This window comes from Phacochoerus africanus, chromosome 11, assembly GCF_016906955.1.
Source record: "Phacochoerus africanus isolate WHEZ1 chromosome 11, ROS_Pafr_v1, whole genome shotgun sequence".
Taxonomy (NCBI): domain Eukaryota; kingdom Metazoa; phylum Chordata; class Mammalia; order Artiodactyla; family Suidae; genus Phacochoerus; species Phacochoerus africanus.
In genome coordinates this window covers 99043146-99331503 of record NC_062554.1, presented here as the reverse complement: position 1 = coordinate 99331503, position 288358 = coordinate 99043146, and the positions used below count along the sequence as shown (strand labels likewise).

The following is a 288358-nucleotide window of genomic DNA, read 5'->3' as shown; positions in this document are numbered from 1 at the left end:
AAATGATATTCTATATGTAGTAAAACCTTCCTTGAGAACTTCAAATTAAAAGAGTAAGACATTTTAAACATAATCTTTATTAAATGCCTTCAGAACATCTGTTCATTCATTTATACATTATTAACACCCAGCACAACTACTGGAATAGTGCTAAGGATATAAAGATGATAAGGTGCTCAGTCCTTGGATGGTAATTATTCAGCATGAATCTTGCCTTGAAGGAGCTCATATATTTCAGCGAGGTATGAGAGAGTTGATGCCGTATGGAAGGAAAAATATGATATATTTGAAAGGCAAGGTACAATCAGAAAATGACATACTCTTCAGAATGATAATGAGAAGAGGCTGTACAAAATAGAACAAAAAAAGTAGCTGAGTCTTAAATGAAGACAATAGATATTTACTAATTAGATATGGTGGGTAGAGATGTAGGTAAGAATTGGCATTCAGGATAGAGGAGTTGACACACATAGAACTATACCTGACATAAACTAACATTTAATAAATTATGAGAGAATAAAAACTAAATGACATAATACGTCTAATGATACACTGAGGTTTCTTTGCTGTAGAGTAATAACTATAAGAATTAACTATCATAAAATAGAATCACTAAACATTTTATCTACTTTGAATCTAATATCTTCAAATATCAGTAAAATATAAATGGTATATGCATATAAAATAATGCATTTTATTTTATTTATTTGTTTTTTGTCTTTTTGCTATTTCTTGGGCCGCTCCCGCGGCATATGGAGGTTCCCAGGCTAGGGGTCGAATCGGAGCTGTAGCCGCCAGCCTATGCCAGAGCCACAACAACGCAGGATACGAGCCGCATCTGCAACCTACACCACAGCTCAGGGCAACGCTGGATCGTCAACCCACTGAGCAAGGGCAGGGACCGAACCCTCAACCTCATGGTTCCTAGTCGGATTCGTTAACCACTGCGCCACGATGGGAACTCCTATCTTGTTCTTTTTCAAGGCCGAGTAATAGTCCATTGTGTATATGTACCATCACGTATTCTTAATCCATTCATATGGTGGTGGACATTAGGTTGTTTCCATGTCTTGGCTATTGTGAATAGATAAACATAGGGGTGCATGTATCTTTTTCAGTGAAAGTTTTGTCAAAATAAATGTCCAAGAGTGGGATTGGTAGATCATATTGTAGTTCTACATTTAGTTTCATGAGGTCTCTCCATCTGTTTTCTGTAGTGGTTGTACCAATTTACATTCCTGCCAACAGTGAAGGAGGATTCCCTTTTCTCCAGCATTTGTTATCATTTGTTATTTGTTGACTTGTTAATGATGCCCATTCTGACAGGTGTGAAGGGGTAACTCACTATAGTTTTGATTTGCATTTCCCTAACAATTAGTAATGTTGAACATTTTTTCATGTGTCTGTTGGCCATCTGTATGTCTTCTTGGGAGAAATGTTTATTCAGATCTTGGGCCCATTTTTCATTTGGATTCTTTTTTGCTATTGAGTTATATGAGTTGTTTGTATGTTTTGGAGATTAAGCCCTCATTGATTACATCATTTGCAACTATTTTCTCCCATTCTATAGGTTATTTTTTAATTTTTAATTATTATTAATTTTTAGTTTCCTTTGCTGTGCAAAAACTTGTACATTTGATTAGGTGCCATTTGTTTATTTTTGTTTTTATTTCTATTGCCTTGGGAGACTGACCTAAGGAAACACTCGTAAGGTTGATGTCAGAGAATGTTTAGTCCATGTTCTCTTCTAGGATGTTGATGGTGTCTTGTTTAATATTAAAGTCTTTAAGCCATTTTGAGGGTTTTTTTTGTGTGTGCATGTTATGAGGGGGTGTTCTAATTTCACTGATGTACATGCAGCTGTCCAGGTTTTCCACCATGACTTGCTTAAGAGACTCTCTTTTTGTATTTTATATTCTTGCCTCCTTTTCAAAGATTGATTGACTATAGGTGTCTTGGTTTATTTCTGGGTTCTCTACTGTGTTCCATTGGTCTGTATGTCTGTTTTGGTACCAGTACCACACTGTCTTGATGAATGCAGCTTTGTAATTTGTCTGAAGTCTAAGAAAGTTATGCCTCCTGCTTATTTTTTTCCCTTGGGATTGCTTTGGTAATTCTGGGTCTTATGTTTCCATATAAATTTTTGGATTATTTGTTCTAGTTCTGTGATAAATGCCATCGGCACTTTGATAGGGACTGCATTAAATCAGTAGATTGCTTTGGGTAGTATGGCCGTGTTTATAATATTAATTTTTCCAACCCAGAAGCATGGAATATCTTTCCATTCCTTTATATCTTCTTTAATTTCCTTGATTAATGTTTTATAGTTCTCATCATATAAGTCCTTTACCTCCTTGTTCAAGTTTATTCCCAGATACTTGATTTTTTGGGGTGCAATTTTCAAAGGTACTGTATTTTTGTATTCATTTTCTAATATTTCATTGTTAGTGTACAGAAATGCAACTGCTTTCTGAATGTTAATCTTATATCCTGCTACTTTGATGAATTTGTTGATCAGTTCGAGTAATTTTTGGGTTGAGTCATTAGGGTTTTCTGTATATAATATCATGCCATCTGCGTGATTTTAAAAGTATTGTATTTTTTTTTCAGTTTTCTTAGGGCCACACACATGGCATATGGAATTTCTGAGGCTAGGGATCTAATCAGAGATGTAGCTACCGGCCTACACCACAGCCATACCAATGCCAGATCTGAGCTGCATCTGTGACCTATACCACAGCTCACAACAATGCTGGATCCTTAACCCATGAACAAGACCAGGGATCAAACCTGCGTCCTCATGGGTACTACTTGGGTTTGTTACCTATGAGTCACGATGGGAACTCCAAATGTTTTGTGTTTCTTTTCTAATATTTCATTGTTAGTATACATAAATGCAACTGATTTCTGCATGTTAATCTTGTATCCTGCTACTTTGCTGAATTCATTGATTAGTTTGAGTAGTTTTTGTGTGGAATCCTTAGCGTTTTCTATATGTAGTATCATGTCATCTTCAGAGAGTAGCAGTTTTACCTCTTCTCTTCCAGTTTGGAGATCTCTTTTTAAATTCTTTGGTTTGTCTGATTGCTGTGGCTAGGACTTCCCATACTATGTTGACTGAAAGTGGTAAGAGCGGGCACCCTTGTCTCATTCCAGATTTTAGTTGGAAAGCTTTCAGTTTTTCTCTGAGTGTTATATTGGCTGTGTTTGTCATAAATGGCTTTGATTATTTTAAGCTATGTTCCCTGTATACCCACTTTGGTAAGAGCTTTTATCATGAATTGATGTTGGACTTTGTCAAATGCTTTCTCTGCATCTATTGAGATTATCATATGGTTTTGACTTTTATTTTGTTAATGTGTATGATGTTGATCGATCTTTATATGCGGAACCATCCTTGTGAATTTGCAATGAATCCAATTTGGTTGTGGTGTGTGATCTTTTTTATATGTTGTTGGAGTCAGTTGGCTAAAATTTTGTGGGAAATTTTTGCAGTCTATATTCATCAAAGATATTGGCCTATAATTTTATTTATTTGTAGTATCTTTGTCTGGTTTGGGTATTAGGGTTATTTATAGTGGCTTCTGAGAATGTCTTTGGGAGTCTTCCTTCTTCATAGGAAAAGTTCAAGAAGGATAGGTATAAGTTCTTTGTATGTATGGTAGAATTCACCTATTAAGCCGTCTAGTCCTGGACTTCTGTTTGTAGGGAGTGTTTTCACTACATAATCAGTTTCACTTCAAGTGATGAGTCAGTTCAATCGATGTATTTCTTCTTGATTCAGTTTTGTGGGCTGTATGACTCTAGAAAATTGTCCATTTCTTCTACATTGTCAAATTGGTTGGCATATAATTCTTTATATTCTTCTTCTTTTTTTTTGTATTTCTGCAGTATCTGTTGAGATTTCTCCTTTTTCATTTCTTCTTTTATTACTTGGGTTCTTTCTTCTTCTTGCTGAGTTTAGCCAAAGGTTTGTCAATTTTGTTTACCCTTTCAAAGAACCAGCTCATAGTTTTATTGATTGCTTGTATTATTTTTTTAAATCTCTATTTTATTGATTTCCTCTCTGATCTTTGATTTCCTTCCTTCTGTTGACGTTAGCTTTTGTTTGTTCTTCTTTTTCTGATTCTTTTTTGATAGTGGGTTAAATTGTCAATTTGAGATTTTTCTTCTTTTTGAAGAAGGCCTATATTGCTATTAAATTCCTCTAAGGACTGCATTTGCAGTATCCCATAGATTTTGAATGACTGTGTTTTAATTATCATTTGTCTTGAGATGTTTTTAAATTTTCCTTTTGATTTCCTCTTTGACCCACTTTTTTTTTTTAGTAGCATGTTGTTTATTCTCCATGTAGTCAGTTTTTTTTCTCATTTCTTTTCTTATGATTGATATCCAGTTGCATTCCATTGTGGTCAGAGAAGATGCTTAAAATAATTTCTACATTTTTCAATTTGTTGAGGTTAATTTGATGCCCCCGTATGTGGTCAATCCTTGAGAATGTTTCAAGTACACTTGAAAAGAAAATATATTTTTATTTTTTTTTAATGTAATGTCCTGAAAATACCAATTAAATCTAACTTTTCTGTTATGGTCATTTAGGGATCTCTGTTGCCTTATGATTTTCTTTTTAGAGGATCCATCCAATGATGTGAGTGGGTTGGTAAATTCTCCTATTATTACCATATTCCCATCAATTTCTCCTTTTATGTTTGTTAGCATTTGCTGATGTATTTGGGTGCTCATATATTGAGACATATACATTGATGTGTAATATACTTTTCTTGAATTAATCTTTTTATCATTAAATGGTGTCCTTCTTTGTCTTTCTTTATGGCCTTTGTTTTAAAGCCTCTTTCGTCTGATAGGATATCAGGAGTTTCAATACTCCTGTCTTTTACATTCACATGAAATACCTTTTTCCATCCCGTTACTTTCAGTTTATATGCATCCTTTAGCCCTAATGTGAGTCTCTTGTAGGCATCATATTGTAGGCTCTTTTTTTTTTTTTTAATCCATTCTGCCACTCTGTGTCTTTTAATTGGAGCATTCAGCCCATTGACATTTAAGTTAATTATTGATAAATATGTGTTGCCATTTTAAATCATGTTTTTCAATTGATTCTATGTTTGTTTTTCCTTTTTTTGTTGGAAAATTTCACCTTACTCTATTCTTGTGTCCTCTTCTTTTTAGTTTTTGTGAATGTTTTGTTCTGATTTGTGGTTGCCCTGTTTTTCAAGTACATTAATCCCTTCCTATATCTGTTTGTCTAGCGTGATAGTCACATAGGCTCAAACACATTAAAAAAAAGTCAAGATTTTCTTACCCTCCTTCCCACATTTCATGATTTTGATGTCCTTTTATAACATCTTCATGTTATCCTTTTACTATTCCTTGTGTTTATTGTTGATTTTACAATAGTTTTTTTACTCTTTATATCTAAATACTGGCTTAAGTTATTACTTTCCAGTTGTGAGTTCCTTCATCCTATATCTTCGCACTTCTTTCCTATTTAGAGGAGAGCTTTCAGTGTTTCTTTTAGAATGGGTTTAGTATTGCTGTATTCTTTATTTTTTGTTTATTGGAGAAATTATTTTATCTTTTATTTTAAATGATACTTTTACTGTGTAGAGTATTCTAGGCTATAAATTTTTCTCTTCTATAACCTTTATATATCTTGCCACTGCCTTCTGGCCTGTAGTGTTTCTGTAGAGAAGTCAGCTGATAGCTTTATGGGAGTTCCCTTATAATTAACTCTTTGTTTTACTCTTGCTGCCTTTAGAATCCTGTCTTTGACTTTTTCCGTTTTTTTTATAATATGTCTTGGTGTGGGCCTGTTTGGGTTAAACTTGTTTGGGGCCTTCTATCCCAATATCTCTATCCCAAATCTGTTTCCTTTAGATTTAGAAAGTTTGCAGCTTTTATTTCTTCAAATGTATTTTCAATCCCCTTTTTCTCCTCCTTCTGGAATCCCTATTATGCATTGATTGGCCTGCTTTGTGTTATCTCATAGATCTCTTATATTGCTTTCATGGTTTTTCATTTGGTTTTCTGTCTGCTGTCCTGATTGGGTGACATCCATAATTCTATCGTCCATGTCACTAATTTGTTCCTCTGAGTTATTCGTTCTGCCCTTCAGTGCCTTTAACTCAGCTGGCATCTTTGACAATGAATTGTTTAATTTTTCTTGGCTCCTCCTTTATTTTCTAGTTCCTTTCTAAAGTAATCTTCTTTACTATTCATATCTGCTCTTCATTCCTATATATTTGCTCTTAATTCCTTCAGTGTTTTCACTGTTTCCTTTTTGAACTCGGTGTCTATTTGATTGCACAGATCTGTTTCACTGTTTACTCCTTAAGTGGAATTCTGTTCTTTTAACTGGGAATGGTTCCCAAGCTTCTTTATTTTGCTTATAGTTTTCTTATTCTATGAGTTTAGAGAAAACTATTATGGTAGTCTCAGAGGGTTATTTATATGCAAGAGTGCCTATATATATATTGGCACGAAAGCTTCTTTTGGTTTAGATGCTTGCTGTCTCTTTGCAAAGTGTATGAAGGCTGTTATCCTCATGCTACTGTATGGCCTGCGTGTGCTGCCAGGGAGATGGGGGTAATGGGCAGGACTAGTAGCCAGTTGTTGGGTCCCTTAAAATGGAAAGAACCCATGGGGAGGTGATACCAGCTGCTCCTGTTTTCAGGGCCCTGGGAATTGACAGTGATCCTGAAACAGGTGTAGGTGGCACCCAGGGTATTTGGTATTGGCAGCAGAAGAGCAAGTGCATTCTTAGAGGAGTGAGAAGGACAATAGGTGGTGCTTGGTGGCAGTGCCCTACTCTGCAGTGACCCCTGAGATGACTGGGGCCACAGATGGTCCCTGTTCATGGACTCCTATCAGTGGGCCCTGATAGGAGTCTGAGATACCTGAAATGGTTTACCCCTGCCACCTGTAGCCCATGAAAGAGGTGCCCTACTACCAGTAGCCCACAAAAGAGGCTTCCCTGCTGCCCTAGCTCACACAGGTGTTGCCCATCCATAGCCTGCATAAGAAGTGCCTGGACACTGAGAGCCCACCCATAAACAGGAAAAGATATTCCTTTGGTAGCCCACTCTCTCCTCTTTCCCTCCCCAGGAATGGTGCATTGCTTCTCCTGCAGGCCCAGGCCTCCCCCCATGCTCACTCAGCTGTGGTGGTTTGCTTTTCAGCCCCTCAGACTGTCTCTGCACAGCCAACCCTAGTCCTCTCCCAATAACTGACCTCCAGGGCTTGAGTCTGAATGCTCAACCCCTGCACAAGCGTTCCAGCCTATGGTGTCTGGGGCAGTGGTTCCAATGGTTTATGCATCTCTCTCTCTCTCTGCTTTGCCCTCCTCAGTCTGGCTTCTGTGTTTTTCTCCAAGGATTTGAGGTCCCTCCATCTCAGCTGATCTACCCTCAGTTAGGTGGCTGCCCAGAGTGTAGGTTCCTTTCCTCTTTCACAGCTCCCTCTCAAGAGTGCTGATCCCATCTGGATTACCTTTTATTTCCTCTTCTCTCTCTCTCTTTTCCTTTTGTTCTACCTAATTATGTGGAGGGTTTCTTGCTCTTTTAGGAGATTTAAGGTCTTCTGCTCATGTTCAGTAAATCTTCTGTGCAAATCATTCTACATGAAGATTTTTTAATGTGTTTGTGGGATAATGTGAGCACTACATATTACACCTCCTCCATCTTGATTCTGTCCTCCAAAGAATTACTTTTAATAGTAAAAATACTAGAGCTAGACTACGTACTTAATAGTAGAATTACAAAATCAATTAAGGTACATCTAAAGTTACAAATACTATGCAATACATTTAAACCCTTTAACTGGAGACATTGAATGGAGAAAGTTTTGTAATACATCAAAATTAAAAATGTCAGCTTTTAACTAATATATATAGTATGTAGAATAGGCATTTATAGTTTTTGAAAAATAAATTTTTGTTAAAAAGTCTATAATAATCTGTTCTAATTTTTAAAAACATTATTGAAGGGCTGATTTTAATAGTTTTGGGGAAATTATTCAGGTTACATGTGAAGTACAACAATGATGCAATTCTGAAAATTTTTAAAAATACATGTATAAATATGTAAATATTGGAGTTCCTGTTGTGACACAGTGGAAACAAATCCAACTCGTATCCAGGTTTGATCCCTGGCCTTGCTCAGTGGGTCAGGGATCTGGCATTGCCATGAGCTGTGGTATAGGTCACAGACAAGGCTTGGATCCTGCCTTGCTGTAGCCATGGGATAGGCCAGCAGCTATAGCTCTGAAGATGTGATTCAACCCTTAGCCTGGGAACTTGCATATGCTGAGGGTGAGACCCTAAAAAGGCAAAAATAAAAGTAAATATCATGTATTGAAAACACTAAATCACAAAAGAAAGCATCTGAAATGCATTTTATAGAGCTAGTATTTAGCATACGTCTTGGCTTAGAGCATGCATCTTGGCTTCCACTATCCAATACTACCTTCCTGTCAAGTCACTAAAATACTAGTGGTTGCAGTTTCTTGATATGCAGTTATGATTGTTTTTAACTTTTTCTTCTTTATACATCAGCTGCAATTTCTGTAATTAACATGAACTAACTAATACTATTATAAGACACTATTTTTTGATAAAATATGACAAGAAGTTGGTACTGAATTTATCAACCAAAATAATGGAAATTTTTTGTCCTTGTTACATCAGTTATTCTTGGAACAAATGTATAGGTAAAAACCCTATCAAGTACCAGAGAAAGTTATCAGATGAGAAATCTCATTCATTCAGTCTGATAGTTCAAAAAAAAGTAATCCTTGAACTTCTCCTAGTTGTCTAGTGAATCATAGAGTTTCTACTTCCAGTATACATTTTGTAAAGAAGATAGCCTATAGCTCTTGATAACACTTTTAAAACTGGCATCATTTTGGATTTCCTATCGTGGCTCAGCGGGTTAAGAACACAACTAGTATCCATGAGGATGCAGGTTTGATATCCGGCCCTGCTCACAGATGTGGTTTGGATTTGGTGTGGCTGTGGTGTAGACCATTGATTATGGCCCCTCTTTGTTCCCTAGCCTGGGAACTTCCATGTAGCCTTGCTGTGGCCCTTAAAAAAAAAAAAGACAAACGAGAAAGAATGGCTTCACTTTCTAATAAAGCGAGTTTAATACCCCAAGCAGTGACACTTGAATTTGACTGCAAAGTTAAGCAAAGTATATGTTAATCAAGCAATGATCGAGAATGATAAAATTAGGCCATATGATGAGATGTTAGATACACGTCAGAGATATAATCTAATTTGTCTTCAAACAATCTTTTTGCAGATAAATAAAACTCTGAGGCTTATGTGAAACTTTTCCAGCTAATCAGTAGCAAAATTAAGACCAGATCCCATTCATATTTAACAACTTTCATGTCTGTATTCTTTCAACTCTGAAACATTGCTTCCAATCATTCGGTGGTTTTCATATTTGCTTTAAAATATTTTATTAATAATTTATTTTCAGTCTTCTAATGAAGACATTACAAATCTAAATGCAGATGACTTCATTAAATTAAAAAGGAATCCTACTGAGACCTGCTCTGCTTTGGATCATTTTGATCCAGTATGTTTTAACAGTCTCCGCTGTTTTCCGACATGCTGAGTGAATTTACAAATTTCCTCTGGGATATAAACATAAGTGATTTTACAAGCTCATATGATAGAATATTTTAAACTATACTTACAGTTCTTTAGATTTAATATACATTAACAAGAGACATTGAGTGGAGAATATTTTTATGCAAAATTAAAAAAATAAACTCGGTAACTGTTTTATAGACTAGATATTTGTGAGTTTTGAAAAAAATCATATTTTTTGTAATTATTTGAGAATTTTATGATTTTATAATGTCCTAATTTTCTGTGAAATTTTGTTATATTCAATTCACAATCAACACATAATCAATATAAAAGTATTAATGAGATATTTTACACATTTAAAGTTTATATTGAATTAGTTTGACATGCAATATTTTATAAATTTAAGGTTCAGCTATTGTTTAATACATTTATATAATATATGACATAGCTATATTTATCAAATTATGTAATTACAGTACAATTTTATCTATAATGTTATGTTGTGCATTAGATCTCTATGGCTTATTTACTCCCTGTTACAAGTTTGTGCCCTTAAACCTATCAGTCTTACTCCACTTCCTCTCTGCTGGTAATCACTTTTTACCCTGTATTTTACAGGTTAGCTTTTTTAGATTCCACATATAACTGACATCATATAGTACTCATCTTTGTCTGACTTACCTCATTTTGTATAATGTGCTCAAAGTCCATCTACATTGCCATGAATAGCAGGATATCCTTATTTCACATAGCTGAATACTATCGCTTTGTATATGTGTACCACGTCTTTCTTAACCTGTTCTTCCACTTATGAGTATTTTGATCGTTTACTTATCTTGGCTAGTGTGAATAATGTAGAAGTAAACATAGGAGCACATGTATCTTCTCAAAATTCTGTTTACTTTCCCTTTGGGTACATATCTAGAAGTAGAATTCATAGATTATATAGTAGCTATATTTTTAAATTTTTGAGGAACATCCATCTAGTTTTCCACAGCAGTTAGACCAACTTAAATTCCTACCCACAATATAAAAGTGTTCTCATTTCATCGCATCTTTGCCTGCGACTGTTTTCTCTTGTTTTCCTGATGATAGCTAACCTAGCAGATGTGAGGTGGTATCTCCTTGTGGTTTTTATTTGCTTTTACCTGATGGTTATTGATGTTCAGCATCTTTTCATATGCTTCTTGGCCATTTTGATGTTCTTATTGGAAAAATGTCTAGTTACTCTGCCCAGTATTTAATCGGACTGTTTTCTTGTTATTAAATTGACAGAATTCTTTCTGTATTTTTTTTTTCCCACTGTACAGCAAGGAGGTCAGGTTATCCTCACATGTATACATTACAATTACATTTTTCCCCCAGCCTTTCTTTTGTTGCAACATGAGTATCTAGACAAAGTTCTCAATGCTATTCAGCAGGATCTCCTTGTAAATCTATTCTAAGTTGTGTCTGATAAGCCCAAGCTCCCGATCCCTCCCTGTATTTTGGATATTAACTCATTTCCAATATATTGTTTGAAAACATTTTCTCTCCCATTCCATAGGTTGTATTTTCATTTTGTTGGTTTCTGCTATGCAGGAGCTTTTGTTGTTGAATATTATTTTCGTTGCTTGTGCTTTTGGTGTCATGTTTAAAAAATCATCGTGAAGACAACATCAAGGAACTCCATCATTTGCTTCTGGGAATTTTATGGTATCAGGTCTTATGTTTAAGTCTTTGACCAATTTCAAGTTAATTTTTGTGAATGATATGAGAGGGGATCCAGAAGGGTTTATCTGTTATCCCAGCACCATTTGTTGAAGAAACTATCTTTTCTCCACTGGGTGTTCTTATCTCCCTTGTCAAATACTAGTTGACTGTATATGCTGAGGTTTAGTTCTGTGATCTATAGTTAGTTTCGTTGGTCAATGTATCTGTTTTTGTGCCAGTACAATACTGTTATTATTACTATGGCTTTTTATCATAATTTGACATCCAGAAGTGTTATAGCTCTGTTCCCCCACACCCTCAAGATTTCTTTGGATATTTGGGGTCTTTTGTGGTTCCTCACTAACTTCAGGATTGTTTGTTCTATTTCTGTGAAGAAAGCCTTTGATATTTTGATGGGGATTTTGTTGAATCTGTAGATGGCTTTGGGTAGTATAGTCATTTTAACAAAAGTAATTTCTCAATCCATGAATACAGGATTGTCTTTCTATTTGTGTTGTGTTTGATTTCTCTCAGAAAAGTCTTGTAGTTTTCATTGTACAAATCTTTTATTTCCTTGGTTAAATTTATTCCTAAGTATTTTTTGTTTGTTTGTTTTTGATGGTATTGTGAATGGGATAAATTTCATTAAGTTCTTTTTCAGATATTTCTATCCTTAGTGTTAATGAATGTAACTGATTTCCGTATGTGGTATTGCCATTCTCACTTGTCCGAGGGTATTTTTAAAATTTTCTTTTAGTTTCTCTGTTGATCCAGTGGCTGTTCAATTGTATTTTGTTTAATTTCCACATATTTGTGAATTTCTAGTTTTCTTTCTGTAATTGATTTCTACTTTCACATCATTGTGGTCAGAAAATATGCTTGATAAGATTTCAGTCATTTTAAATTTGAGACTTGTTTTGTGGCCTAATATATGATCTATCCTGGAGAATGTTCCATGTGTATTTGAGAATAATGTGTATTCTGCTTCTTTTGAATGGAATGTTCTATTTACACCTAAGTCCACCTGTTGTAAAGTATGGTTCAATTCCAATATTTCCTTGTTGATTATCTTTCCGGATGATCTATTTATTACTGATGGTATGGTATTGAAATTTTGTACTATTTTTTGTTTGTTTATGTCTTCCTTAAGATCTGTCAGTATTTGCTTAATATATTTTAGTGCTTGGGTATTGGGATCATGACTCCTTTATCATTATATAATAACCTTCATTGTCTCTTGTCACCCTTTTTGGCTTAAAATCTATTTTGTCTGAGCTGTGAATGGCTATATCTGCCTTATTTTAGTTTCTATTTGGTTAGAATATCATCACTGACCTTTCATTTTGCACCTATGCATGTCATTGGAGATGAAATCAATGTTCTGTAGACAGCATAATTAACTCTTCTTTTTTTCACCCATCCAGCCACTTTCTAATTTTGATTGAGTTCAACCCATATACATTTAGGATGACTATTGTTGTGTGAGGATTTACTATTGCCATTTTCTCTTTAGTCATCTGGTTATTTGGTCTCTCCATTGTTTCTTTTCTTTTTTTTTTTCCTCCTTCTCTTTCTACCTTTGTAAGTTGGTAATTTTTTCCCAAAATGATTTTCTCAGCCTTTCCTCCCTTTTTACATTTCATGTCTCTATTCTTAATTTTTGCTTTGTGGTTACTATAGGGTTTACATCAGGCAATCCATAGGTGAAATAATCCTTTTACTGTTGATAGGAATTTATCTTGACTCACCTATAAAAGTCTTATCCTCTTACTCACACCTTTATATTTTTGATGTCACCAATTATCTTTTATATTGTAATTTCACTGTTGAATTGTATTAGCTATAGTTATTTTCAGTGTTCACTTCCTTTAATCTTCATGCTATAATTAAAGTTTTAATATATTACTCTGATAAAAGTTACAGTTTTCTAATCTATTTACCAGTTTCATTAGAGTTTTGTGTACTCTGGTATTTTTATTTCAGCTCAAAAATCTCCTTTCAACATTTCTTGTGAAGCAAGTCAAGTGGTGAATTCTTTCAGCTTTTGTTCATCTATAAAAGTCTTTATTTCTTCTTTGTATCTGAAAGATAAATTTTCTGGATTAAGTCTTATTGGCTGGCAGGTGTTTCTTTCTTTCTTTGTTTTTCTTGGGCTGCACCTGAGGCATATGGAAGTTCCTGGGCTAGGGGTCAAATCAGAGCTAGAGTTGCAGCTGCCAGCCTATTCCAGATCTGAGTTGCATCTGTGGCCTACACCACAGCTCACAGCAACACCAGATCCTTAACCTATGGAGAAGGGCCAAGGATTGAAGTCATGTCCTCATGGAAATTTGTCAGTGTCATTATTGCTTAGCCACAATGGGAACTCCCATTGGCTGGCAGTTGTTATCTTTCAATATTTTGAATATGTCATTCCACTCTCTCCTGGCCTATAGTTTCTGCTGAAAAATCTATTAGCCTACCCTTTGTAAGATACAGTTTTTTTTTTTCCCCTGACTTCTTTTACAATTCTTTATGATGGACTTTTGACACTTTTAATATAATGTGTCTTGGAGAAGGACTTTTTCTGTTGAGACAATAAAGTGCTCTATTAGCTTTGTGGACTTGTGTATCTAGTTCTTTCCCCAGGTATGGGAAGTTCTCAGCTATTATTTAAATATACTCAAGTCCCCTCTTCTTGTATTTTAGATATTAAACTTATGTTGGCTTTCCTAATGGAGTCTAATGGCTTTTGTAGGGATTCTTCATTTTTTAAAAAAATCTTAGCTATTACTAACAGAATCGTACCCATATTCCCATCCTCAAACTCACTTATTCTCTCTTGCATCTGATCTGCTTCATCTCTAATGCTTTTGAATGTATTCTTCATCTCATTTATTCAGTTTTTCAACTCCAGAATTTCTATCTGGTTGGGTTTTAGAATTTAAATCTCTATAGTAAAGTATTCCTTTAGTTTCTTAATTTTGTTCCTGGAATTGTTGTATTGCCTTACCAGGTTTTCTTGTAACTAAATAAATTTCTTCATAACAGCTATTTTGAATTCTTTATCAGGTAGAGGGCAATATTTTGTGTTTTTGGATTCAGTTGCTGGAAAACCGTCATTTTCTATTTGTGATATTCTATTACAATGATTTTTTTCAAAGTATTTTGTGGAAAGTGTCTCTGTTGCCGCATTTGAATATCTTTCTTATTTAGGTAAGGTTTTGATTCTAGCAATTCAATATATTGGTCATTAGGAATCTTCCTTTTTCCCCCCAGAAGGTGGCACTATAGTGCAAGTTTTTGGTTTCTCTCACCTGAGCTGACTGCCTGCTAAGATTAGAAGTATGTGTGGAGGGGGGGAAAGGTGGCGGCTGAGGGAGGGAGGTTTGTCCTTAGAATTTGGAGTTTTGGCACCAGGAAAATCCTTGGTGGTGGTGGTGGGGGGGTGTCCCAAGATTTTTGGGCATTCTTTTTTTTTAATCCAAAATCCTGGAGACAAGTAACTGGAAATATTTCCCTTCAGGTCATTATCTGCCTTCTTCCTTTTCCTTTTCCTCTCCTAGTCACTGTGGTTCTCAGAGAGGGCAACAAGTCTTTCCAGCTGTAGCACTCAATGCCTAGCAAACTCCTATTCATCTCCTTCACCCTCACCTCTGTGGGAGGCTGTGCTGGACTACAGTTGGACCTACCACCACCTCTGCTGGCAGCACTCCCCTTACTTTGCAGACCGAGGTCCAGTCCACCATTGCTGTGTGCACAGATAATTGGATCTCTCATGTGACCTTGTGTATGCTGTGCAGAGGTGCGTTTTTTGTAGGTTATGGACTTCCAATTAGTTGTAAATCAAGGAAGTGAGAAAAAAAGGAACAACTTAGACCACCATGGTGCTGACATTACTCTGTCCCAATTCTTAAAACCATCCTCAACATTGTTTACTAAATATTGTGATAAATGTCTTGGAACAATTTCTTAGAATATTTCTCAATGCAGAAAAATTTATCATGCCAAAGATAATTCCATAAAAGTAACTTTGGAAAGAAGGTCAATAGTAAGCAATACAGGAATCTATCAGAATCCTTAATGGTCTGACTTATTCCAAGGATATATTTTTGAGCATCTATAAGAATACCACAAATTCCTTGGGTAATACTCCATAAATAATATTTTGTCCAACTGAGCAAATATATAATATTTAAAAATATGAAAGTTACATATTTTATATTTTTTCTCTGTGGCTAGTTCTTAGGGGGCTGCTACTTCTCTGGTTGCCAGTTAACAGTAGTCATATGTTGCAACGAACAAATTGACTTCTTATCAAAATTAAATCTCTAACAAGGATACATTTCTGAATAAAAATTATTCCATCACCACTAAATTGTGAGTCAAGTAGAGAAAAGAGATGGAGATAAAAAAAATCGTAGAATATTGATTCACAAGTCCTATTAGAGCTGAGTTTGATGTGATTATTCAAGGAAGACATGGTGAGGCCCAGAAGAGTAATATGTGAAAAATACTTAAGAAGCTGGCAGTCATATGGGCAGCTGGACCACCAGAAGGAAATAGTCTCTTGGTAGTCATGAGTGAAAAGTATTTCAAGAATGGACTGCCCTAAAACATAAAATGTACAAGAGGATTAAACAGAAGTTTAGTCATTATTTAGGCAATTAGAATATTTACTATTGGAATTCCTCTCATGGCTCAGTGGAAATGAATCTATGAGGACACATGTTTGATCCCTGGCCTCACTCAGTGGGTTAAGAATCTGGCATTGCCGTGAGGATTTGACCCCTAGCCTGGGAACCTCCATATGCTGGGTGTGCAGCCCTAAAAAGACAAAAAAATTTACTATCGATCTTTTTTTTTGGCAGACAAAGAAAAATTGCTGTGCAATTAGCACAATATGGAGCAGTTCATAGTCTTCAAAGAAGTTTGAAAGAAAGAAAATTGTTTGGGGACATGGGGTAGGTTTAGAACACAGGAGAAGAAAGTATTCGTTGTCTTAAAAGGAGAGTTGTATGTAATTACAAAAGGCAGAGAAGATACTTAAAGTAAGTCCTGGGAATGTGTAAGAGGATGAATCAAGATCACAAATTAAAGAGCTAACCTTGGAAAATAGAAAGCACCTTTACCATTAAAATTTGAAGGTGGGGAGAAAAGGATAACTGAATATGAAAGATAGTGTAGAAAAAGATTTTTTGAAAAATTAACCATTAGATTAAGATAATTAGAGTGGAGTTCCCGTCGTGGCGCAGTGGTTAACGAATCCGACTAGGAACCATGAGGTTGCGGGTTCGGTCCCTGCCCTTGCTCAGTGGGTTAACAATCCGACGTTGCCGTGAGCTGTGGTGTAGGTTGCAGACGCGGCTCGTATCCTGCATTGCTGTGGCTCTGGCGTAGGCTGGTGGCTACAGCTCCGATTCGACCCCTAGCCTGGGAACCTCCATATGCCACAGGAGCAGCCCAAGAAATAGCAAAAAGACAAAAAAAAAAGATAATTAGAGTAAGAAAAATAACAGGTTTGCAGCTAGTACTCAAAATGGTGAATAACTGCTTTAATAAAAAAGGATTTGGGGTGAATTAGGGTAAAAAAAAATAGAATTCTGTTCAGATTATGGGCTGATTCAAAAGAGAAATATATGTTTGTAATGACACCTCGCTGCATCTGATTCTACATGGCAGCCTAGGATTTGGAGTGGTATGATGATAGCATAAGACATTCTATGATAACGTGAAAAAACGAAAAGTAAATTTATGAATTTTTCCTCAAAAAAAGAGAGATAAAATTAACATATTTAGGGTAATTTTTTTTGTCTGCTCACCGCTACCAACCTGATAATCCTGCCTCTGAGGATATCTAACCATTTATGCAGATATCAGTGTTCAGTTAGGAGGGATGTAGGCCTGAGTGTTCATCTGACATGTGATGTGCTTGAACATGACCTCAGGGAGATGAGGGACAGATCCTAGACCAAAGCCCTGCATGAAAGGTCATATCTAGTATAGAAACATATAAGAGGAACTATGATTTATGGTACAGAAAAGTTTTAAAGAAAATACACAAAGTTGGCATTTGCCATTTTGGCACAGCAGAAATGAATCAGACTAGTAACCATGAAGTTATGGGTTCAATCCTTGGCCTCACTCAGTGGGTTGGGGATCTTGTGTTGCCAGGAACTGTGGTATAGGTTGCATACACTGCTCGGATTGTGCATTGCTGGGGCTGTGGTGTAGGCTGGCAGCTATAGCTCCTGTTCACCCCCCTGGCCTGGGAATTCCATATGCTGCAGGTGTGGCCCTTAAAAGCAAAATAAATAAATAAATAAACAAATAAATAAACACACAAAATTGAAGAAAGGACTCTAAAAACACAGGAGACATGGGATGAGAACTTGGTTCCTTATGTTATAAAATGTCTAAATTACATGCCTAGATATGGGTCATTATTTCTTCAGCAATTATGGACACTTTCCTATTGAAGAACCATGGCTTTCTTCAGTTAAGAAATTTTTCTTATCTCTGGTCATTTCTTTTCTTTCCTATTTTCCATTCTCTCTTTTTTTTCTTTTAAAATTTCAATTCATTTGGTGCTTGATTTGTGGGCCTGGTCCTCTGTTGTTGCTTGTATTTTCTCATTTTTTTTTTTCTTTCTGACTTTTTGTTCTGTGTTCTGAAAGTTCCCTTCCCTATTTTTCCTGTCTTAAAATTTTTCTACAAATATATATTTGAGTTAATAAATCTCACTATTATTCTATTTGTCATAGATTTTTATTTGTATTTTATGAATAGAATATCTTCACACATATGAGGATATTGATTACAATATTTAATTTTTTCATTTATTTTTAAATAAACTATGCCCTCCAAGATAATTATTTCTGTTTTTCCTGTTAGACTACTCTTAGCTATCAAAGCCTTTTTTCTTTTTTTCATTAAAATATAGTTGGATTTACAATCTTTTGCCAATTTCTGCTGTACAGCAAAATGACCCAGTTGTATACATTCCTTTTCAAGTACTGTTTTCCATCATGGTTATCCCAAGAGATTGGATATAATTCCCTGTTCTGTACAGTAGTATCTTTTTTCTCATCCATTCCAAGTGTGATATTTTGCATCTACTAATCTCAAACTCCCAGTCCACCCCACTCCCTCTTCCCTTCCCTTTGGCAACCACAAGTCTGTCATATATCCCTTGGTTGTTTGTCATATCTAACAATGAAATGTGTGACTGGGAGCATGGGGAATAGTTGGGGATTACTAACATATTCACTTTGGAGGGAATGGTACAGAGCCAGCAGTAATGATGGTGTATCAGAAATGCCAGAAAGAGGTAGTTTAAACCATGTAGTGATAATGTCCACATAACTCACCCTGTTTGTTCCCAGACATTTTTTTTTTTTTTAAAGAGGGACTCCTGGTGATTTTTATTGAGACCTACACTTGTGACTGTAGGTACTGTATTGAGGTGCTACCAGAGGAAAGGGGTTTCCTTACAAACTTCATTTAGTTCAAAGTTGTAGTGACTTGAACCTCACTCAAGCCTTTGTTCAACTTAGGCTCTTTGAGTTCCAAGTTTCTCTGGAGCTTCACTTTACAGGCTATCTCCAATTGCAGCTCCCACTTAGAAAGTTGTAAGTTCAGGTTTCCTTCTCTGCTTCATCAGCTAACACTTTTCCTCTGCCTTCTGTCTTCTGTACCTCTGTTGTAAATTTTCATCTGCTGAAACCCCCTTTCCTGTTATTCTTATTGCTATGGTTGTATACCACTTTGCTTTTCTATCATATTGTGAATTACCTGAAAGTTGTAGATGTAAACACCACATGTGCTTCATCTCAAGTTATGCACTTGGTCTAATCTCCAGATAGACCAGATAGATCCTATGAGGTATTATGCTGAGAGAGTTGGGTAGGTGAGGGAGCTGAAATAAGAAAAAAGCCAGATCAATGTTATATAAGCCGTAAACCAAATTTTGTCTGTCCTAGAAGAACAAACAAAAAATAACGATGACAAAGCCAAACAGGTAGTAAATGGGATGAAACCAATTATAAAATTGATTTTTAATTAATAATGTAATAGGACTCTTGAACAAATACATATAAGCAAGGCAAACTAAGAAATAATCTTGACTATAGAATCTTACAGATGATCTATTTCCCCTGGAAAACAGTTACTTTGGGTTTCACAGTTTGGTTTCTGTGATTATTATACATTTCACTTGGCTTCCTTGCTGTACCAACAATCCTTTGAACACACTTAGAAGCTACATATATTTTCCTTGATAATTCTATCAGATCAGACAGAACAAGCACAGTAATCAGAAATAAGGTTGTTCCACATTTTAAGGGATCTGCTTCTTAGGATCTATAAGAAATTCTTGGATCAGGGTAATGTTCTTGTGTTGCCTCAGGGAAAAAAATCTCATCATTACTGGTTTAAGTGGAGAATAGATGGTACATTCAGGAATTCTGAGTGCCAACAGCTAATGGGTTGGTCCTCTGCCTAGTAAACCAACAGGTTCTTGGATATAGGAGCTACAAAATAATAAAATTTGTTTAGAAAGTAATGGTTAACTAAGCTTCAGACTCATTGAAATGTCAAAATTAACACATACTGGAGATATTTCTCTAATTGTTCATATTAAATAAAATGATGTACTTTGTAAAATGAATATTTTGGATGATAGATAAAACGTTGATGTAAAATTCAAACAACTATGTAGGTTTAAAATCAGCTACAGCTCAGATTCGACCCCTAGCCTGGGAATCTCCATATACCACAGGTGTAGCCCTTAGGAGACAAAAGACAAAAAATAAAAAAATATATATAAAATAAATAAAATAATAATAATCATAATAAAAATGCTTATAATGAAAAAAATAGTGAATGTTAAAATAACAGGTATAAATTTCAAATTCATAATACACAAAAGTTTGTAATGATAAATAGCTCTGCCTGGGTCCCCACTATGCAATACCATTTTCCTGAAACATTTAATGAGACAATACAAGAGTATGTTAAATTTATTTTATCTTAAAATACATAAGTATATATTCTTAATAAGGTATAATTCACATACCACAGAATTCACCCATTTAAGGTGTACAATTTAGTGGGTTTATTCTATTCTCAAGTCTATCATAAGATGAAATCATCACCATTATCTAATTCCAGAACATTTTCATCATAACCCCCCCAAAAAAATCCTATGCTTACTAAGCAGTTACCCCCTCCTCCCACCAGCCCCTAACAACCACTAACCTACATTCCATTTCTGTGGTTTCATGTATTCTAGACATTTCATATAAATGGAATCATGTAGTATATAGCCTTTTGAGTTGGGCTTCTTTGACTTGGCATGTTTTCCAGGTTTATCCATGTTGTAACACCTCATTCCTTTTTAGAGCTAAATAACATTACATTGTACGAATATACCACACTTTAACTGTTCAGAAGTTGATGGATTTTGGTCATTTCCAACTTTTGGCTATTATGAATAATGCTGCTCTGGACATTCATGTTCAAGTTTTTGTGTAAGCATGTATTTTTAATTTTCTTGGGTATGTATCTAGAAGTAGAATTACTGGGACATACAGAAACCTATATTTAACTTTTTGAGGAATCACCATACTGTTTTTCACAATGACTGTGCCATATTAATTCCTACCAGCAGTTTACAAGTGTTCATATTTCTCCACATCTTTGCTAAGGCTTGTTATTTCCTGCTTTGATTTTAGCCATATTGGTCGATGTAAAGTGGAATCTTACTGTGATTTTTATTTGTGTTTCTATAATGACAGTGATGATCATTTTTTCCATGTGCTTATTGGCTATTTTTACATCTTCTTGGAAGAAATAGCTATTCCTAGGCTCGTTTAAAAAATTGAATTGTTGGGAGTTCCCATTGTGGCTCAATGGGTTACAAACCCCACTGTATCTCATTGCTCTGAGCTGTGGTGTAGGTCACAGACATGGCTTGGATCCTGTATTGCTGTGACTGTAGTGTAGGCCAGCAACTGTAGCTCTGATTTCACCCCTAGTCTGGGAATTTCCATTTGCTAGAGGTGCAGCCCTAAGAAGCAAAAAAAAAAAAAAAAAGTGTTATTGTTGAGTTGTAAGAATTTTACATATACTGGATGATAGACCCATGTCACATGTATGATGCACAAATATTTTCTTTCATTTTGTAGGTTGTCTTTTCACTTTTTCGACATTTTGATGCACAAAAGTTTGCTTTCTTTCTTTTTTCTTTTTTTTTTTTTTCTGCCTCACCCACAGCATGTGGAAGTTCCCGGGCCAGGGATTGAACCTGTGCCACAGCTGCAGCAACACAAGCTTCTTAACTTGCTGCACCACAAGAGAACTTCCAAAAGTTTTCAGTTTTGATATAATACATTTTATTTTTTATTTGGTTGCTTGTTCTGTTGGTGCCATTTTAAGAAAATGTGGACTAATCCAAGTTCACGAAGATTTATACCTATGTTTTCTTCTAAGAGTTTAGAAGGTGTAAGAAAAACTCTTATATTTAAGCATTTGATATTTTTGAGTTAAATTTCTACATGTGAAGTGAGAGAGATACCATTTTATTTGTTTGGTTGTGGCTATTTCTTTGTCCTAGGATCTTTTGTTGAAATGATTATTTCTCCCCATTTAATTTTCTTGACCTTATTGTCAAAAATTGAGTCTCAAGAAATTAGGAATGAGTTAATACATTATTATGGATTCTAATGTGAACCTTCAGAAATTTTGCACCACTTTTATATCCTATATATTTGGTTATTTTTCCCTTCTAGAAACTTCTAGAAGATAAATGAATATTAAATATTTTAAAATTTTACTATCAGTGCTTTTGTGTAGGAAACTTTATATTCTGTATGCTAGACATATTCTGACAATCAAGCATGTGATGGTTTTATCTACAAATCTTTGACATGCCTTCTGGAGAAAGGTGGACATATGTCCCATCTACTTGAATTGGGGTTAAGTTTTGTCACTTGTTTATAATCAGTAGATGGATTAGAAATGATGTTGTGTGAACTTCCAAGGCTATATAATAAAAGGTGATGCATGTTCCATACTGTATACTGATGCACTCAGACCAGTGAGTGGCTTGAATCAACATATAAAACATTTCATTACCTGGTAACCTCCATTCTTTGTGGGAGACCACACCACATGGAAAGGCCATATGTTGTTAATATGGACTTAGCTGAAGTCACAGGTATAAGCCAGTCCCAACTGCCAGTCATGTACATGAAAATGCCTCCCAGTGATCCCAGCACCCCACCATTCAGTTACCCCCAAGCTGAGGAGTGTTCCCCAGGTGTAGGCCAAGGAAGAGAGACAAGCAATTCTCACTGTCTCTTGTCCAAATTCATAATCCCTGAAGCCATGAGCATGAAAACATTATTATTTATAGAATCTAAATTTTAGGTTATTTTATTGGCAATAGTAGATAGAACACAAGCCATTTGATTCTGGAGAATAATAATTTTTTCCCTCTGTTCCCTCTTTCTGAAATTGTTTTTGCATGAATATTGGCCTACCTAGAATTATACTCTAATTTTCTTACCTTTTTTTCTCCTATGATATATTCCTTTGTCTTATATTTGGGTGGGTGGTGATTTTCCTTTCATCTGAGTTGATCTGTGTTTATGTGTGTGTGTGTGTTACCTTACATTTAAAAATTTTGTTGAATTTTGGAGTTATTTTCTTGGCTCAGCAGAAACATACCTGAAATGGTACATGAGGATGCAGGTTCAATCCCTGACCTCAGTGGATTAAGGATGTGGTGCTGCTATGGCTGCGGCAAAGCTTGGCAGCTGGCTCTGGTTCAACCCTTAGCCTGGAAACTTCTATATGCTACACCTGTGGCACTAAAAAAAAAGAAGAAAGAAAAATTTTGTTGTATTTTAAAAATAACTGCTATCCTATTAGTAATTTGCAGTAGATTTCCTTCCCGAAATTTGTTGCCTTGTTACTACATTCTGGGAGGTTTTTTTGCATTCATATAAGAGTCTTGTTCCTACTAATGTTTTGAAATTTTTTTAAATTAAAGTATAGTTGATTTACAGTGTTGTGTCAATTTCTGCTGTACAGGCAAAGTGACCCAGTCATTCATATATATATATGTGTGTGTGTGTGTATATATATATGTATTCTTTTTCTCATATTATCTTCCATCATGTTCTATCCCAAGAGATTGGGTATAGCTCCATGTACTATATAGCAGGACCTCATTACTAATCCATTTTAAATGTAGCAGTTTGCTTCTACTAACCCCAAACTCCCAGTCCATCCCACTCCCTCCCTCCATCCTTGCAACTTTAAGTCTCTTCTCTATATGAGTCTCTTCTCTGTGAGTATGTTTCTGTTTTGTAGATGGGTTCATTTGTGCCATATTTTAGATTCCACACATAAATGATATCATATGGTTTTTATCTTTCTGACTTATTTCACTTAGTATGAGAATCTCTAGTTGCATCCATGTTACTGCAAATGGCATTATTTCATTCTTTTTATGGCTGAGTAGTATTCCATCACATATATGTGTTCCTACTAATATTAATGTTGAAATTTTCATATTATCTCTAAATTCTTAAGATCCTTTTCTTCTGTTTGCTTAGTTTTGTCTTTTTTTTTTCCTGTGTTGGAACCATCCTTCAAATTCCTGGTGACCCTGGGCTATCGCTTTATATTGTAGTGAATTTGAAGCTATATTCACATGATTAGTGTTTTTGGATTTCTGGACTCCATGTTAGATAATGTTTTTATTTGGGTGCCACCCAATCCAAATATTCATATGTCACATTTTCTTGTGTCATTCCATCTTCCTAGAGAGGAATCTGTGATCTCCTGCCCGTAGAAGAGGTCCAGGTAGCATCCGTTTTGCTGGAGCCCCTACTAAAAATGGTGTAGGAATGGGGCCCCTAAGAGTTTTACCATTCGATTTTTCCCCTAATTTTTAGACTCTTATCTCCTGATACTCTATTTCTTCTACCCTAGTCAAGAAACTCTCTGATTCAATTACTCTGAACAATGGGACCTTAGGTTCTTTTGGAGTCATTGGAAGAATTTAGTCATTTTGAAACTATGTTCCTCCATCAGTGGGACACACGTCCAGCCAAACTCAAGTTGGGAGTGAACCCATGATTCTTCACTTGGGAAGGGAATGGATCCCCATTCTCTTAATTAAAACCCCTCACCTGCTGTCAGGACTTAGCAAAGATCAGGTTCTTTTGTCTCCTAGTAGGAGGAACTCAGCATGAAGCAAAGTGTCAAGCAGAATTGATTAGAATGCTTGTGAGAGAGACAAGCAGGCAGGCAAGGGAGCACAGCCCTGAGAACAGAGGGCTACATTATTATAATCAAAAAATGGGGAGGGGAGAAAACTATTTTCTTCTGCATTTTTGGGTAGACATCAAGGTTTACATCATTAGTTCCTCGTTTGACCCTATATGGTCTAACTGAGACTGCTCTGGTGCTATGTAAATCATATATATTAGCAAAAGGGTAGTAACATATACAATATACAGTAATTCATCTCAGATTTTGGTATAATGTCCCCTTTAACCTAGGTTCTTTGCTATTTCATCTACATTCCTGACTTGGTTACGTGCAGAAATGCAGTTCTTCAAGAACCATTAACTTCCTGACTTCATATAACAAGATTCAGAGATTCAGACCCCATGTCTATTGTCTCATGCTTTAATTACCAGGCTTGAGTGTGCCTGACACTTGGATGCACCTACTCTTCCTGTAAGATAGAGTCAATTGTCGCTAGGTTACTGGATTCTTTTCTTGAATGGTTGTTAGCTTACAGCAGTCACCCAAACTCCCTTAAAATTCTCCTTCTGTCTTGAATCCCCTCTTGGGATTTCTAAATTAACTATTTAATTATCTTACTCTATCCTTATCAACTTGAGGCCTGGATCTGAAGACTAACTACAGTTAATGTGGACTTTGAATAAATCTCCTAGTATCTATTACATATCTCACATTACTTTTTACAATATTGTATACTCCTAAGCTCTGTGGGAAAATGATACTTCTTTTTTTCACCAGGACTTTTCTCTACATTTACCCAGGTTTTAGCTTTCTCTGTTCTAAAAAGTCAGTTTCCTACTCATGTGCATGCTTTCAATCTTCCAAAATATGTTGAAATTTCTCAACTCTATTGTTTGCTATTCTTTCCTTTTTGTGACTGTGGTGTTTTTTAATCATATTTTACTAGCACTTAGGAAGAAATAGTTTTAGCCCAGTTTAAAATTTTACAATTTAAAAAATAAATAAATTAGTTCCAAGAACACTAGGCTTATATTATATGATGGAGAAGTAATAGTGATTTTTTACAATAATATGAATATGATATATTTAATAAAATGGAATCTTTTTGACATGAAGAACTCTTCTGTAACATATGTGGGTGCATTTATTTTCTTTGAACCATATCCTTTGCACAAGTAGAGAAATAGGGATGTTATATATCACATTTAATATTTAAATTCACTCCTCTATTTCAGAATAGATGGAAGTAGGTTTTAATTTTTTTCTTAGATATTTCAGAATCTTAAGTGTTGGTAAAGAAGGAATTGGGCAAGTCTTTCAGTCAAAATGCTTTGAGCCTGACTAGTAAATTAATTATATTTTCTGTCTACAATACACTTGGGGAATTTATTTAGATCTACTCTCAGATGACTCCCCAAGAGGACGCAAGTCAATTATGGTTCAAGCTCTTTCTGTCTCATTAGCTATTTGAATAATAATATATTTGAATGATGGCCCAGGAGACTAGAATTAGAAACTACTTGTGTCAGTCCCAAATGAGCTGCTTAGTAAGTAATCCTAAGTGTCCATTATTAGTTCAAGCTGTGCCATAGAATTGACTCTGGGATGTTCTACTCATTTCCAGAAAAAGTGGTGGAGTATATAGCTTTATATATATTTTTTATTATAAAAAGATTCAATTGGTCTAGACACTGTAGCCTCTAGCTTGGCAGATTACTTTTCAAAACCACTTCTAAATCTAGATCTAAATAGTATGTGAGTTTTGAGTATTTTCCACTTATTTAAAAAAGGTAAGTGTTACATACTAAAATAGTTTTTTTTTTTTAAATGGGCTCTTTCATTGTAACCAAAAATAACACCCAGTAAAATATGCAAAATTATGTTGTTATACTCTCATGGTCAGGAAACTTTTGATGTATGGAGCAGAAATGAGAACAAATCTACAAAATTCCACAAATAGAGAAAAAGAATATATACATATACATATGTATATATATATTCTTAAAACATTTTTAAAATGGTCGTTTTACTTATGAAATTTTACTTAATTGGCCAGTAGTGTCAGATAAAGACAACACTTTTCAAAAAAATCTATAGGACAAAAATTATCTATTACAATATCCCTGTATTTAACAGTCTCTAAAATACTATTCTTATGATATGTATGCTTGTAAGAATCTTGTAGTACTTGTAACGGTAGTTACAAATCCTTAAATTTGACGATGAAGAATAATACTAACATTACCTCACATTTATTTTGCCCTTATTATGTTACAGGAAACATAATTAAATTATATTATTTAAACCTTACAGTATAAAGTAGACTCTGTTATTTTTCCAATTACACAGAAAATGAAATTGACCATAGGCAATAATAAATGATAAAGATTTCACCGGACAGAGTTAATGCTTCATTAAACCACAGTACGCAATGCTACAATTCATTATATGTATGTACACACACAATATGCCATATATACCTGCCATATAGAGAACCCTTCTCTGTAAGACAAAGTACCCCTGAAAAATGGTGTTGGTGTCATGCAAATTTTCTCTGTTCTCTTTTCTAGACAGTTGTTAGGACATCTTCTCATCAACACATTTCTTACTTCAGACAGAGAAAATAGTATTCAGCAAGATAAGAGCTTCTTCATTTAAAATCACTTTTCAGTCATGCATTCTTGAGATTATACTCAAGATTAGTTTGGAAAGGGCTAAACTTTTCTTTAATACTGAATCTTTCTAACTTATTCTCTGAGCATAACTTTAATTTCATTTTTGAAAATGTCTTATTCTTATCTCTGCCTATAGAGTAAAACAAAAACAGGAGAGAGTCGTGTGTCTCTTCCTCCTTGAGGAAATACAGAATGAATCAAATATGTTTCCCCTTTTCTTAGATGGTTTCTGCACTGGTTCAGGCTAACTGAAAGTTTCTGAAAATTTTTGGAAGCCACTAAATAGGTGCACCAATGACACCTGGAAATACTTTTCAGGATAACCTCTTGTCTATCCATCTTCCCTAGAACATCAAAATGAAGGGAGAGTCAGTACCATCTGGCCCCTCTGTATCTAGACATCAGTTTCTTACCCAAAACAGGCTGTTAACTTACTGACCAAGTCTAATGTCTATGTATATCGCAGAACAGTCATTACATGTACAAACAAATATAAACACAAGCTGATAAAGAGCTAGATTATGATCTAATAAAAAACATTTACATTAAGGGAATTACTTTTCCCTCTGAAAAAAACCTGTTATTGTTATAATGTGGATAACATTCCTTGAGAGGATAAGCTATCCATTTAGAGATTTAGAGCGGTAGCAATATGGATAGCTGAGTCAGAAGACTTCTTGAATCCCTGACTTGTGGTGTGGACTTTATTCATATGCCTAACACATGGCCATAATCACGGTGACTGTCAGAAGACAATTTATTTAAAAAATGGAAAGAATTTCATTTCTCTAATAGTCAGTGATGTTGAGCATTTTTTCATGTGCTTGTTGGCCATCTGTATATCTTCCTTTGAGAAATGTCTATTCAGGTCTTTTGCCCACTTTTCAACTGGGTTGTTGGCTCTTTTGCTGTTGAGTTGTGTAAGTTGTTTGTATATTTTAGAGATTAAGCCCTTCTCAGTTGCATCATTTGAAACTATTTTCTCCCATTCTGTAAGTTGTCTTTTTGTTTTCTTTTTGGTTTCTTTTGCTGTGCAAAAGCTTATCAGTTTGATTAGGTCCATTGGTTTATTTTTGCTTTTATTTCTGTTGCCTTGGGAGACTGACCTGAGAAAACATTTGTACTGTTGATGTCAGATAATGTTTTCCCTATGTTCTCTTCTAGGAATTTGATGATGTCTTGCCTTAGGTTTAAGTCTTTCAACCATTTTGAGTTTATGTTTGTGTGTGGTATGAGGGTGTGTTCCAATTTCATTGATTTACATGTGGCTGTCCAGTATTCCCAGCAATTCTTGCTGAAAAGACTGTCTTTTTCCCATTTTATATTCTTGCCTCCTTTGTCAAAGATTAATTGACCATAGGTGTCTGGGTTTATTTCTGGGTTATTTATTTTGTTCCATTGGTCCTTTATGTCTGTTTTGGTACCAGTACCACACTGTCCTTATGACTGTGGCTTTGTAATATTGCTTGAGGTCTGGGAGAGTTATGCCTCCTGCTTGGTTTTTGTTGCTCAGGATTGCTTCATCAATTCTGGGTCTTTTATCATTCCATATAAATTTTTGGATTGTTTGTTCTAGTTCTGTGAAAAATATCATTGGTTATTTGTTAGGGATTTCATTGAATCTATAGATTGCTTTGGGTAGGATGGCCATTTTTACAATATTAATTTTTCCAACACAGAAGCATGGAATATCTTTCAATTTCCTTGAATCCTCTTTAATTTTCTTGATTAATATTTTATAGTTCTCAGCATATAAATATTTCACCTCCTTAGTCAGGTTTATTTTCAGGTATTTAACAATTTTTGGTGTAATTTTAAAAGGTATTATATTTTTGCATTCCTTTTCTAATATTTCATTGTTAGTATACAGAAATGTGACCAATTTCTCAATGTTAATCTTATATCCTGCTACTTTGCTGAATTCATTGATAAGTGCGTATAGTTTTTGTGTGGAGTCCTTAGGGTTTTCTATATATGGTATCATGTTATCTGCATATAGTGACAATTTAACCTCTTCTCTTCCAATTATTTTTTGTATAATGATTTTTTTTCCATTATAGGTCTTTTGGATGCCTTTTATTTCTTTTGTTTGTCTGATTACTATGGCTAGGACTTCCAATACTATGTTGAATAAAAGTGGTGAGAGTGGGCATCCTTGTCTTATTCCGTATTTTAGTGGGAAGGCTTTCAACTTTTCTTTATTGAGTATTATATTTGCTGTGGCTTTGTCATAAATGGCTTTTATTATGCTAAGGTATGATCCCTCTATACCCACTTTGGTAAGAGTTTTTATGGTACCACCTCACATCAGTCAGAATGGCCATCATTAACAATTTAACAAAGTACAAATGCTGGATAGGGTATGGAGAAAAGTTAACCCTCTTACACTGTTGGTGGGAATGCAAATTGGTACAACCACTATGGAAAACAGTACAGAGGTACCTTAGAAATCTATACATAGAACTACCATATGACCCAGAAATCCTACTCTTGGGCATATATCCAGACAAAACTTTCCCTGAAAAACACACGTGCACCCGCATGATCATTGCAGCACTATTCACAATAGCCAAGATAGGGAAACAACCTAAGTGTCCATCAACAGGTGAATGGATTAAGAAGATGTGGCATATATACACAATGAAATACTCCTCAGCCATAAAAAATAAAAAAAAATAATGCCATTTTCAGCAACATGGATGGAACTAGACTCTCTTACTAAGTGAAGTGAGTCAGAGAAGGACAAATGCCATATGATATCACTTACATCTGGAATCTAATATATGGCACAAATGAACTTTTCCACAGAAAAGAAATTCATGGACTTGGAGAAGATATTTGTGGTTGCCAAAGGGGAGGAAGAAGGGGAGGGTATGGAATGAACATTGAATCTGGGGTTAATAGATGCAAACTATCACCTTTAGAATGGATAAGCAATGAGAACCTACTCTAAAGCACTGGGAACTATATCTAGTTACTTATGATGGAGCATGATGGAGGATAATGTGACAAAAAGAATGTATATATGTAAGTGTGACTGGGTCACTTCGCTTTACAGTAGAAAATTAACAGAATATTGTAAGCCAGCTATAAAGGAAAAAGTAAAAATTGTTAATAAAAACTTAGAAGAAAAAATAAATATGGAAAATTGAGTTAAACATGTGGAAAGCAGCTTATTAAGGGATTAAATCTGAGAAATAGGTGCATATAATATAAGAGTACTTAAGGAAGTAATATGTGATTTAAAAATGAAAGAATTGGATATCATAGAATTAAAATTTATTTGTGAAAAATAGGGGTAAATACAATGTAAACCATGTTGAGTGATAAAAATATTTATAATATATACAAACATGAATACCACATTTCATAAAATGTTATGAACATAAAAATAGGTAGGATTACAGAATGAGAGTAAAAATTAAGACCTAAAAGTATTGAATGTAGATTGTAATACAAAATGATGGCAGTAAACATGTCCAAAAAAAACTGAAAGAAAAAAGTTAATGATGATTAGACACCTAGATAATAAAATCTAACAATTGTCCAAAAAATGTAAAATTTCATAAATCTAGACAAAAACTAAAACCATATCATGAGGCCAAAGTGTGGAGCCTTGCCAGTGTTCTGTAATAGATTGATAAACAAAATGATGTGAGCTTAGTGCAGCAGTCAAAAAGTTGTTAATAGCAGAAATTTGTAATTGTATGAAAGAAGGAAACCTATTTAAATACACTTATCAGTCTATATTTGAGAAATTAGCACTTTGGACTGCATAGAAAAGACTTCATGAAGTGTTTTCTCCTAGGTGGAAGGATATTTCCATTTTAGTATGAGCTGAAGTGCAAGTGTATGATTACCCATGAAAAGACATGCTCTCAGGATGGACATAGTTCTTTGTGAATCTGTTTTGGAATCTAAGAATAATCTTCAAGAAACAGAATAATGACTTCTGTGAATCAGACAGCTGAGCAGTTTTATTAAGATATGGTCTTTTAGGTTTTGATAATAGTGTGATGCCCTTTTCTGGATAAATAGACCTGTTCTGATACTTTTGAATTCCATATTTAGCCTTCCTTTTGTTTGGAGCTGAGTAGGAAAATGATATAGCAGATTGCTCTGAGATGGTAAGATAATGAGGCTGTGTGAGATAGTAATGCCTATGTTAGCTTGTCCATACAAAAGAGAGTTGAAAGCAGAAAAGAGATAGCAAGGGGAACAGTAAGTTGAGTCACAGGGGAAGCAGCTCTGAGCTACTGTGCAGGGCACAAAATGAGAAGATGTCTGAAAGATGAGATGCATAGATCTATGAATTGATAATTGGGAGATTTTAATATTATCCTATATAAACAGAAAGCCTGTAGATGAAAATGCTTATTTGACAACTTACCTGTCACCTCAGGAACCAACACCCTACACAGACATCAGTGAGGACAGAGTTTGGCTTTGACTTTGTCCTTGTTTTCCCTTGGCTCCGGGCCAGCTGGGAGTACTCTCTCCCTGCTCTTGGCTGCTCCTCTTACTCTCCAAAACCTCTGTACCAGGAACCAACACAAGACCACCTTCTCTGCTCCCTTTTAAACACTCTGTGATAGTACCTTTTTATTTTCTTTCAGATTAACAAGGCTATAGTGAATCTTATGTCAGCTGGATCTGAATGGAAAGCAATTAGATTATACTAATTGATAACCCAAGTATGAATAGCTGATAACCCACACCTACTTCCAAACCCTTTGAGAAAATTGTGTATTTTAAAATAAAACACTTTAACCTTAAGAAATGTTCAGTTCAGTCACTACGAGAAAGTGAAAAGGAAGAAAATAGCAGGGATTCAAAGATACTTTGCGGAGGAAGGCATATTCAACAATTTCTATAAGATGTGCATTATAAGTGGTTATGATGTACTTTATATCCAAATCCCATTCTTTCTTTTTTTCTTTCTTTTTTTTTTTTTTTTTTTGCTTTTTAGGGCTGTACTTACAGCATATGGGAACTTCCAGGCTAGGGCTTGAATCAGAGCTGCAGTTGCCAGCCTTTGCCACAGCCACAGCAATTGTGGGATCCGAGCCACATCTGCAACCTACACCACAGCTCTCAGCAATGCCAAATCCCCGACCCACTGGGTGGGGCCAGGGATGAACCCACATAACCCACATCCTCATGGACACTAGTCAGATTCATTTCCATTCATTTCTGCTGACCTACAATGGGAACTCTCTCAAATCCCATTCTTGAAACAGTGGTATTTGTCGGTTAGTGCCTGATCAGGTTTCGTATGATTGAATCACTTTTGCATACATTAATTAATGTAGTGTTTTAGGCACAAGATTCATCTTGGTTATTTCCTTGATGAAACCTCTGGTGTTTATTGCTGACACAATATAAGCATAATCCTTGTCATGCTCTAGTTTCTTTCCAGGTCATGATAATTGAATTTCTGTTCATTAGAGTAATGAGTTTTTGGTTTTGGTAGAAAACATTTTATTTTGTTGAAAGAACAGCTGTAAACAGAGACAAAATGACCTCTGTCATAAAACAACAACAAAAATCAACAGAACAATCAGTATAGTCAGAAAGAGATATGCTGATATATTTCCTGTTGACTAAAGCTTAGAATGTCAGGTATTTAACACACATAGTTATCCCTAATCTTGAACATCTCCCATTAAATTACGAAGAAACGATAATGTAGGCAGCAGCACTGTGATATGGAGCCTCAGTTGTTTTCTGCTGGTATTTCTTGTTCTCCAAGTTTCTCTTTCTTTGCAGTATGTAAAGACACAGTCTAGAGTGTCAAGCCCAAGGAAAGGGATACGAAATTGGCAAGTTGCCATTCTCTGAGTTTGAAGCGGATTTGGGGGAAAAAATCCCTATAGAGAGAAATTGAGACTGAGCAAACTGTCATGGCAGTAGTCTGAAGAGAATCTTAGCATCAGAGAGTTCTAGATTCAGAGGGAATAGTATATATTTTTGATATTGTCCTTTCTTATTTCTGTGAGTGCATCAGATAAAACAAAGATTAACCACTAGCTCATACAGAAATGGGCGTGAATTCTAATTTCAGTCCTTATTCAAATGGGAATTTGGATGAATAATTTTTAACTCTCTATGCCTTGATTTACCAAAGTATAAAAATAGGTCTAAATATGTTTACTATGTTTATTTTACACTGTTCTTGGAAGAATCAAATAGGATAATAGATATGAAACTTCTTTGTGCTATTTACTTATTTATTTAAGCCCAAGTGTGTCATTCCATAATAGAATTTCTCTCAAGAAACAAATACTCATAGTAATAATATTTAAACTTACAAATGGTCATACTTGATAACATAGTTTTCTATATCATTAGGAACAGCCAGCTCAAACACAAATGATAAATAAGAGAATATTATTTTATCAATAATTCAATAAATATGATTTATTGAGTCCATTTAGTAGATTAATATATGTACATTCAATTAATGAAATAGCATGTTTGTACTAATAAAGAATATTTTTCAAATACAGTTTATAAAAATAGTTTTCAGGGAGTTCACATGTGACTCAGCAGAAACAAACCCAACTAGTATCCATGAGGATGCTGTTCAATCCCTGGTTCCACTCAGTGGGTTAAAGATCCGGTATTGCTGTGAACTGTGGTGTAGGTTGTAGATGTGGCTCAGATCTGGCATTGCTGTGGCTGTGGTGTAGGACAGTGGCTTCAGCTCCAATTAGACCCCTAGCCTGGGAACCTCCATATGCTTCAGGTATAGCCCTAAAACGAAAAAAAAAATAGTTTGCAGAAAAATGTATGTTGTTGTTATGGACTGAATGTTTTTGTACCGACCCCACACCCTAAAGTGGTATTATTTGAAGACGGGGCCTTTGAGAAGTAATCAGGGTAGATGAGGTCATGAAGGTGGGGTCCCCATTATGGGGTTAATGCCCTTAGAAGAAGAAATATCCAAGAGCATGCCTGTCTTTCTCCTCGTGGACACCTGAAGAAGTGGTGGTTATAAGGAGCCCACAGGGAGATGGCGGCTACCTACAAGCCAAGAGAAGAGCCCTCAGAATTAAACCTAATTTACAAGCATCTTAATCTGAAACGTCCCATCCTCCAGACATGTGAGGATAAATTGCTATTGTTTAAGCCACCTAGTTCATGGAATTTTGTTATGGCAGGCCGAGCTAAAATACTTACATAATCCTATTTTGTTAAAAATCCTAATACATGTATACTATGGGAAGAAAATAACAGGAGAAGCACCAAACACTTAACAGTAGTTAGCACTGGAATTAAAAATTCAGGCCTTCTTGGGGAGTTCCCGTCGTGGCGCAGTGGTTAACGAATCCAACTAGGAACCATGAGGTTGTGGGTTCGGTCCCTGCCCTTGCTCAGTGGGTTAGTGATCCGGCGTTGCTGTGGTGTAGGTTGCAGACGCGGCTCGGATCCCGCGTTGCTGTGGCTCTGCCATAGGCCAGTGGCTACAGCTCCGATTCGACCCCTAGCCTGGGAACCTCCATATGCCGCGGGAGCAGCCCAAAGAAATAGCAAAAAGACAAAGAAAAAAAAAAATTCAGGCCTTCTTAGTTTTTACTACAAAAATTTTTATACTACATGATTATTGTCAAATGTGTGTATTTTGTCCTTCTGATTTGAAAAAAAAGACTTTTTTTTAAGTTAAAAAGTAAATCAGAATTAAAATTTTAGAAAGAACAATTGGGTTTAGGGCCAGAAGGACTGATATTATTCCTGATCATGTTACGTATTAACCACATATCTTAGACAAGCTCTCTGCTGACTCAAGCTTTCTAAACCTCAATCCCTTCCTTTGTAAGTTATGTATGGCAATATTTGGCCTACACAGGATCTGGAAATTTTGAAGGGGGAAAATGAGATGAAGCACAAGAAAACTTCAGAAACCATAAAACACTTTTCATATGTACAGTATATGATAAGTAACCTTGTCATTAAATATGTTTAAAAAACGTATTTTTGAACAAGAGAGAAAGGGAAAAATATTTAGATGTTATAACTTTAAGAATTAGCAATACACAAATAGGCTTTGAAGACAAAGTTATTTGATCATATGAAAAGCAGTGAAAACTGAAACTGTTAACATCACCAACCATATCTGGGAACAAAGAGCACCTTCCTATTATTTTGAGATGTCACATATTTCCAGTGATACAGTTCTTATCTTTTATAAAGCAGTATTATTCTGTCTGCTAAGTTTGTCTTACTTTCTACTTTTTAATTTATTTTCATTTGTCTTTCAATGTATATTTCAGAAAATAGTTAAACATTCTTAGTTCTGATCAGATTAATCAAGATCTGTAACTCCTTGTCACATTCACTAGTTCAATAGGACCTATTGAGAGAAAGCAGTTCTCTTGATTTTCCTATGGAAAATAATATGTGCTATTAAAAAAGCCAAGAAACCCCAAACCTGCCCTCTACATCTTGAATGATCCAGAATTAACTCTAGCAGTGGTTCTAGTAAGATATTAAAAAGAAGCTAAATTTGATGTTGAGCAGCTTCACTGTGTGTTTGACAGATAATTCACTCTGAGAAAAGAAGTCCCATTTTCTTGTCATTTAACTTCATTTTTTTTTTTTTCAGGAGTAGAAAGGTTGGTGAAACAAAGGTCATATATAGCATTAAATTTTTAAAAATCTCACATTGCTTTCTTAGAGGACAAATGTTCTATGGGAAAATTGGCATCTATAGCTAAAAATAAATCTGCCCTTGGTCCTTGGTATCATCTTTTCATCAACAAATAGATACATCACCTTGTTGGAAGACATGTGGATCCTCTGTATATAGTCATAGACATTTAAAACTTGATATTTCCCATTTGGAAATTAGAAGGATGGAAAATTAGCAATAAAGCAACTTGAGGTTGTAGGCTTTGAGTTGTCATCACAGATTTTTTAAAAGTATGCACTGTTTCCACATCAAGTAGAAATGAATCTAGTATTGTACTAGTTTCTTTAGTCTGTGCTTTTTTTTTTTTTGTCTTTGTTTTGAGTGTCCCACCTGATGCCACAGCCCCAGCAAGGCGAGCCACATCTGAGACCTACAACACAGCTCACGACAATGCCAGATCCTTAACCCACTGAGCAAGACCAGGGATTGAACCTGCAATCTCATGGTTAACTAGTTGGGTTCACTAACCACTGAACCATGACAGGAACTCCCAGTCTGTGCTTTAAAAAAAAAAAAAAAAAAAAAAAACTACAGAATTCTCTCTGTAGTTTCAAAGACTGCCCAACTAACTAGATTGGAAATAGATGCTTTTATAAAACAGAGGAAGATGTGAAAATGGGGTAAATTCAGAAACACTTTCAAAATGAAAATGCTTCATTTTAAGGAAAAATAATTTGCTGAAACATTATTTAGAAACCTAGTGATTTATTTGTCTGTGTATTTAGTTTAAATACAATAGCTTTATTGGGGAGTAACTTACATACCAATTTATCCCTGTAAAGAATACTATATAATATTTTTAGTATATTCACAAGATTGTGCAACCAGTACCACAACCTGATTTTAGCATATTTTCTTCTCTGCTAAAAGAAGCTATGGACTCTTTAGCAATCAAACAGTTCTCTCATTCTCCAACTCCAATCAATTGTCAATCTACATTCTGTCTCTAAAGATTTGCCAAGTCAAAATATGTCATCCCATCGTACCTCAGCTGGTTAAGAAACCAACCAGTATCTATGAGAAGGCAGGTTGGATCCATGGCATTGCTCAGTGGGTTAAGGATCTGGCATTGGTGTGAACTGAGGTGTAGGTTGCAGATAGGGCTCGGATTTGGCACTGCTGTGGCTGTGGTGTAGGCTGGCAGCCACTGCTCCAATTCGACCCCTAGCCTGGGAACTATGCTGCAGGTGTGGCCCTAAAAGGAAAAAAAAAATATGTCATATATAAGAATCATATAATGACTGACTACTTTGTGTGACTTCTTTCACTTATCAGAATATTTTCAGTGTTTGTCTATATTAGTCCATGTATCAATACTTTAGTTCTTTTTATTGTGAAGTATATACTCCATTGTATGCGTATGCCATATTTTATTTATCTACTCATAAGTTGATGAATATTTGGGTTGTTTACATTTTTTGGCTGTTATGAATAATACTGCTGTGAACATTTATGTTGCAGTTTTTGTGTGACTGCATGTTTTCTCTTGGGTATACAAATAGTGTAATTGCTGAGTTACATGGTATGTCAAGAAATATTGCTGGGAATAGTGGATTTGAGACTCATTCACAGAAGGACAGTGAGTGCTAAGACATGAAAATAAAGATAAAATTATTTACATTACAGCACAAAAACAAAAGAGACAAAAAGCTGATTCAAGAGTATGTCCATATTTAAGCAGTCAATGGGAGGTGGAATTGAAGAAGGGAATGAAACCAAGCTGTGTTCTCAAAGTGAAAATGAAACCATGTCAAGGCCACAAATAGTTCATGCAACACAAGAATAGCAACATGGGTATTTAGATACTAAATATGGCAAAAAGGAGATCAAATACTGGTGACCTTGCAGTAAGAGTTTGTGTAGATTTAAAACAGTAGCATGGTATAATAAAGGTTTAAGGATTAAGAGACAGGGAGGTGGTCAGTGTAGAGTAATATTTAGCAATTTTGATTTTGAAAAGGAAGACCATGATAAAGCTATAATTCAAAGTAGGAAAGCATATTTGTAATCAGAAAAGAAAAGTCAGTTCAAAGACAATAAACTAAAAGAGAGGGAATCATTAATTGAGAGAAGCAGCAAATGAGGTGACACGGCATAAGACAACACAAATGTAGGGAGGATCCTTTGACAGAAGGAAACACCTTTCTAATAGATACGTGCTGAGGGAGGGAGGGCAAATTGCTTTTGGAGAAAATCTTATTTTAGCTGCAAAAAACAAGTAGCTCATTAAATGATTACCACTATTTTGGCATTTATTAAGCATGTATTTTTTATTTCCCCAGAAACGTTGTTAGGTGCTTTATACAAGGAATTTAATTCTCACAGCAATTTTAGGAGATAACATTATTAATAATCACAATTTATAGATGATAATATTAAGGATTAACATGTAGGATTGGGTCACAGAACAATGAAGGTATGATTTAAACCCAGGCTTGTATAACTTTGCTTTTGACAAATATATCAGCCTTTCTTTTATGTTGACCTTAATCTTTCCCATAAATTAGAAGAGGCTCTTCTTTGCTGACATTTGGAGTGTGATGTATGTTTGACTAGATAATGTGGCTTGTTTTAAATCTAGAGTGGATCTGAAATATGAAAGCTGAAGGTAAGTATTTCTGACTTCCAAATGTCTATCCTTATGCGAGCTGAGAAAATAATAAGTAGGGTTCTTGAGAGAATGCCCTGCTCTTGAATACATAGATTTGCCCTTATCTAGTAGGGAGCAGTTCCGACCAACCCACAGCCATTCTCTGTGCCTGCAAACAAAACACGACAAAGACCATTGAAAAGTCCACTGCATAACGGAGGGGAAAACCTGAATCTATAATAGCAGGTTTTGCCATCACAAAGCACTTTGGGAAATACATAGATTGCAGTTTTCCTCCTTATTATATATTCATTAGTTAAAATAGCTAGGTTGTCAATTCTGTTATCAAGTCCTAAGGAAGCTATAACAGGAATAGGCTATAACTCAATCACAATATCAAATAAATTTTAATTTAATATTGAACATAAACATAATTATTAAAACTCAGAATAAGAAGAGGAATTTTATAAAATCAATGCCTGGAAATTGAGGCATTGAAGATTTTCCAGGACCTAAAACTGGGTGGTATGAATAAGAAAATAATATCAGTCATTGGCTATATGAAAGGGAACATGCTGCTTTAAAAGATGGAATTTATTTTTGTATTTAGTAGGCCACTTAACTAGTGAGGTTTTTGTTAGGAATATAACATATCTTGTGTTTGATATTTTATTATTTGGAATCAAATCACTATTTAATCATATGCTTCATTTAAAAAATTACTTTTTGAGTTTGATGGTATAAATTATTAAATATACAGAAGAAAGATCAAAGTTGTTCTATTCCTAGAAATTTTAGGAAGAGAAGACAAATTCAAAGATTTTTTGGTTAAAGAAATATAAATAGTATGTTTCAAGGCAATCTTGTATATTTATCTTAATAAAAATAAAAATTTTAAATATATTAAACTCTAGCTTTAGAATGGTCTGAGCTACCTATAGAAAAGAAACAAAAATTTCTGAGCAAACTAACAAGAGCTTTGTGTTTATTATATCATTGAATTAGTAGATACATTACAGCTTTAAAAAAAAAAAGAGGCTTTAAGAGATTCTTTACTTTACTCAGTGTCACATAGCTGGTGAAACTAGGATTCAAACATGGGCCTAGGACATTCCCATTGTGGCTCAGTGGGTTACAAAAGATTACCATGGGTTACCATGAGGAAGTGGGTTCAATCCCTGGCCTTGTTCAGTGGGTTAAGGATCCAGCATTGCCGTGAGCTCTAGTGTGGGTTATAGACGTGGCTTGGATCTGGTTTTGCTGTGCTGTGGCATAGGCCAGCAGCTGCAGCTCCAATTGGACTCTTAGCCTGGGAACTTCCATATGCTGCAGGTGTGGCCCTTAAAAGCAAAAGAAAAAAAAAAAAGAAAAAACAACAATAAAAACAAAAAACCAAACATGAGCCTAATTCAAGATCTCATGATCTTTCCAAAAACCATACCACCTCATCGCCATGATCCTAATAAAAGTATTCAAATCCACCATATAGAATGATCTCTCATGAGTTAAGAATCCTAAACAGAATTGAGACCAAGATGGCTCAGAAGAAGCAGTAACTAGATTACCTTCCCCAAATTTCCTTTCCTGCTCTTATATCAGTATATTTCAAAAGACATTTCCTAAATCATAAAGTGAAAATTGGGTGGGAGGAAGAGCTCTAGAAAGAGACAGTATTTATCATGCAGACAAATGATGAAAGAGCTCTGTCCTGAAGGAACAAACTCTTCCTTTAATTCTCAATGTCTCTCATCCTTGTAACATACCACTTCCCCCTCCTCCCCCCTCCTCCTCCTTCCTTTGGGACAGCCTGCATCAAAATACAAGGTTCTGCCATGGAGGGTAATAACCAATTTGTGAAGTGCATTTTTAATAATGGCTGCACTTTGTAATGAAGTCTTTGCATTTTTTACAACTTAATTCAATACAAAAAAAAATGAAGCTTAATTGTATACAATCAACTGCACACGTTTAAAATACACAATCTGTTTAGTTTGGACATTTTTGTATACCTGTAACACTGTCACATTAATGAGGGCGACAAACACTTCCCTACCTTCAAAATATTTCCTTACATCCCCTTGTGATATTGTGATTTACAGTAAGAGATGAATATTTGGACTTTGTCTCTATTTCTTGTACAGAGCTCCTAAAGTCCTTGGAATTTACTAAGTAATAAGAGCAATAAAGGATAACTAGCCATTTTGATCACCTGAATTTGTCAATGAGTGATTTTTTGGAAAGTCTCTAGATAAGTACAGGATGGGGGCTGGTTATCAGGGGATAGACCATGTAATTAGGGAGTTGAAATTTTCCTACCTTCAAGGTGAGGAGAAGGGCTGGAAGTTGAAACAATCATCAGTAATCAATGATTCTATCAATCGTTCTTAAATAATAAAGCCTTCATTAAAACCCAAAGGGTGAGATTGAGACAAGTTCTGGGCTAGTGAACATACGGAGGTGTGGGAACGTGATGCGTCGGGAGAAGCATGAAAGCTCCACACCCCTTCCCACATCCTTTGCCCTAGCTGTTTCTTCCATAGGACTGTTGAGTTGTATCCTTTTTAATATAAGCTGATAATCTAATATGTCAATGGCTTTTCTAAGCTTCCCTTGTAAGTTCTTCCTGTGCCATTTTAGCAAGTGATTGAACTAGAGAAAGAGGATCAGAAACCTTTGATTTATACTGGGTCAGTCAAAAGCACAACCCACAACCTGGAGGTTCAATTGGTATCTGAAGTGGGGAAAGTCTTGTGGAATTGAGCCCTTAACTTGTGGGGTCTGATGCTGTCTGTAGATAAATAGCATCAGAATTGAATTAAGTTATAGGATGCTCAGCTGGTGTCCAGAGAATCAGAGAATTGTTTGGTGTTGCAAAAACTTCATATCTGCTGTCAGAAATAAAGTATTGTGAATAGTAATAGAATAATGATAAAAAATAGGAGTTGTTTACACCCTTGCAATTCATCTGTTATTCCACTCCTGTCCGGATGGAATATATTATTATAATGTATATATAAACTTCAATGATACTGATACATAGTTATTTGGCTAAGATGGAAAGGATTGACCTTTTCAAGTATTGGCAAGGATGTAAACAATTGGAATTCTTGACCCTGGAATGGAGATGTAAAATGGTAAAACCACTTTGGAAAGGCAGCTTGACCATTTCCTTAAAAAGTTAAGCTATATGATCATGGCTTTCTTCTTCTAGGTCTTTAGTTCAGCAAAATGAAATCTTTTGTCCACACCAAGTCTTATACATGGATACTCTTAAAAGCTTTATTTGTAATAGCCCCAAACTTGAAAAACAATTCAAATGTGAGTGGATAAACAAATTATGGTATATCTACACAAGGGAATATTATTCAGCAATAAAAACTATGACCATAATGACCTATTGATACATGCAACAGCAGGGTGTTTACATGGATATACATTTTTAAAGTTACTGTCTGCCTTTGAGGGAATATCTGTGAAGGAGAGAGAAAGAGATAAGGGATATTTGGCCTTAATCATTGGAAGCTTCTTTTTCCCCACTCCTAAATATCTATATGAGATAGCTTTCCTGGAGTGTATCAGGCAAGGTGCAGTGTGCAAGGTGATGAGAGGAAGAGAATTAAAAACACTAGCAATTTTTTTTCCTGTCTCCCATGTTCCCTTCGTCCGAGGAATTTCAAACAGGATAGTAGTAGTAAACTTTCTTGACATGCTTTTAGTTCAACTACATAGCCTCAGATTTCTCAGGCAGAACTAACTTCAGCTATTAACCACGTGAAAATATCTATCATTTTAAAGTCTAGCCCCCCAAAAAGAAAAACCCATAGGTTTATGAGGAGTAACAGACAGAGAAGAAAAACCTTTGGAACATTTAGATCTACTTGAGCTTGCAAGGCTCAAGAACCAGCAAAATCCTGAGAGCAAGAGTGCATTTTACTTGGGTACTACTACTTCAGATTGTTCCACTTTCAAGAAGCACATCATGAATTAAAACAAAATATGAGCTATTTGAGGGATTAGAAAAATCATTCTAATCCTTTGAAGACTCTTACTTCCTCATAGCCTAATATATTTTATAGTTTATCAAACTGTCATAAAGCTCTTCTAATTTGACAACCTCTTACTATATATTCAGCCATAAGCTCTCTTTTTGTTATTCATACTGAATCAAATTGTTGCTTTCTATGTTACTATGAAAAATACTTCACTGTGGATTTTGGTATGCTCTGTTTGCTTAGAGGTTGCCAATTGATTTATGAATATTGGGCATTTATTCTCCTTAAGAGAAATCCCTCACTCTTCTCCTAGGCTTTCTTTTTTTTCCCTTTTTTTAAAGTTTTATTAAAGTATGGTTTATTGACAATGCTGTGATAATTTCTGGTGTACAGAAAAATGATTCAGTTATACATGTACACACACCCAGTATCTTTCAGATTCTTTTCCCATATAGACTATTACAGAACACTGAGTAGTGTTCTCTGTGCTATAGAGCAGTTCCCTGTATATGGCTTATAAATATGATATATATGTGTCTAGTTATTCTATACACTACAGTGTGCATTTGCCAGTCCCAAACCCCCAATTCATCCCTATCCCCACCACCTGTCCACTTTGGTAACTCTAAGTTTGTTTTCAAGGTGTGTGAGTATGTTTCTGTTCTGCAATAAGTTCACTCATCCTTTTTTAGATTCCGCTTATAAATGATATCATATGAAGTCTGTCTTTCACTGTCAGACTTACCTCACCTAGTATGATAATCTCCAGGTCCATCCAGGTTGCTACAAATTGCATTATTTCATTTCTTTTAATGACTGAGTAATATTCCATGTATATATGTACCATATCTTCTTTATCCATTTCTATATCAATGGACATTTAGGATGTTTCCATGTCTTGGCTATTACAAATAGTGCCGCAATGATTATTGGGGTGCATGTATCTTTTAGAATCATCATTTTCTCTGGATAAATGCCTAGGAATGGGATTGCTAGATCATACTTTACTCCTTTACTTTTTTCTATTTAATTTCTTCTTGCTTTGTTCCAATAAACAAATCATATGCTTCTTAAGCTGATAATATGGTACACTTTTAGTAAATCCCACATCTCTATACATGTCCCAGGCCAGGGTCATTTTCCTCCAAACTGATTTGTCACATTTGCATGCATCCTATATGTCCAGTTTCTACATTTTTCTTTTCTCCAGTTTTGTAATTTCTCTCTTTATCTCTCTTGATAAAGAATACCCAATCATATTAATTAAAAGCAATATTCTACTAGAATGAGCTATGTAATGTATAATAGGAAAAAAACCTCCTAGATAATAACAGGGTTAGAATCTTCATCCAAACTTAGAGAAGGCAGATAATTTGGAAAGGCTCAGTCAGCTTGCACCTGTCACAAACTGAAATGCATATTAATAACTGGGAAAATTTTAATAAAAGTAGAGAGAAAATAGCTCCATAAACTTTACAATTGATAGGAGTATTATTACATTCTTTATTCTTTTTAATATGATAAACATTTTAATCTTATTGAAACTATTTACTTCTATTCAAACATATTCCCACAAGATTGTAAATGAGCATTCAAAACATAATTATTAAGTTTTTAAATAACTATAATTGAATCAAGTTAAATGTGCTGCAAATGAAAGAGTTTAAATATATGTCACATACAATTTGTCTTAAGCTGAGTTTTCTAGAGAACAGACTCTCAAGAAGAGAATTCCTTAGAGATGATGTATTTGTGAAATGATCCTAGGGAGCAGGGATGTGGTATAGGGGAGGTGAGAACTGACATCAGAGTAGCCCAATGCAAGCTTGCACTCTTGAGTTGATGGTCATTATACCTAGTGTTCTATCCCTTGGGATTTCTGAGGAGCTGTCTATACAGAGAGGACAAAAGCAGAAAGCATTGTCTGTAAGCTTCTGGTCTCCTTTGAGGATAATTGGCCCATGGGTGTATTAACGACCCTCAATTCCTTGTTTCACTTGTCTGAATGCTCTCTAGATTCCTAAGGGTATGCCAATGCCTCCATACTAGAGAGGCCCTGGTCAGGGAAAGTAGGCTGCATGGCCAAGATAGGACATTGTACAGATTCACTGGGGTAATACTGTTGAAACACTGACTGAAGGAGGAGAGGAGGCCAAGAGGATGTGAGGAAGGATGATACATAGCCATTAATGTAAATGTCAATATCAGTGTTAGCAGATAATAGAGTTAAATAGCTGTTTGCCTAAAAAGTAAATGTTAGGAGGTAAAATTGCTAGGTTAGTGATTATAAGCTAATTTGTAGGAATGTCACAAAATAAATTAGCCAAATCCCAACAAATGCAAGGCCACCAGACTCACTCTCTGCCATTTTCCTGCTCTTCCTCAAAATGTGAGTCAAATGTCAAGATGGTTCAAAAAACACTTTTTCCCTAACATGTTATTTGCTATACAAGTATTAATACAATGACAGTAGTGAGATTTCAGCTGGTGCAGAAATTGAACCACCTCACGAGATCTCCTAAATGGTCATACAGAACTTTTAGCCTTTGTATTAGCACATTTTATAAGACGCAAGTTTGCATTAGGAATTATTTTTAAGTTGTTGAGATAACAGGTGATAATAATTATTGACATTATACCTTGTGGCTTTACATTTCACATCTTTGAATATTACATTTTTTTTTTACTCTCCTCTTTGTATTAGCTCTTTTTTACCGTAAATAACAACAAACTTAGTGACTTGAAATGCTACACATTTATTATCTTACAATTTCTCTGAGTCAGGAGTCTGTGTATTGGTGAGACAGTTTTTCTATTCAGTGTCTCATCAGGCTGAAACCAAGGTATCAGACACCTATGGGAAATTAATCTTTGACAAAGTAGGCAAGAATATAAAATGGTAAAAAGACAGTCTTTTCAGCAAGAATTGCTGGGAAACCTGGACAGCTGCATGCAAATCAGTGAAACTAGAACACACCCTCACACCATGTACAAAAATAATCTCAAAATGGCTGAAAGACTGAAATATAAGGCAAGACACCATCAAACTCCTGGAGGAGAACATAGGCAAAACATTCTCTGACATCAACCTTATAAATGTTTTCTCAGGTCAGTCTCCCAAGGCAGCAGAAATAAAAGCAAAAATAAACCAGTGGGACCTAATCAAACTGACAAGGAAAACAAAAAGAAAACAAAAAGACAACTTACAGAATGGGAGAAAATTGTTTCAAATGATGCAACTGAGAAGGGCTTAATCTCTCAAATATACAACTTATACAACTCAACAGCAAAAAAGCCAACAACCCAGTTGAAAAACGGGCAAAAGCCCTGAATAGACATGAAAAAATGCTCAACATCCCTGATTATTAGAGAAATACAAATCAAAACTATCATGAGATACCAGCTCACACCAGTCACGATGGCCATCCTTAATAAGTCCACAAATAACAAGTGCTGGAGGGGTTGTGGAGAAAAGGGAACACTTCTACACTATTGGTGGGAATGTAAGCCAGTATAACCACTATGGAGAACAGTATGGAGATATCTTAGAAAACTATACATAGAACTACCATATGACCCGGAAATCCTACTCTTGGGTATATATCCGGACAAAACTTTGCTTAAAAAAATCACATGCACCTGCATGTTCATTGCAGCTTTATCCACAATAGCCAAGACATGGAAACAACCCAAATGTCTATCAACAGATGATTGGATTAGGAAGATTGGTATATATAAATAATGGAATATGACTCAGCCATAAAAAAAGAATGAAATAATGCCATTTGCAGCAACATGGATGGAACTAGAGACTCTCATACTGAGTAAAATTAGTCAAAAAGAGAAGGACAAATACCATATGGTATCACTCATATCTGTTATCTAATATATAGCACAAATGAACCTTTCCACAGAAAAGAAAATCATGGACTTGGAGAATAGACTTGTGGTTGCCAAGGGGCAGGGAGGGGGAGTGGGATGGATTGGGAGCTTGAGGTTAATAGAGGCAAACTCTTGCCTTTGGCATGGATTAGCAATGAGATCCTGCTGTGTAGCACTAGGAACAATGTCTAGTCACTTATGATGGAGACTGATAATGTGAGAAAAAAGGATGTATACATATATAAAATCGTTATATTAAAAAAAAGTATCAGCCTGGTTTCCAGTCTCATCTGGCTTGAAATGTTCTTTTCCAAGCTCAGATCATTTTTGGCAGAATTTAGTCTCTAGCGGCTATGTGACTGAGGTCCCTGATTTTTTGCTGGCTGTCAGCTCCTAGATACCACAGATCCTCTACCCAACTATAAGTCCTCTCACAACCTCTTAATAACATCACATTGGGGGGTGAATTTCAACATGTGAATTTTAGGGGGCACAAGCATTCAGTCTATAACATTGGTGAAGATAACGATTCTGTAATTCAGTGAGTTTATGTAAGTCATAAGTAATGTATATAAAGCACATAATTCAGTGCCTGGGGAACATTAAACCTACAATAAATGCTCTCACTGCTACTATTGTGATTGCAGCCTTCTAAGAAATATGAAGTGACAGTATATAATCCTGCTGTATAGCATTGGGAACTATATCTAGTCACTTATGATGAAGCATGATAATGTGAGAAAAAGAATGTATATATGTGTGTGTGACTGCATCACTTTTCTGTACAGTAAAAAATTGACAGAACACTGTAAACCAGCTATAAAGGAAAAAATAAAAATCATTTTAAAAAAGTGACAGTATATAAGTCTGACCTTATCAATCAAAAGAAAATATCCAAGTTGTATCAGAAACTACCAAGACGTTCATCTACTTCAGCTAATTCACAAAGAAAAGGTAAACATTTTCACTTACATTTATACAAAAGCACAATGGACATGACCCAGAGGTTTCCTACATAAAAACCACATTGAAAACCTCTGAAATGGCACAAGGTGATAAGTGGAAGCCAGAAGAGATTCGGTATACATGCAGCATAATGAGAAATAGCAGGAATGGATATGGATAATAAGCTGGAGTCAAAGGGATGCTATTAGAGAAAAAACAAATGCATTTGCTGTCTGGGGTGTGACGGAGGACAGTGGCAGAGGCGGGGATGGTAGGTCAGAGGATGGACATCTTGAGCAAGTAAATCATCCAGGCAGGAGTCAGAGTGTTCAAGGAAACATGGTGGATAAGCTAGCTAATATTGCTACTACTCTTATAGTTCAAGTTAATTTTTTAAATAATTATCTGGACAAGTATGTGTACAATCAATACGGTTTTCAATAAGTGAAAGGAGTAGTTCTTTGGTAATTTTTATTCAAAATTTTAAACATTTCAAAGTCATATGAAAAATATTAAAATGTTCATGTAATTGAAGTTGAAATGTTTATTTGCATTTTATATTGCATTATATGAATTACATTCATGTAATTGAAGTTGAAAAATATAAAGCATTCATGTAATTGAAGTTGAAATGTTAATTTGCTTTTTAAAAATTTTTTTATTTTGCTTTTGCTCACAGTATCTGGAAGTTCCTGGCCAGGGACTGAACCCATGCCACAGCAGTGAGAGTGCAAGGTCCTTAACCTGCTGTGCCACCAGGGAACTCCCATTGGCTTATTTTTAAAATAATTGTCTTCCACTTTATTTAATCTATTTTAAAAAGAGTAGTTGATTTTCTTCCACTTTATTTTAGACATTAATCTACTGACCTAGATATTATATGTATTCAATACATTATTTTATGTTCCAAAGTTAGCTCAGTGTAGTAGGCAGAAATCTAAGGTGGCTCCCAAATTCTCACCCTCTGGTATACAAATCTTCTAAAATCTCCTCCCTTTGAGTGTGGGCACAATTGTGAATATGATGGGATATCACTTCTGTATTTAGATTTTGAGTTGATAAAAAGGGGATATTATACTAGATGAGCCTATCCTCATCAGGTGATCTCTCTAAAACATGATTAAATGTCAGAGAGATGCACTTCTGTTGCTCTCATGAGACAACAGATCTGTTGGCACCTTGATCTTGGATGTTCCGGCCTCTAGACTGAGAAACAAACATCTGTTGCTTATAAGCCACCCAACTTCTGGGGTTTTTTGTTTGTTTGTTTTTAAATATAGTAGCCTGAATGGACTAACACAAGAAGGATGGAGAATCTGAAGCTCAGAATTGAACTTACATACACATAGCAGTAGCAGAGCTGAATCCTGTATTTGAACTTTAACTCTGACACTCCTAAGTGCTAGGCTGAGTTGACTATGTCCACATGATATCATTTCCTTCAAAGGATCCAGTCTGGAAGAACCAGGAGGGAATGGGTAACAGGATTTCTCTGACTTAATATTGTCTATGGTTTTCTCTCAGTGTTCATGGAATATGGGTGACTCTCCTGTAGAAAATTTTGGTTTCTTCACTAAAAGTACAATCTCATGAAAGTTTTTTCTCATTTTCTCTATATGCCATATTATACTAATCAATAGTGTATTAAAATCCCTTACTTTATGGTGCTGCCTCAATTTTGTTTCTTCTGGGAATCATTGCTTCCATCTTAGAAACTTTCTAACTTACTAAAAATAAATGAGAGCGCAAATAGACATTCTTCTTGCTCCTACTCACTTTGTTAGATCACCTGCTTCTCATTGAGGTTTGAGTCCTCAAAGATATATTACTCGCACAAAGGAAAATACATGTATAGACATGTTAAATTAATTGTGATTTTCCATCATCCTTGTTAAATTGCCTCTTAGATTGTTCTCCTCTGCCATTCTTCTATTTGAAGCATATATATGTATATATGCTTGTTTTTCCTTTTAATTTCCAAACTCAAGGAAGTGAATAGAAATGATATTCCACTCCCATATGCAGAATATTTTTGCCTAATATTAAAAATTGAATTTAGTGGAAGATATTATAAATATTATTTTTCACCTCTCTGTGAATAAATAAATTCTCCTTAAGTTAAAAAGATTATCAACTAAATTCTAAGAAAAGTTATTTAAAAACCAACCTTTTAATATTTCAGTAGATAATGATAGGAATCTTGTATATTACTTGAACTAATCTACCTTCAGTTTCTGTTTTTTTTTTTTTTAAATCCTTGGATTAAAGTAGCACATTAAGTATCTATTTTAAACTAATGTGATGATAATGATTATAAATTTTAAAGGTTGTATTCATAATTCAACCTAATCTAAATTGCTCTTTAAATGTTAATTTTCTCAACAACAATTTATATGATTCTTGTTCATTTTTATGTGTGATTACTAAGTGGAAACTTGTGTTAAAAAAACAGAATTCAACTGAATAAATTCTAAAGATCCTATTGACTTTATTCTTTGATTGATGAATCAGGCAGCATTCAGTCTAGCAGGGGCTCTGAGGAGTGTACAAAATAAAAAACTTTTACAGACAGAAAGGAGTAGGAACAAATAAGTTATACTAGGCAAAAAAAAAGATTTCTTAATGTAAGATTACTTTACTTGAAGGGATAGCTGGGGTCTATCAGGCAGATAGCTCACTAGTGTTCGCCAGGTGATTACTGATTGACTGATTTAAGATTCCATTTCTGGAAAAACCAAAACATTAAACTATGTTGAGTCTCAGTTTGGTGAAGCAGGGCCTAACCTAAGTGACTGCATTTTGAGCCTATTGCATTCTTTTTAACATTGAATGAAAGACGTTATGCTCAGATAGGTCACATTCAAATACAGCTAATAATTGAGACCTACAATGATCAAGAAATGTAAACAGGAGTTCCCGTCGTGGTGCAGTGGTTAACGAATCCGACTAGGAACCGTGAGGTTGCGGGTTCGGTCCCTGCCCTTGCTCAGTGGGTTAACGATCTGGCGTTGCCCTGAGCTGTGGTGTAGGTTGCAGACGCCGCTCGGATCCCGCGTTGCTGTGGCTCTGGCGTACGCCAGTGGCTACAGCTCTGATTTGACCCCTAGCCTGGGAACCTCCATATGCCGCGGGAGCGGCCCAAAGAAATAGCAAAGAAAGAGACAAAAAAAAATAAATAAATAAAAAAAATAAAAATAAATGTAAACAGTAATTTGGATTCAATGTCTTAACTTTCATGGACACCATGACATAAGGATTACCTTTCCCTTTTGGTCACACAAACTAAGTTAAATAACTAGGATCGATCTCATGAAATTAAGTCACATGCTTATTTGTGTAGCAGGAAAAGAATTCAGAATACTAGAGAGCATTTCAATTTGGGGCAGGATGGGATAGAACTCTGAGGTCTTGACAGAGTTTGTGTAGAACAAGATTACTAGCCTCAGTGATAGAGAAGTGCATGGTGTATTAAATAGAAAATAAATGTGGGAGAAAATCAAAAGGGTGAGTTAGAAAGTAAAGATGATGTTTTGGTTGCAAATTATTATATTTGAAATGAGTACTACCTTTTCTTTTTATAGTCAGACTTTAAAAAAAAAAAAAAAAAGATTGCCTGTACTTATTGTCACCATTATCCTTATCCTTTTTATTCCCTAACCAATGACTGACTGCCAGGCGTATCATGGCCAAAATGTCATTGGCTTTTTTTTTTTTTTTTTGCTTTTTGGGGCCACACGCGTGACATATGGAAGTTCTCAAGCTAGCGGTCCACTCAGAGTTACAGCTGCCAGCCTACACCACAGACATAGCAATGCAGATTCAGAGCCTTGGCTGCAACCTACACCCACAGCTCAAAGTAACACCAGATCCTTAACCTGCTAAGTGAGGCCAGGGACCAAACCCACATCCTCGTGGATCCTAGTCAGTTTCATTAACCACTAAGTCACAAAGGGAACTCCCTAGTGGATATACATGTACAACTATTGACTGCTCTTCTCTATTTTTGAAACTTTCTCCCACGTTGCCTTGTTCCTACCCTTCTTCTGGTCTGAATCCTACTTTCATTTTCCTTTCCTTTTCAGTGTCCTTTGCAATCTCTTCCTCATCGATACATAACTGTTATGGTTCTTCAAGTCTGCATCCCAAATTCTTTTTTCTTTCTATATCCTTCATCTCATTTGCACACATAATTTCTATTACTATCTTTTTCTTGATGGTTCACAAATTTACGCTCCTGTCCAGACTTCTCTAACCCCTGGATCGGAATTTCTAATTACTTAGCTCTGCAGTGATATTTCCAAGGCATCTCAAATTCACCATGTTTAAAACCATTGTCATGCAGGACATGACATGACATATCCTCAAATTTTATCTTCTTCTGCCATCCGTTCCTCAGCAAGTCACCACCATCCCTGAAATTTGTTCCCCTGACTGCCTTCTAGCCCCTTGCATATCTGATAGTAATGATTATCACCAAGAATACATTATAAATCTGTCTGCCCTTTTATTACCTACCTGTATTTTCCTGGTTTATGTTGTTATCTCCTTTGGAACATTTTAAATAGCTGCCTACTCATATATATGAATCTAGTCTTTCATCCTCCAGTCATTTTTCCACACTTCAGTAAAGGTGAACTTTTCAAATTGCAGATCTTATCATGCCACTCCATTTCTGCACACTTGTTTTTAAAATAAAGGAACAAAAATCCTTCGGGGGTCCTAAAGACCCATTGTGGTCTGATATCTTCAACCTTAGCTCGCTCTCTCCTCCCTCATTCCTCTTAAAACTCAGCCACCACAGTCTTTTACGTGTAGCATGCTTTGTCCTACTTCAGGGCTTTTGCACATGTACTTACTGTGGCCTAGAAGAGTCCACTTCATCTCATTCCTGCCTTTTCATCCTCAGTTCAAGTTTATTTACTGGGAAAAAACGTCTTGCTTCCTCTGACTAGATCGCTATTTGCATGCTATGTGTTGACTGGGTCTTATTCAGTGCTTTTATAACATATACTGCATTTTATACTTACTATGTTATTAATTGGTATAATGACTTCCTTATTCCTAAACTAGAAGTTCCGTGAAGGCTGGACTTATACTTGTTTTTGCTCTCTATTGTAGTTCCCCAATTTAACATGTTGCTTATTCAATAGATGGATAATATACATTTACTAAGTAAATTAATAAATAAGTGAATGATTTAATAAATGCAAGATTGAAGATACTACCTTTGTTATATAATTCTTCTGGAGCTATATAGCTTATTTCTCTTACTATAATAATCTATTTTGAAAGTGGGCACTAATCTTGTCCACTCATACTTCCCTCAAGTCTAAGTTGGAATATAGTAAGTGCTTCATTAACATTCATATGTGTTATATGGTAGTTCTATTTTTAGTTTTTTAAGGAACCTCCATACTGCTTTCCATAGAGGTTGCACCAATTTACATTCTCACCAACAGCGTTTTGGGGTTGGGGGGGCGATGCTCCCTTTTTTTCCACATTCTCTCCAGCATTTATGGTTTGTAGATTTTTTGATGCTGCCCATTCCAACTAGTGTGAGATGATACCTCATTGTAGTTTTGATTTGCATTTCTCTAATAATTAGTGATGTTGAGCATCTTTTCATATGCTTTTTGGCCATCTGTCTTCTTTGGAGAAATGTCTATTTAGATCTTCTGACCATTTTGTAATTGGTTTGTGTGAATCTTTGTATTTAAACAATCACTCTGGCGTTAAGGGAAGTGTGAGAAACATCAATTTAATACAGCTAATATATATTTTTTTGTCTTTTTTTGCTATTTCTTTGGGCCGCTCCCTCGGCATATGGAGGTTCCCAGGCTAGGGGTCGAGTTGGAGCTGTAGCCACTGGCCTACGCCAGAGCCACAGCAACGCGGGATCCGAGCCGCGTCTGCAACGTACACCACAGCTCACAGCAACGCCGGATCGTTAACCCACTGAGCAAGGGCAGGGACCGAACCCGCAACCTCATGGTTCCTAGTCGGATTCGTTAACCACTGCGCCATGACGGGAACTCCTAATACAGCTAATATATTTTTAATAGGCATAGTGATAGGGAAAAAACAATAACATCATTCACACATTTCATAAGGAAAAATATATTTGTCCTTCCATTCTTCCTATTTTCCTTTCTTTCTTCTATCAATGTGTTAATAGTGATGTAGTCCAAACTCTGAGCCAAGTGTGTTTATGACAGATTTGTAAATTTTGCCTTTTTTTCTTGATTCATGAGTAAACTTTGGATTTCACCTGACCAACCTTTTGCTAAGTGTAGAAACATCTTTGTCCTTCTCTGTGATAAAGAAATTGTTACTTGTGTCTTGAGGTCAGAGATACACCTAGCCAAATTATATGCTGAATGTTTGGTGGTACCTACTACTGTGTAGTTTATCCTAATCTACAATAATGTCTCATACATTTTACTGTGTGTTTTTTTTGGAAATCTTAGCCTAAGTGGTAAATAATATTTTTCTAGGTTCAAATACATGGGTTAAATCATCTGGAAAATTGCTAGGCTGAGAAAGCAACATTAAGATTATTTCAACAATGTTTTAGTGTAAAATTAATGTCAAGGAAGAATTGTATTCAGATGAATGACCTTGTATTGATTTTATGCAAAGGAAAAAATGGATTCCTAGGCAAAGAGAGAGAGGATTTTATCTTTGATTCAGCATTTTGCAATTATAATAAATCAGATTAATGACATTCTAATGGTTCCAGTTTTGGAACAATTAAGATTTATGCTAGGGTAGGATTTGTGTTACAACATTACAATTTCATAGCTTAAAGATGGCTGCTCAATTTGCTTTGCAGAGTCAGAATGAAAGTCAAGTCCCTGGACAAGTCTAAGGGCCTCTCCTTACCCAGGGCTATTCGTTGTGGGTTTTTTAAAGAAAATTGCTACACCAAACAGGATACAAACTCCATTCAGAGAAAAAGCCATGCTGCCTCCTAGCACAAAACTACTACATACAAGATGGCCTGATTAGACCCAGGACATTGTTCCTTCTCCTGCAACCTTCACTTTGGTCAGCCATCGAGATTGTTTTTTATTGTGTTGAAGTCTCTTTCCCATGTGTATGGTCTAAATGAATATTATAAGCAGTGCCATTATTTTATTGAAATTTAGTTTGTGGCCACATCATCTTACACTGAACAGAATTGAAAACCAGGAAGTAAGTGGAAAAAGGCGTTTGTCCTAGAAATCTATCACAAAGTCCATGCAATAATGCTATTGCTGTTAATTTATTACCTAATATTTCCTAAAACACTGTCTATAAAAATGAGTGCCAAAAAGAAATTCTTACACTGTGTCTTCTTCTCAAAAATAAATAACTTTAGAGAAATATGTAATTTTGTTTAACCTTTGTTGGCCAAAAGAAATTGTACAATATAATTGTTGAGAGTTTCCATTTTATTCAGTACTCTCACTGAGGACTAGAGCCAGGGGAACAGCCTCTCAGATAGCTCTGAAGAACTGCTCTGAAGAGATAGGAGTAGAGCCAATATGTGATTAAATTTTGTAGCTAGGACATGCATGTGTCAAGCATACATCCTGGTAAAAGATTACTGCTAATTGCAAAGAATGTATAACTTAAGTTGATGATTTTAGTGTTTTTCTATGATGTGTTGTAAGGAGTCATTGAAATAGCTCTTGAGATATGCATCTTAACTGTCTATGTCCCATTTATCCAAAGCACAGAGTGCCTCCTGTTTTCTTCCTTCTAAATTCTTCTTAGGATGCACTGCTGGTGGGTGACTGTAGTGGTTGCAACCTAATGCCTGTCTAGCTGGATGATAATGACAAGTTTTATTCTTGTGGTTCACACGTTGTATGTCAACCATGAGTTTGACAAAACTCATCCCTCAGCACTTATTTTATTGAGGTTGTCCAGTGCAGGAAATTCTGTTCTACTAATTTGAAAGGATTCTTGATGACAGGGACCTCATATTGAACCTTAAAGATTCTACAGTAACTTCTAAAGTGCCTATTCACAGTGGTTCTTTGTTGAAAAACTCAGTGAATAAATGAATTGGTTAGTGTAGGGATGGGCATATAGATGGAAGAATGAAAAATTAAATAATAAAAGTAATTCTTAGGCCTAACACAATGAATATAATTATTTAAAATAGTTAAATTTAAGATGAATAAGTTTTGCTAACATGAACTGCTACCAGTAAAATAAACCAATATTTGCAGTAGATAATAGAAAAATCCTTTAACATCATCCTTTTAATCAGTGTATCAAACTTTTAAAAGATACAGTCTGTTAACATTTTGCTCTTTTACATCCATCTTCCTCAAGTCCCTTCCTCCCCAACCAGTCTCTCTCTTATGCCATGAATCCTCTTTATGTTTCTATATACAACTTCATAACTGCATGTTAACTTTTCTTCCCCCCTCTACTAATAACCAAGAATCTCTAACATATATCAGACACTCTTCTAAGCACTCCACGCATATTATCTCATTTATTCCTGGGCTCTGACCTGTAGTTGTTGTTATTTTCCTCATTGTGTGGGTGTGGATACTGAGGAGTTAAGGACTTTACTCCAGGCTGTGCAGCTAACGAGTGACAGAGCTGTTAGCAGCCTAGATGACTAAGAATCCTTATGTGGCATTGTTCTTCTCTATTTATATTCTCTCCACCCTAAAGAGGAAATTTCTCTTTATAGCCAAGAACTTTTTCTTCTTGAGACTCATATCTCTTCACATATATGAGCCCCTATGACAGTGAATAAAATGAAATGTATTATTGTATTACATTACAGTAATGTCTGTCCATCATAATTGTCATGGGATATTAAGGAAAGGGTAAAATATATTGAATATATTCTATCTCACAAGGCAGAATTTTTTGTAAGATGGTTGAATTATTCATTGTGGTTGAAGATACCAGGGTTTGAAAGCAGCAAATCCCCTACTAATGTGAAACGATCCTGTTTAGTAAGAAGTCTCCTGTATACACAGATGATCAAAAATAAATGCCCTTTGAGTTCTAAGTGGCGTAGTTTTATCGTATTCTGCTTATGCAATTTAGGTATATAAACAAAACTTTGTTTCTTTAAAAATTCACGCTGAGCAATATTATTCTTGCTTCTTGTTATTCCTTGTTGGAATAATAATAAGATATGCCACTACATGGGTTATTTGATGAAGTGATTTAAGACTGCAGCATGTTTGTAATACAGCACTAACATCCTTAGTCAGCTGATGTCTGGAGATTAATGTCACAATTAGTATGTGGGTGTTTGATTTGCCAGCCTCCTGGGTTTGGAACACTTGTAAAATGCTATGGGCTCAGCTGGGCATTTTGTTGTCATAGCTCACAAATGTAATATAAACAGACATCTACTGGGCCTCTGCTCAGATGGGCTTTGAAGATAGGTCTCTCACAGAGTAAGATTTAAGTTAGAAAAGAAAAAACACTTTCAAAATGAAAACAACATTTTTGGAAGATAAAATATCACAACACATTTTGTGCATCATTATATGAGCACCAGAAAGTCAAGCTGTGTGTATTCATCATTCATATTGTGAGAGTTTAATATATTGCAAGCTGGCTGTAATTTGGTCTGGTCATTATGCGTGAGGGAAAATTTGCCTCTTCAAATCTCTTTAAAAAGTGAAACTTATGCTAGTTACATATTTAGAGTTGAAACACAACTGAGAGCACAGACTGAGTTATGGACAGTAGAAATTCATTGAATCTTTAATATTAAATTTATGGACTAAGTAACTGACAGATTTTTTTTTAGTCTAAAAAACACCTTAAAAACTATATTTAGCAAAGGTGTCTTAGGTTACCATGAAGCATAAGAGGATGAGGGCAACTGTATTCAGCAGCTTGAGTAATTAGTTTACAACAAGATTTTTTTAGATTTGATAGTTTTCTAAATTTAAGGAAGAACTCTAGAAGAAATCTAAACATTTTATAATTATGTTCCTGTTGTATACACACACAAGATTACATGATTAATGGAAATTGCCGGACATATAAATCTCTTTCAAAGATTACAGTTGCTAAACTTCATCAAGAATAAGTCTTTGTTGACTTCCCACTAAAATCTATCCCCAGTAACTAAATCTATTATACATATCGGTGAAGAAAATATTTTTATATACAGATATTTTAGAATGTGAGAAATTTAAGACAAAACAATATATTCAGATTTTGGAAAGCATGAAAAAGAGTTCTACTATTATTTACTTATAGATCACTTAGACCATATAGACATTAAAGGGTCATTAATCTATTACTAATTCTGCAAGTCACATTGCAAGTTTTGAAATGTAAATGTTTTCTGAAGCCCTGTAATAGAACTTTGATGAAGCATGTTTTGTAATCTTCTGGAATGTCCCAGAAAGGGGTTGTTTCTAGTACAGATGGAACTAGCTTTAAAAATTACTGATACTCTGATGAAAATATCATTTGTACTTATAAAATTTTTGTGTTCAGAGGAAGTTCAGAGTCTGTCCTGTTGAGGGGATAAATGTTTTTTAAAAGCCCTCGAGAGACTTAACAACAACAAAAGAGTATCAAAAAATTAGAAGTAAATTTAAACCTTCTAGTTATAAAAAATCATAAAAATTTATGAAACAAAATGTTTAGATATTCTAAAGTTTAATTCTTTTGTTGTATTTTGCTGTTTTAAGGAAGTTGTTTTAGAGTAATAAAAGAAGATGGTCTAGATAGGTATTTTTGGTGATATTAACATTTACATGTTAATCAGAGGAATTTGAGCAGAAGCAAGAGAGACAGGAGAAAAATTAGGGAAATTTGGCATTCTGGAAGCTAGAACAAAAGCAGCTTTCCAGAACTTGGTTAACAATCTTTGGTTTGTTGTTTTATATGATGTAGTTCTACCTTTATAGTTTGATAAAAGAAATGCTCACATGTTAAGGTTTATGCTTTTTTATATAATGGACTCATTGTTATAGGCCTTTGTGATGTGCTGCTGTTAATTACCTAAAACCTCAAAAAAAGAAAATCCATATGGCTTATATGCCTGCTCTGGATCAATAATCTCATTTCAAACATTCTAGGACAACTTGATGTGTCTCTGTTTGTGGAGGCATCTGGCTGACAGCAAAGACAAGTATGGTATTGCTTTCTTTCAAATGCGTTTAGGGAATTACTAGCTATTACTTCAAATGGGGGGGGTGATTTATTCTATAGAAGATTATATATGCATATTGATACTAATAGGATGTGGTAAATGCTTTGGGGAAATATGTTGCTGACATATTTATGTAATCTTATTAGGAATATTAAGTTAGAATGGAAAATTTAACAGTTGGAAATTTTGCCAAATGCATTTAAGAGTTTTTAGTGTGAACTGAGTAAAAAGAATTGATGTCCTTTTACTTATGATACATCATTTTCTTTAGACATCTTTATTATTTCTTCCTATCTCCCTTGGAATATTAAGATAAAGTTGGGAATTTTAAAAAACACACACAGAGTAATAGCATACACACAACTATATTTATCCTAAAGCAGACTTTCTGTGGTTTTTTGTGTTTTTTTTGTTTTTGGTCTTCAAGGAGCATAAATAAATTTACTTGACTTCCTTATCACAATAAGGCTTATAAAGAGAGACAAAGGGTGGTCAATGAGCACATAAGATAGACAGGTAGCCAAGACCTGGCCGGTGAGGAGATAATTTCTGAAAAAAGTAAAAACTTAAAAGTTGAGTTAACTAGTCAGTGAAGGAGGAAGTAAGTTCTAAGAAGGAATACATTTGGATTTAGATTGAAGAATGGTAAAAAAAAAAAAAAAAAAGGGCTGAAAAGGTTGGTAGTTGCCAGATAAGGGAAAATATTTTCATGTTATAGAAGTTGGACTTTATGATACTGGAGAACCATGGAGGCATTTGGAATTGTGTGATATAATTGTTTTGCATTTCCAAGTGAAGTCAAAAAAGAGAAAGACAGTTGCCATGTAATATCACTTACATGTGGAATCTGTATTTGACAAATGAACCTATATACAAAAAAAAAATAATCATAGACATAGAGAACAGACTTATGGTTGCTGGGGGGTGACTTATATGACTGGGTCACTATGCTATACAGCAGAAATTGGCACAACAGTGTACATGAACTATACTTGAATTAAAAAAAATAAAAAAAGAAAATAGAAGTGGTAAGAATGTATGCTAGGTGGGCAGTTAAAGGAGCTATTCCAGGAAATCTATGCATAAGAAAGACTTGAACTGGAAATGGTAAAATGATGGACAAAAGAAAATAATTAAAAAGTATTTAGGATGTAGAACAATAGAACTTGAGTGAAAATGGTAAAATGGACTAGAAATGATAAAATGATGGACAAAAGAAAATAATTAAACATTTAGGATGTAGAACAATAGAACTTGTTGAATAATTCTAGATGGTAACAGGCAAAAGCGAAAAGAAGTGTCAAACCTAAGGGCTTGAAGTAAACAACTGAGAGATCACAGGAAGAGGGATAGATTTATTGAGATTAAATTCAATTAAACTCAACATGAGTTCAGTTTTTTAAATGTTGAGTTTTATTTGTATATGTCCCCAAAGGCAGTTAAAGTATACATATCTAGGGATCAGGAGACTAACCTTCCCAGAAGAAAAAAAAAGACATAAAAATATTTATTATGCTAATAAGAGAAGATGATCTAGATAAGTATTTTTGGTGATATTAACATTTACAGGTTAATCAGAGGAATCTGAGAAGAAGCAAGAGAGATAGGAGAAAAATCAGGGAAGTTTGGCATTCTGGAAGCTAGAAGAAAAGCAGCAGCCAGGAGAACTTGGTTAACAATCTTTGGTTTATTGGTTAATTCACAAATATTCTTTAAGTTCCTACTTTGCATCAAACACAACTATGGAAAACCTACATATGGGGTCCACCTTCAGGGAACTAACAGTAAAGTAGAGAATCAAATGCAAATCAATCAATCACACATAAATCATTGTAAATGTCAGTAAGTCATTAAGGGTAAAATTATTATAAAGAGCCATAAAAGATGAAATTCTATCTGTGAGATCTGGGAGTCCCTATCTCAAGATGTGTACACTGAGGTAAAATTTGAGGAATAGGAAGGAGCCAATAAAATGTAGAGTGGGAGAGGGCAGTTCTGACAGTGAAATAGAACAGCAAAGGACTTTGTTGAGGCACCAAGGCCAATGTTCCAGAGCACTAGGACTTACCCTGAAACTATATTTTAGCATAAGAATGATCTTGGCTTTTAGGAATTTTTCTTTAAAAAGTTAAACTAATGTATTAATTTTAGGCAACCAACTATGCCAGGAGGGTGGACCTTGCTAGACAGGGATATTGGAGTTTAGAAGATGTCTGTTTCAGATGGAGAGTTCATTAGTGGGAATATGACCTTTTCGTTTGTTAATTCATTAAATTCCATTATATTTGTGGTATCCTATGGGGAAGAATGTGTCATTTTTTTTTATTACAGTATAGTTGATTTATAGTGTTGTGCCAATTTCTGTTGTACAGCAAAGTGACCAGCTCACAAACACAAACATGCGCATGTACACACACACACACACACACACACACACACACGTATTTTCCTTTTCTTATATTATCTTCCATTGTGGTTTATCCCAAGAGATATAATTACCTGTGCTATAGTGATCTTGCTGTCTAACCATACTAAATATAATAGTATGCATATAATATCCCCAAACTCCCATTTCATCCCACTCCCTCCCCTTCTCCCTTGGCAACCACAAGTCTCTTCTCTATGTCCCTGAATTTGTTTCTGTTTTGTAGAAAGATTCATTTGTGCCATATTTAAACTCCAAATAGAAGTGATATCATATGGTATTTGTCTTTCTCTGACTTACTTCCCTTAGTATGAGAATCTCTAGTATACAAATTGCTGTGAATGCCATTATTTTGTAAGTTTTTATAGCTGAGTCTTTTTTAAAAATCATCTTTATCATTATTCTGATTGGAGGGTAATTTATATAATCATCCATTTTAAGTAATACAAGTCAATTTTTGTTCATTTACAAGCTGTCACATTAGTCTTTCATAATTATGTTTTTATTATTTTTTATTTTATTATATATTTTTTTGTATTGTATTTTTAGGGTCACACCTGCAGCATATGGAAGTTCCCAGGCTAAGGGGTCAAATTGGAACTGTAGCTGTCGGCTTACACTATAGCCACAGCAACACAGAATCTGAGCTGTGTCTGCAACCCACATCACAGGTCAGGGCAACACTGGCCCCTTAACCCACTGAGCAAGGCCAGGGATCGAACCTGCATCCTCATGGATACTGGTCAATTTCATTACCACTGAGCCATAGCAGGAACTCCCAAGATTGTTTCTTGTGCTGGTAAATTATCTCACCTAACTTACACTACATATAAATGTATACTTGTACATCAGTAGTAGTTTTAAATGTAATTAAATATTCAGGCTTTAACTGGATAAGATCATAGTAGCATAGATCATCTTTTTCTTTGACATTTTGCATGGGGTGCTTTTTGTGCTAAAGTTTTATATGCTAACTATAAGTCCAATCATCTAGTATTTTCTCCACTGTAAGGCTTTTAATATGTTAAGACAAATAGTTCCACTGGTTTTGACATTATAGTGGCATTTCATATTTAACCTTTTTTTTTTCATGAACAAAAACTCACAGCAATACATTGAGAAAATTGATTTTCTATTGTGTCTGTGTGCTAGGTTTGTTTTAATCTGACCAATTTAGGAAATATGAATGTCTTTCAGATAAAATACTCACTGTGCTTGTGTGCCTTATATATTATCTTTATCTGAAAGTATAATAATTAGAGGGCCATTACTGTCCTTGTGAAGTAAATTAGTCTTTTTATTTCATTTTTTGTTTCTTAACTTATATGACAAATGTGGATTAAAATAACAATTGCACCATTACTAATGAAAAATGTGTTAGCAGTGGCAGTGCTGGTAATAGCAAATTGTCACAGAGCACTCATTTTCATCTTGATTTGGTGAAGTGGTGATTATAAAAAAAGTTGTAATCCACAGAATAATGGAATGGCAGAGTGGAATTTTACTTTGATTTACTGAAAAGATACACATTAATAAACAGCCATAATTTAAAAGCCATAACTATTTACATAATTATTAGGTAGCAAATTACTCTACTTTTCACTCTAAGCTTATCAATATTTTAGATGCAATATGGATTAATGGTAAAAAACACTTTACACAATAAGTGGTTACTTAGATTTAAACAACAGTTTTGAAAATAGTAAAAAATAAAAGCACACAAAGAGACCAAATATCTGTAGAACAGACAAATTAGGAGCTGTTTCAGTAGCTGTCACACACAAGTTTGATTAAAATAGTGCATATTATGATTATCAGAAAATTATCATGTACTCCTGAGCTGGAAGCACAAAATGAAATATGATTCTTAACAGGATTTTATTATCTGTTGCATTGTTATTGATAATCTAAATTTCTTATGTTGGAACATTTGAGTAATGATGTAAGTGTGCCCCCAAGTGGAAGTAGACTAGTTTGTGAAAATGTAGAAAAGGCCTAAATGGAAAGAGGGCCTTAGCTACTTAACATTCTCCAGTGAATCCTAACTGCATCCAAGGCAGAGGGTTCTCGCTCCTATTTTTAAAGTTATTCTAATTTAGAGGATTCAAAATTCCTACTATAGTTTTTACAAGTATTTTATTCTTAATAGATGCTACATGTTAACCAACACTTCTACCTCTGATTCTGAAGTGGTGTAACACTGTAAAACACATAAAGCAACATAAAACATTTTTTCCCTCATATACTTTTTGTAATATATATTTGATTAAGTCAAATAATATATATTTGATTGAGTCAAGCCTGAATGATTATCTGCCAGTATTTTTAAATACATTTTGAATTTAAATGGGATATTGGATAAAATAAGAAAATGTGTATTTAGGACAGACCCGTGGCCTGAAAAAGTAGTTTGCTCATTTGTGTGACGTAACATGAAAAACTGTTATTTGTTTATAAATTTTGTTAATCAGTAGGATATTGTATATTTATAATACATGTTGAAGTTTCCATAGAATTTGAAACCTCTTTTCCACAGAGTTCTTTGCTAAGTTGCCACCTTTTATATTTGGACGCAAAGTTATGACCCAATTAATACTCTTCATTTAACTCTCAAGTCACTAGTCCAAAGGTGCAAACACTTATCTATTGATCAGTTTACGCTTCTGGAAAAACTCTACAAGGACTATTTGCTAGGGACCCCGTTAGATGTGAGCCGCACCAGATTTCTGAAGTAGTGCAGTGTGTCTACAATTAGACAAATCCTAGCAATGAATGTGTTGAGGGTATTAAAAATCTAAGGCATGAAGGATTATGGAACATTCTGAGTCGGGAAGAGAAGTCTCAAATAATAGGACATAACAGTATCATCACATTTGAACTTTGAATGACAAAGGCTGCTTCCTTGAGATACCATAGAAGCAAAACCATTAACTCGAGTTAAAAGGTTGAATTTTCAACTGAAACAGGTGTTTTGATCCTAACCAACTTTAATGTTGCTGGTCTAGGAGTGAGTTTTTTCTATCTGAAGGATAGCTTCCCTTATTTCCCATTTTGTGACTTCCTTTAATTAGTCCAAAATGCTGTGTATCCGTTCCAAACTTTTTAATTAAAAACATGTAAGAACTTTAGAAATTGACTCAATTTTAAGGAGCATAGTAAAGAAATAATGGAAACATTTATTTTCTATTTTCTCTACTAAATATTTCTTCATTAAAATTCATTCTTTAGCAGCTCTGAGTGAAGAAAAGTTTTAAAAATCTCAATTATATGATTGGAAGGAATTTAAGTTTTTTCTAATAATCCAAATGGACCTTTATGTTTGGTTTTGTCATTGAACATGTTTTGTAAAGTTCTCAGAGAATAAGATTTCATAAATAAATGTTGATGCCTGTCAAGCTTTTGCAAAAATGGAAGTGATTTACGAATTTTTAAAAGATGAACCATTTCTGACTCTACTCTTTCTACCTATGTTATCTAAAAGAGAAACCTAAAGATAAGTCACAGTCAAAATCTAAACTATAATAGTAATAATATTTCAAAAAACGCTATTCTTTAGGACATTCTTTTCACACTGATAGAGAAAACAGATTAAGGTAGAGTAGGAAAACAAAAAGACAAAGCAATGGGTGAAATGAGAGCATTTGTAATCTTTATTTAAAATCTCAAAGCACTGAATATCTCCTAGCAAAATGTTGCATTGCTATCATATAGATAATGGTTTTTAGCCAAAAAAATTTATTGAATGCCTGAACCAAATGTTTTCTCATTTATTTTTTGTCCTTGTTATCTTAGGCTTCGTAATAATTTCTATTTTGCAAAGGAATTTCAAATTAATTTTCCTTATTATAACATTTTTTGACCACATCTGTTGATAACTCCTTTGTATTTTTGAAAATAAAGCCAGAAACACTCTAGTCAGGGATACTTAGTGAATAGTGATCATTCTTGTTTTTAGAATGGAAATGTGTTACGGAACAATGAAGTAGAGACAGGGCTGCCTAAATCCACCTGAGCTACAGATTGGCAAATTGTTCAATTTACGTTCCATTCAGCTCATCCAATTATACTAATTTAATTGGCTTTTTCAGAGTTGTTATAAATTGTATCTACTGACATATCATCCTGACCAATATATTGCTTTCTACAGGCATGGAGAGTAAACAATGTCAGACATGTTTTAAAAGTATAGGTTGTATATGGTGACACTTTACAAAACAAAAAAGTAATCCTTCCTGTTCAGAAATAATATTTTGTGTATAATACATCAAATTAACTTTTAAAATATCAGCTTTGACTGCTAGCACAAAGTGTAACATTTAAAAGGGACTATCCACTAATATCAAGAAGCTCAATGTTTCTCTTTTTAAAAATCTCTTTACATACTCCTACTTCCTACTGCTTATTCACAAAACCAAAACACACTATTGCTAAGACATTTAATTGTTTTTTACAATTGTTTTAGATTTATTGTCCCCAAACATCAGTTATAACAATGTTGCTGCTCTGGAGTGGAATGTGGGAAATGAGAATTCCATTGAGGACTATTGTTCAGCCTAAGCAGCCTTACACTGTTCTTGACCACACCCGGTACCATGTTTTCAATCAGATTGATGCAAGAAATGTTCAATTGAAATCCCCAATTCTAAAGGCAAATTGAGCATTGATTTTTTTTCCTAAGGAAAAGTAGCAATAAAATTGCATGTATTTCTTTTGCATATATACTTTCCATCAACTGGTACACATATAGTGTGTATTTCATGTGCAGCTGGCTGAATAAGAGTAATTGATTAATAAAATACCATATATATTCAGCTATGAGTAGTTTCTACAGTACAGGCACAGTTATAATAGCAAAAATGAATAGCTCCCAAAATATGGCCAATGGAAATTAGATGGAATACCTTGCCTTTTTTTCAATTGTGCTATACTTAAAAATAGGCCACAAGGCAGAATTTACTTGAAGCACATTCAGTGTCATTGATCTGTACTGTTACAGCATAACAAAATGTATCTGTTTTTATACCTGAAAGCATCAAACACACCCCCATCCTCAATGTCTCAAAGAAATTGAAACTTATCCACATAGAGGTGACAATACATTAAAAGTTTTGCATGAAAAAAAATTGACTGATAAAACTAGTTATATTTCTAGATAAGTTATTACCTATTAAAACTAAATACATCACACAGAACCTTTAATATCTTGAAAAGTATGCAAGAGTAGAATTAGAAAGGATTGATTAGAAAAGCCCACAGTCTTTTAGATTCTCTTTGATTATTATATCTGTAACTGCATCAAACACGAACTTGACATTCTGAGTATCTGTAGCACAGGTCATGTGGGAATAAATTTCCTTATCTTCTTTTTTTAAATTCAGGTCTAGAAACTGGTTCTTGATGTAGTTTCCTGCATCTTCAAATGTATTTGGACCTTGTTAAAAAAATTAAAGAAGTAAATATTAATTGCATTTAAAAAACATAAAATTATGAATATCAGTGAGATTTAGGATTTTACTTTGTGTGCTATTTAATGTACTCAGTATTGAAACAATCAAAAGAGCAATACCCTTTCCATCAGGTATTTACACATCTACTTTGTGCTGAGAACTATGCTTATCCCACTGAGGACTTCAGGTGGCTAAAGTGGAAGCTCTGCACCAAAAAAGCCCCAGAAATACTACCCTGTGTACACAGCAAAGTAGGTGGGTCATAAAGCTTACACATGTATCAAAGACTATGCAGAAAAATGTCTGTGTGGGTGTGAGCATGTGTGTTAATGAGAACTAAAAGAAGAATAGAAATTACAGATGAGTGGACTACCCAATGACATGGTATTTGAGATGAACTTGAGGGATAGCTAGAAGAGAAGAATACTGTAAATGGAAGCCAAAAAGTGTGAGGAACAGACTGTATGATTTCAGCTGTATGGCGTTCTGGGAAGGGCAAAACTACAGGATCAAATGGTAGTTCAATTTTTAGTTTTCTAAGGAAGCGTCATACTATTGTACCAATTTACATTCCCACCAACAGTGTAGGAGAGTTTCCTTTTCTCCACACTGAGAGGGTTTCCTTTTTATTGTAAGATTTTTTTTTTCCCATTTAGATCATACATGTGACTCAAAAAGTATGCTAAGCCTTAACTTCATAAATATTACACATCAAGATCCAGATGGAAAAATGTATCTCTACACAAGCCTTTACTGCTATGGAATTGAAGGAAAAGAATCTTACCAGTGTATTCCGGAAAGCAGATACTAAGATGCACTTTGGTTACTTTTTCTTGAAAGAGATCTTTTTTATTGAGAAACAGGACAATGGAGGTGGTTGCAAAGTACTTGTGATTGCAGATACTATTGAACAGGTGAAGGCTTTCATGCATTCTGTTCTGTTAGGTACAAAAGATGAAAATGTGTAGGATTTTTAATTGCAAGATACTGATGTTGGTCATTATGAACAAAGACCTAGAAGTAACATCTGTCTTTGGAAGACCACTAATGAGTTGGGAAATGGGGTAGTAACATTGGGAAACACAAGTGCTTACTTTTTACCTTGACTTTGTTTTCCTTTTAAACTTACCACTTCTTCATCTTCCACCAGGACCATGTCATAAGCACTGAGTGCGGCACAAAATATAATGCATGTAACGCCTTCAAAGCAGTGAATCCATTTCTTTCTCTCAGATCTCTGCCCACCTACATCGAACATTCTTTAAAAATGTAAAAATAACAGAATAATGAATCTTGCAAATATCTTCAAACATTAAGATGAACATATGTTGTTATAAATAAATGCTCTCATGTTCAAAAAATAGTCTTATAATTTTTCATGGTTATAAAGTAAGACTTTTTGGCCAATTTGCAGCTCAAGGACTACAGAAAAAGAGAACATTTATTTATTTTTTGGTATTCATGCAGATTAGAGTAAAATAATCTACATAGTGACTTTGAGCAACTGTCAAATTTGCAGCAGTTTAGAATTTCAGTAAGATATCTTTTGGTCTTAGGGATTTTGATATATATAGTCTTAAAGTAACATAGCCCACAAGAAGATTGGAAGCTACTAGAGTTTTGATGCTATGATTTTTGCCTGTTCTCTTAGCTTTCCCACATTTATTTATTCATTCATTGATTTATTCAAACAATTACCATTTGTGTTCTATATACTAGACACTGTGCTTCACCTACTGACACAAATATGAAAAGGCATGGTCACTATCTTAAAAGAACTTGCTGTCTTGTAGAGAGAAAAATATGTCATTATAATGTAATATTCTAATATATAAAGTAAAATGTGAGATAAGAGGAAGATTAAAGTCAACCTGAGGAATTATGAAACTTAGAGGAGATGTTTGAAAATTTGGCCCTCCCTCTGTTTTTGTATTTTGGTGAGAAGCATCAATGTGTACAGAGCAACTCAATAAAGAAACTAGGAATTATTTTTAGTACCTTCCTTTCCATTATATTCCATATAGTACACATGGAAAATGCAGTTTCTAATTCGTTCACTTCTTTGAAACTCTTCTCTTGTACAAGCCACCACCATTTCTCAACAGGGCCGCTACTAAAGTGTTTCATCTGGTCTCCCTGGTTTTTGTTTTGTTTTGTTTGCTTTTTAGGGCTGCACCCTTGGCTTATAGAAGTTCCTAGGCTAGGGGTTGAATCCAAGTTGTAGCTGCCAGTATATGATACAGACGTATCAATGCCAGATCTGAGCTGCATCTGAGACCTTCACCACAGCTCATGGCAATGCCAGATCCTTAACCCACTAAGTGAGGCCAGGGATGGCACCTGCATTCTCATGGATACTAGTCATGTTTCTTTCCACTGCACCACCATAGGGAAATTCTGTGGTCTCCGCTTTTAATAAGAAGATCTAAAATTCAACTCTGCTAGCTAGCACTCTAGATTTCACATTAAGGTAAATCTTTTGATACCATTTTCCTGCTTATAACCTTTCAAAGCCTTCTTTTCCCCTTAGCATCAGTCACAAACTTGTTGTGATGATCCCCTGAGGCTTTAGCTATTTTGGTTCATTCTTAGCTTTCCAAACTTAGTTCATACCATGCTACTTTTTAATGCAATCCATTCACAAGACTATTGATTTAGTTCTTTTAATACAAACCTAACTTTTTCCTATCTAAGGACTTTGGCTTAGTCCATCTCCTTTCCATGTGACACAATTCCTTTTTTTCTTACACAAGACTGCTTCTTTCTCAATTTTCACATCTCCTTAATGTAAACATCTCCTAGCCTCCTTGAGCATCTATGAAAACTGTTAACACTCTTGAATCACCCATTTACTTTCTATTGCATCAATTTATTTCCTTTAGAGTAATTGTCACTATCAATAATTAAGTGGCTCATTTTTCCACATGTTCGATAGCCATCATCTCCCTAATAGAACAGTGGCCTACTGAGGGCAGGGACCTTATCTATGTTAGTGATATCTATATTCTCCATCCCAGGCACTCTGCCTGACATGTAATAGATATGCAACAAATATTTGCTAAACAATTGAACAGATTCCAAGTTAATGGAATGGAGGGAGGATTCTTACATAAAGTGTACATACAAGTAACATGGCACGTTTGGAGTAAATAGTTATATTTTGGGGACTATGAAGATTAAGGTAAAACATTGAGATATATGGCCTAATTACGCATTTATTCAGCAAATATTTATTGAGCACTTATTATATTCCAGGTACCATAGATTCAGACTTGAGAATCTTTTAATGTGGTGATAGTGGTGTGGCTCTAATCGTTCTGTATATGTGCGAATAAATTTAGGTTATCAGTATAAGTGTGTTATAATTTGAAATGAAGTGATCAGAAGCTGCAGAAGATGATAGTTGTGTAAGAAGAATGTTCCAGGGAGAGGCAACAAGAGGAACAGCAAGAGCAAAGTATTTGAGGAGGCAAGAAGAAGCCTGAGGTGTTAGGCCAGAAATAGATTTACTGTGTCTTTTCTATTGCTTGAGAACATAAGATTTTCTGTTGTAGTCATTGGGGGTATATGGGAGATTTAGAAGTAGGGAATTAACATTTGCTTGTTTGTTTATATTATGTTAGTCACTTTGATCTGAGTCCAGAAGATAGATTTGATGATGAGGAAGAGCTAGAGGCAAAAAAAGTTATGGGGCTTTCATAATAGTTTAACCCCAAGATATTAAGTACTAGAAAGCATCCAAGCCGTACAAAGATTTCAAAGGTAATAACTATATTGGTATATTTAAATTTCAAATAGCTGACTTACTGAAGATAATCTAAAGTTCAATATATTACACTTCTTCAGTATTTTACATTTTATGTATTAACCAAGTTGGGAACATATATATAGAACTAAAATTCCCTATATATATGCACCAATGCAAAATCATTCCATTTAATAGTAGATGGAAAGAGAACTTGTTCATAAGGTTTAGGAGTTCAATAGTTACGTGGTTTGGAAATTTAAATTGAGTGGGTTTTTCATTTGTTTTTGTTGTTTGAAGGCTGCACCCACCGCATGTGGAGGGTCCCAGGCTAGGGGTCTAATCAGAGCTGTTGCCACTGGCCTACACCAGAGCCACAGTAATAGTAGATCTGAGTCACGTCTGTGACTTAGACCACAGCTCACAGCAATGCCGGGTCCTTAACACACTGAGCAAGGCCAGGGATCAAACCCGCAACCTCATGGTTCCTAGTTGGATTCATTTCCCCTGTGACACGAACTCCTAAATTAGTGTTAATAAAGACTATTATAAGTGCTGCTAATTACCAAACCCTCTGAAGTTTCAGTCTTAAAATATAAATGGAGGAAGAAGACAGATTTTGACTTTAGGTTGTGACATGTAAAAATGAACCAACAAATTTAATTTTTAAAATTCAGTAAATATTCTAATGAAGCGAAGATAATAAATACGTATTCAGACTTTTAAATTTTTGGTCAATAATTATTTAAATTCTGCTGTAAACTTATAAAATAGATACAATTATTATTCTCATTTTTCAGATGAGCCCTTAAAGCAATTTGCCCCAGGCTTATTAACTCAACTAATATTTGTTGAGGCTGCATGTACCAAATGCCATGGTAGACTCGTTGAATGAAAATTGTTATGCTTTGTTGTGGAGCTCATTAAGTACAAGTCTGCTTACTTAGACTAGAGGTCTCCAACGAGTACATACTGTCAACTGTTAGCTATCAAATGCTCCAAGCAGATTGGAATTATTTTTGTTGTGGAGTCTTCTTTCCCAGGTTAGACAGGAGCTCTATGTGTTGCAAAATTTTAAAACTCTCCCCTTCCCAAGGGTTTTGTTCCATTCTTTTAATGGACCATCTAGCCATCTTCTGACATTGATTATTCAGCTTCTTTGCAGCCTACTGATATTAACACCTCTGTATGAGAGGTAGCTTTCTCCTCTTAAGTCAAATACCTACAATTAGTAAGGCATATAACTTATGTAATATGACTTTGAACCCATTGTTTCTCGCAACAAATCTTGCAGCCCCCAGTAAAATGTTTTAATAGGCTTAGCTTTTGCCCAAGGAAGAGAGGACAATGATTACTCAGTCTTAAGGTTTTATTCATGTTGATAAAGTGGCTTCTGAAAGTCTTACTCAAATCGCATGCTAGTAATCCTCCCATTTGATGACTCACTGGATAAATACTATTTTTTTCCTATGCAGATTGACATTAGCAACATAGGTCCAGAAAGCATTGAACTAAGCTGTTTACTATTACTGAGCTGAAATACTCACTAGCAAATCAGACCCATGGCTGGAGTTTTGCTTTTATGTTGATTCTACTGAATGTTACATTAGCTTTAAGAACAGTTATATTTTGTTTTGCTCCTATTGTAATATTTATTTTTTACACATCCCTTTTCACATAAGCTCTACTTCTAAATTTTTTAAAGTGATGGTTTACTTTAGAGTTGTAGGGCTCTACAACCTATTGAAACAATTTTGATATTCCCAAAGTGGAACACTGAAGAAATATAAATATACATTCCATCATAGCTATTCTGAGAAAAAATAGAAATCAGAGGAAAACCTGTATACTTGGAGTCTGAGTACCTGGATAGGTCACATCTACAGGGACAATTAAGAGCATGGCTATATGACACAGTTTAATACTCTTAATTCTATAAATAGTTAAGGTAACCAGAGCTTTAATGATATTAAATGGAAACTGCAGTTCTCATTTTGGAAAGGCTTTTTGTTTTATGTATGTATTTATGTATGTATTTAATAGACATGTTTCCTTAAGTCTGATATTTAAGGAATTTTAAATATTAAGGTAAAAAATGTTTAAGTGTCTGAAATGAATGATGTAATTAGATATTCATAGGGCAGCTTTTAAGCAACAACTGAATATCAATTATTTGTTAAACTGCCTGTGGTATTAATACAGGGCAAGCCATCAGAATTTTATGGCTTTATGTTAAACAGTTGAGTAAACAATTGAGTTTTATAGTTCATTTTAAACAGTTGGGAGAGCTATTGAGTTTTATTGATTTATATTTAACAGTTGGCTAAATAGTCGAATACACGAGATTATTCACATGTTATATCAGAATAGATCATTATGAAATAATAAGCCCTTTGTTATACTTGCAAAGTCGTCGCTCAGTCTAGGATAGCTGAAAATTAATATTGCTACTACCACTTTTTTGTGTGATGTCTTTGTTCATCCTATAGACATGTTACTCCTTTGGAAAAATAAAAATTTCTGGCATCATTATATATTTGGCCACAGAAAAATAAGATAATCTGAGTAGAAATTTATTTTAAATTATTCTCTTGAATGAGATTTGTTCGGAATATTTGACTATGCCAAAATTAGTATAATGTTTTTAAATTTTACTTTTTAACTGACATATAGTTGATATACAAAATTACCTTATTCAGGTGTACATCATAGTGATTTGACATTTAATATACATTATAAATTGATCACCACAATAAGTATAGCTATAAAGTCTTAAGATGGGTACATATGTCAGGGTCAACAGTTGGATCCATGTTACCTCTACACAACCATAACAAAATGGCCCAGCCAAGTCTTTCCCTGGTGTTCAGTTCTGAAAGTAGATTAGGGCAAATACTTGCACATACAAAGAATATGCACAGAGGCCATTCTAAATTCCTTAATTGCTTGTGATTAAAAAAAGAAGAAGAATCAGAAGGATTTATGACCAAAAGGGAGCCTGTGTCTCTAATTGTTAATACCATTATATATTTTCTACTAATTGTGTTGTTGTAACTTAAACTGCCCACTAGATAATTCTATGATTATTGAATAATATTATTCTTAAAGTCATTAAAGTAATTCTATCATGAGAATAAATTAGATATCATCTTATAGTTTTGGTAACTTTAACCATGAACATACCTGAAACAAATATATAGTGACACTTGGATTATTGCTCTACGGCATCTAATAGAGAATAACAAAGCTAAGTTGAAATATAGCTGCTGGACAACCAGACTCACTACTAAGTTGATTCATACCTTCACAGGAATGAATACAATACGAATTATTCAACTTCAAATTCAAAACAATTATAATTTATTTCACATCATATATCCACTAAACACTGTTGAAAACAGTTATGTTACACTTATAAAATCTGAAGCTCTACATTGTAATAGCCACTAATGTCTTTTCTCTAGCTTTCATATGGTTTTATGTCCTTTCAGTTATGTTTTTTAATCACAGAGCAGTTAGGGAGAAATGACTTCTCTATCACTGATATATCCTGATACAAGTTCTTTGTCCAAGGAATGATTTTATAACAATAAAAGAGCTCACATTTGCATTACATTTTCCATGTGAAAGTGCTTTAATACCTGTAAAGATAGTTAAGTTTACCAGTTTGACAGTTGGAGTTTTGGTTTGATAAGAACTCTAAGGTAATTTCCATTAAATTAGGTAATACATGAAGATGATACTATACATTGACAGAGAGAATTTTTTCATTTTGGTGTTCCTGTTTAAAATTCTACAGTTCTTTAATTTAATATGTAAATTAAGCCTTTAGTTTTAAATACTCTTAGGATGATTTATACTATGTGAATACAAATCAATGGTAATGTAAGTACCTGAGCACTTACTGCAATCAAGGTGGAAGTTAAAATATTTTTATACTCCCTATTTTGAAATACCATGAAATTTTACATTGTGAAAGTCTGTGCTATTTTGGATAATCCTATTTAGCACCTCAAAAAAGTGATTTAACTATGAGAATTTATTAAGGGATTAATCACTTGCTGTGATTAAACTTAAAAATGTATTTAAATGATTTAAAATAGTTCCTTAAAAGTATATACATCTGAGTATTTAATTTTTTACAGTAAAATCTAAGTATTTTCAAATTTTCATTGTTTAAACATTTGTTTTTGGAGTAATTCCCTACATTCTCTTTCTCATAGACAAGGCCTTTGATACTATATACTCTTGAGCCAGAGAGAAAGAAAAACCTATTAAGAAAACAAAGGAGCTCAAAACCTGTTTCAGTGGAAACAGGTAGAAGGAAAGAGGTAGTAGTTGCAAAATATTAGGTCAAAATAGGTCTTAACTCAGCTTCACAATCCAATTTGCAAACATCTGACATTTTAGCACTGATACTATAATAGAGAATTAGCAAGACCTTCCTCATTTCTTCATGAAGGTAGGCAATACACAAAAGTAGAATAGATCTATATATACAACTTAAAAAGTAGAAAGTACATATTACTTAAAATGCTATATATAATGACAAACATAACCAGAGAATCACAAAACGACAGGAAAATGATGCACCAATGGGAGTCTAGCATTCTCATGCAAATGAGATATTCTACCAAAAATTAATTTAAAAAAATTTATGAATATTGATATTACTTAGCTCTTAGTGAACTAGATGTTTCAGGAAATGAGCATGATTTTCTGAGGTATTGTGTGTTCACTGGTAATTGTCACGTGCCCTTGTTTGAGAAGCACAATCTTAAGAAGTATTTCAGAGCCTTGACAACTGACATATATCTTCCCAACAGGCTGTCATTTTTATCTCTGCTTCCGTCTTCTCTCTGAAGGGAATCATGCATAACCAACAACACTGGAAGTAGCATTCACTCTACAGAAAAAGGATGGTTTTCATACCAATGTACCTTATATCCCATCAGTGATAAGCAGTAAGAAATAGGATTTTTGAAGTTAGAAAGACATGCTTTCCAACCACAGTTCTAGCACTACTGTGTATGATCTTGGAGGAATATTTAATCTTGTTTTCAGCCTGCATTTATTGACTATTTTCCTTCAAAAGGACAGCAATGCCCATCCACCATGTTACAGTAAGGGTGTAAAGATAGTATCATACATGTATGGCATAGTACATTTCTTCAGCCCACTAGAACTGACTGTGTGCCTACTGTGGGCTAGCCACTGTGATAATCACAGGAGATAGAGTTGTTAGCAGACATGGCCCCTGACCTTCTGGATCTCAGAGCATATGAGACAGAAACAGAAACAAAAAGAATGGAATGATTAAAAAAAAAAGACAATTTCATATATTGGTAAGTTTAAATACAGGAAAAATCTTGTAATATTATCAATCTTGTAACATTACACTGGCATGGCCAGGAAGAGCTGTTTAATGTGTATTTCTTCCCAACTCTACATTCAGTGACATCATATTGGTAGGTTGAGATGGGCTATTTTTGGGATGTTTACACCCAGGAAATTCTCAAAGGCTGAAAATCAGACTGCTCCCCAACTACTGTCCCTGAAAACCTGTTGTTATGTTTACCTGAACTCTGCAGGGATGTTCAGGGGTGGTTAATAGATAGGATGGTCAAGACTCTGTGAGAAGACAACATTTGATTTGTAAACTTCATGATAAGAAGTGCCCAATCCTTGCAGAGTCCAAGGTCTGAGATTTTAGGCAAAGAGAACAGCAAGTACTAAGTCTCTAAGGCTTAAAATGTTCAAGGAAAAGATATTTTTAAAAATAATTCATGGTAGTGACTATTTCCGACAAGATACTAAATGGGTTGATGTTGTATAAAATGACCAGGGTTGGGAGCTTCTGGGTGTTCAATATATGCTATTAAGTTTCAAAATTGGCTTATGATCCAGATAGTCTGGGATCCAGAAAATTCCATTAGCCTTGTAAAATAAGCTAACAAGTTATAACTCTGCTAGGACTTGAGTTCAACTAATCTTTGCAACAACTTCCTTAGCAAGTGAAGAAAAGTTTGCTTTATTCCTCAACAACTGTTGGTAATTAATGGAGAACCTAGGATTGGAGCCTTGGTAGGATGAGCCGAAAGACCTACACTCAGCTTCTAGTCTGTGTTTCGCTGAGAAATTTGCAGAGGAGAAAGGAAAGTATGCCAAAAGTGCTTCAACAGGCTTAGGAGGGCCAAAAGGGAGGAGAAATTGGACTTAGACTCTCAAAGGAAAACCCTGAAAACTGGACCAAAGATCAAGAGTCTGGAGAAAGTAGTTGCCAGAGGGGAACTGTAGCACACTAATGACAAGCCAGAAGACAAGCTTTGCTTACATTTGCCAAGAGGAATGTTGATACCAATCTTTGTACTCCCTCTATCCTGGCTTGATCTTGGGTAATTTTTCAGAAAATTAACTATTTTTGTGGGCCTGAATTTTATATATTTTGAAGGCCTCTTTTCCATATTAACTTGCACATATCCTGGCCATCTAGGTAATAACTATCCTAATTATATATTGTATACCAACCATTTTAATACTTCGTGAAACTTAAAGATTGATCCCACTGAAACAATTTTTCCTCAGAAATGGATACAAGTACTTTGAAGCAAACTGTAAAATATTTTGTTCAAGTTCTGTGAAAAATGTCCTTGGTAATTTGATAGGAATTGCACTGACTCTGTAGATTGCTTTAGGTAGTATAGTCATTTTGATAATACTAACTCTTCCAATCCATGAGCATGGTATATCTTTCTATCTATCTGTGTCATCTTTGATTTCTTTCATCAGTGGCTTGTAGTTTTCAGAGTATAGGTCTTTTGTTTCTTTAGGTAGGTTTACTCCTAGGTATTTTATTCTTTTGGATGCGATTGTAAACGGGATTGCTTCCCTAATTTCCTTTTCTGCTTTTTCATTATTAGTATATAGAAACGCTGTTGATTTCTGTGTATTGATTTTGTATCCTGCGACTTTGCCAAGTAATTCATGCTATTTTTGTCCATATTTTCTATGTTTTAAAAGTATTCCTATTATTGTATACATCAATGACTTACATTTTATTGACTTTTAAAAATTACTAAAATGTACATCTAAAACATTGTTTCAATGTTTAATATTCCATCTCATCCACAATCCATAGGGAGAGGTTCTTAAGGGACATTTTCTAACACTTTGGTATGGATTTCTATTCCTTGCTATAGTAAATGAGTAATTTAGTAATAAAATTTCTTGAAAAGTCTTGATAATATAACAATGAAAATAATGGGCTCATCTTTATACCAAACTGTACTTATAAAATAAGCATTGTTATTCCAGTAAATAGCACCATATTCAAATAGTTCTTGTATTAATTATTTACATTTTTCAAATTAAGGAAACAATAAGAATATTTCAAGCAAATGGGAGTAGGAAGATAAAGGAAATGGGATCCCTGGCACCTGTTGCTTAATGTTATTTAAATAAAGACTTTTTTTTCAAAGTAAGTTATCAGTTTCAAGTAAGAGGAAAATACAGTGTAGCTCCCACCTGCTTAAAGACAGAGATATTTTCCTTGGAGGGAAGGATGAGGTTCAGGATGAGGGTTGGCATGTAGAGCTATAGGAGGGCCATCAAAGACAGTGGTAATGAAAGTGAGTAAGGACTCACCGCATTTGACCACGGGTTAGAGCTCTTCTCCATGAAGAAATATTGAGCCTGATACATATTTCTGTTGATATTCTGTTAAAAAAGACATTTGATCATACCTGAAATGCAAGTCTTTAAATGAGAACTGAGTTTCAATGATTCCAGTTGTTTTTACTCGAGAATGTAGAACATCTTGCTCATTTGGGACATATCCAGGAGCTGCTATTCTGTCCAAATCATTTAGGTAGCTAATAAAACAACAACAACAACAAAAATAGCTAGTACATATATTTTTAACTTTGCATTTTAAGATACCAGAATTGAATACAAATGACTATTTTGTATAGAGTTCATTAAAATGATTAAACTCCAGACTGGTGATCTTCAAACTCTGCTCCTCTGAATTCCAAGAACTTGGTGGCTGGGATATTGCAGAGCACTGAGTGTGACACACAGCTGACCTGTGGAGTTTGTTTAAAGGTGGCTGGGTGAATACTGCCTTAGCTTGTACTTTATCAAGCTGATGTGATGGATTCATTGGTGTCTATGTAGACATTTGAGAGGAGAACTCTCCTTGTAGGACTGAGATCATCCCCCAAAATGCTATGTTGTAATCATGGTCAGTCAAAGAGTCTCAAAATGCTGTACTTTGTATTTAGACACTTTGAGTTATAAGAGAGTGATTGATTTCAGTATAATGTGAACGTTAGTATATTGTTTCTCCTGGATGTTCTAACTTAGGAATCAGAACCATTTTAATTAAATGGTTATCTCAGTTGTTGATTCATGCTGAATCTTTGAATTTCATGTTGAACCTTTGTTGATTCATGCTGGAACAAATTTGTGAAATTGCTGACTCACTCCTTGGGACAGAGACCTGAACTTCAACACTGTAGCCTCTCCTACCTCCTCTTCTCTTCCATCAGTACATCACTCTATCCTTCATTTTTACACAGAGGCCACATTTAAAAACCTCCTGTTACCAGGTGAAATACTGTCCTCTTTCTGCCTAGGTGTGGTAAGAGGCAGGAGTGAGACTGATTAAGCTGTGTGCTCTATAAGAGTCTATTAGATTAGAGGAAATAAACTGCTCTTAGCTTTATCTGACAAACCAGATCATATCTTTTGACTAAAACAGTGTTTTATTGCTTTTTTTAAAAACACTTGAAAACAACTTGTTCTATACTTTTGATATGAAGGCTCTAGGAGCTTAGTTATATGCCTATTTCTATAAAAAAAATTTAAATAAAGATAGCAATAACCTGGTAATGTTTTTGTGACAAAATTGGACATTATACTGAACCAAGTTTAAACATATGACCTAAATAGAAAGATCATAATGAGCATGCGGCAATCTAGTCAGAATTTGACAGGGAGAATCTACCTGAATATTAGATATTATTCAAAAGTTGAAATTGTCAGGGACTAAGTTGAAGAGCTGTCTGTCTGGGCACCTTGAACAATGCCTTAAAAACCAATGCTATTTTATTTTTTAAATAAATTGAACAACAATTAGATACTTTATTCTTAGAGGATCTTTCTGCTTTTAAGGTGAAATGAACTAAGAGTTGTCAAATGCCCCAAAGAGGTTTTGGCCAAGGACAAAGAGACAATCACACTTTAGAAACATGTATATGTAGAACGTGAAAATTTATCACCATGTTTTATTCTAATAAAGTTTAATTTAAAAAAGATGAATCATGATAATTATATCAGAAGAAAGTATTGGAAGATTTTTCTAGTTTATCCATTTTCTCTTTTGAAGCAAAGTCCTTGATGAATTTCCTTTTAACTCAGGCTGTATATCTGGTAGTATACTATTGGTCAACTGGTTCATGCAGGAGTAAAAATAAAAACATACTTGCTGTGATGGAGATTAAAATCATTTAAATGACAGCTAAATGAATGCTTTGGTAAAGACACATTTTAATGTAACTTTATTTGCATGTATAAATGACTTCAAGCAAAGCAGAAGCATTACCAGAGTGACAAATTTGCATTTAAAATGCTCATTTTAATAAACAAATATAGAATTTGGGTGCTAAAACTTTTAAACCAAACCAGAGGCCCTAAATATCTATAGCTCAAGTCACTGAAAAAATATCTTCTTCTTTGACTAGTCATGTAAAAATAGTATTTTTCCTGGTAAAGTCTATGTTAAATCTTAAAGCACATGGAATTTAAATTGCACACTTGACAGTGCCACTCAACAAACCATGACATGACGTATTAAAATCTTTTCGACTGCCATGATGATGCTTTTCTTTCAGTTTGCTGGTACTGATTGGCAGGAAGGTGTTATGTTGCCAACAAAAACCTTGCCTGATTAGGACTCACCTCTTCGTTGGCCTCAACTTAAAATATATCTAGGTTTGAGAGAATAACAAATATCTCACTTTCACACACAGCAAAAAATGGATAGATGGAACGAAGAGAAGAAAGAAGTAAAGAAAAGAGAGTAGGGAGGTGGTGAGAAAGAGAGAGGCTGGAAAAGAAAGACCACTGCCCTATATAATGCATATGAAATAAACTCGATGTGGTATCAATCTGATATTTAGATTTAAAATGTAAATGTAATGCTTGCTAAAAAAAATAGTTAAATGGCCACTGCAATACTATTTTTGGAAGAAAGCAGTGGCCATTTAACTATTTTTTTTTTAGCAAGTTTTAATCTTCTCTGTAAGGATCCCTAAGGGCAAAAAAGTTAACATTTACATCTTTTGATTTTATATGAAAACTTTCTTAGACATGGAGGAAATCAACTTTCCTGTTGTTATTCTACTACACTTGACAAATCTATCTGGGTACTTAAAAACAATTACATTACTGGCAACATTCAAAAAATGGATGCAAATAGATACTCTATAGATGTGTTTAACTTGAAAAACAGACAAATGTTTTTAATATGAATCTATAATGTGACAGATATTCCCAGTGTAAAATATATGTATCGAAACAAAGGTAAAAGCTAAAACTAAAGATAAAAAATTCCAGGAACCACAACAAAATGCCATCGTATTTGCCCATTTGGGGTACACAACATGTAAAAGTTTTTGCTATCAAAAAGCAAGAATTTGGTAAACATAATTATAATTGTAAATATATTTCTTACATTATTTTGAGGGAAAATTGTGTTTATTCAATAATGAGTATTTAAAAATAAATGCATTAATTACAGATCTTAATCTATCCTTCTTTTCCTCCCTCCCCAGAATTTTGCTAAGTAACATTTTATGAGAGTATTTCACAATTCAGTTTCTGATGAATTGTGACTGCTTTTATCAATGATTCATATAGAAAGCAATGTTTTCTATAGTACAGAGTAGTATTAAAATGGGACTAAGCACTAGGACACTTAGAAAAAGAGTTATTCAAGTTTATAATATCAAAGGATGATATCCATTCTTTCCTTCATCTGAGAGAAAAGAACAGGACTTTCCTCTAAAGACAATATGTCCATTGGATTTTGGAATTTAAAATGAACTTGACTGCATAATCATAGAAAACTTGTTAAATTTTTCTAGAATTTATGTGATTTTTCTCTCCATAATTCTTCTACTCATCATGATTAAAATTTGAAGTTTTATTGTTCTGTCCTCAAATAATCTTTCATTTGTTTAATTTTACTTTTTTTTTTAAGTACTGCTGGTATGTTCTATTGGGAGTCCACCAGAAGAACTGTATTTAAACTCTTTTACACATTCATATGCATGGACATAAATATAAATAGGTAATTAAATTATATTTACATATATGTGAACACATGCTTGCCGGCATGTAACCATGGGCTAAGTTAAGAATCACTTACTAAAATGGAAATTTAAAAGTCATTTTGATAGGGAAATTATAAATATTGTTACAACTTCCCAATTCTCTTGTGGCTAAAATTGCTAACTGGTTGAGATTAGCTGTGAAAATTAAATAATACTTTTTGAGGCTCAAAAAGAATCCCACAATATACGAATGTTTTTCAAATCAATACAGTACTTCCTTCTAAAATTATGTATCATGTGCATCAAACCAATTGAGTTAAACCATGTGTCATTAATAAGATTATTTTAGAAGATGATTTCAGTAACTTGGATAGATTTTGCTAAGTAACATTTTATGAGAGTATTTCACAATTCAGTTTCTGATGAATTGTGACTGCTTTTATCAATGATTCATATAGAAAGCAATGTTTTCTATAGTACAGAGTAGTATTAAAATGGGACTAAGCACTAGGACACTTAGAAAAAGAGTTATTCAAGTTTATAATATCAAAGGATGATATCCATTCTTTCCTTCATCTGAGAGAAAAGAACAGGACTTTCCTCTAAAGACAATATGTCCATTGGATTTTGGAATTTAAAATGAACTTGACTGCATAATCATAGAAAACTTGTTAAATTTTTCTAGAATTTATGTGATTTTTCTCTCCATAATTCTTCTACTCATCATGATTAAAATTTGAAGTTTTATTGTTCTGTCCTCAAATAATCTTTCATTTGTTTAATTTTACTTTTTTTTTAAGTACTGCTGGTATGTTCTATTGGGAGTCCACCAGAAGAACTGTATTTAAACTCTTTTACACATTCATATGCATGGACATAAATATAAATAGGTAATTAAATTATATTTACATATATGTGAACACATGCTTGCCGGCATGTAACCATGGGCTAAGTTAAGAATCACTTACTAAAATGGAAATTTAAAAGTCATTTTGATAGGGAAATTATAAATATTGTTACAACTTCCCAATTCTCTTGTGGCTAAAATTGCTAACTGGTTGAGATTAGCTGTGAAAATTAAATAATACTTTTTGAGGCTCAAAAAGAATCCCACAATATACGAATGTTTTTCAAATCAATACAGTACTTCCTTCTAAAATTATGTATCATGTGCATCAAACCAATTGAGTTAAACCATGTGTCATTAATAAGATTATTTTAGAAGATGATTTCAGTAACTTGGATAGAAATGAAGTGAATAGCCCAAAACCTCAGTGTGCCTGCCACCAGTTGTCTTCATGCTGAGCGTGGTGCATAATAATTCACTCTTTCTAATGGGGAGAAAATATTTACAGCATATATATCTTAGACAAATATTTTCAAAATTAGTTATTTAAAGTGCTCCTCTAGTTATGTTTTTTTACATCTTGTTTATATCATCTTTATCTTTCTAATTTCTCTTCAATTACTTTTTATTTTAGGATAATAAAATTTAAAGCCATAGACTTTTGTCATTGTGATTACAAATGGAGATCATAGAGAGTTATAGGTCTTAAATGTAAACGTTTCAACTATTGTTCTGTCAAATGTATTCACTTACTAAGCTGCTGAGTCGTTGAGTTGATATTCAGATGCCCTTTCAAAGCAGGCCTGAATTCCTGGATCTCTCCACAGTCGTTTTATTACCTCAGCCAATTCAGGTGTCAATCTGCCATCTTCCAGGGTATTTGCCATCACATGAAGTTGGCGTTGGTCTTCCTGTAACATTGTTTATGTGAGAAGGATAAAAATGTGTTGTTATTTGGAATAGCACATTATCTGTATTAAAAAACAAAATAGAAGATTTCAGTTTGATGACATCTTATTTCAGTAATAATTTCATTGAACATCTATCAGTATATCTTTAGGTTTATGGAACCTAAGTTACTTATAATGACAGACTGATGTCCAGAAAAGTTCTAAGTTGCAGAGACTGTGAAATAGTATATGGAAAAGTTAGGACTTTTTTTTTTTTTTGGTAGATATTACTAACTTCGGAACATAATATCAAAAAGGACAACAGTGTTGGAGTTCCCATCATGGCTCATTGGTTAACGAATCTGACTAGGAACCATGACGTTGAGGGTTAGACCCCTGGCCTTGCTCAGTGGGTTAAGGAACTGGCGTAGCCTTGAGCTGTGGTGTAGGTCGCAGAGGCAGCTTGGATCCAATGTGGCTGTGGCTGTGGCTGGTGGCGTGGCCTGCGGCTACAGCTCTGATTAGACTCCTAGCCTGGGAACCTCCACATGCCTCGGGAGTGGCCCTAGAAAAGACAAAAAAGGATAGCAATGTTTTGTTGCAAGTCCTTTGAGCTTGCAGAAGAACAAAATGCTGTTGTCAAAGAGTAATGAATCTGATCTAATCATGCACATTGTCTTCCTTTTCTTGACAATGGCCAGATAATTTACAGGCAATAAAAATACTAAATAAGAATTAGAGTAAAATGGGAATTAAAACCCAATACTCTTAAAATTATAGTTTAAAAATATTTTTTAAAAACAATTCCTATGGTAGCTCAGTGTGCTGTGAACCCTATTAGTATCCATGAGGGTGCGGGTTCGACTTCTCTCAGTCAGTTAAGGATCCAGAATTGCTGTGAGCTGTGGTATAGGTCACAGGCTCAACTCAGATCAGACATTATTGATTGAAGCCCTAGCCTGGGAACTTCCATATGCCACTGTGTGGCCCTAAAAAGGAAAAAAAAAATAGACAGTATTATTTACCAACACATACCTCTTTGTAATCATAAAAATTAGCAACGGCAAATATTTTGATCTATACAGTTTTTGAACATCTGTAGGTGTTGTCATTGGCATGCCTTAAGGGCAAATCAATAGGGCAGAGGTGAGACTTCATTAAGAAATAAGAGAAAAGACAAAAGAAATGAAGGAAGGAAAAAAGGAAAGGAAAAGCAAACCTCCTGTTTACTTTAATAATCAAAATTGGTTTTATGATAATTTTTTTGATTAAGAATTTGGGTTTCAGAATAATTAAATAACTAACCATTATACTAGACAAGGCAAGTGAAGACAACTGGGCTCAAATGCTGGTTGTCAGACTCCAGAACTCATACTCTTTATTGCTCAGACTCTTCTTAGTACATATTACTATAACAACTCACATGGCACTTAGGATGTAGAGTATCTCACACAATCCTTAAAACAACAGTCACCTAGACACTCTATTTCCTCTATTTTACAAATTAGGAATCTAAAGGTTGAAGGTAAATTTGCCAAATCAATAAAGACAACAGCATCAGAAGAAAGGTCAAACCCAACTATATTTTTCTTCAAAGTTAAGTGTGACCAGTGACATATGTCCAATAGGAACATGATGCTTTTCTGATTCATTATTATTTTAAATAGATGAGATTGTGTCAGATCTTTTTTTTTTTTTTTTAGGCCAACAAGCACATGAAAAAATGCTCAACATCACTCATTATTAGATAAATGCAAATCAAAACTACCATGAGATACCACCTCACACCAGTAAGAATGGCCATCATTAGTAAGTTCACAAATAACAAATGCTGGAGGGGGTGTGGAGAAAAGGGAACCCTCCTGCACTGTTGGTGGGAATGTAAACTTATAGAACCACTATGGAGAATAGTATGGAGGTACCTTAGAAAATTATACATAGAACTACCATATGATCCATCAATCCAACTCTTGGGTATATATCCAGACAAAACTTTCCTTAAAAAGACACATGCACTTGCATGTTCATTGCAGCACTATTCACAATAGCCAACACGTGGAAACAACCCAAATGTCCATTGACAGATGATTGGATTAGGAAGATGTAATATACATACACAATGGAATACTACTTGGCAATAACAAAGAACAAAATAATGCCATTTGCAGCATCATGGATGGAACTAGAGACTCTCATCCTGAGTGAAGTAAGTCAGAAAGAGAAAGACAAATACCATATGATATCACTTACATCTGGAATCTAATATAAGGCACAAATGACCCTTTCCACAGAAAAGAAAATCATGGACTTGGAGAATAGACTTGTGGTTACCAAGGGAGATAGGGAGGGAGTGGAATGGATGGGGTGCTTGGGATAAATAGATGCAGATTATTGCCTTTGGAATGCATTGGCAGTGAGATCCTGCTGTGTAGCATCGGGAACTATGTCTGGTCACATATGATGGAGCATGATAATTTGAGAAAAAGAAGGGGTACATGTATGTGTAATTGGGTTGCCATGCTGTACAGTAGAAAATTGACAGAACACTGTAAACCAGCTATAACAGAAAAAAAAGTCATTATATAAAAAAAAATAGATGAGAGGCTTATTTCACCATTTCACTAAAAATATGCTCTTTGCATGAAAACTAATGGTACCCCTCTCATTGTTAAAGAGATGTTCTGGTACAACTGAGAACCTTATATTATCTTTCTTCACAATCAGATTATATTGGCAAACCAAACTGATCAGATGAACATTAGGCCTCAATTTGAACTGGCCCAAGTCAAAGGCTTTGACCTCATTTTGTTGCATCAGCACAGGGTAAACTTTAAAATACTTCTCCTTAATTAGATTTCGATGTGAGAGAAAATTGGTGAAATATGATCCAGCCACTTTGGCTGGCATCATCCTACATATTTCTTTCTACATTAGAGTGTTGTTTAGGGCAAATGATGAAAGGAAACAATTTTGTCCCTAAAGGTAAAAATTTGTAAACCAAGCTATTACATACTCTTTTTAATCTTTTAAATATTTACCATTTTAAAGTTATACTTTATGTGTAGAGATATCATGAATATTGTCTAACCTTGAATTAAATGTTACAAATATTTAAATGTCATACAGATCTTTTTGATCATCACTTACTAGTATCTCCCCCAAGTTTGGTTTTTGTCTTTCGAGATCTTTTATTTTTTAGTGCATTGCATACATAGGAAGAGTTGATGATGTTGAATTTCAAACCAGGCTGCACATTGTAAACATGCCAAGCTCTTTAAAAATATATTAATACCAGGACTCCACCCCCACCAACCTACTAAAATGAATCTGAATCTCTGGGTAGTAGGGTCTACAAAAGTATTTTTTAAAATCTCATAAGTGACTCAAATGTGCAGCCTGAGTTGAGAATCCCTGGCAACATACTGTTATTTTTCAAACCATAAATGACATTTTATTGCACATAGGGAATTCAATTCTTGAAGTTCTTCTAAGGTTATCAAAGGGCTAATGTTAATTTAAAGAGTCAAAATTTATGTATTTAAGGGAATTGGGCCCACCAATCAAATAAGAAGTTTTGAAATATATCATACCAAAATTAACAGCTATTATGGAAAGTCATCTTCTGCATAACAACCAAATTGATTGAACAGTTACATTCTATTGTTAAAGTATGCTTATATTTAAAAAAATAGTCCAGTAATTTCCCATCAAACTAAAAATAAAACCCTAATTCCCTGCTGTGGCTCACAAGGCTCTATGTTGTTACCCACGTCTTTATAATTTTATTTTCTGCTTCTATCCACCCCACCTCCAACTTTTGTTTCTCTTTCCTCAAGATACACTGAACTCCTCAACGTTCCTTGAATTCAACAGGCCCCCATTTCAGAGCATTTGAGAATAGTTGATCTATCCATGTCTTTTCCTCAGCTCATTTCCTACTTCATTCAAGTCTCTTCCCAAACGCTTCCTCCTCAAGGATGCCTTCCCTAACACCCTTGCTTTCATTCTTTGATCACTCTCTAACTCTTTAATCTCCTTGACTTTTCATCATAGCACTTGCTACTCCCTATATATTGCATAGTTCTTTTTTCTGTTAGACTGTAAGCATATGAAGGCATAGATTTTATTTTGTTCATTTGTATATCTGTAAAACCAAGAACAGAACCTAACACATAGTACATGTCCCTGAAATACTGTTGAATGAATGAATCAATAAAATGAACATGGCTAATTATCTCAGACCTCATGTTCTAGAGAAACTTGAAAGTATGTCCAATGTTTTTCTAAAAATTTCAAATAATTCCAAGGAGGGTTTGAATGGCATCCTAAAGAAATCATATTTTCCTATGATATTTTTGGAAAAGCTTGGGAATTATATTGGTTCTAGAATGGCTCACTCTTAAGATTGGATAGTTCTAGAATTATGCTACATAGAAAGCAAAAATAAATATTTCCTCAAGTTACTCAGACTTTCTTCATGAATATTAGGGACCTCAGATGATCCTAGAACTTAGGACTCACTCTGAATCCTAGAATCATATTTCCAAAGGGAAAAAACATATCAAAGGAGTGAAAGGCTAACGTAGCCTAGCAATTTGCAGAAATGGCAGGTTTCAAGTGCCAAGTTTTATTAACGATGGGCTTTTCAGAGCCTTTGATTTCAAGTTTTGTTTAAGTTGTTACAGCACATATGTATCCCAAACATACTTGATTATAGAACTTTCATCATAGAACATCTTGAGGGAATCAGTGTTCTTTAATTCAAAACGTAGGTTTCACTTTACAGGGTGCTATGTCAAAGATGGTCACAATAACACTCTAAGTGTCTGATTAAAGTGTTTTAATTTTTAGCATTCTTTTGTGTTGGTCTAGTGTTTCAAACAGTCTAAAATAGTATATAGTAATATTCAGAGAGAATAAGTGGCTTTATTATTTCTCCCTCTCGTTGGTTCAACTTTACCCTCTTTAAAAGTTACGTACTCATGAAATTAGTTTATCAAATATTAAACCAAAACAAATAGGAACAACACCCTATTAGCTGCATTCCCCTTTAACTCAGATTCTCTCTCTCATTCTCCTCAATTATAGTTCTTTAAACCCTGTTCTCGTTTCTCCCCATTTCTGAACGCACTTTGCTGTACTCCGCAATCACAACTCTTCTGAAACATCTCCCATGATCTCTACATTGTCAAATCCATTAGATTATTCTACTTTCTTGACCTCTTAAGACTTTTCAACTTAGAACACCTCCCTTTGGGGCACTTCTCTTAAATTCTGTGATTCCATATTCTCCTGTTTTTTTTTTTCTTTCTTTCTTTCTTCTTACTATTTCATCCTTTCCTCCAAAGTTTCCCATTCTTCTCCAATAACTGGAAAATGGTGGAGCTTTCAACATTGTTACCTAGGTCTCCATTCTGCTTAATGCCCTTCTCTTCTCACTCGAGGCAATTGATCTCTTCCCTTAGTGTAAATTACATTCCATAGTGTAAGGGCAGGGCAGTAATACTGAAATTTAAATTCCTAACCAAAATATCACCTTTGAACTTTAAATGCACATTTTCAACTTTTGAGACATGTGGATACTTCACAGAATTATGAAACTATGTACTCACCATTTCCAAAAGGAAACTTGCTTCCCCATCATCACTAGAGATCATCTTCCTTTTTTCAGTAATTGTCTCTACACATGAGGAAGATTTAGATTCATAGCCATCTGTGCTGCCTTTTTAAAATAGCTGATGCTTTGTAATTACTTGTTCAACATCAGTATTTCTTATCTAGAGGGCAAATACTATTTCCATCTCATGTCCTGCTGATTCCTTACTATATTCCAAGTCCATTCAATTGTTTGCCATAAAATAATAGTTTAATAAAAAATAAATTTTTCAAATGATGTTGGATTGCAGACGTCAATACATGAATGTTAATGAGCTTACATTCAATGTGATTATTGGAAAATAATAATACCTACTATTAACTGGGAGATTATATTCTTCAGTACATTGTGTTTATGTGAGTTTCTTACAGTTTTGTTTCCTCTTGTAATAGTCACTGTAATTTAATGAAGGAAGCACTGATGCTTTGCGGGTGAAAAAAATGAAACAGGTTAAGTAACTTGTCTAAACTTACAGAACCTGTAATCAAAGACACTCATGTATATTTTCTATTAGCACTCTTTTTTTGAATGGTCGTCTATGTGATGGTATACACAATGGTTTTATAAAAATATATAAATAAGAAAGTCAGAGGCTAAATTGAAAGCCACAGGACACTAGAACTCTAAGCCACACATAAGTAAAATGCATAGTAAGTAATATGTTGAACAAACAGTTTATGCAAGGTTAACAGTGTATTAATCGTAAAATCAAATACCAGAGAATGTCATTGAAATTGCCATAACAAACATTAATTGAAATCAAAATATGAGCTATGTAGTGCCTGACAACTGTCAAATTTGATATTTAAGAACATAGGTGCTCCTAAGAAGTTATGTCAATCGCATAGTGGTGCTTAAGTTACTTTGCTTACACCATTTAACACACAGTTTGAATAAATGACATTTATTTTTATTTTTTAGCATAATGTCAGCAGTGTATGGAGTCCATTTTCACTCCACCTGCATCGATATGACTCTTATCCAAAAATTTCAGATCTTCAGTGATGACTGACATTACTTATCTGCAAATATTGGGGTGCATGAAGCACAAAATATATTTAAATAAGTAGCAGTAGGCAAGGTTGTGATGCAAATTTATGGAATATTACACATGCAAATTCAGACATAGCTAAATCAGGTGCAAAGGAATGCAGAAGGAACACCTGCAGGAACTATTATTGCTTAGAAGAAAGAAAATAAAATGATATTCTTAAGTGTGAAAAATAGTTTTACAAAACTCCTTATATGGGGAAAAGCACTGTAAGGGAAGACAAAAGTGGATTTTGCCCTAAATTCTAGCTATTTAATACAAGCCAAATTGCTGCTCATCTATAGCTCTTATTTATTTATTTATTTTTTACATCTCTCTTAGGTTTATATTAGATTGCATTTTCAGGGCCAATTTAAAATCCTAGGTTCATAGGAAAAGCCAGGGTCAGAACAATAATTGAACTACACTTAAATGAAAATATGAACTCTAAGTAATGTAATGGTAAAGGCCAAAAGGCTATTAGAGTTCAGTTCCTGTAAGTACTGTTTTTACATGTGAGAAGGAAAGCGTAACCTAGAGAAGTAGTTGACTTACCAGAGCCAAGTTGTGGGAAAAGCTAAAAATGGAAGGAGAGGGCAGAACTTCTGACTCTGCTTTACAACCTGCCCCAAGGACATACTTAGGATTTCCATACTCTTCACTGGAAAGTGGCAGAACCAAAAAGGACCTAGCGGTACGTGAAAGAAGTATTTTTTTTTTTTTTTATCCAAGGGTTACTTAAATAGTCTAACTCTAAATTGCTGGAGGGTAGGGAGAAGAGAGTATAAATCCCACTTTCTTCTCTGTACTAATTTACCATTCCTCTCTAATTTTATTGTTAATAAAAAAGTTATATAAGAATTATACTGGGAATAGTTCAACTGACATTGTCTAGAGGAAACCAGCTGTTCCTAGAGGAGACAAAAGGAAATGGATGAGTTCTTCATATGGATTGTACACAATTACTACTTTTGGGGGTGTGATTAACTGTTCCTTGCATAACACCATAGGTTTCATTTGCCAGATAAAATAGTTTTATATGTTTGAACATAAAGTGCTTTTAAAAAGGTGGATTTTAATTATTTTAACATAAAATAATTACATTACCAAATATAAAAGAGAAGAAAAATAAAACTATTTAGATGATAACTTATAAACAAATTATGACTATTCGAGGATTTATTATACAAACATTTTGTTTGGTGACAATTTTGAATTGTTTTTTTTTTTAAATTAACTTCATAAAATAATCCTTTCCTTGTGCTGCATAGTCTTTGTAATTATCATTAAGCATTAAGGATAATTATTATGTTATTAAAGTCCCCACTAAATGGCTCATAATTAAACTAAGAAAATGTAGTTTGATTTTAGGAACTAAACTCTTTTTCATTTAACAGTTACAGGAAAGTGCTTTTTCTCTAATACAGTGACACTAGGATTGAGTCCTAGAAAAACAGTTAATTTTGAATAAGATTATAGCACAGCATTAAAAATAGAAGTTTCATTTAAAGGAGAATAGAAAATCTTATATTTAACAGAATTAAAGTTTTCAAAAAAATATATCATATTCTTAAATTTTTTGTGTAGAATAATACTATGTATTTATTAAGTCCCACAGCTTCATGGTTCAAACTGTAGGAACTACAGCCATCATGTGATTATTTGCATACTTACTGCACTTCTGGGATTTGCATAATCAATCCCAAGGGTAGCCATGGCTTTCACAATAGCTAAGATGGATTGCAACGTATTACTGTAAATTACTGCTTTGAACTCCATGCATTCTTGCTCACTGTAACCGTTCTTATGGATGATCCTATAATTGAAACGTGAAAATGTTTTGTGAGTTGAACAGCTAATTTTTTTTAAGACTAAAACACATCAATACTAATTTGCTTAAATAAAATTACAGTACATATTTGTTTAAAAGGGCAGACTTTTGTCCATATGCTAAATCTGAACAATTTTATGGCTTTGGATTTTTTTTCATTGAGATTTAATAAAATACTTTCTTTTGGAGCTCTTCAAGCTAAATACAAAGGATTTAGGATTTACTCTAGATATACCACAATTTTAAATGGAGAGATCGTGAGTTTTTACTAAGCAAGATTATTTGTCTCAAGAGCTTCAAGAGAATAATAATTCTCTTGAATTATTCCTAGGACAAAGATATATACAGAGCTCCGAAATTTTTGTAGTGTTTATAACATTATGTCTTGAGGAAGTGAAGTAATTTAGTAAAACATTCACATCTTTTCCTATCACTTAAGACACAGAGGAAAATAGGAGTGCCTGCTTTCTATTTATAACAGTAAAAAAGGCATCCCTTTTAATGGAGGTAGTTACACAGTGTTAAATTCCTTGTCACTTTTCCATCTGTGTACGTGCCACTGAGTTCTCAAAGATGAAATGCCTAGAGATTTAACTTGGCTGAACTCTTCTTTCCCTTCCACTCATTCAATCAGAACTCAGAGTTTACTAAAAGTTTCAGAATACACACCCATTGAAAACTAAAGTCTTTGTGTATGCTAATCGATTTATTGCATTTTACTGTATACTATGTTCTTATTCCTTTTTCATATTTCCTTCGTGTTTTTAAAAGAACTGTGTGTTCGTTAGGCATCCTTTGGATGACATTTCTAAGTATTTGTGATGTATCCATGCACATAGAGGCTTTAGCATAGGGGGAAAAAAACAGAAATGCCTCCAAAGATAGTAAAACCTTCAAATACAAGGAATGTCGGTGACAGGAATAAAGGCAGTACCTATAACTATTATTTATTGTCTTTAACATTTGATTGCCAATATGGCTGTATTTCTACTTTAAAATGGCCATGTTTGTCTTGCTGTATTAAATACTTAAATAACTTAAGTGAATAAAATATGCAACTAAAAGCATTAAAATGTCTTTATAGATCAGGAATAAGTTCATTAAATAAATCCAAGTTTGCTGTCAAAAATTGAAATTACAATGTTATTTTAATTATTAAATGTAAATGGCAATTATAAATAAATAGGGGGCATTTAGTCTTTCTTCCTGGCACAAGTTCTGATCTCTACCCTTTTATCATAGGATGAGGAAATATCTATTACCAAGCTAAATGACAAAAGCAGAGTTAATGAAATCAAATTGTTGTAGGACTTGAAGCAACATTGCTTTTCTAGGTGCTGCAATGTCTGTGAGACAGAACTCTACCTGCAAGTCAATTTCTAGATCTGTTCAAATTAATAAGCATTTACTCTAATGTATTTCTTGTGCTGAAGAGAATGAATGAATTATAAAAAGTCTCTCCTCCCTAAAAACAGAGACTAGAGCTCCAATGTCCCATGTGGTAGACACAACACACATTAATTAAAATTAAATAAGGTGAAAAATTTAGTTTCTCAATCACAGTAGCCACATATGGCTGGGAACTACTATATTGGAGAGCACAGATACAACTTTCGTGTCATCACAGAAAGCTCTCTTAAAGAGTACCAGACTACAGGAAGGTACAGTTTAGAGTCTGATTTTAGAGCCTGTGATCTTAGCCACTAAGATATATTGCCATCCATAGTATGCCAGTCCACAGACCTGTTCAAGCTCAGCATTTCTGAAGCAGAAAGTAGGAAGGGGGAAACGATGAGACATTAGGATGGAGAGATGGGCAAGAGATGGACTCCAAAATACTTGTTTACTGTGTCTAGGCTTTTGATCTTCATGGTCTAGATAAAGAGTTCAATTTATGAAAGAGATACAGTCATCTTTTTAGAAATCATTTGGTTGGCAATGTGAATAGTGCAATGGAAGAAAGAAGTGAGGGAAGCAGAAAGTACACAGCAAGAGATTATATTAATCCAGGTCAGAAATGCTGAGATTTTGAACTAAGGCAGTGACAATAGGGTTAAGTGACATGTTTGGAAATATAACTTGTGTAAGATGTGTAACACCTTGGTAAGAGAGTGAGAGGTCAGTATAACAATACCTAGATGTATTTCTTTCTCTAAAGTGTTGCTAAAGCTAGGGCTGCTGCAATTCACTTTAGGGGACAAGAGGCCAGATGTGGAGATGTTTAATGTTGTTTATTCTGATTTATACCTATCCGTAGAATATAGACATGTATGTATCTGCTTCCCTAATTATGAAAAAGTGCCTTGAGTTTTAAAGAAACATTTTGGGACAGTCCGTTTGAAGATGGTGGGGAGAAACACTGGACTTCAGCAAATTTCATGTGATCAAAGTGTAAAGGAAGCAGAGGAAAAGCCCAGATTAGAGACAGCAATATTTAAAATGTAGTCAAAGAATCAAGGAGAACAGCATACAGAGTCAGGAGGAGAACTGGGAACTAGAGATTTATCCTAGAAGCCTAAATAAAGTGTTAGGAGGGAAAAGCTCTATAGAGTCAAAAGGAATTAAAGACGGAATACTTCATAAAATGACAATTAGGAGATCATAACTAATGTTAGTAAGGCCACTTTCTATGACATCCCCAAGGCAAGAGTGCTGGAATGGGTAAAGGGCAGATGGAAAATGGAAGTGTTCAAGAGGCTAGTGCTGACTACTCTTGACAGGGACTCCACTGAGAAAAGGTAGGAGAGATGAGGAAGAATAGAGACTGATACTTTTTTAATAATAAAGAGTTATTACTTGCTCATTGTAGAAACTGTGAAAAGCTCAGAAAGATTCAAAATGAATGTGCAGGGTAACTTTACATCCTACTACTGACAGCAGTTTTTTCGATATTGATATATGTTCTTCCATTTAAAAAATTATCTATTTTATCATAGTTGAGATAAAGATTTTTATCATAGTTGAGATAAAGATTTTTATGTAATTTTGCATCTTGGTGTTTCAGTTAACATAAGTATTATCTTTTATTAAAATTTCTCATATATATTTAACTTGTAGTGAATGTAAATATTGCAATTGAAGGGTCAATAGTACTATAATTTCACAATCTATTTGCTTGTATATCTCATATTTTATTATTTTATAAAGACTGATATAACTTTATAAATCCCAGTTTTCACATATTTTTATAATTTTTATATTAATTTTATTAAGATTACCAGAAATATATTTAGGTCAATAATTATTTTCCCAGCTTACTGTGTATATTGCAAAATTATTTCTATATACTTATTAGAACATATAATTTTAAAAGTAGCAAAAAATATTCATTTCTCAAAACTTCACCACTATCATGTAATATTATTTTAAAATTATTGTTTGCCAATTTACTAAGATGCAAAGTATCTCATTATTTAATTTTTATTTTATGTTAAACTAAAATATATATACATATATATATATATATATATATATACACACACACATTTATATGTAGTAGATATTTGAATTCTGCCTTTTGTGAAATGTCCGTGGTCTCTTCCCATTTCTATATATTATACTGGGCCACTTATGTTTTTTTGTTTAAGGCTGCACCTGCAGCATATGGAGGTCCCCGGGTCAGGAGTCTAACCCAAGCTGTAGCTGGTGACCTACACCACAGCCACAGCAATGCCAGATCCAAACCGCATCTATGACCTATACCACAGCCCACAGCAATGCGGGATCCTTAACCCACTCGGAGGCCAGGGATCGAACCCACAACTTCATGGTTCCTAGTCAGATTCGTTTCTGCTGCACCATGATAGGAATTCCACTTACTGTTTTTCTTAAAAACCTATATATTCAGTATTTATATTTATTACAGATTTTTCTAGTTTTCTGTTTTTTAAATTTTAATTTTTATATAGCCAAATAGTTCTTCATTTCTTTCCTTTAAAAACTACATATAACCTCTTAGAGAATGGAGAGAGGTAAAAAGGGTAAGAGGGGTTCAAGCATGATTATAATCTGAAGGAAAAGAACAGGAGGACACAGTAGCAATTTCATAAGGGAAGATGAGATGACTTGGGGGCAAGAATGAAGCTGAGAACCCAAAAGTAATGTGGTCAGGCATCATAATAAAGAAGTCCTATTCTTCAAAGACAGGAAAAAAGGTCAGACATTTGTGGCAGGTACAGGTGAAAGGAGATTTCAAAAATGGGGCTTAAATATTGGTTGTTACAGACCTTACATGACATTCCTACCTGGGAAGAAGAAGAAAACATTGTTTAGATTACAATTAGACAATGTGATCATTAGCTGGGACCATTGCCTCATAGGATATATTCCACAGAACAAGATCCTCAAACATAATGTAAAATAAGCTCAAAATTGATTATCCTCTTCTCCCACAGGAAAAATTATCTTTTAAAATTCTCTAGCAGTGACAGAGCCTTGAGGTTTCATACTCATTTCCACTTATCAAGGCCATTTTACTCATTTAGACATTTTTTTGTGTGTTCATAGTGTCCTTATTAAGAATTTCAGGTCTTCTTATTAAAAAGAGAAAAACATATGGAGTTCCCGTCGTGGCACAGTGGTTAACGAATCCGACTAGGAACCATGAGGTTGTGGGTTCGATCCCTGCCCTTGCTCAGTGGGTTAACGATCCGGCGTTGCCGTGAGCTGTGGTGTAGGTTGCAGACGCGGCTCGGATCCCGCGTTGCTGTGGCTCTGGTGTAGCCCGGTGGCTACAGCTCCGATTGGACCCCTACCCTGGGAACCTCCATATGCCGCGGGAGCAGCCCAAGAAATAGCAAAAAGCCAAAAAAAAAAAAAAGAGAGAGAGAGAAAAAAATATATAGAAAGTAAATGAAAAATGAAATTGAAATCCATGGCAGTAATAATTTGAAATAAGCATTTCATTCCTAGTTATGTGTGATACCAATTAGATTAAAAGCATTGCTTCCTCCTAAATTCAAATGGATCATTGACATATTTTGAAATGATTATGGCTTCTGCTTACAATATTATGACCCTAGATCATTCCCTATTAATAGATTTAAGACATAATTGCTTTAGTACTCATCTTCTTGAGAGGCAAAATTAAAAAGAAAAATGGAAATTATACATTACTCATCTGTTACGCTTTCTGCTAAATGATGGGAGAAATATATGCACAAGAATTGTGACAGGTCTGCCACTACATGTGTTTGAGATGCTAACATATTTTCCAAAAGTATTTAAGAATGGTCAAATACATGGATGGATATTAGATATTAAACCTTTAAAATAGTGAGTACCTACTTCATTTGTTTCACAATGGTACTTTTTCCAGATTCTCCTGCTCCTGCAACAGAAAGATGGGAGCATTATCAACTGATGCACCAACTTCACACAGATATTAAAACATGTGACTATCAATTTATTGTGAGCAAATCTTTGATAGACATCTTTCCTATGTAAGGAAAGAAAGTAATCTTGTCAAGTCTTGAAAGATATTATTAGCTATCTATTTTCCAAGATAGTAGCAGCCCCTCTATTTTGATATTAGATTCAAATAAAAGTCTGGCTCCAAGGTAGTGTATCTTCTAAAGCAAGAAGTGTATATAATCAGGAAAAAAAATGGTATTATTGCTTTTTAACATAATTTGGAAAGCTTCTCTCTCCTGAGTTTGCACTCCTCCCCCAAATCCAAATTTATAGCCGCTGGATAATTCTCCTTTTCCAAGAATGTTTCCCCATATATCCTACCTGATTAAATAGCAAGGAAAAAAAGAGAGAGACAATAACCCTTGTTTCTAGAATGTTCAAAGCCTAGTCTGGTTGAAGGAAGGGCTCTTGTCTTCATCATTATATTTACCTAGTTACACAGTTTTTATCTTTTGTTTAAACATGAGAAAGTTGCAAAATATTAAGCAAACCTAAAGAGCCTATGGGTAATAATGGTATGGGAGTGTCTGAAAATGGATTATACATTCCTGAGGAGGGACAGGGGTCAGTGGTTATACCATAGGGAAGTAGTTGCATTTATCCGGGATACTTATTTAGTCAATGATATACAATACACAACTTTTTATTATGATTTGTAAATGCAGAGGGATAAAAATCTCACATGATTTAAAAAATCTAAAACATGAACCTTTAATGAAAAAAATCAGTAATGGTTTTAGGCTATGCCTCAAGGCCCTTTAAACATATTTCTTGAGTCTACTTTACCCTTAAGGAGTATTTATTTGGGAAATGAAAACCAAGAAGTACTGAAATAAAGTGTGATGACCTAGATTTGAGAGTTTGGCTCTGTGCTCATATTTATGTGTGTGTGAGATATCTTCAGTAAATCCTTTAACCTCTTAGTTTCCTCATCTATAAACCGAAAATACTTACCTTTAGATTATTAGAAGATTATGAGATAATATACTTGAAATTATTTGCAGACATAATGCAAAATAAAACATGAAGTGATGTTATCTGAGATTCTAAGGACATAAGAAATTTTGCAGTTTTATAAAGCTAACAGTCTAAAGATACCCTGCATGAATTAAAAAAAATGATGTAGGAGAAAAAAAAAAAGTCCATGTGGAAAAAGAACATTGATTTCTAAATGACAACAAACCAAAATTAATTTGAAGTGATTTGTAAGGATAAATGCAATGGGACTTAGAGAAATTTACTTAAGGATGTTCAAAATGATTAACAGAATAAAAATGACTGCCATAAGAAAAGACACTAAATATAAATATGACTTGAGAGTAAAACTGATGAGAAAATTTGATTAAACTACTATAATATGTAGCATATGGATAGAGTATGACATTTTTAAATTTTTTACTTATCTATGAGTACTATACATGTGAGGGATGGGGTAAGGGAGGAGAAAATTCAGGTAACTTCTTGAAGTTTCACAGTTTTGATTTTATAGACAGGAGAAAAGCAGAGTCACCAGGAGTTGGTAAATTCTCATAATCCAAATTTGTTCACAAAATTTTTAGATAGAATCGACAATAAATCTCTAAAATATTGAGGAAAACATTATTTTATAACTGATATGAAATCATTTATTTTAATATATATCCTCAGATTATAATTAACATTAATCAATAAAAACATATTAAAATATGATACTGTCCAAGGGCCCGATAAAAAATTCCTGTGACTAAATTTTTAGTCTTCTCATACTAGTTGCTGTATCCTTAAGCAAAGCAAAGACCTTGATATGTTATTATGAAGTTGGGTCACAGGACATCTTCAAAGTCTCAGTGTGCCTGTTAATTTTGGACAAATTTCAAAGCAGCACAATTAAAGCAATTTAAAAAAAAAAAAACTACAGGAAGAACACAAATTCAGAAAAACTGTTTAATAGACGTAAACATATCTCTTACAGCATGGCGATCAATTGCCTTATTTTACCAAAACTAGTATGATTTTATGTAAGTAGAAGTAGTATGACTTCAGGTAACCCTGAATCTCAGAATAATATGAAAATCCATATGGAATCAGAGGACCTTGCTATCCTATTAAATTTTTAACCCCACTGTCACCCACTAGCCACCTTGCCCTACTTCACTTTTTTCCTAGCACTTATCTCATTTTATAAAGTTACAAATTATTCACATGCTGATTTTAGTTTTTTCCTGTCTGTCTTCCAACACTGCAAGGTGAATTCCACAAGGGCAGGGGAATTTGTTTTGTTCAACGCTATAGCTAAAACACCCAGAAATGTGCTTCATAGTAGGTAGAATCCTAATGAAACAAATGCGTTCTTATTTTCTTTTCTTTTTAGGGTCACACCTGCCACATATGGAAGTCCCTGTGCCAGGGCTTGAATGGGAGCTGCAACTGCCAGCCTATACGATGTCACAGCCACACCAGATCTGAGCCATGTCTGAGACCTATGCTGCAGCTTGTGGCAATGCTGGATTCTTAACCCACTGAGCGAGGCCAGGAATAGAACGTGCATCCTCATGGAGACTATGCCAGGTTCTTAACCCACTGAAGCACAACAGGAACTCTGAAACAAATGTTTTCTTTAAACTTATATTTCAAATATAAAGTTTTGTCCTCTGTGCCATATATCAGTTTCTTCACATTGAAAAATTTTTGCCTGACTCACTGTTTTATTAAAGCTGTATTGAACAGATATAACAGCATCTCAATTTAATTCTACTTAACAGTAAATTTGCTTTTTCTTGGACGTATTTAAATGCATCTAGTTATTGCAATTAGCTGAAAGAGATATCCACCTTACAAGTTACCGAGGAAATCAGAGTGGTGAAGTTAGGGGAAATAAAATTTTATTGCCAGTGATTAATAGGCTCCTCCTCTTGGGTAAACCTCCAGTATACTTCACTTTGTGGTTTTATGCCAATGCAGTCCACATTACACCATGTGAAATTTGACAACAAAGTTGATGAATGCAAAATCAACCTCAGTATTAGCTAATCTTTTTTCATAGATTTTTTAATGTAATCAAACACAAACTCACAGATTGGACATCACCATTTCATATGATTTAATAGAGGCTGCTATGTCCAAGAATGAAACATTTGAGATTAAGATGAAAATTACATTAAAATATTGCCTCACTTGTTTTCAGAAGACAACTGCCTATATTATCTTGCATGCCTGAGAATTACTTGTTTGTGAGAGTGACAAAAGCTCTACAATGAAGTGAAAATAATTTAGGTAATTTTCATTTAAATCATGTATTTACCTTGAGAATAATGAAAAAAAAGTGTGTAAAGAATTTTCTAAGAATTGTGCGGGCATATGTATCATGGACAAATACAGTATCAATTAAGAATCACTACTGGACATATACAAAACTTTGTTTCAGTTTTTCCAACCTTAAACAATGTTCTAAGTGAAATTTATTCAATAAAAAATGGTATTGGAGTTCCCATAATGGATCAGCGGAAACGAATCTGCCTAGGAACCATGAGGTTGCGGGTTTGGCCTTGCTCGGTAGGTTAAGTATCCGGTGTTACTGTGAGCTGTGATGTAGGTTGCAGACACGTCTCAGTTCTGGTGTGGCCGTGGCTGTGGCTGTGACCAGCAGCTACAGCCCTGATTGGACACCTAACCTGGAAACCTCCGTATGCCATAGATAAGGCCCTAAAGAGACAAAAAAAAAAAAAAAAGGTACATAGGCAACATAATCTGTAAATATATTTTTGCATTTCTACCTTGTTAAACACTTTCATTGAAGTATAATAGATATTCATTAAGCTGCATGTATTTATAGTATACATTTTGATGTTTGCTGCATGTGTATATCTGTGAAAGCCATCGACATAATCAAAATGGTGAACCTGCCCATCATCCCCAAAGTTTCCTCAAGCCTCTCTGAACTTCCTTCTCATTGCCTCAGTCCTGTGCAAACCATTGGTCTGCTTTCTATCACTATTCATTCATTTGCATTGCCTATTATTTCATATAAATGGAGTAATACAGTATGTTCTTTTGAAAATCTGGGTTCTTTCACTCAACATAATTAGTTCACCTGTGTTGCAGCAAGTACCAGTAGTTAATTCCTTATTGATGCTAACTAGAATTCTGTTTTATGGATACACCACAAATTTCTTTTTCATCCATTTACCACTTTATCCATTTTCATCCATTTCATCCATTTAGTGGATATTTGCAGGGCACATACAAAATTTTAAATAAGCACAACCAAATTTCATTATATTCACTCTCTATTAGTGACAACTCGAAAGTTTATTATAAATTTGAAAAAAAAGGTGACTTTTAGATTATGTAAGAGTTACTATAAATGCAAAATGGTCTTTTAAACATCAAAAATTTGGCAAATTGGTAATCATACTAGTGCCACTAAGACCTGGCAAGTTTCCAGAATTGTTTCTGACACTGGAGACACGTATTTACATAAAGATTCTTTTCTGTGGAAAGTTTCAGTTGTGGCTGCCAAGGGGGAGGGGGAGGGAGTGGGATGGATTGGGAGTTTGGGATTAACAGATGCAAACTATTGCTTTTGGAATGGATAAGCAATGAGAGATCCTGCTGTGTAGCACTGGGAATTAGGTCTAGTCACTTATGATAGAGAATGATAATGTGAGGAAAAAAAATGTATACATGTATGAGTAACTGGGTCACCATGTTATACAGTTGAAAAAAGATTATATTGGGGAAATAACAATAAAAAAATTCTTAATAACTTCATTCATGATGTATCTCGGGTAAGCAGAATTTTTGATTGGTTTTGAAAAATAGCATGTATTTTTTTTTTATGAAACTTTAACATTTTCTTTTGGAAGATTTTAAAAAGTACTTGGATCATTTCTTTCTCTACATAGCAGCTTTAGGCTTCTCTTATGGTTAACTACAGCATTAACAGGAAAAGCCCTGAAAAAAGTCAATCTGCCTCAAATCTGATTATTTGGAAACTCATTGCAAAGTTATTTCAGGAATGAATTTCAGGAATGAATTACTGAGTCCAAAAGACCAAAATGCTTCTAGGTCTTAGTTCACAATAATCATTGTGTTCTTATAAGATTAGATCATGTTACAGAGCCAAATATAGATGTGAAAATAGCATATTTTCATCAGCCAAGGGCATCCTGAAATAATGTCTTCCTTTCTAACAGTGGTTACAACTAATATTATTATCTGGGTCAAAGGGTACTAAGGTTAATTTTAACTAGATGTGTGTTTATTTCTTTGGACTAAATAATGTTTCAAATAATTAAATATTGAAATTTACATTTAATTCATACTTTAAAGCTCATAAATTTTAATTCTTAGGAAGAATAAATGAAAGATTTTATTCTACTTTCTTATTTGCAATTACCAAAGACAGTTTTAAAGCTACATGATATCTATACCTGTAACTGAAATTCAAATGAACACACTCAAGGCTTGATTGCTCATTTTGTACAACTTGTTAAAAGAGGCGAAATGAAAAATTTTAACTTATAATCTTGTATAAGAATTCCTGTAGGTGGTCTCAAAACCACTTTGTTGGGCCTCAGAAAGAAACCGCAACCAGCTATGCACGTATCTTCATTCCATGCATATGAAAAATGAGCCTAGTAGGGATTACGACACTTAGCCAAAGTCCCAGATCTACCTTTAAACAAAAAAATGTCTCCTTACTCCCCTATTAACACTGTAATGTTGCTTTCTTTTTAAGTATGCACTGATAATGTCAATGTTAAAATGATTTTACAACATAAATCATTTGAAATGGACTTAAATTAATATAAAGCAGTGAATTTTCACAGACATATAGGTGTACAATTTCTGTTTGTCATCTGTTGATAGATTGCACAAAAGATTTTTAGGATAGTGCTTTCTGAACCAACTTAATTTTATTCCACTCACTATTCCTCTTTCTCTTTGAGCAACAAAAAAAATTATCTGTCACTTTCACATTTCAACCCTTCAAATAGTGTAGACAGAGGGCAGGAAAATTAATATCATGTTTTGGGACTAAATAAATATGAATTTGTACTCATTTCTGACTTTAGGTGTCTTGATCAAAGTCAATCTCTCTGAGAGTCAGTTTCCTCTTATGAAATTGACTTATTAACATCTACCTGATACAACTCTTACTAAAGTTTAAATGTTGCCTTATCTGCCTCTGCCCAAACCGCTGATAAAAGCATTGAAGAGGAGAAGATCAAGAGTGGAAAACTGTTAAGCCCATACATCATCATAAATCATTGTTCATGATCTGCAGTCAATGATACTAAATGTTCCCCGTTAAGTATGATAATTAATCAAGGTTTCTGTACACACTGTTTGTCTGGTTAAGGGAATTTCCTTCTATTTCTCATTTGGTAAAAGTTTTAATCAGGAATGAATAAAATTTTACTCTGGGTGTGTATCTCTGGATCATGACATGATCACAATTTTTTTGCCCACTGTACAGCATGGGGACCCAGTTACACATGCATGTATACATAAATTTTTCTCCCATTGTCATGCTCCATTGTAAGTATCTAGACATAGTTCTCAGTGTAACACAGCAAGATCTCATTGCTAATCCATGCCAAAGGCAATAGTTTGCATCTATTAACCCCAAGCTCCCAATCCATCCCACTCCGTCCCCCTCCCTCCCCCTGGGCAATCACAAGTCTGTTCTCCAAGTCCATGATTTTCTTTTCTGTGGAAAGGTTCATTTGTCATATATATTAGATAACAGATATGAGTGATACCATATGGTATTTGTCTTTCTCTTTTTGACTAATTTCACTCAGTATGAGAGTCTCTAGTTCCATCTATGTTGCTGCAAATGGCATTATTTCATTTTTTTTTATGGCTGAGTCATATTCCATTATTTATATATACCAATCTTCCTAATCCAATCATCTGTTGATAGACATTTGGGTTGTTTCCATGTCTTGGCTATTGTGAATAGGGTTGCAATGAAGATGTGGGTGAATGTGTACTTTTTAAGGGAAGTTTGTCCAGATATATGCCCAAGAGTGGGATTTCTGGGTGATATGGTAGTTCTATGTATAGTTTTTTAAGGTACCTCCATACTGTTCTCCACAGTGGCTATACCAGCTTACATTCCCACCAACAGTGCAGGAGGGTTCCCTTTTCTCCACACCGCCTCCAGCATTTATTTGTGGACTTATTAATGATGGCCATTTCTGACTGATATGAGGTGGTATCTCATAGTAGTTTTGATTTGCATTTCTCTAATCATCAGGAATGTTGAGCATTTTTTCATGTGCTTGTTGGCCATCTGCACGTCTTCCTTGGAAAAATGTCTATTCATGGCTTTTGCCCATTTGTTCATTGTGTTGTTGGCTTTTTTGCTGTTGAGTTTTATAAGTTGTTTCTATATTTGAGAGATTAAGCCCTTGTCAGCTGCATCATTTGAAACTATTTTCTCCCATTCTGTAAGTTGTCTTTTTGTTTTCTTTTTGGTTTCCTTTGCTGTGCAAAAGCTTGACAGTTTGATTAGGTCCCATTTGTTTATTTTTGCTCTTATTTCTGTTGCTTTGGGAAACTGACTTGAGAAAATATTCATAAGGTTTATGTCAGAGAATGTTTTGCCTATATACTCTTCCAGGAATTTGATGGTGTCTTGTCTTATATGTAGGTCTTTCAGCCATTTCGAGATTATTTTTGTGCATGATCGGAGGGTGTGTTCTAGTTTCATTGCTTTGCATGCAGCTGTCCAGGTTTCCCAGCAATACTTACTCAATAGACTGTCTTTTTCCCATTTGTGTTCTTGCCTCCTTTGTCAAAGAAATTGACCATAGGCATCAGGGTTTATTTCTGAGTGCTCTAGTCTGTTCCATTGGTCTGTCTGTCCGTTTTGGTACCAGTACCACTCTGTCTTGATGACTTTGGCTTTGTAATATTGCTTGAAGTCTGGAAGAGTTATGCCTCCTGCTTGGTTTTTGTTTCTCAGAATTGTTTTGGCAATTATGGGTCTTTTGTTGTTCCATATAAATTTTTGGATTGTTTGCTCTAGTACTGTGAAGAATATCATGGGTAATTTGACAGGGATTACATTGAATCTGTAGGTTGCTTTGGGTAGTATGACCATTTTTACAATATGAATTTTTCCAACCCAGGAGCATGGAATATCTTTCCATTTTTTTACATCTTCTTTAATTTCCTTGATTAATGTTTTATAGTTCTCAGCATATAAGTCCTTTACCTCCTTGGTCAGGTGTATTCCCAGGTATTTGATTATTTGTCATGCAATTTGAAACGGTATTGTATTTCTATATTCCTGTTCTAACATTTAATTGTTAGTATACAGAAATGTGACTGATTTATGAATGTTAATTTTAAATCCTGATAAGTTGCTGAATTTGTGGATCAGTTCAAGTAGTTTTTGTGTTGAGTCCTTAGAGTTTTCTATATATAGTATCATGGCATCTGCATTCAGTGACAATGTTATCTCTCCGCTTCCTATTTGGATGCCTTTTATTTCTTTTATTTGTCTGAATGCTGTTGCTAGGACTTCCTATACTATGTTGAATAGTAGTGGTGAGAGTGGGCATCCCTGACTTCTTCCAGATTTTAGTGGGAAGGCTTTCAGTTTTTCTCTTTTGAGTATTATATTTGCTGTGGATTTGTCATTAGAGGCTTTCATTATGTTAAGAAATATTCCCTCTATACCCACTTTGGTGAGAGTTTTTATCATGAATGAATGTTGGACTTTGTCAAATGCTTTCTGTACATCTATTGAGATGATCATGTGGTTTCTGACTTTACTTTTGTTAATGTGGTGTATTTTGTTGATTGTTTGCCTATGTCGTACCATCCGTGTGCACCTCGGATGAATCCCACCTGGTCAAGATGTATGATCTTTTTGATAAGTTGTTGGATTTGGTTGGCTAAAATTTTGTTGAGAATTTTTGTGTCTATATTCATCAAATATATTGACCTACAGTTTTCTTTTTTGGTGATATCTTTGTCTGGTTTTGGAATGAGGGTGATGGTGGCATCCTAGAATGTCTTTTGAGTGTTCTTTCTTCAACATTTTGAAAAGGTTTAAGGAGGATGGACACCAGTTCCTCTTTATATGTTTGGTAGAATTTGCCTGGGAAGCCATCTGTTCCTGGACTTTTATTTGTAGGGAGTGTTTTTATGACATATTCAATTTCATTTCTAGTGATCAGTCTGATCAGTTCGTCTATTTCTTCTTTTTCTTTTTTTTGAATTTATCACATCTGTAGTTATATATTGGCATATTTCTTCTTAATTCAATTTTGGCAGGCTGTAATTCTCTAGAAAGTTGTCCATTTCTTCTAGATTGTCAAATTTGTTGGCATATCATGGTTCATAGTATTCTCTTATGGTTTTTTGTATTCCTGCAGTATCTGTTGTGATTTCTCCTTTTTCATTTCTGATTTTGTTTATTTGGGTTCTTTGTCTCCTCTTCTTGGTGAGTCTAGCCAGAGATTTGTCAATTTTTTTTTACCTTTTCAAAGAGCCAGCTCTTGGTTTTATTGATATTTTCTATTGTTTTTTGAATCTCTATTTTATTGATTTCCTCTTTGATCTTTAGGATTTCCTTCCTTCTGCTGACTTTAGGTCTTTTTTGTTCTTCTTTTTCTAAATCATTTAGGTTCTGGGTTAAGTTGTCAATTTGAGATCTTTCTTCTTTTTTGAGAAAGGCCTGTATTGCTATGAACTTCCCTCGAAGCACTGCTTTTGTGGTGTCCCATGGATTTTGAGTGGATGTGTCTTCATTATCATTTGTCTCGATGTATAAGGTATTTTTTAATTTCCTTCTTGATTTCCTCATTGACCCATTGGTTTTTTAGTAGCATGTTGTTTAGTGTCCATGTAGTCAGTTTTTTCTCATTTCTTTTCCCATGGTTAATTTCTAATTTCATGGCATTGTGGTCAGAGAAGATACATGAAATAATTTCTATACTCTTAAATTTGTTGAGGTTAGCTTTGTGCCCCATCATGTGACCAATTCTTGAGAATGTTCTGTGCGCACTTGAGAAGAATGTGTATTCTGATTTTTTTGGATGTAATGTTCTGAAAATGTCAATTAAGTCTAACTTTTCTATTGTTTCCTTTAGGATCTCTGTTGCTTTATTGGTTTTCGATCTAGAGGATCTGTCCATTGATGTGAGTGGGGTGTTAAAGTCTCCTACTCTGATTGTATTCCCATCAATTTCTCCTTTTATGTCTGTTAGTATTTTTTTTGGGTATCCTGGTGCTCCTATGTTAGGAGCATATATGTTGATGATTGTAATATCTTCTTCCTGAATGGATCCTTTAACCATTAAATAGTGTCCTTCATTGTCTTTCTTTATGGCTTTCGTTTTAAAGTCTATTTTGTCTGATATGAGTATCGCAACTCCTGCTTTCCTGTCTTTTCCGTTGGCATGAAGTATCTTTTCCCATCCTCTCACTTTCAATCTATATGTGTCCTTTCCTCTAAGGTGAGTTTCTTGTAAGCAGCAGATTGAAGGTTTTTGCTTTTTTATCCAATCAGCCACTATGTGTATTTTGATTGGAGGATTCAGTCCATTGACATTTAAGGTGATAACCGATAGGTGTTTATTTATTGCCATTTTAAACCTTGTTTTCCAGTTGATTCTATGATTCTCCCTTCTTTCTTTCTTTTTTTTGGTTGGATGGTCTCCATTTATTTTCTCAAGCAGAGAACTTTTCAGTTTTTGTGAATGTAATGTTCGGTTTTGATTTGTGCTTGCCCTGTTTTTTAAGTACAATGTTTTAATAGTAGTTCAACCAAGTGTTCTTGAGCTAGCTCTTCTTCCCACTTTTGGCTTTTTTTTTTTTTTTTTTACATTTTATTCGCTGCTAGAATCAGTTTAGTAATATTTTCTTTTGATTTTTGGATCTGTGTTTATGAAGGAGATTGGCCTGTCATTGTCTTTGTCAAATACAAAATTGATATAATAAATTGTCTTAGATTTTAGAAAAATGTCAATGTCATAAAAACAAATTAACAACAACAATATGACAAGGGAAAGGTTCTAAATTAAGAGTTTGAAAAGGAGAATAACCAAAGGAAATATACAAACCTTAAATGGATCTTGGTCCAAGAAATATAAAAGGTAAGAAAAACATATTAGAACAGATAAATCTGAACATGAAACATATATTAGACAACATTTTGGATTGATATAAATTTTCTTCAGCATGAAAACATTATTGTGGTTTTGTGGAAGAATGACCTTAGTCTTAGAAGATTAATTCTGAAGTATTTATAGGTGAAGTGCCTGATTGCCTTCAAGAGGTTCTGCCAAAACATAAATATATATGTATATATACATATATGTAAACATATGTATGTAAATTTATATAATATATATATATTTAAAGCAAATGAAAAAGAATTTATAATTGGTAAAAATGAAGGATATAAAGTATAGTTTTCTTATGGCCTACTTCCTCAAAATTATGCAGGTTTTAAGATTATTAAAAGTTTGGGAAAAATAAGTACACACTGAGATTTTTTTCTGGCAGAATAAAATATACAAATATATTGGCAAATTTATCCATATTATTTTACAAATGAATTATATCAAATAGCTTATGAGTAGATTATTTTAAAATCACATAAGCTTTTAAAGGAAGTTCTCAATGTTTTAATAAACATGACAACAAAATGCTAAATATTCTATATTTATCTAAGGACTAGAGCCAATGTAAATATTTTAGCATACATAAGATATAATATTGTGTTCTTTCAACACATCATGTCAGTAGTCATATGGTGGCAGATATAGTTCTATAACTTTAGTATGTCCAAGCATCTATTTCTGTGATATAGTAGTGATGAATCTGTAAAATACCTAAATAGCTGAACAGTTTCACAACTGTTTCATTTGTGAGTAAGAATGTTGTGGCCATGTACTCTTTTCTTACCTATGAAATTTTATTTAAATACTTCTGGTTTTATGCATGTTTTAAAAATATGTGACAATATTATTTATGTTAAGCCGTCTTGAATTTTGAAGTATTTTAACAAATATGTTATCTTTCTTATTAATGTACCTCTTAGGCTAAAAGTGGAAAAAAAAACCTGAAATAAATAATTATGTGATTTTTCTCATACAGGCCTATTTTACATGAAAACATAGAAGATAGAAAGATAGATATGGATAGATTGGTAGAATTTGTCTAATTTGTCTAAGTATTAATTGTGGGAGCAGTTATGCGCATACATTTTGTATAAATGCTTCAGAAAAGGACCTTGTTTAATTATATGACTAGCCTTTACAAATGTTATACCTGGGAAAGGGAAAACAGAAGGTTGAATATTTCAAATTGATAGCTATCACTAGAATTATCCCACTTAATTTTTAATTGATGTGTCCACTTGGTTGTTTTACAAACATCACAAATTTTAATATCCCAAATTATTACTCCTTCCATTTCTTGTCCAACCTAAACTTTGTCCTGTATTTCCTGTCTCGATGAATAAAATAATCACTGTTCCCAATTCTTCCCTTAATCATTCTTTTCACTTAGCATTCACCAGCAGGCCAGTGGTCACCAAGTACTGTTGATTTTGTCCCCAGATGTCCCCCAAATCTCACTTCCAAACCTGTAATTTCTGCCTTTATTTGCAACCTCATAATATTTGCAAAGTGGTGAAATGTTTTAAGTAGTCTTACTACCTTAATTGTCCTCATAAAATCTTTTTCTCATAGCATAGCCTGGATGGTCTTGCACACACCCCCACACACCCCTCCCCCAAAAATCCAAGTATTAGTATTCTCATTAATAAAATTTCCAGTACTAAAAGTATATTTCTGCTTTTGTCATCATGAACAACTTAGGGAAATACTTTAGATTCTTATTCTGTCCTTCTTTCGTGCATTAAGCATGAGCTTTCCTGTGCTAAGCCACAGAAATTCAATGAAGAACAAAAGCAGATGTGTTCTCTATTTTCATAGAACTTAAAATGCAAATACTCATTTAAAACTGAGAAAGATAAAAATAAAAGGCTTTGTTTTACTGTAAACTAATTTGTGATATTACAAGTTGAATTAAGTTCCCATTTTCTTCTCTATATAATGAAAATATATTTCATAGGATTTCTTTGTAGATTGAAAACAATAACAGTAGCAGTAGAACAAAGAAAAAATGTAAGACTCATTCTATCAGAGATAGAGCTAAAACTAAACTTTGTAACAAGACTGTCATCTGGGCAATGAATAGAGAATGATTACAAAGAAAGGAGCTAAAGAAGATTGAAATAGTGAGTTGACATGAGGCACTTAATTAGAAAAATAAAGTTTGGGGATGAATTTACAGTGAGATAAACTTAGAAAATAATTTTGTGGTCTTCCAGCACACAACCAGGTTATTGATAAATAATAGAAATTTCAAATATGGATAAAGAAATCAGGAAAAAGAAAAGATGTCCGAGTCATTTTTCTAGAAGTGATAAAGTCCTGATAGGTTTTTGAGAGAGCACAGATTGAAAAACATAAATTCTCAAGGACAAATTTTGGTAAGTGAAACCACTTACGAATGGAGAGAAAAGAAGTAAGCTTCAACAAAATGAGGAGTAAAGGGATATAAAAAAAACAGGAAGGTACTGTAGTGTTACAGGTGTTCAGAAGAGAGTCAGTTATTGAGGGTTGTTAGGGATCTGTAAGACAGAATTTTTTAGTAAAGAAGAGGATATGCCAGTTAGATTACAATTAACTGAAGAAAATGGAGAGGGTATGGAAACAGAAGCAGTGAACTTGATCTACTTGGAGAAGCATTTCAGTAAAAACCATTTGAAAAGATACTTATATAAGGTGAATTCAAAGGGGTTATAGAGTCAAAAATTTTTAGGTGAATGGAGAGAAATATAATCAAATGCCAAGAGAAAGAAGCCAACCGAGAAGAATTTGGAAAATGGCAAACAGATAAAGTAATTCATAAAGCAAAATTCTTAAGATATGAGAGGGGGTAAAATTTACAGCACAAAGCCTGAAACTAGCCTTAAATAAAAATGGAATAACACCAATTCCTCAAAACTAGTTGAAATAGAAGAAAGTAAATGAAAGTTTGTAGATGATGACTGATTACTATTTTACACAGGGGTTGTCATCTAGGGTAAGGTGGGAGGGAAGGAGATTATAGATCAAAGTGATGTTAGAAATGTAGAAATAGCTGCCTTTTGGAATGTTTTAGTAGAAAACTAGGAATAAGTAAAATAATTATTCACCAAGCTAAAGTTAAAAACAGGAAATAGCCAGGAAACTGAAAATGATAGATCATTTTATTCTACAATACCTGGGAATGACAGAAATTTGGAGTTTACACTGGGAACCAGGGTTAGATGAGCACTGAAGGCTGTAAAGATATTAAATAGCATCATTTTGGAGGAAATCAGTTGGGAACAATGCATTAGGACAATAATAAATGGAGAACTCTGTGGAATTATTCAGGTTTGAGGATGTGAAGGTCAATTAAGGTAGAAGACTAGGGGACAGAATATTACTGGCTTTTAGGAGAAACATAGGTAAAATGGCTGACCTTAAAGGGAAATATATGAAAATGATGAACTATTTCAGTAAATAAATCAAATCCTGGTCAGAGAGTGAAATTTCCAGGTATCTTAAAAGAACAATTCTAACTGACAAATTTATCCTATTTGAATATAAAATATTGAGGCAAGAATTCAACCCTTGAATTCTACTTTATTAGTATTGGGATCTAGTAAACAGAAAGATATTTTCATATCTTGATGTGTCTTACTCTCAGTTTTACCTTCAATCCTACTTCTTTAGATTTACATTCTACATTGATATATTGGGAGGAAGCTTACATAAGGAGAAGGATTCTAAATTTGAGTCTAAATCTTAACTGGAAGTATATTTTATGTAATATATATCATGCAGTCTTTATGCTAGCTAGCAAATGTTTTAATACCCCCCAGTGGAGGAGTAAATAATTTTTATTAACTATTCATGTAGCTTATATGAATGTTTTAAAAGGTACAGTATTGCTCTTGAATCAATAATTCACATTGCAATGAAATGAATCTAAAAATGTTCTGTGATGTTGCTAGAGAGATTCTGTTAAATTATAGCTAACAAGAGTTATTATCAGCAGGATAGGATGTTTAATCTCACTAACAAATACCATCATTTGGGTAAATATGGAATGCTTTTATAAATGATTTGCATGTTTTATATGAGAGACTATGAGTCTATGTTGAATGGGCCCTGATTATTTGAGATAAATTAATCTAAAAAACAAATATATGCAAAACATTTATTTAAGTGTTTTTTGCCTATTGGATAAAAAAAGGACATTGTAGAAAGCTATTTGATGCTGCCATCTTTATAAATAAATACATTGCAAATATTTGGCTTTGCTTCTTGGACTTTCAAATTGCTATGTTGTATACAGTGCATTGTACTTTGGAAACAATTTGAAACTCTCCCAGTAGACATTTTTGCCTTTATTGAAAAGAAATTTTAAACATTTGTATTAAAAATATTCATGCACCCATAAAACTGATATCTTTAGAAAAATACTGTAAAATATTGTAAAACAAAAATATATTATTATTATTATAGGAAGGAAAGAATGACTTTAATAGGGATAAATAAACCCCAAACTTGGAAACATTACTCAGGAATAAGTCCTACATGTTATTCATGTTATTCACAAGGTTCTTATTACTAGTGGTCATTTCTAATTCTGGTAATTCTGCTTTGCATGTTTTAACTGTAACATAAATATTCCAGGGGATCTATTATGTGATCCCAACCACAGGCAGGCATTGACTCTATTAATATAATATAAATTCAAAATAGATTTTCTTACACTTGATGAATTTATACTCTAGCCAGTGACTAAGGAACACTTCTAGTTTCCTGATTCCTATTCCATTCATATATAGAAATACTTCTAAAAAATAAAAATAAAGACCTATTTAAACAAACAAGATAAAAACAAAAACTTTGATATAATCTGAATCTTAAGTATTAATATAATATAAATTCAAAATAGATTTTCTTACACTTGATGAATTTATACTCTAGCCAGTGACTAAGGAACACTTCTAGTTTCCTGATTCCTATTCCATTCATATATAGAAATACTTCTAAAAAATAAAAATAAAGACCTATTTAAACAAACAAGATAAAAACAAGAACTTTGATATAATCTGAATCTTAAGTATTATTTTCTCTTGGTATCCATAGCAGTAAGAAAATTGTTTACATTTATTGACATTCAATTTATTTCAGATCTAGGAAAAATGAACCATATTTGCTGGATTTTTACAGTTTACCCAATGTTTTGACACCCATTATTTCTCTGAGGTTATGTCTCTGGCTAAGACCATTCAGAGAAGTGAAAAAAAGCATGACACTAAATGGAAATATTAACAAAAAAATTTTTTACCTCAAATGGCTTAAAAACATGTTCTTCTCTATCATAATTAAATTGTATTCTCTCCATTCTGCCAAGTGGATATACCTACTTAGCTAATTCTGCTTTGCAATTTTATCGTAACAATTGTTTTGTAACAAGCATTTAGATAATATCAGAATCATAATTCTCCTACTGTCATGCTAAAAAAGAAAAAAACAAACACCTTCCAAAATACCCATTTGTTGCATTAAGTGGGACAGTTTGGAAAATTTGGAAAAAGTTGATTAGCTAAATATATAAAAGCACATTTAGAGTAAAACATTTTCTATAATTTTTCCAGGGTCATTTTCCTAAGAGCCAATGACTGGAATAATATTTAATTAAAAAAAATTTATTGAGTATAGCTGGCTAACAATGTTGTGTTAGTTTTAGGTATGCAGCAAAGTGAATCAGTTATGCAAAAAAAAAAAATCCATTCTTTTTTCACATTCTTTTCCCATATAGGTTATTAGAGTATTGAGTAGATCTCCCTGTGCTTTATAGTGGGTACTTGATACTTACATATTTTATATATAGTAGTGTGTATATGTTAATCCCAACCTCCTAATTTAAAATAATAGAACTCAAATGGCACCATTAAAAATAGTATGATATTTACAAGCTAGCACATAAAAAAAAATAAATGCTTTAGAAATAAAGGAATAGGGGTTCCCATTGTGTTTCAGAGGATTAAGACCCTGACAGAGTGTCCATGAGGATTCGGTTCAATCCCTGGCCTCTCTCAGTGGGTTAATGATCCAGTGTTGCTGAAAGCTGTGCTGTAGGGCACAGATGCAGCTTAGATCCAATGTGTTATAGCTGTGGCTGTGTTATAGGACTACAGCTTCAACCCCTAGCCTAGGAACCCAAGTGCAGGCTTAAAATATGCCCCAAGTGCAGCCTTAAAAATTAAATAAATAAATAGGAGCTCCCACTGTGGCACAGTGGGTTAAGAATCTGACTGCAGCAGCATGGGTTGTGGGTTCAATCCCTGGCCTGTTGCAATGGGTTAAAGGATCTAGAGTTGCCACAGCTGTGGCATAGGTTGCAACTTCAGCTCAGATCTGATCCCTGGCCCAGGAACTTCATATGCCATGGGGCAGCCAAAAAGAAGATTAAATAAGTAGGTAATTAAATAAACAAATAAATAAAGTAATAGAATACCAATGATGAACCATTCATAGTAGTTATGGAAATCACTGGCTAAAAACCAATTATAATATCATAACAAAATTGTAGAGTGATTGAGGCCAGGTTTCAAATATGATGAAAAAATTAATTTTTTACCTATATTCAGAGCTCTGCATCTAACAGCTCACGTGATGAAAATTTGTAAAACTTCAAAAATAAAAGTAATGTGATAAATAAATAAATTTGAACTGAAATTTAAAATAAATATAAAGAAAGGAGATATAGAAAAAATAGAAATACGATACTGATGCCACAATTAAATGACAGGTGTTTCTTTTGAACAGAATTAAGGTTAATCAAACACTTTTAAATTAAGATTTTTAAATAAAGCTAACATTGGAAGTCTACAAAGCACAGCTTATTCATTACCGTTTGTGTTTCCTATTAAAATGTATTCTTGGGCATTTTTACAGGCTAGTTTTTTTTTTTTAAAGTATGTGACATTATTGTCTTGATGGTAGTTATCACATGGTCCAGGAATATATGTCACCTCCAGTGCTTTTTAAAAGCCTGCTTTTTGCCAAAGCAACAGATTTGGCATCTTTTCTATAATATACTGAATGTCTGGAAGGTGTAATAAAAAGGGATATCTGCAAGGTGATCTTTTATTTATAAAGTAGCACTTTGATATAGCTCTTCAGATTCAGTGAAATCTTGTGTCCATTCATACCAAATGGTACATCTATTTTACAGCACACGTAAAATTTAGAAAGCTGTTCTGAAGCAGCTAGAAATCTATTGGATAATAAGAGGATTAACATAAAAAATAAATTCTGTCAAAAATGTTTTTCAGATTTCTAATTTATAAAAACAGAACTAGATTTAGAGTCTGACCAGGTTAGTCCAGCATGACACACAATTGATAAACTTAAAAACAGTTGTTCACACCTGATGAATGAAAATTATTCTTTCAGTAATAGGAGGAATTAAATTAATTTCATTAGTGAGGAGACTTACAGGTGGGAAGGTTTAGTTTCACTGAATGCCTTTATGATATCTTAATGAGGCCAGATTGAATATAAAGATTATACTTTAGAGAATTTGCATTCAATTCAAAAAATAACGGAAGTGGAGTTGTTACAAGACTTTATTGTTTCGACCCTCGACAATTTAATCATTAGACATAGAACTGACACAGAATCCAGAAGGGAAAGCATAGTCAAGTGTTTGGAATATCATTGAAATAGGAAAAGCTAAAGAGAATATGATTAATTTTTTGTAACTAAGATATGACTAAGAAGTTCAGTCTGAATATTGTTTGAAAGTAAATTCAAGAATATTATATGGTAGTGCTGGAAATGACTTTATGCAATTTTGATTGTCTTAGGAAAATAAAAGATATAAAAGAAACATTAATGATATTTGATATCTCTTCTGCAGAATCCAACCCTTTCTTCTTGATCTAGCCCACCACTTTAAAAATACTTGGTATATTGAAAATATATCTATTCTTTTGAAATTTTATTCAGACATAGAGATTTTTAATATATTCCAACACTGCTCACATGCCATTTTTCTTAGTATAGGAGGGACACAGAATGCATTTGCATGAATGCTTGATTTTTTTTCCCTCTCACGTTTTATTTGCTTTCTCTATATCCACATTACTTTCACTCTTGACCAAAGCCTTAGAGAATACTCTGGAGGTTAGGGAAAGTATATGTGCTAGTTTCAAGAGAGTTGATTCCTATGTCTCTCTAAGTTACCAGCCTCTCTAGGTAGATACTTGCAAGTGCTGCGGGCAAGTGTGAGGCTTTGGAACTTGGGCATAAAGGGAGAAAACATTTTCTGTCCTTGGAGGAGAAAGTGCTAGGAATGTCATAGTTTCTGAGTCACTTTTGCCCCTGGGACCAAATTAGACCCAGCAAAGGGATACATGCACACACACATACACACAAACACACACACAAAAGAGAGCATTTTGTTATGTGGAAGATTCACAATTCCGAAATAAAATGAAGTCCTTTTATGTATAACTAAGATCAGGAGGAACACACAATTATGAATAAATTAAAGCTTTTGTATTATTTTCATAGGTCTTTATTTCAAAAATATATTTGTCTTCTAGTGACCATGACACGTTAACATTTGTTTGTATGTTTAGAAAAATGTGTGGCATATTGATTATTTTCATTCCTTCAATTCATTGAACACTTATGGAATTTTAGTTGTGGTAAAATATTGTACTGAATTTGGAGGAAATAAAAGGTAGAAGAGACATAACTCCTGATCTGAATGAATATTTAAGTATCCTGAAAGGATTTAAATGGAAGGTTTTTTTTTTTTCCAAGTATGCAGACAACATTACAGGCCTGTTCAGGAGCCTGAATGATATTATTAATGTGAAATAAAGTATTTAATCACCACTCTATAAATAACTTGAAACTAATGGTTATTATAGCATAAGTAATTAAATAACATTAGCGTTGATACCAATCAACATATTTTCAAACAAAATGACATAAAGCTTTAAAATGTGTAATAAGTGATTGTTTTCAATATTAAAAAGTTGATATCCAGGAAATGACTAGGATAAAATAAGAAAAGTCCATGAGTTTTTATAATAATAGATGACTGACATAGAGAAATGAGTCATCTAATAAATATTTTTCTCTGCTTAACTAAAAAATATGTAATAAAATCTTAAACAAAAGCAAACTTTATAGAGTTCATATGAAGTCTAGTTAAGTTCCAAACACATTTGCATAATAAACCTTCCATATGGTATTTCGGTTAAAGTTTGAGAAAAGTAAAATATCATGGGTGAAACAAATCAGGGTTTTAAAGGCAAAATAAAAACACGATATTACCTAATAACAGCAACTTGACAGTTCTTGCATCTCGCTCAGCATCTTCCTGAAGCTTTTTCTCCAATTCTTTTGATCTCTTGGCAGACTCTTTGCTTTCTGAACTAATGCTGCTTCCCATCTTGTAGTGTTAGATACTTGTCAGTTTATTTGCTCAAACTTTTTAAAATGTAGAGCACAGCTCTTGTTTGGACATAGGATGCAAGAGCAGTGCTCTGCTGAAGTACCAACAGTGCATTCCCTCACTCCCTAAGACACTGCTTTGACTAGGGAGATGCTTTCCAAGCTGTCACCTGATCACAGGGTAAAACTATTCAACCATAGGGTTGTATGGTTGGCATGTAAAGAGGAAATTCATTATGCTTTCAAATTAAATGGATACTTCTGGGACATCATCCAACCTGCTCATCTTCCTTAAAGAATAGCATACCATACATAGTGTAGAAAGTTGTCAAAATCTGAATGAGCAGTTCAAATGGAGTGTTTCCCACTTATATCTATCTATCTATCTATCTATCTATCTATCTATCTATCTATCTATCATAGGCAATCCTTATTACATGATGTAAAGATATTATTAATAATCAACAAAGTTTGCATCTTATCTTCAGATATTTCAGTCTTCAAATTCTTTGTAATTACTCCAGTGTCACTATCTGAATATTTATATTCAATCAGCCAAATTTATAGTCTTGCTATGCTTAGATTATGTCTCAAAATGTTTGACACTCTCTTAGCCTCTTTCAGTTAACTAGAAAATACCTTTTTATGAAAAAATGGAAACAAATACATGTAGTTCTTACATCTATAAACATTGTTGTATTGCCAAACATAGAATTCAACACACAGTGCTCTTAAATTATTTGCTTTAGTCTCATAGGATTAAATTGTACAAATTGAGCTTTTACTGCATGTGAGAAAGTCAATCCATCAACATTAATTGAGATCCTGCTCAGGGTAGACACTGAAATGTGTTCAATTTAGGCAGTGCATTAACTCTTTGGGACCATTAAGTAACAGCTGCTATGCTATAAAAACATCTATTGATTTAGTACCAAAGGAACAAAAAAAGCAATAGTCTTTGAAACCAGTAGGTCATTTGGTTTTTCCTGAAAAGTAAGAACCTTAAATATACCTAGATATGTCCATGCCTTTAGACCACCCCAAGAGATGTCTTGTCCTTCCTAAAGGTCTGTGAGCTTGGGGATGGAGATTCCTGTGTAATTTTTTGTTTATATTAATCAAAAAGCACTTAGTAGTCAAGTGCTGTTTTCCTTATGAACATGTGGTAAGTAGGCAAATCTCTCAGTGCACATTTTGGGAATTGTGAATGTACCTAACCAGGAAATGCTAGAATACCGTCTGTCCATGAGCATGTCAGGGCCATTCTTTTGGGATCATGGGCAAAGTCTGAACAGGTGGGCTTTTGCATATTCACAGAACAAGGAAATAAGTTGCCAAATTCAATACAGAGTCCTCCTTTGTTTACTTTTTCACATAAAATATTAGGCTGCCAATACATAAGCATAGTCAAATCTTTCTGAATTTTATTCTTCTAAAGCCATGTTATGATAGTATAACGATGTGGAAAGGTAGGTGTGCGAGGGTCCATGCAAACCATGCAGTGTTGCTATTACAATGCAAAGGGCCTGCTCCAAAGGAAGAAAGATTTGCATTGATTGCTTTATTTATACTTACGCATGAGGACAGAGGCCACATTAACAGCAGCACATAAGAATGCAAATATTAAACTATTCTGATTTTTGTTTTTACATCAAAATTGAACACAGAGTACCCTGAATATAAAAGATGCATGTATGTCTCATAGCAATTATGAATGGATAAGATACTTTGTATAATTTGATTCAAGTAAATATACCCCATTGCTTTTTGGTGGGAACATACCCTGGCTTGGAAAGGGTACATGTTTTACTGAGACTCCCTAAGTGGGTTACTGACAAAAACTGACCAACTTTTTCAGGGGTAGAATTGTATATTTTCTGCACTGTATTAAATTACACATTTCCACTTTTCTGTTCAGCCCAGAATATGCAGTCATCAATTTCATGAAATTATGTGATTTTTTTTTCATCAGTGACTAAAATTCAAGCTGCATCTATATTTAGGGGAGGGAGGCTGGGGAGAGCCATGGAGAAGAGAAAGGCTTTTTTCTCAGCCCTCTCCCCTGGATGCCTGGGACACAGCTCTGCTAATGAGTTGGGGTTGATAATACACCTATTAATCCATGTTGCTTCACTTAGGCTTTCTGGGTCTAAAAAAATGATGAAAGTAAAATAGTAAATTCCACTAGAGTGAGGACAAAATCTTACTAGTTTAGATGTTCTCCACAGTCTTTGGTACAGTGCTAACCCTAGGAAATATTCCAAAATTATTTCTTGTTAATACATTGATAGGGACCTAGAGCCTTTTTTGTGTGTGATCTACTGAGGTCACAGTATGGTAAGGGTTTCTATTCAAGGCTCAGTGTCATGGTGGGTCTATCTCAATACCCCAGAAATTGTAGAATTGCCTTTAAAAATCAACAAAAAAAAGCCCAATTTTCGTTGGGCTGAAACAATGTAAGTATCTACAATTACAACTGTTAGCCCAATATTTACACATTTTTTTTCTCAGCCTTAAAAATAACACCAGCACCCTCCCTTTGTATTGTTAAATCTTACTACATAGTTGGGAAAATAGAAGATGACAACAGGAAAAATATAACTAAATTGATGGGAATTTTTTTAAGAAAAAAATGTGGTTGTACATTTTGTTCTTAAAACGAGAAACATAAAGCTATACAAGATTCTATCATGTAAAATTTATATATTGATCACCTAAAAGAGGTAGATTGCTCTGTGTACATATACACACACAGATAGACACACATAGGGTTGCACAACCCAAACACACACAGCAAGAGACATTGTGTTGGAGCATTGTGGTCTTCTGGAATAATCATTAAAAATAACTTAAGAATGTTATTCCTATTACTTTTTCTTAAAATTACAGTATCAGCCTGATTGAGAATATCTTGTTTGGGCACCAGGCGTGCAAGAAGGAAAACTGAGGAGGTAAAATACAGAGAGTGAGCCCTCTGTAAGTCACTGAAATACCACAAGTTTGCATTGTGTGAACAAAAAGTCACTGAAATACAAGTTTGCATGGTGTGAACAAATTTTTCCTCTTGCTATTTTTGGTCAGGGTTCTGTGGTCTCTTCAGACTAGGATATTAGCCCTTAAACAGTTTGAGTAATCACTATTTTACATTTATAATTCAACATCTAGCTTGAGAGAATATGTGATTATTTCCTACTTGCTTTTAATATCGAGATTTCAACCTAGGTTTTAGAGATGTGTCTTTTGCCAGTATCACCTCATCTTACACAGTCATCAAGCTTGATTTCCCCTGAGATTACGACATGTGGCTGACTTCAATAAGTGGTTTCAATGGCTCAGCTCCTTCTGGAAACTGTCAAAACAGGATGACATCTGTAATATTCTTTATTCTGTTCCCCTTTCTCAAAGGATGTGTTGACTTCAGGCATTAGGTCCCTGGGTGGTTTGAGTCCTTGTTCCCTTAGCAATGATGCTTATCCTCATCTATTCCCATGAAAATTAAGGCAAACCATCCCTTCTTTGCTAATGGTACTCAACTGTGCATTTCTTGGAGTTCTGTGCATGGTATTTCCTCCAGAGAGTTTATGTCTCTGGGGACCTTCTTGAGAGCAGTCTTTCGATCTTGAGGGAATAGTGCAAAACTTGCTGTTGCAAGTTAGCACATTCAGATGGTGCAATAAGTTTACAGTGCCAGCCTTCAGCAGCTCTTACATCTTAAGAGGTAATGCAAATATGTACTTTTATTTATTGGAGTTGATTTCAATCTTTACTTATTCTATATACTCTTCTTTGTAGATTAGGATGTAATTATATATACATAATGATCATTGGAAATAAAACATGTTACAAGCCTAATTGACAAAGATGAGAGCCATAATAATTTCCCAAGGGGCCTCTTCCTATTCCCAATTCTTATTTTAACATGTTTTTAAATAGCCCTTTAATGTAACATTTCCATTCCATACCCCCTTAATATTGTTTCTCTGTACTTCAGTCCTGAGTCTTACAACCACCTCTTACTTAGGTTTCCTGAGTCTAGTTTCTGCCCTGTTCTGATCTAACCTGTCTGCTTGTACCACATTAAATTACCTCAAACCTAAGTTTCATTATATTACTTTTCCTATTGGAAAAAAAAAGTAAGAACTTATTTTTTTTACCATCTCTTGTATTAACCCCATTGCCATACACAAAATAGTCTAGTCTATACTATTCAACTCTTTATCTGTATTTCCCATTACTTCTCATAGCACATTCTCTATTATAGCTGGGCTTTTATCTCTCTCCTAATTTAATATCCCAACTTAGCTTTCACTTATGCTTTTTTTATTTTCTCACTAGGAAAATCTTGCACTTCCATAGCTGACTTTTTCCCACGTACCCATTCTTTAAGAAAGAACCTAGTATATTCTCCATTATGCTTCACTACTATCCCCTATTAGGTGATTCTTTACTTTCCAAATCCTTGAAAAGAATATACTGCTGATAAGTTTGTCCTTCCTCACTAACTAGCCAGGGTATTTTCCACTGACCGTGCCCTCCGGTTCTTCTCTTCTCTCGGCAGGCTCTAAACTGAGAGGACATAGAGAAAATCTTGTTTATTGAAATAATTGGTGAATAGTAAGTTATCCATAGATGTATGCTGTTTGACAGCTCTTTGCTCTGTTTTGAAAATGCATGATGCTCCTTCCCAAATGACTGCAAGTATAAAACATCACCTCTACGATTGTAGGACTTCATTTGTTCAACAATTGATATATTTAAAAATTTTTACTTTTTTAAATTTAAGTATAGTTGATTTACTATGTTGTGTTATTTTCTGGTGTACATCAAAGTAATTCAGGTATATGTGTGTATGCAAATATATTCTTTTTCATATTCTTTTCTATATGGTTTGTTACAGAATATTGAATATAGTTCCCCTGTGCTATACAATAAGACCTTGTTGTTTATCAATTCCATGTATAATGGTCTGCATCTGCTAGTCCCAAACTCCTAAGCCAACCCTCCCCCACCCCACTCCCCCTTGGCAACCACAAGCTTTGATGCTGAAGTTTTCTTTCAGATTTACACTGAAATGGAGCACAAAGACTGGAGCTGTCCACCTTATTTAAGGATATGACAGCTAGAGACTGGGTAGAGTAGTAGAAAAGGCTTCTATTGGACATTTTTCTCTGTGCCAATTCTTCCTGCATAAGCCAAAAAAAGAAAAATGTGGATTCTGCCACTTATATTCATTCCAATTATACATTTGGGGGTTCAAGAAAGGACTACTGGTTGGGTCTCTGAATCTTTTGGATCCCCTGTTAACACTGATGTGGTTCAGGATACACTTATTACCTGACTCTCTTATGTCTCCACTGTAACATGATGACTGTGATGCTAATACTGGTCCCCAAGTATGAAAATAAACTTAGACCTCCTAGGATTTGGTTAGTAACTCTTCATTCCATATATATGTCACAGTGTTGAAGATTTCTTCTTCATGAGGACCTTTCAGTAATTACGTTCTGGCTTTGAGAAATAGCTCAGTTCTGGAAATAGGACGGGGACATTATTCTTTTAATGATTACCCTTCACACTTTGGGTTGTTTAAATTCAGCAGTACTCATATGACCTGCTCATTTATTTTGGTTTTAAGAACACTTTGTTGTATTGACTATTTCCACATGTCATTGGATATCAGGCTCCCCTGGCTGCCACTCTGAACTTTACTCTCTTTATAGTATTATACCTGCTTTGGTTCCCATAATTAAATGCTGGCACCTTGTCTCTATTATTTGGGGGTCATATAATTTCCATTATAAGGAAGCCTAGGTCTGTAATTGCATTTTCTGGCATTAACCCCTTCCTATAAAAAACCATCTCAATAATGATAAATTCCTCCCCTCCCCCTGCAGCTAGTACATTCCTTACTATTTTGATATGTGGAAATCTATTTGATAATTTCCTAAAGTTTGATTATTTTTACAGTCTAGAATGCTAACATCTCTGATCCTTTTGTTGGCTTCCTGTATCATTTGCTGTGGGACCACAATATATCCAGGCTTCCAAGAGTGATCCTAGAAAACATTGTTAATATCATCTCCTGGGGTGTTGGCATTTTGCATAATAGGGAAGGGGTTCTGCATAAAACCTTTCCTTTATCCAACTTTATGTTCCACCTTCCTTTGATCTAGTATGCTTAACATCCAAATGTATATATTTTATGTATATTCACATATGTGTAGACACACACATATACTCTTCTAGCTGCTGCAAGTACATGTTGGTTAGTTTCTGGAGATCTTTTGGTATTTGGACTCTTTGTTCTGGTATCAGGTCCAGAACATCCTTGGTCGGGTTATATAATAAGTAGATAATCATTGATAAGCTGGTCTCCTGGAGCAGTGGGTATAGATCCTCATTAGGTTGAATATTATAAGACAAAGGACTCTACATTGTCTTAATGAAAGAGATAATGCTAGCTTTTAAAAGAGAAGAGTATAACACTTTTGCCAGCTCAGAGGGTTCAAGTAGAATTGGAGAATTCAAGGCTTTTTGATGCATCAACCAAGGCATCACTGGGCTAATTCTTTTGGCCCCATTCCTTTCTAAGAAGACCTTTTCTTTGGTGTAGTTATCTTGCCAAGGTTAAAAATTCAATCTTCTGTGGAACTGTCCTATCTTTATAATTAAGTCCTTTGCCTAGTCATCACTTTTTCCCCATTCGCCTCCACTGCAGGGGATAAGAGTCTCTTCTGATGCAGCACAGAGGATCATCTGGCTTTTTCACTTGGCATTATGTTGGTGATTAATCACCCTTGGCCTTCCATTGCCTTTCGTCAGTGAATTGACAGCTCCCAGTAATAGCATGATGCTACAGTACTTATAATTTCTATTTGTCCTTACTCTTTCAAAAACTCAGATTTTTCTCAGTATACTGTTTTTCACTGATATCCCATCTCAGATTACCACCACTGAAATTTCTAAAAACTTAACTTCTACTGCAAGCCAGGGGCTATCAGCAATTAGCCTGCCATCAATAATGGGACCCTAATTGCCCAGTTGGCTGGAGGTCGGGGATGGGGACCTGGGTAATCTCGTTCCAATATCTCATTTTAGAGTCTGCTTCTTAGGATCACTCCTGATACCAGCTTTCTCAGATTAAGTTTTTTTCTGAGAAACAGAATCTGCAACAGAGCCACATGAAGAACAGGGATGGGGAACACTCTTGGCAGATATAATTATATGGAAGGAGGGAGGCAGAATGATTCTTCAAAATTTATTTCAGAAGGGAAATGATCCTTACCCTCCCAACTTGCCCAGTCACTCAGTGAGGGCTGCCTTTAGGTGGGAATTAGAACCTCGGGCAAGGCAGCTTCTTTTGATCAAGGACCATTCCCTATAGAGGGACTCAGCTGCCAAAACTCCTAGTGGGTGGAGAGCCTTGGTCATGAAAGGAGCTCTTAGTGGTGCAGCGACTGTTCACTTCAGTAACATGTAGGCAAAGCTATCAAAGACATGAGGCATGAAAAACACAGATGTCTAGAAAAAAACAGATCTGAGCAAAGGGAATAGCAAGTGCAAAGGCTGGGAGGCAGACACTTGCCTAGTATGATTTGAGGTATTATAGGGGAGCCAGGGTGGCTGGAACAGAGTAAAGGCAGGGACAGTAGTAGAAGAGGCAGAGAGAGTGAGTGGTCATGGAGTGGGTCGTTCACATTTTTGAGGGACTCCTAAGTTATCTAAGGACTTTGGCTTTTACTGTGAGAGATTGGAAAACACTGCAGGGTTGTGAGCAGTAGAATAAATTGATATAACCAACATGTCAACAGGGGAATTCTGGATAATATGTTGAAAATTTATTAGGAAAATTTTGCAATAATGCAGGTGAAAGGGAACATGATTTAGTCTGGATTATCACCATGATAACAAATATACATATATTAGATACATGTTACAGGTAGAACTGGCAGAGTTTGAGAGGTGCAGTGTTCAAGAGAAAGAGAGGAGCTTGAGTAATTGTAAGAATAGGGTTTCCTGAGATGCGGTATCTCATACTGAGATGAGATATACTGTGGAACAGGAACAAGCAGATTTGGAGGAGAAAGATCAGAAGCCCAATTTTGAATATCAAATATTTAAAAATTATTAGGCAAATTTAAGTGTTCAAGCAGGGTACCCATATATTAGTTTCAACATCAGAATTCTCGCCAGAATATAAATTTTTTAAACTGAGATATACTTTATAGTGTTCTGTTAGTTTCTAGTGCAACAGCAAAGAGATTCAACTATATGTATACTTTTTCAGATATTTTCTTTTTCTTTTTTTTTTTTCTTTTTTTTTTTTTTTTTCAGAGCCTCACCTGTAGCATATGGAGGTTCCCAGGCCAGGGTTCTAATTGGAGCTACGACTGCCAGCTTATGCCACAGCTACAGCCACGCAAGATCTGAACCGCGTCTGTGACCTACACCACAGCTCATAGCAATGACGGATCCTTAACCCACGGGGCAAAGCCAGGGATCAAACGCACAAACTCAACGTTCCTAGTCGGATTCGTTTCTGCTTCACCACAACGGGAATTCTTAGATCCTTTTCCATTATAGATTATTATAAGATACTGAGAAGAGTTCTCTGTGCTATACAGTGTGTCCTTGCTGTTTACCTATTGTATACATAGTAGTGTGTTTATATTAACCTCAAACTCCAAATTTATCTCTCCCCCTGTCTTCCCTCCCACTGATATCCTTCTGGGAAACCTAAGTTTGTTTTCTATTTCTGAAAGTATATTTTTGTTTCATAAACTCAATTGTATCATTTTTTTTTTTAGATTCTACATCTAAGTGATATTACATGAGGGCTAGAATATAATTTGAAAGTTATCAGCAGATAATGAATTTTAAAGCTACAAAATTAGATGAAATAATGACAGTGATATATAAAGAGAGAAAAGCTCAGGGAATGTGTACAAGGTCATTTGAAGAAGTTGTAGAAGTTGCTGCTAAATGAAAGAAGAATCAGGAGAATATATTGTCTTCCTAAAGCCAAGAGAAGAAAGACTCTTTTTTTTTTTTTTTTTGGTCTTTTTGCCATTTCTTGAGCTGCTTCCATGGCACATGGAGGTTCCCAGGCTAGGGGTCTAATTGGAGCGGTAGCCGCCGGCCTACACCACTGCCACAGCAATGAGGGATCCGAGCCACGTCTGAGACCTGCACCACAGCTCACGGCAATGCCAGATCCTTAACTCACTGAGCAAGGGCAGGGATCAAACCCGCAACCTCGTGGTTCCTAGTCAGATTTGTTAACCACTGCACCACGATGGGAACTCCAAAAGACTTTTAAGAGAATGGAGTGATTCACTCTCTCAAATGCTACTGAGTGGTCAAGTAAAAAATATACTGGTAATTAACTTAATTAAAAACATACATAATACGAATCATTGAATCCAGGCAGGCCTACATCTAATATTTTTGGGGCTGGAGTATCATTCAAAGCATACATAATACATATCTAAATAGTTGTAAGTCAAGCTTATAAATTTAAAAATAAAATATATTTCCTCTTTCTTAAAAAAAGTAACTTCAGGAGATCCCTGGTAGCTAGCAACTAAGAACTCAGCATTGTCACTGCTGAGGCTTGAGTTAACTGTAGACATGAAATTATACTTTACATAGCACAATGAAAGGAGAGAAAAATGCAGTCATTTAAACAGATTAATTTCTCTTCCTACTTCCATCAAGCAGTCAGTGATATCTCTCTAACTCATATGGAGGTAAAAAATAGAAATGATGACAAACAAGAGTGAAAATACAGGAACATGGGTTAGTGTTGGCAGAGTAATGGCTTTGTGACTGCTTTCAGGCTTGCATATGCTTTTGCTGGAATGGAAAAAGGGGAAATAGCAAGAATAGAAGGATATCATGTCAACAATATAGTCCCTTCTCAATTACGTATTATCAAATTTTACTACTTTTCCTCTCTCCTGTATCTTTCTCATTGGCATATACATGAGCAACCTGTTTGGGTCACCACCCTCAACTGGTTACCATGCCAGTCCTCTCATTTCCTTGCCTGGAAAGCACCTTGCAAGCAATGTCCATTGCAGTCTCTAACTTCTCTCCCCTATGCCATTTTTTTTTCACTCTTAACACTGTCTTGAAACCACTATTATCAAGGACAATATTTCTAAAATCTGTACCACCTCTAGATTCTGTCAAGAGGGGACCCTTACCTGGGCCCCACAACATGGAAATCCCTCCGCTGGCTCTTCATAGGCTAATGTCCTCCGCAGTGAATCAAGAAGGACAGGGGGCCAAGGGGAAATGCCTACCTGGAACCTAGGCTCCTCTTCTAGCCCACACTCCAAGGAGCCAGAACCCCATAGTTTCCAACTAAAATCACTTAATCCCACTTCAGCATCTTCATGGGCCTCTTCTGTGAGTCTGACCACTCAAGAGTAGATCACACTACTGATATACTTATCCCTATGCCAAAGGAATTGCCAAAGGCAGCTGTTTGTAGGGGTGTTTGCAGAGCTTGGCCAAGACTTGCACTGCCAAAGTTCTGTCACAGCAGAGCACTGAGTTGATAGTAGGAAGAGAAGGGAGTCAGGATCCTTACACTTTCATGTATCAGTATTGAAAAGGTGGCACATTGGACTAAATTTGAAAATATCTTTTCACAGCATCATGAAGCTACTTTTTCTTGGTCATGTTGTTGACAGGCCACCAACATGTATATGTTTGGAATTAACATATACATACCACTATATATATAAAATATATAAGTAACAGGAACCTATTGTATAGCACAGGGAAATCTACTCAATACTCTGTAATAACCTGTATGGTAAAAGAATATGAAAAAATGGATATATTTTTATGTATAACTGATTCACTTTGCTGAACAACTGAAACTAACACAATATCGTAAGTCAAACTATAATCCGATAAAATAAAATAAAAAGATACAGATCTTACCCAGTCATTGCAGAACTTCACTGTATGTACCAACTTTGGCCCCCTTTCTATGATTCATGTTATGAATCCTATTCTTGCTATTTCCCCTTTTTCCATACCAACAAAGCACATGCAAGCCTGAAAGCAGTCACAAAGCCATTACTCTGCCAACACTAACCCAGGTTCCTGTATTTTCACTCTTATTTGTCATCATTTCTATTTTTTACCTCCATATGGGTTAGACAGTTATCACGGGCTGCTTGATGGGCAGGAAGTGAAGTTAATCTTTTAATGACTCTGTATTTTCCCCTCCTTTCATTGTACCAGGTAAAGAATAATTTCATGTCTACATTGAATTGTCTTGTCATTAGCAAATTGTTAAATGATTGCTCTGCCTGTTAGTTCTACTTAAAGTTCTACTGAAGTTTTGAACTGTAGTCACACTGTAGAATGATTCTCTTGAAAACTACAAAATGATGTCAGTGCAATACTACAAATATACATGACAAGAGAACTCCAATACGAGAGGTTTATATTTTTTAAAAAAACCTTCACTGATTTGTTTTGTTTTATTGAAGTGTAGTTAATTTACCAGGTTGTAGTCATTTCTATCTTTTTTTTTTTTTTTGTCTTTTTAGGGCCGTACCCACGGCATATGGAGGGAAGTTCCCAGGCTAGGGGTCAAATTGGAGCTGTAACTGCCAGCCACAGCAACAACAGATCCGAGCCACATCTTCAACCTACACCACAGCTTATGGCAACAACAGATCCTTAACCCACTGAACAAGAGCAAGGATCAAACCTGCATCCTCATGTATACTAGTCAGCTTCATTTCCATTGAGGTTGTAATTTCTGCTGTAAAACAAAGTGGCCTAGTGATATATATACCATGTCCTTTCTTCTGTAAAAGCTCAGAGGCTTCCCAGAACTTCCTATTTTCCAAATGTCACACTTCCTCCAAAGCTGCCCACTAAATAAAATATCATAGTTCACACCTGTTCTGTCTTCAGAAATTCATGTTGCCAAAGTTGTCTTCATAAGCAATAGAGGGAACATCAAACAACCCAGTGAGCTAAAGCCTTCTTATCTAAAAATTAAGATACTAAAATTGTCACAAGTGAATGAATAAACACATGAGAGAATAGTGGGACAGTGCCCTACATATGGCAGTTTAAATGTTTATATGCATAGCCCTGATGCATACACACACACACGCACACATACTTTTCTTGGTCCTGTTCCAAAAAGAGGTGTTCTGATGGCATTCACCTAGGTAACCAGTTGTGATTAAATCTCCAGTACAATTCTTTTTCCTGTAGGTAACCTAATGGACATGTTTATCAGGATTTTCCATAGATTTCCTGTTGTGGTTGCTGTGCTAGTTATCCACACCCTCCTTCAGGACTAAAGGAAGGACTTTTCCCCTACTTGCTGGAGTGTTTCTGCCCGATAGCTGAGAACTGTTAGTTCTCTCCAGAAATTTCCCTCAGCTTAAGGTCACACACCTCAAAGCGAGCTACTCCGCATCCAATGCCTGGTGCCTCAAATCAGGACAAATATGAAGGGCTCGGCCAGTTTCAGAGATCCCTCTGGGGTTATCTGACACATTGTTATTACCACACTGCAGCCCAACATCTCCCTCAGTTTAATATGCTACTTTCACTTCCCCCAAGATGGTGATCTTGGGAGCCCTCAGACATTAGTCTGTTTCAGAGTTGGCTTCTGAGGGAAGCACATCAAGTAACATTCCCCACCCTATTACAGACTCCCACCACTGCCATGACTTCCAGCAAGTCTGTACTTAACACTGAACTCTACCGAATAGCACCATTTCAACTCAATCAACCAAGGCATCCCTGTCACTCACTCTCACTCCATTCCCATATCCAAGGACACACAGTCTATTCATTTTTCTAATATATTTTTTAGAATACACATGCATTGCCTCCCCAATTATCAACATGCCCCACCAGAATGGCACATCTGCTACAATTTGCTGAACTAACATTGGCACTTCATGGTCACTCAAAAGTCCACAGTTTACATTAAGGTTCATTGCTGGTGTACATTCTATGGGTTTGGACAAATGTGTAATGACATGTGTCCATCATTATAGTATCATACAGAGTAGTTTTACTGCCCTGAAAATCCTGTGTTTCACTTACATATCCCTCCCTCCCCACTAATCCCTGACAACCGTTGAGCTTTTTACAATCTCCATAGTTTTGCCTTTTTCAGAATGTCATATAGTTGAAATCATACAGTATGTATCATTTTAAGATTGGCTTCTTTTACTGTATTTTATATTTAAACTTATTCCATGTCTTTTTGTGTCTCATTAGTGTTTTGCTTTTCAGCACTGAATAATATTTTGTTGTCTCAGTGTACCACATTTTATTTCTTCCTTACGTACTGAAGGACATCTTGGTTGCTTCCAAATTTTGACAATTATAAATAAAGTTACAGTAAACATCTATGTGCTGGTTTCCATGTGGATGTATATTTTAAGTCCTTTGAATAAGCATCAAGGAGCACAACTGCTGGATTATAGGGTAAGGTATGTTTAGCTTTATAGAAACCACCAAAATGTCTTCCAAAGTGGCTGTACCATGCATTCCCACCAGCAATGGATAAGAGTTCCTTTTGCTCCATTTCCTTGCCAGCATTTGGTGTTTTCAGTGTTCCAGATTTTGACTATTTCCATCTCATATGTGTGTAGTGGTATCTCATTGTTTTAGTTTACATTTCCGTGGTGGCATATGATGGAGGGCTTCTTTTCTTATACTTATTTTCCATCTGTATATATTCTTTTGTGTCTTTCAAAAATTGGTCTAAATTATTAACTTTATCAGAGTTATTACATTTGTGGGCACAGAGCTGTTCCTTCAAATGTCAATGGGAACTGTATTTACTTTCTCCTTTGCATTTCTAATATTAGTAATTTGTGTACACTTTTTTATTAATTAGCCTATCTAGAGGCCTATTTATTTTATTGCTCTTTGGTAGAAAAAATTCTTTTGGTTTCATTGATTTTTCTCTATTGATTACCTTTTTTTCAATTTTATTTCTTCTGTGATTTTGTTTATTATTTATTTCCTACTGCTTCCTTTTTATTTATTTTGATCTTCTTTTCCTGGTTTCCCAAGATGGAAGTTTAGATGATTGATGTTAGATATTCTTTTCTAACGTATGCATTCAATGCTATGAATTATCCTCTAAGCACTACTTTCACTATACTCTACAAACTTTGATAAGCTGTATTTTCATTTAGTACAAATACTTTAAAATTTCTCCTGATATTTCTTTTTGACCCATGTGTTATTTAAAAGTATGCCATTTAATTTCCAGCTGTCTTTTAGCTATTGATTTCTAGCTTAATTCCACTATGCTCTAAGAAAAGACATGGTGTAATTTCTACTCATATATTTTTTAAGGTGTATTTTATGGCCTGGAATGTGGTCTACCTTGGTGAATGTTTTATGCAAATATGAGAAGGTTGTATATTCTGCTGTTGTTAGATGAAGTAGCCTACAGATGTTTATTATATCCAGTTGATTGGTGGTATTGTTGGTACAACTAGGTCCTTAATGATTTTCTGCCTGATGGATCTCTCCATTTATGATAGAAGAGTGTTAAAGTTTCCAACTATGATAGTGGATTCATCTATTTGTTCTTACATATTTATTAATTTGTTGCTAGGTAAATATACCTTAAGTTTTGTTATGTGTTTTGGATAGTAGCACCTTTTATCATTATGTAATATCCCTCATTATTATTTCTCCTTCAATATTTAAGAATAATTTTTCGGAGTACAAAATTTCAGATTGGTGTGTTTTATTCTCTCAGCAATTTAAATATTTCACTCTATTCTCTCTTTGTTTGCATAGTTTCTGAGGAGAGGTCAGAGGTAATTCTTACCTTTGATCCTCTATAGGTAAGGTGGTTTATCCCTCCAACTTTTTTCAGGATCTGTCCTTTATCTCTGATTTTCTATAATTATAATATGGCTATGAATAATTTTGTTTTTTTTTGTTTTTGTTTTGTTTTTTGTTTTTGTTTTTTGTGTGTTTTTTTGTTTTTGTTTTTTGTTTTTTGCATTTATCCTGTCTGAGCTTTCTGGATCTGCGTTTGGTGTCAGACATTAATTTGGGGGAAATTCTCAGTCATTATTTTTTTCAAATATTTTTTCTGTTACTTTTTTCTCCTTCTGATATTTCCATTACACATATGCTATACTTTCTGTACTTATTCCACTATTCTTGAATATTCTGTAATACTTTTATTCATTCTTTTTCCTCTTTTTTAAGTTTTTGAAGTTTCTGTTGAGATATCCTCAAGCTCAGAAATTCTTTGCCTCAGCTGTGTCTAGTCTCCTAAGTCTATCAAATAAATGCCTCATTTCTGTTAGTGTTTTTGAACTCTGGCACTTCTTTTTGGTTCTTATTAGATTGTATATATCTCTGTGTTGCCCATCTGCTCTTGCATACTTTCTACTTTATTCATTAGACCCTCTTAGCATCTGAATCATAATTTCTAAAATTCCCAGTGTGATAATTCTAATAACCCTGCCATATTTGAGTCTGGTTCTGATGCTTGCTCTATCTCTTAAAACAGTATTTCTTGGCTTTTAGTATACCTTGTAATTTTACTGAGTAAAAGAACTGCTGTATTTCAGTAATGTGGTGGGGAAGTGAAGCATTCTGCAGTTAAATCCCAGTTAAGTGAGTCTGTGCCTCTAGACTGTGAACTTCACAAGTATTTCTCAGTTCTCCTTCACCCACTGGGATGAAACAGGATGTCTTAACTGGGTTGGAGTTGAGTATTTCCCTTCCCCCAGTTCAGTTAGGCTCTGATTTATTCCCAGCAGGATAGGCTCTGGTTAAATGGTTCTGCTGAACATAGACTTTGTTAAGTAGAGTGTTCTGGCATGTTTCAAAATGATTCCCTTTCTCCTCCCTCTGCTAGAAGTATGAGGGGATTTTTTGCTGATCTTCACTGTGAGAACCTGGTTGAGCTCCAGGAGTGAAATGTGTCAAAGTGTGGGAGCCCTCCTGTGACTGGGTCCCCTTGGAATTTTAAACTCTCAGCCTTAAGGAGGTGGAGCAAGATGGCAGAGAAGTAAGACATCATGCACACATTCTCCCACAAATACATCAAGAAAACACATCTACATGTAAAACTACTCACACAGAACATCAATTGAATCCTGGCAGAAGAACTTAAACCTCCAAAAAGGGCAAGAAACTCTTGACATAACTGGGTAGAACAAAATAAAAAGAGAGAAAAGGAATCAGGACAGGACTAGCATTCCTGAGAGGGAGCTGTGAAGGAGAAAAGGAACCCACCTCCTGGGAAGCCACTTAATTGACAAAAGATTGGCTGAGTTGGAGGAACCTCAAAGTCACTGAGAAAAGTGCAGCAGCTGGACTGAGAACAGAAAAGCAGAGTGAGAGTCACACAGACCATCTGAACCGCTGTCCTGGACACTACAGCCTGAGACCCTCAAGTAGGGACTAGGTGCTGAGACAGGCTCTGGAGGTCAGTCCCAGGGAGAGAACTGGGGATGGTATGAGGGGCTAAAGAGCAGTGTGCCATGGGTGAAGGAGGGGAACACCACAGCAGAGGGAACCTGGGAGAAGGTCTGGACCCAAGGGAGGGGCAAAGTGCCATTGTAGGGGAGGGGCAAGGAACAGGAGGGGTGGGGAAACTCCCTGCACTGGAGTGTGCGCATGCCTGCAGACTTAGAAGGCAGGGCAGCTCTGCAGAGGCTACAGGGTGGCGAAAACCCTCTTCTTGTTTAGGGGAGATTAGGTGCTTCTTGTGAAGGCTACTGGTGGCCAGACACCTACTGTGCGGGCTAAGAGCATAAGGGGACTAAATGCAACATGGTGCCTCTTGTACGATCTACAGGTGGCAGGGACAGACTGTGGCAGTTGTATCAGAGGCTAGAGGGAGGCATGGCTTTCCACCACTGGGGGCCTGTGAGTGGGCTCCACCAGTGACCCCAGTCAATTCAGGGGCTGGCAAAAAAGAAAAAAAGAATATTGCAACCAAGCACCATACACTGTTGCTCTCCCTCCCCTGGGAACACACCCACCCTGCAGCTGCCACTGCCAAATGCTCTGGGTGACCCCCAAACACTTGGTCACTGTCCTTTCCCCAAACCCTACAACTGGGGGCAACTGCTGTTAACACCTCCTGCATGGGCTAAGTGGGACAGGGTGCTTCTTGTGTGGTCTGCTGGCAGCAGGAGCAAACCACCACAGTTATCCCTGATTCCAGAGATGGGCGTGGCCCACTGCCATTGGAGATATCTGAACAAAAATCATTTGCAGCCACATTCTCCTAAAGGGCACCACAGAGGAGGGCATTGTGACTGAACACCACTTGTTGGTGCTCTCGTACCCCTGGGAACACACCTAACATGCTGTTGCCACTGCCAAATATTCTGGGCAGTATCCACATGCCTGATCTCTGTCACTTCCCAGGATCCTGCAACTAGGAGAACCCTTTACAACGCCTCATATGTGGGCTAAGTGATACAGGTTGCTTGAGACATGGCCTACAGGTGGCAGGGGCAAACCACCGCAGTTATCACTGACTCTAGAGATGGTCATGGCCTGCTCCCAAAAGGGGTCCCTGACTCTAGAGATGGTCATGGCCTGCTCCCAAAAGGGGTCCCTGAACCACCTGCAGTTGCAATCACTTCGAAGAGGGCATTGCAATCAAACAAAAGCTGTTTTTGCTCTCACTCCCCTGGGAACTCACACACCCTTCTATTCCTACTGCCAAATGCTCTGGTCACCTTGAAGATCTCCCTAGAGCTCACTATCACTTCCCAGGGCCCTGCAACTAGGGGTAGCCTGTGCCACCTTGCTGTATGTCCTTGCTGCTATTGAGAGCCCAATGACCAGGCAATGACTGCTGGCCCTACCCATTGCCTCCTTCTCCTTGAAAAGACACTGAACATCCTGGAAACAACAGCTTGCTCACACCAAAGAAAAAGATAGAAAATAGTCAAACCCCCAAACCAAAAATAAATAGTAACCCCCCAAAAATTCAAAGGAGTATTCTTGCATAGAAGTAGCTTTACAAGACTACAGTTTGGCTTCCCCAGACTCAGAGAAAAAGAAAAACACAAGCAAGATGAAGAAGCAAAGAAACCATTCCCAGTTAAAGGAACAGGAAAATTCACCTAAAGCAGACAACAATGAAACAGACCTCTGTAGTCTGATAGACACTGAGTTCAAAAGGGAGGTACTGAAAATACTGAAGGAATTAAGAGAGGATAGTAATGGTAATGCAGATTCCTTTAGAAAGGAACTAGAAAATACAAGGCAGAGCCAAGAAAACTAGAAAATTCATTTTCAGAGATAAAAACTGAGCTTAAGTCAATAAAGAGTAAAATGAATAATGTAGAGGAATGAATTAGTGATGTAGAAGATTAAAAAAAAATGGAAATCACCCAATCAAGACAGCAGACAGAAAAACAAATGAAACAACATGAAAGTAATATAAGAAAACTATGGGATAATATAAAGTGGGCCAATCTATGCAAAATAAGAATTCCAGAAGGAAAAGGAAAAGAAAAGGGGATTGAAAATATATTTGAAGAAATTATGGCTGAAAACTTAGCAAATCTAAAGCATAGTGATATCAAGATACAGGAAGCACAGAGGGCCCCAGACAAACTGAACCCAAACAGGCCCACACCAAGACATATTATAATAAAAATGGCAAAAGTTAAACAGAGGATTTTAAAGTTAGCAAGAGAAAAGCAAAGCATTAATTATAAGGGAACCCCCATAAGGCTATCAGCTGATTTATCTACAGAAACACTACAGGCCAAAAGGGAGTGGCAATATATATTTAAAGTGCTGAAAGGAAAAAACTTACAACCTAGAAACTATCCAGCAAGAATATTTAAATTAGAAGGGGAAATAAAGAATTTCTCCAACAACAAAAAAAGCTAAAAGAGTACAGCAACACTAAACCCATTCTAAGAGAAATACTGAAAGGACTTCTTTAAAAAAAAAAGAGAGAGAAAAAGAAGAATTTAGGATGGAGGAAACCACAGTTGGAAAGCAATCAAATAAGACAGCATAAAGATCTAAACATGAAGATGTCAAAAAAAAAAAAAAAAAAGACATCACAATCATACAATGTGGGGAAGGAAAGTAAGAAAATATAGATTTTTTTTTTATTTTAGCGATGTGTCTGAGCCTATAGGACTATCATGGAAAAGCAAGCAGATATAGGAAGGGCTTAATGTGCTTAAAAACCAGGACAAGCACAAATCAAAACCAAACATTACATTCATGAAAACTGAAAAGAAAAATACTCAAGCAGAAAATAAATGGAGACCATCCAACCAATAAAAGAAAAGAAGAATGGAGAATCATAGAATCAACTGGAAAAAAAGGTTTAAAATGGCAGTAAATACATACCTGTTAGTAATCACCTAAAATGTCAATAGATTAAATGTTCCAATAGATTAAATGATTCTACAAGTTTTTTTAGATTTTTACTTGTTATGATCCAGTGGTGACTTCCAAGCTCCTTACATTTGAAGGAATTTGAGTCTGCATTTTTAACTCTGAAACGCTTTCAAATCTACAGCTCCTTTTCATTCATGTTTCCACTGCTTTTGTTCACTTTTTTCTTCTGATTTGTTGTAGTAGCATACTAATTGGTGCCATGGTTTTCTCCTTGTTCCTCTTCAATATATTTTAAATATATTAGTATAGATTCATGTATAGAATTTAAAAATTCAGGAATTTCCATGGGTTCCAAAAGATACACTTGTGATTTATAATAATTTTGAAGACAGAAGAGTCTTAGATTGTTTCCTCAAAAGATTATACTTCCTCCACAAAACGTAAAGTTACCCAGAAATATAAAACTTGTAAATAACTTTAGATAGATGTTTGAAGGGATATTATATTACCATAAACCAAAGTTATTTAAGTTGCTATTACTCTTTCTGATTTTCTGTGAATGAGCTGAAGATTTCTTCCTTAACCCAGTTCTTGCTAGGAATCAGGGTAGAAGCCCATAAGGATTTAGAATCATGGAAATGGTGTGGAAAGGATAACAACAAATGGGAGAAATTGGACAGAATTAATAAACTGGAGGCCCAAATGACAAGAGTAAATTTCCAGCTTACTGAAGAGTGGACTTCCTATAGCTCATCTGTTCCTGAACAGATAATTGACCTTACTAATATTATCCCTCTTCTCATTGTCTTCCTTCACCTATAGCACTCTGAGTTTTCTTTGAGAACAATAAACACATGATTTTTCCTGGGATAACAATTATTCTAAGAAGATCATTGGTGGATAAATTAACTGTAACATGTTCAACATATATTACTTCTGGGGAAAAAGAAACATACACACACACACATATATACATACACACATGTACAAACTCACTCATTCACTTGGGCTGCCAGATAGAGAGCTTGCTTGACTTGGCTACTCAGTTCAACAAGCAGCAGTCAGCCTTCTACAGTGTAAAGGGTCCTTCATGACCCAGGTTTTCCTTAACTCCCAGGCACTTTTCTTGTCACCACACCACACCGCTGCCCTCGTCATATTAAGCCCCCACAGTCATGACATTTTTTCTCTGGTCTCCAGAGATTTTGCACAAATTGCTTCCTCTTTCTTGAATTTCTTTACTACTTTTAAACTCTTCCAATTTGGATAGCTCCTTCCCCTATTTTCACATTTTACTTCTCAGAGTTTTAAAGAGTAATCTTAAATTGGTCAGTTATTTTAGAAATGTAAATAAAAAGTAAAGGAAGAGAGAGAGGCTTCATCCACAGGCCAGAAGCTGTGAGTGTAACTTAATAATTTTCTTTCTTGTTCCATAAGAATTAGTCATCAAGGGACCATCTCTCTCTAATTAAGTTGAAAGGCAACCACCCAATTCCCTTATAATCCCATCCAATTTGCATTGGTAAGGATATATGCCTCCTGAATGGCCTTGAGGACTTCCTGGGTAGAGTGATACCATTTCTTTTCTTTTAATTTCAATAGTACCCAACACAGCCAGGCCTTCATTAATCCTATTAGAGTAATGAATGAATAAATGAATTGATGGATATACTTTAAAACATCATTCAATTATTAAAGAGATTTCTGGAATAAAAGTCTAGAAAAACTATTCTTTTGAGTAGTTTTAAAGCAGATTTAAAATTGATTTTCCAATAAGCAGATAGTTCAAAATACTCAGGTGAATTTACAACATTGGTGTGAGTAATAAATAATGTTGGTCAATTATCCCTTTGTGAAAGACAAAATGTGCTCAGTAAATGAGTCACCTTTTTCTAAAAAAGTGTTTCCCAATGTGCTTTTCTCAAGTAAAACATAATGTACCAACCATAACTGATATGTTAACCCGCTGACTAATTTCATCAAGCAAACTATATTCATATCAGTCCAAGTAGGCAATGATCGAGGTACCCAGTATCTCACTGGGGATATTAATTGCATTACTTATGGGAAGTTCTTGATATTAAAGTTAATTTGAGGCTTCTTTTATGAAGGAGATCATGGTAGCCTTGAAATCCCATAACCTCTCTAGTGAATGCACCTTCTGCTGTGTTACTTAATTTGCATCTATGCCCTTATTTCATTTCTTTTCTTTTTAAAATGATTTTTTCCAGTATAGTTGGTTTATAGTGTTCTTTCAATTAATACTGTATAGCAAAATGACCCAGTCACACGCACACACATCTATATCTATATATATATATATCTATATATATATATATATATAGATAGATATATGCATTTTTTTCTCACATTATCCTCCATCATGTTCCATCACAAGTGAGTTGATATAGTTCCCTGTGCTATATGGCAGGATCTCATTGCTTTTCCATTCCAAATGCAATAGTTTACATCTTAGTAATGTCAGACTCCCAGTCTCTCGCAGTCCCTCCCCCTCCCCCTTAACATAACTATACATACTATTAGTTGTACTGGATTCCTCAACTTTGAGGGACTTAAACACGGCTGAAATTATCTTTGTAAACAAATGTACAGATATTTATGAAATATTTTTTAGCTTTTCTTCAAAAGAATTAAAAAACCCTTTCAGGAGTTCCCGTCGTGGCGCAGTGGTTAACGAATCCGACTAGGAACCATGAGGTTGCGGGTTCAGTCCCTGCCCTTGCTCAGTGGGTTAACGATCCGGCATTGCCCTGAGCTGTGGTGTAGGTTGCAGACGCGGCTCAGATCCCGCGTTGCTGTAGCTCTGGCGTAGGCCTGTGGCTGCAGCTCCGATTCGACCCCTAGCCTGGAATCTCCATATGCCACGGGAGCGGCCCAAGAAATAGCAGCAACAACAACAACAACAACAACAACAACAACAACAACAAAACCTTTCATGAAAACTAAAATTTCCTTACTATACAGACAAGTCTCAGGCAGATGTAAGAAAAATGCAAAGGGATCACATGGTAGGGCACATTAAAAGTTCAGAATTCAGATTTAGGAAATTAGAGGAATCCAGTGCCTTACATTAATTCAACTTCAGTCATTCTCTCCTTATTATACATGTTGTCATAGACAGAAGAGAATTAAAATGTTTCCATTTTTTCTATTTGTATGTTATGCTATTCCATAATAATATAAGTACTTTTGGAATTTTGGCAAAGAAATTCTAAGCTGTTCATTTATATCCTTTAGAATATTCTTATATCCTTTAGAATATTCCTTGAAATAAACTTTCTTGCATTTTACTCTCTTGGAGGGCATGTAAGTGCTGAGGAGGATACTGTGAATGCCATTGGATTGATAAGAATCTCTAAAAGTTTCTTTTTCCTTGACTCCATGTGCAACTTGCCTATAGCCTGATTTTTAAGGCTTTCTATTTATTGACTCATCTTGACAACCAGCCAAAAGGGATTTCAAGGTAAACACAGAGTGAAAAGCCTAATTCAGCTTTTTCTGCACTCCTGGGAAAGCATTTCCATGCACAGTTGTTCTTGTTTTATTATAGTTAAAAGTCCCAACTAGAAAAATATATGGAGTAGAAAATTGGGGAAATTGTAAGATTTTGGATTTTTGGAAACTCATTAAGTTGTGCTGAAGCTCTAATTCTTATTAGAAATGTCCCAGCTCCCCCCTTCCCCACAGAACCCAAAAGTTTACTGCTTCCTCCTCAGTTTTCTGGAAAATAAACTGTAGACATTGAAACTTAACTGGAAGATCTTTCTGAGTCAGGTACATATTTTATTTATATTTTTTATTTTTGTTTCCCCTGGAGTCCCTGAGGCATAGAAGACCCCTAAAATATACTTACTGGTTTCTCCAATTACTTTAGTGACAAAATGTCTATGTAAATGAAAGAATAACTGATGAATTATCACAGTTATTATTACAGATACTTTTCTACCTTGCCCATTATATTATTCTTTTAAGTTATTTTAAGATGACAGTCATTGTAGTTAATTTATTCTTTACTGTATTTTGAATTAAAAAAATAATTCTTAACATTATTTTGGTTTATAGCTTACTATACTTGTTATTTTAAAAGCCTCAAATTTAAGTGTGTAGTGTGCTCTTATAAATATTTGAAACATTGTTTTTCTCCTTTTGTTTGTATCTTAGCCCAAAGAAAGCACAATTTGTGCGGGTCAAGGGGTATTTCTCAGAGGGAATATAGTCTGATTTCTTGTTCTTCCTTATAATTTCCTGTAATGCTTTCAAGAAGTGATGTTATCTTTAAGGACAATTGGGCAAACGCTTTATTTTGCCTGCTCATACCTGTTCTATGACTCTGTGGATAATAAAATAGAAATTGAAGAAATGAAAATATAGCTATAAGTGGTGGGAGAAAAAGAAATGGAAAAGGAAGCAAGAGACAAAATGGAATTCTTACTATAAAGAGGGTAAGAAAAATGCAAATAAAACTATTATGAAGTAAGGTATTAATAAATTATTGACATAAAAATCTGAGAAAAGCATGGAGGTTTATAAAATCTAGCAGAAAACAGATGCTTGGAATTTTATGACCACATAATATATATAAAGTACCCAATAAAAAGTTTGTGTTATGAATTAGGGACTTAGATATTTTTCTCAAAGTAATTCAGTCAGTTTAGGGGCCAAGACAAAATTAGAATTTAGGTTTTTCTATTTGAAGCCTTAAAAAATTGTTCATTTTATTAATCTCTCTGAGAAGAAATATTTTTGCCTTGTTCACTGTGTTGTCCCTAGGGGCAAAAACAGTATTAGCCATATTAGATACTCAACTAGTAATTGTGGAACACATGAATATACACTGAATACACTGATTCATTGAGACAGCTTTTGAAGGGTTTGTGACAAATCTTCTATGTTCAGAATAAGGTCGAAAATATAAAAGCCCTAAAGTATTTGATATTATTTTTTTGAAATACTCTGGAAATTTTTGTAAATCAGTTGAATTATATGAAACTCTTCACATTTGTATATTTTTCACCCATTAAGATGGCAATTTCTTGTTTCAATTGAAAAATCGCTGACATGCATTGAGTAATGTATCATTCTAAGAATGTGAAAAAATAATATGTAATGTTTGAAAAGTAATTGATCAGCTATGGCAGTAATCTCTGATAATGACAAGAAGGTTATTTTATCTGATTAGGCTGGATGATTTCCAGGAAGCTTGTTAAAATAACATTTCTGAATCCATACCAGTCAAGTTTCTGGATTAGAAAATCAAGTCTAAAGTCCTCAGCTTGGCATTTAAGGCCAGTTGTATCAGGTTGTAGCTTTGGTGTGGCTTTCACCACCATCTCTTCACCAGACCTTTTCTACCCCTGCACCCAACTCTCAGTCACACGTCTTTGCTGTCTATCTCTATCTAAATGCTGCTCTAGTTAGTCAAATTAATACATTTCTTAGTCATTTCTTCACAGTTTTATTTCATTGTCTACTTGTCATCTTCCTCCATCAGACGCTTATAAAATCCCCAGAAAAAGGACCATTCATCAGCATTTACTAAGACCCTGGAAAATTTTTCTTGTAAACAGAATGTGATCAATACATATTTGTAATATCCACAGTTGAATGGCACTTTCCTAGAGTATAAAGCATAATGACATAAACATGAAATACACACACATGTGTATTCCATACTGTAGGACTGCCATGGATAGGTTTATTCATTCTCCTAGGGTTGGTGGGTAGTTTTGGGAATGGCTTCAACAAATTAATGGCAAATCAGGGTTGAGTTTATGATTGAAGACTAGGATTTTTTTTTCACTGGCAAGGACTGACTGAGTCTTTGCTTTTGTTCTCTTTCTTTAGCTCTCACTCTTATTTTTGTTCTCCCCCAAAATGTCACATTTCATAAGTACTTTTTCATTAATTTCTCACCTGTTGTTTGTTATTATCTGCTTCTTATTATAGTTTGAGAGCTAAGTCTTATCTTAATTGTTATGCCTATTTAATATAACTAGTTTATTGTTATGAGTGTTTTCCTCTTTTATAGTGAATTCATATTAGTTCTCTATAATTCTCTTGGTATTTGTGCTCAGTGTAAAAGGGAGTTGGCTTTTGGAAGCATTCCAGAACTTTGACCTATGATTTACAACATTTACTTAATGACACAAAAGAAAACAAACAAAAGAACATTTTTGAACATCCCCAGAGACTTTCCTCATTAACATCTAATTTTAGATGGTCTCAGTTCCTGCTTTTTGTGGGTTTAGGAGCTGACCTTTCACACAGTGCTTTCAGATTTACATGAGAAGGCAAAAATGAGAACATATGGGAACAAACTTCTGTTTTTCATATTCCCATATTAACCTTTCCCTTTAAAATTAAGTCAGCGTAAAAGGAAATAAACACTTTTTGTCTCCATTGTACAAGGGGAGTGATATCCTCTTTCATTTCCCCAATGATAGTCAGGTTCCAGATGGTTGCCTTAAATTTTGCAAATTTTAAATCTGGTTGACTCCAAAGAGCAATTTGGCAAATGTTTTGACCAAGTGGAGGCCAAGTGTTTCTAAGATGGAACCAAAGGGCCAAATACTAATCCAAAACTAGTCACAGGACTTACAACTCAAGTTTGGAATAATATAGCTAGTATTCAAGAACAATTTGATATTTCACCTGAGATGTAACCCAGAAGGGAAAAAACATTATGATAAGATACAGAATCCATGGAGCATTATGGAGCTGTTCAAAAAAAGAAATGGGACTCGTACTATAAAATATTTCCTGAATAATTATCAAAATGTAAAATTTTAAGAGGAAATAAACAGAATTATTAAAACCCCAATTCTTGGAGTTCCTGTCATGGCGCAACAGAAATGAATCTGACTAGGAATCATGAGGTTGCAGGTGTGATCCCTGGCCTCACTCAGTGGGTTAAGAATCTGGCATTGCCATGAGCTGTGGTGTAGATTGCAAATGTGGCTCAGATATGGCTGTGGTGTAGGCAGGCAGCTGTAGCTCTGATTAGACTCCTAGCCTGGGAACCTCCATATGCCACAGGTGTGGCCCTGAAAAAGCAAAAAAACAAAAACAAAAAACAGTTCTTTTTCAGAGCTATTTCTCCTGCTTCATGGGAAAAGAAAAGAAAGAAGTGTATGTGAAACTCCATAGATACTGAGAATTTTACTCATTATTGTTTTTATAAAAGGAAAATCAAAAAGCATTAAATATCAGTTCCTTCATCCTGGTTATATATGAAATGGAATTGTTTAGGTAGATATTTATTCCCTGTAGTGTTCACAATTAATGATTTTACATTTTATTGATATCAGAATTAAAAACCCAAATTCCCAGTTTTAAATATTAGAAAATTAGATTTAGAAGGAAAAAATATTCTAAATCTAAAAGACGGAAGTTTTACCTTTAAACAATAATTACAGTATGTTGATGAATTTTTGAGTTTCTCTTTCTCTCTCTCTTAAAGCAAACTTGACAAATGTTTATCAGCTCCATCCTCAGGTAGAAATTGTTATCATGTTCTTTAATTATTTGTTGAGATTTTTCCTTTCTATCCAAATATTTTCGTTACTAGCTACCTTCTCTTTCTAGATAATTACTGCAATTAGATAACTTCATCATTTAAGATTTTTCCCTCACATTATAAATCAAACAAGTGATGTCTTTAAGTAGCAGTGATTTTTGTTTATTGCACTCCATTTGTATACAGGGGATTGTGGCAAGAATTTTGTACATGCTATCTGTAATTAATTAGAGTTTTCTCAGGTATAAAGGGGGATTATAGTTGTATATACCTCTTTGTGCTGTTGTGCTAAATAGAGAGTTGGTGAATGAAGCACTTAGGACCATCCTAGCCACATGGTAATCCCTCTATACATAAAGAATTATTTAATATAATACTTAAATATAATGTTTATATATTACTTAAAAGAATTGTCCCTTAAAGTTAATATGTAAATATTGAGAAAACCGAAACTTAGGAAGTTAACTGGCTCAATTTTATGAAGTAGAAAAGCCATAATCTTGAACTCCAAAGTCCAAGTTTGTAAGCTGCCTCACCTGAAATTTCTCTAGTATTCCCCACTGATATGGAGTATTCCAGTACGGAGAGTATAAATACGAGGAAGGATTGAGCCTCGAAACATGTGTGCAGCTGTAGATATGTTTATCATGCTTATGGAAGAAGCACTTGCCTGAGTTATACTCTACACATGGACTCTTTCTTTCCATTTTGTATTTACTTGATGCTACTCCTTTTTTCAAGTCCTATTTTTGTCTTATGTTCGCTGCCTTCTGGCTCTCTTAGCCATTCTGCCTTTGATTCCATTTTTCATCTCCATGCTAAGAGGGGGAAGGTCACTCTAAAAGTAAATCTATCCAATCTTACCTTATGAAATTAGAAAGTTTTCCCTCTACATCTTCTCAGTAATCAGTAGGCATGGCTCTACACTAGCCTCAATGCGACCCAGAGACTTTATTAATTTTGGTTTGCAGTTTTTAAAGGTGGTTAGGAATACTTCAAATTATTCTTAAAAGATTAAGGTAGGCTTTCTTAAGCAACACTGCGAATTTTATATTGAATAAATGAAAGATGAATGCATTTTTTGATAAATATGATGCTCTTAATCAAACAAAATGATTGCTGTGAGGAAGGAAGGATGATCCCTCCATATAAAAAGGGGGTGACAGAAAAGAAATTCATTTCACTTCTTGGTTTATTACATAATCTTTATAAAAGTAAAGCTGTTTAAAAGAAGTCAATGTTTTAGGCAGGAATCAACAAATCAGGAAGACATTTGGGGAGAAAGTATTTGGAGATTTTATTTTCATCTTTTATAGTATAGAAACCTACTTATTCTTACCCTTCTGCCTCTTTAATTAACTTATAAACATGTAATTAAAGAGATAAAAATCAAGAGGAAATGTCGTCCAGTTATTTCCTGCCTTTTAGTCAGGAATATAGGCAGAGCTTCCTTGATTGTTCCTGTCTCTCAGTGTTAGCCTTCATCCTAATGACCTAGAGATAACTTTTCCTGACAGTAAGTTTTTCCAGCAAGAATAAATCAGTAAATTCTCCTGCAAAATTGTTGTGGAAATTGGGGCTAATACTGATTTCTCAAAATACTATTCTAAAATTGTTACTTCTAATAGTTTCATGCATTAAATCTGCTATGTAATTTATCAAACATAGTATAATTTACAAGGCATCCAGAAATTCAGACTCCTCCATAATATAGTAAAGTTTCTGTTTTTCTCATTCTATCTCTGGGCTACACATCCTTGAATGAATGGACAAAGTAGCTGATGTAGAATGTCTACCTTGGAAATAAGTGATGAAGTCAAAATTATTTGTTGAGAATGACTAAACACTTAGTATAAAGTCAGGCATTTGAGAACCAACTTAGGAATACTTATCATGCATACTGAAAATTTTTCTGGGAAGTTCTAACAACTTCCAGGTGCTTATCTCTCAATGATACCATATATTTATGACCAAATATATTCTAATAAATTAATTTTTTATGAATCAGTATCTCTGATGTTTAGCCAATTTCCATGTCCCTAATTAACATTTTTTAAAATTTTGCTCAGTTTACCCAGTTTATGACCTTTAATTCTCCTTGTCTGAGTCAGAATCCAATGACATACACAAGTTTGAACATGTAATATACATGGCTATGGAGTTTGGGGATAATAAGTGGTGATTCACTTGGCTGAAACTCAAATTCAAATCTTAATAGCTACTTTTTGAATGTAAAAAATAATCTCTTTGGAATGACCCTGAACACCAGAATTTTTTCAATCATCTAGGAAATTGTCAGTAATTTATGGGGAATTTTAATTTTCTTTTCCAAATTTTTTACTAGCTTCTCATGTTGAAAATTTTATTTGTAGTATTTTATTGTTGCTTTTTCTATTGTCTCTTTGTTTTATTTTTCTTCACTATTTGTTTATGAAGCCATTTCTACTCACAAAATATATGTACTGTATAGGTATCTCTTTTTACAATTCAATTAAACATGTAAGATTAGGTGCTATGGACTGAATATGTCCTCCCCAAATTTCTATATTGAAGCATTAATACCTGATGTGATGTTATTTAGATATGAGACCTTGGGGAGGTAATTAGTTTTAGGTGAGGTCTTGAGGGCAGAGCCCCCATGATGAGATTAATATACTGATAAGAAGATGGAGGGACCACAGCTTGCTTTCTCTGCAAGAAAGGAGCTGTCTATAAACCAGGAAGAGAGGCCTCAGCAAGAACCTGACCAAGCTAACCTCCTGATCTTGACTTCTAGCCTCCATAACTGTGAGAAATAACTGTTGTTTAAACAACCTAGCCTATGATTTTTTAAAATAGTATTCTGAACTAAGATATTAGGGTTTATTGTCTGAGTGTTCTTTTTGTGAGTTATTTATGTTGTATGCATAGATGAGTGAGACATGCACTAAGCCCACACAGAGTTTACAATCTCGAGCAGAAATCAGAATATATATACCAAATGGCTAAAACACAAACTGTAAATTAAGAAGTGGTATGACAGTCACATCTTATCTGCCATGTAAAAAAGAAAAGGAAAGAAAAGAAAAAGAACATTTCTAGCTGGAGGATGTGCTTTACCCTTGAGGGATTTCTTTAAAAAATATTTTTAATATTTATTATAATTTCAAAAATATGGAAATCAGAAAGAGCAATATAGTGAAACCCATATACCAGTCCCTTAGATTCAACTGTTATTAACATTTTGCCACATTTTCTTCAAAATTAGATTTTGATGGTTGAAAAGCCAGGGTATACATCTCAGTTAAAAGAAATTTTGTAAAGAAAAACCCTGGAGTAAACTCATCTAGGAATTGCTTAAAAATAAACTCATCTAGGAATTGCTTAAAAAATTTATGAGGATAAGGGACAAAAGGGAAACCAAGGTTATCATATAAATGGCTATCATATGAACATCAAGCTCAAGAATATGTGTATGAAAAGGGATGGTGAGGGTGGAAGGGATCAAACATCTTTTGTGTAAAGTTCTATGCTGCATATCCTCATCTGTATCATTTCATATAATATGTTCTGAATTTTTTTCTATAGATAACAGATTTTTTTTTCCTTCAGATTTGGTATTTGAAAATAATTTCTAGCATGTTGAGTTGAATGGCTCTCAGGGAAGAAAAAAATGAAAGCATGGAGATCAGGTAAGGGGTTAGGTATGAGAGCTATCTGAGTGCTAGTAAAATAAAGCTGAGCACAAGGCATGGAAAGGGACAAGGACTACCTTTACTAGCACAAATTTAGGTTAACTTTCAAGGATGTGACAGCTGATTTGGTGTGGATCATGAAAGGAAGGAAGAGACAAAAGGAGGAAGGGAATGATAATAAGCTAACATTTGGAGTTCCCATCGTGGCACAGTGGAAACGAATCTGACTAGGAACCATGAGGTTGGAGGTTCGACCCCTGGCCTCACTTGTGGGTTAAGGATCCAGTATTGCCATGAGCTGTGGTGTAGGTCACAGAGGTGGCTCAGATCTGGCATTGCTGTGGCTCTGGTATAGGCCAGCAGCTGTAGCTCCGATTGGACCCCTAGCCTTGGAACCTCCATATGCTGCAAGTGCGGCCCTAAAAGACAAAAAGACAAAAAAAAACAGTTAACATTCAAAGAAAACAGCCTCTGTGTCAAGCACAACTAAATATTTTGCTTAAATTATTTTATATGTTGGTGACTCTCAAAATCAAATGCCATTGCTTTTCCAATTTTTTAAAAAAAGAAATTGAGGGAGAAATTAGAACATTTTTATGGATAAAAAGAACTTGCAAGTAGAAGACTATCTTGCAAATCCGGTCTTGTAGTTTGATTCTACAATCCCCCATTTTTCTATATTACCTCTATAAAATGCACTTACAAGATTGTGAGTCTTAGTGAAGGAAAAAGGGATGCTGCTATTAGTAATGGCAAGATGAAAAACTAGCCATGGAGAAGGATGAGTTCTCTTTGGTTACTGAAGCAGAAACTCTAGCTGTCATGCCCATTTTCCTCCGCTTCCATGTTTCCTTCCAATTTTTAACTGTTACTTGGTTGTCTAGAATGGAGAATACGTTTTCCATATTCTCTTGCAAAGAGGTGTTGACATGACAAAATTCTGGCAAGTTGGGAATAGGTGAAATGCTGAGTTCAGTGTCCAGGGATTTTCATTAAGGAACAAGGTAATGTTACTCTTCCACCTCTTCACCCTTGGAAGGCAAGGGCCATGGCTGAAGCTTCAGCAGGAATTCTGAAAGATTTGTTGTTCATATCATGAGACAGGGAGCAAGCCACCACAAAACAATAATAAGATAGAAGTAGCCTGGATCCCTGCCACTGTGGAATGAGAGAGAGAATAAACTTTTTTGAATTATGGTTGCTCTAGAATTTTTCCCATGTGAAAAAGCATATAATCTTGTCCTATGAGATACAAATATACTGATTTTTGATTTCTCTTACATTGCTTCCTCATTCATTTTTCTATTGTGTAAAGTACATTAATGTATAAATGCCTGTACTTTTATTTACATGTTATTCTTATTCACCATCTTAGACACATGGAATTATGAGTTTTAGCAGTATATTTATGGTTGATATCTTTTTCTTTTTTAAAACATTTTGTGTGGCTGGAAGGAACATTGAAGTCAGATATGACTTAGGACTAAATCTCATCCATGCCATATATTAGCTATATATCCACAGAAATTTCCACAATCTCTCTAAAAATAACTCTTGTCATCTGTAAAAATATAAGAATATCTGCCTTAAAATTTGCTGTGTAGAATAAATGAGATAATATATAGAAAATTATAAGTAAAACTTAAATTGTCCTTTAGTTCATGAGTAGTGCCTGACACACAATGGGTAATATTTGTTGAGGAAACTCCAGTTTTACCGATGGAAACCTCCAAATAAATGTGATTCAAGTAATGAACTCCAGACTATATTGTGACAACTCTGGTCAAGAAAGGCTGAGGTGATATTACCATATTTTTCCCTGAGTTGACAATTACTTAATGCTTTATGTATCTTTTGATTGAAATTTTTATAGAAGGGGAATTCCATTGCTGCTCAGCAGGAATAAATCCAACTGGTATTCATGAGGTTGTAGGTTCCATCACTGACCTTACTCAGTGGGTTAAGGATTAAGTGTTGCCATGAGCTGTGGTGTAGGTCACAAACATGGCTCAGATCCTGTGTTGCTGTGGCTGTGGCATAGGCTGGCAGATGTACCTCCACTTCCACCCCTAGCCTGGGAACTGCCATATGCCATGGGTGTGGCCCTAAAGAGCACCCCCACACCAAAAAAAAATTTATGAAAGAAAACATATCACAGGAAAGTAAGCTCCTGGATGAAGAAGGACTTAAATTTGCATTTAAATTTTTCAAAATTTACAGAGTTCTTAGGTAATACAAAAATAATGTGAATATTTGATTTTCATAACACACAGAATCATTTAATTCTGATTCTTGGTGGACTTTTGGGAGTTAGTCATATATATTTATCATAGTGTATCATGTAAAATGCAGTAGACATTGAGCTAAAGATGCTAGTATTAGAATTGTTTATATTAAGTATTATCAATTTAAACAATACTAATAAATGCATGAATATGATGATATTTGGAAAACATTCAATGAAAAAGGACTGTTTCTGGAATCAGTAATGAGTTGGAATATCTTCTTTGGTATCAAATGACAATGTTTGATTTCCAAGAAAATTGTGGGATTTTAAGGACATATGTATCTCTTTAGAATGAACTACTAAGCATCTCTCTAGTCTTAATGGGGCTTTGGCTGTTCAAGTTTACTTCTCTAAATAATATATGTATAATATATAATAAATACTTGAAGAAGGGTATATGTAGTCCGGAATTTGAGGAGAATTTTACTGTGGGAAAGAAGAGTTCGAGTTCAAAAACAGGAAAGGGCGATTTATTAAGGAATGGTACCTCAATGCCAGGACTTATGGATTGAAGCTACTTTTGATGTTTTGGAAGATACATCAAAAATTAAAGATACACTTTGCTTTAAATTATTACTGGATGATTTTGCTTTGAATGTTGCAGTTGGTGGACTTGGAGATAGTGCTTTGCCTGTTATTTATAGTTGTAATATGAAAAGTTTTCCAGTTTTTTTCCTCATAAGGATTTTAATCATATATTAAAGAGATAACAGAGATACAAAAACTTGTTGATTCTTTGGCTCAGATATGCATCTGAAAGTGTGGAGCAGTCATTCCAGGTGATACACATTTTTGGTATATTAGATGCAAGAACACTGGAGCTACTAAGCAGAAAATAATGATTGAATCTTTAGATACTAACCTCAAACTAGGGCTTCAACATTTTTTACGCATTCTTAGTATCCTTTGAAAGAGGAAAAGCCAAATAATAAAAGATGCAATCATGAGTATGCTTTTAGGTATAGGTATGATTTCTCCTTATTCCAAAATAAATGTAGGCTTAAGATGGAGACCAGGTTTGCTTTATTCCTAGCCTTAGGTCAGAACTTAGAATGTAGAATTCACTCAGCAATTATTTATTAAAGGAATAAAAGTACCAATGGCAAAGGTAAATGTCCATCCCACATTATACTAAAAGAATATCTCCTTTTGTGTGTGTATTTATATACAAATATAAGATCATATATAAAATATATGTTAATGTGAATACATATGTGCAAGATAAAACAATAATAGTAATGTTAACTGTGGTTAATATATATTGAACTTTTATTATATTCTAAACACTGTTAGTGCAATTTTCTGTTTAATAATAACATAATTCCATAAACATAATTCCATAATTCCATAAATAATAGCATAATTCCATAAATTCCAAAATTTCTATAAACATTGTACTATTAGGAAAACGAATATGAATACAATATCACATAGTTGGCAGGAGCACCAAATTTGAACCTGCACGTATTTGATTCGGAGGCAATGCTCTTAAGCAGTGTGCATACATTTATAGATATGCTTACAAGACTAGATGGACAACAACAATGTTTTTACTGACTCTTTTTTTGATCTAATAGATAGTTCACCTCTAATGGAAAGTTGTAAAATGTTTTCACTGCTGTATGAAGTCCCATATACAAACACAGAATAAAGAAAATGCTAGGAGTTCCCATAGTGGCTCAGTGAGGATAAGACCCGACATTTCTATGAGGATGCATCTTCAATCTCTTGCCTTGCTCATTGGGTTAAGGATACAGCATTGCCACAAACTGCAGCATAGGTCACAGATGCAGCTCAGATCTGGTGTTGCTGTGGATGTGACATAGGCTGTGGTTTTAGCTCCCTGTAAAAAGAAAAAAAAAAGAAAATGCTATCCCAGTTATATCATTCTCTTATTTTTAATATAATAGTCTAAAGGTGATAAATGCATCAGGAAATAAGCTAACTATGAACATGTTCAGGGTAAGCTATATTAGTCCTTGGTCTTTTTGAATAAAGCAGGAATCTGATTTCTAGTGTATTTATTACCTCCATCTATACAAGCACAAAACAGAATACTGTAAAGAATGCAAAGGTATATTATACAAATTAGGAAATCAGAATTATCTTTAGATCTACTCTTTTTATTGGTTTGGTATCATAGATGTGACTTGTGCATAAGCCTTTGGACTGTGAACCTCCTAGCAGGTTTTTCTTAGCCTGGACATTGACCAGGATTCTCTCATGTTGTGGACTCTACTCCACATTGGCAGCTTTCTGAGTCACTGGATAACTTAGATGGAGCAGTATTCTCGGATGTTACATATGATGCTTCCACAATTCAAATAGACTAAACAAACTGTGTACATCTTTCTTAGAGGTATCAAATACAAACTATAATAAGATGTCCTTTGACTTAAAGGGAATATCCTAAAAATAAGCATACTACCAGGGTCCTGATACCCTCTCTGATGAGCTGGCCCAGGAATCTTTGTAGGTTTAGCCCTAACTTTCTAGTTCAAAATTGTCTAACAAGGCCATCCAGAGTATAATTGGTTTTATACTCACCAATTCCAATTTGTATGTCATATTCTTTCCATATATATAACCAGAATGACATTCTGCAGAATATGGAGGTGAACAAGCATCCTAAATACTATATTATGACAATTAATTTAACAAAGCCTTAAACCATGACTGTAAATGCTTATTGCTGCTGTTTTCATGTAATGGCAGACTGATTTTTTTTTAAATTTTCTCTATTGACAGGGGTGGAAAAAATATATTTGCCAGATCAATAGATACATACTAGTTGCCATATGTTGTGTTGATGTGTTCGAGTAAAATTATACAACCACAATGCAGCTGTAAATGGAACCCCTCAGTTAAGTCTATAGTATTCCATAGTCATCCACATAGTAAATGCAAGGACAATTCAAAATAATCACATGGGAATATCATGGAAACCACTATACCTACCTTCTTAAATCTTTGAGAACAGCAGTCAACACTACAATTCTACCAGAATATGGTGTTACGTCTGAAGATTCAGGAGAAAGAAATTCCAAGGGCTTTCACGGGGTTTTTATGTTCTTGCAATGGCTTTTAGTCCACAGGTCAAGGATCTAATAAAGGCACTTAAATGTATCCATCTCATTTAGGCACATGGGAATCAAGGAAACAATCACAGAGTGGGTCTTTGGATTTGGGCCCTGGATTCTTTTTATTACATGGTTCATTTTAACCCATAGTCTAACTGAGGAGCCATGTTTGCCTTTATGTTTCTGATATCAATTTTAGATTATGTCTTGAGATACTGAAAAGGTCTGACTATTCTTCCTTCTCTTTGTACAATTATTTTGGAAAATGGCTTGATCTCATCTTGGGGAATGATTTGTGGGGTATTTTATTCTATATGTTTGCTGAGGTGATAAAACATCCTCCCTCACACACCATTCCCTCTAGAAATATGTCACCAAGTCCAGCTGCCACATTCAAAAGGAAGAAAAGCAAGGTCTACCTCCTGAAGGGAGGACTATCAAATATTTTGAGGGTAAATTTTAAAACATAATCTGAGATCATGTTAACCACATATTTACTTATTTTCATTTTGTTTGAGAGAATATCCTAAAGACACTTTTTTATCATTTATTTTTTTAAAGCATAATGGATTTACAGTGTTGTGTCAATTTCTGCTGCACAGCATAGTGACCTAGTCACACATACATATACATTATATTTCTCATACCCTCTTCCATCATGTTCTGTTGCAATAGACTGGATATAGTTTCTTGTTTTGCACTTATACATGTAATCTAAAATATGGCACAAAGAAACCTATCTACAAAATAGAAACAGACTCACAGACATAAAGAACAGACTTGTGGTTGCCAAGAGGAGGGGGGAGGAAGTGGGATGGATGGGGACTTGGGGTTGGTAGATGCAAACTATTTTGTTTGGAATGGATAGTCCAAAGATAGTTTTTAATGTCCAAAACTATCCAAGGTGCAAAGATAGTTTTTAATGTGTATTCCATTTGTCTTTGTTTCATTATTTCTCTTAGAATCAATGGGTACAACAAAAATAAAGTGAATTCCTGACCCCTTTATTTTTAACATTTATCTTTAACCTTTTTTGGGCTGGATAGTACATTTTTTCTATGTTTATGATAGATTATTTCTTGGTGAATCACAGGATTATTTCAAATGGAAATATTCTATCCTAAACACAGATATTCTATTAACTAGCTCAGGGCTTTTAAAATCTGTCTGTGGAAATGCTTTTTTTTTTTTTAATTATTTTTTCCCAGTATCTCAGTTGCACATTTACCCAAGTAAATGGAATTTCCAAGTATTGGTCCAGCCATCTGAATTTTTAACAAAGCCACAGCTGATTTTTATTTTATTGAGTTGAAAACTGCTAGAGACAATTAAGTTTTTCTTTGTCTTAAACTATCACTTTCAGAATTCTATTTTGATTATATCTTCCTGTTTCACTCATGCTCATAAGATATATAGTGAAATGATGGCCTAGGGCCTAAGAAAATAATATACATATCAAATAATTGTTCTTATAATTATGTAATTATAGTCTCTCTTTCTAGGACACTGTGGCATTCATTCAGTAAGATCATTAATTCCTGGCATTGATTGGTTATCTTAAAGGAATTATTTCTGAATTTCATACTTAGAATCTGATTTCATAGGGGAAAAGAGAAAAATTTTACTGAGGGTTTGGATTATATAAACTCTGTGATTTTTAAATTATGGCTATTTAGGCTTAGGCCTCTTCTTCTATGTATACTTTTAAATATTACAGGGGAGGTCACAGAAATTTTTTTTTTGTCTTTTTGCCTTTTCTACGGCTTCTCCTGTGGCACATGGAGGTTCCCAGGCTAGGGGTCTAATCGGAGCTGTAGCTGCCGGCCTACACCACAGCATTGGCAGATCTGAGCCACATCTGTGACCTACACCATAGCTCATGGCAACGCTGGATCCTTTACCCACTGAGTGAGGCCAGGGATTGAACCTGCAACCTCATGGTTCCTAGTCGTATTCGTTAACCATTGAGTCAGAACGGGAACTCCCACAGAACTATTTGAAGTTTGCAATTATAAGTCTCTTGATATGTGAAGTTTCTGTTGTTGTTGTTGTGTTTAATCTTTAAGATCCCAGCATGGAAACCGAAAAACAGAAAACTCTTTGTGTGCTCTGTGTGAGGCCAATCTGAATATATTCACATTACTGAATACCATTCAATGCTTTTAGGACTCTCAGTTTTACTGCTTTTTTAAAAATTTTGTTTGTTTAATTTTAAGTAACATTTGAAAATGCTTAAAAAATATAGAACATCTGGAAGTTCCCACTGTGGCTCAGTGGTTAACGAATCCGACTAGGAATCATGAGGTTGCAGGTTCTATCCCTGGCCTCGCTCAGTGGGTAAAGGATCTGGCATTGGCCTGAGCTGTGGTTTAGGTCACAGACGTGGCTCCCATCTGGTGTTGCTGTAGGGCGGCAGCTACAGTTCCAATTAGACCTCTAGCCTGGGAACCTCCATATGCCGCTAGCACAGCCTTAGAAAGACAAGATATGTATAGATATATATCTATATAGATATATACACATACAACATCTAAAAAGAAAAAGTGTAGTCTTTGTCTCATTCTTGCCTATTCCTGGTCCCACTTCTCTGAAATAACCTCTCTTAATTAAATCTTGTTTCAATTTTTTTTTAAGGGCTGCACCTATGGCATTTGGAGGTCCCCAGGCTAGGGGTCAAATCCTCTGCCACAGCTTGCAACAATATCATATCCCTAACCCACTGAGTGAGGCCAGGGATCAAACCCACATCCTCATGGATACTAGTCAGGTTCTTAACCTGCTGAGCTACAACAGGAACTGCTAGTTTCAATTCTTATTGTAGTTCCTTCACAGTTGTATGTACAGTTAATATAATGTGATGGCTAAATATATGGGGTCTGGCTTCAAAGCCTGGCTTCACCACTTATTAGCTGAATGACCTTGTGCTTACTCACATTCTATGCTTCTGTAAAATAGAGATGAAGTGTCAACTTTATAATTTGAAATATATTATTTTAGAATAGTGTTTATCATGTAATATTAGCTATTCTTAATATCTCCAAATTTCTAAGTACTCTAGTTATATCACTATTTTTCAAGTCATCAATTTTAAATATTATCTATTGATGAAATGAAGAGCTGACTCACATAAACCAGGTTATCTGGCTACTCCTCTGCAACCATTTCTGTAGGTATGTTAGGCCATGGCTTCCTTGCTTTTACTTCACCTTTCATTAATTTTTAAAATTCCTTTAGACCTTTCCAGAAATGTGGTCAGTTTCTCCTGTACACTGAAGGTTCTCCTCTGAATCATTTTATTGGGTTTATATATTTATTATGTGTATGCTATCATTTGAATGACGTTTTGGAGGAAAGAAGGTAAACAATATGAGTTTGTTTGTCATGGTGTAAGATTAGACAGCTTCTTGAGTTCAGTAACTGTACGTATTTTCTCAAAAAATCAGGCAGGAGATAGAAGAAGGCCAAATGATATGTACTTTCATATAGATAGGAAAGAGAAATTTGTGCAGAATTAATTTGAGTTACTTAATATTTCTGATACTTAATTTTCCATCTAGAGAAAAAAAAAGTTGAATAAGATAACTCCTGAGTTCCTTCCCACTTGAAAATTTTATCCCTATATTGGTTTTATTTTCCCTACAAATCTCTACCTCATTTTCACTGAACTGTGGTGGCCTAAAGTATTTCAATAGAACATAATCTATGCATACTGCCTTTCTCTTTGTATCCCCAAAGAGGATATGTTTGTGACTGAATATGAAATATGAAAGATATCATAGAAACATTCTGCCACCCTTCCCTAATGATCATCTTCTTTTTATTTATTTTTTTCAATGTTTTACAGAATAAAATACATACATTTAAACACAATTACATTCACACAGATTATTATATCATGGATCTGAAGAAACAGATTAAGTGACTCCCACTGGAGAAGTGGAATGGAAAATATGCTGAGACAAATAGGAAATTTATTTTATATTTTATCCCTTTTTCATGGCTTTCATCTTTACTACTTAGTTTTATCTATTACATTTCAATTTTTCTTTAAAAATTAGCATTATATTAAAATTGTGTCTATTATGCAACTAAAATTTATAAAGAAGAAAACCTTATATACCATTAAATATTTTATATAGCATAATAAAAAGAATAACTTAACTGGTAAGAATAACAAAAATACCCTCTGAAAATAAGGAAAATATAAAATGCATAAGTTGGTTAAAAAACAATGTAACTATATAAATATGTCCTCATAATTTGTTACATCTTATTGATTCTTCAATATAGGCATTACACCATTCTAGGTAATGTGATAAACAAAACATTATAGACCTTACATTGTACCATGGAGAGAAATGGTTATTAATAATACAATTGTAGAACTGTATTATTTAATTGTACAGTGGCATTGTTTAATTATAATTATCATAAATTCTTTGATGGAGAGGAAATCAGAATCAGATCTAAGAAGACTTCAGCATTGCAAGAATGATGTCAAATGACCCCCTTCATGGTGGATTATGCACTTATTTACTATGAGATATATTTCTTCTCCAGAGATTCCTTGTTTGTGTATCAATTGTAGATTTTTGGTTTGCAGTTATTCTGAAGTTTTGATGTAAGAGTCGATATGTATATGAGATTGTTTTAAGTTGTTGTTCTCTTAATTGCAAGTTCATCTCCAGTGTCCTGCATTTGTACCCACCTCTTGTCATGATTTCTGATTTTGGTGGTATAATTGTGCATGGATGATTTCATATCTTTACTGTATAGATAGGTACCTTTACTGTTGAGCCTTGTCATGTGTGGCATTTTTGTTTCCTGTTGCTGTCTTTTCTTTTCTGCCTAGAGAAGTTCCTTTAGTATTTGTTGTAAGGCTGGTTTAGTGTTGCTGAATTCTCTCAACTTTTGCTTATCTGTGAAGGTTTTGATTTCTCCTTCAAATCTGAATGAGAGCCTTGCTGGGTAGACTAATCTTGGTTGGAGGTTTTTTCCTTTCATCCCGTTAAGTATATGATGCCACTCCCTTCTGGCCTGCAGAGTTTCTGCTGAAAAATCTGCCAATAACCTTATTGGGGTTCCCTTGTATGTTACTTGTTTTTTTTCCCTAGCTGCTTTCAAGATTTTCTCTTTGTCTTTAATTTTGGTCAGTTTGATTAATATGTGTTGGTGTTTTCCTCCTTGGGTTTATTTTATATGGTACTCGTTTTGCTTCCTGGATTTGAGTGATTCCTTTCCCATGTTAGGGAAATTTTTGGCTATTATCTCTTGGAATATATTTTCTGTCCCCTTCTCTCCCTCTTCTCCTTCTGGCACCCCTATAATACGGATGTTGGTGCATTTCACGTTGTCTCAGAGTTCTCTGCGACTCTCTTCATTTGTTTTCAATCTTTTTTCTCTTTTCTGTTCTGCATCTGTAATTTCTTCTAATCTGTCCTCCACCTTGCTTATTCGTTCTTCTGCCTCCTGTATTCTACTGTTAGCTGCCTCTAGTGTATTTTTTATTTCCGTTATTGTATTTTGCATCTCTTCTTGTTTAAGTTTTATATTGTATCTCTTTGGTCAGTGTTTCCTGTAAGTTATCCATCTATGCCTCCAGTTTATTTCCAATGTCTTGCATCATCTTCAGCATCAACAGTCTAAAGTCTTTTTCCTGGAGGCTGAGAATCTCCTCATTGCTTAGCTGATTTTCTGGGGTTTTTCCTTTCTCCCTCATCTGAGTTATAGTTCTCTGTCTTTCCATTTTTATAGGTTTTTGGTGTGGTGACCTTTTTACCAATAATAGAGTTGTAGCCTCTCTTACTTCTGGTGTCTGCTCCCCTTGTGGCTGAAGTCGGTATGGGGGCTTGCTGTAGGCTTCCTGATGGGAGGGGCTGATGCCTGACACTGGTAGGTGGAGCTGATTCTAATCCCTCTGGTGGGTGGGGCTTAGTCTCTGGATGGGATTAGGGGCAACTATGTGCCTGAGGCTCTTTAGGTAGCCTGTTTCCTGAGGGGTGGGGCTGTGATCCCACCTGGATTGTTGTTTGCCCTGGGGCTTCTCAGCACTGACTGATGGGTGGGGCCAGATTTTCCCAAAATGGCCACCTCCAGAGAAAGGCAACTGCTGAATATTCCCGAGAGCTTTGCCTTCAGTGTCCTTCCCTCACAACAAGCCACATTCACCCCTGTTTTCCCAGGATGTCCTCCAAGAACTGCAGTCAGTTTTGACCTAGGTTCCTGTGGAGACCTCTCTCTGCCCTGGGACCTAGTGCACGTGAAGGTCTGTGTGCGCCTTTTAAGAATGGGGTCTCCATTTCCCCCAGTCCTGTGGAGCTCCTGCACACAAGCCCCGCTGGCCTTCAATGTCAGATGCTCCAGGGGCTCGTTCTCCCAGTGCCTGATCGCAGCATGTGAGGGTTTGATGTGGGGCTCAGAACTCTCACTCCTGTAGGTGAGTCTCTATGAACCAGTTATTTTTCAGTCTGTGGAGCTTCCCACCCGGGAAGTATGGGTTGTTTATATCACGAAATCGCCCCATCTACCTCTTGATGTGGTCTCCTCTTTTTCTTCTGGAGTAGGGTATGGGTTTCCTGTCCATTTGGGTAGAGATTGCTCAGTCTTTAGTTGTGAATTTTGTTGTTTTTAGGAGAGAAGTTGAGCTCCAGTCCTTCTATTCCACCATATTAATCCCAGCTGCCCTAATGATCATCTTCTTTTAGGGTTTGCAATTAAAAGGGAAGAACTTATAAAGCTTTTTATTTTTTATTTTTATTTTTTTTTTTTTGCAATTCCTAGTTATTTTTGATTTTTTTTGTTTCTACTTTTTTAAAAATTTTATTTTATTTTTTCCCGCTATACAGAATGGGGATCAAGTTATTCTTACATGTATACATTTTTTTCCCCACCCTTTGTTCTGTTGCAGTATGAGTATCTAGACATAGTTCTCAATGCTGCTCAACAGGATCTCCTTATAAATCTATTCTAAGTCATGTCTGATAAGCCCAAGCTCCCGATCCCTCCCACTCCCTCCCTCTCCCATCAGGCAGCCACAAGTCTTTTCTCCAAGTCCATGATTTTTTTTTCTGTGGAGATGGTCATTTGTGCTGGATATTAGATTCCAGTTATAAGTGATATTATATGGTATTTGTCTTTGTCTTTTTGGCTCATTTCACTCAGTATGAGAGACTCTAGTTCCATCCATGTTGCTGCAAATGGCATCATGTCATTCTTTTTTATGGCTGAGCAGTATTCCATTGTGTATATATACCACATCTTCCGAATCCAATCATCTGTTGATGGACATTTGGGTTGTTTCCACGTCCTGGCTATTTTGAATAGTGCTGCAATGAACATGCGAGTGCATGTGTCTCTTTTAAGTAGAGTTTTGTCAGGATAGATGCCCAAGAGTGGGATTGTGAGGTCATATGGAAGTTCTATGTATAGATTTCTAAGGTATCTCCAAACTGTTCTCCATAGTGGCTCTACCAGTTTACATTCCCACCAACAGTGCAGGAGGGTTCCCTTTTCTCCACACCCCCTCCAGCACTTGTTATTTGTGGACTTATTAATGACGGCCATTCTGACTGGTGTGAAGTGGTATCTCATGGTAGTTTTGATTTGCGTTTCTCTTATAATCAGTGATGTTGAGCATTTTTTCATGTGTTTGCTGGCCATCTGTATATCATCCTTGGAGAAATGTCTATTCAGGTCTTTTGCCCATTTTTCCATTGGTTGATTGGCTTTTTTGCTGTTTAGTTGTATAAGTTGTTTATATATTCTAGAGATTAAGCCCTTGTCGGTTGCATCATTTGAAACTATTTTCTCCCATTCTGTAAGTTGTCTTTTTGTTTTCTTTTGGGTTTCCTTTGCTGTGCAAAAGCTTTTCAGTTTGATGAGGTCCCATGGGTTTATTTTTGCTCTTATTTCTATTGCTTTGGGAGACTGACCTGAGAAAATATTCATGATGTTGATGTCAGAGAGTGTTTTGCCTATGTTCTCTTCTAGGAGTTTGATGGTGTCCTGTCGTATATTTAAGTCTTTCAGCCATTTTGAGTTTATTTTTGTGCATGGTTTGAGGGTGTGTTCTAGTTTCATTGCTTTGCATGCTGCTGTCCAGGTTTCCCAGCAATTCTTGCTGAAAATACTGTCTTTTTCCCATTTTATGTTCTTGCCTCCCTCGTCAAAGATTAATTGACTGTAGGTGTCAGGGTTTATTTCCGGGTTCTCTATTCTGTTCCATTGGTCTGTCTGTCTGTTTTGATATCAGTACCACACTGTTTTGATGACTGTGGATTTGTAATATTTCTTGAAGTCTGGGAAAGTTATGCCTCCTGCTTAGTTTTTGTTTCTCAGGATTGCTTTGGCGATTCTGGGTCTTTTGTGGTTCCATATAAATGTTTGGATTGTTTGTTCTAGTTCTGTGAAAAATGTCATGGGTAATTTGACAGGGCTTGCATTGAATCTGTACATTGCTTTGGGTAGTATGGTCATTTTTACAATATTGATTTTTCCAATCCATAAACATGGAATATCTTTCCATTTCTTTCCATCTTCTTTGATTTCTTTGATGAAAGTTTTATAGTTCTTGGCATATAAGTCCTTTACCTCCTTGGTCAGGAGTATTCCGAGGTATTTGATTTTTTGAAGTGCAATTTTAAAAGGTATTTTTGTATTCCTTTTCTAATGTTTCATTGCTGGTATACAGAAATGCAACTGACTTCTGAATGTTAATCTTATATCCTGCTAATTTGCTGAATTTATTAATCAGTTCAAGTAGTTTTGGGGTTGAGTCCTTAGAGTTTTCTATGTATAGTATCATGTCATCTGCCTACAGTGACAGTTTTATCTCTTCTCTTCCTATATGGATGCCTTTTATTTCTTTTGTTTGCCTAATTGCTGTGGCTAGGACTTCCAAAACTATGTTGAAGAGCAGTGGTGAGAGTGGGCATCTCTGTCTTGTTCCAGATTTCAGTGAGCAGGCTTTCAGTTTTTCTCTTTTGAGTATTATATTTGCTGTGGATTTGTCATAAATGGCTTTGATTTTGTTCAGGAATGTTCCCTCTATATCCACTTTGGTGAGGGTCTTGATAATGAATGGATGTTGGACTTTGTCAAATGCTTTTTCTGCATCTATTGAGATGATCATATGGTTTTTGACTTTTCTTTTGTTAATGTGGTATATGACATTGGTTGATTTGCATATGTTGAACCATCCTTGTGAACCTGGGATGAACCCTTCCTGGTCATGGTGTATGATTTTTTTTGATATGTTGTTGGATTCGGTTGGCTAAGATTTTGTTGAGAATTTTTGTATCTATATTCATCAAAGATATTGGCTGATAGTTTTCTTTTTTGGTGTTATCTTTGGTTTTGTAATTAGGGTGATGGTGGCATCATAAAATGTCTTTGGGAGTATTCCTTCTTCTTCAACCTTTTGAAAAAGTTTAAGGAGGATGGGCACCAGATCCTCTTTATATGTTTGATAGAATTTGCCTGTGAAGACATCTGGTCCTGGACTTTTACTTGTAGGGAGTGTTTTTATGACTTCTTCCATTTCATTTCTAGTGATTGGTCTGTTCAGTTGGTCTGTTTCTTCTTGATTCAGTTTGGCAGGCTGTAAGATTCTAGAAAATTGTCCACTTCTTCCAGATTGTCAAATTTATTGGCATATAGTAGTTCATAGTGTTCTCTTATGGTTTTTTGTATTTCTGCAGTATCTGTTGTTATTTCTCCTTTTTCATTTCTGATTTTGTTTATTTGGGTTCTTTCTCTCCTCTTTTTAATGAGTCTGGCCAGGGGTTTGTCAATTTGTTTACCTTTTCAAAGAACCAGCTCTTAGTTTTATTAATTTTCTCTATTGTTTTTTGAATCTCTATTTTATTGATTTCTTCTTTGATCTTTATAATTTCCTTCCTTCTGCTGACTTTAGGTCTTTTTTGTTCCTCTTTTTCTAATTCGTTTAGGTGGAGGGTTAAGTGGTCAATTTGGGATCTTTCTTCTTTTTTGAGAAAGGCCTGTATTGGTATAAATTTCCCTCTGAGCACTGCATTCACAGCATCCCATAGATTTTGAGAGCTTGTGTCTTCATTATCATTTGTTTCAAGGTATTTTTTAATTTCCTTCTTGATTTCCTCATTAAACCATTTGTTTTTTAGTAGCATGTTGTTTAGTGCCCATGTAGTAGGTTTTTTTCTCATTTCTTTTCCCATGGTTGATTTCTAATTTCATGGCATTGTGGTCAGAGAAGATACATGAAATAATTTCTGTGTTCCTAAATTTTTTGAAGTTAGCTTTGTGTCCCAATATGTGGTTGATTCTTGAGAATGTTCCATGTGCACTCGAGAAGAAAGTGTATTCTGATTTTTTTGGATGTAGTGTCCTGAAGTTATCAATTAAGTCTAACTTTTCTATTGTTTCCTTCAAGATCTCTGTTGCTTTACTGGTTTTCTGTCTAGAGGATCTGTCCATTGGTGTGACTGGGGTATTAAAGTCTCCTAGTATGATTGTATTCCCATCAATTTCTCCCTTTATGTCTGTTAATATTTGTTGTATATATCTTGTTGCTCCTGTATTTGGGGCATATATGTTGACGATAGTAATATCCTCTCCTTGGATGGATCCCTTAATGATTAAATAGTGTCCTTCTTTGTCTTTCTTTATGTCTTTTGTTTTAAAGTCTATTTTGTCTGATATGAATATTGCAACTCCTGCTTTTCTGTCATGTCTATTGGCATGAAATATTTTTTCCCACCCCTTCACTTTCAATCTCTATGTATCCTTTGTCCTAAGGTGAGTTTCTAGTAGGCAGCGTATTGAAGGTTTTTGCCTTTTTATCCACGCAGCCACTCTGTGTCTTTTGATTGGGGCATTCAGTCCATTGACATTTAAGGTGATAATTGATAGATGATTATTTATTGCCATTTTGAACCTCGTGTTCCAGTTGATTCTATGGTTCTCCATTCTTCCTTTCTTTTTTTGGTTGGATGGTCTCTGGTTATTATCTGCTTGAGTGTTTTGGTTTTTTTTTTGTGAAAGCAATGTTTGGTTTTGGCTAGTGGTTGCCCTGTTTTTTAAGTGTGCTAACTTCTTCCTATAATTGTGTGTTTTAGCCTGATGGTCCTGTAGGTTCAAACACTTCATTACTATACTAAAATTAAGAAGAGAAACAAACAGACCAAAAAAAAGGGGGTCTATTTATTTCCTAACACCCCTTGCCCACATTTTATGATTTTGATGACTCTTTTTTCTTTTTAATTTTATTTTGTTTGAAACATGTTCATGATTAAATCTGTATGCTGGCTTATTTGAGTGACTGCTCTCTGATTGTGGTTTCCTCAATCCTAGTTCTTCTTCTTCCTTTTTTTTTTTTTTTCTTTTTCCTCCCTTTCTTTCCTTCCTTTCTTTTTGGTTTAGAGAAGCCCTTTCAGTATTTCTTTTAGCCTGGGCTTTGTATTGCTGTATTCTTTTAGCTTTTATTTGTTGGAAAAAATTTTTATTTCTCCTTCTATTTTAAATGATATTCTTGCTGGATAGAGTATTGTAGGATGCATATTTTTTCCTTTTAGCACTTTAAATATCTCTTGCCATTCCCTCCTGGCCTGTAGTGTTTCTGTAGAGAAATCAGCTGATAACCTTATGGGAGTTCCCTTGTAGGTAACATTCTGCTTTTCTCTTGCTGCCTTTAGGATCCTCTCTTTATCACTAACTTTTGCCATTTTTATTATGATGTGTCTTGCTGTGGGCCTGTTTGGGTTCAGTTTGTTTGGGGCCCTCTGTGCTTCCTGAATCTTGAACTCAGTATCCTTTAGATTTAGGAAGTTTCCAGTGATAATTTCTTCAAATATATTTTCCATCCCCTTATCTTTTTCTACCCCTTCTGGAATTCCTATTATGTGTAGATTGGCCCACTTTATATTATCCCATAGGTCTTTTATATTGCTTTCATGTTTTTTCGTTTGGTTTTCTGTCTGCTGACCTGACTGGGTGATTTCCATTGTTCTATCTTCCAAATCACTAATTCATTCTTCTTCATTATTCATTCTGGTTTTACTGCCCTTAGTTCAGTTTGTATCTCTGCAAATGAATTTTCTAGTTTTTCTTGCTCCTCCTTATATTTTCTAGTTCCTTTCTGAGGGTGTCTGAATTACTGTTCATATCTTCTCTTAATTCCTTCAGTATTTTCACTAGTTCTCTTTTGAACTCCAGGTCTGTCAGACTGCAGAGATCTGTTTCATTGTTGACTGTTTTAGGTGAGTTCTCCTGTTGGTTTGACTGGGGGTGGTTTCTCAGCTTCTTCATCTTGCTTGTTGTTTTCTTTTTCCTGGTGGAGTTGTACTCTCCGTGGCTAGGCAGTGTTTGCCTTGTCACTGCCGTGGAATGTTTCCTGAGGGCTGACATTGTTGGTCAGTCTTCTTTGAGGCAGTGTGGCTTTTCTGGAGGGTGGGCAGGGCTGACAGGGTCTCTCTGAAGCAAAGGAGGACTTCCTGAGGGCAGACAGAACTGGGAGGTCTGCACCACGATGGAAGCAGATTTCACTCAGCCGGGCAGAGGTTTCTCTGGTGTTTTTGGGCTGTGGGGCTCTTGCAGGGGGCTGGCGGTGCTGGGCAGCTGTACCTTGAGAGTGTGGCACCCCCCCGAGGGCTGGAGCAGCTATCTGGGTCACTGAGAACCTAAGAGGCTCTTCCCTAGGGCAGCCAACTCAGAAGGACGGCCTGAGAATGTAGGCAGATCTTTTCACGGCCCAGCTGAGCTTGTTCTATCTTTTCTAGGCTGTAGACCTTTTCCCGGGGGCTTTTGGTGTTTGGTGCTGCTCCGCAGGGGTGTAGCCCCTCCAAAGGGCAAGCAGGCCAGGGCAGGGACAGCCCCTGTGGTGGTAGGCTTCTGGCAATTGTTGAGGCCAGCCCTCCTGGATGGCAGGCAGCCCCAGGTCTGGCGCGTGCTTAAGGGGTGGGGTTGGGGGGATGCACTGGGAAGCACAGCTTTCTAATAGCTAGCAGGCCAGTGAGCTCACTGTGTCGTGGGGAGTATTCTATGGTTGCCCACCCCTTCTTCTCTCCCCTCCCCAACACTGGCACAGACCCAGCTCTTCTCCCAGGTTCCCTCTGATATGGTTTTCCATTTCTCTGCCCTTAGTGTATTGCTCCCTCCCCCTGTGACGCTCTGCTTTCTAGTCTCCCAGGCAGTCTCTGCCCTGTCAAACTTGACAGACTGGTTCCTCGACCCCCCCAAGCAGTCTCCGCTCCACCCACCCCAGCCCTTTCCTGGGTACTAACCTCTGGAGCTGAGGTCTCGGTGCCCAGCCCCCACCCAAGCATCTCAGTTTTTGGTGACTGTGCCAGTAGTTCAAATGATCTGTTCAGTCTTTGCTCTGCTTTTCAGAACTCCAACTTACTGCTACACTCTTCTCTGCATCTGAAGATTCCTCCAATTCCGTTGATCTTTCCATCGAGTAGGTGACTTTCCAGGGTGTGGAATCCCTTTCTCCTCCACAGTTCCCTTTTGGGAGAGCCCGTCCAGCTCAGATTCACCATCTGTCACTCTCCTCTTTTCTCTTGTTTTACCTAGAAATGTCACGAGATTTTGCCATTATTGGAGTTTAGGTTCTTCTGCCAGCGATTGGTTGCTGTTCTGTGTGAGTCGTTTAACCTGTATATGTGTTTTTTTTTGTGTGCTTGTGGGAGAGGGCGAGTGTGTCCCCCTACTATTCCACCGTCTTGCCTCCTAAGCTTTTTATTTTAATTTTTGCTGAGGATTAGGCTCAGAAATGGACATTTTAGCTAGTGTAGTTGTGGAATATTTAGTTATGTATTTGGGGAATATTTACACAATTTGACCTAATAAAACTGGCAGAATATTACTCTATTCAGGAATACTTACTTGTTCCCCAAGGCTGAGCTTGATAGTTCTTCAAAGGCAAGCATGTAGGATTCATTATAATTTTTCCTCTTCCTCCATATTCTATATCCAGTCACTTCACCAGCAACTATACTTTACTTCTAATACAAATTCATCCAGACTTCTATTAATTACATCACTATCCATACCTCTTTAGCCTCCTGCCCTGGTCTCCTAACTGGTTCCCTTTCTTCTACTCTTTCCCTACAATCCTCTATTTTGAAATGGTTTCCCAAGACACATAGAATCAAATTAGAACTCCTACCATGACCTACAAACCTTAAATCTTTCCAAATCTGAGATGTCCTCCTTCCACCTCCTCTTCCATTAATCTCTCCCCCTCTTCTTTACTCTGTTCCATCAACACTGGATCTGGTGTTTCTCTAATGTGCCAAACCCTTTCTATTTTTTTGCCCTTTGAACATGTGGTATCCTCAGCCTAGAATCCTCTCCCACACCTTTCTATGGCTGATCTGCTTGCCTTTATTTTCTTGCTCCAATGTATCACTTCAGAGAGGACTTCCAAAAGAGCCATGCTTGTTGTTTATCTCCAGACACTCTGATCCCTTTTCTCTAATTTATTTTCTTCATAGAACTTATTTTTTGGTGTCACATTTTATGAATATATATGTATATATTTTATTTTTCTTTGTCTACATCCTTCTGTCTCTACATCTCTCTCTCTCTTCTTCTTCTTCTTCCCTTCCAAAGAAGTGTACGAAAGAAATTTTGCCTGCCTCCTTTGTTGATGTACTGTTTTTATAGCACCTGAGATAGTGCCTGAAAAATAATAAGACCTTAAAAATGTTTTTATACTTATGAGGGCAAGGACATGATGGCAGACTAGGAAGACCCCCCCCCCCCAAATGAATACATCAAGGCTATAACTACATATAGAACAATGCGCATTGAGAATGACCTGAAATAGCAGAATCACTCTTCTATAAACAAAGCTGCAAAGAAAGAATCAAAAGGAGTCTGGTAGGAGGTGAGAAAATATATAGTTTTATATGCATATATATATGTATATGTAGAAATATATAGTAAATGCAGTGGATCATCCACTAAATAAGCTAGTATAAAGAATAAAAGGCAAAAATTATAAAAGCAACTGTAAGTACAATAAACAGTTAAGAGACAGAGATGAATATGTAAAATGGCCTCAAAAACAAAAAACAGGGGTTCCCATTGTGGCTCAGTAGTTGACAAACCCAACCAGTATCCATAAGGACCCAGGTTCAATCCCTGGCCTCACTCAGTCAGTTAAGAGTCACAGTGTTGCTGTGAGCTATAGGTCACAGATGAGGCTGGGATCCTGTGTTGCTGTGGCTGTGGCATAGGCCAGCAGCTACAGCTCCTACTGGACCCCTAGCCTGGGAACCTCTGTATGCCTTGAGCGCAGCCCTAAAAAAAAAAAAAAAAAAAAAAGGCAAAAGACAAAAAAAAAAACATGGGAAAGAGGTTAGTAAAAAATGTAGATCTTTTTTAGAATGTGTTTGAACTTATATGACTATCAATTTAAAATATGAAAATATAGTTATGGATAAACATATATGAACTTTATGGTAACCACAAATCCAAAATCTACAACAGATACATAAACATTAAAAAAAAGGAACCTAAACATCACATTAAAGAAAATCATTAAACCATAGTGGAAAAGACTGAAAGAAGAAAAGAACAGAGAAAACTACAAGAACACCCAGAAAACAAGTAACAAAATTGCAATAAGTACATAACTATCAATAATCACTTTAAATTTCAATGGAATAAATGCCTCAATCAAAAGAAAAAGAGTGGCTGATTGGATAATAAAACCAGACACAGCTATATACTGCTCACAAGAGACTCACTTCAGAGCTAAAGATATACACAGGCTTAAAGTGAGGAGATGGAAAAAGATGTCCTATGGAAGTGAAAACAAAAAGAAAAGTGCTACAGTAATACTAATATCAGACTAAGTAGAATTTAAAACATAGTCCATTATAAAAGACAAAGAAGGGCATTATTTAATGATAAAGGTGTCAATCCCAGAAGAGAATATAACATTCATAAACATATAAGCACCAAATATAAGAACACTTGACTATATAGAGCAAATATTAACAGACATAAAGGGAGAAATTTACAGTAATATAATAAGAGCAAGGGGCTTCAACATTCTACTCACATCAATGGATAGTTCACTCAGAAAGTAATGACACACTAACCAGATGGACTTAATAGATATCTATAAAACATTTCGCTGAGCATTCAAGAGAGGCAGCCTAACACAGTGGTTAAGAATTTGGAGTGACAGAGCCTCCCAAAACAGCAGAATACACATTCTTTTCATGTGTATATGGAACGTTCTGCAGGATAGGTCTCATGCTAGGACACAAAATAAGTTGCAGTAAATTTAAAAAGATTGAAATTATATCAGGCATATTTTCTGACCACCATAGTATGAAACTAGAAATCAATGACAGGAATAAAATTGGGAAAAAAAAAACATTGCGAATAAACATTTGTTACTAAAATATCAATGGGCCAATGAAATGTCAAAGAACAAATAAAAAAATACTTTGAAACAAGTGAAAATAAAAAACAGTCTTCCAAAATCTATGGGATTCAGCAAAAGCAGTCCCAAGAGGGAAGATTATAATGATACAGTCCTACCTCAAAAAATAAGAAAATCCTTTAATAAAACACCCAATTCTCCATGTAAAGTAATTGGAAAAGAAGAAAAAACAAACCCAAGTCAGCAAAAGGAAGGAATTAATGAATAATAGAGCATAAACAAATGAGACCAAAACATAGAAAAAAATTAATGAAACAAAGAGCTGATGCTTTGAAAAGATAAAAAAAACCTGACACTTTTAGCAAAGCCCACTAAGATAGAAAAAGTTACAACCAATATCACAGAAATATAAACATCATAATATATTACTAATAGTTACATGGCAACAAACTGGACAATCTGAATGAAATGGATAAATTCCTAGAAACACACAATCTTCCTACATTGTATTAGGAAGAAAAAGAGAAACACAGCAGACAAGATACTAGTTTTGAAAGTGTATCAAATAATCAAAAGACTCCCAACAAACAAAAGTCCAGGTGTGGATGGCTTCACAGAGGAATTCTACCAAATATATAAAAGACAATGAATAGCTATCCTTCTCAAACTATTCCAAAAAACTGAGGAGTAGGGAACACTTCAAATTCATTTTATCAGGTCAGTATTACCATGATACCAAAACCAGACAAAGAGATTCCCTCCCCCAATAAAAGGAAATTACAGGCTGTTATCACTGATGAACATAGATACAAAAATCAACATAGTAGCAAACAAGTTCATCAGTCATAAAAATAATTTAATATCATGAGATCAGGAATAGGGCAAGGATCCCCACTCTCATAATTTCTATTTAGCATAGTATTAGAAGTCATAGCCATAGCAATCAGAGAAGATAAAGAAAAGGCACCCAAACTGGAAAAGAAGAAATCAAAATGTCACCATTTGCAGATGATGTGATACTGTTCATAGAAAACTCTGAAGACTTCCCTGGGCCAAAAAAAAAAAAAAAGTATTAGAACTAATAAATGAAGTCAGTAAAGTTGCAGAATATAAAATTAAAATACAGAAATCAGTTACATTTCTACTAAAAATAAATTTTTGGAAAGATAAAGAAAAAAAATCCTATTTATGATCACATCAAAAAGAATAAAATACCTAAGAGTAAATTTAACCAACCAGGTAAAAAGCCTATACTATGCAAGCTATAAGACACTGATAAAGGAAATTGAAGATAATTGAGGGAAATTGAACAAGTAAATGGAAAGATAGCCATGTTCATGGATTGGAAGAATTAATATCATTAAAATCCATACTACCACAAACAGATTTAATACAATTCCTATCAAAATACCCATAATACTTTTCACAAAACTAGAACAAATAATCCTAAAATCTGTGTGGTAACACAAAAGACCTTGAATAGCCAAAACAACCCTGAGGGGGGAAATAAGAACAAAGCTGGAGGTATCATATTCCTTGACTTCAGACTACATGACAAAGTTACAATATTCCAAACAGTATGGTGCTAGCACAAAAAAAGACATATATACATATAGATCAATGGAACTGAATAGAAAACTCCCAAATAAACCCAAATATTTATGGTCAATCTACAACAAAGGATAAAAGAATATTCAATTTGGAAAAGACAGTCTCTTCAATAACTGGGGTTGGGAAAACTGGACAGCTACATATGAAAAAATGAAGTTAAAATATTTTTCCAAAACAAATACAAAAATCAACTCAAGATGGTTAAAAGACCTAAATATAAGACTAGAAACCATAAACTTCCTGGAAGAAGACATAGGCAGTATGCTCTTTGAAAAAGTTCTCAGTTACATACACTTCTTTAGATTAGTCTCCTTAGGCAAAGGAAACAAACCAAAATATAAGTGAGACCTAAATAAATTTAAAAGCTTTGCACAGAAAAGGAAACCATGAAACAAATGAAAAGGTAGCCTACATTTATCCCATTCAGGGATAAAATATTTGCAAATATGTCTAACAAGGGGTTAATATACAAAATACATTAACACACATAATTAACTACCAATAAAATTAATAATTTAAAAAATTACACTGTAAACCAACTGTAATGGAAAAAAAATCATTAAAAAAAATAGAGGACCTGAATAGGCATTTTGCTAAAGACATATAGATGGTAAATAGGCACATGAAAAGATGTTCAATTTCACTAATCAGAGAAATGCAAATCAAAACCAAAATGAAATATCACCTTGTGCCTGTCAGAATGACTATTGTCAAAAAAACAAGAAATAACAAGTGTTGGCAAGGATACAGAGAAAAAGGAACCCTAGTACATGGTTGGTGGTAGTATAAATCAGTATGACCACTATCAAAATCAGTATGGAGGTTCATCAAAGTGTAGTACACAAGAAAATCTTTCCCATTGTTATCACCCTTAAAAATAATCTGTTCTTTCCACATTTTTTCCAGTTAATTATCATCTCTTCTTCAATGAGCACTAGCTTTCATAGAAGTCAGCAAAAACAGTTGGCTTCAAGCAGCTTTTATCTTATCCTTTAAAAATAAGTATTAGCAACAAAGAAATGCAAAGGCCTCAGTATCCATTTTGAAGACATATGGGAGGAGATACAGAAAGAATAAATACAAATTTTTATTTTGGCAAAATCATATGCCATAAAATTTAGAATAACTTATAGGCAAGGAAAGGAGAGAATGTCTTATTTTCTGGCCTGTGGGAAGGCTCATCAGACAAGAACCCAGCTTCTCAGGTCTGAAAGGACAGTTCAGAGTTATAAGAGTATCTTTTATATCACCATGCCTGGTGCCAGAGGGCAAATATCAGAAAATAAGCCAAGATATTATAGTGTGTCTGAGTCTCAATACTAAGGTTAATTTTCTTTTTCTTTTCTTTTCTCTTCTCTTCTCTTCTCTCCTTCCTTCCTTCCTTCCTTTCTTTTTTTGTCTTTTTCCTCTTCTAGGGACGCTCCCGCAGCATATGGAGGTTCCCAGGCTAGGGGTCGAATCGGACCTATAGCTGCCAGCCTACGCCAGAGCCACAGCAACGCGGGATCCGAGCCGTGTCTGCAACCTACACCACAACCGGATCCTTAACCCACTGATTAAGGCCAGGGATCGAACCTGCAACCTCATGGTTCCTAGTCAGATTCGTTAACCACTGCACCACGACAGGAACTCCCAAGGTTAATTTTCTTAAGAAAATAATTTGAAATTGAGGAACTAGGTCCCAACCAGGTTAAAATATGGACAGTATGTTGTGCTTGGGAGCTGTAGTATAGGTCACAGACAAGGCTTGGATTTGGCATTGCTGTGGCTGTGGTGTAGGCCAGAGGCTACAGCTCCGATTCAACCCCTAGCCTGGAAACCCCCATATGCCACAGGTGCGACCCTAAAAAGACAAGAAAAAAAAAAATAAGAATGCTGTAGATATACTCAGTCCTCTTGACATAATTCAGGTTGAAATAATATAAACCATTTAGATGCCAACGAAGCTATGAGTTCCTAGATGGGACATATCAAACATAAGGGAGGTGTGATTGGTAAGCTTTGGTCTATGCTTGCTGTCTCATGTGTGAGTCTAACACTGACCCTCCACCATCAAATGCCATGGGAAACACTCTTTTGAACTTTGAATGGTATTCAGTGGATTATATCAAGTTTTCTAAATGAAGTGGCCTAGGTAAGCACCTTCATGTCTGGCACAGATAGATAATCAATATTCTTATATTAGGCACAAGAATGTATTAGAGGATATCCATAGCAGCTGCCCAGGGCCCAACTAGTAGCAAATAAGTTTGAGGGACTTTAATTCATTCAAAGTGATTTTTGTGGTTAAAAAATCTAATTCCTTGAGTTTGCATTATGGCTCAATGGTAACAAACCGGACTAACATCCATGAGGATGGATGATACCTGGCCTCCCTCAGTGGGTTAAGGATCTTGTGTTGCTGGTGAGCTGTGGTGTAGGTTGCAGATGCAGCTCAGATCTGGTGTTGCCATGGCTGTGTCGTAGGCCAGCACCTGCAGCTCCAATTCAGCCCCTAGCTTGGGAACTTCCACAAGCCAAGCATGCAGCCCTAAAAAGACAACAAGAAAAATCTAATTCTTAGAAGGATTTATGAAGACAAAATTGTGGACTCACTTATTTAAGGATGAGGAAGCTATAGAATAAGCACCATGGGCAGCAAGTCCTACTTCAAAGTCAGTGTACAACCGGATCTAAAACTGGGGAAGCTCCTGTGACAGAGTCATGAGCCCAGTCCAGTGCCTTGAAAGGGGCTGAGCCTCGGGGAGATAAGCAAGGCACCATATACAAATGCTAGAGGAACATAGATAGGGTCTGAGAGAACCCAAAGGACCAATATAGTCAGAGTTATTTCAAAGAGGATGGAGAACATCACTGGAGCCTCACAGTACTGAGATACCAATTTAAAAACAGGTTTGTCTTACATCAAACATATCTGGGTTCCAAAAGGAATGCGATATGTGATTTTATTTTATTTATTTATTTATTTGTCTTTTTGCCTTTTCTAGGGCCACTCCCACAGCACATGGAGGTTCCCAGGCTAGGGGTCTAATTGGAGCTGTAGCCAACGGCCTACTCCACAGTCACAGCAACGTGTGATTTTATTTCTAATCAGAAAAACTTGACACCACACACAAACATAAACACACAAGCATAATGGCAATTATACCTCTGATAGCAATTCCTTAGAAGGGTTTTTGTGCCTATCTAAATAGGAAGTTGATAATATTATTCTTTAAAAAGGAACCATCCTGCTGCAACCCACATATTCAAAGACTTGAGGGGCAAATCTCCTTGTATCTTTCTTTGTAGTACTTGGTATTTGGAATTGATCCATAATATCAAAATAACTTCCTACAAAATATGGATTAGGGTGAGAATTTTGAACCCTGAGACACCGAACTAGTGAAGAAGAGATTTGTTTGTTTTCAGAATCCGGGAAAAAAATACTACTCCTGAAGCCAAAAAGAGGTCTATATAGTTACATATAAAAGGTTAAAAAACAGCGTAATACAAAAGAAACGGCTGACATAGGGTTTATTAAACAAAGAATTTAAAATCCAGAAGGTGGATTTAAATTGCTTTGAGTGCATTTTACTGCTACTTCTGCTATGTCCCTTTAAATGTCAAATATTCTACAACTCCATTGTGCAATTTATGTAATTATGACTAAGTTATTTAATTGAGCTCCTAGAGGCTTTGTTTTCCAGGAAGTAACTTATGTTTTAACAATTGGAATTTGGAACACTTAAAACATTATTTATTAGGCTTTATTACACATAATGACCACCAATGAATATTTGTTGCATGAAGAGACTTGAATTTAATAATGTCACGAAAAAGAATGTTATGTTGCTTGCTAGCTTGGTATTCTCTATAAATAATGTTTTAACATGAAAGGAATCTTCAGTTTCCTGGCTTTAATCCTATTTACGCTGTTAGACACAACTCAAGTGTTAGTTACTTCCTAAAATTAGCCTTCCTGGGATCCTGAAAACAGGAATATTCCTATCCTTGGCATGCCCTATGTACATATCTGTTCCAGCACTTGCCATGCTTTCATCTATTAATGCTGCCCTATCTCTGTGCTTGTCTTCCTTATCAGACTATGAACTTCTTTAGGCCAAGAATAGATGTATTACATCTTCCATGCCTGGAATATAAAATGTCCTAAATAAGTTCTAGAATAATGTACCCATTTCTTTTTCATTTCACATATTGCAGTATTGTTCTCCATTCTCTTTTGTCTTTTCCTCTGTTTCCTATGCACCTTTTGCCCTTTGGTCTCATACCGAATATGTTTCATCATATCCTAAATAGCCTAGTCAGAGGTTCCCGTAATAATCTCTTCTGTAAGCATGTTGGCCAAGGTGCCAGGGTGGCAGGAGGCATTGCCAGCACGTTGCATAAGGGCCTGGATCATGTAATCAGACACTGTGACACAGGACAAAGTGAGCAGGCGGAGCCAAAGAAATGACATAGTAAAAGGGGAGAAGAGAAAACATGGAGTTGCTACCATAATGTAGTATAAGCCAAGGAGACTGTCAGGTTCTTCTGTATCATACTGTCGGAGAGTTTAAAATGACAAGTTCCAAATTGTAATTGTTAAAACATAGGTTACTTCCTGGAAAACAAAGCCTCTAGGAGCTCAATTAAATAACTTAGTCATAATTACATAAATTGCACAATGGAGTTGTAGAATATTTGACATTTAAAGGGACATAGCAGAAGTAGCAGTAAAATGCACTCAAAGCAATTTAAATCCACCTTCTGGATTTTAAATTCTTTGTTTAATAAACCCTATGTCAGCCGTTTCTTTTGTATTATGCTGTTTTTTAACCTTTTATATGTAACTATATAGACCTCTTTTTGGCTTCAGGAGTAGTATTTTTTTCCCGGATTCTGAAAACAAACAAATCTCTTCTTCACTAGTTCGGTGTCTCAGGGTTCAAAATTCTCACCCTAATCCATATTTTGTAGGAAGTTATTTTGATATTATGGATCAATCCTCATTCTAACTCCTCACATTAGAAAGAAAGAGCAATAACAGGAAAACATAATCTTTCAAATTTTCCAAAAAAAAAATACATTCAAAAACAGTTGTACAAGCACCATAAATTTAGCAATAATAACAAATGTTATAAAAGATTTAACCTGAATGTAATGAAATGAATGAGACCGTCCCTCTGTTGGGATTATGATGAGCTTTTACTTGAAAATTGTAATTACCAATAGAAAGGGATTTAAATAAAACCCAGAATTTTATTGTAAGAAGAGTTGTTAGACCACTTGGTCAATGATCAAGGACAATAAATAGATGTTTCCTTTGTGGCACAGACCTTGTACCTGCCTAGTAAAGCTGGGACATGCAAAGCTGTGGTGGAAGCCTGGTTTGCTCACTCATATTGTATTTTACTCTGAAATTTGTTACAGATTTTACTCCAAAGGATTACAGAAGACTTAGGGAAAGTTTTATTATTTTTAATTTTTTTAATCTTTTTAGGGCCACACCCATGGCACATGGAAGTTCCCAGGCTTGGGTCAAATCAGAGCCGTAACTGCTAGCCTACCTACAGCCACAGCAATGCCAGATCCCAGCCACATCTGTCATCTATGCTGCAGCTTGTGGCAACAGCAGATCCTTAATCCACTTAATGAGTCCAGGGAATGAACCCATATCCTCATGAATACTAGTTGGGTTCTTAACCCACTGAGATGAAACGGGATCCACTGGGAAAAAAGTTTTAGAATGTACTTTTCTGCAATCTCTGAAATATGGTTTGTTTTTTAAAAAAAATTGAAATGAAGGAGTTTCTGTTGTGGCTCAGCAGGTTAAGGACCCAGCATTGTCTCTGTGAGGATGCAGGTTCTATGCCTTGGCTTGCTCAGTGGGGTAAGGATTTGGCTTTGCCTCAAGCTGCAATGTAGGTCGCAGATGTGGTTTAGATCTGGCATTGCTGTGGTTGTGGTGAAGCCCTCAGCAGAAGCTCCAATTTAACCCCTAGCCTGGAAACTTCCATATGCTGTAGATGTAGACTTAAAAAAAAAGAAAAAAATTAAAAGGAAAGGGGTTTCACTTTATAGTGCATTTCCCCCATTTTAGGTACCATCATTTTCTGCTTACCCTCAAATGAATATCTTTTAGTATTTTTGTATATTTGACCAAAAAAAAATGGGTAACAAGTACAGCAGGGGTTAAAAAATTATTGCAGTGAGGGATTCTTGGGGATAACACATCTCCGCCTGTTCCTGTAAGAGATTTAAGAGGATATTTTTTCAAGCCATTTTGTTCAACTGAAAAGAAACATTCTTTCTGTAATAGAGATATATAAGAGACGTCTAGATGCCACATAATTTAGGATCTGAGCTCATTCTGTTTATTTACAGCTTGATTTCTCTAAGGAGGAAATGTATTCCTTTGTTGATTACAGAATCTCTCAGGTAGAAGACAATTGTTCTTAAGTCATTCTGCCTGCTCTTTCAGTCAAAGTTCTTAGATTTAAAACTGATTTTTTTTTTCCCCAAGACTGTATAGATCTTGAAGGAGGTAGATAATTTCAGGGAAGATGCAAGATAGAAAAAAGGGTTCACAGGCTATGAAGGCAATGATTTGACAAGCTTTTTTTTGTAAGTCCTTAGGGAACCTTCAACTGCATGATCAACTTCCCCAAACTGAGTGAATACTAATTTTACACTGAATTAATACTCTTAAGTTTGTTGTTAAAAAGCATATAAAGAAAAAAATTATTTATGGGATAATGTTGGTTCTATTTCTTATTCTAATATAAGTAAATAAACTATATTTTTATGTCAGCTAAGTATATTTTATCTCTTAAACTCTTACATAAAATAAGAATACAAGTGTAATTTTGGCAGGTAGCATAAAGTGACATCTCCTTGGAAAAATGTTAAACCATAGCTTTCATGTTATCTCTTTCTTACTGCTTAAGATTAGCACTTACTGGAGTTCCCATCATGGCTTAACTGACATGAATCCGACTAGGAATCACAAGGTTGTGGGTTAGATCCCTGGTCTTGCTCAGCGGGTAAGGATCCGGTGCTGCAGTGAGCTGTGGTATTTGGCTTTCCTCGTCTGACATATGTATGGCCTCATGAGTGTACACAATTAATTTGCATTCACCATTAATAAATCATTTTATGTATACATGTCAGCCAGGCTGGTTTTTACAGTCACAAGTCATCAGAAGAGTTTTTTCCTCTAAAATCAGCCTTACTCTAGAAAGTACAAACCTAAGAAGACACTAAGAATGGCTTGACATGGAAGAGAAGTCTTTGAGATCCAAAGGGAAAGATAATTCCACTTGATTTTAAAGCTAAACTTTAAAATTTCTCGATGGTGCAATAGAAAATTCTTATACATGCTGGAGACTGTTCATGATTCTGATAGTACAGAGGATCAGAATTCAATCAAACTTTTGATTGATAATTGATTATTCCCTTAAAATATAGATGACTCTATGCATTCAAAAAAAAAAATATTGAGGAGTTCCCGTTCTGGCTCCGTGGAAACAAATCTGACTGTCATCCAAAAGGATGTTGGTTTGATCCCTGGTCCCACTGTGAGCTGTAGTGTAGCTCACAGCACAACTTAGATCTGGTGTGGCTATGGCTCTGGTGTAGACCAGCAGCTGTAGCTCTGATTCAGGCCCTAGCCTGGGAACTTCCAGATGCCATAACTGAGGGCCTGAAAATGATGATGATGATGATATTGAGCACCCACTATGTTCTAGACACAGTGATGGCTGTAAAGCCAGAGAGGCTTCTAATTGAGTGATTAATGATAAATTATTACACAAAGCAGCATTTATTATTTTTTCAAGTTAGTATCACTGACAGTAAATTCTCTGGGAATACATAAGAAAAAAAAATCTCTTTGGATAGAGGAGCCCATAAAGTTTCTGTGCTTCCTGACAGTATTTTGTCCAGCTTCATGGGAAGAAATGTTAATTCTCCCCCAAGGAGAACCAGCTAGTGTTTATATAGAATTCCTTTTGGCTTTATTATCATCAAAATCAACTTATTATTTATTCGTTTTGTAACATGGCGGGAAGCAGCAACAAACAAATGAAGCCATTAGTAATATTTTATGAACACATTTTATTTATGCCTTTTAAAAAATTTTAAACTCATAATGAAAAATTATTAGAATTTTCTATAATATGATTGTAAATGTGAAATTTTTCCTTAAAAATGAAATTCCTACATATCGTGAGAAATATAGAAAAACTTCAATCTTACTGAGCAGCTAAATCAAGTGAATGTTTATTTAGGACCTAGGTTCTTGGAGAAAAAAAAATTTGCTTTAGTAATATATTGATCTTTCTCTTACATTGCAGTTGTATGAACACATTTAAAATTTTTTCAAGCCACCAAAATAGTTAACCTAACTGCCCCTTCCTGAGGGAAACTGATAGAAAATCATATGCTGTCATGCTGTTTGTCAGTAATTATTCAAAGGACTGTAAAAGAAAGTTTGTGAAATCATAGCATGATCAATGAAAAGTTCTTAAGAGCTTCTCGGAACTCAGTGGAGTATGAGAAGGTTTGCTAAGGTCATTGAGTGAGCGCAGCTAGTTTGCTCATAGGGCCAGTACTGACATGGTTCAAAAATGTAAAATTGATGTCTTTCACCTGCAGAGTATGACCAGCCCTCCCTTCAATGGTTCTTGCTACCATGGTAGCATATTAATCTCTCAATTGCCTATTCTGGTATCTAGGAAGACATTTCTCATACAGCTCACTGAAATAATTAGTCTGTAAATTTCCATAGAAAGCTTTCACTGTGACAGGCATTGTGCTAAACAAGGGTAAATTCACTAATGCTGGCACGAAATGGAGCCAAACGTACAAGGGAATTTATACTATGATGTGGCAAGCACTTGAGTGGCATTAAGGCAATGGAATAGAATTACCATTTGAGATATCAAAGAGAAAAATAGAGTTGAAATTTTTAGACTGGTGATTTGTATTGTCTCTTTGATCCTACACATTTCTTAACCCTATAGCTAGCCTACTATAGTGTACTAAATCCAATCAGTTTCTTCTGGCTTGGGAATTGGCATGCCTGCAAAACAAACATAATTCATAACTGTTTTGTCCTGATAATTTCAGACCTTGATCTTTGTGATTTTAATATAATTTCTGATTTAGCTTCCAACTCCCAATATTTACATACCCATTTATTTTGCACGTTTCTTCCATTTTTCCCTTGCTATTCATCAAGGCCTTTTGGATAGAAAATCTAAAAGCTATTTGCTGTCCAAATGGCAAAATGTTGATAAACACTAAAGCTGGAGAATGATCCTTCGAGGTCATTATACCATTATTTCCACTTTTGAAAAATTCAAGAGGAAGTCAAAAGATGAATAAAACCATAGTAAAAGTGATTTTCAGATATTGTGCATGTGAACAAGATGAGTACGAAATTGGCATCTACATTATAGGAATAGAGAAGTTTAGAGAAATGCTCCCTTGCCAAACTGGGCTACCTCTGTCCATCAAAAAAGCACAAGTATTTTTCTGCTTTAAGAATTTGGTGCACAATTAAGTCTTTATATGAAAGACTATTAGTCTTCTATAGCTTCTAAATTTCCTTGATGGTGTGCCATCATGAAAATCTTAATCAACTGGCCTTGAAATTTGAACTCCTAAATTCACCCAGTCCTATGTTGTGGTTATTGTTAACTTACATTTCAAGTTCCACAGGCTTGTGTTTCTTTTTGAACATGTCACTAACATTAGGGACCAGATGTTTCCTTTAGATCAGAGTAGGACTTAGTCACTTCCCTTGTTTCTCTTATACATCTTCCATGTGGTAGTTGTTTGACGGACACTGAAGTGTAAGTCCTTGAGCTGGAAGCTTGGAATAATGTCTCAGGGACAAAGAAGGAAGCTCTAAGTGAAAAATGTAGTGGAAAGGGGAAAAAAAAGGAAACAAGCACAATGTATGGATATACCAGATGAGGCTCTGAAAAAAGTAGACAGTAATCTCATACCTTGTTTAACTGTGATCTTAACATAGAAGGAACAAAAAATCTTATGTGGAAGCATTCCAATTTTAATTCTTAGTTTAATAATCAGATAAACTTTAAATAATTTTAAGGATATGAATAAGAATGTCCATGGCTCACAATTTTTAGTGTATCATTAAATTTTCTATTATATATCATATAGTAGGAAAAGCAAAAACACTGACAATGTTATTCACTTTGCTTTTGATGTCACTTTTGTTCTCTATGATCTAACAGGATAGATGCACCATCGAAAGGCATTCAGGATTGTCCTGGCTACTATAAAAAACAAGTTTCTTTGCTCCTATAATTCATCATCTTTCTGCTGTATTTTGCAATTGATAAAATTAAAGTTTTGATAGGTTAAGTGGGAGAATTAGCACTCCCATCATAAGCACTACCAGATCTTCTGATTTAGAACTATTTAATTTTTCAAGTGCTCTCATTACATGAAAACCACTTTGGTTTCCTTTGACAATAAAAGAAAAATAGTATTTAAAAATATATACTCTGGATTTTCTTTCCCCAGCTTTACAAAATCTTCTACAGAAGACATAAATGAATCTCAACCAGGTTGTCATTTAATTTTCAAATGTGTCTAATTGTTCAGTCCTGTGTCTTATCTAAATCTCATTGCAAATGAGTACATTATATTTTTGCCTAAAGTATGACTAGGTCACTTTGCAGTACAGTAGAAATTGACAGAACACTGTAAATCAACTATAATGGAAAAAATAAAAATCATAAATAAAAAAAGAAAACTATATTATTTCTCAAGAACCCATTTTAGAACCAGGATATTTTCAAAAGAAAAAAGCAAGACAGTATTTTTTTTAAAAGCAGAATATCTATTTTAAGGATGAAAGCCAACTTCTTTGAAGTCTCATTTAAATTATGCCGAGGAATTTTTCACCAGGATAAAAACGGTCATTAAATTTTGTTTTTCATACATGCCAATTCAAAATCCAGAGAACACTAATTTGATTTATTTTGCACTAAGTAACTTTATAAACATATACACAGCATATAAGTAAATTCCTAAAATACATTTAAATATTCAAATATCTCTTTATTTATTTATTCTTATTATAGTTGATTTACCATGCTGTGTCAGTTTCTGCTACACAGCATAGTGACCCAGTCATGCATATATATATACATTCTTTTTCTCATACTATCTTCATCATGTTCTATCACAAGACATTAGATATAGTTCCCTGTGCTCTACAGTAGGATCTTATTTTTGTTTTACTTATTTTTTTAGCTGTGCCCATAGCATGTGGAAATTCCCAGGCCAGGGATTGAATCTGCCCTACAGCATTGACCCTAGCCACAGCAATGACAATGCCAGATCCTTAACCCACTGAGCCACCAGGGAACTTTCAAATATCTCTTTTGAAATGCATTTTAATAAGTGAGAAATGAATACAGGAGACATATATAGACTTTATTTTTAAACCCCAAAGTATACACAAGCTAGTCATTTGAAGCATCTGAGTGTTGAGGAAGTTTGATTTTTTCCAAGGTTTAAGACTTCACTGAAAATATACCACTCAAAAAATTAGGAAACCGTATTTGCTGATGGTGTGAGTCTAAGAAAAGGCCATAGATAAAGCTGAGATCAATATTCCAGGCAGAGCCACCTATGAACACCACATCCAGGGATGAAGCTTGAGGTTAAAATCAGAGACGTATTCAGAGCTGGATGAGAGAGTCAGAAATGTCATAAACACAGATTGGAAATGAACAAACAGGTCTGAGTGTCACAGGCTGTCTGAGCTGAGCGGCAGAGTTCACATGCCAGTGATACAGACTAATTTCTCATATATTCTGAATGGAAATCTGTGCTCATAATTAGATACAATGATTTAGGAAAATTCTCCTTCATTCTTCTGGGCTTTTAAAAAAAAAGCAGGAATAATAATCTATATTCTCAATGAAAGCCTTTGACTCCCTAATTGTTCCTCCACTCCGCCACACATATCAGACTGTTGAAACTAGAAGTAAAAGGAAAGAAATTACATTATTGCACATTCAACAATTTCTTGGCATCTGCTTGCTGGCAGGTTTGTGGCACTTACACCAGACATATCACATAATGTTTTCTTCTGTCTTCCATCACTGAAAAATGCATTGAGGGTTCCTACTGAGTGTATTGCTATTGCCTGTGGCAGCTGTTTAAGTATTGGGGAAAATATTAAAGAAAAAAACATCCTCAAGTTGAATAGTCACAATGTTCTCAGAACAAAAATCACCCAACGATAGGTTGCAGGGATGCAGGGTTAAAAACCATACTAGTGACTCACATCAAATGCACAGTTGAATGACTCATCATAGAAAGGCATCCATTAAAACACTTGTGGAATAAATAAAGTTTCCACAAGTTCATGGCTAGCATGTATCCATAACAGTTTTCAGAACTTTTTCATTTGCTCAGATAATGACCTAGTTTGTTTTCTGTGCTTTTGCCCTTTATATTTTACTTCTTTGGACTAACAGATATGTAGTAGTAAATCTACAACCATTCCTTAAAATTTTCCATTTCTATCTCTGCTTTTTTTTTTGTCTTTTTTAGGGCTGCATTAGAGGCATATGGAAGTTCTCAGAATAGGGGTCGAATTGGAGCTGTTGCTGCCAGCCTACACCAGAGCCACAGCAACGCGTGATCCAAGCTGTGTCTGTAACCTATACCACAGCTCAGGACAATGCCAGATCCTTAACCCACTGAGCGAGGCCAAGGATAGAACCTGCAACCTCATGGTTTCTAGTCAGATTCATTTCCGCTGCACCACGTCGGGAACTCCCTGTCTCTGCACTTTTAAGAAGAATTTGATATGGCCTGCATTCAGGCAAAATGATCACTGCTTCATTATGCCGTTTTAACCACATCAGCAACTGTAGTCAGAAATTTCTTTTTAGTACTATGTGTGAATTAGTCAATCTACTTATTTCCACTTAAAAAGGAAAAATTTAAGACACAACAAACCATATCACTTATAGTAAAAAGCAAAATAAAAACTTCAACAAAGATAAAAATTCTGACGTAAAGTAAATAACTGAGAGCTATTACTGGCGTCATCTGCCCTGAAATGTAACTTATCTACAAATGAGAAGGGAAGAGTTTTAAAAATCACTGAACTTAGTCCACATTTTTCAGTAACCTATTACTGGCATGTTGAAATTCAATAATTAATTCAAATAAATATGAATAGCAAACATACAGGATTTTTTATCATCTAATAAAAGAAACTATTGTGATATGTAATTATTAAACAGTTATTTGAATTTCACCTCATACAAAAATATAAAAAACCTCCTCTTATATATTATTATTAAGTCTTTAGGCTTTATGGCAAAATTGTTTTTCATGCTTGTACCCTCATATTTATGACTGATATCTGGTTACGTGTTGAGTCACCAGTAGGACCAGAGATTATGATCTGAACTCAGTAATAAAGTACATGAACCTGGCATGGCTATCCCTTATCTCCCTGTAAGAGTAAGTTGTTATAAACTATTTACTAAAATAAAAATACCTCTCATATGTATCTAGATGATACTCAGAAAATGGTGTAGCATAGAATATTCAATTTGCATGCTTAGAATTCTAAGGAGCAAAATACAGAAATCTGGTAATTTATGCCAGTAAGCGATTAAGAAAATAGAAGATCATTGACGGTAATGGATTGCAAAAGCTTAAGATAAAAACAATAATGTTAGGGCAAAAAGTAGTACAGGCATCTTGAATATCATTCTAATGTTCATTATTACAATCCTGAGATACTTATATATTTCAAGGAGAATAAGAGCAGTTAAAAATAGCAAAGCAAATGGGAAGTATAAGCCAAGATAATGCAGAGATTAAATTAAACCACCCTCTTTCATAGATCTTCAATGTCTTCACAGTCCCTGCTGAATGGATACTTTGGCCAAACATTCACCTCCTTCCGTGATCAGCAAACATACATTTATTTTACCTTTTTCCCCATTTAAAAATTATTTCCTACTTCTTGAGTTGGCAGAACGTTAGGCAAATTGATTGCCCGTCTGTTCTTACCCCACACTTTTAAGGGCCTCAGTTTTTCTTAACATTGTTTGTTCTACCCAGAAGCCCTTCTACCCCCTTTTACACTTGTTCAAATCCTACTCATTTTAAAAGCTTAACATAATATCATGCTATCTCTGCATTTCCTCATCTCTGATGTCTCAAAGCAAATTATTTATGCATATCTTGGAGTTTTATAACTAGCTACCTATCTGTTATTGTAAAACAGTTTTCCCAACCACTGATTTAAAATATTCACAGATTAACAACGATAAAGATGGTAATTGTGTCCATTTCAATTTCAGTTTTAAAATCAATTTAAAGTATAATTGCTTAAAAGTGAAAAATCAGTTTAAGATCTTTAATAAGCCCAGCAAACTAATATAAATTCAGTTTATCAAAATTGAACACTGCCAGTTAGAGGAAAGCCTTTAAACTCTATTCAGTTTTAAACTGTCATTATTCTTATTTTTAAAAGTATTTGTATAAATCACTGAGTAAAGATACTGTGAAGCCTAAGCATATTGAAAACCACAGGTGAAAGCAAAAGTAAAAACATCGCATATCTGCAAGTTTGCACCAACATCTTCTTTATCAGATTTGAAAATTGCATCAGTTGAGTCACATGCCAATAAAGCAGAAAGAGTTGTGTCTAGCAACTCCAGATCAATAACCAAAGATGAAATATAGTGTCATATATATTAAATTTAATCTTTTATTTGTTAGATACAAAAACATTTCACATCTGAATGGTGTTGTTGATGGAGAAAGTGGTTTCATAAATCAACCTCTAACCTTCTTTCTTATCCTATAATTAAGAAATTAAACACTAGAAATATAAAAATTAATACAAAATATTTCAAAAGTATGAAGGACAAAAGTTCAAATATCAATTAAAGAAAGTTTCTGCCATATCTAATGACAGAAAAATTACTTAAATTTCAGCTTACCCTTTACAATATATTTGCTACTCAAACACAATACATTTAAATTGTAATTTATGTGTTAATAAGCTTTTTATTACTTGATTAGCTGAATGTAAAATTTCCTTGTTAGTAGGAAAAATTCAAAGTTCTTTTACTATTACAGCTATATTAAAAGCATACAAACCTTAATAATTTCCTAATATAATTAAATTTCTGACTCTACCTCGTATTATTAAAAATGAATAATATGGATTTCCTGTTATGGTTCAGTGGTTAACAAACCCAACTAGTATCCATGAGGACATGGGTTGGATCCCTAGCCTTACTCAATATGTTAAGGATCCAGAGTTGCTGTGAGCTGTGGTGTAGGTCGCAAAAATGGCTTGGATCCCCTCTTGCCGGCGGCTAGAGCTCTGATTTGACTCATAGCCTGGGAGTCCCCATGTGCTACAGGTGCAACCCTAAAAAACCAAAAAGGCAAAAAATAGAGAAAAGAAAGAAAAAATGAATAATACTTTTAACATGAGAAGATGTAGGTATAACCAAAAAAATAGGCCACAGGTTTGAAAAGTTTGGAAGTGTTAATGTTGATGAATAAAAATTAAAAATGGAATATAATAATATTTTACCTTCACTCAGAAATTTGATATTTAAGAAAAATAATAGGTAAATACATTAATTAAAAGGAGGTGGGAAAGAGCAAGATTTGTTAGAGAAGATATTGACTATAAAGCCAGACATGCATGGTTTGAATTTTTTTGGAGATTCTTATATATTTATTACTTTGATAAATACAGTTTTTTTAATTAAGGTACAGTTGAGTTACAGTGTTGTGTCAATTTCTGCTGTACAACATAGTGACATATATATACACACACACACATTATTTTTCTCATCATATCTTCCATCATGTTCTATCCCAAAAGATTGGATATAGTTCCCTGTGTTGTTCAGTAGGACTTCATCTCTTATTCTTTCTAAATGTAATATTTTGCATCCACCAACACCAAATTCCACATCTATCCCACTTCCTCCCCTTCCTTCTTGGCAATCAAGTCTGTTCTCTATGACTGTAAGTTTGTTTCTGTTTTTCAGATAGGTTCATTTGTGCCATATTTTAGATTTCACATATAAATAATATCATATGGCATTTGTCTTTTCCTTTTAGAGTTACTTCACTAAGTATGAGAATCTCTAGTTGCATCCATATTGCTAAAAATGGCATTATTTTCTTCTTTTTATGGCTTAGTAGTATTCCATTGTATATATGTATCATATCTTCTTAATCTATTCATCTCTAAATGGACATTTAGGTTGTTTACATGTCTTGGTTATCATGAATAGTGCTGCAGCAAACATAGGGGTGCATATATCTTTTCGAATTACAGTTTTCTCCAGACGTATGCACAGGAATGGGATTGCTAGATCACACAATAGTTCTATATTTAGTTTTCTGAGCAATTTGCATACTGTTTTCCATAATTGGTTGTACCAATTTACATTCCCACCAACAGTGAAGAAGGGTTCACTTTTCTCCACACCCTGTCAAGCATTTGTTGTTTCTAGACTTGTTAATGATGGCCGTTCTGACCAGTGTGAGGTGGTACCTCTTTGTAGTTTTAATTTGCATTTATCTAATAATTAATGGTGTTGAGCATCTTTTTATGTACGTATTGCCTATCTTTATGTCTTCTCTGAGAATTTTTAACACTGGCACTTATTAGCTATAAGTCCTTAGAAAAGATATCCCACCAAAATCTTTGAGCACAAGTTAATTATAAAATAATAGATATGCCAATGCCGCTAATATACCTAGCTATGTAGTAGTCTCTACGCAAAGTTTTGTCCCATTTTATGCTTGTTCTACTTTGAATGTAGCTACAACCTGCACATGGCATATATGTGGCTTAAACCTATGTTGAAGTGTTTAGGAAGAAGACATAAATCCTAGAAGTTAGTATTTCTTCCCAGCTTTCCTCTGTGTAATTGTGATTTATCCAAATCCAACTGCACTTTTCCCCACTGTCCTTTGACATCATCTACTACCTTCCTAGATGAGATGGAAGACAAAGAGACTAAGACTAACCCTTTAGTCTTGCTATTTCACCTATCTTTTCTAATATGTTATACCAACTTTTTTAAAGAGAAAAAACATGTCTTTTTAAAATTCAATCTAATAATTAATAATCATTATCTAATTAAGGGAGGGAATTATATGTTATCACAGATATTTTTCACAAGCTCAGAAAATCCAATTTTCTCATGCCTAAACCCCAAATTCACCAGCACCATTCTAGTTTCTTCTATTACATTTGGCTAGATAGATCTATGGGTTGGCCAAGGGATAGTGGAGGTCTCAGTTCTCTCTGTGCTTCCATGTTATTTCCCACAAACAGGCCTGAGAATGCTGTTCTAAAATGAGGAAATGAGTTGGAATTACATTTAAATATTGACTATTACATAATAAAATATACCTATAATGGCACTGGAATTTGGGGATCAAAAGTTCATTAATAAGAACCTGTGAGATTTCCCTCTGTACTGCCACAGAATCTGCTTCCTGGCAATGCAGAGACACTGCAGATTCTGTGAGTGTTGTGAGTGATAGCTAGGATATGAAGGAAGCAAGCCTCTAGGAGCTCAGGACAACCCCTAGCCAATAGCAAGCAAAAGTAGGAATCTCAGTCCTACAACCATAAGGAACTCATTTTATACAAAAACCCATGAGTGTTGCAGATGACTTCAATACTCAAATGAAAATGAAGCCCAGCAGAAACTGTGAGACCCAGAAAAGATAATTCATCCACTCTGTGCCTGATCTGTTGGCATACAGAACTGTGAGATAATAAATGGTATTGCTTTAAACCACTAAGATTGGGGTAATCTGTTATGAAGCAATAAAAAACTAATACAGTAGTTTTTGTTTTGTTCTTTTTTTGTTTGTTTTTTGCATTAATGCCCATTATATCCTATATCAACACAAGTAACCTGAATGCTATTTCTTGGACTATAGATTTTCATTCCCCACATAAAATCTTTCATGGAACTAAGGTTCAGAGTTAAATCTTAAACATTTCATCATAGGTTAATGCCATAAATAAATATATATAAATGGTTTAATCAACAAATATTTATGGTATGCTTTCTATAAGTCAGGTGCTCTTCTAAGAAATGTGGAATAAGGCACCTAATAAAACAGCAAAATTCCCTGGCCTCTAAGCCTTTACATCTTCACATGCTGTATATGAAATATTTAAAAAATACCAAACAGGAATTTCTGTTATGACTCAGAAGGTTAAGAACCTGGCTAGTATCCGAGAGGATGTGGGTTTGACCCCTGGCCTTGCTCAGTGGATTAAGGATCAGGCATTGCCACAAGCTGTGGCACAGGTTGCAGATGCAGCCCAGATCTGATGTTGCTGTGGCTGTGGCATAGGCCATCAGTTGCAGCTCTGATTTGACCCCTAGCCTGGGAACTTCCATATGCTACAGGTGTGACCTTAAAAATGTATAGTTATTGGAGTTCCCGTCGTGGCGCAGTGGTTAACAAATCACACTAGGAACCAGGAGGTTGTGGGTTCAGTCCCTGCCCTTGCTCAGTGGGTTAACGATCCGGCGTTGCCGTGAGCTGTGGTGTAGGTTGCAAACGTGGCTCGAATCCCGCGTTACTGTGGCTCTGGCGTAGGCCGGTGGCTACAGCTCCGATTCAACCCCTAGCCTGGGAACCTCCATATGCCGCGGGAGCGGCCCAAGAAATAGCAACAACAACAACGACAACAACAAAAGACAAAAGACAAAAAAAAATGTATAGTTATGTATGATATATGATATATTTTATATTATATGATATATATTATATATATGTAATAAAATCAGGTAGTATTAACAAATGCAATAAAGTAGAATTAGAAGACAGAGTATGATGAAAGATTGTTGTTTTAAGTATGTTGGCCCCTAGAGAGAACATATGAGCAGAGAAGCTGAATGAAGAGGAGGAATAGAAGTAGCACACAAATATCTGGGAGAAGAGAGATTTAGGTAAAAGAAACAGCCAGTGGAAGGTCCAGAGGTAGGACGTAATTTGGTATGTTCCAAGAAGGCCAGTTTTGCTTTTATTTATTTATTTATTTATTTTGTCTCTTTAGGGCCACACCTGCAGCATATGGTGGTTCCCAAGCTAGGGGACTAATCAGAGCTACAGTTGCCTGCCTGCATCACAGCCACAGCAAGGGGAAGGCCAGTATGTTTTGAGCGGAATGCATGAAGTATAACAGCAAAAGCTGAAAATGGAGAAGTCAATGGCCGACCAATGAGATCTTTTAGATTCTGAATATTTGAAGATAACTTCTACTTCTGAACATTTGTTAGAACTCTTTGAAAACACTGTCCATTGTAATGTCTATCTCTTTTAAAGATGTAGTAATCAAGTTATCTTAAAGTTTGGTGTATGAAGAAATTTGATGCTTTTAGAAGGGCTGCTCAGTTTTCTTTTACGGTAAGAGCTTTGAAAATAAGGACAGTTGCTTTGTGCTTCTGGCTGTGAGGAGACACCAAGCTTGGGCTTGAGTTAACAAATATTCCTCAGCTAAAGTTTTAGTATAAGTCAATCTCTTCTCTTTTTTCCCTTTGTTTCACATCTTCTCTGATTTTCTGTTGTTTACTATTGTTTGAAATACCTTTTAGAAATAGGTATAATTATTCAAAAAATCAATAAAACCACCATACTTGCCAGAGATCTTTCTTTCTATAACTATGATTCAGATGAGATTCATTTATTAAACAATTGGTTATTATCTAGACATTGCAGATTAAATTAAATGAATAAGCCCCCAATTCCATCATGAGATGAAATATGTATGCTCAGGGTGATTTAAAACAAGATTTAAATTTACAGAGAAGTAAAACCTCAAATATAATACTATGAGAGGTCAATTCAGGATGAGTATTTGCTGAATAATGGGAATTGAAGAAGAAATCTCAGGTAGGAGATGCTTTCATTGAATCTTGAAGACTACTGCTGAATATGGTAATACTTATACACTGAACAATACTAAAGGTGCCATTCACATTATGCATATGATTATATATATGATAATATAAAATATTATCTATATAATGACAGTTTTCTTGCAGAGCACAGCAACATATTTTGAAGATGTGGTTTCTTTCATTTGCACAAAGTAATCACATAGTCTAAATAGTAGCATTACCAGTAATTTTTAAACATGCAAGTACCCATTAATTCCATTCAATTTGTCTGGAATAAAGAATGAATATATTATGTTTTTAAAGCTTTTAGTGTTCACACCATGTTAAGGATCATTCAATCTGAAGAGTAACATTTAAGTAGATAATTGAAAATTTTAGATAGAGGAAATATTAGAAGCAGTGGAAAATATAAGGTCAGAATGCAGAGATCATTTCATTGAAGAATAGACTTTATGTAGGAATACAAATAATTGTTGAGAACTTTCAATACTGGTCTAAAGAGTTTAAAGTCCATTATCTAGGCAAAGGGTACTATTAATATTTTATTTTAAATAAATGATAAAATCAAATTTATGTTTTAGAAGGATTACTCTGAAAGCAGTGGGAAGGATAAATGAGAGGGGAGTAATTCTGCATCCAGGAAAATCAATTAGGAGACCATGGAAATAGTTAAAGGTAGGTGGTGACTGAAAAATGACTTAGGTAGAAGCAGTGAAAATGAAACACAGGAGATAAATGGAAAATATATAATGGAATTCCCTTGTGGAGCAGCATGTTAAGGATCCAGCATTAACACTGAAGCAGCTCAGGTTGCTGCTGTGGTGACAGTTTGATCACTGTGCCAGGAACGGTGCAGCAAAAAAATAAATAAATAAATAATAAATTAATACATTTTACTAGTGTATAGAGAGTTCTCAAAAATTGCTAACTAGATTTCATATTATGATAGAATTTAGGTGTAAAAATAGACTTGAAGATTAACTGTGCAGAGGTGGTAAATTGAGTTCATACAGTAGAATACACTGCTAAGGAAGAGAGGATATAGGGAGAAAAGAGAATGGATAGGATTAGAACATGGTAGATACCTATTTTTAGAATTCAGACAGAGCAAGGGAAACCCAGAGATGGACAAGGAAAGGACAATCGAGAATGTGGATATCTGATCTTTAATGAAAAAAATGCAGAAACAGAGGAATCATATTTGAAGCATGATCTAAGGGCTGAGAGTCTTGATTCCAGTGCTTTGTTAGAAATTTTTGATTGGCCTCAGGATTGTCCTACTTAAACTTCCCCCTGGCTCTCCTGAAGAAAACAGAGCTATAATGCACCAGACCCTGCTTTCTGCAATTGCTCACCGAGAAAGTGCATAAGAATTGTCTGACTATTAGCTGATTATCATATGATAATATCAAAGCAGAATTTTAAAAACAGAAAGTACTACAGCATGTAAGTAATAATTAAAACAAACCAAACTGTGTCTGATTTAAAAACCTGTGGGACATCTGCTTGGCTGCTACCATAATTGGCTACCAGCCTGTTGTTTTCTTGGGCTAAAAGGACTTTATGTCCTCTGGATATTATTTGCTCTTGGTCCAGAGGGACTCAAGTTTCCATTAGATTACAAACCCTGTACACATAGCCAGATGTGTGCAAGACTCTTACACAATTTGTCTAAGTCACTTTAATTTTTTTTTTCCTTTTAGTATTGGGTTCATCTAGTTTCCTTTTGACCCTCACTTTGATGGTGAAAATCAACCATCTCCCTGGACTTCAGGTCTCTAAGCTATCACTTGGTGTGTTATGACTCCCCCTGACAGCCTTGTGCAAGCTTTGTATGATGACCGAAACAAACAAAAAAAATGTTGACTTTGCAATGTGTTTACTCCTGTTCACATGGTACTCAACTCTACTCACTCACTTATTAATTTATCAAAGCTGTCTTTCAAGAAATGTTGTTTCAGTACCAGCTGAGATATCTAATCACTGAGCTAGATGCATTCTCATATGTCGTTTGAAGAATAAGTGTTCATGGTAGTATGTAGAGTAATGTCTAGAATAGCTTCAATGTCAATATTTCCTCAATTATTCTTCTTTCCTTGTCCTTATATAGCACCACCACCAAAAGCTGTTGATTTTACTTTCCAAGTATTTCTTAAATCCATGTTTTTTTCTCCATTTTTTTCATCCATTTTAGGATGGTACCATTAAAGTTAGTTACAGTTGCCTAGCTCACTTCCCCATGTTCATCCTTACTTCTCTTCAATCCATTAACCATGAAGCTATCAGAGAGCTTGTTATTAAATTTGAGATCCAATCATGTATCTCTCGATTAAAAGTTTTAAAAGGCTTCCCATCATCCTTAGGAAAATCTCTACAAATCCCTCTGACATCTGGCTCTTCCCCAATCCTCTGCCTCATCTCATATTACTCTTGCCTATACTCTGTCATCCATCTGCATTGGTCTAATGCTTTTGATTACTTGAATTCACCATGCTCCTTCTGTCCATGGCAGGCTCCTTATGGTAGTTGGACCCTTACTTTTGAATGCTTTCCTAATTCTTTGCCACTTAAAAGCTACTCATGTTTCAATCTCTCTCTCTCTGTAGGATTATATATATAGTATATACCATATTTTTATTTGAACTAAATGATATGAAGCCAAAGTTAGTGCTTTGAAGTATCTTATTATTCAGTGAAGGAGATAAGCATTACTTAAGAAGGGTTGATGTAGTATCATAAACAGATAAATGAGGATAAATTTTGAAGGAATATTACACTGTGATAAGCTAGAGGTTAGAGAGGCTTCCCTAATACATAAGCAAATGCATACAATATATGTGTATACACACATGCACAAATCCATACCATTTATATATGGTATGCAAACACATGTATTATATATACATATAACTGTATGTACATATTAGGGAAATCTCTCTTACTTTTCAGTTTATCTTATGATAAAACTTTCATTAATTATTTATCCCATTTTATGAAAATACATTATGATTTGTTAAATAGTGCTTGTCTCCCATAGCTAAACAATAAGTTATTGGAGAGCACAAGCTTTGGCTTTTTAGTCACCATCTTTTCCCAGGGGATTAGCAAAATACCATTCACATAATCGGAATCTCAATATGTTGTGCTGTTGGCTGAACAAATGATTAAATGATCACCCATCCACCTTAAAGGAGGAGAATGCAGCTTTGGAGCTATAACATTTCATTGCAAATTATTTATAAGGCTTTTACAACTAATGAAGATATAAACTGGAAGGGAAGAAAAATAAGGATACAAAATTTATCAATAATTTTTTATTTCAAAGACTTAAGAGTACTACTCCATCAGATCATTTCTAATAGTATAGACTTCCATCATTCCTCGTTACTTTTGAATAAAAAACATATAGGCAGAACGGCCCTCTGAAGTCAGCTTTTAGAGGAAATGGTGGTAAAAAGTTTACCTCAAACAAATATTTGGAATAAAGGTATCTCACAGATTACAGGAGATTAGAGAAGAGTAAATTAAGAGGAGAAAACTAATAATAAACTTTTGTCACAGCTTTCCTGGAGGAAAATGCTCCTTATGAAGAATACGTGAATGAAATTATTTATTCTATGCTAACATGGAAAGCAAGTAGACAAACAGAAAAAGAAGGGTGGGAGGGAAAAGAAGCCTGGAAAGAAGGATGTGCTAATAGAATCAGTTACAAATTAGCCCTAAATGTCCTTCACATCCTGAATATACACTTTAAACACACTGATAATAATCCAAGGGTGTTTTCCTAATGTGTTTTTCATAAAAACAAGTTAGCAAGGTTAACGTGTTAAAGTATCTTGGTGAATATTCTCATTGTTTTCAAGTGTGTACAGAGGTTTATGCCAAAGTTTCCTCACAAGGTCACAAACTATTCCTTCCCTGTTATGTTACAGAGCCAGGGATTCAAGGATAGCTTACTGTTAACACTTAGACAATGGGCAGGAATATAAACAAAGGGGTGATTTTTTTATTTAAAATTTGATTTTTCTGAAATGAATTTTTAAAAAGTATATTATTCACTGAGGACTAAACACATTCAGCTTGACATAGTACTTAAGAATGAAGTCAGTGTTGTTAATTATACCTGACAAAGTACCCTCAATGGTGTTGGTGAGATGCAGAAGTGATATGCCCTGAGGGCATCAGGGAAACAGGATTTGGGAGGGGCTGCGAAGGACAAAGAATTAGAGTATGACTGTCCCTGTATCCATGATGCTATGCATATGAACAGTTAATTGCTGTTCTGAGAAAAGATTTTCACATAGAAATGGGACATTTCACAATAATGCCTTGTGAAGAACATTCTATCAACAGCTGGCAACAGCTGCTGCTAGCAGCAGGATTGTTGGTTCAACTTCAGTGCCTTAAAGTTTATGGCATTCATTGTGCAACAAAAACTGGGTGAGGTTTTGATTTTTCCCAGTTTACTACTTTAGGTTCATAAACAATTGAAAGACAGACAATGTTGGGTGAAAATTTTTAATTAAGTTCCTTGGATGAAATGTCTAATTTTGAAGATAGTTGGTGAAGAAAATATTTGAGGATCCTTTGGTGGAAGGGGGTCAGAGGTTTTGTCCCGGTTAGTTACCCCAGAGCCCAGTTGTTTTTTAGCTTACCCACCACTATTCTTCCCCCTCTCTCACCATCCACTTTTCACAACTCTCTCTCCAGCAAGGAATGACCAGTTTAATGATAATGAATATTTAACTCATAGAAAGGGCATTCCAGATTTATTCTTATTTATAGGACATAATCCATATTCAAAGATATGGGTGCATAGCGTGTGGGCATTCTATGACCCTCATTGTGATTCATAGAAAATACGTATGATCCTGAGTTCACTGAATTTGTAGTTTGTCTTCTTACTTCTTTGATAAAACACTTTAACAACTTCCTAGTTCAAGTAATAGAAAAACTTTGCATACACAGAGAATTTTTTTCCTATAATGAAAAGTGTCATATTCTATGAAAGCTGAGGATGTGGCTTTCCTTCCCATGCAAAAATTTCTCTGGAATTTACCACTTGACCTCACTAGCTGACTCCTTACCACTTGGATGTCACTCCCCTATGCCAGTTTTCCAACCTCTGACTGCCAAACATGATATTTATGGCTGAGAAGTGGCCATCAGAACCGGCCCACCAGGCTCTGGTAGGTCAAACTCTGCTCATGCAAAACAACAAGGAAAAGTTGAAAAAAGTAAATGAGAAATATCTCTGGCTAGAGTTGTGCCTTACACATCTTCTATCTTTTTCTTGTTTTAGGGACATAATGCTTCTGGGGATTTCCTGGTAACATAGCGTTTCTCCATAGGGACCATTTATGTACTATCCCTAACTGAAAAAAATTTAAAGAAGCCTTGTAATCACTCACAGGATGGCTAATCTGACACAGATAAAGTATGGATTAAATTCATTTTTACCTATATTTTAGGATAAGAAAACATGCTATCAGTCAAAATTTTGTGAGTTAGACTCTATTACAAAACACTTATTCACCATGAGTCCATTGTCAATATTTATCCTTTTGAATTTCAGTTTTCTTTTTTGTAAACTTTGGGCCTAAAAATACTAACTTGATTTGAAAAGATATTTTGGGACTGGGAAAACAACGAGACTATACAATACCTACTTAGCAAAGTGCCAACTCATAGATAGTACTCCTTACATGGGACCTTTATCAAGATACAAAAATGCTAGTTTTGGTCATTTTAAAAGAGTCATCCTCCTTCCTGGGATGATAATTATCCTGGGAAATAATTAAAACCTCAAAAATCTCAGAAAAGCAGCATGATTTCCTAGTTCCTTTGTTCACTTCTTAAAAATATAGTATTACAGATCCTTAACATACAAATCCCAGAATGTGATTTATTGTTAGAAATCTTGACTCTAGTTTCAGAGTAATAACTTTAATCATAGAGTCTGCTCAGACTGAGGGTAGAGCCTCATTCATATGCTTACCAACAGCACTAAGCAAAATTCAATTTAAATCAACTACATTATAAAACTATACCAAAAGATTAACTTCAACCCAAGCACCCTGGCAATGCATGACACTTTCTGCCTCCTTAATTGAGGCAAACAAAAATGACCAAACAACTACTTAAACCAAATAGTAGAAAAAAATAAGTATTAAATAGGTATTCATATTTCAAGAACTCACTTGCAAATTATCCAAAAAAGTTTTTGAGTAAATATTTAACATTCACTATTATGTGTCTTTCATAATCAGGCAAGGAAAACTGAACCTATTTCTATATAATCAAAACAAATGCTAATCACAGAGGGAAGCAAATCGATTGCTTATGATTGATTATTTGAATTCCCATGTTTCATAAGCAAAACAGCTGTCTGTTAAGGGGCATAACAGGTTTTTAACAGGAAAAGGATTAAGGGTTTTATTTTCCTCAACTGAGGCACAAAATGAGCAAGATTTTTCAAGTTAACTTTCATTTCATCTGGCTCAGGTGTCAGGGATCTATATTTATCTCGGTTTTCGGCATGCCTCCCGTATGAAGCGCTGGAAGTCGAGGCATGTCAATGGCTTTCAGATGTCAGGATAACCTTAAAGACTGATGAGTGGTCAAGACCCCATGCCTCATTTCTGAGTTCTCAGCTGCTGTGCCTTGGAGATCATGTGTTTATTTTCTCAGTCTCCTCCTACAACAGTCCCTCTGAAGCCAGTTTTACGATCCTACATCTGGGCAAGCAAGCTCCTCTTGAAGTTGGTGAGCACAATTATTTTTGTATAGGAGTGTGGCTATAAATGTCTTTGCAGTTAATGGACGATCATCTAGTAAAAGTTAATCATTATTATTTCTAACTCCTTAAAAAGATAAATGCTAACTGGTTTGATAGTCTATGATGCTTCTGTTAACAGATTTATAAACATTCATTAAAAGGATAAATCAACTTTTAACGCTTAAATTTTTCCTTCCACTAGTCTCTCATTTCATCCTATAAAATTTCCATGTGCACATTTTCATAGCTTTTATTTTAAAAGTATCAGAAAACTTTCATTATTTCATAATTTTCACGGAAATTTTTTATTCCTTCAGATATTCTAGGTTGATCTGGCATGACCTAATCAAAACTGATTCCTTATTTAAATTTTGATGTACTTTCTGATCAATTGGATTTTTTGCTTCCAAATTGAAAAAAAAATGCCTAAAATGAGACTAGAAGTTGAATGACCTTTGTTCATGGGACCTAAAAAAGATCTAGTCATTGATCACCAGTGATCATAGAAATTGCACTGACTGTGGGCACTACTGAGAGGAGGGGATTTTGTTACTGAGCCGAATTTTTCTTACGTGATATGTTTCATACTATGACTATATAAAACCAGGAAACACTTCAAAGAATCTAGAGTAATGACTTATCCAGACAGGAAACTTACGGATATACTTATTTAGAGACAAAGTGCTCCATACAAAACAAAAACCAAAAAGAAAAAAGAAAACAAAACAAACAACAACAATGACAACAAACAGTTCTGTTTGACATTCCATGCTATGCTACAAAGTCTGGGAATGAATTGGATAGTTTTCTTTACCTTTAAAGAAGATCATTTCCTTTTATTCTTTGGAGATTGGTTGCTTGAAGCTGTGCTGAATTCATGAAAAAACATTCTGATACTTATAAAAGTGTTAACTTTTTGTTCACTTCCTATGAGAGAACACAGACCTCAGGTAGAATCTGGATCAGATGAAGAGAACTAGGCAATCTGTCTTTTTCTCAGGCATATGCTTAAGTAATACAAGCGGGATTTGTGGGGCAATATGTGAGACTCCTGCAATCCTGACAAGGGGAAGGGAGAAATATTTTCAAATGATGTACAACACAAACAGTAATTATTTGGAATTGGATCCTTTTGTAAAGGACAATGACGACTTTGCAATAAACTGTTCTGAGAGTTTCAGAAAGAAAGCAAACACCTGAGGATAATAAAGCAATTTTCACCTGGGAAAAAAGGTAAGCTCCCGAACTCAGAAGAATCACTGGTAAGCAGGAAAAAAAAAAAGAGAAGGCTTTGAAGTGCTAACAAATCAGTGGGAAAGACCGTGTAAGACTGCAGAGTGAACCAATCGAATGGAAGAATTTTTTTTTTAAAGCAAAGAAATAAGTAATAATAATTTTGCTTTTAGCAGAGGATGCTTATTAAGATTAAGGAATTTAATATTCTTACAATCTATAAACTAAGGTTCACAGTTGAATTACTTGAAAAAACTCACAAAATTTTGGAACTGAAAATAAGTGCTTTGAAATGAATGGGAAAAAAGCGTTTTTTTATTAGTCACTTGTTAAATGTCTTTGATCACTTTTTGGATGAAAATTGTAAAGAGTGTTCCCACTTTACTGCAATTTAAAAGCAGAGATCTGGAGTGAGGAGCAGGCAGTTGCTGATGGAGGAAAGATGCTGTTTCCATACCAGGTTACTGGAATCTGAAATAATACCTAATCCAAAATAATTTTCTCAATCACAAATAAGGAATTGTTTATCAGGGAAAGGAAGTAGTTGAAAACTAGCTTAAGTGCACAGAGAATATAAAAAGAAATATAATTTAGTAAATAGTTTTATTATTCTGCGTGTTTAATGTTGAAGTACAGACATTGGCTAAGTCACTGGAAAATTGTTTCTTTTACAAAGGGCAGTTAGTATGTCTGCCATTGGTTCCACAATAAGCCCTCTAGCCATTTCCTTATGGAGAAGGGATGTGAATTCTGTTTGTGTCTTCTGACAAATTTAGCGTGTGGAGAATAAAAAATGCTTTTAAATAGGTGTTTGGTGGTATTCTGTTAGGTAGATTAGGATGTTTTAAAATATACCTTTGTCACACAAACACTATCAAGTGAAGGAGGAAATGACAGAAAATTGGCAAACATTCTGGAGGGGACATAGCAGACAGCTTGGCTGCATTTACCAAGGACTCCAAAGTGTGCTCAAATAGAAAAGCATTGTTCACCCTTCAGTGCTTGTGAAACTTAAAAGAAGAATAAGGACAGTTTAAAAAAATGAATAGTTTTATCTCTTAATGTTACCTCTTTTTCTTATTAGACCTTTTGAATTTAAAACTTCCTCTTATTTTAATTTTTAGGAAATTAAGAGGGATATTAGTAGTCATGATATGGTTTTAAAAACTGAGAACACAGTCTAATTGAAATTCATTTGGAGGCTCACTATGTTCTATGTAGAAATCCATTATTACTCTATTGGAAATGTAACAGATGTCATCGTAAGGAGTCTTTCTTATATCTTATTTAGGAACTTTTAGAAATAAAATAATAAAAGTTTATTCAGTAGTCCCATAGCATGGTTCCTAAACACAGTATCTCTCAGTGCAAGCGTACATTTTTTTTGTTCTTCTTCTTTATTTGGCTGTGGCTTGAAACAGTTTGATGTGTGATCTCAGTTCCCAGACCAGGGATTGCACCTGGGCCATAGCAATGAAAGCACTGAATCCTAACCACTAGACTACCAGGGAACATCCAGGCACACTTTTTAGCAAGAGGGATCCTGTCAACAAGCATTCTTACTTTTAAGACAGAACCCCCAGACACCAAAAACCTATTTTGGTTGAATATATAATGGAGTCACTGTGTTTCTGATATACTTATTCATTGATGCATTTGTTGATAAACATTTATGAGCACTTACTGTACTTACTCTGCACCAGGAACTGTTGTAGGATACAGAAAATTATTAGAAACCATATTGTGATGGACATTTATATGGATCCAGGATTTTTTTTTTTTTTTTTGGTGGTAGTTCTAAGGTTTGTTTATATGGAATGAAATCATCTGATCAAAGTTAAAAAGGAAATACTTAAGGTAGTAAATGATGAGCCATAAGGTGAATTTTGTGGATATTTTCCCCACCACTGCACATAAACAGACCCCTTAATGAGGCATCAATCTCCTGAAGAAAATAGGCCAAACAATTGAATTAAAATAATGCTATATTTACAGGAGGTGTAAAAAGAAGACACTGGGCAGACTCAGATTCTTGCTGTTGCCTTTCTGCAAAAGTTACTCTTAAAATTCTAAGTAACTAACATACAGCATGTGGAAATGCCTCCAGAATAAAATAACTTCACTGTACTCTTTAAGCCTTAGGTTTCATAGACTCTGATATTGACCTTTCTTTTCTTTTTTTTTTTTTTTCCTTTTTTCCTTTTTAGGGCTGCATTCGGGGAATATGGAGGTTCCCAGGCTAGGGGTCAAATCAGAGCTGTAGCCGCTGGCCTATACCACAGTCACAGCAACACAGGATCCTTAACCCACTGATCTAGGCCAGGGATCAAACCACAACCTCATGGTTACTAGTCGGATTTGTTTCCACTCCACCACAGGAGTGGGAACTCCTGAAATTTATTCCTTATTGAAATATTTTTATCTGAAGTGGGGAATAAATATCTAAATTTTGGCTTGATCTCTTGAGTGGAAAACCTCTAGTTTGCATGGAAACTTCTAGTTTCTATGAGGCCCATTCTTTTCAGAGCTGCTCAGTCAAAAGTTACATTCAAGCAGACACATAGGCAGTTATAATGCAGAACATGAGCTGTGATAAGGGCAATATTCAGTGATAAGGGCCCTATTTATAGACCTTTGCTATTAAGTAGAGTCTACACCTCCAGCTGGGCTGTAAACCCCAACAAGGCAAGGATCATTGGTAGCTTAGTATCAGCACTACTGAGTGCCTGACACAAAGTAAGCATTTAGTAGATAGATTGTATCCATTTATTCAAAAATATGCTTAAGTCTTATCTACCCCCAAATACTCACCTTCTAGTGAATTCTATGACAAAAATTTTAAGAAATTTTATCAATTTAAAACAATTTAAAATCTCTTTTTTCCCACCTTTTAGGCTTAGCACTTTTTAAAATATCCAAATTGACATAAATCTCTACCATAAAATAATATATACATGTGTGCAGTTTTTTGAGTAGGAAATTCTCAGGTAGTTTCATGAAATATTACCATCATCAGCACTACCCCTGCCTTTTCCAGCATATCTGTCTGTTTTTTTGTTTTGTTTAATTGAGGAGAGGAGGGGTATAAGGCAGATGAGCTATTAAAAATGAGAGGGAAGATCATCTATTAAAAGTTACAAAATTCAACAGAAAAATATTCTAGATTTCATATTACACTAAGTATGTAAATTCAGACACTGATGATTTGCCAGTTAATTAAGTCTATGAAGCTCATTCATCTCACCTAATGACAATGAAATCAATCCCTTTCCACAATCTACATACAAAACTTAGATGCACTTGCTTCTGTGTTCAGTCTCTTAGATGTCTGCTCTGCATGTACCAAGTTTTTGGATAAAGCTAGAGGAAACTTTTGGTTCAGTCCTTGCACTCTGCGTCCAACGGTCATCCTTCAGATTTGCTACCTTAGGCTAATAACAGAATTTGATTTCTCCACTTCTCATTTGAGGGGGAAGAACAGTAGGTATAGTAATTGTTCTTTGCTGGTCTAATCACGCATACCTGCAAAATCCTCCCTGGGGGTGGACATAAAGGCCAGCAGGTGGTAGAGGTGTGGTCATTATTATCTATTCTTCTCCTCAATTCATTGGTCAAATTTCCTTCATGATCTCAGGGAGAGCCTCATGAAAGTTTTTTTGCCTTCATTTATCCAAACTTCTATGTTTTACATCCTTATACTGTAGACCTATTAATACAGTTCAACAAAATTCTCTTTTTTTTAACCAGATGAAGACAAAAACAAAAAACAGGATTAGGCAAGAAAAAAAGTTAATTTTAGCATCGATGGAAACTTACTCTAACAGTTCCCATTATTTTCTCCACTCCATTAATATTCCTCTTGAGTATAAAAGATACCATTTTGCTTTCTCTCTTGAGTATAAAAGATGCCATTTTGTTTTCTCTCTCAAATTTCCCATGCAGAACTCTGTACATAGTAACAGCAAGAGCATGTCTGAAACTGAAATCCTGTAGAATAAATAAAAGCAGTTGAAACAATCTGAATGGCCTTTTGTGAGAAGACAACTTAGGTAATAATTATTTACCATGGCAGAGCAGCAGCAATGAAGCTAGGCTTTTTTTCTGAGGTTTAAGCCTGGAAGTCAACTTTCAGCAGGTCTCTCAATATTCACATTTGTCCCTACCAAAAGCTGCAAACATTAGAAGTAAGAATAGTTCTTGGCACATTTTTTTAAAACAAGATCCACTAATTTTTACAAGTGAGGACTCTGAGGCCCCTAGAAGTTGAGATTTTATGCCCTGGTCTAGCCATTGGATTATCATTCTCCAGTTTCCCTTTCTGCAGTTTCTCTGTGATCCCCTATTCCATCAACACCAACATCTATTTTTATGTACTAGAAGTTGAAGAGACCCAAATCTACTTTTAATGAGCCCATGCCCTTCTCTAGGCTTTAGATTCATCTAACTGCCTGCTGGTCAAGTTCTAAATGATGTTCCACATCTTGAGTTGTAAGTATCCAACCTCTTTCAACAAACAAACTTGTCATTGTGATCTGGTTCATGATGTGCCCTTTATGCTCAAACTTATATTGTAAACAACCCCAAGAGAGATGTGCCTCTTACTATGCTTGAAGCTATCCTAATAGTCAATAAAATGTGTACATATACATGTACTCTGCAAATACTTTGGAAATAGTTAGGATGGATTAAATTATAAGTTAATTATAACTTATTGGTGCCATCAAGGCCCTCTGATAATAATTATGCAAAATACCTAATATTTAATGAGAGGCACTGTAAATTATTGGTTGAGATGTACTCACTGAAGTTAGATTGAAAATGTTTGAAACTTGGGACCTGCCACTTTCAAGCCCTATAACCTTGAGCAAAATAGTAAACCTCTTTGTGCTTCTGTTTCCTTGTCTATTAAATAGGGATAATAAAAGTAACTTCCTCGTAATAAGAAATAATATTACAACAAGCATTGATAATACTACTTTCACCATTAATATTAATAATATATTATCAATTATTAGATTATAAAATTACATTATTATTAACATATTAATATTAGCAGTATTACTCATAATAAGCAATGTTACAATATTATCAATAATATTAGTAATAATATTACAGTAAGCAATAATAGTAATACAACAAGCAAGTGATTATTTGGAAAATACTCAAGTGCTTTCTACATAAGTGCTATAGAAAGACTATTATTATTTAATTCTCACAGTAATTTTTTTTTTCTTTTTAGGGCCGCACCCATGGCACATGGAAGTTCCCAGGCTAGGGGTCAAATCAGAGCTACCGCTGTCAGCCTTTGCACCAGCCACCCAGGATCTGAGCTGCATTTGCAACCTACACCACATTCACTGCAGCACCGGATCCCCATCCACTGAGCAAGGCCTCATCTTCATGGATGTTAGTCAGATTTGTTTCCTCTGAGCCACAAGGGGAACACCCTCTCACAGTAATTTTTAAATGGACCGTGTTACCCACATTCATATAAGAATAAGTAAACAGACTTAAAGAGATTAAGAAACTGGCCTATGGTCTTGAAGCTAGTTAATGAAGATGCTATATATAATTATCCTCTCCCACCCCAAATCTAGTCCTATTATTTCCTCTCCATTCTTTCATCTTGCTCCTCTGAGCCTAAAACCTAGAACTCATTCTTGATTTGCACCCCCTCTATGAAGGTAATTACTCACCAAGGTGTAGCTTTTCATGCTACCTTCTAAATGTCTCATCTCAAAATATCTCTGAAATCTTTCCCAACTTCTTCTTTGACCACTGCATCAATTTAAAGACCATTAAAATTATACGGTCTTCTGAATTAGACCATATAATATTCTGCCTCGATTATTTCAAAAAACTTTCTCTTGCCTTCCCTTTAATCTGCTCTCCATGTTATATCAGAGCCATCTTGCTAAATCCAAATTTTATCATGCACTCCTTCCCTAAAGCCCCTGAGTAGCTCTATATTGCTTTCAAGAGAAATTCCTAGGAATTGCTTTCAAGAGAAATTCCTAGGAATTGCTTTCAAGAGAAATTCCTGGGTATTCAGGCACAACCTTCAGTCTTGCATATTAGGAATTATATGAGGGCTTTGTGATATCATTTTTACCCACATACTGAGTGTCCCTTTTTGTCTTTCCAAACTCATATACTATACCAAAACCTTACCAAATTATTTTTCCCCAGTTGTCCATTTTCTTATGCATCTATATTTTGGGGGAATGCCTTTAATCCCTTTGTTCTAACCCACCTTCTTCACTGGTCCTGTGTTCTATATCAGTTAAGCCATCACTTCCTCTACCAGCTCTCCTTTCATGTCTTTCCATGACCCATCATTCTTCTCCCCACCTGGGTATAAGTTTCATAATGTATTATAATTGTCCATTTACAAATCTGTCTTCCTAGCTCATACTGAAAACTGCTTGAGGCAAAATAGCAGGTTTTTGTTCTGTTGATTCTCTCATTTTATCCCAATTAAAATTTCACATTAGGAGTGCCTAAGGAATTTATTGTACTCCTCTTGCAAGTGCTACAGCTTAATGCAACATCTGCCAGTGTCACTGGAGGGATAAAAGCATAAGCAAATGAAAAAAAAAATTAATGATTCAAACCATAACTGAAAACTAGCTTCAAAAGTAATCTTGAATTTTCAAAAATGAGAAAGAGTTTGATGGGGTGATTGATCCAATATTAGAACCAGTAAAAATAATTACAAACAGACTGGTACGAGAATTTGCATATCTTTCTGGGTTGCGATCTAGTGGCGAAGGGAGCCAGATGAGATATTGGTTCATGTTGCAGGCATGACTGCCCAGCAGGTGCTTGCTATGTAGGCAAGAGGTAGAGGGCAAGATAAGATTAGGGAAGGACATGCACCATGATAGGAGAGTCTGATCTAGTTTTAAATTCTTCTTTCTTTTGGAAAACAAGGACTGGCGAGTAAATGCTAGAAACTAGAGAGTAAGAAGTATCTTAACACTCAGCTCAGTTTTAACAGCTTTTTAAATAAGATTGGATTTAATACAGTAGATCTCAAAAAATTGGTGTATATGAGAATAACCAGGAAAGTTTGATAATCAGGACACTCAAGATGGCTGTTCTTCTGCTCTCAGTACATCCCCTGTTCAACCAGTCCCTGCCTTACCTACACCCTGACTAAACATCCCTCTTAATCATAGACCCTACCCAGTTAAATGCCTACATACTTGCTCCTGGCCCTAGTTAGTGATTATTCTAATCTTCAGATCAGAACCTACCAAAATAACTTATCAAAGGGCAGGGAGGAATGTGCTCCTCTGCTGTTTGCCTTGGTAACTGATGAATCATCCTGACATCATTTGGTAACCACTGTCTTCATCTGTCTGTCTCCACACTGTCCCATCCCCGCTGCCAGCAAAGACTACTGACATGGCCTGCCCTATTTTCTGCCACACATGGGCCAGGTGTTACCCCAGGACTTTGCTTCAGACATGTAAAGTCCCCCATCATTAAACCATTGATGTCTCCATCACTGACTCTGGGCTTTTTTTTTTTTTTTTTTTTTTTGTCTTGAGGCTGGGCACAAACAGGGCTTGCAGGCTTATGGGGTGCGGAACAGCAGTGCTTAACTCAGTACTTATAATGCCTTAACTCAGTACTCTTTTAAGAAACTCATTGTTAATCATATTGTTGTTACAATTATCTTCATCATTATTGTCAACATAACTCTTATGGTTTTCCCAATTTACATTTGTACCTTTTTCTTCCCACCCCACTGATTATGTAAAATTTTAATCCTTTCTAAATACAGATTTTGTTTTAATCCCTTCTAAGAAGTTATTTAAAATTCATCTACTCTTATCCTGATGACTGGGAGGGTCATTAGTTCCCTAATGATATTATTCTGTTTTTATGTACTCTTTTAGATATATAAGAATAGTAGACTATCTTCAATGTAGTGGCTGACATTTTCTGATTCAGACTTAAAGTTCTCCTCTAGATACTTTTGAAATAGGGTTATAAAGCTCTTAAATGTTTCATGGTCTTCAGCTGATCAATTTCCTCTCCCTGCCTTGCCTTGGATTCTAACTTCAAAATTGTTGTCCAGTGTTTTTTTGTGAATCTTCTGCTTTGTAAAATTTTAATTTTTTTTTTTTTTTTTTTTTTTTTTTTGCTTTTTAGGGCCACACTCACAGCATATGGAAGTTTCCAGGCCAGGGGTTGAGTTGGAGTTACAGCTACTGGCCTATGGACAGCAACAGGGGATTCGAGCTGCATCTGTGACCTATACCATAGCTCACAGAAACACTGGATCCTTAATTCACTGAGTGAGGCCAGGGATCAAACCTGCATCCTCATGGTTACTAGTCTGATTCATTTCCAAAGAGCCATGACGGGAACTCCTGCACCTTCTAATAATGTCATCTATTCCTTATCACTACATCATCTTCTAATTTTTCTTCTTTGAAGTTTGAATTACTCTTCTTTAAAATTCTGGGGAATTATGCTATCAAATATGTCAGTTTCTCCGGACAACACTGGAATGAGGAGTCAAGCTTTTTAGTTGCCTTCTTACTGCCCATGTCCTTTAGCCAAAGACCACCAGGAAGTCATCTGTGGTTGAAAAGTTGAGTTCATTATTTATTGCAAAGAGGGAGGTATGTGGCATAGGGAACCAAGAGTGACTTGTTCAGTAAGTGTTAAAAAGAATCTCTTAGAGAATTTGAACTTTGGTTGAGTGATTTGAGGAGAAGGTTTAAGAAAGTAGAACTTGTCCTGAACTGAATGTTGTCAGGAAGTAGGATAATATTACAATTTAGTACCTTAATAAACAATACCTAGAAAGAGGGAGATGAGACTGGCTTGATAATGAAGCAGCAGTAGCCCATGTTAGCTGGGAAAGAGGGGCATGTGGTATCTGTGGCCTAGACAACACTCATAATTGGTCTGTTTTCAGACACAATTACAGAGACTCTTATTTTTATCTTGATTCCTTGTTATCATAGAACAAGGAACAAGCCCTGGTCTAGAGCTGATGTTCTATGAAATTGTTTATGCTCAACAAGAGGATACCAAGGCCAGGCCGTGAATGCCAGGCCAGTGTTCAGAGAAAACAAGGCCTAAACAGATAGCACTCAGCCAGGTCCTGGATATCAGGGGATGTTTTCTCTTTCTCATGATAAAATTCTTTGTTTCTTCAGTAATTAAACCTACTTCCATGAAATCATCTTTGCATAATTTTGGTGATAAAATTCTAATAGAGCTTCTTTGTAATTTCCTCCCTAAGGCCTGTGGTATGTTCAACACATGGAGTATTTTAACATAAGATGTCACTCCTCTTACGTTAGCAATATGATGATGATCAATAAGAATCACACAAGGAAGAGATTAATCTATAGTAACTATACACATAAATTGTTTAGGAAGTTTATTAGCTTCTTTTTACTTATATGATTATGATAGACTATCATTAACATAAGTTTTGCTTAAAGAAAAGAACATCTAGTAAATGATTCAAGTTCATGATTGAATAACGTTCAACATTTAAGTAACATATGGACTTAAAATGAGTAGAAATATTGACAAATGTCCTGTGCTAATCATTTTCTTTGTAGGTTATTATAAGTCTGTAGAAATATTCCAGGGTGGGGCTCTGGGAAGAGGCAGAGATGTGATAAGGCTGTATAAATTATGCTCAATTCTGAAAGTCACACATGAAAAAAATTATCTTTCTATAATGTACTATTTAAGATATTTGAAATATTGTTAAATATACCATTTTCTTCAACTTACACATGTATGCCTTTTTTTTTTTTTTTTGGTCTTTCTCTCTTTTTAGGGCCACACCTGTGGCATACAGAGGTTCCCAAGCTAGGGGTCCAATCGGAGCTATAACTGCCAGCCTACACCAAGGCCATAGCAACGCGGGATCCGAGCCATGTCTGCGACCTACACCATGGCTCACAGCAACGCCGGATCCTTAACCCACTGAGCAAGGCCTGGGATCGAACCTGCGTCCTCATGGATGCCAGTCAGGTTCATTAACCACTGAGCCACGATGGGAACTCCATACATACGTGCTTTTTAAACAACAGCCATATAATAAAGTCAAGGTTTCTGTCCTACACATAAGATTAACCTTTTTCATCTTTTTTTGATTGGTTTTAAAGTAGAATAATGGCAATACAAAAGAAACAGTTATTTATTTTCCAACTCTGCTTTATTTATCCTATTGTCTTGTTAATAAAAGAAGCTGTTTTGATTGAACTTCATAGAGTTTTCCTGTTAGTTACCTTTGAAGAAATGCTCTAAATAAAGATGCTAATTTTTAACTTTCTTCATAATGTTTACCCTTTTGCATGATCCTTATTTCATCTTTCCTATTTTCAAGCAAAATTTGTAGCTATATTTTATGTGAGACAGAAATAATAATTTACTGAACAGGAAAATGAAATTGAGAATGTGAAGTTCCAGTTAAACATTTTAACTTTTAATTAGACAAGGCTTAAATCTTTTCAAAGATTACAGATGCCCATCACAGGCCTAGATTTGGTTTAATTCAAGCCTCTTAGAACCACTTTGGATTCTTAAATATGAATGGTTCAATAATTAAATTATAGTAGAATCCTAGTAACAGATTTAGTTCTTTGTTAACACTAATAAAAGGGGAATAATATCAATCAATATCCATTGGTTACTTGGAAAATTAATATTTTCGGGAGTTGGTTCTTCTGTTTTATGCGGGGCCTAAATTTGCATAATGTCCTTTTGGATTGTTTCTTCTTTAATATTATTGTCTGGAGGTTGGCTACAGATGAACATTTATTACTGTTCTTTGTGTTGGTAAAAGGGAGTATTTTGTGTGCCTATTTGAATAGCTTGAATCTATTTGAAAATGAAAATAAAAGAGGGTTAGAGTCAATCAGTTTTCTTGCAAAAATATTTCTGCAGTTGGTGTGTTTTTGCACTCTCGTTACACATTACAGATACCCTTAAAAGAGCTGTTGTGTGACTTAATACCCAAATAAAACGGCAGCTTTCTCTTTTTTTTGCTTACATCTAATCCTTGTTTCTCCAGAGCATGTCAGCCTTGGGGGCAAACAATAGTAATTGTTTTAAAGTACTCAGAACATTTGTTTTCCACTGGCTTTAGGCTTAGATTCTCTTCTCTCTTTATCCTATACTTCCTTAAACTGCCCCAATGCATTTACATTTAACATACTTACTGGCCAAACAATTTAAATTATAAACATGTTCAACAGAAAGCAGCTTCATATAATCACTTTATTCATTGCTTCTTCCTGACAAGGTCCAATTACTGACCACACTAAGGAAATCAAATGATTGATGTCTCCTGCTTATTGCTCCATGGCCATTTGTAGCAGAGCCCTCCATCTCTCGACCTTTGTTCCCCTCCTTTATCCTGTTCATATTTCTCTCAACTCCCATGATGCTGAGCGCTGCCCTGATTCCACAAATCCCAGCCTGGAATGTGAAGTGGAGAAAATGAGAAATGAGAAGATTAAATACTTCCTAATATCAATGAAGTCTGTGAGTGCCATTGTTATCTGCTCTGCTGTTTGCGAAGCAAATACTATGTTTGTCGCTTCAACCAGAGCCAATATAAAACAGGTGCTGTGTTCCTCAGTTCCTTTGGCCTTTAGCGTTTTGACTCTCCTTTTCCTGGGACTGCTACTTCAGTTCTTAGCCAGTTTCTATTACTTCCCCTCTTTCTACCCTGCTGTCATGCTCTAAAGCACCATCACAAACACACACAAAAACCCACAAAAACAAACAAACAAAAATAAGGCCTGGCAAGTGTATTTCTCTCACTCTTGATGATGGCTGTTAGGACTTTCTTTGCAGTTTTAGAGACTTCTTTGCCATGGCTGCCTCCTCGAACTCAACCCATGTATCAACTAATCCAAACTCTATTTAAAATGAGTCCACCTGCTCTTTGTTTGACTGCATACGTCTTAATTCAGATCCTATGTTTTTCCAGTGTTATTTTATTACTCTTGTATGTGGAATCTCATTCCAACTTACTGCTTTTAGTAATGAATGCTCTGGGAGTTCCCATTGTGGCTTAGCAGGTTACAAATCTGACTAGTATACATGAAGATGCAGGTGCGATCCCAGGCCCCTCTCAGTGGGTTAAGGATCCTGCATTGCAGCAAGCTGCAGTGTAGGTCACAGATAAGGCTTGGATTCTGTGTGGCTGTGGCTGTGGCACAGGCCAGCAGCTGCAGCTATTATTCAGCCCCTGACTCATAACTTCCATATGCCACATATGTAGCCCTAAAAAGGAAAAAATAAAATAAAAATAAAAATAAATTATAAGTGAACACTCTGGAGTTCCCATTGTCGCTCCACAAGTTAAGAACCCAAGATAGTGTCTGTGAGGATGTGGGTTCAATCCTTGGCCTTGCTCTGTAGGTTAGGGATCAGGCATTGCCATAAGTTGTGATGTAGGCTAGGAGCTGCAGATTTGACTCAAACCTTAGTCTGGAAATTTCAATGTGCCCAAACATGGCCCTAAAATGAAAGAAAAAAAAAAACACTCTTAAGCTATCACTTCTCCTATTCTCTTTTTCTCGTGAAATAAAATTCCTTAGAATACTGTGCAAGGGACTCTACCATCTGGTCTCCACCAATTTTTCTCGCTTATTGCTACTGTGCTAAAGGTCAATTTTGTGGTTTTCCAAATATATCATTCCCTCATGCCTCTGAATTTATGCATGCTGTTCTTTTTGCTCATACCAGCCTTTCTCCTAGCTGTGTGATTAGAAAAAAAAATTTTATCCATTGAAATCCTTCCATTATTTTATAGTTTATCTCCTCTCAATAAAACCATAATCTATTAAAGACCTATGTTATTCATCTTAGTATCCCAGTACCAATTTCAAAGTCTGTAATTGTTCAAATGAATAAATGACTTCTTGCACATCTTTCCCCTTTTAACCCAAAGCTTGGCATCGTCTCTACTTTTTATAATTTCTCCAAAAAATGCTTAGTGAGGATGCATCATGAAAGGTTCTTCTTTTTTCTTTTTTTAATTACTCAATAAATTTATTACCTTTATAGTTGTACAATTATCATTACAATCCAATTTTATAGGATTTCCATCCCACAAACCCAGTACATCCCACCAACCCCGAACTGTCTCCTTTGGAAACCGTAAGTTTTTCAAAGTCTGTGAGTCAGTATCTGTTCTGCAAAGAAGTTCAGTCTGTCCTTTTTTCAGATTCCACATGTCAGTGAAAGCATTTGATGTTGGTGTCTCATTGTATTGCTCACTTCACTTAGCATGATAGTTTCTAGGTCCATCCATGTTGCTAAAAATGCCAGTATTTCATTCCTTTTAATGGCTGAGTAATATTCCATTGTGTATATGTACCACTTCTTTTAGCCACTCCTCTGTCAATGGACATTTAAGTTGTTTCCATGTCTTGGCTATTATATATACTGCTGCAATGAACATCAGAGTACATGTGTCTTTGCGAGTCATGGTTTTCTCTGGACAGATGCCCAGGAGTGGGATTGCTGGATCAAATGGTAGTTCTATTTTTAGTTTTCTGATGAATCTCCATACTGTTTTCCACAGTGATTGCACCAATTTACATTCCCACCAACAGTGTAATAGGGTTCCTTTTTCTCCACACCCTCTCCAGCACTTATTGTTTGTAGACTTTTGGATAATGGCCATTCTGGTTAGTGTAAGGTGGTACCTCATAGAGGTTTTGATTTGCATTTCTCTAAAAATGAGTGATGTTGAACATCTTTTCATGTGTTTTTTGGCTATCTGTGTGTCTTCTTTGGAGAATTGTCTGTTTAGATCTTTTGCCCATTTTTTTATGGAGTTGTTTGTTTTTTTGGTATTGAGCAGTAGGAGGTGTTTATAAATTTTGGAGATTAATCAATCCCTTGTCAGTTGATTCATTTGCAAAGATTTTCTCCCATTCTGTTTTTGTTGTCTTTTCGTTTTGTTTAGGGTTTTCTTTGCTGTGCAGAAACTTTTAAGTTTGATTAGGTCCCATTTGTTTATTTTTGTGCTTTTATTGTCATTACTCTAAGAGGTGGATCTGAGAAGATGTTGCTGTCATTTATGTCAAAGAGGGTTTGGCCTATGTTTTCCTCTAAGAGTTTTATAGTGTCTGGTCTTATATCTAGGTCTTTAATCCATTTGGAGTTTATTTTTGTGTATGGTGTTAGGGAGTGTTCTAATTTAATTCTTTTCCATGCAGCTGTCCAGTTTTCCCAGCACCACTTATTGAACAGACTGTCCTTTCTCCATTGTATATTCTGGCCTCCTTTGTCATAGACTTTTGGCTATGGGTGTGTGGGTTTAATTCTGGGCTTTCTATCCTGTTCCACTGACCTATATATTTGTCTTTGTGCCAGTACCATACAGTTTTGATGATTGTTGCTTTGTAGTGTAGTCTGAAGCCCGGGAGCCTGATTCCTCCAGCTCTGTTTTTCCTTTTTCGGGATGTCTTTGGCTTTCTGGGTCTTTTGTGCTTCCAAACAAACTTTAAAATATTTTGTTCAAGTTCTGTGGAAAATGTCCTTGGTAATTTGATAGGGATTGCATTGAATCTGTATATTGCTTTAGGTAGTATAGTCATTTTGATAATATTGACTCTTCCAATCCAAGGGCATGGTATGTCTTTCCATGTATTTGTGTCATCCTTGATTTCTTTCATCAGGGGCTTATAGTTTTCAGAGCACAGGTCTTTTGTCTCTTTAGGTGGGTCTACTCCTAGGTATTTTATTCTTTTGGATGTAATGGTAAATGGAATTGCTTCCCTAATTTCTATTTCTGATCTTTCATTGTTAGTGTATAGAAATGCCATTGATTTCTGTGTATTAATTTTGTATCCTGCTACTTTGCCAAATTCATGGATGAGCTCTAACAGTTTTCTGGTAGAGTCTTTAATATTCTCTAGGTATAGTATCATGTCATCTCAAAGAGTGATGCTTTTACTTCTTCCTTTCCAATTTGGATTCCTTTTATTTCTTTTACTTCTCTGATTGCTGTGGCTAGGGCTTCCAAAACTATGTTGAAGAGTAGTAGCAAGAGAGGACATCCTTGTCTTGTTCCTGATCTCAGTGGGAATTCTTTCAGCTTTTCACCGTTGAGAATGATGTTAGCTGGGTTTGTCATATATGGCCTTTATTATGTTGAGTTAGGTTCCTGCTGTGCCCACTTTATGAAGGGTTTTTATCTGAAATGTGTGTTGGATTTTGTCAAAGGCTTTTTCTGCATCTATTGAGAGGATTGTATGGTTTTTATCCTTCAGTTTGTTAATGTGGTGTATCACACTGATGGATTTGTGGATATCGAAGAACCCTTGCATCCCTTGGATAAATCCCACTTGAGTACAATCCTTTTAATGTATTGTTGGATGCGGTTTGCTAGTATTTTGTGGAGGATTTTTATATCGATGTTCATCAGTGAAACGGGCCTGTAGTTTTCTTTTTTTGTGTGTGGTATCTTTGCCTGGTTTTGGTATCAGGGTGATGGTGGCCTCATAGAATGAGTTTGGGGGTATCCCTTCCTCTGCAATTTTTTGGAATAGTTTCAGAAGGAGAGGTGTTAGCTCTTCTCTAAATGTTTAGTAGAATTTGACTGTGAAGCCATTTGGTCCTGGACTTTGGTTTGTTGGAAGTTTTTTATTCACAGTTTCAATTTCAGTTCTTGTGACTGGTACATTCATCTTTTCTATTTCATCTTGGTTTAGTCTTGGAAGATTGTACTTTTCTAAGAATTTGTCCATTTCTTCTAGGTTTTCCATTTTATTGGCATATAGTTGCAAATAGTAGTCTCTTATGGTCCTTTGTATTTCTGTGATGTCCCTTGTTACTTCTCCTTTTTCATTTCTAATTTTATTGATTTGAGTATTCTCTCTTTTTTTCTTGATACATCTGGCTATGGGTTTATCAATTTTGTTGATCTTTTCAAAGAACCAGCTTTTTGTTTCATTGATTTTTCTATGGTTTTCTTTGTTTCTATTTCATTGATTTCTGCTCTGATATTTATGATTTCTTTTCTTCTACTAACTTTATGTCTTGTCTGTTCCTGTCTATCTAGCTGCTTTAGATGTAAAGTTAGCTTGTTGATTTGAGCTTTTTCTTGTTTCCTGAGGTGGGCTTGTACTGCTATAAACTTTCCTCTTAGAATAGCTTTTGCTTCATCCCATAGGTTTTGGAGTGTTGTTTCTTTGTTGTCATTTGCTGCTAGGTATTTTTTAATTTCCTCTTTGATTTCTTCAGTGATCTATTGGTTTTTTAGTAGCATGTTGTTAAGTCTCCACGTGTTTGTGCTTTTTGCAGTTTTTTTCCTTCTTGTTGATTTCCAGCTGTATAGCATTGTGGTCAGAAAAGATGCTTGATATGTTTTCACTTTTCTTAAAGTTACTGAGGTTGGATTTGTAGCCCAGGATGTGATCAATCTTAGAGAATGTTCCATGTGCACTTGAGAAGAATGTGTATTCTGTTGCTTTTGGATGGAATGTCCTATAAATATCTATTAAATCCATCTGTTTTAATGCTTCATTCAGGGCCTGTGTTCCCTTATTGATTTTCTGTCTGGTTGATCTGTCCATTGCTGTAAGTGGGGTGTTAAATTCCCCCAGTATTATTGTGTTATTGTTGATTTCTCCTTTTAAGGTTTTTAGCAGTTGCCTTATATATTGTGGTGAACCTATGTTGGGTGCATAGATATTTAAAATTGTTATATTTTTTTCTTGGATTTATCCTTGAATCATTAAGTACTGACCTTCCTTGTCCCTTAAAATATTCTTCATTTTAAAGTCTATTTTGTCTGTTATGATTATTACTACTCCAGCTTTCTTTTGATTCCCATTCACATGGAATATTTTCTTCCATCCTCTCACCTTCAATTTGTATGTGTCCCTAGAAGTGAAGTAGTTGTATTGAAGACAGCATAGATATGGGTCTTATTTTTGGATCCATTCAGCCAGTTTATGTCTTTTGGTTGGGGCGTTTATTCCATTAACATTTAAGGTAATTATTGATGTGTTTTTTCTTATTGCCATTTTATTAATTGCTTTGATTTGTTTTTGTTGCTCTTTTTTCTTCCCTTCTTCTCTTGTTCTCTCCTCTTGTGGTTTGATGACTATCTTTAGTGTTGTATTTGAGTTTTATATATATGACATTGTTTTAAGTTGTTGGTCTCTTAATAGCAAGTGCATCTCCACTGTCCTGCATTTATACCCTCCTCTTCTCAAGGTTTCTGATTTTGGTGGCATAATTGTGCATGGATGATTTCGTGTCTTTACTGTATATATACCTTTACTGGTGAGCCTTGTCATTTGTGGCATTTTTATTTCTGGTTGTGGCCTTTTCTTTTCTGTGTAGAGAAGTTCCTTTAATATCTGTTGTAAGGCTGGTTAAGTGTTGCTGAATTCTCTTCTCTTTTGCTTATTTATGAAGCTTTTGATTTCTCCTTCAAATCTGAATGAGATCCTTGCTGGGTAAAGTAATCTTGGTTGGAGGTTTTTTCCTTTCATCATGTTAAGTATATCATGCCACTCCTTTCTGGCCTGCAGAGTTTCTGCTGAAAAATCTGCCAATAACCTTATTGGGATTCCCTTATATGTTATTTGTTTATTTTCCCTAGCTTCTTTCAAGATTTTCTCTTTGTCTTTTTGTCAATTTGATCAGTCTGTGTCTTGTTGTGTTCCTCCTTAGGTTTATTTTATATGGTACTCATTGTGCTTCCTGGATTTGAGTGAGTGATTCCTTTCCCATATTAGGAAAGTTTTTGGCTATTATCTCTTCGAATATATTTTCTGTCCATTTCTCTCTCTCTTCTCCTTCTGGCATCCCTATAGTGCAGATGTTGACTCTCTTCATTTGTTTTCAATCTTTTTTCTCTTTTCTGCTCCACATCCATGATTTCCACTACTCTGTCCTCCACCTTGCTTATTCGTTCTTCTGCCTCCTGTATTCTGCTGTTAGATGCTTCTAATGAAATTTTTATTTCAGTTATTGTATTTTGCATCTCTTCTTGTTTAAGTTTTATATCTTGTATCCCTTTGTTGTGTTTCCTGTAAATTATCCATCATTGCCTCCAGTTTGTTTCCAATGTCTTGCATCATCTTCAGCATCAATAGTCTAAAGTCTTTTTCCTGGAGGCTGAGAATCTCCTGATCACTTAGCTACTTTTCTGGGGTTTTTTCTTTATCCCTATCTGAGTTACAGTTCTCTGTCTTTTCATTTTTATAGGTTTTTGGTGTGGTGACCTTTTTATAGATAATAGAGCTGTAGCCTCTCTTACTTCTAGTATCTGCCCCCCTTGTGGCTGAAGTTGGTACAGGGGCTTGCTGTAGGCTTCCTGATGGGAGGGAGTGATGCCTGCCCACTAGTAGGTGGAGCTGATTCCTATCCCTCTGGTGGGTGAGGTTAGAGGAGGCCTTGTGCCTGGGGGGTCTTTAGTCAGCCTCCAAAAGGCAGCTGATTCCTATCCCTCTGATGGGCGGGTTGTGATCCCACCTGGATTTTTGTTTGGCCTGGGGCTTCTCAGTGCTGATGGGTGGGGCCAGATTTTCCCAAAATGGTCACCTCCAGAGAAAGGCACACTGATGAATATTCCCAAGAGCTTTGCTTCCAGTGTCCATCCCCACAACAAGCCACATTCACCCCTGTTTTCCCAGGAGGTCCTCCAAGAATTACAGTCAGGTTTGACCCAGATTCCTATGGAGACTTTGCTTTGCCCTGGGATCCAGTGCATGTGAATGTCTATGTGCGCCTTTTAAGAATGGGATCTCTGTTTCCCCAAGTCCCATGGAGCTCCTGTGTGCAAGACCCATTGGCTTTCAATGCCAGATGCTCTGGGGGCTCTTTTTCCCAGTGCCAGATCCCCACACATGGGAGTTTGATGTGGGTCTCAGAACTCTCACTTCTGTAGGTGAGTCTCTGTGAAGTAGTTACATTCCAGTCTGTGGGGCTTCCCAGCCGGTAGGTATGGGGTTGCTTATATCTTGTAATCACTCCTCCTACCTCTTGATGTGGCCTTCTCTTTCTCTTATGGAGTAGGATAGCTTTTTGAAAGTTTCCAGTCCATTTGGTTGAAGATTGCTTAGCATTTGGTTGTAAATTTTGTTGTTTTTAGGAGAGAAGTTGAGCTCCAGTCCTTCTATTCTGCCATCTTAATCCCATCTCATGAAAGGTTTTTCTTTTGTTTTCTTTTCTTTTTTTATTACTCAAGTGAATTTATTACATCTGTAGTTGTATAATGATCATAACAATCTAATTTCACAGGATTTCCATCCCACAGCCCAAGCACATCCCTCCACCCCCCAAACTGTCTCCTCCAGAGACCATAAGTTTTTCAATGTCTGTGAGTCAGTATCTGTTCTAGAAAGAAGTTCAGTCTTATGGGAGTTCCCGTCGTGGCGCAGTGGTTAACGAATCCGACTAGGAACCATGAGGTTGCGGGTTCGGTCCCTGCCCTTGCTCAGTGGGTTAACGATCCGGCGTTGCCGTGAGCTGTGGTGTAGGTTGCAGACGCGGCTCGGATCCCGCATTGCTGTGGCTCTGGCATAGGCCAGTGGCTACAGCTCCGATTCGACCCCTAGCCTGGGAACCTCCATATGCCGTGGAAGCAGCCCAAGAAATAGCAACAACAACAACAATAACAACAACAAAAGACAAAAAAAAAAGAAGTTCAGTCTGTCCTTTTTTCAGATTCCACATGTCAGTGAAAGCATTTGATGTTGGTGTCTCATTGTATTGCTCACTTCACTTAGCATGATAGTTTCTAGGTCCATCCATGTTGCTAAAAATGCCAGTATTTCATTCCTTTTAATGGCTGAGTAATATTCCATTGTGTATATGTACCACATCTTCTTGATCCATTCCTCTGTTGATGGACATTTAGGTTATTTCCATGTTTTGGCTATTGTAAATAGTGCTGCAATGAACATCAGAGTACATGTGTCTTTGCAAGTCATGGTTTTCTCTGGACAGATGCCCAGGAGTGGGATTGCTGGATCAAATGGTAGTTCTATTTTTAGTTTTCTGATGAATCTCCATACTGTTTTCCACAGTGGTTGCACCCATTTACAATCCTACCAACACCATACTAGGGTTCCTTTTTCTCCACACCCTCTCCAGCACTTATTGTTTAGACTTAGAAATGCCGTCAATTTATTTGTATTAATTTTGTATCCTACGACTTTGCCAAATTCATGGATGAGCTCTAACAGTTTTCTGGTAGAGTCTTTAGGATTCTCTAGGTATAGTTTCATGTCATCTGCAAATAGTGATAGTTTTACTGAAAGGTTTTTCTTGATAGTAGTTCCCACATGTAGAAACCAGAGGTTATATAGCATTGGATAGATTCAAGTACAAGTTTTTACTGCTACGTATTAGTTTTGTGACCCTGAATAAATTACATAACTTCTCAGTGAATCAGATTCCCCAACTGTAAAATGGGTGCAAAATTATCTTATGGTTAAGATTTTAAAGTTAATCTATATTTGACCCATTTGGAACATTCTTACTTCTTCATAAGAAAAATCATTTAAATTATTCTTAATATCCCTTTTGGGTTTCAAGCTTGAGAGAGATGAACTTGGTCTCTGTTTTCTTACTCTCTGTGATAGTGAAAAATTAATTTCAAACATCACATCTCTGCTCCTCAGTCAAAATGAGGAAGTTGTACCAACTGATCTATAAAGAATTTTCCAGCACTAGGTTTATTTGATCACCTATTATCTGAATCTATGCTTTTTGTTTCCTGCGTTATTGGGTATATATTATTACACTAAAGTTTCCCAATTATTTTTTTTATATATTATTACACTAAAGTTTCCCAAGTATTTTTGTTTCCTGCTTTTTTGGGTATATATTATTACACTAAAGTTTCCCAAGTATATTTTTTTATGATTGACAAATGAAGATAATTTCAATAGGAGAAAATGTTCTAGATTTACAGGGTAGGTGACTAGGAGCTAGTAAACTACTGGCTATGATACCTTGGTCAAATTTCAAACAAAGAATTACACTTTTTGTGTTGACTCTCTGATTATGGAATTATATAAAAACTAATTATAAAGACTTCAATAAATTCTCAGACTACACAGAAGTGATTTAAGCAAAATGGAAGTTAGAAATTTCTACATCTATCCCTCTCCCAGAAACATGAATTTAAACAAATATCCACACCTGAAAAAACCTTTCACAAGAGCTAAGGATTCCAAGTAGGTTTTTATATTTATTTATTTATTTACTTTTGTCTTTTCTAGGGCCACACCTGTGGCATATGGAGGTTCCCAGGCTTGGGGTCTAATCGGAGCTGTAGCCACTGGCCTATGCCACAGCCCAGCAATGCAGGATCCAAGCCACATCTGCAACTTACACCACAGCTCACAGCAATGCTGGATCCTTAACCCACTGAGCAAGGCCAGGGATCAAACCTGCAACCTCTTGGTTCCTAGTCAGATATGTTAACCACTGAGCCATTATGGGAACTCCAAAGCAGGCTTTTATGGTACCTGGATGAAGTGTAAGCTGTATTTTGGAGAAATGTTAAGACAAATAGAGTACACGGCCTCATTTTTTTCAGTAAAGTATAAAATAAAGTTGGATCCTGAGAAATGTTTCCAGGGGAAGTTCTTAGGGAAATGAAGAAAGTAAAATAAAACAAAAAGAGTAAAGGGGTCACAAGGTAGGAGAAAAAAGAGTAAAATGTTGGTAAGCAGTAATTGAGCACAGCTCAATTCAAGTCTAATCTTGTTTAGAAATATATTTAGTTATCCAAAAAAATTTGTTATTATGTAAAAAAGATAGTGTTTTAAAGCTTAAAAATAAAGAACAGTTGCCCTATTTTTCCCACCTTTTCCCACTCCCCATGTTTCTTTGCAAGAGAAGACTGAACTATTTCTAGATAACATACCTAAAGTGCTACTCCTTGATTTTTTTTTAAAAAAAGCATTTCTTTTACATAATTTCCTCATGTGGAGGAGAAGGATCTTTTACAGTGTCACATACAATACCATTCTACCCACCATATTCACATACATACTTCAAACATTCCAACCCAATCGATGTGGTTATTTTTTTTTTCTTTTTACAGCTGCTGCACTTGTGGCATATGGAAGTTCCCAAGCTAAGGGTCAAATTGGAGCTGCAGCTGTCGGCCTGCAGTATAGCCATGGTAACATCAGATGGGAGCCACATCTGCAACCTATTTCAGCTTGCAGCAATTCCGAATCAGGCCAGGTATCAAACCCAAAACCATACAAAGACTATCTCAGGTTCTTAACATGCTGAGCCGCAATGGGTATTCCTTTTTTTCGCTGACAGTTTACATTATTATTATACATTTTTTGAGCAGCAGAGCCAAGAAATATACAGTGAGTGCTTGCTTTCTGTTATAATTTATGTTTTCCTGATGATAACTGCCTCCTTAAATTCTCTGTCCTACTGGTCTTATACTAACTATTGCGGGATTTTTTTCCCCTTGACCTATGACATATTTCTTGCCTTGAAACTTCCTTCTGGCTCTTCCTAGAAATTCCCTATGTCCCTCATTTGCCATACCTGTTATTTCCTTAATCCTCTATCTTCTGATTTCTTGGTTTACTTCCTTATTTTGGTGAACTTTATATTCTGAGGGTTCCTGGGCTCCTTAAGAAAGAGAGAAAGAGAAATACAATTTAGGTATATATATTAAAATGTCTTTATCCTCATTCTTGAAATTTTGTTTGCCCATAGATGAATAGGTAGAAATCATTTTTTGAAGACTTTTGAAGAGATTGCTCATTTGACTTCTGAATTCTCAGTGCTGCAATCAAAGTCTTGTCTTTCTAATTTGTGTGTGACAAGCCCACCAGAAGCTTTTATGATCTTCTGTTTATTCTTTTTTTTTTTTTTGTCTTTTTGCCTTTTCCAGGGCTGCTCCCTCGGCATATGGAGGTTCCCAGGCTAGGGGATGAATCAGAGCTGCAGCTGCTGGCCTATGCCAGAGCCTCAGCAACGTGGAATCCAAGCCGCATCTGCAACCTACACCATAGCTCACAGCAACACCGGATCCCTAACCCTCTGAGCGAGGCCAGGGATCAAACCCGCAACCTCATGGTTCCTAGTTGGATTCGTTAACCACTGAGCATGATGGGAACTCCCTCTGTTTATTCTTAATACCTGTAAAGACAGTCAGGTAGATCGTACCTGTGACCCTTTTTATCCAATGTGTTATAGTTGAGTGGCTTCCTGTCCTTTGGAAACTTATGTCTTTTGATTCTGGAAAATATTCATGCATTCTATCCTATTTCCCACTTACTGTCTGATTTTATTTTGTTTTCTGTATAAATCCCATCCTTTGAATGTTGAATCTGTTCAATGGCTACTCTAACACTGCTCTAATGGCTCCTCTCTACTCTGATGCTGTTCCTTTGATATTTCCAACCATTTGTGTTATTTTTATGATCATAGTTTAAATTTTCCAGATTCCTCTTTCACTTGTCTGCTTTTTATGATTTTCATGGTTTTCTGATTCACTAGTTTCATTATGCAATATTGTCTCGGTTGTCAGAAGATATTCATCACAAAATATTTAATGTTTTTCTTCAATTTTCTTATATTCACTCTGTTTGCTTATATGTTTTTAAATGTCTTCATGCAAGTTGGAGGTAGTCCTCAAATGTTGGTGATTTTCATGATTTTAAATCTTAAAATCATCTTGTCATTCCCTTCACCAATCTCTTCTGTCAGATTATGCTCAGGCATTTAAATCTCCTATAGCCTTTTTTAATATACTTCCCTCTACCTGTAGATATAAACCTTCACAACAAACCAGGCTTAGCTCGTGCATGTGCATTTTTTCAACCATAGCAATTACATTTATAAATGCTTTATGTGATTATCTAATTTCATTTGCCAAAAATCCCACTTCCTTCTACTTATTTATATTTAACAAATATTCTAGGGAAGATTAAGGATCCAAGAGTTCTGTGAACATATTCTTAGGAATTCAGTCCTCAGCTAAATTTCTCTCCTATGTTTGTTCCCCATCCTTTATTGTTCTTATAATATGATAAAATGATATTGGAGGTATTAATCCACATGGTTTCTTCTCTCCCATACCCTTCATTCTCTTTTCGGACTGCAAGATATGAAGCTGCAAATTGAAGCAGGACTTTTAGTGGAGATAAGGAACTGATGTTATATTACCATTCAGTTTTAATAGAGACTTGGAATAGTTTTGATCGACTTGAAACAGTTATTCTAAATACCATCCAAAAAATGATAAAAGGGCTATAAGCTTGGATAGAAGTAGGCAAGCAGAAGCTTAGATGTGAATGAATCCCAGAGAGCTTCTGTAATTGGCCCTGATGCAGACTCTCTCCTGAATGTAAGTTCTTTCTCCCCTTCCACTTCACAGGCAAGTGTGCTGCTCTCAGAGTGGAGGTATCACTCAGAGAGAAATAGCCTCAGAAAACACTGTGACGATCATGGAACCAGAGCTGTGGAATTCATGGGCTGTGTGTTGTATGTAGGTAGCTATGTTTAGAAGCAGACTCTGGAGGGCCCCTTGGACCCTGCCCTGTGCTCAGGCCCTTGAAAGTTGCATAAGAAAGCTAAGAAAAAGAGAGCTATCACCTGCAAAGTGCTCAAGGACAAGGGAAAGCCATAGCCCCAAGTTGAGAAGGGGGTATGTTCTGTGTTCTCATTTGCTCTGAAAATAACATCTATTGAGGAAAAGGTAACTGAATTTTAAACTTGAAATGACAGAAATACCAAAGGTGGAAAGTTTCTTAAAAGTGACTGTAGTAGGAGTTGCCGTCCTGGCTCTGTGGTTGATGAGTCCGACTGGGACCCATGGGGTTGCGGGTTCGGTCCCTGGCCTTGCTCAGTTGGTTGGGGATCCGGCATTGCCATGGGCTGTGGTGTAGGTTGCAGATGAGGCTCGGATCCTGCGTTGCTGTGGTTCCGGCGTAGGCTGGCGTCTGCAGCTCCAATTGGACCCCTGGCCTGGGAACCTCCATGTGCCGTGGGAGCGGCCCTAGAAAAAGGACAAAAAGACAAAAGACCAAAAAAAAAAAAAAGTGACTGTAGTAAATATTGGTGGATCAGCCAAAATGGAGTCTGGAGGAAAAATGAAATTTAGTAAAAGATAATTTCATTTTTTCACACCTGAGCTTGTGACTGTAAAACTCATTTCTATTTCAGTAATATACAGACATTCCCAAAGTTTCCACCTATGATGGTTCTTTCTTGCCAAAAAAAATGGAAAGCCCTTTCCAAGTTACCATAGTAGCTTTTCTTTGTTTTAGATAGTTAATATTTCACATTACTTTTGTCAGCATAGACAGTTCTGTTTCCCAGGATTAGAGAAACTTGGTCTTGATTTTTACTTTGAACTTTAATTTCGAAACTTTAACATGTAATGTATTCTCCCTTTAAAGAAATGTACCCTTCTAGGTGACAGGAGATCTTGTGGTATTTCAGTGGTCTTTATTTTGAGTTGATTGTATACATACACACACATGCATATGCAATTTGAGCAAATAATTGTATTACCAAGATGACAAGTTAGCCAATATTTTAAAAAGGCTGCTTTGGAAAAAAGCTAGCATTTTGGAAGCTGATAATTATTTCCTAATGTGTACTGTTTGATCAGTACATAAATGTCCTCATATACATTGTCCTACGTTCCTTGGCTTATTCTGTTACTTGTAGACAAAAGCATCCCAACTGATAGAGCCATACCTCAGCACTCTTTGACCTTGAACAATTTAAACTCTCTGTCCTTTGCCTCTCAGTACTTCAGCCATTTGTAATATTAGGAAAAACAATAATTCTTACTTCAAAACATTGTTATGAAGATTAATTTAGATAATACATATACAGTTCTTGGAATGGTGTTCAGCTTACATTAAGCACTCAGTGTTAGCCTTTGGTATATCATTAAGTACCAAGTAGTATTCTAAGGAATAAAAATGGTAATGCAATCATTTTGAAAGTCAGGCAGCTCACAACAAGACTATGTCACCTGCCCTACAGATAGATTCTGGAGATAATTTCAATGACTTTTAAATGTACTCACCAGAAATAGCTTTGGTCATACTTAGCCTAAAGGAGGAAAGGGCACACACAACATTCAGGAGATATTTACAATAAAACAATTATTTGCTCAGTTATCTCATTCTATAAAGTTGTCCCTATACCTGAACATGTACTTGTGGGTTTCAACAATGAAGCTTAATGAATTTCAAGGCATGAAGTGTCCAGCCCCTGCCCCCAGGGACTTTGAGAATTACCTATTGGATAGAGGACAGAAGACTCGCCTTCTTATTACCTAATCCAGTTGAGCAATAGAGAAGCGAGAGACTCCAGAACAAACTGCCTGACAGAGGCCAGAGTGAGGGTTACATATTGGAAGGAGTGTGAGGTCCTCACGTTGCCTCTGAATCTGGTAAGGTTAGTAGAGCTTGGAAGTGAATATGATCAGAAAGCATTGTAATTGGGTGGCACCTGTAGAGTAGATTTTAAAATGAGTATTCTGATCGCTTCTCGGCCTTTTGGCTAAGATCAAGTGTAGTATCTATTTTACCAGTTTAATAAAATGAGTATTCTGAGATTGTGAAAAAACTTTTAAACAGAGGGGAATTAAGGAGATTAAAGGGAAATTGGTACTTCTAAAAAGCTAGCTTTGATGACTTAAGTGCTACAATACAGGCTATCCATACTTTAAGAATATTTTATGGTAAGAAATAGAAGAACCAGGAAATTTTCATTTGAAAATATTTTTCCTTTGTGCTTTCAAATGGAACTAAATTTCCCCCATGTTTATTTATTTTTTTTAAATAAGAATGTGGTACTTAAGTTTCCATCTTATTGTGAATTAGTATTTATACATCCTCAGTTTTCTTGTTTCCTTCGGCCTGGATATGAATATTTGCTTTCTCTAAACCCTAACATTTACAGTAAAATGATATGCTTTATCCATGGTAAGAGGCATATAAATATACTAAGATCTTTTGAAAATTTATATTATTTAATACAGAAAAGAAATATGAACTGTCTTAAACACTTACCTTTTGATATATTTAATCTGACTAGTTTTTGATTTTAAAAAATTATTGGAATGCTTCCAAAGTTATATATATACCTTTACTTTTAATCTTCATCATCTTCAATTTATATTTTTATGTTTTTATAACATTCAGCATATTTGCCTTCATTTTCTAAATTTAAATGAGCTTTTCTTTATCTGTAATATAACAGAGATTTGTGAAATGCATCTAGTATGTTTTTCCTTTTTTTTCACATTAAAATTTTTGTGCTTTGAAGGAGAATTTTTAGTTCCTACTTGTACTTTTTTATGTAAGAAAAGCTAGGACTTTTGTCAGTTTAATTGAAATTTCTTTTGAGTTCTAAGGTGAAATTACATTTTTCTTTCCCAAATAGTGCCCAAATATAGCAGATACCTAATTAATTTGAAATGAATTTCTCTAATCTTAAATATTTTGATGTTTCCACAACAACTTTTTATATTTTGTTACTTGAAGCCACTGGTTTCTGGTAGAAATTTCTATACATTCTAAAGATGAAGAAATATCCTTTGCCTTTAGGTTAGCCAATATGCTTTTTTTGTGTTGGTCAATGCATGGTAATTGTTTGCTGACTCTGGCTTGAGGAAAAAGCTTGGAATATCTGTTCCTCTGTGACACTTGTCATCTCTCCTTCCAATTTACAGCCACCCCCACCCTTAGCCCAGTAGGTTCCACTGTACCAGAAGCCTTCCATTATACCATCCTTTATATGAATTTTTACTTTTTCTCTGTATCTGTCATTCTATGAAGCTAGAGGGTTTTGTTTATTTGTTTGTTTTCATAATTTCTGAACCCAAAAATATCTGGTGCCAAGGAAGAATAAGTTATTAAATTAAGAAATTCTGTTAACAAACTAGTTGTTTTACCTACAAGGTGTATATGAAAATTATGAAAATAATTCTGAAACATCAAAGTAGCAAAGCAAAATGAATCTACTGAGTGATTTATATCCGCAAAAGTTAAGGATTTACATAGGAGCAAGAAAATGCTTTATATAATCACGCATCCTTACGTCTTCCTACTAATCTTTAATGTTGTCATCTGGATGCATAAACTCAAGGTGATATATTTCATACTAATATTGGAAATCTTAGCATTTATCTAATTTTCTCTGTCAGTTATCTCCTCTGTAAAAATGTGGTTAACACTACCTTCTTATAGAATATTTTGTAGACTTGAATAATGACATGGGCACATTTAGCATGGCACCTGATCCATGTAATATGTTAACAAATATTTATCCTTTCCCTTATCCTTTCCTACAACTTTTCAACTTGTCCTTAAAGGGGGAAGGAATAGACTAAATTAAATATAATATTCCATTTTTATATTTAATAATTTAAGTATTTTTTAAAATATTTAAAATAATAAAATTTTTAAAAGTTGAAATAGGGAGTTCCCGTCGTGGCTCAGTGGTTAACGAATCCAACTAGGAACCATGAGGTTGCAGGTTCGATCCCTGGCCTTGCTCATTGGGTTAAGGATCCTGTCGTTGCTGTGAACTGTGGTGTAGATTGCAGATGCGGCTCAGATTCCGCATTGCTGTGGCTCTGGCATAGGCTGGCGGCTACAGCTGCGATTCGACCCCTAGCCTGGGAACCTCTATATGCCGCGGGAGCGGCCCAAGAAAATGGCAAAAGACTAAAAAAAAAAAAAAAAAAGTGAAATAGCACTGGAATCAGAGTAATTTTTGAAACCATATAACACTCTAGTAACAAGGTACAGCTTATGTGAATCAAAGAGGTGTAAATTGTTCCAATTATCCAGGAACTTAATAGTAAACTGACTCGCATTGCTGAAGAAGAACAAAGTATAACGACATACACCAAAAAATTAAAGTAAACCTTCAGAAAATAACAGGCCAGAACCTGGGAAAATATATGTGAAAAGAGGAAAGATAAGAGAAAAAAAAAATCGGGAGAAAAATCAATAATCCAGTTGAGGGTTTTTATTTTTTACTACCATTAGGGCACTGTAAAACAATAATTTCTGGCTTCCCAAACCTTTGAAACTTCATCTGTCAAATCATCAAGACTAGATGACTCTTAATATTCCTTCAAATTTTGTAATATAAAGGTCATGAACAAGAGAGAAAAAAATGTCTCATGCATGGAAGTGGGCAAAAGGTCTTTGAAATAAGAGTCAAAGCTATTTATATCTGAAAACATGTGAATGTCCTGTGAGCCCAGAGACTTGTAGTTGTCTGCTCTAGAATCTTTATTCAGAAGTGTTCTCTGTGTCTGAGCTACACCTCTAGAATATGAGCTCCTTGAAGGTAAGTGTTGCTAAACTATCCAAGTCAATTTGGGTACACATGATTATTGGGTTATCTTGACAAATATTGGTAGGCTTCAGTAAATAGGAGTAGGAAGAGCTGCAGATCTCCTTCCCAAAGCAGGGAAAGTCCTCTCAGAATGGGCTTCTTCTGATGGAAGCAGTTAAGTATCAAGCAAGAACCCAAACTGCTCCATGGGCTCTGTGGAGTCCCCATATTCAAGTCCTTTTAAGTGTCCCAAGTGTACCAGGATCTTTCATGGAAGATTCATCAGAGACACAGACTTAACATGCTAACTGCAGACTTCAGCTAACCATCCTGTCCTAGCCAGGCAATCAGTAATACCCTGAACTCAAGAGACAGGCGATGGACCATTTCTGAACTGGACTTGATGGGTTTTAATAGCCTGTGATATAAGGGTAGAGAGTTAGCTAGTAATATTTCTAGCCAATTTATATATCTTTGAAGCTACTAATTTCACCAGTGAAAACCTCAATATTATATTTATTACAAATATTTTCAGATCTTAGGAAATAAAGATAACTAAGTTTTAGCTAAATTACAGATATCAATTACATGCTAAGTAAACAGCTCTAGAATGAATGTTCACAGCTAGGGTAGTTGTCAACTTTGAAAAAGGTAAATTAAAATCTTCAATACTCCCATATTATATCTTATTTGGAAGTACTTAAACTACATTACACTGTAGGGATCATGCTTTCTTCTTTGTGACAGAATTCTAGGCACATAGTGGCCACCTGACCCATCTTCATTGAGTATAGTGTATATGAGGATGCATGTTATCAACATGAATCCCTACAGAATTATTGCCTTAAATGATAAAGGAAAAACTCATATAGTTTTGTGTAATTTAGCATATACTGTAATGGCTTAATTTGTTTTTAGAATACCTTTATTTTTGTCTTCTTTTTGGTTCTTCCAAGTTGCATATATAATAGTATACCCACCGAATTTTGCTCATCTTATGTTTTCTTAAATGGCAAAAGAATGTCATAACTGTTATAAATCCGAACTTGTTCATTTTGCAAGGCCCTGCTGCATGTGTTATTGACAGTTTGTTTCTTATACTAAAGACCAGTGTGCATGTTGTTATGTGGTTCCTAGGAAGACTGTAAAGTCCTAAACTGAGACGAGGATGTAAAGAGTCAAGGGAATTGCTCTGAGAAAATAAGTAGGGATATCCCTGGAGAGGGAGCTGCTTCTGTGTTCTTTTAAACGTCACACAGTAATTGTTTCTTTTTTTAAGGAAAGAACAGGGGGAAGAGCAGATCATTTTCTAGTTGGAGAGCTTGGCAAACACAGGCTGCAGGGTTTACTTTGGTTTAGGAATCCCACTGTCTCACTGGAGTGTTAATCAAAATTCCACAGCCATTTGTGGATACTTGGAGGTGGGGCGGACTGATGCACAGCAATATTTTGACCCAGCACTTGAAGCAAATACAACCAGAGTCATCAGTGTTAATTCCACTGTATTCCAACCAGCATTTTGAAAGTGTGTTGATATTGGTGACCTTGCTCTTTTTCATCGGACTCCTAACTGGTAATTGTGCCTATGTAATTGCTGTGAAGTTATCTAGCCTAACAATGTAGGACTCAATACTGGTGCCTGAAATACTTAAATCTCTGACTTTGATCTAATTTTTGCTTTGTTCTTGTCTAGTTTAAGCTATACTTGCATTTTTCTCTTCTCTTGAGAGGTAAAGTGTGCCTGTCCTAAGCTTTTAGTTAAGAACTTGTGTCTAAAAGAAAGTGGAAGGAGTCAGTCAGGTGTTTTAACTTTACTATGATCTTGTCAGGAATAATAACAGTACTAAGTGATAAGAGGACATTCAAAAAATACTTGAAATTGTTCAAGCTCTCCAACATACTTCTTTTTGTATACATGCAACAACGGAGGAATAACTTAATAGAGCAACATATTGAAAGGAAAAACTCATGTGCAGCTATTTTCTTTTATTCTTAAAAATGTATCTGCCCAGGAAGACTGTTAAATTATACATGGTTACCTTTACCTGAAGAGGCAATTATAATGAATATCATTATATATATTTTTAGACTCTCACAGATTAAGATTATAAACAGAGTGGTGGTCTTCCCAGTCTTGGTGAAAGAAGAATCTACCCTCCTCCACTTCTTATAATCAACAGTAACCAGGAGAGATCATAAGCAGTTTCTACCAGGGCATGCCTGGAATGGATCTAATCAACAAGGGGTTACCATGACTTAATAGAGAGGTGACTTGGAGATTTTATTTTAGGTTAGGGAACCCAGGCATCATATTTTAAACTTGACTTGAGCTACTGAATCTTTGGTACAACAGCTAACAGGATATAGGAAGTAACGTTAAAAAAAATAGCTTTTAAATTAAAGCCAGTTTTCTATTCGCAGATCATCCCTATGAGGTTTTTCATGGCAGGAGCTAGCTGCATAGAATGATAATGGGAGACAGAAAAAAACAGGTATAAGAATTAGGTAAAATTTTACAGATTCCAGACATAAAACCATTTCTATTAATGATATTTATTTCAACCTGTATTGTGATATAATTTTATGTAGAAACAAACACTATTTGTACACTTTAACTCCATTTCATTGTGATTATCTTAAATAGCTGGAAACTTAAATAGACAGAAACTGAATTAAAAGAGCACACTGGAGGCAATAGTTTGCCACAGTGGCTGTCATGTGAAGATAGACGACTAGAGAAAGTGTTTAACGTAGACAAGGGCAGGTAACGTTAATAAAAAGGAAAAATTCATAACCTAGCTTTTACCTCAGACTCACACAATTCAGTTTAATGTTTTGGTAGTTAATATTGTTATTTTTGCATTCCAGACAACCTATAATTAAGTATTTTGATTCAACATCACAATTACTGATTTATAATTATGTACGTTACCTAAATGTAAATAATTAGAAAACAAAAAATTGAAATGACATGCTGAATGGGAATGCTACCATCAGATGTATTTTTATATGAAAAGGCAAGGATTTTAAGAATGTCAGCATTTGGAGGGTCGGATTAAGTGTTGAATCTTGTTTATTCATTCAACAAATATTTGTCTGCACATCCAATACTAGGCACTGACCATTTTCTGTACCTACGTTAATCCACTTAGCACTCTGAGTAATCAGTTGTGTACTACAAATAAAATTATTTAATAAGTTAAACCCATCAATATAGAGGATGGTTTATATGGGTCAGTTCTTGACTGGGTAATTACAGAATTCTCCACTGAGTTTGGTACCACAAGTTCTCGTATTTTTCCTTTAGGAATGATGAAAGATCAGTGAACTCCTAAGTATCTGAAGTCTGTGGAGTCTTAGGTTGCTTAGAAACTCAGTGACTATGGGCTTGCTATGGCAACCCTATTTATCACTGAATGCAAAATTAACTTAGCTGGCATTTTGCCAAATCTCCATATTTTGCTGGTAAAAATATTCAGATCAGTTCTTCTATCACATTAGTACTTATTATTTACACAATAAAACTAAATAATGCTATAATTAACCACATTTTGAAAAGAATAATTTACAGTGTATAATAGATATATAATTAAGCTTAAATTCATTATGTAATTTTACTTATATCAAATTTATTGTCAGCTGGTTATTACCCCATTGCCTAAATTTGCTTATGTACATACAAAATTTGCATTGAATTAGAATCACGAGAAAGTTAGACTAGTACAGTATGTAATCTATGTGATAATAAAAAGGCTCTGTAAATTTGACTTCTATTAATCTATACAAATCCATCTATAAATTTATCATTACATGTATATGTAGTATATTTTAATGATTTTTTATTTTGCATTATTGACTCTTCATTCACATATAACAAATTTCTTTGAAAAATTTTTACCATATTTTTTCTCTTTAAACTCTTAAACACCATGTAATTTGTACACACAAATGTGTTAAAAACTAATTTATTTGAAACACATATTTTGGTAGTAATGGAAAAGACATTAGGGGATGTATTCTCACCTTCAGTCTAGGTGTTTGTTCCTTGAAGTACATTTTCAACTGTTTTGCCTTTTTTGATTTAAGGCATTTTTTTTTAGATTTTAATAATACTTTATATTAGTTTTTTGCATATTCATGCTATATATTATCTGTAGTCTTCTTTGTATCTCTTCATACATGGGCATTGTCTTTATCTTATCTCCCTACTGATTCCACCTCTCATGTTTATCGTGGCAAATAGCAGCGGTAGAGCCTGCAGTCTCTCCTGAGATTAGACCGCTGCTACAAGGTTCTAGTTACTGTCCTTTTCTCCTGGGTTTTGGCATTTATGCATTCTGTTTTGACATTTAAGAGTTTGTCATATTAAAATTTCTCTTAAGGATAATAGAATCAGTGCGACTCAGGTTTTTAAGGGACAAGGACACACTTGGTGATATTTTCAATTTTTTCTTTATACTTTATTCATTTCTATAGAATTCTGCAATTCATCAATTTTCTGAATCTTCTAGCATGTCAGTTCAACTGGGCAGTACCCATTTTAATGACAGTTCAAAAGCTACCTCCATATTCAGACTTACAAAGCATGCACTAATGGATACTGACATGGTATTGCCTCTGAAAATATTAATGTTCTATTTAATACTTTCCTTTAATTAAACTATTTAATTGATATAAGTTAACATATTATAAGAATTTTAGTTTTATAAGAACATTGATCTCCTCAGGTATGTGCTTTTGTTCATTATGGATGGGAATTCATCTTTCTACTATCATCTGTCCCCATCTGCAGTTAAGGGTTTGCAGTTAAGGTATTCTATATATATATATATAAATATAAGTAAAATAGAGTCACAGTATTTTGTATGTGCTAAATATTATATTAATATCCCTGTTTATTGCATATGGTAAAGAAAATCATGTGTCAGGAATTTTTTCCTCCTTTACTTTTTTTTAGGGGCCTACATATTAAATCATATTTCTTGATCACACTTACTGAGCTAGAAATTTGTTTAGATGTTTAGTTTTAAAATGTATGTTATCTAGAGTCCACATTTTACACAGAATCTCAGGGCATCAGTTTGAGTGCTTTCAACTCAAACAAGCTGAATCAATACATGGATTTGGGGGGCCCATTTAACTGCAAACCCCAGAGTTAGCACGCTACAGAAACAGTTGGATCCAGCTCTTGGCTCTTCTGAACTTAACCCTGGTTGACCTTCTTTGAAGTTCCTGGTAGCTAAAGTATTGTTTCCTTACTCTTACACAAAGAGTTTGCAGATGGGGACAGATGATAGTAGAAAGATGAATTCCCATCCATATTGAATAAAGCACATAGCTGAGGAGATGAATGTTCTTATAAAACTAAAATTCTTATAATATGTTAACTTATGTCAATTAAATAGTTTAATTAAAAGAAAATATTAAATAGAATATTAATATTTTTAGAGGTAATACCATGTCAGTATCCTTTAGTGCATGTTTTATAAGTCTAAATATGGAGGTAGCTTTTGAATTGTCCCCTCTCTGATCAACACTGAGGGGCATCTCTGAAAGCAAAGTCAGCTGCTTGTGGCTTCTCACATCACAGGATGCACTAAGGGTTTGAAGGTAAGTTCTGGAAGAAACATTCCTGTCTTCCTTTCCTCTGGGAAATTCTTAAGTGTATGGAAATATCCCTTAAGAATTATGATTTAGTCAATCAAAACGACTGAACTTAGTTATATTTACCCATCTTTAAAAATTGAAGCTAAGCCCCTAAAGCATGTCCCAAAATTCACATATTAGAATTTTTCAAAAATCAGATATGGTCTATTTTTAATTTTAATTTTATTCACCTAAGATTGGATGAAGGTTGTCAGAAAGGGTGACAGTCAGTGGTAGAATATTTCATCATAGAAAGATTTTCCATGTAGTCAATTTACATTGAAAGACTAAAAAAGAAAATTGCCCCAGTACTTTTTTCCCTAACCTAAATAACATGGCAGATAAGCCGGAGAAAGTTTAGTAAATAGCAAAAATTTAATTTAATCTTCATTTTTTAAAAATTTCATAAGAATTTACATATTTTCTACATAGGATGGTAAATACGAGCTTAAAAGAGTAAGTGATAGAATAAGCTTCAGTTATGATGAAAATATTTTTGGTACAATTTGGAAACGTGTGATTGTGTATTGAACTGCCATTGGAAGCTAGGTGTCTTTCAAAATAGAAACACCTGTTATGTGGATAATGTGAGCATATCAAAAAAAGGAGTAAAGGATCACATGAATTCATAGTTTCTGCTAATTTAGGAAGAGCTGTGATTTTGTAAGTGCAGTTGCAATTAATTATTTTGGCTGCAATTCCAAATTTATATACCTAAAACCACATATCATTCTGAAAAAAATATTAGAAATAAGATACCAAATTAAAATCAGCTACGACAGATAAATGCAAGATAACTATGTAAGAAATGGAAAAATCAGAACAGAGAGGCTTGTGAAGTTAAAACTGAAATTTGTTATAAAAATAATAGTTTGGGCCAGTCTTCTTTATAACATGGGAAATATTTAGCAGATTTTAAGTTTGTGTTGTAAGAAATGGTATGGTTTCTATGTTTTTATGGACTTATTTTATCTACAAATTATTACTTACTGTAGCCCTCTTTCCTCCAACCTATTGTGATTATCCTGTTTTCCCTGAGGAGTTGTAGAAAATGAGAGGAAAAACAGGCCTGCAACAGTCTTGGATTAGGTCCAGCAAATGTTTTTAGTCCTTGGAAAACAGGGAGGATGCTGCTCCAAGCCTTGTATATGCATCTTGTAAAAACAATAATAATCTTAGCTTATTTACTCTGAATTGGGAAAGTACTGTGTTGTTAACCAAAGGATTATTACAGAGTACACTGAAACTCACTCACACCATATAAGTAGCTCAATTCACCTTTGCATCTTTGCCCATGAACAAGAGGCGCTGTAGAGCAGGACATTTTGCTTACTAAATACCACAACCGAGAACCCTGGGCCCTGAAAGCCAAGAAACAGTTGTCCTAGCAGTCTCTGAAGATAGATATACTAATCAAGCCATGTAAAACTAGCAGGACTAGTAAATCTTTAAGGGTAACATTGCACAGCCATTCAGATTACATAGACTGCTACTGTTTACTTAAATCACAAGCTCAGAACAAAAGAGAGGAATGACATAGGGGAATCTGAAAGGGGATGGTCAGAATTAATATGATTCGAGTCCTTTGTTGTTTATTGAAGAACAAGGAGGATAACTGACACTTGCATACAGACAGAGCTGATGTTACCTAAAACTACATAAACCTACCTAGTACAGTTACAAGGATGGAAGATTTCTTTCTGCTTAACTACAAGGTTAATACGTTTATCAAATCCATTGTCACCACTGCCCCTTAATGCAAAGCAAATTTTAATGCTGTTACTGAAATATCAGGGCTAAAATGAAATTTAATAGGTGAGCCGAACTTCTCTATTATTCAAAATTTAAATGTGAAGTTCGAAGGGGAAAGTTTTACTCTAACCCTGACTAGTCATCATTGCTTTCATTTAAGCAGATAACCAGCTGTCACAGAGAAACATGCAGAACAGTTGCAGGATTCCAATATTTTAGAATTCTGAATTTTTATGATAACTGTCTTATCATGGAGTAGTAGTAGTAGTCTGATACTTTTTATTTTGTTTGGATTTTAATGTTTATGATTTATAGAATATACTCATGGAAATAAGGTATATAGAAAAGAATTTAAGTGATTTATAACATTTCAATGAAAATACTTGCTTTCAGAAGTTTTATCAGTTTTGTGTGTGTGTGTATGTGTGTGTGTACAGTCTATTTGTGGGTATGTATGTGTGTTATACCTGCTTTTTGTTTGTTTTTTATAAACTATTGTATGAGCAAGATGTTCCCACTTTGAAGCCTTATGCATTCTTGGAACTCTTAAGACTATATTTCCAGTTCTTCAAAGGAGTTCATCTGAGAAGTAGCACTCTAAACCAAACCGTTTGGTCTCTTTCAAGACAGAAAACCCACGTTTGCCACAAACAAATCTTCCCTTAAGCACACTGAGTACCAATCTGGAAAATGATGAACTGATTTCACTACAAGGTTTGATAGACTATATTCCTTTAAAAAATTTCTAGTCACTTCTTGCACTCAAATGCAAGGTTTGTGTCAAATGTATCTTCAAAGTGTCAGGGTAGAAGGATCAAACTTCTCCATTTCAATCAAACAAACAGAGGCATCAGAAACATTTTTTCCTGAGTGGTGATTTCTAAAATAAATTATTATATAATATGCTTCTTTGAAAGTTTTTTTTTTCAGCTTTAAAAAGGAATTTAATGAGGTATGCTTCCATGTCCCTGGAAAAGTGTATATAATGTGCCTGTTGCACGCATGTATCTTTCAGGAATCTGGCACCTAAGTGTTTTGTCTTTCTCTTAGTAGATTGTCAGATGGCATAGATGTCACTATACTTAAGAGTTTAAAGAAGGACTAGCCATTGTGGTTAGTACGTCTCTTTATTTACTAAATGGAACAAAATCACTTGAAGTTTCATTATCCACCTTATTTCTTTGTTTTTATACATTCATCATGCTCTCCAGCTTTTTTTTTAAAGTAGTGTTTAAACAGAATAATTTTTTTTTCTCATTTTGATCAAGTCATCAGCCAATGTGAATGTAAATTGATTTCTCTAAAATTTCTTAAAGTCATTTTATTTATTCAATTTTTAAGACTCCCTTCAGGGACTATTTGTAGTCTAGATGACATTTATCAGCACAAAATTTTGTTTTACCCTCAATTCAATGAATTTTATATTTCTGCCATGTAAAATTTCAAATGAACTGCTCACATAATGTTTTTTCTTGAACTTTTGGGGGGTCATTTGTTTAACTAAATGCTTATTTTTGTTGCTGATTATTTACTGATTTTTTTTCCCGTTATTTCACAACATCATGCTTTGAGGCCTAGTTATCTGTTTACCTGAAATTTTCTCTTTTTCCCCCTAATAATTTCCCTTCTAATGTATGAATACAAATTGCTCTGATGATTACACTGATCTTAACATTTCCTTAAGTCTCTTAGTATTTAAATGTTGACTTTCTCCCCCTCTCCTTAGAGAGATAAGTCAATTGCAAACAGTTCAAGCTAAGATTAGGTCTGCCAATATTTTTCAGAGGCGTATGAGATTTACCTACTGATCTGGCCCTGCCCACATGAGAACAATCCATATTTACAGAGGTGCTCTCACTTTCATCTCTTTTACACACATCTCCTACCACCGCTTGTATGAAACATATAAATAAGTTTATCTTATGTCTTTAATACAGTAGATTTACTTTCATCATGTGCTTGGATTCATTAGACTACATGGCTTAAGTCTAAACTTTAATGACTCTGATATTCTGCCTTTTATCTTCAATGATGTCCTTGAAATTTTCTTTTAAAGGTAATATTAGAAACCTCCATTTTAAACTCTCATGCTTTCCCTGACATTACTGTATACTGTTCTGCCTTATGCATTTAATACTCTTTTAAAATTACATACATGTATATTTACTTTTATTCCTGCATTTGAAGTAATTCCTTGCCAAATAAAGTAGGTAGAACCTGCCATTACTAATATAAGTGAAGAAACCAGCAAAAAAAAATAGTTCTTTATGTATATACACACACACACACAATCATATGTGTTATGCATGTGCATAAATAATGTGTGTGTACATCTCCACACTCAGTTACGCCAAGGATTAAAGTGATAAAAAAAAAATTTTACCTTAGCGTTTAACAATGGTAAACAATGTTTTGAGAAACTTTACAGTGTAGGTGTGCAATGTATGTGCTCTAGGTCTTTAGAATGAATTTTGTTTTATTTAATCTCAAAATAATTCTCTTACTTGCCACTTACAGAATGTATTCATTGTTCATCCCCTGTTTGTTGTATTTAGATATTTTCTTATCTAATATCAGGTTATTTAAAGTTGTTTATTCAATTTTCCCAAATGTCTTGAAAAGAATATGTAAAGTAAGTATTGATCAAGACCTCATATATGTGTACATATATATACTTTTTTTTTTTCTTCAGAGAAAAGTACAAGCTCTTCATTCAGTCTTTCTGGGTTTTAATCCTTGTTTTGGCACATATTAGCTGTGTGACCTCAACTAGTGGTCTAAAGAACATAGTAAGTTGGTATAATAGGTCAGCAAAATAATATGTGAAATATATTTCTACAACTGGCAGATAGTAAGCCCCAGATACATGTTAACTCTGTTATCATCCTTATAGTTTATAGGTCTTCGCTTATCCATACAACCTAGAACTATAATGTATATGATACTAAAATTCTACTTTTCATTTGCTGTACTCTAAAAAAAAGAAATGAATCACTTAAAATATTTTATCTATTACATAGAATCTGCATACAGTTTACATTTAAAATTTAAATCTACCATATGATTTGATCTTCAGGTTGAGACTCTTATCTCTTTGACCAGAAAGGAAATCAGGAACATGGTGACTATCTGCTTGCTCCCAATTCACAAAACCTTTCATCACTAACAAAACTGTTAACTTGGGCCATGTGATTCCTCTTCTAGAAATTTTTAGTATTGGCTTCTCAAATATGTTGCAATATTTATAATTACTCAACTTACTTTACTCTTCCTCTTTTACTCCACAAGTGTCACATTCCATGAATGAGCTTATCTAGAAATACTGTTCTAAGGATCTTTTTTTTTTTTTTTTTGTCATCTTAGTGCCGCACCCATGGCATATGGAAGTTTCCAGACTAGGGGTTGAATCAGAGCTGTAGCCTCAGGTCTATGCCACAGCCACAGCAATACCAGATCTGAGCTGCATCTGTGACATAAAACAGCTCACAGCAATACTGGATCTTTTAGCCCACTGAGTGAGGCCAGTGATCAAACATGCGTTGTCATCATGGATACTAGTCAGGTTTGTACATCAGCATATAAACAAATCTATGAGTACATGAATTTTTAGCATTGTTTTTATAAGATCAGAGGATCAGAAAAAACAGAAGTTCTGTTAGATCTAAGACTGGTCATTTAAAAGACAATACTACATTTATTATGGAATTATTTTATTAAAGAAAAAAGAGAACATTAACACTTTCCATGACATGAGAATATCTTCAAGGCACCTAATATCGGAAGAGGCATGTTGAAGATTGATTCAATATATGCATTAGTCACTGTGCATATATATGTTATATGTGTGTGTGTGTCTATAACTTTAAATTTTATATGTATATATGGATTTACTGGGGAATGGGAATATACTTAACATTAGTCATTTCTAAGGAATAGAATTGGTGGTCTTATTTTATGCCTTTCCGTAAATTTCCTTTTTTTTAATTTTTTTAATGCAGTGAATTTTATTACATTTATAGTTGTACAATGATCATCACAACCCAGTTTTATAGCATTTCCATCCCAAACCCCCAGCCCATCCCTCCACACTGCAACCTGTCTCCTTTGGAAGCCATAAGTTTTTCAAAGTCTGCGAGTCAGTGTCTGCTCTGCAAAGTTCATTGTGTCCTTTTTGTTTTTTTAGTTTCCACATGCAAGTGATGTTGGTGTCTCACTGTTTAACTTCACTTTGCATGACAATTTCTAGGTCCATCCATCTTGCTCCAAATTCCATTATTTATTTGCTTTTAATGGTTGAGTAATATTCCATTGTGTATATGTATGCCTTTCTGTAATTTTCAATATTATCATCCATATTACTCTAATAAATTCCCTGAAATAAAAATTTGTTTAGGAGCCAATATCACTATAACACTTATTTATTATACAAACACTATATGTCAGGTTCTGTACTAAGTCCTTCCTATTATCATTCTTGATCTTTGTAACAATTCTGAGAAGGAGCTATTTCCACTAAGACTAAGAGAGGTAAGGTAGTCAATAATATGTCATACACTGAGGGAAGGGTTGGATTCCTAATTCCTATTTAGGCCCATTCCCTTCCACAGTGGATGCTCTTCATCTCAAAGCATTGTATATCTGTGGTATGAACAAACAGTATAGTAACTTCTCCTTACTGGTCAATCTTGCACCTTTCAAAATATTATTGTGGTTACAATAGTCATGAGTGAGCACACTCATTCAGCTGATTACCAGCTATGCGTCTGCTCTGTGCTCTGGGGATTCAGCAATGAACTAAACAGATAAGGGTCTCCCTTCCTATTAAGTCAACATTTTAGCAAATGCAGAGACAGGACAAAAAAAAAAGTCAAATGCATGTCTGATGGTGCCATGTAATCTCAGTAACCAAAGCAGAAAAGGGGGAAAAGGGTAGGGGCCTGATGGGAAGAGACACACTTTGATGTCTCGTAATCAGATCTCTGCCACATGTGGCACACAGCTCACCACACTTAGCTATTAAGATTCTCTTATTTAGGTTTCTTCATGTTTTTGATTAAGAAAATAAGTAGTTATTTAACTCCTAATCCCCACTCAATGTAGTTAGGTCCTGCTCACATCAGGATTCACTTGGATTCTGTTGGATTCCAAACCCTATGTGGTCTTTCAGAAAAAAAAAGAGCTGGGCCTAGTTGACATTAGTATATTAACAGTTATATCTTTCATTCTACTAAAATCTGTTTAGTACTATAGCACATTTTCATAAGGCAAGATATACCCTCCTCTAAAACATATCCCTTCAAAATACTGCACATAACATAATCTTTTTAAAATGAAAACCGCAACATTCATTACTCAGAAATGGGTATAGCATTTTTCTGTCTTATTGTTCCAGGTGAATGTTTTGAGCAAAATATAAATATATGGTTGCAGATTTTATTTAGCTGCGTGTTTTCTGGGTCTCGTGAGCTAAGCTGCTCAGGAACTGTTGTCTATGGGAATGAATATTTAACAGCTACCTCTGGGAATGTTCATTTGATTCCTTGGGCTGCTCATGGGAGGGTGTGGCACTGTCCTCTCCAGACAGAGGATTTAGATGACATTAGGCCACTGATTAATAATGATCCAAGTAAGTTCAGTGTCAACTTAGGTATCTGTTTTGCATGTATTTTTTTCTGAAATATCCTTCTTTAACAGTGTTCATATTTTCATTATAACTTAAGTATCCTTTTAAAATATTTAAGATATGTAGTTTAAAATAGGTCCTATCTGAACTCCTGTGTTGGTGAGCTATTTCTGAATTGTCACACTGGAGGGTGTGTATTTTGGTGTACATATGTGAGAATTAAAGGCTGAGAAGAAAATATATCAAAGCAGCTTAACTACAATACAAGAGATATCCTTAATCAAAATATTAATTGAATTAGCTTTTATACTACCTTACTAATGGAATAAAGATAAATGGTTTACAACTATAAGGAAATCATCCTTTAAAATTAACTGAAATTTTGTAAATTCTTCTTAACTGAAAAGCGTAAATCAGGAGTTCCAGTCGTGGCTCAGCGGAAACAAATCTGACTGGCATTCATGAGGATGTAGGTTCGATCTCTGGCCTTGCTTAGTGGGTTGAGGATCTGGTGTTGCTGTGGTTGTGGTATAGGCTGGCAGCCGTAGTTCTGATTCAACCCCTAGCCTGGGATCCCCATATGCCGTGGGTATGGCCCTAAAAAGCAAAAAAAAAAGTAATAAAAAAACCCATAAATCATAATGACATTACTGGTCTATTTCTACTTTATCATAATTCAGTGCTCTGACATTAGAAAAAATATATATATACCCCAAAGTTTTATAACTTTATTAATTTCTAAATAAATGTCTCAGTCAAAATATACTAGAAAAAGAGCAATACTGGGAAAAAAGTATTTGCCTTTCCTTCCTGTTGTGTAGAACAGCCTGCAAATAAAAAGATTCAATACATGCCCAGAAGGGACAGCACAAGCAATCCATGAGCACTGGTTTAAATACAATCTAATGAATGGAATGTATTTCTGCCTATTATTGTTAGGTTGTTGTCTTTCAAGTTTGACTTAGAGGCATTTATTCAGTTAGTCTGTCTGAGAGATAGTTTACATTCTGAAATTTTTTATTTTGCCTATATGATTCTGAGAATTTCTTCATAAGAATGGATTTTTAATATTGAGGAAAATTTTTCCCCTCAAAATGCAAGGCATTTTATTTGGTTAGATTGTGAAATAATGACTTTCTTTTAAAGTAACTGAAGGGGAGTTCCCGTCGTGGCACAGTGGTTAACGAATCCGACTAGGAACCATGCAGTTGAGGCTTTGATCCCTGGCCTTGCTCAGTGGGTTAAGGATCCTGGCGTTGCCGGGAGCTCTGGTGTTGCAGACGTGGCTCAGATCCTGCGTTGCTGCGGCTCTGGTGTAGGCCGGCAGCTACAGCTCCGATTCGACCCCTAGCCTGGGAACCTCCATATGCTGTGGGAGCTGCCCAAGAAATGGCAGAAAAGACAAAAAATAAATAAATAAAGTAACTGAAGTATGTACTTTTTAATAATAAAGTGTCATCTAAATAGCAATTTGGTTTAAATGTTACTTAATAGTTGTATTTTTATTTGAAAAAATTGAAGATAAATTTAACTTTTTGGTTTTCATAGAAAGATTTTTCTGTGCTTATGATACTTCTGCAAAATTAACAGAAGATGATAAATAGTGAAGAACTTCCAGTTAGAACAATAGGCTATTTCCCTTTTTAAAAGTCTGTTTGTCACCCTGTTGATTGACAGAAACGCTAATTGTTTTTGCAGTTATTAATCTAAACATACCATAGATTAATGCTGTACAGAAAAGTTTATTTTATTTAAACTTCATGAAATGAGTTTTTCTAGTAGGAGAGTGAGACTCTGACAATTCTTCCCAGTCTACACTTCCTACACCTGCCCAGACCCAGGTTATCATCTGGAATAATAACTGCATAGTGAAACAGTATATTAAAAGCTGCTCTGAAAGTTAGATCCTTTTGTCTCTCTGGCCTCTGACTTACTTGCACGGGAAAATGGCCAAAAAAGAAAAAAAAAAAAAAAGGACAAAATCCTGCCGAGGATCTCAGATGTAGGCAATGGGTCCTCACCAGAACATAAAAATAGACCCTTAAGAGCCATATCAGTAGTGGGATGTGTGTGGGTTTCTTCTTTTTTTTTTTTTTTTTAATTCCTTTTGCAACAAACCACGTACTAGGATCTGACGTTGTCTCTCTCTCTCTCTGTCTCTCTCCCTTTTTAAAAAAGCATATTTAAACTCACACACTTTACATAATGAGGATTTCAGTGTAGGGTTTTTCTTCAGGATGTCATTTGTTCCTACTAAGAATTGTCTGTTCCAATGTTGGAGCATTTGATTGAAAAATCCTTCTTAGCCTTGTTAAAGGTAAGTCATAATAATTTTTTTAAATAAAAAGATTTGTCTCCCAAATGATAGGAGATGATACTACTATATACTCTTAAGAAGTTATAGAACAGTAACAACTAGCAACAACTATTTTCTTGAAGTCATTATGCTTTATTTAAAAAACAGTTTTGTGTGGTTTTCCAAGTTACCAATCTCTCTACCTTTTCTGATTAAAAAAAAAAAAAAAAAAAAAAAAAACCTTGTCCAGTATTCAATGGCATTTTGCTTCTTCTTTAAAATTTTATGTTTATCTGTAAACATTTATTTGCTCATATTTAAAATGATTTATAATCCAATTTGATTACTGCAGAATTTTAATGGTGCAGTTAGGCTATTTATACATGATTTTCAATGTAAATTATGAATGAAAATCAATATAAATTAGTATAGTGGGACTAGTTCTTATAAATGACTTGCTGTTCTATGCCAACATGTTTTCTAATATACAGTTGTTAATTACTTACTAATTTAGAGAGTCATTAGTTGGTTTAATCTTCCATCTTAGTTGAGTGATTTCTGGGGAAACTGACTTTGTCTATATGGTTAAATGTAATGTATACTTTGGATATGTTCTTATTAAGCAGTTTTTTTTCAATGAACAAAGATAATGTAATTACTACTGGGATTGGTAAATTATATGACTTCCAAATAATGACTCTGATTATATAAATTTGTATAAATTATATAAAATTTGGTAGCAGAAAAAAATTAAACAAAATTAATGGTTTTGGCTATTCAGGAAGCTTATTACAAAGATCAGCTAATTATTTTCTGGAATTATAATACCAAACTTAAATAAGAATAAATCATCCTGGAAAAAGTAAGAGTTTTAATTACAGTAATTAACTAATACATAACTTTGAATGGCATAAATTCTCTAGAATAAATATCAAATAGTTTCTGGAATTATTAAATAACATGTTGAAAGATGTTTTAAAATCTTTGCATGCACTTTTCAGTCATTTACTATGCAGTTTTAAATTAGTAAAAGAAACATTGCTTTTAATATTTGTTTAAATAAAATTAAAATTAGTTAAAAATTCTGTTACAGTATATAACTAGTCCAGTGATCCAATATTTCATGAGAAAAAAAAAAAAACATAAAATTTTTTTCATTTACCAGAATCATTGTTTGATTGAATAACAAATAAAATACACAATCATCAGATAGGTTAACCTGGGAGAAATATTATAATTACAATTGGAGATGTATTTAACAGAGTGTATTAAACTGTAGCTATTTTATGATTTAATCACATAGTGTTAATTCACTGGTCCAAATCATAGCTGGATGTTTCAAGGAACATTGTTCTAAGCTAGAAGCTGTCTTTTCATTTTCATGATACTCTAAATTCCTGTATACATAAAAATTGTTTTCATCAGATTTTATTATAATCAAAGTTTTGCAAATAATCATTATTATTTGTATAAACTATATACATTTATTAGATTTTTAATTTTTTAAAAATTATTTCTTGCTTTTTTTTTTAGGCTGCACCTGCAGCATATGGAAGTTCCCAGGCCAGGGGTCCAAATAGATGTTTAGCTGCCAGCCTATGCCACAGCAATGCAGGATCCAAGCCACATCTGTGACTCACACCACAGCTCACGGCAACACCCCATATCCTTAACCCACTGAGCGAGGCCTTGGATCAAACCCGCATCCCCATGGTTAATAGTCAAATTCGTTACCACTGAGCCACAATAGGAACTCCCTGTTAGATTTTTTTTAAAGTAATACTTGGAATATTTGGAATAATATTTAACTGTTATCTTTGGTTGTTCAAAATAATACGTCATAATTACATATCAAATAATATGTGCATTAATAGTAATTTTTATTTACTATATCATTTAATTTTGACATTTGTAACTGGACATGGTGTATTTATGCCCATTGTAGAGAAAACTAAGCTACAGAGAAGCTTTATAAGACCCAGAATTGAACCTAGACCATTTGAATTCAAAGCCCAGAATCATAACTATTGGAAATCCTAGAGTATTTTATTATTAATAGTAAAACTTGGGTTGGGAAAAAAGATAATAGCATTTCTTTCTAGGACTCAAAATTCAAGAATGGCTCTAGAAATCCTCTTTAAACCAATAAGACTCCTAGAGAATCATTTCAAATGTATAATAATTTTGATAACCAAGTTCTCTAAAAACTAAATGATAGATTTATTTCTAGAAGAATATTTGGTGTAATGGAAAAAGTCAATGTCATTATTTTTAAGAGTAGCACCAGAACAAGTTTTAAGTTGTTATACTTGAAAAGCATAATTTAGTGGTGTATTATTTCTTCGTATTAAAGACATCTATATTTTTTCTATTACATATAGTTTACTTCTGTATATTCTGATATAATTGAAATACCCATATAAATTTAGAGGAGTATGGTGATTTCCGTAAGAAAAAATGTTGGAGATTTCCTCATCTATTTATTTAAGCATTTTCCACAGAGCTCTTATGTTCTATGGGGATGATTCAGAGCCTAAATAAGATGGACAAGAAGGGGAAAGGGCAACTGTTCCTGCCCTGGTTCACTATAATAGCTATTCTTTTAACCATCATTATAGATTGTGTAAAATAAAACCTAGTCTAATGACCTTCTGTTTCTACATAGTGAAACATAAATAGATTTAAATGATTAACTAGCTTGGATTGGAATCTTCATCTTACTCATGTCTAGGGAATCATGGCTTTGTAAACACATTGAGATATCATGCAAAATAAGTGTGTGAAAAAGAACTCAATTTGGAAAGCTAATTTTCATAATTCATATTCAACCTTTTATTGCATTAGTCATGCCCAAAACTCCAAAACTGGGTTTTGTGGGCAAATGCTGTATTTATTAGATGAGGAAGACTGTGTATCAAAAGAACAGTATGTGTCTAGTGGAAAACAGAGTTGTATGGTGTGGTTTCCTACTCTAAGGATATGTGGAAGGAAGGCTTAAGGATAGCACAGGAAATGTGTGATATTCATGAGTTAGAAAATGTCATCTAGGTCCACAGCACTCATTTATAATAGAAAACTGTACTCTTATGATCTGAAAGTATTTTAAAGTTTTGTAGTTCACATCCCAGAAAATTTTACCTCTGGACCAAGCCTTTTCCAGGTAGAGTTTCCTAGGGATCACAGCTTCAACCACATGTGGGGATAATTACAGATTCTCTGGGTATTGTCTCTGATTTTCTGTGCTGCTTATCGGAGACACTTCTTAGGGCTCAGTCTCAGTTCTTGCCACAAGGTTTCCAACATAGTGGAAAGGCATAATGCTCATAAGTTCATCTACAAACTCCATTCATTCGATAGCGCCCCCCCCCCCCCGAAAAAGAAAGAGAGAAAGAAACAGATGCCCCACATGTGGATATACTCATGAATTATACAAAAGGATTAAGATTTATGGTCTATGAATTGATAGAATACCGCTGATCTCCATATAGACTCAAGCAATTTAAGGATCAGTGATATCTTAAAATACTCCTTTTGCTTTTCTCTTCCTTCTTTTCATTAGTCTCAAAAATAAGTTTTTTTTTCCTGTTCCTGTGATTATTTTTGTTTTCTAAATATAGTTTAAGCAAGCAATATTTTAATATCAATGTCACATCTTCTTGTGAAGAAGAAATAATAAAATTTACCCTAAAATGAGCAAGTAAAATAAATTTTATTAAGAAGCTACATTATTGAGCTTTAAACCAAATGTGCAAGACACAAAGATTATATGCTCTAAAGAGCTGCATTTGAGAGAAAAGTGGGGACAAATAACACTTGTTTCTGAAGATAAACATAAGTGGAAAAGCTGATGAGTAGGTGCTGAGTGACCGTAACTTTGATGTATTCAGCGCATCTTACATAATGTGTTTTCCCCTCCTTTGCTTCAGGTGAATAAAACTCCAGGTTTGAATTTCGTGGGTTGACCTTTATTCAGGATACTACAGTACTATGAACTATACAATGCGTAGTTGGTTGAATCCATGGATGCAAACCACAGTTTAGGAGGGCTGACTGAATGGTTATACATGGATTTTCCACTCAGTGCAGGGTACATGCCTATAATTCCTCTGTGTTGTTCAAGGGTCAACTGCACTTGTAATTTTGTAGTATGAAGCATAAGGTTAAAGTATGATTATAATAGCAATTATTTACTCTTGGCGACAAGGCACTGAAGCATAATAAAGGATCCCAAATATAGCAGTCCCCCCTATACCCACAGGTGTGGGGGATACCTTCCAGGACCCTCAGTGTATCCCTGAAACCACATATAGCACCAAACCCTAAGTAGTATCCCTTTATCTGCAATTTTGCTTTCTACAGTTTCAGTTACGTTCAGTTGACCACTTTTTACACTGGATAAGTGAATCTACGGAAAGCAAAGCAAAGCCATTGATAAAGGAGGACTACACTCGTATGAAATATCTTACCTATTCTTGGAAAAAAAATGGGAAGCATGTAAAAGTAATCCAAGTGAAATCAGTTGTTTGAAAATTTGAAAAATTAGATAAACTCAATCTCTTTCTGTTGAAAATATCACTGTATGTATGAAAGAATGTTAGAATGACACTTGTATTTCTGTTTATTATCATCCAGACCAGTGTTAGACTAATAATTGTCTAACCATGCAATTCCGTGGAATAAATGACACTTCTGTTTTCTGATGAGCTTAACTCAGCAGCAGTGGACTATGTGCACCATCTCACTTCATTTTAAGTTCAAAGCAGACAGAGCCTAGGAAGTACCCAGGTCCACCCCTGAGTTAACAGCTCTAGGTTCAAGGTTAATGAAAAGTCATAATAACGAGTTTTCAGATTTAGAGAAGGAGGCATTGGAGACCCAATTTTGACCCTCTGGGACTTCCAGTAGATTTTTTTTGAGACACATTGTCCCTTGCATGAACTCCTCTGTAGTCCATGGGGCTGCTTGAATAAAGGAGAATGATTCTGGCAAAAGTCAGATAGATTCCCAACTAGGTGATGGCGTAGAATTTGAAAAGGGGCAAATAGACACAAATACATCCATTTTAACAACAAAAGTTTTGTAATTTTTAGAAAAGTTTATATTCCACTTGTCAGAATTGCAAGGGATATTTATATTGAATAAATTTTAGTGGTGTTTACATAGAACAAAATATCTTACTGAAAGAGATGATTTTATTATTGACTGTATTTTTTTAAATGGATTAATGATGTTATATAAACAAAACCAGAAACTGACACTGGGGTTTGCTGTCCTGATTTTTCAATGAGTTTGTAAACCATAGGTTTCTATAGAGATTCTCCTCGAGTTTCCTAAATATGGTACCAGACAGTGTTAGGGGGCAGAGGGAAGATCAAGTTTGGAATTGGTGTCTCGGGGTTCTCAGCACTGGAGTAATCACAATCACTCTCCCTGGTCTTCGATGTGAGAATGTGAGTAAAGAACAAGTTCTTTACTTAAACTAAAAACTTCAGACTTCATCTTAGCATCATATTTTACACATGAGGATATTGAGGTATAGAGTGATTAAGTGGCTTACCTATGGTCACCTTGCAAGAGAGTGGCCAATCAGAATTTCATTTAATCTCCAGTCTATCAGTCTCCATTACATCAGCTGGAATCCTTGTATTTTTATAACCACCTCAGGTACAACTTGCAGATGAGAACTGAGGAATGGTCTATGAAATGGGTATTCAAATGACTTAAAAATCTCCCCTGAATATGGTCACTTTTAGACAGTACAGAACACCTGGATGATGTTTTCTACTTAGCAGTTACAATGATTGTTTAAAAGATTACATTTTGTGAAAATTTAAGGTGCTCTACAATTGCACTTTGCCGAGGAGAGTCTACTTGATAATATCTAGTCCTTATTATCAGTTTAAATAACTTCTTCTATTGTGTTATGACAATCCTGGCCAAAGGCAGAGGGAGGGAGCAGGATATTCTTCACCCTCCACCCTCAAGCAATTAATAGAAAGCCATCCCTACTTGTGCAGTGACACGTAAAATTTCACAGGAAAAATAAATCACTTGTTTTGGTTTTTGTATTTTTGTTTACATTGGAAAAAAACATGTGACATGAATGACTATTTAAGCTTCTTAGCTACCAGGACATCAGAGTGAATCAGTTTGCTCGTCCTGATTTACAGTGGAAGAATCCTAGGTATAAGACATAGGTAAAGGGAAACCCTAAAACATGGAAAAGAGGAAAAATAAAAAAATTGTCATGAGAAAGTTTTATAACATTTGCCTTTCTCCATATTGGAAAAAGTCTGATTTCCCTTATTTTCTTATCATTATTTACTTATCTATGCAGGTAATACTTTGAAAAAAACTAAATGGTTCCTCAAGTGGAAAGAAATAACCATAAAATCACAATGCTAAGGAAAGAAAATCTGAGACCATAAAAAATACAATTTTTATTAGTCTACTTACAATGTTGAGAAAATACTGTGTGTGTCTCTATTTTGTCTGTAGCCTCCATTATGTTGGCATTTACATTTTCCTTGGCAGGGGACAATTTGAAGTAGGGAATATTTGTTTATAAACTACAAAGGACATTCTGTTTAACAATGTCAGGTGACTCACATTTATAAAAATGCTGTTGCAAACAAAATAGTTCAAATTAGCATGTTTTCAATATCAGAATAATAAATTCTTAGCAACTTTGTTATTATAGGCTCTACTCATTCCACTAAAAATTTTCTTCTAATCTTTATGAAATAACCATGTATTATATAAAGATAACACATATTGACTAGGTGAAATATATGCTGTGTATACTGAAACGGTCTAGTTGATTTTTAAAGAATTCCCATGAATCAGTTGCCCATGGCAAAGTGAACAATACTTCTATTGAACATATTGAAACATGTATATGTATACACACACACACAGGAGAGAGACTAGTAAGGAAGCAATGCCTATCACAGAAACTAGGTACTTTTTACCTTACATATCTTCTTTTCAATGTTAGACTATCTAAATGTTATTAAAATTAAATTGAAAATATAGTACTCTTTTTAAAAATATTTCAGTGTTTTCAACACTGTTTATAAGAAAGAATTCAGACACAAATTCAATATTCATGAAAATGGAATTTTCTTTAAATAGTGATTATAATTTTGATATTAGAGAGTAGTATTACTTTTCTGAGACTGTATTTTCCCAATTTATTTATGTTTTTCTGTTTTCATAGATATCTTAGAAATGATTAGAAGAATCGATTCCTTCTGAGATTCATCAGATCATTTCCTACAAAATCCTCATCTTGCTGTCTACTTGTGGAAAAGGTATAGTAAAGAAAACATCTGTCACCTTCTTAGAGCTTCACATTTAGAAGGAAAAGATATAAATCAACATTCAGTTTGTAGAAGAATTCGAGACAGGATACAGATGGTTGTGTTTGGATGGAGAAGCCAGAGAGAGGGTGAAGATGCCTGTAAGTGTCCCAGGCTGAGGGAAGGTAGACAGTGAGAATACAGTTAGCATGTTCTTCTTCAATAAGGTTTCAGTTTGTTAGTGATCACTAGGAAGAAAATTTTATAAAGATGGATTTTGAAGAAATGAAAAATGAGCATGACAATATTTAATATTTCTACCACTGCTAGGTAGTTCAAAGCCCGAAAGGGGAAAACCTAGAAAGTTTTGTAAAGCGGAAAGAAAAGCATCTGTTTATTTATAACTGGCAAACTGATCTGCTTCAGTTGCATGTTTTCCTTGTACTTTGATCTTTTCGTACTGATATTTAAGCTTCTGTTTTATGATCTCCTTCTAATAACAGAACCATACCTCTTGGAAACTACCTTCCTTAGACCTCAGAGTTTGAAAGAAGCAGGTGCTGAATCTTAGTTTTTCGTGAACAAGAAAAATGGGCTGCGATAGAAACTGTGGACTCATTGCTGGTGCTGTCATTGGAGCAGTCCTGGCCGTGTTTGGAGGTATTCTAATGCCAGTTGGAGACATGATTATTCAGAAGACAATTAAAAAGGTACAAGTAGTATCAAGAAAATTTCTGGTCATTCTGACTCATTCTATTTTCTGTCCTTTTTTGGCTTGGTGTGCCTCTTTCATATTTCATGGTAATTCACATTTTTGTGTCTCAAACATAAGGGTTGTTATGAATCACTGAAACTTCATGATAGAGAAATGTTCAAAGTATGATGTATATTCTGTATGAATGCACTGTCATCTTAAATTTAATATCCAAGTTCTTATTAAAAAAACTATTGTAGGTATGCAAATTAGTAGAAATTATTGCTTTTAATTGTATTCAAAGTGTATGTTGATATGTTATTGGATGAAAAAAAAGTAAGTGTATCAGGGTACCTCTTTCAAAGAAGTTGCACTTTGGGTAATACTGATAAAAGTAAAATCACATTTCATATATATATAAAAAACTTAAATATAATTGTGTTTAATATTCATGCAGATACATGGGCAAACTATTTTTTTGTCTGGTAAAATGCTTTTTATAATATGCACAATAGTATGATTGCCTTATAAATATTTCCCATTGATGAAGTTTTATATTTGAATCTTAGAAAATACTTTGATAAATGTTAGGTATATATGTTACAAGTTGACTCTAGTTTTACCTTTAAAAAAGTGACAATATATAGACTTTGCACAACAAACTAGAATATAGTTTTCACCCCAGTTCCTTCCAGTTCAGCTTCACATTCACCAAACTTAATTGATAGAACACTAGAATAAGGAGAAGCAGATTTGCTCAAGGCCTAAACCAGGGATGGCAAGTTCAAATGCCTTCAGAGGTTTTAAGTTCTTAAAAAACAGTAAGTGTTGCTATGAAGAATAAGATGAAGTGAAGTCTGGGACTACTGTGAACTTAAAAGTGTATATCCTGCCCAAAGACATATATGTTCATTTTTTAAAACATAATGCTGGCCAATTAATAACATAGCTGAGTGCTAGCCTCAGCTCTTGGCCTGGTTCACATGCCAATGGTCTAGATGTTAGTAAGCACAGCACACAATGGAGAACAACAAGAACTAAGTCATAAGATGGGCTAGACCACCAATTCATTCCACAATTTCTGTTTTTGCCAAAACTGTTATCTGTCTCATCCATCTGATCATGTTTGACATCTTTTCTTACTAGGAATATAAACTAATACTATACATTATGCCCTAAATATTATCTCCTTCCTTGGAATTCCCAGCTAGCTTATTATTTTTAATATAGTTCAATAGAGACAGATGGGTGATTGTAAGGTGGGAGGTGTCTAACAGTGTGAAGAGGAATCAGCATTGTTCAACACCCTTTCTTCTCTATAAACTGTGTTTCTGTTCTGTATCTTCTGTGAAAATAAAACAGGGTCTAACAGACGGACTATAACTTATCGTTTGGAAAAATCTTCAGAATAGGGATGTACAATAATCTTCCAGTGCACAGCATTTTAGACAAAGATATTTTTTCTGATACGTAATTTATGATCAGTAGCTGTACATTGATCATCATTATGCAACAATATTAGTGCATATAGACTCTCTTTTAGGTTGCACAGGAGAGTTAGCATCTATTTTAACTGTTTAATATTTATCTCCAAGTTCATTATGATTAATATTAAGGAAATAAGAGTTTTGAGGCATCAACAGCTTGCTTTTGTGTAGAGGCTAAGAGAGAATAAAATAAAATTTTTCATCAACAAACACAAGGTTTAACTAGAGAAAAAGCGTATTGAAAAACACACAGACTTGTGAAACTCTAGAATTGAATTCTAAAATGTAGAATATGGAACATAAATGTCATTTAGAAAGAGAATTTCTCAGAGTATTCAATAACATCACGAAGAAGGTGAGACAAGTTGAATTTTGAAAGTCTAAAGAGGGCTACAATAAAAGTGCCAAAGGACTCTTAAATACTACAGAAATGGGGTGGAAATGCAACTAAATGTTGTGAAGAGGGAAGGAAAAATATAGAAAATGTGAGAAAAAATAATATTAACAAGAGAGATATTAGAAAAACAAAAATGTGTTTAGGTTTAGGAAACTTTGGGCATCAGGCAAAATAATATTTAATTAAATATTATTTAATTGGTATAATAGGCAAGACTAGATGGTGTTAAGTTCTCAGGTAGGTGTCAGATAGAACAAAATCTACTTTTAAAGACTAATACCAAATATACTATATACTAATATACTGCATAACAATATCCTAATATACCATATCTTACATTAACATGCTAAATAATAAAGCATCTATTTAGTGCTGCTAAGAGATTCATATATACTAATCATTTAATCTTTACAAACATCTATGAGAAAATTCTATTATTTTGCCCATTTTACAGTCACAAGACTGTCAATCAAATTGCCAATTCACCTGGCCAAAAGGAAGAAGAGTCAGTTTCCAAACCTAGGCAACCTGAAAGCAGAGAGTGAATGAGGTGCACAGTCTTGTACTCTGTAATTCTACAACACAAAGTATTGGAAAGTAAGGAGACCAAACCAGGAAACCCAGGAAAAGCTCTGTAGGACATAACCACTTTCAAGGAGAATTTAAAATCCTGTTGTAGTTTGACATAACAAAAGGCACTCTGGCCTGGTGTGGTGGAGCACACAGAATTGAAGGGTGATGGGGTGCAGAATTGAAGGGACTGAATAGGGAGAGAGGAATAAAAATAACAAACTGCAAGATGTGTACCTGAGTTATTGATAGGAATCTATATCTTAGGAGAAAAGGAGAGAGGTTTTTATAAATGTATATTTCAAAGGTCAGAGCTCAGAGAAATTTGATCATTACTATGGAGATTACAGATAAAAGCAAATAGACTTGCTTTCTAGAGAGTTTGAAGGTAGGGATAAAAGAGCAGAGAAATTACTAAAGGATTTGTGCATTCAGAGGTAGGTAGGAAGACAAAAACAGGAAAAGGAGAGCAATGATTTTATATAACAAAATGAAAACAAGAGTAATTTTTTGGAAGTTAGTGAGAGGCAGAACTCAAGGAAAAAGAGAATAGGATGATTTCAGGCAGATGAAAATTAAGGAAATAATGGTTAGGACATAGCCACTAATGATTTTGAAAATATAATTTCAGTAGGGTAATAAGCAGGAATGAAGTAGAATGCTTTCTCTTCTTGTTTTTGAAATGAGGGTTATCTGCAGTCTTTGCACTGCATTGTAATCCAGCTGAATATTCACAGACTAAGACATCATTAGAATCCCTTCAATGGTCAGTGGCTGTGGGTACATTTAATACTAAGCCTGATTTTGCTTTCAGATTTCCACATAGCCATTGTTGACTTTGGCCATTTCAATCATGTAAAGATAGATGCTGGGATTTTTTTTTTTAATTAAATCAGTGTGTTTCTTTTTTATTTAGTTAACAAAATTATTTTTTAAATGATACTGGCATAGATGTGTGTGTGTGTGTATATACATATATATACTGCATACAGTAGAAGTAAAATCTCTGAATTATGTATAAACACAGAGAGCCAAGTCAAATCTCTGCTTTAGGAGCATTTAGGTTATGCTAAAATAAATTTTGTTAATTTACAAGTGTATACAAGTTCTACCATGGGTCAGTATTTGTTTACTATTGAAACTCATTGTAGATTGCTCACTTTATTTAATGGATTAATAGCAAATTAGAAAGTTATTACATGTATTCAAACACCATAAAAAATTAAAGTGCTTAATTTTAAAAGATCAGAAAATCATCTCGTGTTGTTATCTAATTTTTATTTTATTTTATTTTTATTTTTTTGTCTTTTTGCCTTTTCTAGGGCCGCTCCCATGGCATATGGAGGTTCCCATGCTAGGGGTCGAATCAGAGCTGTAGCTGCCAGCCTATGCCAGAGCCACAGCAACACCGGATCCAAGCCACATCTGGGACCTACACCACAGCTCATAGCAACGCCGGATCCTTAACCCACTGAGCAAGGCCAGGGATCAAACCTGCAACTTCATGGTTCTTAGTCAGATTCACTAACCACTGAGAGACAACGGGAACTCCCTGTTATATAATTTTTAAAGAATAGAATCGGGACTCTATGATACCTCCTGGTTCTAAAAGATGGTGCCCTGATACCAGCATTTGAAATGGACTAAAATACCATACATTTTACTTCATATACATATGTATGGATACATATATATACATGTATATATATGTATGTGTATGTATGTATTTTTTCCTCATCATTTTCAAAGGGTGTTTTCTAGGGATTTTATGCCTTTTAAATATTATAGCTGAAAACATTCTTTCCAGTACTTTAGACTATGATTCGTAGTAGATTTGTTAGAGCTAGCAGGCTTATATAATCTTGCTAGACAGACTAAAAGTCAATGGCATGAACTGCTACAAATGTGCAATGGAGAATTATCAAAGGACTTCAGAAACAGGTCAAAGTTCAGCCACCATTTACAAAGGATAATTTACTACTTAACACTGTTAATGTCACTTGATAAATATTTCATGAATATGGTATAATGCAGGCCATTTTAAATAGATATTTAATTTCCCTGTGATATTAGATGTAGAATGCCAAGAAGGGATTTGAAGATTTTTTTTCCAATTAAAAGACTAATGTTCAAACATGTCAACACTTCCTTTCTCCATTCTTGAAAAAGTGACCCTTTAATAGCAAAATAAAAGCTTTCTGATTAAATTAAATGTATTTTATTAAAATTACTAGAATTTCAAATTAACAGTCTATATTTGATAATAAAATTAATTTATATTCATGTAAATTTTAAAATATATGCTTAGAATTTTACAGAATGATAAAATAATTTATATATTCTTACAGTATCTAAAAAGCTCTAAAAGAAACACTTGAAGTGTAGGCTGTTAAAAAATTGTAGTATTCTAAATTTAATGGCAATCTATGAGAACATGAAACTATCTAAATCAAATTATAAATTTAAATAGCAGTATAACATGAATTAAACACTCATATACTTGTGTATTAATTCCCGTAATAAAATTATTCAAAATGTCTTAAGAACCGGCAGGTCAGCATATGTAATTTTCTTCCTCCAGTCCAACTTAATATCAACATAATTTACTTTTCATGCCAAATAAAAGATCTGCCACTTTAGGTTCTTAAACTCTTGGAAGCTGATTTCCTGAGTTTCAGAAACAAATTAATCTATTTCACCAAATTTTATTCTGGGGTAATTGATGACTTGATAACCTGAAACTAAAACCACTTTTTGACTGTCAGGGAGACTGGCACTGATACTTGAATTCATCCTCTTTCTATTATATAGGAGAAAATTTTTTGAACGTGGGAAAACTGCTTGTAACTGATCCTAAGCATAACAAATTGTGGTAGTGAGTGGAGAGGACTATTTTCAGTATGTTTCTGATTTTTAGGGGACTTTTGATTTCACTGGATGAAGAATAAATATAAAAATGATGAAATAGCAGAAAAAAGTGTCAGGATTTTACATGAGTTATTGCCACATGACTGGTTTAGACAATTATCCTAGGAGAGAAGTAGTTAAAGAAATCTGGGAAGTAAATGAGATTAGAGTCTTTCTCTAAAGGGTGGATAGAATTTGTATTTTAATAATAACCAACATTTATTGAATGCTTCCTATGTGCTAACACTGTTCTAATTGCTTACATTTAGTAATTCCTATAACACCCCTAAGAGATAAATATGTAACTAAATGATGTTCCACTTTGATTTTCAAAAATACTAATGTCATGTATTTCAACCTAATAATATTATTCTTATTATCCCCATATTATAGATTCGGAAACTGAGGTACAAAGAAATTACATAACCTGCCCAAGTTTGAATGGTTAAAACATGACCAGACCCAGACTGGAGATGAAACTCACAGCCTCTAGTTTCATTGTTAACCACTGCATTCTAGGTTTTGAGTGAAGACAATGTACTTGGTCTGGCTGGGAGTAGGTTGAGGAAATCTACTCAGAGATTAAGATATGCTATACATGATCCTGTCCCTTGGTCCTCTGCAAGATTCTTGAGACATGGGACAATGTATTTTCTATATACGTACCCTACATAGTCCACACATAGGAGGATATCAAGGACATTTTAATAGTTAAAGTGAAGTTGCCCATCATGTTGGTGAAGTACTACCATTCTGTAGCAGCAGTAATCAAGTGATCATGTGACTACATAGAAGATATTACTGCCCCAAACATGTGCTTTCAAATGAATGTAGCAAGGTTTCCATGCTTTTAGCACAGCTGGAGACCATGTCCTGTGAGAGTCATCAGGCTGGAATCCAGTCATTACCAGGGGTAGATAGTCTGAATAATTAAAGGCAGGGATAAACACTGCTGTTTGTATCAGCCAAGTGAGAGAATCTTAAATTATATTACCTTTTCTGAACACATAATTATCAAATATGTACTTCACATTTAGTGAAAGTTTTGTAAAATAGGCCAGACAGTCCAAAGTCAATTTAAAATCAAAGCCTCCTAAATTCACAGTGGCATAAATACTTTGGTTTTAAAATTAGAAGAACTTATGATATTCCTTTTTTTTTTTTTTTTTGTCTTTTTGCCATTTCTTGGGCTGCTCCCACGGCATATGGAGGTTGCCAGGCTAGGGGTCTAATCGGAGTTGTATCCACTGGCCTACGCGAGAGCCACAGCAATGCAGGATCCAAGCCGCGTATGTGACTTACACCACAGCTCATGGCACCACTGGATCGTTAACCCTCTGAGCAAGGGCAGGGATCGAACCCGCAACCTCATGGTTCCTAGTCAGATTTGTTAACCACTGTGCCACGACGGGAACTCCTGATATATTTATTCTTGGTACTCAAAAAGGCCTGTACAATTTTTTAGTGCACGTGGAAGTGTTATCGTCTGAGGAAATGCTTCAATGTTTTTCTGTTTGTCTATGAACAATTCATGGTGTTATGGAAACTACACAAGATTTTGCTACTACAAGAGAAAAGGCCTGATTATCCATGATCTATCTACTGCTAAATTGTCATACAACATAAAATCAGACATCTGATTCTCTAGGACCTTAAAAAATGGATGGGATTAGATGGCCTTAACTCTACCAGCTGAGAGTTTAGTGCCTTCATTGCAAAAGTGTTTCTTTTCTTTTCTTTTTCTTTTTTTTGTCTTTTTAGGGCCGTACCCTCGGCATATGAGGGGTCCCAGGCTAGGGGTCTAATCCGAGCTACAGCTCCTGGCCTATGCCACAGCCATAGCCATACCAGATCTGAGCCGTGTCTGCTGTCTACACCACAGCTCACAGCAACACCAGATCCATAACCCACTGAGCAAGGCCAGGTATCAAACCCGCAACCTCATGGTTCCTAGTTGGATTCATTTCCACTGCATCACAATGGGAACTCCTCAAAAGTTTTTCAACTTTCCCATTTAAAATTAAAAAAAAAAAAATGGACTTCCTGTCATGGATCAGCAGTGACAAAACTGACCAATATCCATGAGGACATGGGTTGATCCCTAGCCTTGCTATGGCAGTGGTGTAGACCAAAAACTACATCTCTGATTCAACCCCAGCCTGGGAACTTCCATATGCCATGCTGTTGTAGCCCTAAAAATGACAAAATATCCTGCTGAGGAGCATCGAGAACTATGTCTAGATACTTATAATGCAACAGAACAAAGGGTGGGAAAAAAAATGTATACATGTAAGAGTAACTTGGTCCCCACACTGTACAGTGGAAAAAAAAATTAAAATTAAAAAAATACAAAATAAATATAAATGAATAAAAATTAAAAAAATCGCGGAATCAACAAATAAGACAAAGTGATTCATGGCCTTTACAAGAAACACGTGATAGGCTTACAAGGTCTGTTTATATGAGATGCACAAGCATTAGAGTTAGGGAGTTTTCTGTTCTGTCACATATATTCTATCACAGTCCCTTTTCAATTCCATAAACATTTGAGTTCTACTCATTAAGAACTGAAAATATATGCCTTGAGAGTCACATGATAAATAATTGATATTGTATTTGTCCTTAAGATTCTTATAGTATGAGAGTAACCATGTATATGTGTGTATGTTCCTGTGTATTTTCTCCTCCTTAAGTCTCTTGTAATGGGGTAAACTAACATAGTTTTCAGCTTCTATATATATTTCAGCTATAATATCCTTATCATTTTAGGGTAAAAATTTTTACAAGAATAGCCATATTACTTTACATGGAATTTTGTCTTACTTTTGACCTTGCTACATAAATAAGACTTTTGAAGAGCAAATAAAAGTTTTTCAAGGCCAATTATTTGCAAAACGTAAGAAGTTCTAACATCACATTAGCTGCTTCCTTGTATCAGTGTAAAAGGATTGCAACAGCACAGGATTTTGTAAAGGCATTTTAGTTGATGCCTTGTTCTTCTCTAAAGAATTCCCTTATTCTCTGCATTAAGCAATAAAGTATCCTGAAGAGATGAAACTTAATTTGACTTCTACCAAGTAAGTGCAGAGGTGACAGGAAATGAATGAATGAATAAATAAATAAATAAATAAATAAATAAATAAATAAATAAATAAATAAAAATAAAAGCCCAGTGTATAAGAGGACTAGCCTAAGGGTGGAAGACTAGGATTCTTGTCATGATTTTACTTGTCTAACTTACCCCTGAGGCAGCCACCTGGTTTCTCGGACCTCAGCATGCTTTCCTAGAAAGTGTGCTTAACACTCAGTGTCCTTTCCTGATCCGTCATTCTACGAATTGCTGCTCCCAGTTGAAGGAAACAAGCCAGGTCAGTTTGTTCCTGTATTCATGGGTCTTGTTAGGCCAACTTTCTGTGAAATGCTTTCCTTTTTCTTCCTCTGTCACTATCATATGTTGGATCTTTACACCTGGGCATTCCTCAAGGTACTTAATTGGAAACACCTGCTTCAAAATCACATTTGTCTCCTTTAGCTACTATGGTTTCATAGACTTACAGCTCAGAGGGTGAAAGCCTTCAAAGGAAACTAGGAGATCAGCTATGATAACTCCCTCACTTTACAGAAACAAAATTGACCCCAAGGAGTTTGGTGACTTTCTGTGCAGTCCCATAGCCCGGAAGCACAAGAGCCAATTTCTCATGTAGGGTTTCCTGATTCTGTCATTGATATTTTTTTATTTCCCTATATTCATCACAAGAGGCATCAAGGACTTTTAATGGATTTTGCAGAAGAAGAATAGTACAACTTACTTATTTTATCCTTTTATCTAAAAAATAGTAACCTAATATTAATGTCTTAGACTATTCTCATTTTTGGAAACATACTACTAGGCTGTTGCAAATGTACTAAGAGTCGGGAAAGCCACATTGAGCAGGGTTTGGAAGGGGAGACGTCAAATGTGTGTTTTTCTTAATGTAACATGTGCTAGTGATCTTCTTCCCTTAAAGTGACTAACTGCTAAAGAAATAGAAGAGGCACTAAAAACCACTAGGTTTTTATCTCATTTTTTTTCTTTTCTGCCTCCTTAGTCCAACTCACTGAGGGCAGAAGAAGAGTTAATGGTTGACCTGATAAGAATTTTGGGGGGAAACTTTTAATAAAAGTTGCTTAATAAATCATGTCAGAAACTGTCACAATATTGCCTTAGAGTCACTCTAAAGTTTGCCAATGGTTGGCCTTAAAATCAGCAGACATGTCTGCAGCATTACACAATGATTCTCTCTGTAAGAGGTTAACTGAGAGAGATTGCTATAATTTGTTGAAAACATTTTTGTTGTGAGTGTGTGGCAGTTTGCAAAGGTGCTTATTTAAAAGGTCCTTTAGCTTGGTCCTTTCATTGATTAACTAAAGGTTTTATCTTCCGCAAGTGCCCATATTTATTACCAAAAAAAAAATTGTTATCTTTTTCATAGGAAGCTGTCCTTGAAGAAGGTACAATTGCTTTTAAAAATTGGGTTAAAACAGGCACAGAAGTTTACAGACAGTTTTGGATCTTTGATGTGCAGAATCCAGAGGAAGTAGCAATTAATAGCAGCGTAATTAAAGTTAAGCAAAGAGGTCCTTACACGTACAGGTAAGCAAGTCGCCATGGATGGGTGACACTCTTTCCTGGACCATAAATATTTCTGAAAAGTTTTCATTTAACAAATGCCATTGCACTGAAATGTACTTATTAATTTCTTGCCACTAATATACATTGAAATTTTTTCTGCCTACCTAAAATCCTAACCTAAGGATTTAATGATGATAAGAAATGCAGATTTTGATTATGAATTTGCCAGCATTAATTAACTTCCTTAGATTTAAGAATTTACAGGTGCCGTACACTTACAGCATATATTGTCAACAACTCGAAAATATGCATTCAAAATGGAAGAAAACTATCAAAATTTTAAAAACCAGAGAGCATTTTAAAAAGACTAAAATTGAATGTGTTGGTTATATGAGTGGTTTTCAAAGTACAGCTCCTGGAACAGTACTATCAGCATCACCTGAGAAATGCAAATTCTCAGGCCCCATCTTAGACCTAATGATTCAAGAGAACCTGGGATTAGACCCTGGTAATAAGTTTTACAAATATAATGGTTGATTTCAATACATAATTTTGAGAACCCCAGGAAGAATCTGATTTTAATAGCTATAATACCTGCTAAGGGTTTCTCTTCAAACTAATTTGTATTAGTTTGGAGAGAAGTCCAGGTTGTATGGGTGTTTTTATTTATTCAGTAGTTTTATTCTTATCTCTTCCTCATTACTGGGACTAAATAAGCTACATCTTTATCTCATATGCCTTAATAGTTTAACATACTTTTTAAATAGAATTTTAGGTTATTAGAACTAGAAGGAAATAATTAACCAGAACATTCATTTTGTAAATTAAAAAATATAAAAACTGATACCAGAGCATATGAAATGATTAGCGTATGTTCACACAAACTTAGAAACTGAGAACTCCAGATTTTATAATAGACTTTCTCCTATCTAAAATACAGAGTATGTGTCTTTTCTAACTATCAAGCAGGAAAAGAGAAAATTGAGATGCTAAAAACCCTAACTTTATCCAAGTTTAGAACTATATTTATATTATCTATGTGAGAATAAAGTCCTATTGTATCATTTGCTATACAAATGCTGATTTTTCCTCAATAATAATTCTAACTAGGTAAACACTGATCAATCATATCACAAAATTTCCTATTTGTATTGATTTCTTACAGTTCATATTTTTACTTTCCCATTTGTTTTAATTTTCAATTATATATTTTATTTCCTTTCCATGCATTAATGTGTTCCTAGATTGACAACTTAAAATCAAATGTAATGAAATAACAGTACTTATGAGGGTAATGCCTACTGCCTAGTAACATGATCTATCAGTTGCAGAGGCCTTGGTACATATTCTGTCCTAGTAACTATCAAGGCACATGTCTGTGCCTATTCACAACTCTGTCAAATAAAAGTTGGTTGTCCATCTTACAGAAAAAAGTCTTACCTTTGAAAATGCTTTTATTTTTTCATGGGCTTATAGTTCTTATGTTATTATCAAAAGCATATATGAATATCTAAACTCCAAAAATATGTTGTAGCTATGATATGTACCTAGAAAAATCTAGAATTCACACATGACCTAATAAGAATCAAAGCATAATTGTTTTAGAAATCATGACTGAGTGAGCTAATAGATGTAAGAAGAGAGAACAGTTGTTAGAATTTGAGAATTCATCACAGATTGGGGGTATTATGATTGTCTAGAAAGGGTTATGTTTTTACTTTTAAGTGTGTTAATTGGGGTGTGAGAAAACATACACGTGATATTGAGTCCTATCCTAGTCCTGCTCTGAGAGGTGACAGCTAATATAAATTTTATTCTTAGAGGCTTTAACCCATGTCTCTAAGGGATTAAAAGGGGGTGGGATAGATATAACTGATTTCTTTGGAAAAGCAAAGAGGGGAGGGTCGGAGAAGAGAAGTTGGATTTGCAGCTAAAGTATATCAACAATAAACTCTTTATCTAACACAGTTAAAGGATTTTATGATCAACCACGAGTCATCTTGTCTCATGATACCTCCAAAACGAGTCCTAGTGTCTGCTCAGATGCCTTAAATAATGGGAAAATGAATTTTCAGAAAAAGTTAATAGTTTGAGTCTTCCATGTGTTGAGGTGAACCAGCCTCCCCATGAATTGTACTCTGAAATCAGTTGAAACTGGAAGTGGAGGAGGATGTCCTTCCTCAAAGAGAACCACTGGCTTGTTTGGCTTTTGACTGTTAAAGTGACCTTGATGGAACTTTGATTGATAGGGCATGACAGGGGTCAAAGCATGAAATTGCCTGGATTGAGGTCCTAATTATACATATTCCAACCCACACCATCTCTATGGAGACCAAGTAAGTCTCTGGTGCATTCTCAGATTTACCATAAATCGTTTTTTTTTTTTTTTTTTAAGTTACTTTATTTTGGCAGGATTACTTAGAAAGCAGTCCTGGCCTAAATCTGAGGTAAATTCCTCTCTTTGACCTTATTAGTTTACATTTTCTAAAACCCATACATATTCTAATTTTCTTGAGTGATTACATTCTTTTTAAAAGTGTATTCTAAACTGGCCGTAGTTTGAAGGATTTCTCTCTTCATGAGTGCCATCTACTGGTAAAATGTTTTAAGTACAACAAAGATATGTGGGTCAGAATTATTTTGCTATTATTTCAATGATTATATATAAATGTTTCTGAAGACTACACTATTTTCATTTTAAATGTTAATAATATTTGGTACAATTTAAAAATACAATCATATAAGAGAAAATAGTAATTGACTGGTAATAGACTGTGCAGGGTGCTGTTTCAGATTTTTATATTCTTTGTTATGTTTATAGTACTCCAATAAAAATAAATAAGAAACTTTTGAAGAAACTATATTAGAAATAAAATATATTTCTATTTGTGAATTTTCTTTTTAAACAATTAATTTATTCATTAGAAAATATTTATTGAGAACTTACCATATATCAGACACTGTGCTTGGGGATGAAAAACACTCATATTTATCCTACAGGAATTTATATTTTTATTATATCTAACTGAAATCAAGTGTGGTATTTTTTGTTTTGTTTTTATATTTCAGTCCCATTTTTTTTTTTAGTTTTTATACTAGGTAACAACAGGCCACTACTGTAACCTTTCATAATAGATGTTGAGATATAGGATAGAGCAATGAATAATGTATAATTTATATCATTTCAGTAAATATCTTGGGCTTAGATAAATATTTTTCCATAATAATCACCTTTTCCTACATTCCTAAAAAATAGTTGGTACTTTGCCTAGAAATTTTAGAGGTAGAAGCTTAGAACTAATAAATATTCAATACATGTGGGGAACAATGGAGGGGAATTGATTTGCAAAGTGAAAATTATAATCTGTTAGTTATCTTTAACCTCATTAAAATGCTGGAAATTATTGAAAAGTCAGTGCAGGAAATGCTGTGCACTTTGAACAGTTGTTCTAATACTAAAAAAACATGCCTTACACTTCCTTCTCTACCCTCTCCTCCTGACACTCAGGATAAAACTTAACATTTGAGTATGGGATGCAAACTCTTTTATGTTTGAGATCTTGCTTATTTCAGTGGTTTTATTCCTGCAACTCTACTTCCTCTGACTCCTTAAAACAACGCTTAAACCTCCTTCTCTAATTAGCTAGAGTCACAGCATTGGCTTATTTATCATTTTAACCTACTTGTTGAACATAATTTCTAACATACGAAACATACTCAACAAATTATTTGATGCATGAATGGATGGTATTTGAGACTTCATGTTCACTTGAAACAATTATTTTGAGTTTTATATATTTCTGTTTTTCAGAGTTCGTTATCTAGCCAAGGAAAATATAACCCAGGACCCTAAGACCCACACAGTCTCTTTCCTACAGCCCAATGGTGCCATCTTTGAACCCTCGCTATCAGTTGGAACAGAGAACGACTCCTTCACTGTTCTCAATCTGGCTGTGGCAGTAAGCAGACAAACAGCAATATTATTTGTTTTTTAAATACTCTAGAATCCACTGCAAGTAATCCAATAATTAGAACTATCATTAGATATTCTTTATTTTGTCATTTTTATAAAAATGTGTTCTTATGGAATTACTTTGAATGACAGTCACTTAGAAAGACAAGATCATATCATTACCGACTGCATTAGAAGACCACTTACACTACTGTCATGAAAAAGTAGGATGTAACTTTGAAAGACTCCTCCCTATGGCTCACACTGAGGCAGAGTAATGTAATCTGTCACAGATTAAGAAACATCACATTTTTAGTCCTGACAAGAGTTGGCAGTAATTTTCAAGCTGTAGTTAAAACTTGTTTTATTAAACTTAATTCTAATATTTATCCATTTATTTGTTTAAAAATCTGATATTGAAATTGGTGTCTTAAACAATGATTTTTTTTTATAGGCTGTACCCCATCTCTATTCAAATACATTTATTCAAGGAGTACTCAATACACTTATCAAAAAGTCAAAATCTTCTATGTTTCAAAAGAGAACTTTGAAAGAACTATTGTGGGGCTATCCGGATCCATTCTTGAGCCTGGTTCCATACCCTATTTCTACCACAGTTGGTGTGTTTTATCCTGTGAGTAACTTATATGAATCTCAATATAGTTAGACTTTAATTGGGTAAACAGAATGGCATTGGAAATTCATAATCCTGTAATTTAGTGTGTTAGCCTCATTTCTGATCTGGGACTACATATTCTAATTTTGTTAAAAGTCTCTATCTCACATGGATTTAGCTTTTCTACCTGGGAAAATTTACATTTTTGAATTTAACAATTAAATTTTAAGCTCAGCTGACATTTAACCAAGCTTCCACTCTTTAATAAATATACAGTTGTCTAAAAGTAGGTTGTAAGCTGGTAAGGCTTTGAACACTGATTTCAGTTTTGATTTCCTATCTATAAACAGTCAGATAAACGTCATATTTTTATTTCTGTTAATTCTATTCATATAAAGCTTCCTTCTCTAGACCTCTTACAAATTTGTTTTAATGTAAAATTGAGAATTAGCCTGAACTGCACACCAGATTGATACATCAGCAATTTCATATTTTCATAGAGTTATTTGATAAGAACTTCAGGTAATCTACAAATGTCACGGAATGGAAGTTCAGACATTAAGGAAAATGTGAACTTGGAGATGTACTTAGTTATAACTTACTGTTTTGAATTATAAATAGGACAAGCTGACATTTGCATTGAAATTTTGGCTATGATTTCACTTGCCACTATATATTGGTTAGATTCTACAGTTCATTGTTGTTATTTTAATTTTTGATGGTTTTTAGGATTGCCTGGTTATTATCAATTAAATATGAATGCAGAATACCTTAAGGGATCAGAGATTCAGTTACTATATTTTAATGAAATATTCATAACTCTTTCCTTGTGGTGAGTCTGTTTTTAATTTTGTACCCCGAACCTTTAGTATCCACTTATTGAAGATCACACTATGGGGAATACCTCTAGAAATATATCCTTGTTCTCTTAGATTTTGGTCACTATTTCCTCACCTCAGTAAAACAGGAGTAGTGATCAAAATGACCTTTCTGGCTTAGTGATGACAAAAGCGTTGGAGTTAGAGCATGTCAGCTTCTGATACTAGTTTTCTTTCTCTGTCTCAGCATTTACCACTTATTTCTTTGTGCCTTTTATATTCCATCTTTTTAAAATGTTAAAGACCAATACTTTTAAAACATTATTTATGTATATTTCAAATCCTATAAAATAATTATGAACAGTGATTGAGAAATGAGAAACTGATATATACTGTATAACTCAGAAAATATGAATTGTTCTAGAAGTAATTTTTTCTTGCATGCACCTTTTCAGTACAACAATACTTCAGATGGAGTGTATAAAGTTTTCAATGGGAAGGATGACATAAGCAAAGTTGCCATAATTGACACATATAAAGGCAAAAAGTAAGTTTCCAAACCAAGGGGGTGTGTGGGTGTGTGTTTGTGTGCGCACATGCACACGAGGGCCTCCCTAGGGTGTTCTAAGGTAGGCAAGAAACTTATTTAACAACTGGTAAAGCACAGGCACCAACCTATGGAACACACCTGCCTATATCTAACCCTTAGAAGCTCCTGTTCTCAACCTTTGTTTGTGACGACTGGTTGCACTAGCATACAGCTGCCAAGGATAAGCCCCACTTGAAGGTGTACCGTTATGTACAGATTCTCTTACATAGATAAATCTAAAGGGACTATTTCTATCTCTGCTATATCACCAGCATTATCATGCACCCACACAATGACCTAACCACAGAAGAAAAAGAAGAAAACAATACATCACCTCATAGTCCAGCAAGAAGAAAAGTACATCTTACTGTGTTTTTCTTTACTTTTCTTTTAACTGAGACTGAGCATAGCAAATAAAAATTATTCATTTTAGTAATGTGAGTAAAGGTTTCTCTAAAGATGGGAAGCTCAATGAATCATGAGCGTTCATGGCTTTCTTGTTTCAAATTTTCTTGAAATAACTTTCTACACTGGTAACTCAACTTGCTTAAACTTTTACCAATACAATTAGCATTTCAAGTTCTAAAATGTATATATAAAGCCTGAAAATAAAGAGCATGCCTCTTGTGAAGTGAAAATATCATGAGATATGTTCATACACCCATGATTTCCTTTTTCTCCCCTAGCTCCTGCCAGATAAAGTAAATATCTGGAATATATTTATCATAAGTCTAAAATAGGAAGAATGCCAATAAAAATCAAATGATAAAGTCTTTTCTCCTCAAAGTTAAGATATTTTAGATCAGTCGCTTCCTGATAAAGAATAAAGTAATCAAAATCAAATGAGATGAAATATTTTTATTAATTAACCATGGCCTCACACTCAGTTCCTTATTTTAAAATTGCATAAAGCGGTTAAATACTCACATAGTATTTTTTTCTTCCACAGAATTCAGTCATATATTTTTTTAATTGAAAAGTACAATGGAGGAAAACAAACACTTCTAACTTTTCTTTTTAGAGGAAATCATATCACTATTTCTTGAGGAAAGTGAACATTTCTTCCACTTCAATATTACAGAGAGGTTTTCATGAGAGTTACTAAGTATCCCTAATTGGAGTCAGAATTTCACATCAGATTAAGATTATGATGAGGTTATTCTAACTTGTCATGGCAAGACTAAGCCTGATTAACACCTTATTATTCTGCTTAAAAAAGGATCAACACCTTGCCCCTTGCCTTGACATCTTACTGGATGGTGCATTAAGAGTATTAAAAAAAAAAAAAATTTCCATCACCAAGGAGTGGTTTAGTATGCAGAGGAACTATTACTGCTGCTGTTTGTATTGTTTCCAGACATGTACATATATACAAACACATATATCCTATTTAGATACCAAAGCAGAAATTAATAAACTCTGCCCTAATTTAATGCCACTTCATGTAAGAGCTAAAAAGGGGAAAGTATAAACTGATTACCTCTGTTTCCAATCTCTATTGATCCAGCATGTTTTTCTTGCTCTACTCTTTACACGCCCCTCTTCTCCCTTACACAGAGTTTATATCAGTTTTCCATTTTACAGTTTCCTCCTATTCAGCTGAATGCTCAACATAGTGTAAAATAATCCACTTCTTCAGTTGGAATAAATTACTTTCCCCTAGGTAGAGATCTAAATTGTTCTCCATTTTCTTTTTGCAAAACTCTGTTCTAAATTTTTTCTAACAACATGTGGCAGTTTTTATTGTACAATCTGGCCATTTAATGGTATCAAGCACTTCATTTCTCTCAAAAAGATGAAAACTTCAAACAAAATATAGACCAAGTGACTCTGAACATTTCTTAAATTTAGCATTTGTTATGTCTAAACAATATTGATTATTTTAGCACAAGTATTGAATCATAAGAGAAAGTAATGTGAGAAGGTGCACTTGGAATGAGAATGTTCACTTCCGTTTTTTTTTTTTTTTATTCCTAAGGAATCTCTCCTACTGGCTGAGTTATTGTGACATGATTAATGGTACAGGTAAGGACGTTTGTTTTGTTTAGTAATAATCACAATGAAACCATTCCTTTCTCCTACAGTTCCACCATCATCATTACAATATTCTGAAGTTTGAGGGTATGTGTTTACCTATCTTTATATCCCTCCAACACAATTCAGAATCTCTATTCTTCCATAGGCTTAGGAAATGTCTTCCTAAGATGTTGGGAGTCTTGAAGATTAACCACGGAGGATTAGTCTTACTGCATTCCTGAGGAAATATTGCTTTGCAGAGCTTTACTTAATTGAACTGCCTTCATGACCGTAAAAGTGAGGGGTCAGAAAAACTGATAGTAACAGTTACTGTTCCCATCCTTTGTAAATACCATGTAGGTAATAATTTAAACCTGAAAGAATTTTTAAAAATCGTAATAATTAATGATGGCCATTCTGAATGGTGTGAGGTGGTATCTCATGGTGGTTTTGACTTGCATTTCTCTAAAAATCAGTGATGTTGAGCATTTTTTCATGTGTTTGTTGGCCATCTGTGTATCTTCTTTGGAGAAATGTCCATAATGTGAGAAAAAAGAATCTGTACATGTATGTGTAACTGGATCACCATTCTCTATAGCAGAAAATTGACAGAACACTGTAAACCAGCTATAATGCAAAAAAAATAAAAAACAAAATAAAAAAATGATAATAATGATACTTATAAAAGGTAAAACATACATCTAAGTGGAGGTTCAATATGGTTGAATGAGTGAAGGTGTAAGACAGAGCCATTTATTTTGAATAAGATCAGAATGAGAGAAAAGAACAGCAACAGCAACACTAGGTTACATGTGTACCAATCATGAAAAATGTACACAAAAATGAACATTCTGGGGAAATGTTGGGAAGAGTGAAAGTACTCAACTTAGATTTAGAGTGTGGTTAGATCCAGCTTATTATTCTCCTCAAAGAAAAGCAAAGGACGCATATGCCTATTAGTTTAAGAATTAAGAATGTAAAAAGGCATGAGAATGGAATACCATGAGGTAATTAAATTTAGAAGTCCACTTTTAGCTAATAAGCAGAGGGAGAGCATAATGTTTACAAAGCTGGTGGGACTCTACCTCACCAAGTATATATGTATGTGTGTGTGTGTGTGTATATATATATATATATATATATATATTCTTTTTCTCACATAATCCTCTGTCATGTTCCATTGCAAGTGACTAGATATAGTTCCCTGGGCTATATAACAGGGTCTCATTGCTTATGCATTTCAAATGCAATAGTTTGCATCTACTAACACCAAGTAACTCTAATGAAGGGAAAGTAATAGAATGAAGATGAAAAAAGTTAAATACAAAGTTATATACAAAGGAGAAAATGAAAAGGAAACATGGCGAACACTTACTTTTCCAAAGGTATTATGGAGTTTTGCATGTTTGCTAATTTTAACATACTCTTGTAGGAAAAAAAACAGGAAAAACACTTTTCTTTTTAGCACTTTGAGTCATAGGAGTGGTTGAAGAAATTCCTAAGTAGTGCATTATGCAGATAAATGGTCAAGTGTCCAAATACCATAATTCTAGTAATTTTCAGTCCATAGATTGAGAGATAAATATACTGTGCTTCTTTTTTTTTTTTTCTTTTTCTAGGGCCACACCCATGGCAAATGGAAGTTCCCAGGCTAGGTGTCTAAGCTGTAGCCACTGGCCTTTGGCCTTCACCAGAGCCACAGCAACTCAGGATCCGAGCTACGTCTGCGACCTACACCAGAACTCATGGCAACACCAGATCCTTAACCCACTGAGTGAGGCCAGAGATTGAAACCACAACCTCATGGTTCCTAGTCGGATTCGTTAACTACTGAACTGCAACGGGAACTCCCTACTGTCTTCTCTTAAATATTAAAACATTCTTTATGGGTTTAAAACATATATTTTGGGGAGTTCCCATTGCAGCACAGCAGGAACGAAGCCTACTAGCATCCATGAGGATTGGATTCTCTCCCTGGCCTCACTTATTGGGGTGGGGATTCAGCATTGCCATGAGCTGTGGCGTAGGCAGACAGCTGTAGCTCCAATTTGACACCTGGTACGTCTATATGCCATAGGTGGGACCCTAAAAAGCAAAAACAAAACGAAAACAAAATTTAAAAACTATATATATATATATGCATATATGTATGTGTGTATATATATATATATATATATATATATATATATATATATACTTGTCTACAACTAAGCAGAGAAGTTTGAAAGAGGAGGTAGAAGATTCATTAATAACAATAATATATATACGTGCACATCAGGCATGAAGTCAAAAGTACTTCAGAGGAAAACAGAAGTAAAACAAGCTAGGAGCAGAGGACAGGCCAGGAAGTCTGATGGAATCTCTATGAGAAAGTTTTTCGGTTATGGCCCTAGGGAAAGAGACTAATGAAATGGAAAATGTTCAAATGTGTTTTCATCATGACTTAGAAGTATTTCCACTACCTTCTTCAAGTTTAAAGAGACATAAAATGAAAATAGTGATATCACTTATAACTGGAATCTAATATCCAGCACAAATGAACATCTCCTCAGAAAAGAAAATCATGGATTTGGAGAAGAGACTTGTGGCTGCCTGATGGGAGGGGGAGGGAGTGGGAGGGATCGGGAGCTTGGGTTTATCAGACACAACTTAGAATAGATTTACAAGGAGATCCTGCTGAGTAGCATTGAGAACTTTGTCTAGATACTCATGTTGCAACAGAACAAAGGGTGGGGAAAAAAATGTAATTGTAATGTATACATGTTAGGATAACTTGATCCCCTTGCTGTACAGTGGGAAAAAAATTAATTAATTAATTAATTAATTTGAATGTATTGGAAAAAAAGAGCCCTGCTTAGATCAGCTCTCATATGGCATGACTCACTCATGCTAATTGCTGCTGTCATTATGATATAATCTTCCATGATATTTCAGGTAATGATTTTTAAAGCTTTTCAGTATATTCTTTTCCTTTCATCCCTAAGGTGTTGGGAAGGTAGTTGTAGGCATTGTCCATTCAGGGACCCTTCTGGGGACTTTAAACTAATATTCAATATCTAGTTCTTTCAACTGTGATCTGTTATATGTCCCTTATCACAAGAGTATAGTAAAATAAGATTCTAGGGTTGGTGCACTTACCCATAAAGAACATGGTATTCATAACTGAAGGATGAGTCTTAGTTTGTTGAACAAAAACTTTCAGTGGTGGCTCATTTTGTTGGTATTCATTTGTGTAGCAAAGGGAGAAATTAGTTATTCTTATATTTAGTGTGTGACATGGACCATAAATCATGGTAGAGATTTAGTAAGCTCAAAAAATGCCCATTTTAGTTTGATGTATTTTCAAACCATTTTTGTGAAATTCTGTTTGGTGAGAATATTTCAGGATATTATTTTCAAAATATTCATCAGCCTTTAATGACTGAATCGCTATCAAAAGTAAGAGTAACATTTACTAAACAGAAGTTCGAAATGAACCTCAAGCTAAGAAAAGTGCAAATCTACTGATAGGGTGGGGTACTTTCAAAAATAAACACAAATATAGTTTTAACAACATGTGATTTTGCAACTGTTTTATTTTTAATTTTCATATTTGTTTAAGGGGTAAATTTAATATAAAATTGATACCAGTAAATCAGTATACAGTACAGTATACAGTTATTACTATTGCAGTGCCAGCAACATGTCAATATAAGCACATAAAATACAGTTAGTGCAAATTGAAAAGCACTGTAAATATAAAATACTGGCTTTCAGAGTTTGCTAATCTTTATATTGATCATATATTAAAAATGTATTTTGGATATATTAGATTGAATAAAATAAAATGGATACTTTTATTATTTTTAAATGTGTCTACTGGAGGATTTTAAAATTACATATACAGTTGCATTATATTTCTTTTTTTTTTTTTTAAGGGCTGCACCCTTGGCATATGAAAGTTCCCAGGCTAAGGATCAGATCCGAGCTGCACTTGCTGACCTACACCAGAGCCACAGCAACACCAGATCCAAGCTGTGTCTGCAACCTACAGTGCAGCTCATGGCAAGGCCGGATCCTTAACTTACTGTGCAGGGCCAGGGATCGAACCTACATCCTCCTGGATACTAGTCAGATTAGTTACCACTGAGCCACAATGGGAACTCCCCAATTTGTCTTCTATTGATATTATCCATGCTGGAATTAAGATTTCCAGATTTGTCTAAAACACACATTATGCCTAATCCTTTACAACTGGCTTGGTTTTTAAACAGATGCAGCCTCATTTCCACCTTTCATTGAGAAGACCCGGGTATTGCAATTCTTTTCCTCTGACATTTGCAGGTAAGACAAAGACACTGATGTATTTTTGAAAGTCAGAATTCTTTCCCCAAATGATAAGACACAGACCAAGAAGATCATACACAATAATCAAATTACTTGAGAAAAATAAAATATATTTAGGAAATTTTTTCTTTATGAATTAAGAATAAATACAACATGGAACTCATGTTTATTACATCTTTTAAAAATTGTAGTATATACAAGGGTATTTTGCATGATTCAAATCATTTTCTTCTTTGTCATTTCTGAGCAAGATGTATTTTTCCCTCTTCTGCTAAACTAGTAATATGTTTAAGAATAGTCATGTCTAGAAGAGCATGCCTAAACATTCTTAAAATGTCCAAAGATACCACAGTCACCAGGTTACATTAATGTGCATGTACTACTGCCATTGCTGCATCTTCTCAAATCATTGAGGCCCAGTAGCCGTCACACAAGCTTTGGCACCCACGCCAATATGCTTGAATCCTAGCCCTGTTTCTAAAGTCTGTGATGTGGCAAGCATTTAATATCTTTGAAACTTTTCCTTATCCTTAAAACTGAAAAGAGCAGTATATCTACAAATAGGGTTACCTTGGACTAAAGAAATTATGTCTTGAGTCCCAGTATGTTGCTGAGGTTATGATGGACACTTGGTAAAAGATGGAGGCATAGGAGATGTATATCAAACACGCACGTGCACACACCCAGCAAGTGAGTGGCCTTTCTCTCCAGGATGAAGTTTTGGAAAATCGAAATTTTATTTTTTTCTTTTTAGGGCTGCACCCAGGTTATATGGTAGTTCCACTGCTAGGAGTAGAATCATAGCTTCAGCTGCAGGCCTACACCACAGCCATAGCAACTCAGGATCTGAGCCGCATCTGTGACCGACACCACAGCTTATAGCAATGCCAGACCCTAAACTCACTGAGCAAGGTCATGGATCAAACCTGCATTCTCATGGGTTCTTGACCCACTGAGCCACAACAGGAACTCTGAAATTTCATTTTTATTTAATTCAAATTGGGCACAAATAGGAGTTCCCCTTGTGGCTCAGCAATAACAAACCTGGCTAGCATCCACAAGGACAAGGGTTTGATCACTGGCCTCACACAGTGGGTTAGAAATTCAGCATTGCTGTGAGCTAAGCTATAGGTCACAGATGCAGTTCAGATCTGGCATTGCTGTGGCTGTGGTGCAGGCTGACCACTGCAGCTCAAATTCAACCTCTAGCCTGGGAATTTCCATATGCCGTTGGCATGCCCCCCCCCAAAAAAAAAATTAAAACTGGGCAAAATAAAGGATCTGAGTAAGTCACATAAGAATTTAATCTATAGAGGAAAGTAACCATGAGAAATATCTTCCGTGTAAATACTCCATGGTAGTTTACAAGCAAAAATTATGCTCTGAAGCCTTTTGTAAACAAAGATAAGAAGAGCTCCTACTCAGGTATTGAGTTCTAGTATGCCTTAAACTTTCACTATAATTTTGTCCTAAGCATTATGTAAGAATTCTATCAAAATAATCTCCAATTTGTCTAAGTTAAGGTAAAGATATAAAATTAAAAATAGGAAAAGGGAATTTCCAGAATATAGTTCAGTTTCTCAGAATGAAGCTCTCTTTCTTCTCTCTGTTTAGGTCAATCTATGCTGTGTTTGGAGCTGAAATTAATCTGAAAGGAATCCCTGTGTATAGATTTATTCTTCCATCCACAGCTTTTGCATCTCCACTTGAAAATCCAGACAATCATTGTTTCTGCACAGAAAAAGTTGTCTCCAAAAATTGTACAGTATTTGGTGTGCTAGACATTAGCAAATGCAAAGAAGGTGAGTAAAAGCTCTTAATATCAATCCATTGCATAATTTGCAATATTCTTTAAAATGTAAGTTTCACCCAGAGTTTTTTTCCACCAGAAATTTTAAAGTGAGAAAGCAATAAGAGCATAAAGTAAGGGTAGTGGTAGGTATTTTTTGTTTTGATTTGGTATACTTTGGAGGTGCCAGTTTTGTTTCAGTATTGCAAAACTTAGTTATTATTTGGTAAACCCATACTGATACCTCCCCATGCTACTTTGGAAAACGTCTCTTTAGGTCCTTTGCCCATTTTTAAAATTGAGTTATTTATCTTTTGAGTTGTATGAATTCCTTATATATTTTGATGTTAATCATTTATAAGTATTTTGCAAATATTTCCTCCCATTCCATGGCTACCCTTTTCATTTTTTGATGATATCCTTTGCTGTGCAGGATTTCTGTGTTCCTTTTAGATTTAGGGTAAAATGAAAATAGTTCCTAGAATACTATCCAAATTTATCCACCTGACATTTTTCTAACATTTTCTACTCTAGAAATTGGCAAATAAAAATAAACATATTTCAAGATGTCTCTGAAACAAGAATTGACTCTGACATGAAATTTGAAATCTATCTTATTTTGCTCACCTTCTTCATACTGGAGTGAGTTTTGAATAATGCAAGAAAAATTTCTTAAATCTCTGTCTCTAGATATATTACTGCCTGAAACCTGAAGGTATAGGGTTGTAACCTTGTATTCAGCAGCTAAGCCTCACATGTTGAAAATGAACACATAAGGAATGAACAAGAGACATCAACGGACTGGTTAGCAGGATGGTGCAGAAATTTGTTTCATTTTTATCCCAAAGCAATCAGATGTTATCATTTCCCCTCACCCACATTCCCTACTTAGTATTCAAAGCCAACTGTGCATTTTTTTTAATTTTAAAAGTTTTATTTTCAAGGAAATCTTTTCTGAAGAGTATGTGAAATGAGGAAAATGATTTATGCCACCTGTCTCTTAAAACTTGTTTTCAGGAAAACCTGTGTACATTTCACTTCCTCATTTTCTACATGGAAGTCCTGAACTTTCAGAACTTATTGAAGGCTTAAGTCCAAATGAAGAAGAGCATAGCACTTACTTGGATGTTGAACCTGTAAGTAAATATGTTATTAATCTGTTTAATATTGTTTCATAAAATGAAAGAAATATTAAATTATCTCCTGTTTGTCAGTTCCATTTAATAATCATATTGATTGCATCACAATCTTGATGAATTAGCTACTTTAATTTCACTGAAAATTATATTGATTTCTTCTTACTATCTCTTATGAAATGTCCAGGCAATTCAATTTTAGATTTTCAGGAAAGGTCAGGAAAAGCAATGATGATTCTAATTAGCTTAAAATGATTTTAAGCTTCTTTTTATACTTAATTGCAAGTGTTACTTAAACAAATGGAAATTGTATGTTATAAGGGATTAAAAGATTTTATGGACATATATGCACATGAGGCAAGATAAACTTAGCATCAAGAAAAATTTATTACATTTCCTGTGGTGTAACAGTTTCAACTTTCTGTCTTAATCTCCTTTTCAAAAGTTGTGAAATGAAATGCCAGAATTTTAATAGTCGTGCTTCAATTTAAATAATGATAGAAGTATTATTATAATCATACTGATATAGGGATTCTGATTGTACATATAGATTAGATCAGCCATACTTCAGGATTTAAATTTGCTATATGAGTTCCAGGTTTCATGACTATAATAGCTGTTCTTGATTTCCCAAAACTAGTTCAGACACATCGTAGATCTAACTAAAATCTTGGCATCAAGTTGGGCAAAGGATTATATGTGTGTACATGTATATGCATGTGTGTGTACAAGTGTAAAATGTAATTCAGGAGATTATGTATGTAATATTTAATATGTCCAATTATTTCATACATTCTATAAGTTTCAAGTAGTACAGTTTCACCTTAGGTTCCCTATCTCAGTGAAACTAGTTTCAGCTATCATTAAATAATGTTTTTAAAAGAAGTTGGTCATTGTTTTAGTTTGTTCTCTTTTTAGATAACTGGATTCACATTACGATTTGCAAAACGGTTGCAGGTCAACCTATTGGTCAAACCAGCAAAAAAAATTGAGTGAGTTCACTGAATAAGTTTAATTATGATTTTTAGTATTTTCTTGGACGAATGTGAATATATGTATGAAAGCAATTGGAAAGAATATAAAATTTCAATTTCTCTTTGGTTTAATGTCCTTAACTAATTTTTAAATGCTGATAACGTTCATTTGTAACTTATAAGTAACATGTGTTGAAATGGTATTTACACATATTCTGGAATGAGTATTGAGTGGCATTTCTCATTTTGCTAGCTATGCAAATCATGTCCATGACAATAGTTGCTAGGATTCATACTTTAGTTTCCTGGGTAGAATTGTCAAAAAGGAAAATATTTGCTTAGAAAAAGCCAATCTAATTAGAAATCTATATTAGAAAGATTTATGAGTGAAAGATGTCTGAGAAACAGCCATATTAAACTTTAAGGTATTCATTACAGGGAACAGAAATCAAGGAACTTTATCGAGTTGTAAGAGCAACTAATTTGTGAATATATATTTACAGTAATAATTACTAAAATTTCTGCTGTATATATGTGTGTGTAATATATTAGTATATATTTTTATAATTATTTTCAATGTATATTATAGAGCATTAAAAAATCTGAAGCAGAACTATATCGTGCCTATCCTCTGGCTTAATGAGGTTAGTATTTTTAATCTCTTACTCACTAAAAACTGTAAACTTCTTTGTATATAGCAAAAGCTTTAGATGGTTTGAAAATGGAATATGGACATTCCCATTGTGGATCACCAGGTTAAGAACCTGACTAGTATCCATGAGGATACAAGTTTGATCCCTGGCCTTGCTCAGTGGTTTAAGAATCCAGCATTGTCACAAGATGCAGTGTAAGTCGTAGATGTAGCTCAGATCCAGCGTTGCTGTGGTATAGACCAGCAGCTGCAGCTCTGATTCTACCCCTAGCCCAGGAATGTTCATATGACACAGGTGCAGCCTTAAAAAAAAAAAAAAGAAAATTGAATATGTATATATATGGTATTTGAAGTGGTATGTTTTTCTATTGCATATCTGGGTGAATTTATATATTATTAATTTTAGTTAATTATTTTGAGGAACCAAATCATACGGAAATAACAGGATTATGTTAGATTTAAATGTTTTTATTTTAGAAAAACAAAGTACTTCCTCTCATTTAAGATTTATAGTCACTACACATTGATTTAGGCAATGCATTGCATAACCCTTTAGAGAGATGAAACTTCACCTTGCTATTCTCCTCTGTCACTAGAAAACAACCTTTGGAAAAATGGAAAATATTTCAGTAACACTGCTGTACAGATCAATGAAGCTAGTATATTGAAGAATGCTAGATAACATGTTTAAAGGGAAGAAGATATATTTTTCTCTCTAGATATTCTAACTTGACATTTGTTGCCTTCTTTGACATGTAATGGGAATTCCATTGGTTTGTCTTAGAGATAAAGATGACTAACACCTATACAGTGTTTTGAAAAAAGAGTAATGCTTAAGAGGGAGGTTCTCAGTATTTTGCCCCACTGAAATACCCAAATAATGCTCATTATTAACTTGATTACAGACTGGTACAATTGGTGATGAGAAGGCAGAAATGTTCAGAAACCAAGTGACTGGAAAAATTAACCTCCTTGGCCTGGTAGAAATCATCTTACTGAGTGTTGGTGTGGGGATGTTTATTGTTTTTATGATTTCATACTGTGCATGCAGATCAAAGAGAGTAAATTAAGTAAGTATATAACAAAAGTCATATACAACTTGCGTAACATGTTTATATATTACTTGTTTTCATTTTATCCAAAAGAGGTTATAAATTAAGCTGCAAATATTTCTAAACATGTTTAGTCAACTATCATTTTTAATACATCCTTGAAGTTTTGAGATACTTAATGTAAATTAAAACATAAATGAAGGCTGAATGAGCAATAAAGCTTATTAACAGTAAGCAGATCATTATTACATTATATCTTTATACTGGGAGGAATGGTCTAAAATATGAATTATTTCCTTTGAAAATTTGATATGTTGCACAAAAGTTACACATGTACTAACTTTTCATTTCCTAATTACTTCTAGCTAGTTAATTATTTTAAAAATCACAAATAATTTATTACTGACTAGAAAAGGTCATGTTAAAACTGAATATGGGAGATATTTGGGGAGAATTAAATTTATCAGGGAAAAGCAAGAGAAAAAGAAATAAACTAAATTAATGAGAATTAAAAACCTCAATAAATGATAGGGCTAAAATAAGATAAAAATGTTATTTTATAATGAATATATTAATATATAAACTAGGTTGTTACATACAGACATTCAGTCCAAATTGAGGTTGTGCTCCCTAGCTGTGTAATGTGGAAGTCTTGATAAATGCTTACAGTTCATGAGCCAAAAATAGATTGCAACAGTATGGGGAAATAGAAAATACCATTCAACACTGTAAATCCAAATTACTCAGAATTTAGAGGAAAAAATTAGGTAGTGTGAACAAAATTTGAGTTTTGACAAGACTGTACTGGTGATTTAGGCTGCCCATGCCTTTTATTTTAAATTATCATGAATTTTATTACATTTATAGTTGTAAATAGACAAATTAATGCCTAACCTTATCTTTAGCAAATGGAAGCCTTTTAAAAATAACCATACACAGCATTGGATTGGCCTGTGGGGGAGAATTTTCCACTTACCCATAATTTCTATCAGCCCTCCCTTCCCAGGAACCTTGAAAAATATCTACAATCTAAACAAAAGTAGTATGCTTACTTTTAAAAAATTACAACTTCAATACAAGCCTTCCTAGTCTACTTTCAATCAGATTTTGACTCTAAGCTATTTTATATAGAAATCCTGGAACTATGGCTAATAATTATTGAGTTTTTATGGGCCAAAAGCATTCTAAATATTTCACATGAATTATCAGAACTAATATGATTTATGAGTTTCCAAAAGTCAGGGATTCATGAACATCCATTCTGACTCTTGGAGACATTCCAGAAAATTATAAATTTTTACAGTGCAAAATTGTCCATTTTCAAAGTGTGAATCAGTCAAATAGAAGTTTAAAAAAAATAAAGTGGAATTTTTTGACCAATATTTTCTGTATGAGAGAGTGAAAGCTTGGGCCAAGGAAGAAATCTCAATCTTTTGTTCTGATGATTTCTGCCTATATTTATTACCTGAAATGAAGACTGAACATTCTATCTATAATCAATTTGGACAGAATGTATTTAAAATGTTAACCTAATACATTACCATTAAACAAAGTAACTTGTATGACCATTTATAGAGTAGATAGAAAAGATCATCCACTGAAAAGCCAAATTACAACAAAAACTTGTTCTAGTGGTAAAATATGCTTTTCAAAAAGCAATATAGTGGTTATAAAAATGTTTCCAATTATTCTCTACTAAAATTACATGATCAACTTCATCAATTCTTAATGAGCCCTGAATGTCCAATATCTTGGTTATCTATGTGGTTAAATTAAGGTGAAAGATTGAAAACTTTCTACAGTGCTTTGTCCCCAAGTGTATTGGTTTGGCTTAAATATTTGACTGTTACAAGGAAAAGGTATGGCTCTTTACAAAACAATGTGTTGGGTTTTTTTTATTATTATTTTTTACAGATAGAGAAAAACATTTTTCTTTGTAAATCACCTGATTTACTAGATTTGGAAGAATTACCGACACATTTCCTTTAATAGGTCTCAGTTTTGAATACTATAGTAACTATGCCCTTGGGCAGATTGATAAACAATTGAAAAATAAGGAGACAGATGTACAAGAGAGAATAAAGCAAAGACGGTGGAGCAAAGGTGTGGTTTTATTCAATGGGTAACAAAGAGAATAAGCCAATAGTCCTTTTGAAAGTAGTAGTTTATACACCTCTAAATGGAAGATGGCCTGAAGGGATAGCAAAGAGTGCAAATGCTCATCCAGAGCAGATTTCATTAAATGCCCCTCCTTATGTGGCTCTACGCAGCTCTTGAGGGCCGGGAAGCAGCCTTCCATGTATCCTTGAATCAGAAAACAATTGCCTTATCCATGAAGTTCATCTGAGAATTTCTCTCTGCAGCTTGAAAAACTGGGCTAGCTAATAGAAAACATGATAGCTTCATTGTGTAGAATCTGAGTATTACCTGTTTCATTTTTCCACAGATTTCTGATAAGTACTTACCTTTTTCCTACTTTCCAGGAAGCAAATGAGTCTTTGCATTTATGCACCAGCTACGTCAGGACCTTTCTTAATATCTATTTACAAAATGAATATGCAATATGCTTTATTTTTGCAAAACATCTTATAGTTGAAGAACTGGTGGCACATTTTTTTTTTTTTTGCACTGAGTAGGAGCACATTTCTTTAGGGGTGTTATGATAACATTGAAAAAATGACATAAAATCCCTATTTGGAACAGAAACCCAGCACCTTTTAAAATTCAACATTATACAATCAAATGGATTTCAGTTTCTACAGACCTCACTTGTGCATGATCCAATTACATTTACTTCGCATTTTTTATGAAATGCTTCTCTGGTGTCAAAACCGGCAGAGGGATGAATGTTCTAAATGCTCATGCCTTGCCTTCTTCAGCAAGGAGAAAAGATCACTACCATCATGAGTGTCCCTGCAACTCACAGACCCCAGGACGGTCAGTACATTGCACTTCAGGAGCATCAACTATTTTGAAAAGACATTCAAGAATGGAAACTAAATGATTGGCCTATGACCCGTTTACTATGCATTATTTGAGTTTCTTTCTCTATGGAAACCGTAGTACAGCATCAGCAGACATTGTAACCATGCTCTTTATAAAAATGTGGGCTTATATTTTTACCAATACTTACACAAATGGCCATGTTTGAGACTTTGTCTTCTTCCATGTTCTCTAGTTCTGGAAATCTGAGTAGATTTTGATCTTTCTACTCAGTTGGATACAACTTATGCTTGGCAACTTCAGAACGCTGTACTAGTATTAAGAGATGTAAATGATAATAAAAATTATTGTATGGGTGATTACAAAGAGTAGAATATACATTGATAGTTATTTGCTGTAATATTTCTTTCTGTCATAGTCACCTCAGAAAGACTGATTCCAAACATTAAAAATGTCATTCCTAAATTGCTCTATTTTGCCTAGTTTCTGTTGTGTCAGAACATTTACTCTAGTTTCCTGTCTCAAGTAGTTGGTCTGACTTTAATTTTTTTATGAATATGTATTTCCTTTTGAACCATTCTTTTCTAAATTTAATCTCAGCCATTTTTTCCATAGATATTTTTTGAGCAGTTGGGGAAAAGGGGAAAAAAAAAAAAAAAGGTACTTAGTTTCATGCTTTACAGCTGCAAGACTTAATTTCTCCAAGATAAAGGATATGTTTTTATAAGAAGACATAATATTAGGTAATCCAGCTTTTTTTTTCTTTTGCTTCTCAGGGCTGCACACGCAGCACATGGAGGTGCCCAGGCTAAGGGTCCAATCAGAGCTACAGCTGCCTGCCTACGCCATGGTCACAGCAACGCAGGATTCGAGCAGCATCACAGCCTACACCACAGCTCATGGCAATGCCAGATCCTTAACCCACTGAGAAAGTCCAGGGATCTAACCTGCAACCTCATGGTTCCTAGTCGGATTCATTTCCTGTGCACCACAACGGGAACTCCAAACCAGCTTTTTAAATAGGGGTTCATTTACGGTTGAGAGAACCAGTCCTCATAAAATTGCTCCCTGTAGAAAGAGAAGATGGCGTTCTGGTTGTGGCTCAGTCAATTAAGAACCCAGCATAGTGTCCATAAGGATGTGGGTTCAATCTCTGGCCTCGCTCCATGGCTTAAGGATCTGGCATTGCCAAAACTACAACATAATTCGAAGACGTGGCTCAGATCTGGTATTGCCTTAGCTGTGGCATAGGCCTCAGCTTCAGCTCCAATCCTACCCCTAGCCTGAGAACTTCCATATGCCATGAGTGGGATCATTAAAAAAAAAAAAAAAGAAAAAGAAAAGGAAGATGGACTATGTTCTGTTCCTGTTTTACACACAGAGGTTTATAGAACAAGTATTAGTGACTGGTTTGTTTAGATACTAAAATCAAGAATAAAGAATAAAATCCAGAATCAAGAATCTCCTCATACCACCAATTTAGAGAAATCTTTGGAAAATCTGAAGATACTCAAAACCTATTGACATAATGTCCTTTCATTTAAGTGAAAGGGGAAAAAAGTATCCTCATTAGCTATGGAATTGTGGAATCCCGGATGTCTTCTGATACTTAAATGGCTACTCTTTTTGCATGAGGATATTTGTAGACATGTTGAGCTAAGAGAAATATAAGGAAACTTTTTTAATACTTAAACTAAGTAGGGCTTAATGGTATAAAGTAGAAAATGTGCAAAAGAAATGGATGAGAATTGCATGCCCATCTCATGTTAGAACTGGATAACCAATCCATGACTCATTTTAAAACCCTCATACAGAAATACATCTCCTCATATTTAGGTATCAGGAAAAAGATAGTAACTTGTGTATCTTTAGTACTATTTAACTAAATACATGGATACTCTAGCCTTTACCATTCCTCACCATGTATTCTCTAAATTCTATAAATTGTGTACACAAGGAAAGACAATCCATACTCAAAGACAAGTGAAATACATTAAAAATACCTGTAGAAAATATGATTCTTTAAAAAATGGGAGACATGTTTTTCTATATGAAAAATGGATTTGTGTGTTTGTGTGTGTACTGAGATAGGAATGGGGCACTTCTGGGAATGTATTAATTATATGACTTGTTTGCTCTAGAGAAAGTATAAATAAATGTACACATGGGTGAATTTGTATGCTTCATTCTGTACAAAAACTGCATCATTTTGTAAAGTGGCCTATTTTCGTTCCAATATTAAATTACCATAAAACCACAATTGTTCAAAACTTCAGTTTGAAAATGTATAGCATCTGCAAAAGGGTTAATGTAAGAGAACCCACAGCATTTTAAAATGATTTAGAGCTTAGTCTTTCTGACAAGAGCATGAAGAAACAAAACAATCTACACAGTTTTCAGTTCTCAGAGGGAAAAAAAGAGAGGTGAAAAAAGAATTAAAGAGGACATCATTTCAGGAAAAAAAAAATTGTAGCTATAGAGTACTAGGTTATCCTGAAATTTACTTGTGTGAAAGTGCTAGGTATTTGTATTTGGATTCTACATGTGCAGGAATCTGTCAATCTTACACTATTGTCATTGCCTCTGCTACACAGTAATTATTCGAATTGCAGTTTATTTCAGATGTGTTCCAGCTGTGAGTTAAGTGTTTCTGGGTGAGGTTCAATGTATTAGTGACACTGTAGCTGCTCTCGCTTTGCTTCTTCTAGCCCATCTACATCTCTAAATAAATAACCTCTTCACTTAAATTATCACTGTCCATTATATTTTTCTCTATATACTACCAGAAGTACAAACGATTGTTTCTTCTGAGTTATTTGCAGCAAATCAAGCTAATGAACTAAAAATGATTGAATGCCTAATATCTGTATCAAATACATTCAGGCATACGCTGCTTTTTCCTTTTGTGGCTCCAAGGTAGCTGCATATTGAAATATTTGAGAAAATAAAAACTATTAAAAATGACTTTGCTTTTATTTTTAACTTTGAATATGTTTGACTTCAATGATTTTTCATATTGCTACTATAATTATATATTAGCTATTTTTGTCTATGAGTTACCTGTTAACTCGTATTTTCTTTTCCCAACTATTCTGACACCAAGCCATGTGCACACATTTCAGAAATGCACCATTCTGTACACTCATGAAAGGGAACTGTGATTTAGCTAGGAAAAATAAATGTTTTAATGTCTGTTTCTTTGTGTGAAATCTGAGTCAGTAGTCTCAGCATCAATTGCCAACTTGTTAAAAATGCAGAATCTCAGATTCTAACCCAGGCCTACTGGATCACAATCTGTCTGGAGTGGGATATGAAGCAGGGCAAGGGAGGAGAATAGAAAGATGAGAGCTTATTTCTAGAGGAGAATGAGTGTCAGTACAGTGATAGAAGAGTGAATAAAGCCAGTGTGGAATAACTGAACTTGGAACTATCTTGGCTCAAAGAGCCAAGTTGACACCTACTGCTTTGCTCTAATCCTGCCTTCATTGTATACAGTTGAGGACTATATGTCCTTTATGGAAAGATGGACCTATATGAATGAGAATAAGTAATTTATGGTGGTTACTTTTATAAACTCTACCTCCTAGGTATTAAGATAATTCGGTTTTTAGAGACTTCTGATACACTATCTTGAAATGGAAATAAAGATTGTGAGAAAGTACTAAATATCTTTGGCTTTTGATATAGACCAGGGAGCAGGATTCTAAAAATGTTCTCCTTTCTGAAACTTGTTTGAAATATCAACATGTGTTAATGTTCCATATTTTCCCATAGATAACTTAAAAAATATTTAAAATTAAAAGTCCTATAAGATTATGAAAACTATCTGTATTGACTATTATATTATCTATGTCCCTTTACCCATCCCCCATTCCCTATCCATCCCAGCCCTGCTACCAGCATATATGTAGCATGTTTATAGAAGTATAAGTAGGGGTATTAATGTAACATCCTACTAAATGGACAGCTGAGTCACTAGGATTCAGAAATTTCTCCTACAAATAATGTCTTGCTGAAATGTGATATTTTGTGATATTGTTTATATGTTCTTTGTTATTTATGAATATTTAGCTATGGTTCCTGTTGAAAATGCCAACATAGGAAGATCCTGAACTCATCTTCTCCTCTGGACATGCCAAATCAAATCTACAATTACATATAGAATAACTTTTTCTGAAAAAGAATTAAAACCAGCTTAGCAATTCCTACACATAGAACAAATGAGAAAAAAACACCATATCAAAGCAGATAGAAGAGGCTGAAAGATGATCTTGACATAAACCCACCCCCAGCATGGTAACCAAAGTTCAGGAGGAAATTTAAAACCCAGATCTTTTCTGTGAGCAGTGAGGAGTTTGAATGCCATATTGGGCCAACTTTTAAGATCTGAACCTGAAAGATTAGCCCCCACAACTTTTACTTTTAAAAGCCAATGTGGTCTTGAATCCATAAGACCCATAAGGTTATAACAAACTGAGAAATGAAACTTAAAGAGCTCACACACTCAGACTCACCTGGCCCAGGGCCAGATATAGAAGCAGCAGAACAAGAGGCACTCAGACTCCAAATGAAAGAAGCTCATTTGCTAAGCTTAAAATGTGAGGCTGAGGGGTTAGACACACTTAACACGTATAATGTGGCCTCCTGTGATACTTTTTGGACACACACATTGGTGGGCTCATCTGCACACTCTTCCTTTGCATTGCTCAAGCAGGTAGATGCAAGGGCCCCTCCACAGATACCATACTTAAGTCCCGTTCTGCCTCATTCCATCCAGCAGATGCCAATTTCTTCCTCTGAAGTGCGAAAGAGAACCAGTATCTCCCAAAGGTGAGTTTTTGCATGAAATGCTAACTCACTTGTTACATCTAGTGTCCTGGGTTTCAAGTCTGCTTTCCATGGAATACACCTGGCTCCGGAGGCCAGGATCACTTGTGTTCTTGATTCTCATGGGACTGTAACATTTAGACAGTTCTTAGCAGATTACCATTTACAGGGCACTGTGTGGATAAAAGACTGAAAAACCTCCTGTCTTTCTGTGAAAGAGGCCTATTTGCTTCTCCTAGAGCTTTGGCCCAAGGGACAGACTTCAGAATTGGAACACATCTAGAGACCTATGGAAATACACTCAGAACACAGGCTAGTGAACACTATTTCTGCTCTCTCTACCTTATAGCTCACTGGTATCTCCAGAAAAGCACGTATTCACCTGTCTGAATATAACTGTCTGGTTTTTATAACTGCAATCCAGGATACAGCTCCAGAACACCTGGTTTAGGTGTCCAAAAGGGCTTGAAATTATGGTCCCACAAGG

General features: G+C 34.9%; 2 protein-coding genes and 1 non-coding gene across 10 annotated transcripts; 2 read left to right on the top strand and 1 right to left on the bottom strand.

Moving 5' to 3' along the window:
* Positions 1-66129: 66129 nt before the first annotated feature.
* On the bottom strand, positions 66130-117778 carry GNAT3 (G protein subunit alpha transducin 3). The gene is made up of 8 exons (XM_047752255.1): positions 117527-117778; positions 96984-97026; positions 91541-91682; positions 83044-83201; positions 77850-77978; positions 67492-67621; positions 67147-67300; positions 66130-66346 (listed from the first exon to the last, which is right to left on the bottom strand). The coding sequence occupies exons 1-8, from the start codon at positions 117642-117644 to the stop codon at positions 66156-66158; spliced, it is 1065 nt and encodes a 354-aa protein (XP_047608211.1). The 5' UTR covers positions 117645-117778; the 3' UTR covers positions 66130-66155.
* On the top strand, positions 90540-283509 carry LOC125110736 (platelet glycoprotein 4). 8 transcript variants are annotated; one of them, XM_047752252.1, is made up of 15 exons: positions 90540-90560; positions 251433-251526; positions 252018-252224; positions 262042-262202; positions 265993-266140; positions 266588-266767; positions 268023-268114; positions 270135-270181; positions 274426-274495; positions 276113-276300; positions 277305-277423; positions 278342-278415; positions 278987-279041; positions 279955-280119; positions 282585-283509. In XM_047752252.1, exons 3-14 carry the CDS (start codon positions 252105-252107, stop codon positions 280117-280119), a joined length of 1419 nt encoding a protein of 472 aa, XP_047608208.1. In that variant the 5' UTR covers positions 90540-90560; positions 251433-251526; positions 252018-252104; the 3' UTR covers positions 282585-283509. The 8 variants fall into 8 exon arrangements, with proteins under 8 accessions (XP_047608208.1, XP_047608204.1, XP_047608202.1 ...); XM_047752248.1 differs by lacking the exon at positions 90540-90560 and adding an exon at positions 198114-198322 and having other exon boundaries at positions 282981-283509; XM_047752246.1 differs by lacking the exon at positions 90540-90560 and adding an exon at positions 198114-198322.
* Positions 226084-226266, top strand: LOC125112294 (U2 spliceosomal RNA). Its single transcript, XR_007131091.1, has one exon. It is a non-coding gene; the product is annotated as a U2 spliceosomal RNA (small nuclear RNA).
* Positions 283510-288358: the final 4849 nt, after the last annotated feature.

Excerpts from the sequence above, each read along its gene's own strand:
- LOC125110736 (XM_047752252.1), top strand. The coding sequence starts at position 252,105 with ATGGGCTGCGATAGAAACTGTGGACTCATTGCTGGTGCTGTCATTGGA. Across the intron at positions 266,768-268,022 it reads CAGTTGGTGTGTTTTATCCT|TACAACAATACTTCAGATGG; the intron begins GTGAGTAACTTA and ends GCACCTTTTCAG. Across the intron at positions 279,042-279,954 it reads CTATCCTCTGGCTTAATGAG|ACTGGTACAATTGGTGATGA; the intron begins GTTAGTATTTTT and ends ACTTGATTACAG.
- GNAT3 (XM_047752255.1), bottom strand. The coding sequence starts at position 117,644 with ATGGGAAGCAGCATTAGTTCAGAAAGCAAAGAGTCTGCCAAGAGATCA. Across the intron at positions 77,979-83,043 it reads CTCAACGACTCAGCAGCTTA|CTACCTAAATGATTTGGACA; the intron begins GTAAGTGAATAC and ends TTGTTTTATTAG. Across the intron at positions 67,301-67,491 it reads TGGTGGAAGATGAAGAAGTG|AACAGAATGCATGAAAGCCT; the intron begins GTAAGTTTAAAA and ends TGTACCTAACAG.